Source organism: Armigeres subalbatus, chromosome 3, assembly GCF_024139115.2.
Source record: "Armigeres subalbatus isolate Guangzhou_Male chromosome 3, GZ_Asu_2, whole genome shotgun sequence".
Lineage (NCBI taxonomy): Eukaryota > Metazoa > Arthropoda > Insecta > Diptera > Culicidae > Armigeres > Armigeres subalbatus.
Window position 1 is genome coordinate 99,573,061 of NC_085141.1, and position 234,836 is coordinate 99,807,896.

General features: G+C 41.8%; 1 long non-coding RNA gene and 2 other non-coding genes across 3 annotated transcripts; 1 reads left to right on the forward strand and 2 right to left on the reverse strand.

Moving 5' to 3' along the window:
* Positions 1–14,980: 14,980 nt before the first annotated feature.
* On the reverse strand, positions 14,981–15,052 carry Trnad-guc (transfer RNA aspartic acid (anticodon GUC)). The gene has a single exon. It is a non-coding gene; the product is annotated as a tRNA-Asp (tRNA).
* A 133-nt stretch (positions 15,053–15,185) lies between these two features.
* On the reverse strand, positions 15,186–15,256 carry Trnag-gcc (transfer RNA glycine (anticodon GCC)). The gene has a single exon. It is a non-coding gene; the product is annotated as a tRNA-Gly (tRNA).
* A 23,727-nt stretch (positions 15,257–38,983) lies between these two features.
* LOC134226654 (uncharacterized) lies at positions 38,984–215,259 on the forward strand. Its single transcript, XR_009983532.1, has 4 exons — positions 38,984–39,759; positions 63,125–63,947; positions 149,736–149,935; positions 215,128–215,259. It is a non-coding gene; the product is annotated as an uncharacterized LOC134226654 (long non-coding RNA).
* The last annotated feature ends 19,577 nt before the right edge of the window (positions 215,260–234,836 follow it).

The window sequence follows — 234,836 nt, forward strand, 5'->3', positions numbered from 1 at the left end:
CTACCCTTGCCACCGATGCGATGGGTAAGGGTACGCATCGGCAACCCTCCTGTCACCGCAACCAATATCCGATTTTAATTAAATTACATTTAAAATTGTTTACGAATCCAATATCTAGCCGAAACACGTGCACCGGCTAATATCGACGACGTTCCCTCGTCCCAATTCTGCACCACAACAACAAACTAATATCAGCAGCCGGTTCCGGATTTTTATGAATCTCATCACTTCCCACGCCCCCCGATTAATCCCCCCTTGCTACCATTGCATTGTTGTCTACCAGGCGCCCGACAGAACGCCGCACGAGCCCTCGGAATTCCAGGGTAGAAATTGCTTCAAATGTAATTACCCAGCCCCTTTCCGAGCTCTAAGCCGACACGTTGTTGTTGCCGCAGCCCTACCTAAGAATAAAAGTTAGAAATTTAATAAATTCCTTGCGCGCACCTTGCCATGGCGCAAAGTTCGGCTGGTGCTGGTCGTCCCGCCACAAAAGGAAGGGATTACGCGTCACCCGCTTTGACAGATTGGTTTGACACGTCTTCGTTGTTTCTTCCAGTTTCTTCTGGCAGCAAGAATTCGCACGGGACGGGGCGCAGCGGAACGACTCGGCGGCGGCGTTGAGGTAGGTGAACAAACAAACAGGCAATTACGTAACAATCAACGGTGACAGTGGTTAATGTTTCCGAAATCTAATTAGAATGACGGCTGGCTGTCTGTCTCCCGCTGATGGTGCTGCTTGGTTGACTTGTTCTGACTGATGATGTTTGAAAAAAAATATGGTTGATTGCATTTTTCGAAGAGTTCCAAAAATTTCATACTTTTTATGCGATTGGATTCTGATTTTAATGATTTCTCGGTTTACTTGTACTATCACAACTATTTCTCTAGAATTTTTATGTGATGTTTTGTTAGCTTGAAACCAGAGGCCGTTATTAACAATAATAAGTATAATAAGTAATAATAAGGTTAGATAGATCGCTGGAATTTATTTGACAAATTCATCATATGTAGGAACTACCTTTTCTGCCTATTCTCTGTTCTGTTTCTGGGTTGAATTCGCTTCTCAATGACTCCTAAAATCTTCAATGCAATTGCGGTAATTATTAACAACACTTTTGACACCCTTATTGTGTCAAAGTGATAAGAACTTCTTCAACCTGAAATCCAGCCATCAGCATCCACAGCCATCCGGTATTGATTGGCCGTGAAACGCTCGATAGACGATCCAGTTCCGAAATCCCTCGCACCATTCGCGCTGCTTCATCGCCTTCCGCCGACCACTCCGAGATCCGGCCTCCGGATCGGGATGAGATTTTACTTTCGTTACCCTCCACGCTGGCTGGATGCTCATAACATTGATTGATGGGTTTTTGAATAACTGCGCGAGAGCGCACCGAGGAGCACGCACAGACAGAGTGGAGTTGTTGTTCTTCAAAACGGGGGTAACGGAGGTTCCGGAAAGGCAGCCGGCAGCGCGGTAACAAGTTTCAACTCGAAACCCCTATCCCGTGGCATCCATACCTCGGCCGGCGACGGCCGTGTCGATTTTCTTTTTTCTATATGAGTGGATTTTTTTCACGGGATAATGGAGAGTGAATTCCCCACTCTTCAATCATACAAATAAGATCCAGATGAGTTGGAGTTGATGATGATGATTATGGATGATGATGAGTGGTGTTGGGAAGAATGGGGTCGATTCCGATCCGGGGAAAAAGCCGAATAGTGGCTTCACATTGTGGCCTTCCCTCGGAATCCGAGGTTAATGATGATTTCTTTTATGTAATAAGATTGGTGAGCGCATTCATTCGAAAACAGAGTGCGAACATACAAAAGCATGCAATGATTGATCTATCTTGAACTTGAGGTCGTTGTGTTACCGTAAAGGTTTCGAGATAAGGTTTGTTCACGACAAAATGTGGACACCAACCAACCAGCAGTGCAATTTAGAAAATACTTAAGCATACTTTAATTAATGACATGAGTGTATTACTTCTGCGTGAAAAATCTTCTTTTTTTGGGTGGAGATATCTGGTAGCTCAAATTGTCAAGACTGGGCCCGAACAGTCAAGTACGAGACACTGAAGACGGCCTTACTGTTGAGGTCGAAATACGTATCTGTCAATATACAATTAAGTGGTGGAATTTCAATGGGATTGTACAAACTCGTCTTATGACAAGTGAAGACATTCCACTAAAAAGCTCAAAATAATTTTCTTAATTCGAATCCAATCCAATTCCAACCCAAATCCAAACCAAATCCAATTAAATCCAAATACAATACAAATCCATTCCAAATCCGTACATTTAATCCAACTTTTAATTTCGCGTATAGTACACCATCAACCAGTTGCCATCAGCTAGTACTGCTAGCCTAAAACTCCAAACTAATCTTACGCATGATAAATTCGAACTTCCGAATAGTTTTGTAAAATCCGGCAACCCTATTAATTTGTCAAATTCCAAGATATCTGCTCCAACAGGTAATCCTGCTATGGGTACTAAGTCAGTACATTCCAAGATAAATTTCTAGAGAATATATTTGGCTTTACGAACAGTTTCGAACAGTACAGCATTGAATATTTCTCCATTTCTCTCAGATTTCGTTATATCATAGCTCAACTGGTAGTCTCTTGTACGTCGCCAAAAGTGGCTTCATCAAATCTAAATTTGTTTTAATCAAAATCAATACTCACAGGACTTTGACATTTTCTAGATAGCAAACCATTTTTCGTTGGTCTTCCATACGCATCTTGTAGTTTCACAAACTACAATACATATTTTTGGCCACTTTTCAGACACGCCTTATAGTTTTCTAAACCACAAACCATTTACACCGATCTTCCAGACGCGCATTGTAGTTGTGCAAATCACAAACCAATTTCTTACGATCTTCCAGTTATCTTTCAAACCCTCCACCTCAAATTTAGCAAACCACAAACCGTTTTCCCAGGGCCTTCGAGACGCGTCTTGTGATTTAGCAAACCACAAACCATTTTCCAACGGTCTTCGAGACGCGTCTTGTGATTTAGCAAACCACAAACCATTTTCCGACGGTCTTCGAGACGCGTCTTGTGATTTAGCAAACCACAAACCATTTTCCGAGGGTCTTCGAGACGCGTCTTGTGATTTAGCAAACCACAAACCATTTTCCGACGGTCTTCGAGACGCGTCTTGTGATTTAGCAAACCACAAACCATATTTCGACGGTCTTCGAGGCGCGTCTTGTGATTAAGCAAACCATAAACCATTTTCCGACGGTTTTCGAGATGCGTCTTGTGATTTAGCAAACCACGAACCATTTTCCGACGGTATTCGAGACGCGTCTTGTGATTTAGCAAGCCACAAACTATTTTCCTACGGTCTTTGATACGCGTCTTGTGATTTAGCAAACCACAAACCATTTTCCGACGGTCTTCGAGACGCGTCTTGTGATTTAGCAAACCACAAACCATTTTCCGACGGTCTTCGAGACGCGTCTTGTGATTTAGCAAACCACAAACCATTTTCCAACGGTCTTCGAGACGCATCTTGTGATTTAGCAAACCACAAACCATTTTCCGACGGTCTTCGAGACGCGTCTTGTGATTTAGCAAGCCACAAACCATTTTCCAACGGTCTTCGAGACGCGTCTTGTGATTTAGCAAACTGAAATATATTACTCGTCACAATTAAACCACTTGAATTCAACTCACCTAATGAAATCAGCGACAGGATCGAAAATATAGACTGACAGGATCGCCAAAATGTGTGGCCCTAAATGGCCGGAACGAAGTTATGACAGCGACTCTCCGTGGATGCGTGTGCACGCCGCGGAGGTCTGACTAGAAGAGGCAAAGTCATGGCTTGCTGCTCGCCGATTGACACGCTGATGTGTGAATCTATTAACACACGCTTTTTACTCAAACCCCACAAAAGTCACGCCACATTACACGGTTAGAGGCCGCATCTCACCATTCTTAAATCCGCCCCACGCTCGCCAAGTCGTTTTGTACCTGTTCAGCCCACTTCGCTCGCTGCGCTCCACCCCGTCTCCTACCTGCCGGATCGGAAGCGAATACCATCTTTGCAGGGTTGCTGTTCGGCATTCTTGCAACATTCCCTCCTCATCGTACCCTTCCGGCTTAAGCTATCTTCTGGATACTGGTTTACCGTAGAGCTGGGTGAGCTCGTGGTTCATTCTTCGCCGCCACACACCGTCTTCTTGCACACCGCCAAGGATGATCCTAAGTACCCATTTCTCGAATACTCCGATTGTTTGCAAGTCCTCATCGAGCATTATCCATATTTCATGTCCGTAGAGGACTACCGGTTTTATCAGCGTCTTGTACATGACACATTTGGTGCGGTGCTGAATCTTTTTGACCGTAGTTTCTTCTAGAGCCCATAGTAGGCCCGACTTCCACAGATGATGTGCCTTCGTAACATTGTTATCAGCCGCTAGCAAGGATCCAAGGTAGACGAATTCCTCGACCACCTCAAATAAGGTATCCCCGTCTATCGTAACACTGCTTCCCAGGAGGGCCCTGTCACGCTCGGTTCCGCTAACAAGCGTGTAATTTGTGTTCGATTCATTCACCACCAGTCCAACTTTTGTCGCTTCACGTTTCAGGCGGGTGTACAGTTCTGCAACCTTTTCAAATGTTCTGGATCTGTTGAAAATCGTACACCAGCTGTTACACCCGGCTCTCCGCATGACACCTTCTAGCGCAATGTTGAACAACAGGCACGAAAGTCCATCACCGTGTCTTATCCCCCGGCGCGATTCGAACGCACCGGAGTGTTCGCCCAAAATCTTCACACAGTTTTGCACACCATCCACCGTTGTTTTGATCAGTATGGTAAGCTTCCCAGGGAAGCTGTTCTCGTCCTTAACTTTCCATAGCTCTACGCGGTCCATACTGTCGTACGCCGCCTTGAAATCAATGAACAGATGGTGCGGCATTTTTGAAGCATTTGCCGTACAATAAAGATCTTTCTTGTAGATAGGGCTTATAACCCCTTCCTTCCACTCCTTTGGTAGTTGTTCAGTTTCCCAGATTTTGACTATCAGTTTGTGTAGGCAAGTGGCCAGCTTTTCCAGGCCCATCTTGATGAGCTCAGCTCCGATACCATCCTTACCAGCTGCTTTATTGATCTTTAGCTGTTGGATGGCATCCTCAACTTTCCTCAAGATTGGCTGGTTTTCTGGTTGGCTTCCATCGTCCACTGAACTGACGTAGTTATCTCCTTCGCTGCCATGACTTTCACTGCCTGTACTCTCAGCGCCATTTAAATGTTCCTTGTAGTGATGCTTCCACCTTTCGATCACCAAACGTTCGTTTGTCAAAATTCTCCCATCCATATCCCTGCACATACCAGCTCGCAGCACGAAGCCTTTGCGGAATGTGTTGAGTTTCTGATTCCATCTCCTCGCACTCCGCTTCTTCTAAGCGGCGTTTCTTCTCCTGAGAAAGGCGGGTCTGCTGTCTCCGCTTCCGTCCAAAACGTTCCGCGTTCTACCGAGTACCTTGCTACAGCGCGACCGCTTGCGCTGCTTCGTTCTCCTCCAGAATCTGTCTGCACTCTTCGTCGAACCAATCGTTCCGTCGACTTCGTTCCACATACCCGTTCTTTGGGGCGTCGTAATGGCCGCGTATGAAGTGGCGACATCAGGTTGCTTCAGTCGCTCTAAGTCGTACCGCGGCGGTCGTCGGTACCGAACATTGTTGATGACGGATAGTTTTGGGCGCAGCTTAACCATCACCAGATAGTGGTCAGAGTCGATGTTAGCGCCACGATAAGTCCTGACGTCGATAATGTCGAAAAGGGTGCCGTCCATCAATCAGAACGTGGTCGATTTGTGATTCTGTCTGCCGTGATGATCTCCAGGTGTACCGATACGGAAGGCTGTGTTGGAAGTAAGTGCTGCGAATGGCCATATTCTTGGAGGCAGCGCAATCACTTAGTCGTCCTAGGCCGTTCTCGTTCGTCAGCTGGTGAGCGCTGAACTTTTCAATAGTAGGTCTAAACTCCTCCTCTTGGCCAACCTGAGTGTTCAAATCTCCTATGATGATTTTGACGTCGTGGCTTAGGCAGCTGTCGTATTCACGTTCGCTGCGCGTAGAATGCGTCCTTCTCATCATCAATACATCCGGATCCTTCGACAATTGCCCCAGGCATTCAATCTGGGATTCTTTAGGAATTCCTGTAGAAATTCCGCAGAATTGCCAGTAAACATTCCTGAGAATTTCGCGAAAAATCTTCGAATTTCTTGTGTAAATTCCATAAAATTTTCCGTGAAAGTTTCGAATAATTTCTTGTGAAAATTTCAAAGAATTTCTCCAGGAATTCCACCGAAAATTTATACAGAAATTATACCGAAAATGAAATCAACAATGGAATTTTCGGAGGAATTCCTAGATTAATTCCCAAAGAAATCCTGAAAGAATTCCGGTGAAAACTTCAAGATTTCCACCGGCAGTTCCTCCAACAATTCCTCCAGGATTTCCTACGAGAATTATTCTGGTAGTTCTATCGACAGTTCCTACGGGGGTTCGTCTGAAAATTCTTCCGGGAATTTCTCCAGAATTTCCTCAGGGAATTCATTCAGGCTTTCTTTCTGGAATTCATTTAGGCTTCTTCAGGAATTCATATAGAAATTCCTCCAAAAGCTCCTCCGAGAATTTCTCTGGGAGCTCCTTACGGAATTCTCCGGGAGGTCCTCTGATGATGATGATGATGGTCCAACTACATACACCTACAAAGGTTTCAGCGATTTGTGTATAAGATGAATTCTCCAATATTTATTTCCGAGAATTCTTCTGGTAGTTTCACTGGCAGTTCCTCCGGAGGTTCTTTTGAAAATTTTCCCGGGAGTTTCTTCAAAAATTCCTCCGGAAGTTCCTTCGAGAATTGCTCCGAGAATTTCACCGGCAATTCCTCCGGGAGTTTCTCCAGGAATTCCTCCGGAAGTTCCACCAGTCTCTTCCAGGAAATCATTCAGGCTTTTTTCTGGAAATAATTTAGGCTTTCATTAGAAAATTCCTCTCGAAGTTCTGCCGATAGTTTCTCTGAAAGAAAGCCTGAATGAATTCCTGGAGAAACTACTGGTGGAACTCCCGGAGGAATTTTCAGAGGAACAGCCGGTGGAATACCCGGAGTTGAATTTCTAGAGGAACTTCCGAAATCCCATTTCCCATGAAATTCCTGCCAAATATCCTCCAGGAATTTCCTGTGAAGTTCCAGTAGGGATTCCCGGAGGAATTCTTGGAAAAACTCCTTGAGGAGCTCTTGGAGGAACCCCCACAAGCACTTCCGAAGTAATTCTCACAAGGAAATCCTGAAATAATTCTTGCAGAAGTTCATGAAGGAATTTCTGGAGAAATATCTGAAGAAATTCCCGGAAAAGTAGCAGGAGGAATTGATGCAGAAATTCTCACAGTAAATCCTGAAAGTATTCCCAGATAATTGCTGAAGAAATTACCGGATGAATTCCAGGAGATTTGTTCTGAAGAAATTCCTGGAAGAACTCTGGGAAGATATCCTGGAGAAACTCTCAAATTAATTTCCGAATGAAATTCTGGAGTAAATTCCGAATAAAGTTTGGAAAGAATTCTAGGACAATTCCGCGGAAAAATTCCGGAGAAATTCCAGAAGGAATTCCTGGAGAATTACCTGAAGGCATTCCCGGGAAAATATCTGGAAGAATTTCTGGGGAAATACTTGGACTAATTACTAGAGAAATTCCTAAAGAAATTTCTACAGGAATTCTTGAAGGATGTTCTGGAGTAATTGCGGAAAGAATTCCAGAATGAAATCCTAGAGTATTTCGCTATTGAATTTATGGAGGTATTCCCGGAAAAATTCCTGAAAGTTATCCCGAAGGAATTAAAGGAAGAGTTTCTGGAGGAATGCCCGGAGAAGTTCCTAGAAGAATTTCCGAAGGAATTTCTTATAGATTACCAAGTCAAATTATGGAGCAAAATCGGAGGATTTCCGTCTTAATTTTCTGAAAAAACTTCTAGTGGAATTTTGGGAGGAAATTCCGTATGTATTCTTGAAGGAACTCTCGAATGCATTCCTGAAGGGAAGATTAGCCGAAGAAGTTTCTAAAAGTAAAACATGGAGAGAAGAAAAGAAATCTTTATGGAATTTCCTCATGAACTTCCTAAAAAAAATAGGGAGAGGTTTCTAGAGAAGGAGTTACAGTTACATGAGAAGGATTTTCGAACGATTTTCAGAGGAATTTGTGGATAACTTTCCGGACTTTCCCAGGGGAGCTTCTAGAATGATTTTAAGGAGAATTCTTGAGCCCGAAATGTTTCGAGTTGTTTTGAACTTTCATATATTATGGATCCTGGATACCCTAATAAGTTTTTGGGAATTTCAACCACCTATTTCTGAATATGATTGGATCGTTAAGTGCACATGTTTAAGAGAATTCATTTCAGTACCTGTTCAATCTTTCCACCATTTAGGGGGGGGGGGTCTGCCCCCTCTGGCTACGCCCTTATCCATTTCGGGGACGTTCGTGCCGCAACATCCTACCCCTCGTGCCGTCTTTGCACTGGTTCTCGGCACCATGTTCATTGCCGGCAACGCAACACGTCCATTGTTATCCGTTTCACTACGATCACCACGTCCAGAATCTCCAGGTTGCAAACCGCTCTTCGCTCCAGTATCCCAGATGACGACTCCACATCCACCTGTCTTACTACGCCGTCCTTTCCCTGAACCACGCGACCACGAATCCATTGGTTGCGAATCTTGCCCGCAACTACCCGAACCAATGCTCCTTCCTTGATAGCAGGAACGTCGATGAACCATTTTGATCGTCGAGATATTATTGGCAAATACTTAGCGATCCATCGTTTCCAAAACGAGTCCAGTTTGTTCTGGATCATCTCCCAGCTTCCTCTTAACGCCTTTATGTCATCTACCGGTGTTATAACTGTTCCGCCTTGGCTAGCATTGTCAGGAATGATTCATCGTCCATCTTGCGTGACTCTGGCAATGTTCCGAGAGCTGTCTTGACGGAGCGGACCATCCGCTCTCAACATCCACCCATATGTGGAACTGCCGGTGGATTGAACCGCCATTTTGTCTGAGCGTCCGTGAAAGTGCTACTCAAGGTAAGATTGACGTCTCGCAGTCCGTTTTCAAGCTCCCCACTAGCGCCTATGAAGTTTGTACCATTGTCAGTGTAGACTTCTTGGGGCGCTCCTCTGCGAGCGATGAATCATCGAACCGCCTTCTTACACGGGTCGGTTGTTAAAGAGTGCACCACCTCCATGTGTGTTGTCCGAACCGTTAGGCACGTGAAGATGGCTACCCAGCTTTTGGCTGCACTGCGGCCTACTTTGACTAGGTAGGGTCCAAAGTAGTCAATGCCTACAAACGTAATAGGTCGAAGGAATGCTGTTACGCAACACCGAGGATGTAGACTCATCTTTGGTTCATCTACTGGAATAGCTTTGAAAACTCGGCACCACTGGCAACGTTCGCTATGGCTCGGATTTGTGCTCGAAGTTTAGGATGGTACAATCGCTGACGATTTTCGGTCACAATCGTTTCATTGTTAGCGTGACTAAACTTTCGGTGATACCAATCTATCAGCAAGTTCGTGATCGGATGCCTTCTAGCTAGAATAATCGGAAACTTGACATCATATTTCACGCAATCGGCAGCAGCAACACGGCCATCTACGCGGTATCGGTGCAAGATTAGCTAGCGGGCTGCTTCGGCTTACTGGTTCTCTATCTTCCGGTTCTAGTTCCATATTGCGTCTCAATGTAGCTACGTCATCTGGATAACAATCCAACTGGACCAATCGCCAGAGATGCTTCTCCGCATCCTGCAGATTTTCGCTACTGATGTTCTCGGAATCCTCGTTCAGTCCTCCTTTGATTCGTTGCAAAGCCTTCTCGCTGAACCGGTAGATATACGCCACAGTCCGTAAGAGTCGCTCATATTTGGAAAATCTAGAGATGTCAATCATGGGAACTGACAAAATGTGACTGCAAACGTACGCTTATCTCAACTCGTCTTGTGTGTCTTCCACTATACTGAACCAGTCTACCGGCCAATCATCTTCTTCATTTGGTCCACGTATCCATCCGTCATCGGGCTTGCAGTTTGGACCTTTACCCCCTTTCGTAGCTTCGTCAGCGACGTTGGCCTTCGTTGTCAACCAACGCCATTCGCTAGTTCTGGATAGCCTCATGATCTCGTTGACTCTGAAAGCTACGTATTGCGTTTAACGGCGAGTGTCTGACTGGATCCAGAAGATCACGGTACTAGAGTCGCTCCAAAAGTACGTACGCCTAATCTTCACCGAATGACCGTCGGCCATTGCCTTTCGCAGGCGGGCAGATGTAAGTTGTAGTGGAGCTACTTTTGTCTTGGATGAGACTAATGTACAACGTATTTGTCCACGGTCTCGAACACGAAAATAGGCTGCAGAGGAGTATGCTTGTGCACTTCCACTCTTTCCAACGTTTGAATAGGTCGCCTGGGATCTGCTCGCCCTCCAAACATCTTGCAGCAGAATCTTGCCTTAAACAACTAGCGATCCTACTAGCCCCAATGGATCATAGATCTTCATAATGAAGCTCAGTACCTTCCTTTTTGTCGAAGCGATGTCGCTTACTATCCGTGTTCTGAACGTGAAGTAAAATAGATCTTCGCTTGGGAGCCATGATATACCAAGAACTCGCTCGAAACCATTCTGGCTATTCATGAAAAGGTCTTTTTCAGCAGCTGGACTCACTTCACCGATTGCTACTAGGAATGATGAGGATTGCGTATATGAAAGCCCGTCTTTTTGTGGACTTCAGTCACCTCCAATGCTAACTCGACTGCCTCTTCCTCCGTATCGACGTTCCTGCTATCAAAGAAATAGCATTGGTTCAGGTAGTTGCGGACAGGCGGATGTGGAGACGTTATCCGGGATACTGAAGCGAAGCGCGGTTTGCAACCTGACGGCAATTCTGGATGTTGGTGATCGTAGTGAAATGGATAACAATGGACGTGGTGACGTTGCCGGCAATGAACATGGTGCCGACGAACCAGTGCAAAGACGGCACGAGGAGGTGGATGTTGCGGTACAAACGTCCGTCGATTCGTGATCGAACGAACGTACAAACGACATACCCCCATCGCAGCTAAACCAAACGTAGACCCAATCGCAGGATTAGTCGATAGGGATGACAGAGAAAAGTCACCCGCACTCAAAAAGTCACTCACCTTCTCAAACGCAGTCTGGAAGCGCGACACATCCATGACCACAATGATCGGTATACACAAGTTTCTTTTTTTTTTGCTTTGTTACCACATGAACGTAACCTTTCGTTTCGAAGTCGGCCATCTGTTGTCGTACGCTTTCATAGAGCTGTGGATCTTTTTCTAGACGTCTCTCGAGACATTTTATGCGACGTTCGGCCATCGATCTACTGTCCGGGAAATCGATACAATCTTGCTTCCAAAGTAATCCGGTTTCAAAATTCCCGCTTTCCGTCCGTACTGTTGTCTCTTTGAGGATCCGGCGGGCTCGTTGTTCCTCACTGCCCTCCAAATTGGGAGCGACGGCCACTCCAAGGCTCTCTACCGAGAAAAACTCACGTACGTAGTCGTGCAGATCGTGGTCGATCGTATCAGCACAAATGTGCATTTGCCGATGTTGGAGTTTCCGTTCTCCCCCTCGTACGCGGCCACATACAACCCAGCCGATACAAGTCTTTGTAGCGATTGGTTCATGCTCGTTTCCTTCACGAAGCTTCATTAGGGTAAGCAGGTGCGAGTTACTCAATCCAATGAGCAGTCCAGGAACGGCCCTCTCGAAACTTTTGACAGGGAGATGGCGCAGGTGCTCGAACTCCTTTGATCGAAATCCAATGACTGCTGTGGCAACCCCAGATTCTTGACGGTGTACACGCAAGAAAATTGACTCCTTAAATGTATATGGAACGACACATACGTGGCTCATATTTTCATTCTCATTGATTTTATTTGTCCCTTATATCCATCATACTTGTGGCACATACCTTGTATGTGCGCTGGACTTAAATAAAATGCTTCATTGAATGTGCCCCGAGCATTCGCCGACCAACAGATCTGGTGGAGTCAAGTCAAACAAAAAATGGCGCTTTTAGATTTTAGTCGCGGCTGCTGCTGTTCCACACATTTCTACTGCGTTGGAAAAATGCGAGTTAGCATTCAATCCTATAGCTTCTTACTTTGAATTGGTAAGTAAATTAGGTATTATTATTATGAAGGAAGCGTCTATAATATATAATTGTACCCACACAGTGCTTCGTGAAAATCCGCCGATGGAGTTAGCTGCTGGTAAACAGGAAGCAATTCGGAATTATATCGTCCAATGTTTCTGTCCTGAAATATGCTGCTGATCCGGAGAAAGAGCTCCTGCCCCGGATGCTGGAAACAAAGAAACGTGTTTCCATTTTGCAGATCATGCAAAGCACAATCACCGTATTCACAATTTCGGTTTCGTCCTCATACTTCCGGATTGCCAGTAAATTGTTCCGAATTCCTCAGTAGCTGATCCAGAGCATCGAAGTGCTCATCGGGTTCAAAAAGTTTAACCATTAGCGTTAAGGCCCAAACACAATGTCAGCGGAACGGCAACGGAAACGGCAAATTTGACAGAAAATATATGAGCTAACTGTGAAATTTGCCGTTTCCGTTCCGCTGACATTGTGTTTGAGGCTTTACACTTTTATTTTTCATTTTCATTAATAAACATGCGTCTTGCACTCATTGAAATTTCTCTGTGTTTATATTATTCGTTCTTTCCTAAACGTATATTGCATAATAAAATAGTAAATATACAACAAAAACCAGCGATTGAAATGATTTGATAAATGAATATATTTCATTTATAGATTCTATCAAAAGTATGTGTCATCTTCATGAATGCCATTTACTACACTGATGAATTTGATGAAAATGAAGATTGGAGGTAATCCATTGAATTCACACATACCTTTCATAAGTTAAACCCCATTGCAAAAATCCATGTGGGTTTTCACATGAATCGAATGACCATTTTGTCTTGAGTGTACACTTCGGACAGACTGAAGCGTTTGTCGCTTCCGAGCTCCGAAATACTCAGCGTATCTATTTGCGTAGTTTCGATTTTCTTGTTGATTCTACTTGTCCAATGGATACACAAAGAATGGGCTCTGCCGGTTACTCCAAGTTCGTTCGCAATCGTTTGCTCCACGAGTGTTGCAAACGAACCATCATCTAGAAAGGCATAAGTGTTCACTACACCATTCTTTCCGTGCAATGTCACTGGCAGGATCTTTAATAACGTCGACGAAATCGGTTGACGGTGGATGGTGACAGTGGCCCGGTGGAAATCGCCGGCAGCTTCGTAGGAGCTTCATAGTGCAGAAGGCGATGATGGCATTTCTCGCAATCATTGATTCCACAAATCTCACCTTCACATAGCCAACGGTTATGGCATAATTTATTGTCCTTGACAACATTCCACCGACCGTCGATAAAAAGCTTCTTGAAGGCTGCACAACTTGCAGCAGTATGGTCGTAAACATTGCATATGGGACAGTGTTTAGTTGATCCGCCACGATTGTATTTATCGCTAGAGTCACTGCGCTTGAACTGCGGGCTGCAGTCGACGGATGAACAGCACAAACTTTGTCCTCAAGGTTTAGCCGCTGCTTCAACGAACTCCGAAAAGTTCAGCCCCGTAACATGCAGACATCGACAGGCTGATAAAATACGGTACATTACCACGTCCTGAAATTCCATCCAGAATTCCTATAGTTATCTCTTAGGAAATTCACCCAAAAATCCCTTCAACGGGTATTCATCCAGGAATTCCTCCACTATTTTCTCCAAGAATTGCTTATCAAATTTAGAAAATAAAGCAGAAACTCCTTCGAAAACTGTGACTGGAAGAAATTCTGGGGGAATTTGTCGAAGTCCAATAGTGTTATATACCAATCTTCTAAGCTCAATGATTTGAGACGGTGTGTGTGCGACCTTTTATCTCTTCAGACCTTTTGTTCCTTTCGTCCTTTTGTACTTTCGAGCTTTGATTGTAGAATATTTGATTCTTGTCATTGATTCTAGAATATTTTTAATGTCTAACAATGAATCTAAAGCCCCAAACGCAATTCAGCGGAACGGCGACGGAAACGGGAAATTTGACAGAAAATATTTGGGCTAACTGTCAAATCTGCCGTTTCTGTCGCTGTTCCGCTGTATGCTGTATTGCGTGACGGCCTTTAGACTCAAAAGTAACAAATTTATCCGCATTGCGCCCTATGTACCCTTCATAGCGTGTCTAGATTTTATCGTTAACAAACATTTAATTGGGTTTTCCCAGCAAGTGATAGTAATCAACATTTTTGACTAACAATTTCCGTTATGTTCAACAATTAACTTTCATAACGATTTGGAATAATTCCAAGAATAAATAATGTCATTATAAGTAGAATAGTTGTAAGGTAAATTAAGCAATTAAATGATGACGAATCATAATGATGTATGTTGCAACATATTCCATAACATAACAACAACTATTACTCGATAACTGCAAGCCCTGAGCATGCATCAGACGAGGGTTGCACTGCAGTTGTCGAACGTGCCCACGTTGAACCAGGTGAGAAAATCACCTCACTTGATCAGATGGACCATCCGACGAGTGCGTGGAGTCTCGAAGCCACAATCGAGTATGCGCTTCGACTTAAGACAAGTGGATTCGTTTGAGAAGAAACTGAAGGTGTTCCACTCGAGACGTTTAGACAACTGTTTATTTCGATTGGCTGTCGAAAGAGAAACATAAAAGATGATTCCTCAGCGCTGGCACTAATGATCACAAAATAAATACATTCGTGTAAAGTTTTCAGAGGAGTTTAGGCGCCACTGCGGTTTTCTCTGTTTCTTGAGGAGCTCTAACTCGACATAACACCTCTAGATATATATATTGTTGGGACGTTAAAAAAAAGATACTTTCCTCCCCGACGGGGAATTGAACCCCGGTCTCCCGCGTGACAGGCGGGGATACTGACCACTATACTATCGAGGATTGATGGTAATACTGAAGTTGAATGCCTACTTGAACGATGAAGCTGACAAACGTAAATACAAAATAGAAACATATTTTACTGAAAGCGAAAGGAGAAAAAATGTAGTCCTCTATATCGGCAAAATAATTTGATTGCATCGGCCGGGAATCGAACCCGGGCCGCCCGCGTGGCAGGCGAGCATTCTACCACTGAACCACCGATGCTTGTTGAAAAAACACTATAAATATTCTGACCCGAACACCAGAAAGTAACGATCAAACGATCAGTAGATCAAGATTGAGGGAACGCAATACGCATACGTTGTAAAGATTTGCGTATTCCTAACACATGTCGAACACACTTTTCTGCACGATTCTAGAGAATAAAAATAGCACAAAGTTACCTACACACACGTTTCCAAACGTAGGTAAATATAGACCGGGGTGAACAGCGAACCGGCATAAATAAAAATCACGGCTTTCGATTCCACTCGACTCATCCAACCCATCCAACCGAAGCGGTTTATAGATGTGTGAATAGAACGGCAACGAAAACGAGGCAAAACAGAAAAAACAAACTTCATCCCATACAACACATAAACGACGATGCTAAATTAAGTCCGAGAGATAAGATTTCCGATTGTATACACACATCCACGACGGCAAGCTCGAATCCATAACCGTTCTTGTGTAGGGTAGAAGAGCCGGCGGTAGTTTAGTGTGGCTCCGGCTTGGACTGCGGGAACAGTGCGCCAATCTCCGCCGGCTTGGTCCATTTGGAAGGGTATTGTTCAGATTGGAAGAGAACGACATGCTGGACTGTGGAGTGGACACACTGCTCGAAAGCTGTTTATGTCGTCGTCGTTGTTGCATCTCCAATGAAGCCAGAATTCTATGGAAGCGTTGTATCGATTTGCAGAACTGATGAATTATGGATGCGGTTTAACGACTTGTATGTGGTTCTTTCTTAAATAATTCAGTATTTGTGGAATATTATGTTTATCAGTTTAGCATAACACAAATTGATAAGGTTTGTTAGTTAGTTAGTTAGCCAAGTTCGTTAGTTCAAACAAAGCCTGGACTAACATTTAGAATTATCAGAATAACACCCTCGTCCAACTTTCAAATCGTAAAAAAATGAATGTACAAACCCAACATTCGCTATTAAATAAAATGGATGAAATTTGTATCCATGTAAGCCATTTACAACAAAACCTTATTGGATGTCCACTACAAAGCTTTTATGCGCATCGCTCCTGCATTTTTCTGAGAAATCTAATGCTTAGTAAGCATTGCTTACACAATCTCCAGCGGTTCTTCATGAAAGGCTTATTCAGTCCCGTGGTCGTCGTTTACAGAACCTAGTTGTTCCAGCTAACAGAACGTTATGTTATGGCAGTTCACTGTTCGTCCGAGGTGTGGTTTATTGGAATTCGTTACCGTCCGCGGTAAAACGTTCTACGTCGGAAGCAAGTTTCAAGAGAGGCTGCATCGATTTTTGGAACCGCCTTAGATAATTGATGTTACAAATAGTTAAATTAGTTAGTAATAATTATGTTTTATTAAGAAATTATGTTCGTTTATGTATCGTTTGCTAAATCGGAGGTAGTAATTATCAAAAAGATTTATATCTTACACTACTGGACAATAAATGAAATGAAATGAAATGAAATGATTGTATAGTTTACCTCCTTCAACATAGGTATAATAATACCCCAAGAACTACGCAAACAAGTTCTGTTATAATAATACTAAGATTGTAGTCATTGATAATTGTTTTTGAATCTTTATTAAACTGTTTTTTAAATGAGTATAAAGTTCATCACTGGTCATTGATAATTGATGAGATATTGATTACCAAATCAATACCAATACCCAAAGTTATGTTGAATTTGTAATGGCCATCTTAACTCCTGAAAATACCTCAATGCCATACTTACTTATTTGAGTGAAGTGCAATAAAAAATCATAATGATAGGAACGCAAAAGACGGAATTCTAATTGGGGGTAAAAAACAAGTTTTTCCTGCATTTCCAATTCTAACAGTTACTGCTAGACTAGTCAAGTTGAAGGTACAAAATTGAAATGGAAACGGTACGGAAATCCATTTCCTGTTCTAGCGATTGCTGGAACATGAGAAATATAGAAAAAGATACAAAGTAAGAGAATAAAATGCCATATGACTACCAAGCACACTTTTCTGAACACATTAGTTTTCAAATCCCAAATTACTGTAACTGACGAGACTTTTAAATCCCACATATCCTAAGATATCTAACAAAACTGGTTGTTTCATATATCACCTCCTAGTGGATCTAATCCACGCTAAACAGATATAGCGTAACTATTTTTTAGAAGTTTTAACCACTATAAGTTTAACACTTAAAATGCCAGAACGACACTCACCTTGTTCACATTGCTCGTTCTCTATAATGCGCTAACCGATTTTCATAAACTCGGGCTTTCCACAAAGGGAATTAGTAGGGCTCTCTAGGCGGGATTAGGTACATACCTACCATATATTGTCATATTTCTTAAAATCTTACCACGTGATATATCAAACTAATGTGACCAGCAAGCGTCCTGCGAAACGCGGGACGCCTATCTGTATTACGTCACTAACTTGAAAATTTACACGAAAGAAGTGCATTTCACGTAGATTTTGGCCCAACAAAATATTTAAAAATATTTGAGAGATCGTATAAATTAATATAACTTTGGAAAATTAAGTTGAAAAATGCAGTGTCCTGCGAAACACGAGACGTCTGGTCACATTAATCAAATCATGCCAGACAGAATGGGAAAACATCACAAATAACTGTAGATTGATATGCAATCTTTTTTTAGTAACATTAAACTTTCTTGAGTTCAGTTCGTCAGATTTACAATCATGTAGAAGCATAATGCATGTTCCAAACTAAGCTTAGGTCGTTCTGCTCGGAATAAAGACATCAAATGGTATATGTGAAGACTTTTCGTATTTCTCATAGTGACATTCCGGAATTCACGAAACTTTCTTATATTTAGGTGGTAAGGTCGACACAGTAACGGTCTCGAAATAGTTCATAACATATATCTAAAATCCTATTAACAGATCTTGGATTCTTGACCAGATATGTGACATTTTCAAAGCTCATAAACGCAAGGAGGGGCCCAGGTTATGAATATAAACAAGGTGAGTGTTGTCCTGGCCTTTTTAAGGACTAAACCACTATAGTACCGTCCACAATAGACGTAGAGGAGAGGGAAGAATCTAAGATTGTAAGACTGGCCATAATATAGTGTGAGGAAATAGGCTGAGCTGAGGGCGGGGAACATAAAAAATAGAGAAATATAATTTTGCTAATAGAAAAGTGTAAATGATCCATTCAACCTCCTTTAATGTTTTACTTAGTTTTTATGCGCATTATCCCACTTCAGGACGAACATCATCTCATCTTTCTCCGTCTTACGAATGCAGCCGTCTTATCCCAAACCAGAGAGTTTTTGAACTCCTCTCATGGGCCGCAACACATCTACGTAGCGCTTTGACGATATTAGGCTCGCCTTTGTCTCATCCACTTCTAAGTGCAGCTCGTTGCAGCTCCACATCTTAGCTTATTTGCTGTAGATCTTGCGGCCTCCCTTGAACGACATGGTTATGTCCATAATGTCCATGAACACGTCAATTTTTGGGAGCACGCCCCTCTCCGCACGGTCAGCACGTTTTATATGATCTTTGTATTTGTATTTGTCAGAGTGACCCCGTCCATTTTCCATTCTGCGCGCACATCCTCCGACTCACCATCTTCTTCTCCACCGTTCATCGGTGGACGCAGGGTTGAGCTTGCTAGGACACTCTTATTGGACCCATCTTATCGCTACCTTCACCTCCTGCACGTCATATTAGAGGCTTCAGTGCGGGAATGTTGTTTTGCTACTTCGTACTACGGTCTCCAATTAGCTTTGCGAGCATAGGCGTATAAATGACAAGTTCGATGGCGGTCTAGGCTGTTTTCAGGTGGGAAATATTCTCGAAACCCTGGGCATAGTGTAAACTTTGCAATTCAAATAAAGTTTATACATCAGGCTTCCCATGAAACTTTGAGGAATTTCGGAAACTACCAAACCTCTTCAAAGAAGGGTTCCGAGCATCTTGAAAGGAGGCTTCCGAGCCTCTTAAAAGAAGGCTTCCGAGCCTTTTGGAAGAGGGCTTCCGAGCCTCTTGAAAGGTGGCTTCCGAGCCTCTTGAAAGAGGCTTCCGAGCCTCTTGAAAGGAGGCTTCCGAGCCTCTTGAAAGGAGGCTTCCGAGCCTCTTGAAAGAGGCTTCCGAGCTTCTTGAAAGGAGGCTTCCGAGCCTCTTGAAAGAGGCTTGAGCCTCTTGAAAGAGGCTTCGAGCCTCTTGAAAGGAGGCTTCTGAGCCTCTTGAAGGTGGCTTCGAGGCCTCTTGAAAGAGGCTTCCGAGCCTCTTGAAAGGAGGCTTCTGAGCCTCTTGAAAGGAGGCTTCCTGAGCCTCTTGGAAGGAGGGTTGGGAGCCTCTTGAAAGGAGGCTTCCGAGCCTCTTCAAAGGGAGGCCTGAGCCTCTTCAAAGGAGGCTTCTGAGCCCCTTCAAAGGAGGCTTCTGAGCCTCTTCAAAGGAGGCTTCTGAGCCTCTTCAAAGGAGGCTTCAGGCCTCTTCAAAGGAGGCTTCCAGGCCTCTTCAAAGGAGGCTTCTGAGGCCTCTTCAAAGGAGGCTTCCAGAGCCTCTTCAAAGGAGAGGCTTCCTGAGCCTCTTCAAAGGAGGCTTCTGAGCCTCTTCAAAGGAGGCTTCCTGAGCCTCTTCAAAGGAGGCTTCCTGAGCCTCTTCAAAGGAGGCTTCAGGCCTCTTCAAAGAGGCTTCTGAGCCTCTTCTAAGGAGGCTTCCGAGCCTCTTCAAAGGAGGCTTCAGGCCTCTTCAAAGGAGGCTTCCGAGCCTCTTGAAAGGAGGCTTCCTGAGGCCTCTTCAAAGGAGGCTTCCTGAGCCTCTTCAAAGGGAGGCTTCTGAGGCCTCTTCAAAGGAGGCTTCCTGAGGCCTCTTCAAAGGAGGCTTCCGAGCCTCTTGAAAGGAGGCTTCAGGCCTCTTCAAAGGAGGCTTCGAGCTTCTTCAAAGGAGGCTTCTGAGCCTCTTCAAAGGAGGCTTCCGAGCCTCTTGAAAGGAGGCTTCCGAGCCTCTTCAAAGGAGGCTTCCGAGCCTCTTCAAACTTGAAAGGAGGCTTCCGAGCCTCTTCAAACTTGAAAGGAGGCTTCCGAGCCTCTTGAAAGGAGGCTTCCGAGCCTCTTGAAAGGAGGCTTCCGAGCCTCTTGAAAGAAGCTTCCGAGCCTCTTGAAAGGAGGTTTTCGAGCCTCTTGAAAGGAGGTTTTCGAGCCTCTTGAAAGGAGGTTTTCGAGCCTCTTGAAAGGAGGCTTCCGAGCCTCTTGAAAGGAGGCTTCCGAGCCTCTTGAAAGGAGGCTTCCGAGCCTCTTGAAAGGAGGCTTCCGAGCCTCTTGATAGGAGGCTTCCGAGCCTCTTGAAAGGAGGCTTCCGAGCCTCTTGAAAGGAGGCTTCCAGGCCTCTTGAAAGGAGGATTCTGAGCCTCTTGAAAGGAAGCTTCCGAGCCTCTTGAAAGGAGGCTTGAGGCCTCTTGAAAGGAGGCTTCTGAGCCTCTTGAAAGGAGGCTTCCGGGCCTCTTGAAAGGAGGCCTGAGCCTCTTGAAAGGAGGCTTCCGAGGCCTCTTGAAAGGAGGCTGAGCCTCTTGAAAGGAGGCTTCTGAGCCTCTTGAAAGGAGGCTTCCGAGCCTCTTGAAAGGAGGCTTCTGAGCCTCTTGAAAGGAGGCTTCCGGGCCTCTTGAAAGGAGGCTGAGCCTCTTGAAAGGAGGCTTCCTGAGCCTCTTGAAAGGAGGCTTCTGAGCCTCTTGAAAGGAGGCTTGAGCCTCTTGAAGGAGGCTTCTGAGCTCTTGAAAGGAGGCTTCTGAGCCTCTTGAAAGGAGGCTTCCGAGCCTCTTGAAGGAGGCTCTGAGCCTCTTGAAAGGAGGCTTGAGCCTCTTGAAAGGAGGCTTCTGAGCCTCTTGAAAGGAGGCTTCCAGAGCCTCTTGAAAGGAGGCTCTGAGCCTCTTGAAAGGAGGCTTCCAGGCCTCTTGAAAGGAGGCTCTGAGCCTCTTGAAGGAGGCTTCCGAGCCTCTTGAAAGGAGGCTTGAGCCTCTTGAAAGGAGGCCTGAGCCTCTTGAAAGGAGGCTTCCTGAGCCCTCTTGAAAGGAGGCTTCCAAGCCTCTTGAAAGGAGGCTTCCAAGCCTCTTGAAAGGAGGCTTCCAAGCCTCTTGAAAGGAGGCTTCCGAGCCTCTTGAAAGGAGGCTTCTGAGCCTCTTGAAAGGAGGCTTCCGAGCCTCTTGAAAGGAGGCTTCCGAGCCTCTTGAAAGGAGGCTTCCGAGCCTCTTGAAAGGAGGCTTCCGAGCCTCTTGAAAGGAGGCTTCCGAGCCTCTTGAAAGGAGGCTTCCGAGCCTCTTGAAAGGAGGCTTCCGAGCATCTTGAAAAAAGGCTTCATAGTCTTTTAAAAAAAGGCTTTCAACCCTCTTGAAAGGAGGCTTATGTGCCTTTTGAAAAAAGGCTTTTGAGCCTCTCGAAAGGAAGATTACGAGCGGCTCGGTGGCTGAAAGTATGCTTCCAAGCCTCTTGCAATAAGCTACTAAATTTTTCGAAAAACTAAACTTTCATGCCTCTCAAATGGAGGCTTCCGAACCAGGGATGAGAAATATAAAACTTTAAAATCAATCTGGGTAGATCAACACGCAGTCTTACATTTAAATTGCCCATTGATTAGAACTCGCCAGCGAGTAAGAATCGTTTGAAAATTGTATCTTGATTAGAAACATTTACCTCTAGTTTTCATGCTCTATTACTTCTCACCATGAAAGCATAACGCATAATAGAACTAACGTAATATTATTATTATTTTTTTTGTTTATTATCGTTTGAGTCAAAAATTTTACCCGTAATGCTGGGTAGACACCTTTACGTGGTGTGTTACGGGGTAAGATCTACCACGGTTACATTGCCAGCTACAGGCAAATCCTGACCCAACGAATACCTTCCTCATTATCCAACTCCGTGGTACTTATGAGGGTGTCGCTAAGTCGGTGGCCTCTCGTTAAGTAAGTACTACATCAACACTTTCTTCCTCTCCCTAGTTACGGTGAAGATGGGCGTGGCCAGGAGTAGTAATCCTCATGCTTTTGCTATTTTTGTTTAAGAATCAAGGACCACTTCCCTTTTTATTTCTGATGAGGATCTCAAAAGTAAAACATGAGTATCACTAGTGTCCAATCTACGAATTACACCGTAACAATGCTAATGCTAATGCTAATGCTATGCTATCGTTTGAGTCCAAAATTTGAGTAGTAATCGTGTTCGACAAATCGACTACTGTTCTCATTTGAAAATTTCTCTAATGAAAATTGCAATCAATATCGTCTGAAAATGATTCAGCACAACCTAGTTCCAAACCTTTAGATTCAAGTTTTTAGTCACTCGACGTTTTGTCCTTTTAATCTTTTGTCCCAAAGCCCTATTTTGTACTGGATGCAGTGGGCAGGATTCAACAGTTCTTAGTTTACTGATCAAAGATAAAAAGAAAATATTAAAAACTGGAAGAGGAAAAATATTGAACATGAGAAAGTTAAACCAATTAAACACAGAAAATTAGAAAACAAAAAAATGATAAAAAAGCACATATAAAAAGGCTGGAACACCCTGTTAGGTGTATAACATTGATTTTTGGTTAATTCTGTTATAAAAGAAAAGGATAAAAATAAAAATTTGAAAACAAAAATGTTGGTCTAACATGCACTAGCACTACTTTGCGGATAAACTTCAAACTAAACAATTTTTCAACATATCGGTTTACAATCCCCGAACACGTTTGTAGAAGATGGCAAGTCCAACAGATCCTGAGATTTTGAACTAAACTGATCTCTCACATACAGCATCGTCACCTTGCAGATAAATTATGAGCTAAACAGTTTCGCGACATATAGATTTCCAATGCTCGAACAACTTTATAGAAATCGGCAACTTTCAAATCAAACAGATCCCAATATATTAAACCAAACTCTCATATACGCCTTACGGATGAATTCTGAACTAAACAGATTCTCGACATATTGGTTTCCTATCCTTTATATATAGAAGACGGCAACTTCCCAAATCCCACAGATCCTGAGATATCGAACCAAACTGGTAGGTTCATAAACACTAGTGCCGTTAAGGGGAAGAATTCCGATTCATTTTTCCTTGGCCGCATGGAATCATAGATGGATTCAGAATTTGTTTCACAAAATCACGTTGATATAATTTTAATTGGCTTCAGTATAACGGATTTTCAGACTGTTGTTTATGCGAGTTCTTGTGTTCTTGTGAAAGTTGAAGCGAGTTGCGGAAGGTTAATAGAGCTACCGCCATTTCTGGTTTCCCTCACACTTGCTCGTAAGAACATTTTTTGTGGAATTGACCATTGCTTACAAATAACTTGAATAATCGATTGTTTCCTACTAAATACAAAAGCTGTACAAAGTGGTTTAAAACCTACCTATCTGTCCCGGCACACGTTGGCTTACATATTAGATGAGAACTTCCTTTTTGACGAAGTTCGACGCAAATCTTGATTTTAGTTTTTCACGATTTTATTCGTTTAATTCTTAGATTCCATAAATCCGTCGGAGATCAAACTAACGTAATTGCTGAAGGAATAAATAAAGTCTGTCCAGCATTTTCAACTCACGCCGATACGACACAGACTAATTCAATTTCAAAATAGATATATGCCTTACGAAGTTAATCTTAAGCTATGAAACCAATATGACCATGGAAACAGATGGGATATAAATGTCTTAGAAATGATAACTTTAATTCATTCCATACACTGTGAATCCAGTTGAGTTCATTCCACAAACAACGATTTCAAAGTACCGTCGGCAAATCGTTAAACCCTGCAAACATACAATCAACGACATGTCTTATAGGTCTTGCACAGCCAAACCCCGGAACGGTTTATTGAACTCCCATTTCTAAGAAGACTTTCATCTTAGGCACTCGTTCCCCCAAAGCAAGTGACGTAACGCACATGTGAACGCCTGTATCCACTTTCCACTGGGAGCTCATAAAAATTCCACCTCGCTAGAAGGATGGGGTCGAGGCTCGTCCTCATGAAAAGGGAAAAGAGGAAAAACCAATTTTCTCACTTCTGGTATCTAGTCTGAAAGGGAAAGTCCCGTCCCGATGCCGCCCACCTCACCCTCCACCCTATTGTCTTGCGGCTGTTAGACTTCTCTTCTATCGCTGCCGGCAGCAATTGATAACATTTTTATCGTCTTCTCATAGTTGTTCCACCAGCTGATTTCCATCTCCACCCAGCTACGGACGTCGAACGAGTTCAAAATCCGCGGCGTGCCATTCCACTCTTGGAACGAAACGTCGCTCACATATCGTCGTCGGGCGGGTTTCAGACGAGACAGCTCCTCCCCCAAGCGGTAAAGCCATCCCATTCGTAACGCGCGCGTCTTCATCGTTCGTTCGTTCGTTCCCTGCCCGACCGGCGGCGGCGACTGCTTAAAATACTCATGTTTTTCGACGTTCGCTTTAAAGCCAAAAAAGGAACTCGCTGGCCACCCGCCGCCGCCCGGCTGCTCCCGCCGGAACAACCAGTATCAGTACGACGAACGAACATCATCAACAGTAGCAGCCAGCATAAAAAAGGAACAGTTCCCTACGAAACGTTAGGAAGGAGTGGAGGTGAAGGTGGGAGGACAAAAATTCAACGCGAGCAACCTTCCATTGATCAACACTTTGCGAGCTTTTCCCATCGCACCGAAAAACGACAACTCACCAATACAAGGACTGGAAATCAGCTGTTCTGGAAGCATGTGTGCCAGCAGAATGGGGTACACTGGCGCTGTTTAATCGGGCCGTGGTCGGTGTTTGTGAGCAAAGCGATAGAGTGGACCGCCTTGCAATGCATTCATACAGGATAGGACTTCTGCAGAGAGGAATGACGACACCGACGGTGATGGGTTCGTTCAACGATGTCATGCACAGTATTAGTAGTCGGTGGAAATGCATTGTGAGTGTGACCAGCGAGTTGCCCACCGATCGAGCGGCTGACCGGTATGGCGACGGGTGAGTGTCTCTCCCGCTCTTGCTGTTAGTGGATGACCACTGGCGTTACCATCCGGGGTGACGAAGGTGCCCCGTGTACCCCCGTAGGATAAGTAAATTTTGTGTAAAATTAGGTGTGTTGTAAGAGTAAAATCAGCAGTGATTCAAATCGTTCGGGGCTGTCAGTTTGAATAAAAATCTGAAACATTGAATTTCCCAGCAGCTGTTCTAGATTCAGTTTTTATACCAGTCAACTGTCAAAAAAATAAAACTGGTATAACGCTCCGTTCTATTTTCTGCAGATTTGAACCACGATTGAATCACGAGATTCAAATATTTTTCAATTGTTTTGGTGTATGGATGCGTCATTTTATTTACGGATCAATCCACTTTGCAATTCCGGCGCCTTTCTTGGCAGTAACATAATGATTTCAATTAATTGAAAATTTGAAAAACATGAATAGAACACTGCTGGGGAAACCAGCGAGATTGTTCTATTTTGCTCCAGATGCAAACTAGAATAGTGGTCGAAAATTTAGAATCAAACTGAATCACTCCTGATTTCACCCTAACTACGCCAGTTATCATCAGATTTCGACAATCCAGAAGTGCCTGAACTAAAAAAATAATGCAGTTTCACGGTATGTCCATGGAACCGACAAGGGCCATCAGATACAGGAGATATTCCGGGTTTTCGGAGGAAGGTTCTAACCCGTAAATTTGAGGAGGATATTAGGATAAGTTGCGGTTTAAAATTTTAATAATAGTAGTAACCACCAGGGTTTGCTGAAATCGCTTCCAATAGATAACGAACAAAGATAAAATAAAGGCAAAAACTGTACCGAATCATTACAAGCCACGATAACAAATTTATCAAACTTGTATACAAGTGCGATAAAAACAAAATCGGATAGGCAGCCCCCACAGAGAAGTGATGATTTTCGCTTTGTTTTTGCTCATTTTGTGTTGCGTACCGCACAGCTTTGTAGAACAAGTTTAAATGCATCATCAGAACCAGTGCTCCCCGCATTAGGAGCGTTTTAAAAGAAATGTATCATTGTGTATACGCCCCCCAACCCCCCGGTGCTTTATCATGACAGCTTGCGAAAAAGTCTCTCGCGGTATGCTACATATCGTATACTTATACAGAGATGACAGATGAGAGGCTTTCTCATTCTCTTTTGAATTCAATCCCTGATAATCACAAATAAAAAGGGGTTCCTGCCGATTTGATTCATATATTGGGAATTGGAATCAGACCAGAATCGAGTGAGATATGGCCAATCCTTTATAATTGGATCCGATTGATAGTTTTCAATGGAGTTAGACCACAAATTCATTTGAATCTCGTTTTTTGAAAGATCGTCCACTGTGATTTATTCCAGAAGTATTCAGGATTTAAGACTTTCAGTCACATGAAAACGTAGATAATCATTGCCAACGTTTCGATCCGGGAAACGTTGGCAATGGTTTGAAGTTATTAACATTTTCATGTGACTGAGAGCTGAAAATCCTGAATATTAACAACCCAACAAACAACGACAAGCTACAAATAAGCATCTAGGTTGAATTATTGTTTATTTGTGATCTTTGTAGCTGAATAAAATGGATGCTGAATAATTTGCTAGACAGATTTCATTTCAGCATTTAATCTAACTAATATTCGACATGGCCTATTTATTTGTTTACTACCTTTATTTGAAGTCGAACTTACGTTTTCGTTTTATCACATTTCAGCACATTGGGGAAGTTTAGCAATGTACTGAACTGATGATTTTTAAAGTTCTCTGTTCGACTATGATGTGATGCTCTGAAAAGGTGGTCGAATTGAGTTTGAATAGTAAGTTAATAAGCAGGCATCAGACATCCTTCTTAACCTTTGTCCTTCTTAACCATTGGATTTCAAATTTATCTGATCTATCGCACAGTGGGAAAAACATGCTTTTTCAGTTTGAGAGAAAATCTGGGTTCTAGATCTGGGAAATTTGATTTATAGAAAAATAATGATTTATTTTCAAGACATGCTTTTTATTTTCGTGATTTATTAAACTGTCGGAGATTATAACGAACAAAACTGCTGGAGCAATAAAAAAAAATCATGCATTCATGAGGAACTAAATTTACTAAAAGCCGGACATAACGCCGTTGAATAACATCGGAAAATTATTGAATCTTTGATGTGTGGAATCCCAATATTATCGCATGTATGTTGATCTTTATTGCGGCGAAATAATTGAAATTATCTTAGCATTTGACAATCATATCGCAACCGATTATCAAGAGATTCTGAGGAAGGCCGAATATACATTGATTTTATTTTCATAAATTCATAAATAGCATTGGGGACGGATTTTATTTTATCGTTTTGACATTATTTTTTACATATGTTTTCCCTGTATGCGATGATTATGACTGGCTGAACGATGGTAGAAATAAACAGTTATTAACAAACTGTAGTTTTACAGATTGGCTTGTTGAATTAGAGTCAAATTTTGATTCTTATTCAGCAATAAGATTATTTATGTTATGCATTGAGTGAGCCATATCTAACAAATCAAGGATGGCGCGGATGACAACGTTACCGGCGGATGATCAAATGACAGCAGTTCGAGACCCGATTTAGGAAAATTTTAAAATGATTATATGAAAATAGCAATTGCTTCAAAATACGTTCATCGAAGATCTTACTGGTGTTACCTCTATGCGTTATTATTTTCGAGGAATTCACATGTAGCTGAATTGAGGCGTAGTAAAATGCTTATTAAAGGTTTAACGAATCAGTTAATAAAGTTGTTTTTCAAAATGAGATGATGTAGTTGTATAACTTCGCCAAAATTGTGTGAACAAAGCTTGAACAGAAGTTGTGATAAGAAATAGTACAGACATAATTCAACACAGCGCTGAATTAAATCATCACACTGATGTTAGTTCAACTAGTGAATGTTTGTTGGGAACTAATTTATTCCAGAAGGCTTCTGATGTGTCATGAATAGAAAGCAAATTGAATAGACGGATTTGGAGTCACCTCGGGGTCCACTACAGGATCCGTCTATTCAATTGGCTTTCTATTCATGACACAGGGCCCTCCTTAGCCGTGCGGAGGGTGAGTGGCTGGGCTCGATTCCCGGTGCCGGTGTAGGCAATTTTCGGATTGGAAATTGTCTCGACTTCCCTGGGCATAAAAGTATCATCGTGCTAGCCTCATGATATGTGAATGCAAAAATGGTAACCTGGCTTAGAAACCTCGCAGTTAATAACTGTGGAAGTGCTAAATGGACACTAAGCTGCGAGGCGGCTCTGTCCCAGTGTGGGGATGTAATGCCAATAAGAAGAAGAAGATCATGACACATCCGAAGCCTTCTAGAATAATTGCGCTCTCGCAGCATCACTGCTAGATAGCAAGCATTAGTTATCTCTCAACCGCCACCGGTGTTGCTATCGATCGACCATACGATCACGTATTGCAATTTGCAATTACTTTAGTGATTCTTTGCTGTCGCCTGTGTGGCCTTTTGGAGTGTTGTGTTTGGTTGCAGACAATCAAATGCGAGTACAAACTGAGGTTCACACTGACGATCTTGATATACAAGATGCAGCTTAGGATGAATCAGGCGAAAGTAGACCGTAGGACATGGCTAAAGCTCGGAACAGGGAGAATGACGAAATCTTTAAAGAGTTCGAGAATAAATACTTCAGGCTGAAGCAGCAGTTATTTCCGAAGACGATCGGGAACGCTGGAGATGTGTCGGGATGGCAAACGGTGGGCGAAGCATGTTAGCCATCACGGATAAAGAATCCAGAGCTGAAGGTGTCCACTTTCTCTGGCAAGCTTTCTGAATGGATCAACTTCCGGGATAATTTCAAGCCATTGATCCACGAGAACAATCAGTTGAATTGCATTGACAAGTTCAACTATCTCCAAACGTCATTGAAGGATGAAGCTCAACTCCAGATCAACCAAATCCAGATCAGCTCTGCAAACTATGCCCTTGCTTGGGCCACTCTGAAGCCAAATACGAGAATCACAAGCTGATTGCTGAAGAACACTTGAGAGCCATTTTCGCGGTTGCTCCAATGAAGGTGGAACATACAAGCCCATGGTGGAGTTCCTGGAGAAACACTGTGCTATTCTTCAGTCCACGTTAGCATCGACTTCAAGAGGCCGGTTAAGAGTCAAGTGGTTCATGTAGACGCTTAGGGAAAATGAAGATCATCGACAGGAAGATGATCGTGCGGAAGTTTGGATTGTGTCTGCAGTGTCAGCGATCTGGACACTTTGTTATGGATTGTTCGAGGTCTGCTAGTGGCAAATGCGGAGGAAATCATCATTATATGCTCCATTCACACGTCGCTCCAGTGAACCAGGAGCAAACTTCAAGCCAACGCCCCTCCCAAGTGCAAACAAAGAGACCTCAAGTCGCGAATCCACCGTCACAGCCCTCATATCAGTCCCAAACCCGGAACAATTCACACAACAACCCACAGTCTCCACAAACATCGAGTATATCTTTACAGTATGCGCCCTTGATAGCTCCCACCAATACTCCTACAATACACCTTTTGTCTATTGCGGTTATTTTCTACGACCTCCTGGTTGACGCACAGCGAAAGCTCCCTGGTTCGGGATTGATTCTTCGGAACACACAGCTGGGATGGATTGTTGCTGGAAATATTCCAGAAGCATCTGTGGTCAGCTACAACACGGTAGCCTCTACGCCTGCGACTATGGAAGAACTCCGTGAGGAACTAGCGAGGTTCTGGGAGCTGGAATCATGTCGCACGAATAGCTGTCTGTCAATCGAAGAGTCTGCATGCGAAGCCATTTTTGAGGAGACAACTACCAGAGATTCAGATGGTAAATTTCGAGTAACGCTGCCGAAGAGAAAAACATGATCGGGAAGTTGGGAAGCTGATAGCGAAGAAACGTTTCCTGTCAATGGAGAAACGGTTGGACGCCAACAAAGAAATGAAGGCGTTGTACACATCGTTCATGCACGAATACTTGCAAATGGGTCTCATGCAAGAAGCCATAAACGACAGCGAAGATGAAGATTCTGCTACAGAATATTATATCCCGCACCACGCAGTGCTGAAGCCCGGCAGCACGACTACAAAACTAAGATTAGTTTTCGATGCATCCTGCGCTATTGATTCTGGTGTGTCATTGAATGACGTCTTGATATTGGGACCAGTTGTTCAAGATGATCGCCGAAGTATCCTGTTGCGGAAATGTACCGGATGGCATGGCAAAGCGAGCAGAATCACCCAGAGAGTTTCGTCTGTTATCGCCAGGAGGCGACAGTCAAGTTATGTTCCCCATCTTTAGTTTGTGTTCCGGAATCAAGTCGTTTTCTTCTTCGAGAGGACACGGCGCAGTGGAAGTACGTAAACAGCGGTGCTGGCGGAAGTCATCAGGAACAATCGAGATCAGCGAACGAGGACAGGAAGATTAGTAGCAGAAGCCTGCCTTAAAGGATGGTCAAGATCACCTCAAGGGAAGACAAGAAAGGTGACACTGATTTTTAGAGCAAACAAACCCCGATGTTTTTGTTGGTAAGCTTAAACTACAAAATTTTATTAATATATAAATTCAAATACAATATCGATTTCAACTACTCACAATCTTCAGTGTTCTTATTCGCACTCACTTATAGGTTTCAAACCACGGATTCTTTTTCAATTTATATTTTGCTTCCAGCACTCTTCCGTCCTAAAATATCAGCTTCGATACAATACTATTTATATCATTCATATAGATCAACATGTTCTTAATACGAACTTGATAGGGTGATCAGAAGTACCAGTCGCGCCAACAGTCCCCCCCGTAACTCTACGTATTATATGGAGATTTACAACATTTTTTTTCAAGCGCGTCATACTGATTACCCTATTGATTCCGCGATTGGTGCAAGAGTGGATGGTGTAGTAGTTGGCATCGATCTTCTCCACATTCATACGCTTCCTGGCATGCTTTACTAGTGTGACGATGAAGACAGCACCTACACAGTTTTAGTTCTCCTACTGCTTTCCATCTTCGACAAATTTCAAACGACTGAAATACGCTGCAATCTTTCACACGATGATTCCGGGACCGACAAACGAAACAGTTCCTATTGTTTGCACTTTCGTACTGTGCCAGGGATGTCTCCTCCGGGTTGTATCCACCACTTTGCATTCGACGTTGGTTTCGTGACTCTAATCCTACGAATGTTACTTCGGAAGCTGTTTCTACCAACTCATTCATGAAATCATTCAATGTTTTAATTGATGATGGTTGATGCTTTTTTTATATCGCATCCACTGAAGCATTATTTCCCCTGGAAGTTTTGCTTCTAGCTCCTGCACCAGGGTCGGATTTTGCAGATGTGCAGTTTGATCCATGGCGGTAAGGTCAAACAGATTTTGAATTGCCATTCCATAATCGATTACTGTCTCTAGTCGCTCTGTCTCTGGTGCTGGAATAGAGCGTACTTTGTTTATCAATGAATTTATTATTATAGTTGGACGTCCGTATAAAATTTTTAACGTTTCTATGATTTTTGGTACTAGTTCGGGTAGGAGCAAACGACTGCGCACATACTCCAATGCTTTCCCCTTGATACACCTCTGTAGCCTCACCAGATTCTCTGAATTACTATACCCACAAGTCAACGTAGTATTCCTATATTGACTATAGAACACAGGCCAATCTTCTGGGTCCCCTTCGAAAACAGACAAATCTGTTGGTATAACCTGCCGAGCATGTATTTGTTCAGAAGTCAGTTGATCACCATTTGGTCTAGATGGTTGAATAATTGACGACGGGTTGTATTCAAAGGTACTGGGAGGGGAAACACTACTACATCTGCTCCTGTCATCATCCTTATGAGAATTTTGATGCAATGGTTCTTCGAGGGATAAGTTTCCTTTGTTCCACTTTAAGAGCGATCGCAATAAATTGTACCGTTTACGCTCATGGATCAGATCTATAGCTTCACGGTCGGATATAGCTTTTATCCTGATTGCGTGTTCCCTTTGCAAATGATCCAACTGAAGCTTTACCGATTCGTTTGAAAAGATGTTCGTAATCTGCTGATTATTCTCCAGTGGAATATTATTCTCTTCTTCATTATGCACTCCAGGTGTCGGATAATAATTTTTCTTCATCTTACTGCGTCGCACGATCAGAGGTTGAAGATTTTTAAGTTTGTTGCGGTGACACTGATTTTTAGAGCAAACAAACACCGATGTTTTTGTTGGTAAGCTTAAACTACAAAGTTTTATTAATATATAAATTCAAATACAATATCGATTTCAACTACTCACAATCTTCAGTGTTCTTATTCGTACTCACTTATAGGTTTCAAACCACGGATTCTTTTTCAATTTATATTTTGCTTCCAGCACTCTTCCGTCCTAAACTATCAGCTTCGATACAATACTATTTATATCATTCATATAGATCAACATGTTCTCAATACGAACTTGATAGGGTGATCAGAAGTACCAGTCGCGCCAACAGAAGTAGTTATAATGTAAATTAGTTTAAAATGTTTCGAGTAACCTCAAGGCGGCAGGAATGTTACAGAAAGTAAGGGCACAAACACGGTACGCCACTGTGAAGCACTTAGCTGCGTAGCAACGGCCGTGCGATGTGCAAAAATACGAAAACCAGCTGATATATTGATATGTTGCAATGTTCAATATATCAGCTGTTACAGTCCAAAATTAAGTGTTTCTCGGTGGAAATATATTTCGATAGTAACCGTATCACCATCCATATCAATTCGCGTTCCGAATAAGTTTTCGCGGGTCCAAACGGGGAGATTCTCAACAGGAAGTGATGTATGAATTTACATTGACGGCTCTGACCGCTTCCAGGACCTATAGATCGCCCCGCATGGGACCTGTGGAAAAGGACATTTAAGTTTTAGCACCAAAACCAGCCATTCGAAGGCGCTTTTTTTAATGTTTTTCGATCAGGAAGCAAAGTACGAATATAAAATAGACCATTGACGGCTCTCACCGCTTCCAGGACCTATGGATTGCCCTCCGTGGAACCTTTGGAAGGGGACATTTCAGATTTAGCACCAAAACATTGACCATTGAGGGCTCTGCACATTGCTAAAACCTCGACACCTTCGATGTTTCTCGACAAAGGCGTGGGCACAAAAAGGCGAGGTGCGCAACTAGTGAGGTGGATCGGTCAGATGGAGGACGATTTGCGAACCCTCCATAGACTGCATGGTTGATGACGTGCAGCCATGGACCGAGCTGAATAGAGAAGACTTTTATGTACTACACAGACTACTCCAGCCTTAGTTTGAGAAAATAAATAAATAATAATCTTTGATTGATCTTTTTGCTTTTTGCCGTAGCCTTGGATACTGTTCCCTATGTTTTAATCCAGCGATCCCTTATTGCTGAGTATTGCGACCAGAAACAAGGTTTTCCGTCAAAACTTTCAACTCCACTTCATCCCTTCATGTAAACGTTTTGTAAGCAGAACTCAATTTAAAAAGGCTGACCATGATTATACAGGATATGAGTTTAGTATTTGTTGTTGAGGCCTTCATTTCATTTATTTAGTTTACATCTAAACAGATAACACTGAATCAACAATTTGACGCCACAATACACGATTCGAGGCCGCATTTCTCCATCCTCGAATGCGCCCACGCTCGCGAAGTCGTTTTGTACCTGGCCTGCCCACACCGTCTCGTACCTGCCGGATCGGTAGCGAACACCATCTTTGCAGGGTTGCTGTCCGGCATTATTGCAACATGCCCTGCCCATCGTACACACTTAAAATAAATCGCCGAATTCGGTAAAATTTTACCGAAATCTCAACAGCAGAACTGTTCGGTAAATAATTTTACTGATTTTCGGTGATTTTGACAGTTGAACAATGGAAAAAATTACAAAAAATCTGTAAAATAATTACCGAACAGATCTGCTGTTGAGATTTCGGTAAAATTTACCGAATATTGTGAAATGAGTTAAGTGTGTACCCTTCCGGCTTTAGCTACCTTCTGGATACTGAGAATTGGCCGTGGGAAAGGGTCGTTTGGTTGAAACCCATTAGGCCGACAGCCATTTGGCCGAATGCCACTAGGCCGAAAGTCATTTGGCCGATTGAGTCATTTGGCCGAAAGGGTCGTTTGGTCGAAAGGGTTGTTTGGCCGATAGGGTCATCCGAAAAGGTAATTAGACCCAAAGGGTCATTTGGCTGAAAGGGTAATTAGACCCAAAGGGTCATTTAGCCGAAAGGTCATTTGACCGAAAGGGTCATTAGGTCGAAAGGATCATTTGGCCGAAAGGGTCATTTAGCTGAAAGGGTCGTTTGGCCGAAAAGGTCATTTGGCCGAAAGGGCCATTTGGCCGAAAGGGTCGTTTGAACGAAATGGTCATTTGGCCGAAAGGTTCATTAGGCCGGAAGAATCATTTGTCCGAATAAAACATTTGGCCGAATAAGACATTTGGCCGAATAGATCATTTGAAAAGTGAGAAATTAGGAGTAAGAAGAGAGGCGCTTCAATTCTCATTCTTCATTTCTCACTTCTCACTGTAAAAAATGAGGAGCGCGAAGTGAGAAGTAAGACGCGCTTTTTACTTTTGACAGTAGAAAAAAAAATGAAGAATGAGAAATACGACGTCTCTCTTATCATTCCTAATTTCTCACTTTTCAAATGTCCTATTCGGCCAAATGACCCTTTCGGCCTAATGACCCTTTCGGTCAAATTACCTTTACGGCTAAATGACCCTCTCGGCCGAATGACCCTATCGGCCAATTGACGCTTTCGGTCGCATGACCCTTTCGGACAAATTACCCTTTCGGCCAAATGACCGTTTTGGCCAAACAACCCTTTCGACCTAATTACCTTTTCGGCCGAATAACCCTTTCGGCTAAGTTACCCTGTCGGCCAAATGACCCGTTTGGACATACGAGCCTTTCGGCTAAATTTCTTTCGGCCAGATGGGTTTCGGCCTGATGGTTTGATCGACCTAGTGTCATTCGTCCAAATGGCTTTCGGCCAATCGACCCATTCCCGTCCCAAGCACTCGTCTCTCGAATACTCCGAGTGGCTGCAAGTTCTCGTCGAGCATTGTCCATGTTTCATGTCCGTAGAGGACTTCCGGTTTTATCAGCGTCTTGTACATGACACATTTGGTGCGGTGGTGAATCTTTTTTTACCGCAGTTTCTATTGAAGCCCGTAGTAGGCCCGACTTCCACAGATGATGCGCCTTCGTATTTTACGACTAACATTGTTATCAGCCGTTAGCAATGATACGAAGTAGACGAATTCCTCGAGCATCTAGAAGGTATCCCCGACTATCGTAACACTGCTTCCCAGGCGGGCCTTGTCGCGTTCGGTTCCACCTACAAGCATGTATTTTGTCTTCGATGCATTCATCACCAGTCCAATTTTTGTTGCTTCTCGTTTTAGGCGGGTGTACAGTTCTGCCACCTTTGCAAATGATCGGCCGACAATGTTACACCCGGCAGTTGAAGCCTTGCTAATATTAAAATTGATATAATTATTCTTAATAAAATTTACCAAAAGTTCTGCAACTTTTACCGCACCTTACTCCCTCTCAATATGACCATATTTAATTATACAATTTTTTTTTTTTTAACTAATTTTATTTGCTAATTATCTAATACATGCATTCATCTCTTAGACTAGGTGTTCCGTGTTTTCTTAACACTATCATCCTTATTTGCTATGTTACGCTTTTAGTTATGGTATGGTATGGTATTGCCTTCGCCTCACATTTTCAAGACGGATCAGTAGCTGAAGATCGTCGTCAATAATAATGGAGTTGAATTTAATTTCACATTTAGGAATTGCAATGCCTCTGGCTTCGACAATTGAATTTGTCAAAGATACGAGAGCATTATCAATATCACTTTTGGTATCGAGAGGAATATCAACATCAAAATTCCTATCGATATACGTTCTATATAAATCCCAATCAGCTCTATGATAATTGAAAGTAGAGCTGATTGGATTATAAATGGCTTCTTGTGAGATTTCAAATGTCACAAGAAGGTGATCAGAGTCAAAGTCAGCATGAGTTACCAATTGGCAACACAGCTGACTTGAATCCGTTAAAACCAAATCAATTGTCGAAGGATTTCGAGTGGATGAAAAACAAGTTGGGCCATTGGGATATTGAATAGTATAATATCCCGCAGAACAATCTTCAAATAAAATGTTGCCGTTGGAATTGCTTTGAGCATTATTCCATGAACGGTGTTTGGCATTGAAGTCACCAATTACGAAGAATTTTGATTTGTTGCGAGTCAGAATTTGGAGATCAGCTTTCAACAAATTCTTTTGCTGCCCATTGCATTGAAAAGGCAAATAGGCTGCAATGAAGGAAAATTGACCAAAATTTGTTTCAACAGAAACTCCCAAGGTTTCAAAAACTTTGGTTTCAAACGAAGAAAATAATTTATGTTTGATACGTCTATTAATAACAATGGCGACCCCACCACAGGCGCTGTCAAGACGATCATTTCTGTAGATAAAATAATTTGGATCTCGTTTAATGGAGAGTCCTGGTTTTAAATAGGTTTCAGTTATAATGGCAATATGCACATTATGAACTGTTAGGAAGTTGAATAATTCATCTTCCTTGCCCTTTAAAGAGCGGGCATTCCAATTTAGAACTTTCACACAATTATTTAGACCCATTAAAACGGAGTCCGATAACAATTTTTTATGTGTACTTTATACCAACCTGAACAGCTTCTGGTATGGTATTTGCTTTGAACATTGCATCAATCATGTGATGCAATTGTTCAGTTGAAAAATCAAAATCGGAAGCAGACATGCTACCTGAATCGGCAACATGACCATTATTTTCCGTTGGGACATGGGTATAAACCTCATTTTGAGAAGAGAAATTTTGTCTACCAGCAGCGATGTTTGCATACGTAGGTACATTCGAAAAATTGGAATTTACTGAAGTGCTTGCTACCCGTTGACGAGCGGCAAAATTTGTTTGTGAATTGTGGTGGGTATGAATTGCTCGACCGGTAACCGGTTTCGAAATTTGAGCGTTTGAAAAATTTCTACCTGTCGAATCTGGGATCCGATTGGAATTTCCCGTCATCAATTTTGCACGGGAATTCAAAACTTTTTGCGTGAAGGGCATTCCCAGAAATTGGATTTATGATTGCCCCACAATTTGCACATTTAAATTTACTGGAATCTTCTCTCACAGGACATGCGTCCTTGGCGTGAGAGGTTCCACCACAAATCATGCATTTAGCATCCATGTGACAATGTTTGGTTCCATGACCCCACTTTTGGCACTTACGGCACTGGGTGGGGTTTTGAAATTTCCCCAGGCTCAGGAAATGTTCCCATGTAACACGGACATGGGACATAATACAGGCCTTTTCCAAACTTTTCATATTATTTAGTTCACTTTTGTTAAAATGAACTAAATAAAATTCTTGAGGAATGCCCCTCTGGGAAGTACCAGAGTGGGATTTCTTTTTCATCTTAATTACTTAAACTGGTGAAAATCCAAGTAATTGAGAAATTTCAATTTTAATCTCATCCAGTGATTTATCATCACTGGGGAGACCTTTCAAGACGACTTTGAACAATCGCTCAGTTTTGTCGTCGTATGTGAAGAATTTATGGCGCTTCTCAGTTAAATACTGAAGAAGACGTTTGCTATCGTCAAAGGATCCCGGCAAAACGCGGCAGTCACCCTTCCTAGCAATCTGAAATGAAATCTTGATCCCCTGAAGGTTACTCAAAATCTCATTCCGGAAGCCAGAAAACTCGGCAACAGATACCACAATTGACGGAATCCTTGGCTTTTTCGCATGAATCGAATCACCTGGGCTAGAGGTATATTCGATTTGCTCAATTTAATCATTAATCAAATCGAACTGATTGCTCAGTTCGATTGGAGAAGAATTATTTCCGATATTAGAGTTAGAAGGAATATCTGAATTCTCCAGCTTCCTTCTATTTTTTCCGCGCTTTGGCAGGACGGTCTTGAAACCTTGTTTCTTTGAAGGAAGTGGAGAATTCAGAGACTCCCCCTTACTCTTGTTTTTATTAATGCTCATTGCTGAGCGTGGAGACGTGACCTTCTAAGAGGTTTTTTCCCAGAACGGTGTCCCTGCAGGATTACCACCGCTTGTCGGAATTTTACTTCCGCAAACGGGTCCAACGTAAAACGAAGGCACGGGTCCTTGCAAAGATCGTAACGGGATCAGTGGGTACAAATAGCGCTAAGAAGTTGAAATTAAAATAGCTTCGGGTAGTATTAAAAACTTCCTTCCGCAAAGAGAGAAAGAACCGCACAGCACGAAAGCACGATGCGGTCTGAATTATACAAAATTTAATTATACATACTCTATATAGGTAGTCCCTCATAGCCCCTATCTCAGTACGTAACTGTATCATGCTAAAAGGTTAAAAGCTTTCAAGTGCTCCATCGTTGTGCGCTGCTTCCATTCGATTTTTTTTCTGCCAGCCTCCTTCGCCATACCCACTCACATGCTGTTGTTGGCACCAGAAATGCTGTCCTACACAGCACCAACATAATAACGACAGTGCCATCACCACCATCGCATCGACCTGCCTGCTCGCAGCAACTCCAACTCATTCACAAACACCACCGCACTGTCGAAGTCAACCATCGCTAGAACTTTGCAGCGCAGGGGCTGGCCCAAACTGCAACGACTCCGCATCGCCGTCGTCAACCATGCAATGATGGAGCGGTGAGCGAAAGCCGAACGAGGCCCGAACGCGCGCAAAGCCCGTACCCTCCGAGCTTGAGCTCGTCGGTTTGTCGGTCGTCCGCTGGCAGGCAGTTGACATTCAGCTTTCGTTCGGTCGGGACGTTTCAGGAAACGGTTTTTCCCGTGTTCGTGAGTGAGCGATTTTTTTTCTCCTTAATTTCTGGATTCTGTTACCCACGATTTTGGCTTTAACTTTTGTGTGTGCATACGGGATGGTTCTTCTTGTTCTTCGCAAGTGAAACGCGCCGAAAAGAGAAAAGCGAACATCGGCCCTGGACCGGAGAACCATTCATCAGTTTAGTGCGGGAAAGCAAGAATCGAGTCGAGAAGGGTCGTCGGTCGGAAAGAGCCGAGAGTGCGGTGTTTTGTGCAATCTCCTCTCCGGATCGAGTCGGAGTCCCTGTTTTGTATTATGTGGAAATGGTATTTTTTCTGCACTGTGCCTGATATAACAAAAGGATTAATGAATTTCGCTCCGAGAACAGAGTCGTGAATTCCGATAACCATTAATCTCGGTCGTGCGGGAAGAAACGGTTGCAGCGACGGGTCGCCCCCGGGTAACGACAACGGTTGAAAGTGGGCGAATTCCTGCAGGAAACGTTCATGTGTGTGCCGTGCTACAGAGCGGAGTGATTTTGTACATGCTTGGCCGTAAAAATGAAACGAAAGTTTACCTTGCCACAGAAATGTTTACCGTTGGCAGAAAGTGTGTGAAAGAAGTTCTAAAGTGAAGCAGAGAGCTGTGGAAAATTTCATTAACAGTTTTGGAATTCTTCGGGATAAGCAACGAAATCGGATTTGGGATACCGAGAGCTGAACCAGCAACATCAATAGAAAGCGGATAAATGAAAGGTGATGAAAGTAATTTTATTGAACAAACGATTTCTCAGCGGATAAGAAGAAGATTGAAGTGAAACAAGGCTTTCGTTTGTTTCCACTGTACACAGCCCGGTCGTGTTAATTAGTGTAAGCTGTCAGACGGAATATGTCATCAGGATACTTTCCGTCATACAGGCGCAATTTATCATTTACTGTTTCCATTGGTTAGCGTTGGTAAATGACATACACGTACAATAGGAAGAATCTTGCTATCTTGCACTTTGCAGAAACCCTGTATCCAATGTCGAGCAGGCAAAGACACAACAACAATAGAGCACAACACAGTTGAACGCTACCAGAGCCTGCATCGTGTAACTTTGTTTGCAGCGAACGAAACAGCGACGGCAAAATTCTATCCAGCACTTGGGTCGGTACCTAGTCTAGTACTTGTTTCAGGCCGGTTTGATGGAGCGCTGGAAACTGATAAGCTTTGGTGGCGGCGGCCGCTGTGAAGCTTTATCTTGTTGTGTTGTGTCATGTCACCATCCACCACTCGCCACACGGCCCTCGAGAGCGAGAGGCAGACGTAACAAACTTGTCCATCGAAATACCGAACCGAACCATCATTGCATTGCCGCCGTATTGACAAAAACAAGCCGACTGAGAAGACGAGCACTTCACGTTACGGTGCTTGCTTGGCCTGATGTGTTTCTTCTTTCTCGGGAGGCTTCCTATCTTGTCAAAAGAGCCGCCGTCGCGTAAAGTGAAGGTTTTTTTTTCTGCGGGCAAGCAGATTCGTTCGGTATCGGAGAACGAATCTACCGAGCATGCTACAGGTGTTTGGGGATTGTGTCCCGGGCGTAATCGATGAATCGATTGATTTTATTGTATCAAAAAGTTTTCCGTGGCAGGTTCGTATATTGAATAATGGATTGTAAATGATGGTGATGATTTTTATTGGACGAAATTCCTGTTTCCATTCTCTAACGACTCTCGAAACCCCGTGACACCTACTGTGTAGGCGCCACTGTATCGTTAGTGAATAGGATCTAGATCTTTTCGAAAGCTTCAAATTAAAAATATGTTTTTACCAGCCATTTTCAAGGAATCAACTGTTTATTAGTTTCTGCAACTTCATGAGAGATGAAGAATCGAAAAGTAATTCCTCCAGGCTATTACGTTTCGGCACACTCCTTTTAAACGGGAATTGTACTATTTTTAGCGAGTTAATTTGTTTGGTAGGCTCAGTCGTGTGTGACACTTTGCGGAACCACAATTTTAAAATAGTTGTGATTCTATTTCTTATTCCTACGAGAACTAGTTTACATATTATTGGGTCAAGGAAATGGTACGAATATTTACATTCGGAGAAGTAATTAATAGCAATAGGTATTTATAGATAGTAATATTGTTCCCTTAGATCTTTTTTGGATCAATTGAAGTTTTGGCTTTGATTTCATCTGGAAGCCTGTTCCAGATCGATAGTCCGTTGATAAGAAGGATTTTCCTGGTGGAGGTTGTGTTCTGTGGAAAGATGAAACATCGGGTCCGATCCAGTCGGCTTCTGGGAAAATAATCAGGCGAATAATTATTATTGAGCGTCTTAGGGGAAACTCTATGGTATTTAGTCTTTTAACTCTATAATCAGGCACTGCGTTGATCCACACTTGTCTCATGAAACAACATGTACGGAGGTGATAATTATCGGTAAGATCTTGTCCGAGTATAACGTTTCTCACATGCCCAGTAGTTGTACGACGGGCTATATTGAAGACGAACCTGAGACAAGCTTTGAAACATCTGTGGAGGCGCTCCTTGTGTGCATAGAGTCATAGGTGTGTACCGGTCTAAAAATCGGCAGCGGTGATGTTTGTCCCAATTTTGATCGGCAGCGGTGGCACGAATCGGCGCATAGTGTTGACAAGGGGGAAACAAGTAAAAATATTTGATTGAACTCAAGTGGCCAAGAAACCTTTTAAAATACTATTCTTATCATTGTTGTGAATGAATTTTGGAAATGATCATTCCTGAGGTCCCTCGGATTGTGCCCAATGCGGCCAAATTTAACCCGAGTGACCGAAGAACCCGGAAAATATCATTCTCATCATTGCTTTGTGAAATCATTAAGTTTGTGGTGTCATACGACCTGTTTTGACTTAAATTTGTAAATGTCCACTTTATCCGGGGACAACTAACTCCAACGGATTCCGGAATAATTCTGGAACCGTACCGAGGACCCAAATTTAGAATGAATCAAAAATTGGGATCTGTCCGGATCGAATGCAACTTGTTGCGAAGGAATCGATCAAGAAATGTGGTTTTTATAGTAACTTAACAGACGTCAGGGACGAGAAGTTTAAGCCCTGTGTTCCCCGGATCACCATTTTGATCACAATGGAATGCGTCGCACGATCTGCCTCATTTTTTTTCAGCAAACAGTAGTGTAACAATGCTCCTCATCGAATAAGCTTTGTTGCAATAAATTCGGTTGACAAAAAGTGATTGAAAAGACTTTTTTCCGTTTTTTGTATGGAGTGGCGACCTGTTCACTGTGCGGCGTGACGATTTTTTTTACTACGTTCATGTCTTAGGGAAGATCCATAAAGTACGTCATGCAAAAATTGACGATTTTCAACCCCCCTCCCCCTTCGTCACGCTTTTTGTAACAAACCCCTGAAATTTTTGTAAAGATCGTAACGCTGTTCAGAACTCCCGCTCCGCCCTAGAGGCGTGACGTACTTTATGGACGGCCCCTTAAAGATTTTTCTGCTTTTTTCGGGAGATTTACAAAACATAAACAGAAAAATCTATTTAATTTCGCCGGGTATCAAAAATTTTACAAAATGTTTGTTAGGAAATTATTCTCTGATTTTCCACGGAACTACTTTGTAGTTTCAATAATTGGGTAGTTTAGCAAAAAATGAGTTTTTTTAGTTTGTCATAAAGAGCATGCTTTTCTGATCTCCAACATAGGAAAGCAAAGAAATACAGCACCAAACTCGTCGTTTATTTTTGCTAACACGCTTGCTCACTGGTGAAAATCACAAAAATAAGAAACCAACCAAATTCCTTCTCATTGCTTTGTTTTTGATGGGATGGAAATAGGAGCTATGGCATGAAGTGCCGAACCGTTCCCCTTTTTTTATTTTGTTTGTAAACCTTTTATTTACATTTTTGTACAGCAAACAATAAGCCATTTTAATCGATAGAACGACAATAACATTCATAGAATGGCAGTTGGCAGTTGCAGCATAAGAACATATTTTTAGTCTCATATACATTTAAAATGCAAATTAAAAACAGGTCCGGGGCTCCAAAAATACTGAAAAATTGTAGTTCGGCTCAGTTTTTCCTGCAGATTTACAATATGATATGTATGTGGCTTGTACAAGCTACGAATTTGTTCGAATTGCTCAATGCTAATGCTAACAGAACTACTTATAGATATTCAAAATATTGTTTGATAGTATTTACTCCTTTGCAAATTGCTAATTCTTCAACTTTGATTTGGAATACATCCAACTTGTTCTTGATCGTCCTTTTGTCCTTCTCGACCTTTTGTCCTTTCGACCGTCTGACTTTTTCGATGTTTTGACTTTTCGTCCTTTTGTCTTTCGACTTTTTGTTCTTTCGACCTTTTGTCATAGATTCGGAATTTGCAAGGAATTTTTATTAATTTTCACAAAAAAACTGTATTTCAACGATGTTTTTGGAAATTTGACCCTCTCCCGCCCATGGTGTCTGTGGAGCACCATCGAGTTTTGCACCTTCTAACCTTAATCGAATTGTTTCAACAACAAAAAGGAATATTTAACACATCTTTATGGTTCCATTAGACTGTCTGGTTCGTGATTTGCCCAACTAACTGAAATCAACAGATGTCGTTAGTGTTTGAACGACGATGAATTTAATAAGTAAATGTTCAATGTGTTATGTCTGTTTGTCTGTGGTGAAACTATTGATAACAATCAATAAACTATTGAATTACAATCATCGTTTTCTACTAATTTTGGCTATGCCAAATAACTTTTGTTCTAGCATTTTTCTCAAAGATGATTCCTTCCTATTGAAATCTTTGAAAAAAGTCGTGGGCGGGCAAGGGTTAAAGGAAATTTTTTGGATATGTACGGAAAATGCTTCACATTGCCAAGAAGATTTTTTTCTGGAATTACATGGGAAGTTATTGAAATAGCGGAAGGGTCGATTGGCCGAAAGGCATTAAGCCGAATAACACGTTAAACCGAAAGTCATCTAGCTGAATAGCCTTTTTGTCAAACGACTATTTCGGTTAAATGACCATTTCAGCTAAACGACATTTTTGGCTGCATGTCCATTTCGGTTAACTGACATTTTCAGTCCGCTGGGTTTTGGCCTAATGGTTTGTTCGATCAAATGACATATTCGGCCAAATGGCTCTTTTCGTCGTTTAGCCGAAAGTCATTTGGCGAGAAGCCATTCGTTCGCCGAGAATCATTTAGCCAAATACCTTTTGACCAAATGGAACGCTTATTCGAAATGGTTATCAGATTCAAAATGACCGCAAATGTCATTTACCCGAACAACTTGTTTGCTTTTACAGGTCATTTTGAAAATTCCGTTTGGTCAGAATGGTCGTTTGAGCTTGAACTTGATGATCGTACATTTCGTAGTTGCTACTCCGTCATTAACCAGAACAATCGTAATTTTACAGGGAACCAATGGATGAAGCATGGGAGTTGCTTTCCAACCTGAGTATGCAAAGTCCGAGAGCTCATCAGGGATAGGGAGGAAATGATAATGCAGTCACTCGCCCACTTCTTCACTTGCCACGAGTTCATGCGGAATTTTATTGGAACTTGGGAGTTAGGGTTCTATGGCAGAGGTTCTTCTGTGATGTGATAGGAATGAATTGATTATTTTATAGGAAACGAGATTTCCGTTCCTTTCCAATTCGAACAGAATGTTAGAATAGTTAGTTGAAGGTACAGTAGAAGATGGAAACGATATGAACTTCATTTTCAGTTCTAGCAATTGCTAGAATATGATAATTAATATAGGGAAAGATACAAAGTAGAATAATAAAACGATCCTGGGATTAAACCCACGACCTCCTGCGTATGATACAGCAGCGGTAGCCATATGACCACCAAGCCCGTTTCCGTTTGGTCGGAATGGTCGTTTGGTAGAAAGAGCAATTTGGCTCTAAAGGGGAGTGCATGATGTCAATCGAAACTTAGTTTTGCTTTGTGCGGAAGGCAAAACGATCGGCCGGTTACCATAATTTTGTTCTTAAAAAAGAAAGTGAAAATTTGTCCCTTGTCCAGTCGTGTTTCTCCAGTAAGCGAATTTGCAGTAGCCATCGTGCAAGTAAGTGCAGTGCGTGTTTCAGTCGTCGGGAAAATAATAAAATATCTATTCCGTGTTCGTTGGCTCATGCGCATGTATTGCGCTTTGCTCCGGTCGAAACAAGTGCGATCTTCAATTGTTTGCAGTAGCTATCGGGCAAGTATGTACAGAATACTGCGCGTCCGTTCGGTCGTCCAAAACGTTTCTCCTCTGTTTTTACATGACACCGGGCGTGCAAGGTTTAACATTTTTCTCGTGGCAGCAACATTAGAGTCATTTCCCAACCCATAGATCGCATCACTTTACCGAAGTGAATCCAGATAAATTATCTTTTGTAACTAAAACGATCTCCTTTCCCAAGACAATCGTGGAGATGAAGAGGTATACTCGGTCTCTAGTAGCAATGAGAGTCGAACCAACAATCCTTCCCTTCCTATATGACCGTAAGGATGTGGCCGGCGCCGAAACTCCCGAAACGTATACATTGAGAATCCCAATCAATCCCAAGCCCCATTTATTGTGTTCTCTGTACAATTTCGCAAGTTCTAGTCAATCACGTAGTAGCAACTACGAATTGTGCGGTCTCAATGCTCATGCTCATGCACAGGGGAGTGCATGATGTGTTACGTATCGGACGTGGATCCGGGTGTTAATTTCTGCTTTGTGCGGTCGGTACGTTAAGAGTGCGCGTTTGCTCATATTTTCTATGGTTCTATTCTATTGTGAAAAGTTTTCTTATCCCAATAGGGCTATTCTATTGGTTGGCTGTGCATCGGATAAACGACTTTTTGACCAATTGACCGCTTCAGGCAAATGACACTTTCCGTCAATTGAGCTATTCAGCCAACCGATTTTTTCAGTCTAAGGAACTATTTGACCTAATGATTAAATGGCTAGATGGGATTCGGCCAAATGGTTTGTTCGATCAAACGACATATTCGGCAAAACAACTTTCGGCCGTATAGCCAAGTAGCTTTCTGCCATATGACTTTTTTTCGTTGCCTTTTCAGTTAAAAAAATCTATTTCAATGAGAAATTCCGTAACTTCGAAATTTCCACTCGAAGTTTTTCTTAGTTTTTACAAAGATCTGTTCAAAATTACAACGAAAAATTGTATGAATTTTCCAATTTGCACGAAAAAGTCTCTGGAGTTCCAAAGTACATTAGGTTGGGATCAATCGGGAAATCCAACGGAAACTCTATTGAATCTTTAAAATTTCCATGGAAATTTTGGCGGACTTTCGGAAAGGATTGCTTGTAGGCTAAATCTCTTGTTGCCTCGCATTGTTCGATGTTCCTACTGATCTATGGCGTTCGTTTGTCCAGTATTGTAATAGAACGTTCAGGAGCATGAACCTGAAACAAATTCTGCGTTGTCATTTTGTACCTTGGAGTTAGGATCGTCGCAGTCGAGAATACGTTGGAAGTTGAAGTTCTGGAAGTCGGTTTGCAAACTAACGGGGTTGATATTTCTAAGCTTACGATATATTGAGATCTTGGATTTTGCATACGAATATCCGAGATGAACCCAGGAGGAAGGAGCGGGGGTCATGCGCTGCTGGTGCTGAAGCTTGAACCGACGCTGCTGCCGCTTCCAGTTGCTCTTACGGATGTAACGGCGAAAGGATTGTAATCGCTCGCCGGTGAGCAGTGATGGTCGGATACTTCACCTCGTTGAGTGCAGGAACACGGCTCTTTTTCGAAAGGGTCCAGGTGGAAGCCTTCTTCCCGACTTTCGAAAACTCCGCCCGCTTCGGACCTTGGTGTTAGCCCGATATTTGTCAACACAGTTGGCGCTCTTAGAATCGGTCACCTCCATCTTTCCGCATTGATCCGCTGGGTGTGAGTCGCCACACTTGTTGCAGCGCGGCTTTATGCGGCAGTTCCGGGTGCCATGCCTGAAGTTGAAGAAGTTTGTGCACAGCGTGACATCGCAGAACATTGATTCCCATCCACCTCGATCAATCTCGTACAATCTCCGACCCCGCCCAGGTTGCCAATACACACGGTGAATACTTTGCCTCCCTGGTAGCCACTTCCGGCTGAATTTCAAAGAACCATTCCACATCTAAGCACTATCCTTATTCCCACGGACCCCCACGACTGTCTTTTTCACCAGGTGAGTTGGTCCATGCACTTGTTAAGTGCAACGGGAACTCATCCGGGCCACATGAGTTAAGGTATCCCATGCTTAAATGGCTCCCTCCGGTTGCTAAGAACCATTTTCTCGAACTTGTCAACGATCTCTGGAAAAACCGCACGTTCCCTGACGAGTGAGGGAAAAGTTTCGTGGTGTCAATCTCAAAAATCAACGAGGCGAGTCTGCACACTTAGAATATTTTACAGTGTACGGTGATTTTTTACCGTACTTTCAACAGCTGAACGTTCGGTTATCTGTTCGGTAATTACAACGATTACAGTACGTTCGGTACTTTAATTTTTGAGCGAACTGTCAAAAAGTACCGTACAGTTCGGTTCGGTTATTTCAGTAGCGTGGAAACCAAATCGTTCCAGATTTTTTTCTTGTTTTTAATGGTGTTCGAGAGATTTTCGGAGATGACAATTATGATCATTAAAAAAATGTTATCTGCTTAGTTTTTTTGCCAGTATATTTTTCTCTATTGGTCAAAAAAAATTATAATTAAATTACTTGCAAACAGTGTGATAGCGCTTGCAAATCGTCCTAGTGATGCCCAATACCTCAGTACCCAGAATACTAATAATAAACAAAAAGCTGCGATTGGACACAGTGGCCACTCTTTTTAACATTCCTATAACGGTGCAAATCGAAAACATTTCTGGAAATATGTTCCCGGCATACAAATTCTGAGAGAGCCTGAAAAAAACTCTTAAATCATGAATAGTTAATTATTTATTTATTAAATGCTTACGGAAATAATGTTGAGTTGAGCTTTCTGTAACTGCTGGTAAACCTTTTTTATCATTGACGATATCAAAAACAGGCGAAAAATTGCAACTTTAGCAATCGGTTGCGGGTTGTGGTCACGGAAACTGCAGACAAATTTATGATTTGAAGATGGCTGCCAGTTTGACAGTAATTTTTATTTCACCGAATTTCGGTAATTCTGGAAAACTTTTACATTTTGTTCGGTAATGTATTTACCGTATTCAGTGATTATTAGTTTTTACCGTACAAATTGTTTTTTCTTTCTACCGAACACTGTAAAGTATGTATGACATTACTGATCGTTCCGTAAATTATTGCAATATTACAGTAAAATAAATAATTTGTACCGAAAATTCGGTATTTTGTTGCGCTTACCGAAGTATTTCGTCATTTTTTTTACCGAACAGCAAAATCCAATTTAAGTGTGTGGATTCCAACAAGTTCAGCCCGATTTCGCACAACTCCTGTTGCCTCGAAGACCGTGGAGCGTATGGTCAACCACCGAATCCGTGAGAAAATGGAAGCCACTGATAGATTTGGCTTTCAACAACACAACACTAGCACATTCTTCGCCAACCTGGGCAGCGTGCTCCAAGAAGCGTACAACGATGGCAAGCATGCTGACCTAGCTTCACTTGACATTGCCAATATTAGTAGGACCTGGACACCCCTGGTCCTCCGTAAACTACAAGAATGGGGCATCACCGGCAACATGTTTGCCTTCTTAAAAAACTTTCTGTACCGACCTTCCAGGTGCTAATTGACGGCACGTATCTAAGTTCCCCTAAGAGACTGGCGTCCTCCAATGGTCGGTCCTAGCAGTGACGTTATTTCTCATTGCCAGGGGAGGGGGGTGTCTTCGGAGTCTTTCCTGCAAATGTATTCCAGAACGCCATTCATCGTTGTGCTTTATCCGTCGGTTTCAGCATGAACGCCAAAAAAGGTGTCCATAGGCTCATCTGCTACAGTCGTCATCAGCTGATGAGACCTGCTATAAACCAGGGCACTGAAGCCGATCCCAATCGAAAATTCGTTCAGGTTTTCGGGGTCGACATAGACCGAAAATTGACATTTTTACCACACTTCCGGGCGGTGAAGGTGGCATGTAAAACCCGTATGAACCTCATCGACCACCATCGACAGCCGTTTACTGTACGGTCTCGGGCTAACATGCTCCGCCCATCGAGACCTGCTCCATCCACTCCCGCCGAAGCAGCATGCGTTGATGCCGGCGTTATTCCCTTTAGACATAGAGTTCTCATGGCTATCTGCCGGAAAGCTGCCTAATTTGCTCCCGCCACATCCCGCGATCGCGGGATGCCTCTCCTCGACGAGGCTGACCGGATCCTAAGAAGCGAGGCTGGCACTGGCCTCCCCCAGTGGCGCGGGTCCACTGGCACGAAGCCGAAAGCTGGTTGATGCCTTCAGCCACGATAAACAAAACCATAGCCGCACGGTTCCGAAGAGTAGAAGACACCGAGGAACTAAAAAAGTTGGTCATTAAATTAGTTAGCACACCGGAATCATGAAATTAGATACCCAGACGGTTTCGTATCCAGTCGAGGGGTAGGTTTAAAAGTATCCGGCCAAAAACTAGGCTAGATCTCCATCCTGAACGTTGCCCAGCTATCATTTTAACCTGTTGCCAGGTTAGATTTCGGTCGACTTCTTTTATTTCTTTATTGAGGCTTCGCCGCCATGAGACTCTGGGTCTGCCTCTGCTGCGATGTCCAGCTGGGTTCCAGTCTAATGCTTGTTTACAGATTTCGTTTCCGCCCCTACGTAGAGTATGGCCAACCCCGCCCCACTTCCGAACCCGAATTTCTGTTGCTATCGGCCTCTGGCGACAACGACGATGGCGACGATGGAGCTCGTTGTTTGAGATCCAGTTGTGAGGCCACCAGACCCGAATTATATACCGCAGGCATCTGTTGATTAACACCTGCTCCTGCAGCCGTTGAGTGTTCTCCACTGATACACACCATGTTTCGCTAGCGTATAACAGCACAGATTTCACGTTAGAGCTGAGAATTCGTATTTTGGTGCGTTCACTTGTCTGCCTATTTTTTCAAATATTTTTTAAACTCGCAAAGGCAGCCCTTGCCTTCTTGATCCGTGCGCCTGTGTCGATCTTGGTACCGCCGTCTGATGCCGTTTGGCTACCAAGATATTGGAAGCTTTCAACATTCTCCACTGGTTGCCCGGCTACTGTGAAACTGAAAGGGGTCACCGTGTTTACATCCAACGATTTGGTTTTGTTGACGTTGTTGACTAAGCCTGCCGAAAAGGAGCGCTTGGCAAGGTCGTTGAGCTTACTCTGCATATCAGAGCGCCGTTGAGCGAGGAGTGCAACGTCATCAGCCAATTTGAAGTCGTTTAGGTGCTCCATGGTTATAGGCTGCCATAACAGCCCGCGGTTCGGTTCACGGTCAATCGCACCTAACAGAATCTCGTCGATTACGATGCTCCAGAATAATACGGAGAGTGACAATACGGTCCACACAGCATCTCCCGGCATGAAATCCGGCCTGCTGCCGCCGGAGAGTCGCATCAATCTTCTCCTGAATCCGGGCTAGGATTACTTTGCATAGAACTTTGAGAACGGTACACAGCAACATAATGCCTCGCCAGTTATCGTATATAGTCAGGTCACCCTTTTTGGGTACCTTCACTAAGATACCTTGCATCCAGTCGACCGGGAAAGTTGCGGTGTCCCAGATATTACGAAATAAACGATGCAGTAGTTGAGCGGAAGTCATGGGTCAGCTTTGAGCATCTCTGCTGACATGCGATCGACCCCTGGGCCTTTATTCGATTTCATGCTTTGGCTGATATTAGCCTTCCTCTAATACGATTGGCCTTCATTCTAAAACATCTTTTAGTATTAATTTATGCTGACGATTAAATACGCTGAAGACATAAACACATTTAAACACCAGATCCAGATATTTATATCACAACTGGTGTATGAAAAGTTTGCTGCAGCTCAATATCATTCATTCGTTGATTCGTTCATTTATTCTTTTATTCATTCATTCATTCATTTGTTCACTTCTTCATTTTTTCACTCATCCATTCATTTATTCATTCATTCATTCTTTCAATTATTTATTCATTCATTCATTCATTTATTAACTAATTAATGCATTCATTCATTCACTCATTCTTATTAGAATTGAGGGGAGATTTTGCAACATGTTCTCATACAAAATCTAGAGAGTTGGAGGAAACTTAAGTCCATGTCGACTGGACTTTAAAACAGAATAAATTAGTAGATCCTTTGTGCGAATGTAGCTTCAATAGTGTGTGGAAAGCTGGTGGTGTATCTTGTTTCGGCAAGAAGAACAAGACGACAAGCAGCTAGAAGGACAATGTGAATTTTTGAAGGCGGATGATTTAGGTGGTTATACAACAAAGCCACAAATCGGCCATCTTGGAAACCACGTGCTTTTTCTAGTGATTTTTCAAGAACACGAATTGAGAGAACCACAACGCCCATGGGGATGAAACATCCGTAGAACGTTTGCTTACTTATGCTAAACAATCGACTTTAATTTCAGCATTGTACGAGAATTATTACGTTAGATTTGAACTTGACTTGGACTTGGACTTGACTTGATAATAGGAGTAGAGAACCGTGTGGTGAATTTCAAATTCACCACATGGCTTGATTGTATAATCACTTTAAAGAAGATATTATCTCCTCTATTCACCATATGCCAGGAAAACGCGTTCTGTCAAAGAAGCATTTTTTTGCCTTGTGCCGGGCAGTTGCGTCAATTTGAAGAAAACATCATCTCCTCTGTGCGCCTCATACCTTGCAAACGCATTCATTTAAATAAGGCATTATTTCTTTGCTTTATTCCGAGCTAATCCGTTCATTAAAAGAAGGAATTATTTTGCCTTGCAAGAAAGCATTATCCCCTCTCTTAATCAATTTTGTGAAATGTCATTTTCCAGATAATAATGGCGTAGAATGGCATTCCATTACACGAAAATAAAAAATTTTGGTCAGACAGAATCTTTGTTGCGTTTCTCCATGTAGCCATGCACTACTTTTTTTTGCAAATATTTTCATTTTGCGATTCATCGGTATCTGTTTTGAAATGTTTTCGATGTAATGGCCTTTCGAGGTAATGGGTTTCGGATCGATTTTGAACTCCGTTTCTTGGGAAGGTGAAACGGTCTTCCTGTGGCTTCGTGGATGTTCTTGCAGGGGAAAACATGCTTCGGACCGTGTTTCTGTAATCGCCGTGTTTCTGTAAAAGTCTATTGCACAAAAATCAGCACCAATTGAACACTAATGTGTTGTGAAACACCTGAGTCATCGCCCATTAGAAGAACTTCAAATTTCGGTTCTTTTAGACCAAGTCTTAATAAGCAATACTTTCTCCTAAATTGTAATTTCAACAATTAACATTATAGGTATTGTAAGACTAAGTGAGAAAACTCATACATTGCTTCCATCGCCTTAGAAACCACTCCACCAGTCCAATCATTCTTTCCACTTACCCGCAGAAAGCAGACAAAAAAAAATCTCCAAAACCATGTCCAATGTAAGCTAATAATCGAATCCACCGATGATGTTCCGGAAGAACCGTTACCGACGCCGACTCATCGTCCAATCCATCCACGGCATCATGTGTTGTTATGGAACCGAGCGCGGGAACCTTCGGAACCGAGAACAGGCCGGCCGCAATGCCCTCCACCATGACTGACTGACTGACATGGCAACAATCCACAAAACAGCCAACGTTAGAGTGCGGTTTGGCCGACGACGACGACGGCGGCGTCAGAAGAGGCAGAAAAAAATTCCGCACTTCATCATCGAACCGGCTCCGAACAACCCAGCAGTGTCTACCTACAAGTGAGTGGATATTCGTATCAAAACGGTTTACATCACCCATAGATTACCGATGCAAATTGGTTCCATTATTCTGGCGTTTCTTCCACGCTCTCGACGGGGCGGTTGAAGTGTCAAGCATGACGCGGGAATGCACTCCCACCGGATCATAGGAGGAAAAAACACAGCTCCTTCCGCAAGTCATAGTCAAGTTCGAGACGATTGCTGGATGGAAGGCTGTTGATTCAGAGGGATCCTAAATTCATACACATCACGGGAAATGCAACTCATTCTCCCACACCCACCACCAACAGGGAAGCTGGCATCTCCACCTACTCTCCTACGGCGCTCTACCATCATGATTTGGTATTGCCCCATCGCGCAATGCGCTGCAAAAGTCATGTCAAAAATTCGCGTTGGCGATGATGAAGCAACCGGATTATTGAATTCCCCCCATCCGTTCCTTCGGTGTATAGTTCCAATTACGCCGGCAAGCAGCGTCGGGCAGTATTTATGGGAATCGATTCCCGGTTCGATTCCGCTGCGGACGCAATGCAGGTTGTTAGCCATTCCACGGTTGTTCGACACGAGTACTCGGATTAGAATAAATTATTAAGCCCCCAGGCGTGGGGATTTGGCTGCAGGCAATTTTTTTTCTCCCTGTGTGTGAGAGAGAACTGAAGTAAGTAAATTGAATGGAATCTCTTGAACGGCAACGTGACCGTAGTCTGGATAAAATCTTGAACTTAACATGTCTAAAATTCGAAACTATTAACTAAGATAGATTTCGTACAAATACTGTCTTCAGCACAATTAGTCAAAACGACGACGGGTAGAGTGATGTACGTTCGAGATGCAAAACAGCTGTTTGAGTACGGTCCGACTTCTGCTCGAAGACTAGACACTGTGGCGGCGCGACGGCCGATTGCTGCAGACCAGAATTCCTCATCCCGGCGGCAATGGTGTGGGTGAAAATAGATTACCACCAGCCAGGCAGCTCTAATTCCCTGCTCCGCACCAAACCATGGCCGTCATCATCATCATCAACAGCAGCAGCAACAGCATCTGATTCCCCCATCAATAACAGCCTCAGCAGTGCGTGTTGTAGTGTGTAGTGCAGCATCCCTTCCAAACGTGTACGACGGCCGGCGAGCAGCGGAGTTCAATACACTGACAAAATAGATTAGGCCAAATCCCAGGGATGTGTTGGGCGAATTACATTCTCCGTTGGTCCTGACGACGACGCGACGCTGCGAATTGGACGGAGGCCCTGGCAACGACAACGAGGATGTAATTTCGTGCAATTTCGCCCCCTCGATTGTTGTTGTCGTCGCCATCCTCCTCATAGCGTTACGTTACGTTGCGTAACAACTAGACGGCGGTGGGTGGTGGTCGTGGTAGCCTCTCTCTGCTTGATTCCCGCCTTGGGAGGGATCTTTTGTCATTAGCGACGACGATGACGACGGCGAACCACTGCTGCTGCTGTTGCTAGCTGCCGTAAGGGGCTTCATTAGTGAAGCCGAGAAGCTGGGCTTTACTGAATACATCCCAAAGCTGCTAATGGTAACGGATGAGGACGAGAAGAAATTGCGACTGATTTTGAAGGGATTCTTATTAATGTGAGAGAAGAATAAGTTGGAACAATTTATGGACGCTGTCGGACGATTCTTTCTTCATCTTTTTTTTTTGTATTACATCATACATCGGGACACTGCCATCTCGTAGCTTGGCGTTCATTAAGCAATTCCACAGTTATTAACTGCGAGGTTTCTCAGCTACGTTTACCATTTTTGCATTCATATATCATGAAGCTAACACGATGATAATTTTATAACCAGGGAGGACCAAAATATCCTAGACCAGATGAAAATTAAACCAAGGCACGTCAGATGAATGAGTTTATTGGTCTACGTCAACGAAGGGTTCTTTCGGATTAAAAAATAATAAAGTAAAAATTTTTAACAATGCATGTGTCTACACTCTACATAGAAATAAAATTCTAAAATTTTATAATTTATTGCTTGAAAATTTTAAAAATTAAAACATTTTTATTGAAAATTTAGTGGAAATTTTAAAAATTAATTATCCTAAAAAAAATTACCATTTCCCTGATTTTTTTAAATTCTGATATTTAAAAGTTTAAATAACAAGAAATTTTTGATTTTTATAAATTTACATATATTTAAAAACTTTATGATTCAAAAGTTTTAGTCTTGAAATTTTGAAAAATTAGAAGATCTAAACCTTGAAAACTTTGAGAATTATTTTAATTATTTTGAGAAATTTTTTCAAAAACATTTTAATTTATAGATTAGAAATTTATAAAAATATACAATTTTGGAGTTTATCGAAGGTTTTTAAACATAAATTTGAAGAAAAAAAAAATTTAGGTTCGAAAAAATTTCTGAATTGCAAAACTAAAAGATGTCAAATTTGAAAAAAAAATCTAGAAATATAAAATTTAAGAAATAGAAAAAAATATCAATCAAATTTAAAAAAATGGGGGGTTTTAAAATATTATTTCGCTTTTAATTTAAAAAAAAAATGTTCAGGGTTAAAATAATAAAATTTAAATATTGATAATCTATAAATTGAAATTTTTTAAATTCAATTACTGTAAAATTTAGAAATCATGCATTCAAAAATTCATTAGATCTGAAATTTACTTGACGATTTTAGGGTTAAGGAATTTTTAAATGAAATAATTCAAAATTTTATAGTTGTTCTTTTGGAAAATTGAAACTTTTTTTTTATTTGAAAGGTCAAAATTAAAAATTTGAAAATTGGAAAGTTAAGACCTCTAAAATTGCTTATGAAGATATTGCTAATAAATTAAAATGAAGATTTTATATAAATTAAAATATAAAAAAAATTGGTAATTCTAAAATTTAAACATTCAAATTTTAAAATTTTGCAATTTCAAAAATAGAAAATAAATGTTTTCATTTTTGAAAAATCAGAAGCTCTAAACCAGCGGTTCTCAACCTGGGGTACATGTACCCCTGGGAGTGCCTTCGCTTGCCCCAGGGAGTACCTCGGACAAAAATCCGTAATGGCGGACGTATTTCATTTCCAATCAAAACAAATTTATAATGTTTTGATACTTGTATATTTTTTCTCTTTCAAAACTTTGTCTAAAACTAAATAATACTAAAACTTTGTCTAAAACTAAATAAACGTAAATAATACGCATGGCGATCAATAAATCAAAGTCAACTAAATCCTGCCTTCATAACCAGCACAGTGCATGAAGGGCTGCAGAACAAAAGAACAAAAGGATAAAATCGTCGGATTAACAAATTAAAAAAAACTCTTTAATGCAATCTACCTGATCGAAACAAAATGTTGAATAATATGTAAAGGATATGCTTCTTAACTAAACTCTTGAGTTCGGAAGCCTCCGTTTAAAAGGCATGAAAACTTTTTTCGAATAGCTCGGTTGCCACGTTCCAGGAGGATTGAAAGCACCCTACGTTTCTCGGAAGCATTGCCAGATAAAAAATATGTTGTTCTTTTATACAAAATAAATTTAAGCTTTTCTTGCTTGTAAAATTCTGCTGCAATTTAACACGTCGTGGAATTTTCCAAACTATTTCCTGTATTCTTCCAAGCAGCCCGGAAGCCTCCTTTCAAGAGGCCCAGAAGCCTCCTTTCAAGAGGCCTGGAAGCCTCCTTTCAAGAGGCCTGGAAGCCTCCTTTCAAGAGGCCTGGAAGCCTCCTTTCAAGAGGCCTGGAAGCCTCCTTTCAAGAGGCCTGGAAGCCTCCTTCCAAGCAGCTCGGAAGCCTCCTTTCAAGAGGCCTGGAAGCCTCCTTTCAAGAGGCCTGGAAGCCTCCTTTCAAGAGGCCTGGAAGCCTCCTTTCAAGAGGCCTGGAAGCCTCCTTTCAAGAGGCCTGGAAGCCTCCTTTCAAGAGGCCTGGAAGCCTCCTTTCAAGAGGCCTGGAAGCCTCCTTTCAAGAGGCCTGGAAGCCTCCTTTCAAGAGGCCTGGAAGCCTCCTTTCAAGAGGCCTGGAAGCCTCCTTTCAAGAGGCCTGGAAGCCTCCTTTCAAGAGGCCTGGAAGCCTCCTTTCAAGAGGCCTGGAAGCCTCCTTTCAAGAGGCCTGGAAGCCTCCTTTCAAGAGGCCTGGAAGCCTCCTTTCAAGAGGCCTGGAAGCCTCCTTTCAAGAGGCCTGGAAGCCTCCTTTCAAGAGGCCTGGAAGCCTCCTTTCAAGAGGCCTGGAAGCCTCCTTTCAAGAGGCCTGGAAGCCTCCTTTCAAGAGGCCTGGAAGCCTCCTTTCAAGAGGCCTGGAAGCCTCCTTTCAAGAGGCCTGGAAGCCTCCTTTCAAGAGGCCTGGAAGCCTCCTTTCAAGAGGCCTGGAAGCCTCCTTTCAAGAGGCCTGGAAGCCTCCTTTCAAGAGGCCTGGAAGCCTCCTTTCAAGAGGCCTGGAAGCCTCCTTTCAAGAGGCCTGGAAGCCTCCTTTCAAGAGGCCTGGAAGCCTCCTTTCAAGAGGCCTGGAAGCCTCCTTTCAAGAGGCCTGGAAGCCTCCTTTCAAGAGGCCTGGAAGCCTCCTTTCAAGAGGCCTGGAAGCCTCCTTTCAAGAGGCCTGGAAGCCTCCTTTCAAGAGGCCTGGAAGCCTCCTTTCAAGAGGCCTGGAAGCCTCCTTTCAAGAGAGCCTGGAAGCCTCCTTTCAAGAGGCCTGGAAGTCTCCTTTCAAGAGGCCTGGAAGCCTCCTTTCAAGAGGCCTGGAAGCCTCCTTTCAAGAGGCCTGGAAGCCTCCTTTCAAGAGGCCTGGAAGCCTCCTTTCAAGAGGCCTGGAAGCCTCCTTTCAAGAGGCCTGGAAGCCTCCTTTCAAGAGGCCTGGAAGCCTCCTTTCAAGAGGCCTGGAAGCCTCCTTTCAAGAGGCCTGGAAGCCTCCTTTCAAGAGGCCTGGAAGCCTCCTTTCAAGAGGCCTGAAAGCCTCCTTTCAAGAGGCCTGGAAGCCTCCTTTCAAGAGGCCTGGAAGCCTCCTTTCAAGAGGCCTGGAAGCCTCCTTTCAAGAGGCCTGGAAGCCTGGAAGCCTCCTTTCAAGAGGCCTGGAAGCCTCCTTTCAAGAGGCCTGGAAGCCTCCTTTCAAGAGGCCTGGAAGCCTCCTTTCAAGAGGCCTGGAAGCCTCCTTTCAAGAGGCCTGGAAGCCTCCTTTCAAGAGGCCTGGAAGCCTCCTTTCAAGAGGCCTGGAAGCCTCCGTTCAAGAGGCCTGGAAGCCTCCGTTCAAAAGGCCTGGAAGCCTCCTTTCAAGAGGCCTGGAAGCCTCCTTTCAAGAGGCCTGGAAGCCTCCTTTCAAGAGGCCTGGAAGCCTCCTTTCAAGAGGCCTGGAAGCCTCCTTTCAAGAGGCCTGGAAGCCTCCTTTCAAGAGGCCTGGAAGCCTCCTTTCAAGAGGCCTGGAAGCCTCCTTTCAAGAGGCCTGGAAGCCTCCTTTCAAGAGGCCTGGAAGCCTCCTTTCAAGAAGCCTGGAAGCCTCCTTTCAAGAGGCCTGGAAGCCTCCTTTCAAGAGGCCTGGAAGCCTCCTTTCAAGAGGCCTGGAAGCCTCCTTTCAAGAGGCCTGGAAGCCTCCTTTCAAGAGGCCTGGAAGCCTCCTTTCAAGAGGCCTGGAAGCCTCCTTTCAAGAGGCCTGGAAGCCTCCTTTCAAGAGGCCTGGAAGCCTCCTTTCAAGAGGCCTGGAAGCCTCCTTTCAAGAGGCCTGGAAGCCTCCTTTCAAGAGGCCTGGAAGCCTCCTTTCAAGAGGCCTGGAAGCCTCCTTTCAAGAGGCCTGGAAGCCTCCTTTCAAGAGGCCTGGAAGCCTCCTTTCAAGAGGCCTGGAAACCTCCTTTCAAGAGGCCTGGAAGCCTCCTTTCAAGAGGCCCAGAAGCCTTCTTTCAAGAGGCTCGGAAGCCTCCTTTCTAGGGACCTGGAAGCCAACTTTCAAGAGGCCTGGAAGCCTCCTTTCAAGAGGCCTGGAAGCCTCCTTTCAAGAGGCCTGGAAGCCTCCTTTCAAGAGGCCTGGAAGCCTCCTTTCAAGAGGCCTGGAAGCCTCCTTTCAAGAGGCCTGGAAGCCTCCTTTCAAGAGGCCTGGAAGCCTCCTTTCAAGAGGCCTGGAAGCCTCCTTTCAAGAGGCCTGGAAGCCTCCTTTCAAGAGGCCTGGAAGCCTCCTTTCAAGAGGCCTGGAAGCCTCCTTTCAAGAGGCCTGGAAGCCTCCTTTCAAGAGGCCCAGAAGCCTTCTTTCAAGAGGCTCGGAAGCCTCCTTTCTAGGGACCTGGAAGCCTCCTTTCAAGAGGCCTGGAAGCCTCCTTTCAAGAGGCCTGGAAGCCTCCTTTCAAGAGGCCTGGAAGCCTCCTTTCAAGAGGCCTGGAAGCCTCCTTTCAAGAGGCCTGGAAGCCTCCTTTCAAGAGGCCTGGAAGCCTCCTTTCAAGAGGCCTGGAAGCCTTCTTTCAAGAGGCCCAGAAGCCTTCTTTCAAGAGGCTCGGAAGCCTCCTTTCAAGGGGCCTGGAAGCCTCCTTTCAAGAGGCCTGGAAGCCTCATTTGAAGAGGCCTGGAAGCCTCCTTTCAAGAGGCCCATGTAGTAGATAAGATCAGGTCAAATATCAATATCACTATATTAATATCAAATCACTTTTTTTCGATACTTTATAGACCTGATCTTATCTACTACAGCCCAGAAGCCTTCTTTCAAGAGGTTCGGAAGCCTCCTTTCAAGAGGCCTGGAAGCCAACTTTCAAGAGGCCTGGAAGCCTCCTTTCAATAGGCCCGGAAGCCTCCTTTTAAAGCCTGTCCACGTTAAATTTCGGACACTTAGACAATGTCTAATTGATTTGTAGCCATTGTATCAATTTGGACGAGAATGAAAACAAGCTGAAAGCATCACGTAAAGCAAAGAGATTCATCTGTCGTGTGAATTGATCTTCTCGGTGGTTTGTGAAAATTTCAAAAAATCGCATTGTATGATGGGTGTCCGAAATTTAACGTGGACAGGCTTTAAGAGGCTTGGAAGCCTCCTTTTAAGAGGCCTGGAAGCCTCTTTCAAGAGGCCTGGAAGCCTCCTTTCAGGGGCCTGGAAGCCTCCTTTCAAAAGCAAATATTAAAAAAAATAGTCCCAAAATTTCAAAATTTAAAAAGTTCAATGACTTAAGTTTTGTTTAAACATAAATTTTAAAAATTTTAATATAGTATTGACCCGATTTTGTAGCTCATTAATTTTGTCTACCCTCGATTTTATCACGTTTTCGACACGATTTTGCCCCGAAAAAAATTGAAAATCTTTGAAAGTCTTTTGGACAAGAAATTACGGGTACCGTTCACGTATTTGGCCTTTCCAAGGCATAAACTGATTTATATTATAAAAATCGATTTTGTCACATTTCCTAACTTATCACCCAAAAAATTACCAGGGGGTGATAAAATCGGGATATTACTGTATTTCAAAAATTCAAACCTTTAAAATTGAATGCTTTTAACTTTAAAAATCTTAAAAAAAAATAATTTTTAGGCCAAAATTTAAAAAAAAACAGTGGATTCAAAATTTAATAATTTGGCAAACTATAAAATCAAAAAATTAAAAATATAGAAGCTTTAAGATAAAAACGTGAATAAGTTAAAAAATTTGAAAAAAAAATTTAGTTTTAACAATTTGAATAAAAATTATTTTAGGAAATTGGAAATTTGGAAATTTAAGAAAAATAAATTCAAAGATTTGAAAAATAAAATGTTGAGTGTTCTAAGAATTGAAAATTTTAAAGTTTCAACTTAATATAACTTTGAAAAATTTTAAACAAAAGAAATGAGATTAAAAAAATTCTAGAATTGAAAACTTCAAAATTTAGAAATTAAGAGATTAAAGACCATAATTTGGTTTAAAAATTTATGAACTTCAAATCATAAAATTTTCAAGATTGTAGGATTTAAAAAAATTAAAGTTTTGAACTAAAACTCAAAATTTCGAAGTTTCAAAACTTTAAAATCGAAGGATTTTAAAATTTTATATTTTTTTTATTCAGAAATTAAAGTTTCAAAGACTGAGAAAGTAGAATTTAAGATTTTTTTTAGAATTTAGGAAAAACTTTTAAAAAATATATAAATTATAAAATTTGAAAATTCATAGGAATTGAAAATTTTATTGATTTGGTTATTTTAGGATTTTAGCAATTGAAAATTTAAATCTAGAAATATTAAAATTTTTAGATTGAAAAATTAATTTTCTATAAACTTAAAGCTATTTTTATTTAATTTAGAATTTTTAAAATTAAAGAAACTGAAAAATAGAGATACTTTTTAGAAACTAAGCCCTTAAAAATAAAGGAATTTCAAAACTTTAAGAATTAAGAAAAAAATCTTGGTAATTTTTGAAAATTTGAGATTTTTACATTTTTGAGGTAGAAACTTTGGAATAAGAAAAAATATTAAAATATTTGAAATTTGAAAATTTGTTGACTCAAATATGAAATTTTAAACTTATCATTGAATTAAATATTCATAGTTTTAAATGAAATCGGAATTGCGGCTTAGAGCTTAAAAAATATCTTTTTTTTTATTTCCAAATTAAAAACTCAGAAATTGACTAAACAATAATCAAAAAAATCCTGAGATTTTGAATTTTCAACTTTCAAGATTTGAAAAGTTACTTACTTGATAATTACTTTCTTGCTCAGCTACATCTCTTCCTCGATAAACCTACGCCGAATGGAGTATCCTTCTCTTCTGGACTCGATCATGGGGCAATCGCTTCCAGTTTTCAATGGTTCAAAAACTGAACAACTAAAAATTGAAAAATCGAAAAAAAAACAAATTTAAACTTTAACATTTTCAGAAGTTAAAAAAAATGAAAACTTTACAAATATAAATTTTTAAAAGCAAAAATAAATTTAACAATTTTAAAAAGGCGAAATTCAAAATTTTTGAATTTCGCAAAAAGGCGAATTTTTTTTTTGTTTGAGATACTTCAAAATTAAAAAATAGGAGGGATTGAAAATAAATAAATTTTAGAACTTTCATATTTTCAAATAAAGTTTTTTTTTTTCAATTTTATGACATAAAAAAAATGAAATTTTAAAACCAAAAATTTAAAATTTTGAAACTTTAAAAGTAATAAATTGAAGGATTTTATTTTGTTTTCAATTAAGAATACCGTACATAAGTACGTAACGTACGTAAGAATAACTTAGCAAAAAGAAGCGACGAGATTGGTGCTGGATCTCTTTGTTTTGCGATGAGATATATGTTCAGTGCGATGGAAAACGGGACAGTTCCCCTACATGAAATTATGTTTTACGTAGATTTTTAGTAATGTTCTGAAGAGTTACTTTGACTCATTTCAATATTTTTGTCTGTGTACTCTATGATTGAATCCTATAAAAACGCATTTGTATTTCAACTTGTTTTACGAAGCTGTGCAAAAAACCTTGTCTCCAACGACAGTTAAGCAAGAATGAGACGTTTTATTACAGCTTATCGAGGAAACTGATATTTATATTTAAGTTCGGATAGTTTTTTCTTCGATAAGTGCTCTAAAACAATGCCCCATGTTTTCATTTGACAATCGCACTCAAAATGCATATGAATAACCGTAGCCGAATGCTTCCAAAGCACGAAAGTAAATATGCCACAACATCGAATTCCCTACAGCCCTCCCACCGAATCAAACGCTTCTCATTCTGGAGAGGAAGCAAAAAGTCGACGCTCAACATCAACAACGCAACGCTCTGTCACTAATTTCCTTTCCGACAAACTGTACACAGTTTGTAAACAAACTACGGCCCTCCAGGGAGAGAACCGTCGTGTTTCAATCCATCGTCGCAGCTGTTTCTTATTCCAATTCGTTTCGATCTGTCTTCGCTCATTACACCATGTTGGTGTTCGATTGAAAAGCCATTTTTATGCTTTTCAAAACGTTCGTGTTCTCTTTTAGACGAAAATATCTTTCAAAATTAATTCTTAAATAATTGATTTAGTGCCTCAATAAGTCGCTTTCAATAGTTGTAAATTAAAAATCCAAAAAGGTATTTTGATCGCGTCAACTGATCAATCTTTTAAGGGTAAGTACACGAAAACAGCTTGATGTTGCCGAGAGCCTACTAAAATACATAGCTACTGTCATATATCATTCGAATTGATCAAAATTTTTAAAACTGAAATGAACTCTCTCGTTGTTCTGAATCAGATATTGAGAACATGCGGTGTCTCGCATATATGTATAGCTCAAAACCTGCATAACAAGGTGCTATTAACGAGAAATCAAACGAAAGCCTTAGTTCAATTCTTCTTATCGCGTAAAATTAATTGAATCTTCTATCCAATGTCACATTAGTAACGTGTATTTTTGAATCATCTCCACTTTAGGTTCACAGTGAGCGAACAACTCGCCTACTTTGATGAGAGTGCAAATGTGACTATTGTCCGCTTCACTACCCGAAACGACGAAACTATGAGCATGGAAGAGTGTCGCCGCCATTTGAAGATGTTGAAAAGATTCGCTCGATAAGTGAAGTTTTTTTTTCTGAAGTTGTGAGAAGTGAACAGTGAGATTCAAATCCTAAACCAGGGCTTCATAAATTCGCTTTGAGAGCCGACTCAGAAGTGCGGATATAAATCAAAACGCGTTCGAGAAAAGTCGAGCGCAAAACGGGGATTCGAAGGAAGATTTTCAGTTGCACTTCAGTAGGGCGGGAAAGAAGAAAAGTGCGGAGAAAAACGAGCGGAAAGGATATAAAATTGATATTTATTACGAGTGTGTCCATCGAGAAGTGGAACGGGGCCGGGAAACGTTTCGTAAGAGGAAGAAATCTGCACTTGAGAGAATCGAAGTGAGAAGAGATATAAAGTACACGCATATATACATACAGATCAAGTGAAGTGACCACCACTCGGGGCGCCGTTGAAGAAATCGGAAGCAAAAAGTGCGACAACAACGCAACGGGTGTGGGGAAGGTTGAATCTGGTCCGTTACGAGTGTTTGGTGAAGTGACGAAGTGTTTCGATAAAATATACGCCGATTTCGGCTTCGGGAGTTTACTATCCAGCAGACAAGTGTGTGGTTTTTGAGGGCGTGGGAGTACGAGAAACGTTTTTCCCACTATGATTGGATATAGTTTTATTATTGCAGACATCGATCGAAATCCACCAATCAGTAGCAGTCGCCGCCACCGCAGTACCAGAAGTGACGGTAAGCATTGAGCGTGTTTCGATTATGGTGAACTTCCCTGCGCGAAGGTGAACGTTCTAAGCTCCTAAGTACGCGGACTGCTCGGAGGGAGGCAAGCACGATAAAGATAAAATAAATATGATTAATTGAATGCCATAAATCATTGGAAATTGTGTATGTAAACGGATATCGCTAAGGCCGCGCTCGGGTGTGCGAAACAGGGAAACTTTTGGCTGCCCGACCGAACTCAAGGGAGTTTGCCTCCCGCGTGCGTGTAGCGTCGCAGCCCAAGCCTAGCGCAAACACACTACAAACAGGCCAGTCAGACTCGACGCCCAGCCGGGAGATGGATTAGTTTGTTAGTGAGGTTTTCATTTGTCAAACATTTTTTGCTCAGTATTTGGTTATTATTTTCTCTCTCCGCTTCTCTATTTACTTTTGCGATGTTTGAGGAATTTCGAGCTGATAAGGAGGCGACCGGCCGACCGACGGCGAGTGGGCTTTTCGGGGATTAGTCGGGAGAGATAATCTCTACAGTATAGAGTCATGGAAAGTTGGTCGAATGGGAATCTTAAGTTGCGATAACGAATGTGATTGATTTTGGCGAAAGTGTTTGACATGGTTTGGATGGTTGGGATTTCCAGAAAAACGGAAAGTATAACTGTTGTTATTTGTTATTTCGCTTGTTTTGATGTTTTGTCGTTAATCTGACTAAGGATTATTTTCCTATCGAAAAGTGACATCATGGATGAACCCGATGTACGAAGATAATTAACTTTGGTTTTAACGTAAACCGATATTCTTTATGTGTGGACTAAGCTCTTCAAATTAAGTATGTCGATGGCACACCCCTTTTGTCTACTACTAAGGTAAAACGTATTTACTAATTTACTTCACTATTTACTAAGTATTTTATATCATTCTGACAGTTTACAATTGATAACATTCTAAGCACTTTGAAATATTTAGCTTTTCTCAGTAGCCGAAATTTTTTAGATCTTGGGTATGTATTCGATGTAGGGGGAATGACGGCTTTGGCAGGTTTTGTTCTATTATTGGCAGGTTTTTTTTATGACTGACTATGCTCAAATTCGGCCTAAACATTCTTTACATATCAAAGAATATTGTGGCCAAATTTCATAAAATTTGGTCGACAAAAACCTCCCTGACAATAATAGAACAAAACCGGGGAAACCAACGCAGGAAAACAGTCATTGCTCTCGACGAGACGCTGAAAACGCCGTTGCCGAGAAAAATTACAACAAATGGCGCCGCCAACGGTTTTCGGACGGACCGGTGCACACCTGTACTTATGCATGAAATTTGGAAGATGATGTTGATGTGCGTTAATTCACATTTGATTTTATTCATTTATAAGTTTTGAGATTATAAGTTTTTCCTTGAAATTTTCCCATCACTGTCCGAGACTTTAAAATCATTATCAGCTTATGTCTTGTCATAAAGCTTACCGAACTTTAACCGATATCTCAGCTGTGGGTTCGGGCTTCAACTTTTCCTTAGGGCAGCAATGTAATTTCCTTTGACTTTGCTGTTCCTTGCTTTGCGAATCTTAATTACGTCTTTTATGTCACTGTCTTTGATATTTCTGTTTAGTCTTCTTCTTCTTATTGACATTACATCCACTACTGAGACATTGCCACCTCGCAGCTGAATTCTCTAAGCACTTCCACTTCCAGCTACTCTTTCAACAACGGGTGCAATCAGAAGCACGCCAAATGAAGCGCTAGACGCTTTGCTCCATGTACTTCCATTGGATCAATTTATTCAATTAGAAGCTGAGAAAAGTGCTTTAAGGATCAGAAGAATTTCAAATATCTTCGAATGTGACCTGAAAGGGCATCTTAGCATTCCAAACAAAGTTAGTAATAACTCGCTCATCACAAACAATGATGACTGTATGTAATTAATCTTGAGCAAAGTATATAGACCAAATCTTCGCTCAGGATCAATTGTGTTTTACATCGACGGCTCAAAGCTGAACAATCAAGTTGGAGCAGGCGTGTCTGGATCAGGGCTAAATATTTCAATTTCCATGGGCAAGTGGCCAACTGTTTTCCAAGCTGAAGTTCAGGCTATTCTGGAATGCTCTAATTTATGCTTAGGTCGATATTAAATACAGGCATTCGAATATTTGCATATTGTCTGATAGTCAAGCAGCATTGAGTTATTGAGCAGCTAGTTATTGGATGCCTTGAAATCAGCAACTTGTACGCCTAAACTTGTCTGGGAATGTGTTCAATCACTCCAAACATTGGCCTGTCGTAACAAAGTGAACCTGTATTACCGGGTTACCGGTCAACGAACGAATCTTGCTCTAAATAGCAATAATGCGCCATTATTGGACAAATGGTCGTAGTGATTGAAATACCCAACAAGAGAAAAAGCACTTCTACAGTTATTAACTGCGAGGTTTCGTAGCCACCGTAAGGTATTAATACTTCACTGTCAGACGATACTAAGAAAAAGAAGCTTAATGGTCAATTACAAAGTAACTATTAGCCCTATGTTACGCCAAACCTCCATATAGGGCCAATATACGGATATTTACCGACTTATTATTAAAGTAGCACTATTTGACCGATTTGGCGCAATATACGACTTATTAGATACTTGGGTAAGCATACTCTGCTTCTAGAAAAAGTTGTTTGGCCTGAAGGCATTCGGGCAAAAGCCATTTGACCAAATATCACTTGAAACCAAATAGCATGTTAGACCGAAAATCATCTACCCGATTTCCATTTGACCGAATTAAATGTTTGGCCGGAACTAGTTGACCAAAGAAGTCATTTAGCTGAACAAGTAATTTAGCCGAACAGGCGTTTTTACCGAACAATAATACGTCCGAAAATATCGTAAGGCCGAACGGGATACATGGCCACAAATGGGATGTACAGCCGAAAATAAAGTTCGACAGAACTGGCCATTTGGCCACGACCGAGCAGGTTGTTTGACAGAATGCTTAGGCTATTTCAGAATAAGCCGAACATGCTAATATGCGGGACAAATTATTTAGTCGATTCAATTCAGACCAGATAGAACCAAACTCTTTCAAGGGTGTTCAAGCCACAGGCAATCAAACTCGATTTCGTACTGTTTTCACTGCACATGAACCGAAACAAGAAAGCTAATGCCAATACTGTGAAACAGACGGCATAAGACTTTCAAACGGTAGCGAACAAACAGTCTATTTCAAAATAGAATAACGGCTTGAACTTGTACATTTTCATGGCGAATTGTTTTGGTTGTTCGCTGCATGAAACTTTACCGATTAAATTGTCAATGTTTGGTAAATGACAGTGTTCCGCAGTACAGTTTTCAAGCCAGGCCAGTGCCATTTTAATTGCTGAAAATAATTATAAAAAATTACTTCATTTTACTTCCATCCAATTTTCTTCGAGAACGCTTTTAGCTTTTTTACTTTTTGCTTTTCAGTTATTAATCCTGTTTTCTTTCTTCTCATTTCTCACTTCTTAGCGAGAATGAGAAGGTAGATGTCTCACATCTTTCTTCCTAAAAACAACTTCAGCTGAATAAGCCAGTTTTATGCGGTATTATATTTGGCATAATAAGCGCTTCACTCACCTTCAATGTTTGTTGGGTTACTACTCACAGTGAGAAGTAATAATGATGTGTGAGAAATTATAGTGAATAGTGAGATCTCTTAGTTTTTATATCACATTTCTCTTCTCTTCGCATTTATTGCAATGAGAAGATAAAGAAAGTTATAGGTGAAGACGTCTCAATCCTCACTTTCCATTTCTCACTCCTCATTTCTTACTTTTCATTGAAACTTCTCAATGTGAAAAGTAATAAAAGTACAACATAGTGAGTGAGAAGTAAGAACAAAGATGTTCCTCTACTCATTTCTCAATCTTCATTATTTACTTCTTACTTCGCCTTTTTAATTAATCAATTAACACTTTCCACATACGATTATTCGGCGATCTCGTACGGAAAACGACCCCTTTGGTCAAATGGAATTTTCGGCCGGTTCGGTTTTGCCACTCGACAATTCGACGTATTCGGGCAAATGACTTATTCGACCAAACGACATTTTCGGCCGAATGCCCCTTTTGAGTGAAATGACATTCTCAGCCAGATGGAATTCGGCCTGATGGTTTGTTTAGTCAAATATTGTCTAATTATTGTCCGACATTCTGGTTACGTGCCCGGCCCACTGCTGGTTTTCGATTTCCGCGGTGTTAACGATGGATGGTTCGCCCAACAGCTGATGCAACTCGTGGTTCATTCGCCTCCTCCGTGTGCCGTCTTCCATCCGCACCCTGCAATAGATGGGACGCAAGACTTTTCTTTCAAAAACTCAAAGGGCGCGTTCGATCTTCACGAGCATCATCCAGGTCTCGTATCCGTAGAGGACTACCGGCTTTCTAAGCGTTTTGTAAATAGTCGATTTGGCCAAATTTATTCGTTCGAAGCGCTTTGTGGAGTCCAAAATATATGCGATTTCCATGCTACCATGCGTCTCCGAATTTCTCTGATTCGTTTTCGGCAGTCATCAGTTAGCCCAATACACGAACTCATCGACCACCTCGATTTCGTCACCACCGATACAAACTTGTGGTGAGAGTTGTTCTCGTTGTCTTCTCTTGAGCCTTTTGCTACCATATACTTCTTCCTCGACGTGTTGATGACTAGTCCGTGACTAGCTTAGCTTCCCTCTTCAGTCTGATGTAGGCTTCCCTCATCTCTCTTCTAGACATAGTCCCCGCTTCCACGATCCGCCAATACTTCCAGCATATTTCTATAGAAGGTGGTCAACACGAATTCAAGACAGCATCTTGTTGTTCTGACGGCCACAACAATAATTTGGCTTTGCACACTCAGTTTTTGTTTCCGCTGCTAGGCAATATCCGCACAAACATCACTCATACGCCATGAGTAATAAGATTCTGTGGTTATCGAGATGAACCGGCCTAGGACATAAATTCTCGTAATAAAGATAATAATAAAGGTTTTTGTGGTCTTATTATCAGCGATCTTCGCCTCTTGGATGCACCAAAAGCTAACGGAAAACACCAAAACTTCAGTTTGTTGAATCCCGTCCCTTGTCTATAATTTCCGCTGAAGCCAAAGCTGTTTTTCAAGACACCATTAACCCAATGGCAACCGCTGCTTAACCGTAGAAAGTTCTGTCATCCAAACCGTGGCGGATAATAAAGAAGCCCATTCTAACCTAATGTGGGTACCTACTGGGAGTCGACCAAACAAGCCCCTACCTCACTCAGAACTAGGGTGGTCGATATTGGCCATTTTAGTCATTATTAGGTATTCGGTATTTTGTATAGTCAATACCGGTAATACTGGTAAAATATCAGTATTTGTGAAATTTCCAGAAATTAAAAAAAAGTTTGTTATTTGAACTTTTGAGTGAAAAACAATGTTTATTGACAAACTTTAAAAGCTAAAACCATTGCTTGTTGAGACGGGTAAAGTGAAACATAAGTAGACATAACATCTTCTTGTTCTTCTATGGCTCTGGATTCCAAATGGAACTTGCCCTGCTTTTCTAAGTATTCTATTAGCATTTCCTCGGTTATTAATTGAAAGCTTTTCTATGCCCGCCATTGCATGAGTATGTATCTTACGTGGCAAGTACAATGGATACACTATGCCCAGGGTGTCGAGAAAGTTTCCAACCCGAAAACATCCTAGACCGGACCGAGAATTGAACTCGCCATCTTCGGATTGGCAATCCTACGCCTTTGCTCGCAAGGCTACTGGAGACCCCCGTAGACATAACATACTGAGCGATGTATCTCCCAATCCGCTTCGGATTTTGTTAGCAATGTAATGTTGCCAGCTGCAGATTTTGTTGGCGTTGTTGCTCTGGTTCAACCGAAGTTGGACGAATAGTTTTAAGAGCGTCGAAAATCAGTGCCATCCCTTAATTCCTTCAGATTCATAGTTGAAGAATTATTTACGGATTGCGTGCAAGGATCCTGGCGTCAACGTAGTAGCTCAGTTTTCCCAACGCAAGTGATTTAATCTGCTGAAATCTCTTCACGAGTTTCTCTGCAGCCGATAAGCCAGAAAAAAATTCCATAGAGACATCTTCTTCGTACCGATCGTCAGGTGTGATCGTTGTCTTAACTTCAACGATCGCATCCAGGAATGATTAGACGCTTCGAGATCTCGTCCGCTTGCTTAATCAATGTAGCTCTGGATGTCTTAAAGAAAATATTAAAATCGGTTCTGAAAATTGCTCTACGGCCGGATTATTCAAGAAGCAAAAAGTTCGGCGTATTCTGATCGTCTCTCTTGGATTCGTTCTTTGAGAGCATTGAATGAGTACACGGCAATTCCTGTAGCTTGATTTGATAATTGCTCCAACATAAATTAAAGCTACACGTCGGCTTCATAGTGCCGAAGTCACGGCAGAGTAGTTCCACAGCAACTTGAACAGGTTCGAGGGCCCACCTACGAGAGGTTCACCTACCGCTAAAAAATATATACCTAATCACTGAATTTGAATTTGAAATGAAGCTTCAAATCGATCAGAGTTTTTTCGATCAGAGAATCGTTTGAGCATGGATAAAATACTATTCCTGCGTTCTAAAAATTCTTTACCAATACAACTCACCACTAATACAAGTTCTTTACCAAATTCAGAACGGACATATTTTTGCAGCTAAACATTTTTCACAGGTGACCTCCGGAACAAAACTACTTCGGCACGTACCTTTATCACCATTTCATACATAGCGGGAAAATACTCAACGATGTAAACAATGTCCTTGAAGAAAAAAGCCAAACAGAATCAGATTTTTCATACTGACAGCTAAATATGAAATACCGGAAATACCGGTATTTTCGGTACTCAAAATTGACCGGTATTAACGGTTAGACTACCCTACTCAGAACATACTGGATTCTGACGCCAAATCTTGGTATAATATTACAATCGAACACTGCTTACATGAACGATGAAAGGTATAATATTCCCCTGGAAGATGCGCGGCTACAAAGCAAGACCATGCGGAAGCTGGCTGGGTTCTAAGTACTAAGCGAGAAAAAAATCATAGCTTTCGCAACGTCCTCCGCAACGATGGTAGAGATGAAGTGCAATTAAGGACAATCGTCCCAGATCCGCAGAATGACTTTTTCAATGGCCGTCCTAGCCCTCATCTCACTTTTTAGCGGCACAAATGTCAATTTGTTATTGTCTGACACTTGCTTTTGGAGTTATGAGTTCCGGAAAGCGTGATGTAGTTTAGAATTGGGTTGTTTAGCTAAAAAAATATCGAGGTTTTTGCAGTTTAGCATATAGAGCATGCTTTTCTAATCTCTAACATATCCTCTAACCTAACCTCTTTCTCACTGAGGAAATAAAAGAATCTTCTGATGTCTTCTGTTTGGATCAATGGAATCCAACTCTGGAATGGGTTGCTCGGGATATTCGATTATTTTATCGACATGACACCCTGTGAATCTTTAGTTCTGAAACTATGGAAGTTGTGATTGTTGGTGAAATTCAATGGAAATGCTGGTAAAATCAGTAATGATCGCCGATAGTCATATATTCTGTTTCAATCAATCATTTCCCTATTCATCAATTTCAATCAAGAAATAATATAATTCTTCAATACAGGAAGTCATATATGTATGTGCTTTTATTTATAAAATTCACCCTTGTATTAGGCTTTTCAATTCGTATAACAACGTAAAATACAAATTATCAAATATTAATATCTGCTGGCGAAGTAATTTCCGTAGGTCACTGGGTCAAATTCCGCCACGACGGTCGTTTTCTTGAATCCTATGGAGTTTTTCTGAATACTTTTTCAAGTTACCATTGGAACAAATTTTGGGCTTTTGCCAATCGGTTGATAACGAATGTAGCCTCGAAGTGAAATTGATTCGAAAAAGCCAAATACTGAAACGCAGAGTCATTTCAAACCAATTTCAGTGTGGATCGCCATTCCTGCTGTAAACATTATGGTTTTGGAAGTTCCCTCAATGTTCAGTATATGTAGACGCTAAATATGTAATATTAGGTTCTGCGCCATATGAACTCCAAACTTCATGATTTTAAAATTACTTTTTCAATATGATACTCTCAATTTGTTTGTTATTCAACTAACCACTTTGTAGCCGGCATCGGAAGTCCTCGGGGACCAATGTATCAGACATGTTGAACTCTTTGCATACTCCAGATTTCGGCGCCCTTGGCGGGGGTCAATCCGGCCAACTGCACGATTATTTATTTATTTATTATCAGACTAAGGCCGGGCTGCACATAAAAGTCTTCTCCATTCAGCTCGGTCCATGGCTGCACTTCGCCAACCACGCAGTCTGCGGAGGGTCCGCAAATCGTCCTCAACCTGATCGATCCACCTTGCTCGCTGTGCACCTCGCCTTCTTGTTCCCGTCGGATCGTTGTCGAGAACCATTTTCACCGGATTACTGTCCGACATTCTGGCTACGTGGCCGGCCTACCGCAGTCTTCCGATTTTCGCGGTGTGAACGATGGATTATTTTCCCAACAGCTGATGCAACTCGTGGTTCATTCGCCTCCTCCACGTACCGTCCGCCATCTGCACCCCACCATAGATGGTAAGCAACACTTTCCTTTCAAAAACTCCCAGTGCGCGTTGGTCCTCCACGAGCATCGTCCAGGTCTCGTGTCCGTAGAGAACTACCGGTCTTGTTTTGTAGATAGTCAGTTTGGTACGGCGGCGAACTCTATTCGAGCGGAGTGTTTTGCGGAGTCCAAAGTACGTGCGATTTCCAGCCACTATGCGTCTCCGAATTTCTCTGCTGGTATCGTTATCGGCGGTCACCAGTGAGCCCAAGTACACGAATTCTTCAACCACCTCGATTTCGTCACCACCGATAGAAACTCGTGGGGGGTGGCTTACATTGGCCTCTCTTGAGCCTCTTCCTGTCACGTACTTCGTCTTCGACGTGTTGATGACTAGTCCAATCCGTTTAGCTTCGCTTTTCAGTCTGATGTAGGCTTCCTCCATCCTCTCAAAGTTACGTGCCATGATATCAATGTCGTCGGCGAAACCAAATAACAGAACGGACTTCGTAAAAATCGTTCCACTCGTGTCAATCCCTGCCCTTCGTATTACTCCCTCCAGAGCGATGTTGAATAGCAGACACGAAATACCATCACCTTGCCGTAACCCTCTACGCGTTTCGAAGGGACTCGAGAATGCCCCTGAAACTCGAACTACGCACATCACCCGATCCATCGTCGCTTTGATCAACCGTATCAGTTTATCCGGAAATCCGTTTTCGTGCATTACCTGCCATAGCTGGTCCCGATCGATTGTATCATATGCGGCTTTGAAGTCGATAAATAGATGATGTGTGGGCACGTTGTATTCGCGGCATTTCTGCAATACCTGACGTATGGCGAACACCTGGTCTGTGGTAGAGCGTTCACCCGTAAATCCCGCCTGATACTGCCCCACGAACTTTCTTGCAATTGGTGTTAGTCGGCGGCATAAAATTTGGGAGAGTACCTTGTAGGCGGCGTTCAGCAATGTGATTGCGCGGTAGTTGCTACAATCCAGCTTATCGCCCTTTTTGTAGATGGGACACACGACACCTTCCATCCACTCCTGCGGCAGAACCTCATCCTCCCAAACCTTGGTAATCACCCAGTGCCGCGCTCTAGCCAGTGCCTCACCACCGTGTTTAAACAGCTCTCCTGGTAGTTGGTCAACTCCAGGGGCTTTGTTGTTTTTCAGCCGGCCGAGCTCCTCCTGGATTTCCTGGAGCCGGAAGTCGCATGTCATTGCCATACCGCCACCGTTGTCTGCCATATCGCCATTCAGGTGTTCTTCGTAGTGCTGCCGCCACCTTTGGATCACCTCACGCTCGTTTGTAAGAAGGTTCCCGTTTATGTCCCTACACATATCGGGCTGTGGTACGTGGCCCTTACGTGAACAGTTCAACTTCTCATAGAACTTTCGTGCGTTATTAGCGCGGTACAGTTCCTCCGTTTCTTCACGGTCTCGATCTTCCTGCTGGCGCTTTTTCCTCCGGAAAATCGAGTTTTGTCTGTTCAGCGCCCGTTTGTATCGTGTCTCGTTCGCCCTCGTGCGGTGTTGTAGCAATCTCGCCCATGCTGCATTCTTCTCCTCAACTAACTGCTCACATTCGCCGTTATACCAGTCGTTTCTCTGATGCGGAGCCACCGTGCCTAGTGCAGCGGTTGCGGTGCTTCCAATGGCGGATCGAATATCTCTCCAGCCATCTTCAAGAGATGTTGCGCCTAGCTGCTCTTCCGTTGGGAGTGCCACTTCCAGCTGCTGCGCGTAGTCTTGGGCTAGTCTACCGTCTTGTAGCCGCCCAATGTTTAGCCGCAGCGGACGACTCCGACGCGTGTTGATCACCGTCGAGAGTTTTGAGCGCAGATATACTGCAACGCGGTAGTGGTCGGATTCAATATTTGCACTGCGGTAAGTGCGTACGTTCGTGATGACGAAGAAGAATTTACCGTCGATTAGAACGTGGTCGATTTGGTTTTCCGTTACTTGATTTCCGTGCTTCGGACTACCATTCCGCGGGAGGCTACAAAGTTTATGCATCGTTGGCCGTTGTCGTTCGATACGGTATGCAGACTATCCGGTCCGATGAGCGGTCTATACATTTCCTCCCTTCCTACCTGAGCGTTCATGTCACCGATGACGATTTTGACGTCCCGCAGTGGGCATCCATCGTATGTCTGCTCCAGCTGCGCATAGAACGCTTCTTTCTCGTCGTCGGATCTCCCTTCGTGTGGGCACGTTGATGATGCTATAGTTGAAGAAACGGCCTTTTATCCTTATCATCCTTGCGTTGATTGGATGCCGCCCAATCACGCGTTGGCGCATCTTTCCCAGCACTATGAAGCCGGTTCCCAGCTCGTTGGTGGTGCCACAGCTTTGGTAGAAGGTAGCCGCTCAATGCCCGCTTTTCCACACTTTCTGTCCTGTCCAGCAGATTTCCTGCAGCGCTACGACATCGAAGTTGCGGGGATGTAATTCATCGTTGATTATACTGTCGCAACCCGCGAAGCCTAGCGACTTGCAGTTCAATGTTCCAAGCTTCCAATCGTGATCCTTTATTCGTCGCCTAGGTCGTTGCCGATTGTATCGAATCGTATTTGCTTCTATGTCGTTCGTAATAGTTGTTTCTAAAGGCGGCTTATTGGGCCTGCGCAAACCTCCTGTATCGCCGGAGGGCCGTCGTGTCAGGGCTGTTTAGCGTCCCACCTAACACCAGGACTTGGGCTTGTGCCCTTTGAGCGGCACACGGTCGCTTTGGCGGAGCCTACTTGCGGATTCATGCAGCTTTTTATAGAGGTTTAACAGGGCCCACTGTCAAACCCCACCACATCCTAGGCAGGCGCCACAACTCGCAGATAGCCTGGGGAGGGATCGTCAAGCCCTTGGACAGAGTCCCTGCTGCCCGTAAACTCCAACTGCACGACACGACGCTGACTCTAACTCTCTTGCACTCTAAAGGAAAACTGCACCATCCGCTCTTGACACCTAATGAAACCACATCTAATAAAGGCTCAGAAAAACGACCTTTCCATGCGCAACGGCGAACAACATTACTATAAAATTTCCTCTCACCCGAATACCACCATTTTTTGACAAAAAGATTATTAAGTTTTCTCCAATATATCAGCTGCTCGATATAATTTTTTTATTTTTTAAAGATTTAAGCAATCAATATTTTCTTTTATCAAATAAGGAGAAGATCTATTCCTTGAAAATGCTTTTTTGTAATGTTTTACAAATATTATACAAGACTTGATAGTAGCCTGACAATGTGTGTCATCTCGCGTGGAAGAACATAACTGATTTGCAAGGACTCTTTTTTCAATGCATTCGGGCAACGATGAAAAACTCGTTTCTCCACAATTGTCATATTTCTCTAACTGTGCAAGTCTAGTTGGATAAACAAAATCTAATCTAAATCTACGATCTAATTTTAAAAATAAATTTCGTGATGAATCGGAAAAGCTATATCAAAACTACTTCCTATTCGAAAATGTAAAATAAGCTCACATGTATAGCCTTTGGTTCACATATATACCCCTTTTATACATGTAAGTGAGTGATCGTTTTGTTGGAATTGTCTCAGAAATGCCATGTTGTTTACATCAAATATTGATACCAGTGACGTTAGTGACTTGGATTTTCGCTTGTTATTTAACGTCAGCACAAAATCACTCATTTCTGATCGCTCAACGCTGGTCACGTCAGCAGTAGCTAGAATATCACTGCCATAAGACGAGTTTAGTACAATTACTTTTAATTCCACCCCTTCGTATTATTTTTACATATACGTATTTCGTATATTAATACAAGGTGGTGGAATTAAAAGGAATTTTACTAAACTCGTCTTATGACAGTGAAAACATTCCACTAAGAAACGATTTTCTTGGAGCTAGAAGATGTATACCATGCTTGCAATGTGTGCTCAAATGTAGACCTTTCCTGTTTTTTGCTCTCACTAAATTGTTCATTTATTTTATTTGCGTTTTTGTTGTTTCGATGCATTCATACTGTAACGCAACGCTCATTATAAGGTTGGCGTCAGTCAATTATCGACAGATTTTTAACACCATGCGCTAGCCATGGAAGAAATTAGCACTATAATATGAGAAAAAATTGGTAGATCCAGATGTTCTTCCAAACAATTCATTTCTTCTTTGACGGTGATTTTGCTTTTTGTCTGAAAAGTTTTGATTCGCCTATAGAATGACGCAATCCAAACGAATTATTTCATAACTTTGCTTTGCTTTGTGAATACTTACACTGATTCAAAGTGGGACTAATGCATTTTTATTGTTGGTTCTCAAACTGGGTGAGATTTTTCCAATCTACTTACATCTAGAGTTTCTGATAATGAAGTTATGCAAACTTCTTGCATTGATTCTGAACAACGCTCATGTTGTTATTTTGTCAATTTTCATTTTTGATCAATCCTTTAGATGACTTCATGTGAGAGTTTCGCTACCCAAGTTATCCACAAACAGCAAGCAAGTCAGTTTCTTGTTGCTACTTTTTTGGGAGCTATTTTAAAGTGTTTTTATTAGCTGTTTCTAGAACAAATCTCATACATTCTAATTCGCCTTCTTCACTCACTACCAAGAGGCATGTTTACTTTGCTCAATAGATACTGAGGATCAGGTAGACGGTTTGACAGTTTGAAAGGCTTCACTCTTGGCGCAACTATGTTAGACGTGTGCGCCGGTCATATCATCATCGGCGGCGGCGGCGTCACGTGAACCGGCGTGGATGAAAAAATGAATGGCTGTAAAATCAATTTAAACGCGGATTTTTGGATTCACGCGGTTTTCATTCACACGGTACGAATCGCCCGTATAAAAATCGGTGGATTAAAATGGCAATAATCAAACAGCACATTCTATAATCAATTCCCGACGGCACTAATCGGAACCTGATTTCAAAATGTTATTTAAATCAAAACTATTTTATTGTTCTCTGATTTTGATGAATCAAATATTATCAATAAATCCTGCTTTGCTTTTCATGAACTAGGTTTCGGTGTAACAGGACTAATTTGTTAGTAACTTTTTCAAAAGTTATTTACGATTCAGAATTTTGATACACTACAGTCGTTTTACTTCTCAATACATCTAAATTTTAGAAAAATTCGAACTACTATTATTTGAATTACATAGACAGTTGGGCAATGTTTGAGCGACTGCATATCCACACAGAAAAAAATAATGAAAAGTAATTAGCGCGGAAGTAATAAAGACGTGGAAAATTACACTATTCTGGGCGTACATGGATCTTTTCCAACAAGTTCGCCCTAAATGTATGCAATTTGCATAGCATTATGACACTTTTTTGTATAAAAAGTGACATAATGCTATGCAAATTGCATACATTCAGATGATAATATCATTTGAATTTATGCTCTTTTTGGCATTCCCTTTATGTGCATTACTTTCGTGTAAATTTCAACAATTTTTTCTATCTGTGTAGTTTGTTTAAATGATTTGTAGTGCTACTTCGTTCACCTGCTGTGACCACTGGATCCTGGAACGGCATACACGATGGTATCCACTAATGACAGTCACAATGGACTTTTTTATGCAGCGCCACGCGTATGCACAAATCTCTTAGGGGCTTAAGGATAGAGAGCCATTCTAGAGTTTAAAATTTACATAAACAAATAGTTTCGTCCGAAAAAATTTAATGCAAAACAATTCTGACACCAAATAAATTAATCTTCTAGTTGCTATGCTTCTTTCCCGTCATCCCATCGTATACGTATTCACATCAGATATCCAGCTGGGAACTTGCCAATTAAGACGCAGCATGTGTTATTTTTTAGTGTTTAGTCTATCGGGCTAGATTCGGTTTCTTCTAGTTCTATTCTCAACTGACACACGCACACATCCACCACAGTCTCTCACTATAAAAATAATTTTCCTCTAATCGTAAGCTCTAATCCAAAACAAAACACGTTCTTAGACGGATTCAGTGGTTGAGCGTGGACGCCTCGTCGCCGCTGCTGGCTGACCGGGCGCTGGCTGGAAGTGTGGGGTGTTCAGCTCACCGGAAAAACGATTCCCAGAAAACGAATAATAAACGAAAACTGGACGAGAAAAAAACAAACAAAATCCACGCGCATTGCAACGTGTGGATTGTGCTGCATATCGCCCGGTCAGCTGGGTTTCGGCTTTCGTCGACGTCGTCATCGTCAACGAAGACGTCATAGAGAATTTCCTTACGCTATTTAATGAACTTCGATAAGCGTGGAGCAGAAATAATCCCTTCCGCCTTCGCCGAGCCGACGTCCGCCCTGACGACAAGCCCTGCGTTCCACCATCAGACCAGTTCGTTCGGTTAAGACTGCGGGAAAGAAATTGGCTTTGCCAAGTAGGTTTTGTTTTTGTTTCGTCCGCACCGGGGGATAGAGCACCCGGTCCGGGTCAGGCAGAAGGTGGCGGGTCGGGCGGTTGATTTGAAATAACACACAACACAATTTCGAGAATGAAAGAGAACGAAAGACTGCTGTTTCTCGTCGTTTTATTTTTTATTGCCAGTCAGCAATGCTGACTGCTGGTTGATGCCGGGCCCAACGAAGTATAGAGTGGCTTCTTTCGATTTCGTTTTGAACTGCAATCAACGAACGGTAACAACAGCAGCAGCAACAACAACAACAAGTGGATAAAGGAGAACCATAAAAGTGAGGAAAAATTGGAAACCTGTTTTGCGTTAGTCCTTCTCGGTATTGGAAATCGTAAAAGCAAAAAAGAATCCAACTTTGGTTGGATAGAGCAAACAGGCATTTTGGAGATTCAATTTCCATCACTGGATGGGTTTCGTCAAGTTTGGGGCGTTTGTAACAAGACTCGTCAACTTTCGCCGGACTGTCTAACTGACAGTTCGATTTAGAAGGCTTTGAATTTCGTTAAGCGTTGCCGAGCGAACGAAATAAAATTCGCAAACATCCCTGATCTAGTTTTGGAATTAGAACATCGCAATTTTTAAGCCGAGAGACGTGCAAAAAACCGTCGAACCTATACAAATCGAGAGCTGCCGCTGACCGAAATGATTTACAACGTTTTTCGCCTATCTATCATCGAAAGCGGCGGACACCGTCGTCGTCGTCGCACAGCGACGTTTCGGTGGTGCCATTCATTCCGGGCGCGCAGGGAGGGGTATCAATTTGAAAATATAGTCTGAATTATTCAACAGCGCACCATGGAAGGGGGCGGGAGCCGGAGAAGTGAATTTATGAGCATAGAAATTATAATAAATTTCATTCGATTGGAAAATTTTATGCCAGCCGCACTCGGTGACGAGATGATGCGGGCAGCAGCAGCGTATAGGAAAAAGGTCGCAGTCAGCGTCGCGCAAATAGGATCAGTCGCACTTTTTTGACAACTCTGTTCGAATGGAGGCCAGTTTCTACCGCGTCTTGGCGGAGTTACAAGTCCTCCCGTTGGGAGATGGTGGTCCGTGCTGTTCTCACAGGTATATTTGGGATAGTTTTTAATCGGCTTAATATTTTCCTGTTCGCTTTCGGGTTTTTAAGAAGACAGTTTCGCTTAGTTTGGATAACAACGAAAGAATGGATTTTGGGATCAATCGATCAGCACGTTTGACGTTTGTTTGGGTTGAATGGTTTTCGGTTCAAAGTAGGTATGTTGAAGCATGATTATGCTCGTTATCGAACATGCTCGATCTTTTGGAAATACTTGTTAATAGAATGAAGTCAGTTGATTGGTATTTTGCTTTTTGTTTGGGTGTTCCGAAGCGGCGTCTAGTAACCAAAAACCATTACTGAGGAATTCAATGGTTCTGATTCCAAACCGTGGATAGGATGGCCTACAAAGAGGTTTCAAACATGACAAATGCTTCAATTTTTTATCAGAGATAGTTCACATGGAGTGTAAGTGTGTATGTGTATGGAGTGTATGAATTAAATTGCATTATGCGATTAAAATCTCAATCATTCTTTGCCAAAGGTGTTTCGCACAAAATTTGGATTATAACATGACACTTTTGTTTTACAAAAAACAGCTACTCCTTATTTTAAAGACGTGTGTGTAAAAAATCTTTCAAGATTCTGAGATTAGGTCGTTAGTTGTCGAAATAGCGTTGAAGCAAATAGAGTAATGCACCGAGAGTTTGGTGAAACTGTCTTCTACTCTTTCACACTATTCCGGTAAAATGTGTGCTATGAAAGAAGGAGTCATCTTCTCAACCTGGGGTACATGTACCCCTGAGGGTACTTTCACTGGCGCTCGGACAAAAATGCGTAAAGGCGGATGTATAATAATTTCAATAAAAACTTTTTGATGATGTGCTGATTTTTTTTTATTCCTTTCAAGAGGCTTGGAGGCTTCCTTTCAAGAGGCTCGGAAGCCTCCTTTCAAGAGGCTCGGAAGCCTCCTTTCAAGAGACTTGGAAGTCTCCTTTCAAGAAACTGGGAAGTCTCCTTCAAGAGACTTGGAAGTTTCCTTTCAAGAGACTTGGAAGTCTCCTTTCAAGAGACTTGGAAGTCTCCTTTCAAGAGACTTGGAAGTCTCCTTTCAAGAGACTTGGAAGTCTCCTTTCAAGAGACTTGGAAGTCTCCTTTCAAGAGACTTGGAAGTCTCCTTTCAAGAGACTTGGAAGTCTCCTTTCAAGAGACTTGGAAGTCTCCTTTCAAGAGGCTCGGAAGCTCCCTTTCAAGAGGCTCGGAAGCCTCCTTTCAAGAGGCTCGGAAGCCTCCTTTCAAGAGGCTCGAAAGCCTTCTTTCAAGAGGCTCGTAAGCCTCCTTTCAAGAGGCTCGGAAGCCTCCTTTCAAGAGGCTCGGAAGCCTCCTTTCAAGAGGCTTGGAAGTCTCCTCTCCTGTCGAGAGACTTGGAAGTTTCCTTTCAAGAGACTTGGAAGTCTCCTTTCAAGAGACTTGGAAGTCTCCTTTCAAGAGACTTGGAAGTCTCCTTTCAAGAGACTTGGAAGTCTCCTTTCAAGAGACTTGGAAGTCTCCTTTCAAGAGACTTGGAAGTCTCCTTTCAAGAGGCTCGGAAGCCTTCTTTCAAGAGGGCTCAGGCCTCCTTTCAAGAGGCTCAGGCCTCCTTTCAAGAGGCTCAGAAGCCTCTTTCAAGAGGCTCGTAAGCCTCCTTTCAAGAGGCTCAGGCTCCCTTTCAAGAGGCTCAGGCCTCCTTTCAAGAGGCTCGGAAGCCTCCTTTCAAGAGGCTCGAAAGCCTTCTTTCAAGAGGCTCGTAAGCCTCCTTTCAAGAGGCTCGGAAGCCTCCTTTCAAGAGGGTCGGAAGCCTCCTTTCAAGAAACTTGGAAGTCTCCTTTCAAGAAACTTGGAAGTCTCCTTCAAGAGACTTGGAAGGCTCCTTTCAAGAGATTTGGAAGTCTCCTTTCAAGAGACTTGGAAGTCTCCTTCAAGAGACTTGGAAGTCTCCTTTCAAGAGACTTGGAAGTCTCCTTTCAAGAGACTTGGAAGTCTCCTTTCAAGAGACTTGGAAGTCTCCTTTCAAGAGACTTGGAAGTCTCCTTCAAGAGACTTGGAAGCCTCCTTTCAAGAGACTTGGAAGTCTCCTTTCAAGAGACTTGGAAGTCTCCTTTCAAGAGGCTCGGAAGCCTCCTTTCAAGAGGCTCGGAAGCCTCCTTTCAAGAGGCTCGGAAGCCTCCTTTCAAGAGGCTCGGAAACCTCCTTTCAAGAGGCTCGGAAGCCTCCTTTCAAAAGGCTAGGAGGCCTCCTTTCAAGAGGCTCAGGCCTCTTTCAAAGGCTCAGAAGCCTCCTTTCAAGAGGCTCAGGAAGCCTCCTTTCAAGAGGCTCAGAGCCTCCTTTCAAGAGGCTCAGAAGCCTCCTTTCAAGAGGCTCAAGCCTCCTTTCAAGAGGCTCAGAAGCCTCCTTTCAAGAGGCTCAGAAGCCTCCTTTCAAGAGGCTCAGGCCTCCTTTCAAGAGGCTCAGAAGCCTCCTTTCAAGAGGCTCAGAAGCCTCCTTTCAAGAGGCTCGAAGCCTCCTTTCAAGAGGCTCAAGCCTCCTTCCAAGAGGCTTGGAAGCCTCCTTTCAAGAGGCTAAGCCTCCTTTCAAGAGGCTCAAGCCTCCTTTCAAGAGGCTCAGAAGCCTCCTTTCAAGAGGCCCAAGCCTCCTTTCAAGAGGCTCAGAAGCCTCCTTCAAGAGGCTCAGAAGCCTCCTTTCAAGAGGCTCAGAGCCTCCTTTCAAGAGGCCTCAGAAGCCTCCTTTCAAGAGGCTCAGAGCCTCCTTCAAGAGGCTCAAAGCCTCCTTTCAAGAGGCTCAAGCCTCCTTTCAAGAGGCTCGGAAGCCTCCTTTCAAGAGGCTCGGAAGCCTCCTTTCAAAAGGCTAGGAAGCCTCCTTTCAAAAGGCTCGGAAGCCTCTTTTCAAGAGGCTCGGAAGCCTTCTTTCAAAAGGCTAAGAGGCCTCCTTTCAAGAGGCTCGGAAGCCTCCTTTCAAGAGGCTCGGAAGCCTCCTTTCAAGAGGCTCCGAAGCCTCCTTCCAAGAGGCTTGGAAGCCTCCTTTCAAGAGGCTAAGCAGCCTCCTTTCAAGAGGCTCGGAAGCCTCCTTTCAAGAGGCTCGGAAGCCTCCTTTCAAGAGGCTCGGAAGCCTCCTTTCAAGAGGCTCGGAAGCTTCCTTTCAAGAGGCTTGGAGGCTTCCTTTCAAGAGGCTCGGAAGCCTTCTTTCAAGAGGCTCAGGCCTCCTTTCAAGAGCTCAGAAGCCTCCTTTCAAGAGGCTCAGAAGCCTCCTTTCAAGAGGCTCAAGCCTCCTTTCAAGAGGCCTCAAGCCTCCTTTCAAGAGGCTCAGAAGCCTCCTTTCAAGAGGCTCAGAAGCCTCCTTTCAAGAGGCTCAAGCCTCCTTTCAAGAGGCTCAGGAAGCCTCCTTTCAAGAGGCCTCAAGCCTCCTTTCAAGAGGCTCAGAGCCTCCTTTCAAGAGGCTCAGGCCTCCTTTCAAGAGGCTCAGAAGCCTCCTTTCAAGAGGCTCAGGAAGCCTCCTTTCAAGAGCTCAGAAGCCTCCTTTCAAGAGGCCTCAAGCCTCCTTTCAAGAGGCTCAGAAGCCTCCTTTCAAGAGGCTCAGAAGCCTCCTTTCAAGAGGCTCAGAAGCCTCCTTTCAAGAGGCTCAGAAGCCTCCTTTCAGAGGCTCAAGCCTCCTTTCAAGAGGCTCAGAGCCTCCTTTCAAGAGGCTCAGAAGCCTCCTTTCAAGAGGCTCAGAAGCCTCCTTTCAAGAGGCTCAGAGCCTCCTTTCAAGAGGCTCAGAAGCCTCCTTTCAAGAGGCTCAGAGCCTCCTTTCAAAGAGCTCAGAAGCCTCCTTTCGAAAGGCTCAGAGCCTCCTTTCGAAAGGCTCAGAAGCCTCCTTTCGAAAGGGCTCAAGCCTCCTTTCGAAAGGGCTCCAGGCCTCCTTTCGAAAGGGCTCAAGCCTCCTTTCGAAAGGGCTCAAGCCTCCTTTCGAAAGGGCTCAGGCCTCCTTTCGAAAGGGCTCAGGCCTCCTTTCGAAAGGGCTCGGAAGCCTCCTTTCGAAAGGGCTCGGAAGCCTCCTTTCGAAAGGGCTCGGAAGCCTCCTTTCGAAAGGGCTCGGAAGCCTCCTTTCGAAAGGGCTCGGAAGCCTCCTTTCGAAAGGGCTCGGAAGCCTCCTTTCGAAAGGGCTCGGAAGCCTCCTTTCGAAAGGGCTCGGAAGCCTCCTTTCGAAAGGGCTCGGAAGCCTCCTTTCGAAAGGGCTCGGGGGCCTCCTTTAGAAAGGGCTCGGAAGTCCTTTCGAAAGGGCTCGGAAAAGCCTCCTTTCGAGGGGGCTCGGAAGCCTCCTTTCGAAAGGGCTCGGAAGCCTCCTTTCGAAAGGGCTCGGAAGCCTCCTTTCGAAAGGGCTCGGAAGCCTCCTTTCGAAAGGGCTCGGAAGCCTCCTTTCAAGAGGCTCAGAGCCTCCTTTCAAGAGGCCTGGAAGCCTCCTTTCAAGAGGCTCAGGCCTCCTTTCGAAAGGGCTCAGAAGCCTCCTTTCGAAAGGGCTCAGAGCCTCCTTTCGAAAGGGCTCAGAAGCCTCCCTTTCGAAAGGGCTCCAGAAGCCTCCTTTCGAAAGGGCTCAAGCCTCCTTTCGAAAGGGCTCAGAGCCTCCTTTCGAAAGGGCTCCAGAAGCCTCCTTTCGAAAGGGCTCAGAAGCCTCCTTTCGAAAGGGCTCCAGGCCTCCTTTCAGAAAGGGCTCAGAGCCTCCTTTCGAAAGGGCTCAGGCCTCCTTTCGAAAGGGCTCAGAGCCTCCTTTCGAAAGGGCTCGGAAGCCTCCTTTCGAAAGGGCTCGGAAGCCTCCTTTCGAAAGGGCTCGGAAGCCTCCTTTCGAAAGGGCTCGGAAGCCTCCTTTCGAAAGGGCTCGGAAGCCTCCTTTCGAAAGGGCTCGGGAGCCCCCTTTCGAAAGGGCTCACAAACCTCCTTTCTAAAGGGCTCCAGAGCCTCCTTTCAGAAAGGGCTCAGAGCCTCCTTTCGAAAGGGCTCAGCCTCCTTTCGAAGGGCTCAGGAAGCCTCCTTTCGAAAGGGCTCGGAAGCCTCCTTTCGAAAGGGCTCGGAAGCCTCCTTTCGAAAGGGCTCGGAAGCCTCCTTTCGAAAGGGCTCGGAAGCCTCCTTTCGAAAGGGCTCGGAAGCCTCCTTTCGAAAGGGCTCGGAAGCCTCCTTTCGAAAGGGCTCGGAAGCCTCCTTTCGAAAGGGCTCGGAAGCCTCCTTTCGAAAGGGCTCGGAAGCCTCCTTTCGAAAGGGCTCGGAAGCCTCCTTTCGAAAGGGCTCGGAAGCCTCCTTTCGAAAGGGCTCGGAAGCCTCCTTTCGAAAGGGCTCGGAAGCCTCCTTTCGAAAGGGCTCGGAAGCCTCCTTTCGAAAGGGCTCGGAAGCCTCCTTTCGAAAGGGCTCGGAAGCCTCCTTTCGAAAGGGCTCGGAAGCCTCCTTTCGAAAGGGCTCGGAAGCCTCCTTTCGAAAGGGCTCGGAAGCCTCCTTTCGAAAGGGCTCGGAAGCCTCCTTTCGAAAGGGTTCGGAAGCCTCCTTTCTAAAGGGTTCGGAAGCCTCCTTTCGAAAGGGCTCGGAAGCCTCCTTTCGAAAGGGCTCGGAAGCCTCCTTTCAAGAGGCTCGGAAGCCTCCTTTCAAGAGGCTCGGAAGCCTCCTTTCAAGAGGCTCGGAGGCCTCCTTCCAAGCGGCTCGGAAGCCTCCTTTCAAGAGGCTCGGAAGCCTTCTTTCAAGAGGCTCGGAAGCCTCCTTTCAAGAGGCTCGGAAGCCTCCTTTCAAGAGGCTCGGAAGCCTCCTTTCAAGAGGCTCGGAAACCTTCTTTCAAGAGGCTCGGAAGCCTTCTTTCAAGAGGCGCGGAAGCCTCCTTTCAAGAGCGCCGGAAGCCTCCTTTCAAAAGACTTGGAAGTCTCCTTTCAAGAGACTCGGATGCCTCCTTTCAAGAGGCTCGGAAGCCTCCTTTCAAGCGGCTCGGAAGCCTCCTTTCAAGAGGCTCGGAAGCCTCCTTTCAAGAGGCTCGGAAGCATCCTTTCAAGAGGCTCGGAAGCCTCCTTTCAATAGGCTCGGCAAGAGGCTCGGAAGCCTCCTTTCAAGAGGCTCGGAAGCCTCCTTTCAAGAGGCTCGGAAGCCTCCTTCAAGAGGCTCGGAAGCCTCCTTTCAAGACGCTCAGGAGCCTCCTTTCAAGACGCTCGGGAGCCTCCTTTCAAGAGATTTGTAAGCCTCCTTTAAAGATGCTCAGAAGCCTCCTTTTAAGAGGCTTGGAAGCCACATTTTAAAAGGCTTGAAAGTTTCGGAAAGCTCCTTTTGAGAGGCTCGGAAGCCTCGTTTCAAGAAGTTCGGAGTCTTCTTCCTATGAGGCTTAAAAATCTCCTTCTTCTTTTAAGAGCTTCGGAATTATTTTTTCAAGAAGCTTGAAAACCTCCTTCCAGGACAAGCATCACAGAATCCAAAACTAAATTCACTCACGTTTTCAAGGGCACACCACTCAATAAGAAAGCATCGCACAACTGTCATTTTCTTTATTTCACGCATGCCGACGCAGCAAAGCTTAAATAATAAAAATAAAAGATGTCCGTTGCCTCCGTATGGAGTGGTGTGCCCTTGAAAACGTGAGTGAATTTAGTTTTGGATTCTGTGATGCTTGTTCTTCAAGGATCTAATCAGCGTTCTTTCAACATGTCCTTTAGGAAAGCTCCAAAAGACCTCAAAGTCTTGTAGAAAGCTTGATGTATAAACGTAACGTCGGTTTTTGTTCCGAAATGAATCAGCTAGTCTCTGTCGAAGCTTTGTTCAACAGGCAAACTCAACGTCGATTGATAGTATGTTAGAAATGTGAAGGTCGCAGGACATTAGGTGTTTAGTTTCTCTACCAGTCGATTTCTTACAGAAGTGTGCGAAGCTTGTCAATTTCCTTTTGTTTCAGAAAATGTCTCCTTCTCATGGTATGAAATTCTCCGAATCCAATAGTTTATATGAATCCTGAGCATCAAATGTTATAGATCCGATCGAAACTCGTTCACTCAAAGAACAAAAAAAAGTCTCGTAAAACTCCCCATTTTCGTACGGTAGCAGCCGAGATTTCCCAATTGCTCACTCTCTCACACCGCAAGTGGTTATTTATTTGAACCAAAAACAGCTTCTCCTCGACACACGCAACGTCGACAGCGATGCGATGGCCACGACAGTAGCCCAACTCCGTCGCGTCGTCGGACGGAGGACAAAACCGACGCACATGTGTGGTGCCTATCGCGCGCAAAACCAACATCCACAACCGGCGAAATATCTGCCTCCACACATCTCGGGTCGTAAATTTCGTCGACGGAGATTTATAGCCCGAATCGGAATAAATACCGGCCGAGATCGAACAGTTTCGGGCGGCCATCATTACGCACATTCGCGTAACCATCCCGGCCGGGCCGGGGAAAAAGGGAGTTAGGACTTCTGGCTGCTGCATTGACCCGATGAAGACGATTGATGCAATAATGCCGAGACCGTTTTGTTTGAGGAAGATCTGGGACTTTTTATCGGAACTAATACCAATGTAGAGAGCTTTTCAACGTGCATTGACATTCCAATCATTTTGGATTTTATAAAAGCATTCCACACGTTTGTTCGACATTTTTTGTCAGCTTGTCAAAAATGTTGTCAAAAATTCCATGTTTGGGAAAGCATTTTAAAATTATTATTGAAATATTTTTAATGTTTCATCCTAAAATTAAACATGGTCCCTCATTTCACAACCCGTATAAACAAACGACAACGTTAATCGAACCGATTCTGCCATTTTCCGGTAGGTAGCAGTTCGAAAATAAACATTCATTCTACGCTGAAAATGTACTTTGCTCAATCGGATGGGTCGAGTTCTGTATGCGCCTCTCCCTAGGAAATTAATGTACCACCATTGTTGAGCTTTTCAACACATTTCCTCTTCGTTGAGTGCGTCCTAAACACTGCCTGCCTGCAATCAGTGTTGTTAACCCATTGACGGTAAACTCTTGACATTCGTGGCGGTGGTGTGCTGCTGCAACCGGTGAAGGTGAAAAACAGTACCCTCCACATCACCATGGCCGTCCGTTCCTACGAACCGCTACCGCTGCGGACTTCGACGTTTGACCTACTCTCACCGACCGAGTCATCGTACCGTCGCGTTGTCGTCGTCCAGCTACCTACCGCGGCCAACGGGTGCGCGCGCGCCACCAGTGCACCAAGCGGAAAGTTAATTATCTCTAAATTAATTCATCATTTTCGGATTATTCACGCTGGCTGGGTTTGGCCCCGGTGCGATTAGGTTCGAGTTCGAGCTGGGAGAGTGAGCGGTCGCATGCAGATGGAGCGCGCTCCATCCTTGAAATTTCGAGGTTTGCGCAAGGATCCTTTCTACACTCTAACTTTCATCTACTCCGTAACTGACTTAAATTTCATTGCAGTCTTTTTTCTTCCCACGGATATTTTTATCTAATTTTGTTGTTTTGTATGTACGATGGAAATAAATACGTCTATGTTGCGTGAAACACCTTTATATCGATTGCATAAATGACAGAGGGTTGAAAAATTCATATTCCTCAATCAACGAGCCATCGAGGAACTGTTACTCTACCTTTTGTAATAACAAGTTAACCATAAATATATAACGAAGAGTATTAGAATTTTTAAGTAATTAGTTATTAGTTTAATGAAAAGACATCAATTATCATCCTTTACTGCTTGGGTTGTGACATAACAGCTTTTGGAAACAGATCACTGAATAAGCATCACAAAAATATCTTGCTTCTATGAGCTAATCCCAAGTAATAGAACATCAACCTATAGAAAATAAATCATTTGTAAGCTATTATTATTTAAAAAGACTTCTACATGGGTGGAAAACATGGACTACTAAATATTTATGAGAATTTCCCAGTTCAATCCAATTGCTGCCACACAAAATTATGCCTACATCGTTCAGACGACGACTCTGCTCGGTTGCACCCAAACAAAATCCACTGCTCGGATGTTTTCAATAAAATAATAGGCCGGCATCTCGAATTACTACAATTTAGTGAATGCACCCACACTTAACCGCTACGCTCCGGGACCCTTCCCAGCCGCGATAAAGCGAAATCAATCATTCGTATTCGACGACCTGTCACTTCCACTTCCTCTGGGAAGGTAGTGACCGCAACGGACGAACCAGTAGAACCACATCAGAGGGCTTCTGTGCGCTGTACTCTGTGGCGGCGGCGTTGTCTGCGGCTACACACATTCGAACTATGTGTGTTTCAGTGCAATGCCCATCCCGCAAACGGTAGCTCATTCATTAATACCATTTTCGAGGGCTCCCAATCCGAAGGCACTCGCAATGATAATGATAAATCAATTAATATAAATCGGCTCCCGTTTCGGATCATTACGCCGAATGTCCCTGCCGGTGGTGGTCGATTCGTTCTCCGAATCTTCCGCCAAATCCCTGCGATTATTAACGACATAAATCTTTATCCGACAGAGACGATGTTCACCTTTCTGCACAGATACATCCCAGACGGCTTCCGAACTCATCATCATTAACGACCACCCTCACCACCCACCGAAACAAAGCCGGGCATCATCAATTTTCTTTTGTTTTGATTACTTTCTCCTCCCGCCGCTGATGGATTCGCGTACAGGTTCGACCACCTCTTCGGGCGGAGAAAAATTATGCATTCCGTTGCGCACGGTTGACAACGATATGATGATAAGACGACGCTCCGACGATGACAACAACGCGGCGGATGGAAATTTGCTTGCAGTTCCCTGAGCACGCACAATACATCGCGCGAACTTGGAGCATCAGACCCAAAATCAACCTGCCTCGCAACAACAACGAGACGACGACACAAAGACGATATGATGGTAAAGCAGGCCGTGTTGAACATTCCCATCACATACCTGCCAAGCCTACTACGGGCGGCAATGGATGACGCGAATGGAATCGCATCATCATCCCCATCACGATATGGTGGTACGACGGAGGACCAACAAGCGAACGAGAGGAATAATTTGCAATTCTTTAAGATCTGACTCGTACCTTGTACCGAAGTCGCCCGATCGGTCGTCGGTCGGTGGTGCCGTGGTGGAAAAAAGGTTGAAACTCTCCGGGTGCGGGCGCAGGAGGGGTATGGATTACAATAATTATTCCATCTATTTTAATAATGGGTTACGGGTGAAATGAGCGTTGGGCTGCTGGTTGCTGATGGCAGTGAGGCGGCCGACGGCGGCGGCGGCGGCGTGGCAATTTGATAATGCTCTGGCTCTCTATGCTTTGACTTGTGCGCCTTGTACAAGGCCTGCATCGGGCTATGTGGACCGCTAAAGTGTTTAGCGGTTGGAAGCGGCCCAAACGGAGAAGCTCAACTCATCGTGGTAGGGCACATGTGGCCAGTGTTGGGAAATGTACATTAAAACACTTTGATTATGCGAATGTTTATCTTTTTTCCAGTCAAATTTCTTGCGCCAAACAAGCCGAAACAGTTTGCCAAAAAAAATGTGCGCGACATCGTGACATTTATTTTTCCGATGAAGCAAACTGTTTGCTTGCTGCTACGTTAGAGTCGTGCCGGCGCGCGGTCAACATTTGCGTGAAATTTTTTGTTTCGGCTCGTGCGCAGCGCAAACAGCACAGAATCGAGTTCAATTACCTGTGGCGCAAAGCCTAAAAGGATTGCTATCCGTAGGTACTGATTTATTCGTTCTTGTCTCTAAATCAAGCAAGTAGTAATGAAATGAATATTTCCCACCAAAAACGGTTATACGCTGTGAAATTATTGTACGAAAACATTAATTGTGGGGAGAGAAAATGGTAAAAGCATGTGCTGACTGTCGTCTGCTTGGCGTGGCTGCTGCTGTGGCTACCGTGGTTTTGTTTTTATTTTTTCGCATAGAAGAAGGAATGGTAAAAAGAAATGTCAACCATTCCCGTCCCTGCATGTGGCAGAGTGCGGAATGTGAAGCAAGGTGCATGTATAGCAGCGAGATGCACATTATGGATGTGAATGTACTTGATATTGACAAGGTTCAACATCATACGCACTTGAAATAAATCGCAGATTTCTGTGAAATTTCACCGAAATCTCAACAGCAGAACTGTTCGGTAAATAATTTTTCAGGCTTTCGGTGGTTTTGACATTTGGACAAAGAAAAAATCGGTAAAATAATTACCGAACAATTCTGCTGTTGAGATTTCGGTGAATTGACGCAAAATTCACCACAATTTGTGAAATGATTTAAGTGTGTATGGATAATTTTTTGTGATTGTATACCATTTCGCCGAAAACCATTTTGCGGAATTCATTTTTGCGTTCGCGGACAAAAAATTAGCGGTATGTAACTTTTTGCGGTACGACATTTGGCGGACTGTACTTTTTCGCCGAATGACTTTTGGCGGAATGTACTGTTTCGCGGACCTCTACAATTATTACCTGCGAGGTTACCTTTTTTCAACCAAGTTACCATTTTTTTGCACGAGATTATGAGATTTTTATGCCCAAAAAAGTCGATACAATTTCTAATCGATGAATTTCCTGAACCGACTCAGAAGTTTAACCCAGCCACTTTCAGCATAGTCTTGTTTGGCAGCCACGCATCTTTCCGCACGGCTAATGAAGGCCTCCCAGAATATGTAGAAGAAGTTTTCGAAATTGCAATTGCCCTTTACAAATCCTTTATTATATCTGGCAGATGGGTCGGATAGAATGAAGGGATTATCTCCTCTCTTTACTTTGTTAGGGACAAACGTTTTTATGAACAATACTTTATTTCTAGACCAACATTTGAAAAGCGTAACAGCCAAAATTATTTCCTTCTCATTCCTCGTCTACATATATAGCTATATATGTAGACGAAGAATCAGAAGGAATAAATTTTGGCTGTAACGACCTTTTCAAATGTTGGTCTAGATTTCTTCTTTTCGCCTTATACCGTGAAAACGTATTCATTTGAAGAAGGCGTTATCAAATCCTTCCGCCTTATACTGGCACTGGGCAGACGCATCCATTTAAAGAAAGCATTACCCCATCCTTCGCCTTATACCGGACAGACGCGTTCTTTTAAAGAAGACGTTATCAACTCTTTCCGTCTTATACCGGGCAGACGCATCCATTTGAAGAAAGCTTTTCCTCTCTTTTTGCCTTATAGCGGGCAGACGCGTTTTTTAAAGGAAGGCGTTGAAACTCCTTTCGCCTCATATAGTTTAAAGAATTATTGTTGAATCATTTGTTGACAAAAAAAACTCCTTTCGCCTCATATAGTTTAAAGAATTATTGTTGAATCATTTGTTGACAAAACAGGTTGCATACTATTTCGCCGAACAACAAAAAACCGGACAGTCGCATCCATTTAAATAAAGCAGGGTGGCCACTGGACTGGGAAAACCGGGAGAACCGGAAATTTGTTTAAACCGGGAAAAACCGGGAATTCGGCCGGAACAAAAAACAATGTTTTATCTAGTCGAAATTTTGAATAAAATTTTTCAAATTATTCCCAGTATTCCAGAGCGTTATTATGTGGAAGGCCACCGTATCTGCCGGTACTCACAAGTCAGTCCCATTTGGGTCTTCGTCACTTTTGAGTTAACTCCATGAATGGCAATTAAGTATTTGACCATACTTCCACACTTAATTTTTTTCGACGAGATCTCAGCATTTTTTGTTTATTTTCCCGAGGTGGGCACCGCCGTGTGTCAGCAAGCATGATTTTTGCCGAAAACTCAGTAAAAGTGACGTTTCAGTTACAGAGATACGGTAAATATTTTGCCGGTTTTCTGGCAAATTTCAGCTAAAAAAATTTACTGAACTACAGTGGTACCCGATTCTGCCGAGCTCGAAAAAGAAAAAGTGTGTCCACTTAACATGATAAACAATAAGGCTTTGTTCGGGAGAAATGTGAGAAAATGAAGCCATACTTGGTCCATATTGAATGTACGGATGCATATCAGTCCCATTAAGAATTTATGTTTATTTTTTTAAATCTGTTGTAAATAAGGTACAAGCTCACGAGCTCAGTGATGGGAAAATCTCAAAAGCTCAAAAAATAGCTCATGGACGGTTCAATTTGATCGTTAGTTGAATCGTCACAAAGAACAATGGATACTTTTGTGTGTGTAAATAAAAAAAATGGTTTTAAACGCGAAATGAAAAACTCAGCATGAAAAATTCAGGCGTGACGCATTTCTTCAGATTAGCAAACGAGTTTGCTCGCGCGGGTGGGCTCGATGATTGATATTTGTGAATGATTTTACCAACACTGCAAATCATGCTACAATGCGATAAAAGCATTCCTAGTAATTGATTTGCAATCTAAAATAGATCCTTTGTGTTTTTATTAGCATTAGCATTGAGCAATTCGCACAAATTCGTAGGTGGTACAAGCCTAGACTATTGTATGAGAGTAGCATCACATTCATTCTGGAATTGAACCCACGACCTCCTGCTTATAAGGCAGATGCAGTAGCCGCCAGACCACCTAGCTCGTACAAAAAAGATCTTTTGTGCTTTCATTAAAATAAATTAGATCATAAAAAGTTTTTTTTCTTAACGAGAAATTACTTTCATATCGATGCTTAACCTACAATCGACTCTCTACATCTCGATGTTCTATATCTCGATATCTCTCCCAATGTCGATGGTTTCCTTAGCCCTTCAATCTACATACATTTGGGCTTTCTATATCTCGATAACCTCTCTATCTCGATATCTCTCTATCTCGATGGGCTCTGATCGTAGTATAGTTTGTTCAGGATTTACTCTCTTTATGTCGATATGTTCAAATATTTAGGCTACTAGACCATCTTTGGACAATAACAAACACATCAACAACACATCAAACACATCAAAACGACGTTTGCTTTGTTGTCGTTTTTCATAGCAACGAGCTTTTTTGGATCTAGTACCCATTTCAATTTTCCTTCCATTCCTCGATCTCTCCCTATCTCGATGGTCCCTTCGATATCGAGATGTGGAGAGGCGACTGTATTACCTATAAGCCATTTTATAGAAAGCTCAAATCGGCATCAACATTTCAAAAGGGCGAAACTGCTTTTGTAAATAAAGGCTTCTCACGTCTCTGGTGGGCTTATTTGTGCTCACCCACGCAATCCAGCACCATTAAATGAAAGAAGAGGATTCGATGCTTCCATCAGTGGTGTTGGATTGCGTGGGGGGGCTCAAATTAACCCACCAGCGACGTGAGAAGCTTCTATTTACAAAAGCAGTTACGCCCTTTTGAAATGTTGGTGCCGAAATGACAGTAGACCTAACACCAATATTTACATTTTACAAGGAACATTTGCGAAAATGAAATGAAATGGTGATGATGATGACGAAATGATGATGGTTTGCATGCAAATTTACCAAAACAAAGACCGAGCCGTTCACTCAAAATTTCGATCAACTGTTTGGATCTGTCTCATAAAATGGCTTATTACCAAATGTGCAATTCTAGACCAACATTTGAAAAGGGTGTAACAAAAATTTATTTCTTCTGATTCTTCGCCTACATATATAGCTATATATGTGAACGAAGAATCAAAAGGAATAATTTTTGGCTTTACGCTAAAATGGTCTAGAATTGATCTTTTTTATTTGGGGACCAAATGGATAGCTTTGTGGTTCTAAAAATGTTTGGCATTTGTATAAAATATGCATACACGGTACAAGCTGTTTTTTTAAAGCCATCGATAAATTAGAAAAGCTTCGGAGATTTGATACATTCCGCGGAATGTCGTACCGCGAAAAAATATACAACCTGTTTTGTCAACAAATGATACAAATAAATCGTTATAATCAAATAGACGAGAAAATACGTAGCATTACTAAGATACTACATTCTCTTCCGTTGTCTATTTTAGTATCAGTGATTCAGGACCGATTTGTGATTTGCAGGGCTGTTACAACAGTCGCGAATTTTGCGCTTTTCGCGTTTTCGTGAATTTCGCGAAAATCGCGACTTTAAATCTTGTCGCGAAAATCGTGGATTATTATTTCGTTTTGGGGAACGACGCGTTATTAATTTTCCAAGAAAGTCATCATATGGATCAAACCAGTGGCGTAGCCACGGGGGTGGTTTTGGACATAAAACCCCCCCAGAGACCAAATTTTCAGAAGAAAAAAAAATTTCGAACCTTCTCGAAATTTAAAAACGTTCAGAAAACCACCCCCCCCCCACCCCAATTTTCTGGCTACGCCACTGGATCAAACGCATTAAAACTCGCGCCTGGAACCGCCGGGACTGAGCTAATTTTCCACGTAAGTACGCCAGTTGTTATCAACTCTGTCCACTCGTTTGAGTGATAGCAAGGCTATGCATCTACCAGACCTTCTGCTGCATCCAGTTCTGCTCGTTAGTGACTCGCAGTACTCCAGGCTGCTCACTCGAGATAGACCGAGTCTAGTCCTGTGTACGTCATCGCTCAATTCCCATCACAGCTTGGATAACTATTTTTTTTTTGATTATAAACATTTCTGTCATTTCGGGATCCGAGATTTCTCGTTTCTTCGTTTGGAAATCAAGGTTGATGCAATAGGGTGGCCAAAAGATGAAACATTTCCTCTGATTGGGTACTTGTTCGTTTATAGCCATAGGAAGCAGATTCGTGCAACTTTCTGGTATTCTGGATTTTTTCGCGACATACCTTTCCTCAAATAGGGTAATGCAAGAACCTTCGCTATTTCTTTCCCACTTTTTTATTTAGATCGTTTATTTGGAGGCTCACTCGCCGTATTCAGCTGTACAGCTGTCATATTTTGCGACTTCTTAAATTAAAACCCTTCTCATTTTTATTTTTACCTATTCAAACATTTTTTTGCAACGGGTCGGGAGTTCCGCTTTGACTTTTTCCCACATGATGAAAATAAGATTGTTTTCTACCTACTACCTGTCAAATTTGTACTGGTCCTGTTGTTTTCTAATTTTCTTTCGGCGGAAAAGAGATAGGCGAGTTGATGTCACCGTGCAATGGAGTATATATGAGATAAGGATATGTGTCCGCAATTGCATCCTTTTTTCAGAGAGTTCTTCCAGCTTTGTAAGGTAGGATTCTAGGAGTTTTCTACAGAATCAGTTCAGAAAAATCAAGTATTTTAAGAGTCTGTCTTCAATTTTCTTCTCAATTTTTAAGGTGTCAACGAAGTCTTATTTATAGCTCTTAAAAATTCTGTAAAATGATGGTAAAGAACAGCATAATATAACATAACGCACAAAAATATGCTTCATTAACCAATTTGTGATGTAAATGTGACTCAACGCCATCTCAACAACCTATTTAGCACACTCCGCATCGATGTCAGTTCCAGTGTGTAGAATCTAAACCAGGGCTGCCGAACCGTACGTATAATCGGCCCGTCAGTTTTTCTATCTGACTCGAGAAGTTCTTTTTTTACTAGGATACCTGTACCAGTTTTGGCCAGTTTCTCTCATAACTCTAAAAGTGAAGCAATGTTCGAGCTCTAACAGAAGATATATCCCTTATCTTTCTTCGCTGTTGAAATTGATCTTTCTTCGCTGTTGAAATTGATCGATATTTTTTTTTTGGAAAATATGGAAAACATGGGTTGGCCATACTAGGTACATACTATGGTGGCCAAAACCGGTACACTTCCCTCATTTATTATTAAATACGTATGTTTTGAATCAAAGCTCGCGCTGCAAAACCATTTAATAATATTTTATACAAAAGAGTTAACGACTGGAAGATTTGATGTTGTATTGTATGGCTTTCTAAGTCTAATTGAGTCAAAACGATTAGTTTTATTTTGTCCGACGTTTCGGCCTGTATATTTGGCATTTTTTAAGAGTGAAACTGTCTATCGTATTCCGCTGCTTGATTTACATAGATTCGATTGACAATTTCACCCTTTAAAAAGGCCGAAACGTCGGGCAGAACAAAACTTATCGTTTTGACTCAATTAGATTGAGAAAGCCATACATTATAACTTAATATTTTATATAATTTAAAATGATTGTCTTAAGCGACTTCAAGACACAAAAGGTTGATGTTGAACATCGCGTTTTCAATAGCCAAAGATATTTATATTCACGTTAGAAAAAAGAAAGGCCGGTTTGCTTAATTTGTTCGGAAAGTTTGCTGGATTAAAGGGAAAAAAATCTGAATTCAAGCATTCTATGGAATATGATATTTTAAAGGGCCCAGGATGTAAACAAAAGTAGATAAGAGCTTCAAAGCTCAATTTAAATTTTCATTTATTGATGCAAATTATTGATACAGTGGATTATAGAAGCAACAAACTCTCTTCACTTGAGCAAATACATAGTCAGAAAATGCAGTACGGATCAGCTTTGTCGTTAGAAAGGTTTTGGCAAAACGGATGAAACCTTTTTAGGACGGAGAACTTGTTAATGCATTTCGGTTGTTGTTACCATCGTGTGTCCTAAGGAAATAGCCTCCTCCAGTTGCATTAGTTTGCGTGGAACACGGAGCAGAGTCAAAGTTCTCGCAGAATATTGAAAGCTACGTTACTGCTTCATATTCTACTCTCTCGCAAATGATGAAAATACTGACATGAAAATCGTGGCAAAGTCTTCATAAGAGGAATTGATGGTTAAATTCGAATAACCGAGAAATTGGCAGCTTTGATCCCAATGCAGTGAACAACTAACGGGAAAAACCTGAGGGCTGTGAAGACCTTTGTAAAGGAAATTTTTTTCTCCTTCGAAAACTTAAGTGTCCTTACGATTAATGGAGCACCAGCAAGTACAGAAAAGAACAATACTCCAATGCACGGTGACGTCATCACATCGTCTATCTCTTTTCCACTTATTTAAAATTAGAAAACTACAGGACCAATACTTGTTAATTTTGACAAGTAGTGGTCCTGTTCTTTTCTAATTTTTATCAAAAGGGAAAGAGACAGCAACGATTCGTTCGATGACCCATTGAATTGAGACAATTCTAAGCAGGGAAAGGCAATTACATAGGTATAGCAGGCCTGGTAGCGGGTCAGTTTAAAGTGACTTGGTCACTTTTTTCGGCCAAATCACTAAAAAATTTCTTTTTTTCAACCTCAAGTCACTAAAGTCACTTTTTCTCGTAAAAATTCACTATTTTCAACTATTTTGAAACTAAATTAATGATTTCGTGTGTGTTACTTCTACGTGAAGTTAAACGATTTACAATGATATGGAAATGCTAATATCATCTTCCAAACTCGAACGTACATGTTCATGATAGCATTAGAGGCGAAAGTATAGAATTGATAGTTCCGTTAGGATACGGCAGGCATGAAGAATGTTTTTTTTTTATAGAAGTCGATTTGAAAGCGAGCGGAGGGCAATATTTGTGATGGCACATATCGCACGACCTTCCTTCTGCCAAGGTCCCGTATGAAGGAGTTTGGAAGATGATATTAGCATTTCCATATCATTGTAAATCGTTTAACTTCACGTAGAAGTAACACACACGAAATCATTAATTTAGTGTACTACCCTTGGTGGGGGCCAGGGTTGTAAATATTCGGCAGCACTGGATGAAGGTGATGTTTTTTTATATCATTTTTTTATTTTCCTTCTGCTTTGAAATCAACCTCACATTCCCGGAGAGGCAGAAAAGTAAACAACAGAACTCACATCACCCACAGCGCCGCGAAGATGAAATTTACCACAGCAAAATGTACACATTCACCCAGCAAATTGAAAAAATTCACCACGCGTTTAAATGGGCCACTCACAGTCATACGGTAAGGCGCGAACTGAGCAGCATGTCAGAGCGACTTGTGAGTGGCTGAATGCGAAATTGAATAGTCGGTATCGGAAATGATATTTCGGCTGCACCCAGTCGCACTCACCACGGCGGCAATGAAGGCGACAGCAGATTTTACTGAGATCCATGTTTTTCACTGCATTGACTGTGAAATATTTCTACCCTGGTGGGGGCATCCATCAATTCAGCTGTTATTGGTCGACGGTACAGCAGCAGTGCCTTTCTCTGCTTTGTTCTCTCCGAGGCAGCCAAGTTGGTTGCGACGAGACGGACGCAATGAGAAAACAGAACTGTGCAATAAAAATCCTATTCGACTAAATGCTGATGTCATATTAGAAATTCGGAGACAGTACTCGTCGATAGCAAATCCTTCCGCACGCGATGGCATATGAGCAAGTCAAACCACCTTCCTCTGCCAGTGGAGATATATCAGCTTCCACACTGATATTCTTCCCTCCCCCTTCATACGGGAGCTTGGCAGAAGGAAGGTCGTGCGATATGTGCCATCACAAATATTGCCCTCCGCTCGCTTTCAAATCGACTTCTATAAAAAAAAAACATTCTTCATGCCTGCCGTATCCTAACGGAACTATCAATTCTATACTTTCGCCTCTAATGCTATCATGAACATGTACGTCCGAGTTTGGAAGATGATATTAGCATTTCCATATCATTATTTTGAAACTATTGACTAAGATTTTTTTCAATAAAGCTTTACGTATCCGTCGGAATTGAAATTACGGATCTAGGAAAAATGATAGCTCTGAAACTTCGCCAGCCATTTAACTCGCTGCTCTTATTGGCATTTCACCAGTAACTAATTGAAGGTGTGACGTTACAATAAATTGGTGTACAGTCATGCCAGCAGGAGACCTGCCCATTTCGATTTTGTTTGAACACAAACTTTATACAGTAGGCCGTAGGGGAAGGTGGAGAGACTTGATTCCTTGGGAGATTTGACCCTTTATGGGAGACTTGATTCTCCCCTGTTTTATCAAGAACTAAAGTAGTACTGTTATAGCGTATTTTTATAATAGATCCTCTAGACAAATGATCGTTATGTGGCAAGTTATTTTTTTATTGACAACCTTATTTACTCTATTGTTTACTGTGTTTTGTCTCTCCTAAAGATGTTTTTTACTGTCCACAAAAAATTTGAACAACTTCTCCCAATAATGACCAAACGCTATCATTTTTTCACAGCACAAAGCCATAAATGTCCTAACTGATCTTCACTGATAAGAATGCCAAGATTTCACCACAATTTCAGGATATTGGGACTTTGAGTTTCTGCCTCTTTAGTCATCAATACAAAAATTTGGTGAAAAGTTCAAGAAAATATAAACTGTTCTCAAGCTGCTATTTTTTTGAAGATTTGACAGATGTAATGAAGGGTTTGCTCTTAAACATTATTTTTCTTTAAGCTGAAGTCTCCTTAATTTTGAAGATTGCACGCGCTGTCGAATTCTATAACAAAAATCATTCATGAATACGCACAGCAATTCGGAAAATCTGCGTATTTTGGAGGAAAATCATCTAGAAGTTCAATACCAGGCTCGTTGTATATGAATCTTCATAATATTTGTTTCGTTTTCTACCGAAACGATCCGTACTATTGTTCCTTTCGCACTAAAAATTCCAAAAACTTCCGTGGCACCAATAACAAATCGTAGAGTTCTCTGCATCATTCTTAAGTCAGCTAATCCAGTGATCGTAATTATCACGCATTCTGAAACTTGCCTGCTCAGGGATTAAAGGATCTCGGTGTCGTTTTATGCGGACTTGTCTCTCAATTCCGTAGCTGGGGACTGTCGTATCAAGCAGGAGCACAATATTTATTATCTTACCCAATGGTGTAGATAACATGAAAAACATTGAAATCTAGAGGGGGGGGGGCGTGTTCCTAGAAAGGCGAGGCCTGATGGTCCCTTTGTGGACCCGACAAAGCGGAAAAATAGCAAAAGTGGTGGAAACATTTCAACCTAGGGCTATGCTCTTGAAATTAGGAACTACTGGCTCAGTTCAAAACATCGTCTTATTTATTCCTATGACGTCAGGGGGTTTTATACTTGCGGTTAAGTTTGGGAACCTCTGGTCCCGTACACTGGTAGTCCATTCGGTAGCTGGGAGAATGGAACTACGATGAGCCAGTTCAGCAGATGTCGACGAAGATGGTGGATATTGGCATCGGGAGCGCTAACGGCAGGCGCAGGGTGGCCACCGAACCGGGAAAAACGGGAAAAGCGGGAAAAAGACGGGAAATTGAAGTCACCGGGAAAAAAACCGGGAAAAACCGGGAATTCAGAACATGAACCGGGAAAAAATAATTCTTGACAACTTACATTCAAAATTCTTCAAAGTTTTTAATGAAGTTGATATAAAAGGGAAAGATTTTCACTTTAATATTCATTATTCAATCGCATTCTAACTGAGTTATTTGATTTTAGTACATAATGTGTGACTTATAAAAAATAAATCTTTTTTTCTAGATCCAATTGTCGCTTGATCATTTTGATTCCAATTTCGAGTAAGCGGCTTTTTGACTGACGTGTGATATTTTGTACGTAAAAGAAAAACGAAAATTAATTCAAATCAATTCATGCGTACATTTGTTGTAGGATATCCTCAGTTATGAGGTTGAGGGATATCCTATAGAATAGGACCTTTACTATTTGTGATCAATTAAATCTGTTAAATAAAAACTTGGGCAAAAATATGAGTATGGCGCTTGGTGTCATTTGGTAGAATCCCGGCCATATATAATAATTATTATGTTAAATCATAAAAGCATAGAATCGAATATCGAAATATTTACTGTTTCGAATCTAATGTCCAAGTTTGCCTTTGTACTTTTGTTATTTGTATGTAATTTCCAATTACACACAATTCGAAAAAAAATGAATAAGTTAAAAATATATATTTTAACACATGTTCAAGAGTTGTTTGGAATTATATTTGAAAATTCTGCAAATACTTGAAAATGGTATTTTTTTAATACTTCGTGAATACATCTGTAATATTCTGAAGAGTAAAATATCTTTATTTTAGTATTTTTCCACAACTAACTTACCTACTTACTTACCTTACCTACTTACTAACTTACTAAGTTACTCAGGAAGGTATTTTTTGAAATAGTCTGATTAAGATCAAACCGAGAGCTGAACATTAAAAAGATGTCGGCTATACTAACTATAACTTTATTGCTTTCTGTGAACATTATGCATTTCCATTGCCACTGTCACAAACTAATGGAAGTTGTGCATCCAAGAAAAAATATGAATGTTTTGCAAAGTTGCAAGTTCTAAGAAAATAATCAAATCATTGTAATTAGGAGTCAATGTAGAATTACAATTCGATATTGATTAAAATGCCGGTTAACACTAACTACATGGTAACGATTGTGGCCCTCCTTAGCCGTGCGGTTAGACGCGCGGCTACAAAGCAAGACCATGCTGAGGGTGGCTGGGTTCGATTCCCGGTGCCGGTCTAGGCAATTTTCGGATTGGAAATTGTCTCTACTTCACTGGGCATAAAAGTATCATCGTGCTAGCCTCATGATATACGAATGCAAAAATGGTAACCTGGCTTAGAAACCTCGCAGTTAATAACTGTGGAAGTGCTTAATGAACACTAAGCTGCGAGGCGGCTCTGTCCCAGTGTGGGGATGTAATGCCAATAAGAAGAAGAACATGGTAACGATGCACATTTCAGTGTGCATTTTAATGAAAACCATTTTCGCATAACACGTTGCTGGTAATTTCATTTATCTATCTTAAAGGTTCGTTACAAATTATCAGTTGCTTCGATATAAAACTAACCTCCAGTTTGGTCAGTAAATAAAATATCTACTTTAAGTATGAAAACTCTTACCATGATTTTTTTGAATTTAAATTAAAACCGGGAAAATTTAACAAAAATTACCGGGAAAAGCGGGAAAAAACCGGGAATTTGAAAATCGAATTTCAGTGGCCACCCTGCAGGCGTTAGCGATCAGTGGCGGCATGACGTCTCCACTTTGGTGACGTAATCTGACGGCGGGACTTCGGAATCGTGAAGTACGGCCGAATTTCGTGGTTCCTTTGCGATGAACCATCGGGATGCCATGGACAATGGCAGATTTGGCTGATGTACACAACGGTGCGCTGCTAAGGCCGACGCTCTGTCGCCATTCTCGCCACCGAGGTTGCTGGACAGTAGTTTAAAAACATAGAAAAAGGCCCATGCTTTGGACCTAACCACAAATTAGACCCCTGTGACGTCACTATCTCATCGTTCCACATGTTAACAGTTTTACAATATAATTTTACCTTTTTCTTGTAGGTTTTAACGTTTTCATTGTTGTGTTGTTTGCTTTTCAACGTGTTTTAACTAAGAACTAAACATAGAAATATGTAACTGTCTGTGACGTCCACACGTCTTGGCAGTGGACGTCCTCACGCCCCAAACTAGCTCACCTCTAATTCTCAGGGTCGACGCTTTAACCAGCTCGAAGGGACACACTTGAACACAACGAAGCGGACAGAGGAAGACCTTAATGGACCAACGGACAGTCATGCACTCTTTTGACCAATTGAGAAAAGCTTGAAGTACATTTTTGTTTTTTTTTTTATTTGAAGTTCATGTTAATTTTAGTTTGTTTGTGTTCTTAAATGCTAGGGTTAGTTTTGGTTAATTGTATAGTTGCGGCCGATCGATAGGTTGGAGCTCATAATGGCATGCAGAACTTACGCCACGGGACGGAAGTACGGGAAGGTGTCCGTACATACCTGGTATAATCTCGACCGGTTGCCGGGGTCAAGGTCTATTCGCGTTGGGGCCACCAACAGGGTCGGCCGGGGTACTGGTCGGTTTCTTGACACGGCGAATCTCGGCGAATCGACCTGAGCTGGTATGACCCAAGGGAGCGAGCCGCCGTGACCAGACTGGTTCTATTAAGGTTGGGCTTGGCTGCGAAGTTCTCGAGGATAATCAGGAGCGCTGTCAAATTTCAGGCGGGGTATGCCACTCCACGTGATAATTTCCAGAATTGGGACTCCGCCGGTTGGACGCGTTGACGGACGAGAACGATGGACCGTGGAAAGGACACACGGTGCAGTTCACTAGCGGAAATCCGGGGGAGCGGGTCTGCCACCCCACACGGTATTCTTCGGAATTAGGTCTCCGTCGGTTGGACGCGTTGGCGAACGGGCTCGAGGGACCCTGGGAAAGATACGGTGCAGCTCACTGGCTGGCGTAGCCTAGCGGGAATCCGAAGAAGCGGATCTGCCACCCCACGCGGTATTGGCTCGGATTTGGTCAGAATAGGTTGGACTCGGCGACGGACGAGCACGAGGGACCGCGGACAAGACACACGGTGGGGCTCGCTTTGCTTGGATGTACAGCACTGGAACAAAATTCCGCGTGGTGGGGAGTATACGGACCTCGTGGAGCGGCGGATTCGGCAGAGCTGGAGCCGGATCCGACTGGTTCTGTCGGCCGCAGTTGCACGTCCTTAACGGAGGTTTTTCGAGCTAGCGGTTCGGCGGGGTTGGGTACACCAAAACCCTGGCACTATCCAGAACGACCGATCGAGCCGGAGTTATTCACCGAATCCCAATTCAAAAGTTGTTCAAAAAAAAGAGGAGGTTCGCGGATACACGACCGTTTTGCTTCACGTTCCAACTTGCAATCCCTCACCGTCCCAAAGTCGTGCTTCTTCCTTCTTTCTTTTCGTTTTTTCTCTTCGTTCTTCGCCCCGGATCTAGGTATCACTTGTCGAAAATTTCGCCCTCGCTAGAGCCCGGAGCCAATGTTGTTCTTTTAGTATGTTAGTTTTTTCTACATTTCTGAAGGGTTCTACATGCGAAGATTCACATATAAGTTTAAATATTAGTCCGTAGAAGTGGATGGCTGTTAAATTGGTCTATTGTTATCGTGGACGGTAACAAATAGTTTTAGCTTTATACTAACACTCATTAACACTGTACATACAAGTTTTGAACAACTTTAACTGCTACTAACACATTACTAACAATTTCTATCAGTGCTAGCAATTATACAAACTAACTGAATCTAACAAAGAAACAAAAACACCAAATTAAAACAATTCCACCTCATGAGGTATTCATTTCTAACCTCTTAATTTAATAAAAATCTACACACGCGCGCACTTCTAGACCTTTCTAGAAAAGTTCAGCCAAAGAGAGAGCTGTAGGGAATCTCGGGCTTTTTATACAAAATTCCCGATAAAAATTAATAATGTTGTTCGCATTATGTTTTTACAGCCTGTAGAGCATAACACTTGCGCTCCACCTGTGGGCTCGACGCGATTACAACAGGGCTGTGTATGTTTTGCCTCTGCTCAAACTGCTCGACACTGACCTGTCACTGCAGCGTGACGGATGGCCGTGAGAGTGAAACAGCCATTAGGTCACTGCGTGAGTGCCAACTGTCTCATTTAATGATACTGTATTCCTATTTGATTCGGGAGTATCTAGTTTTAGGATGGATTGATTTGGGATTGTGGTGGAGCCACAAGTTAGGAATGTAACCAACGGTTACAATTCTCATGAGAAAAGAATCCTCAATTTTTGCTCAATCAATCAATGCTCAGGTTTTCGCTGAGAAATCATTTTTCGGTAAAGCTAAAAAAACAGGTCTTATTAGTGATAAACAAATTTCGCTCACTTCCACTGGCATATAAATTTGTTTATCTCGCAAGACAAGTAGACTGTTTTGAGTAGTCCTGCTTTTGACTGATATTTAGTAAAATTTCCGTGGGATTAAAAGAGAGGGCAATACAATTTTACTTAGTCACTGAGTAGATAAAAGTTAGCGTGTACGATTTTCGTTTCTCTTCTGAGTTCGTTCTAAGAGAAAAGAGTGGTGAGTGAAATATGTTTTCCACCACAAATTACGAAAAAAGATTCTCCTTCTACCCAAAAACGCTTGATTTCGTCTCATGGAGCTTGCAACTGAAAGTCACTATTTGGTCACTTTTTCTGCAACTGAAATTCACTATTTGGTCCCTTTTTTCGTCAGCGTTGGTCACTAAAGTCACTATTTTGAGCAGCATCGGTCGCTACCAGCCCTAGATAGCGATATTTCCCTGCAATTCGTGGGCTTCATGGTCTTGCGGTTAGCAACGTCAATCGCATAAGCACATGTGCTGTGGAGTGTGGGTTCGATTCCCGCCCTGGTAAGGAGAAACTTTTAGTGATCGAAAAATTCTCCACTGGTCCACTGGGTTGCTGAAATCTGGTACATTTCTCTCAACCTGTTGAAAACAGTTCATGTTCAATATGCTGGTAAAGTAACGAAATTTCCATTTTATCAACACCGTTTACCGATGTGAATAATTTACCTGAAATGTTTTAAATGGATCTCTAATGCAACGACGATAAATAAACTTTTTTTAACACGATTTTATTGCGTTCAAACAATTTTCTGGCCCGCCAAAAAATGTGAATTATAAAAATTGCCTCGTGCCTTGAAAAGGTTGGGCAGGCCTGATCTAAACGAAAGTCTTAATTCTTACTTTGGTTCCACCATTACTTTGGAATAACCAACTTAATACACTAGAAATAATTTCATACAATTGAAGGTCTCGAAATCCTTCAATTAACTGTGAAATAACGTTCAATAATATCAGCTGGATTTGAATGTCAGTTTTGCTTGATAATTGCGTACATTTACGTATAATCTATTCAGACGATTGGTTCAGTATATACGAGTTTTATCATTTGATAAAATAATGTATCTTGATACGAAGCGTCATATACTTTATTTCCAGTAAAATTTAGATCTGTGAACTTTGACATCAATATACAAAAATACTATTATTTATCAAGTGATGCTGCCTGTAGTTTGACTGGGCTATTAGAAATGCAAGGATCCATTTATTCATAAACCACTAGCAGACTTCGTTTCGCATAAAATTGAGTAATTTATCCACCAGAGTAACATTTCTTGTCATCAAAACCTTCATATACCAAAGTTGGGTCCATTTGCTTGATTGATACTCGAGTTATGCATAAATTTGTTCCATTTGTATGGGAGTCCCACTTTCCACTTTCCCAGGGTCACGAATCACCTCAGAAACATGCCTTGTCTTCAAATACATCCACACATCAAATTTCGTTCCATTTGCTTGATTAGTTCTCGAGTTATGTAGAAATTTGTCTCAAACCACAACAAAAACATTTCATGCCTTCCAAGAGCACTATAATGCCAAAATTGGTTCCATTTTCATGATAAATTACCGAGTTACGTAGAAATTTGTATTTATTTGAATTGGACCCCCTTTCTAGAAGGGGGAGGGGTCTCGAACTATAATGAGAGCCATTCCTGGCCCCAAAAACCTCTGTATATAAATTTCCACGCCGATTGGTTCAGTAGTTTCCGAGTCTATGAGGGTCAGAGAGACTGAAATTCATTTTCATGTATATAGAAGAGAGGATTAAAATCGCTCTGCTTTTCACTCAATACATTATTACAATAGTGTGTTTCGCGGATTTCGCGGATTGGAATTTGCTCAGTTTGTAACAGCCCTGCTTTCGTTTTTGAATAAAATATCTTTTTCCGCTCGATTCGGATTTGGATTTTCAAGTCGTTAAACATTGAATGAAGTATCTTTTTTTCGTTGGATAATCCAGCGTATAGCAGATCAACGAAGATTAGGTTACCTCGATAATTGCTTATGAAACATAAATTTAATTTTGAGACGTACTCACCAGTCGCTTGCTTGCAGTGATGAGTAATAAGTGAGGACAAGACTCACCGAAACCATTTCCCTACTGTTCCTCTCGATGGACCACTGTTCCCCAGCACCAGCAACCACGGTAGCAATTATTCCAGTCTAATTAAATCCAGACTTCCCGTGCTAAACATAGTAACTTGTATCGTCGTGAGTAGTAGCAGCACGTTATCCGATTAACTACACCCGTCGCGTCATCATCATCATCATCGACGACGTCATATGCGATGTGAGTTGGTTGGCAAGAATCGAGAAAAATCTGCACTTTTTTGGAATCGCATCACCAACACCACTTTGCTCGGAAAACTTTCCTCTCGGAAGGAAACTCGGGCTCGCTCAATTAGAGGCGCCGGGAAGCCGAAGGCTGATTACGTGCAGGGATTTTTCCAATGGCGTCGCTTTTTCGAGAGCAAGCGATGTTTTGCGATAAGTGCGCGAAGCCTCTTAGTTCCGAATGGCTGTACAGTGTGTACACCCATATGTAGTCAAACTTTTCCAGTTAATGATCGGTGGGGGAAAATGCTAAGGCGCGGAAAATTAATGACTTCGCCGGAAGAAATTTAATAATCCAAGTTTGCGCAATTTAATTACATGTGTGCATTTTGTACGAGGGTGTACCGCTTTGAAGTGGCTGGAAATAGTATAGAGATCTTACGTGAAAGGCGGGTAAAATCGATTTGTTTCGTGTTTCATCTACTTCGAAGCGGATAGATTATATTAAAAGTTAGTGAATTCTGATCAGTTTATAGCAAACAGAGACCTAGACAGAGTAGTGAGGAGCTCAACAGAAAGTTTTAAAGTACGCAATCCTAGGTTTTTAATATAAGGATACCATTTTTTTAAGTTGACACAGTCTAATAAAAAACAAACAATTAAGAAATCTCCTAAATATCTTTTATACGAAGTAGGATTTGTTTCAGCTGGTGCTGTTAAATGCAGCACACAAGGGGAACGAAAACGAAACATTATCAATTTGCAGTAGTGCATGCAATCAACCTTTCGAACTTCGTTAACGTTATCGCTGTTCCGTGTTTTTTGTTCCTGTTAAAAATATTAAACCCGCTTTACTATCATAAAACATTCCAGCCGCCAAAAATTGAATAATTCATTTAGAGGTAAAACATTCCGTTGTTCCTTTTTTTTTCACCAATCTCCCAAGTTGATACAATTTTTCCGATTACTGCAGTTGGAACACATTTTTTCGCGCACCGCTGCACTACACACTGGCGCTCGTCTGATGATGACTGCGGCGGTCGGTCCTCTAACCGCGCGACGACTATCAAAATGAGATAAATTTTTCCAACCGTTACCGATGTACATCGCAGGTACAATATTGAATTGGAAAATAAATTATTTATCTCTGCCCACATGCACGCAAACCCGCCGCCGCCGCTGCAGCGCTGTTCGATGTGGACACGCTTTCGCTGCGGAACGACCGTCCGCTTCGTCCGAAAGGGTCGTTCCAGCTATCCCCGTCCTAATACGGCTGTGTAGGTTTTTTTTGTTTGAGGTTGACCATTTTCCATTCATCTCGGGGCCGGTTATCGTACGGCTAATCGCAATCCAGGAATCCAGTTTGCTCATTGGCGTAACCGTATGGTTTGGCTAAACGCTTATGCTGAAATGATTCTGATCCAGTACACATTCGTCTTCAATTCTGCTTCGCTGAATCCTCTCTCTTGTTTAAAAGGTTGACTGCTTCAAGGATTGTACCGTTTTCGCTGAATAGGCTATTTAATAATATGAACCGAAAAAAAAAATTTGATAGATTTAACAATAACATGTTACAAAAATTTTCCAATTACATTTCCTGTACTATTCATAGGAAAGCAATTTTTATTCGGGCACTCTGTGAGACGGCGACCGACCGTGAGGAGAGAAGACCGACATCGAATCTGAATTTGAGATTTTTATTTATTTATTTACTTGTTTATACATTCACTACGGTCGCGCTTTCATGCAGTCGCCCTTCTACCCGGCGAAGCCCTATTTCAGTTCAGTTCAGCAGCCTCAGTGAGTGCAGCGCGCGATGCCACCTCGTCACCCCTCCGCATACAGTAGCGAGGTTGCTGGCTTTTTTGCATGTTTTCCCTGATGATGCCCGAAAAATTCCCGGTCCCGGTCCAATGATGTTTGCATATTGGATTTAGCGTTCCGGACGTTGTCGCCGTTGTTCGAATATGGTTGCTGGCTGCAATGGGGCCCGTGAATCCGTGACGAGCGCGAAAATGCACGCGTGTGATTCTCGGTAGTCATTAGCTACCGAGCCCCTTGGATCCCTGGAATGGATTAGCGAAGGTTTTGTCCCTTCGTGTTTTTTTTTTCATTTAATTGAAAATAAAGAGTAATTTTCGCGGAAGTTGTGTAACATTATCAGGACTTTACGCTGTGTTGATACTGTGTTTAAACCATCTCTTCAAGAAAAAGGAATTTTTTTTCCTATTAAAGTCTAAAAAAAAATGGGGTGAAATATATAAAAAATAAATTTTTATACGCGTAAATAAAAATAATTTGAATTTTCATGCCAATGCTCTTGTTGAAGAGTATAAAAAATCAAAATATGCCGTCAAATTTAACGAAAAACGTCAAATTTTAAATAGAAGAAATTAAAATTGATTGGATCATTGAGGCAAAAGCAATGCAGATTTATTCCATATATAAACATTCCATTTGCGCAAGCATCTCATTTACAGCAAGATTTTACTATTTAATCAAATTCATCACCACCTGCGTTGCGTGTCTTGATCTATCACTGACTGCTTGATAAATTTAATTTTCTCCTATTTTTCATTTGGTTGATCTGAGACCCCAGGCATATCTTTTCACTTTCTATCAGACGGTTCTGCTGAAAGAAATTCTTGTAGTGGGGTATGAAAAGGGCTGTGCAAAAAATCCTGGCAGATAAAATTGTACTAGATGAAATTGATTTAGCTTTCCATCAGTGATAATGATGTGAGTTTTCTTCTTTTCGGCAATACTTTTCTTATGCGTTCCCGTCACAGGGAAGTCGTAGTCGTAGCTACGCTTAAAACTAGCTAGATAGGTTGATTAAAAGTGTGTTCAAGTTTATCGACATTCGTAGGGAATGGACTGTTGGATTCACTGAGTAGAAGTTTTATCAAACGTGGGAACGTGGCGCCATCTTATTTTGTTATGTTTCAATTTAAAGCAGAGGTTCTCAACCTGGGGTACATGTACCCCTGGGGGTACTTTCGCCGGGCCCAGGGGGTACCTCGGACAAAAATGCATAATGGTGGATGTATTACAATTTTAATCAAAACTTATTGATACAGTTTTGATAATTGTATATTTTGTTTTATTTCAAAATTTTGTCGCATGGCGTTCAATAAACCAAAGACTATTGAATTCTACCCTCTACAACCAGCACAGTGGATGAAGAGCTGTGGGACCAGGCTTGTAAAATGTCATCTGCATGTCATTTGACTAATTTGTTCATAACTTTCTTTAGAAGCCAAATTTATTCCATAATTTTAGATGTACTCATAACCCTTGAGTAGGGCTATATTTTTGTTCAAGGGTACATTGCTCTAAATATAACATCTGAGGCTGGAGAGTGAAAATTCTCCAAAATGTCACGTGTCATTTGACATAATGTCATTTGAATGACATTTTGCCGCCCACGCCCCAGATTACATATTTACAGCAATGTCTTGTTAGACAAAGTTGTAGGCACATTTAAGCGCTATAAGTTCGTCATACATCATGAATTGATAGCTACCTTCTGGGAAAATTATACAAACGAATGCAAATGACATTTTACAACACTGTGTGGGACAAAAGATCAAAAGGACAGGACGACGAATGAACAAATTCAAAAAAATCTGTGCGATCTTCCTGACCGAAACAAAATTAACAAAATGTTGAATGATATGTTAAGGTTATGCTCCTAAACAAAAATTTAGAGTCTACATGTTCGGAAGCCCTGATTTGAGAGCCATGAAGGTTTTTTTTCCAAAAGCTCAGTTGCTTCTACGCTTCTCGGAAGCCTCCTTTAAAACAGTTTGGAAACCTCCTTTCAAAAGATTCGGGAGCCTCCTTTCAAATGGTTCGGAAGCCTTATTTTAAAAGGTTCGGAAGCCTCCTTTCAAAAGGCTCGGAAGCCTCCTTTCAAGAGGCCCGGAAGCCTCCTTTCAAGAGACCCGCAAGCGTCATTTCAAGAGGCCTGGAAGCGTCCTTTCAAGAGGCCCGGAAGCCTCCTTTCAGAACGCCCGGAAGCCTCCTTTCAAGAGGCCCGAAAGCTTCCTTTCAAAAGGCCCTCCTTGCAAGAGGCCCGGAAGCGTCATTTCAAGAGGCCCGGAAGCCTCCTTTCAAGAGGCCCAGAAGCCTCCTTTCGAGAGGCCCGGAAGCCTCCTTTCAAGAGACCCGGAAGCGTCATTTCAAGAGACCCGGAAGCCTACTTTCAAGAGCCCGGGAAGTCTCCTTTCAAGAGGCTCGGAAGCCTCCTTTCAAGAGGCCCGGAAGCCTCCTTTCAAGAGGCCCGGAAGCCTCCTTTCACGAAGCCCGGAAGCCTCATTTCAAGAGGCCCGAAAGCCTCCTTTCAAAAGGCCCGCAAGCGTCATTTCAAGAGGCCCGAAAGCCCCCTTTCAAGAGGCCCGGAAGCGTAATTTCAAGAGGCCCGGAAGCCTCCTTTCAAGAGAGCGTCATTTCAAGAGGCCTGGAAGCGTCCTTTCAAGAGTCCCGGAAGCCTCCTTTCAAGACGCCCGGAAGCCTCCTTTCAAGAGACACGGAAGCGTCATTTCGAAAGGCCCGGAAGCCTCCTTTCCAGAGGCTTGGAAGTCTGCTTTTCAGAAGCTCGGCAGCCTCCTTTCAAAAGGCCCGGAAGCCTCCTTTCAAGAGGGCCGGAAGTCTCCTTTCAAGAGGCCCGGAAGCGTCATTTCAAGAGGCCCGGAAGCCTCTTTTCCAGAGGCTCGGAAGCCTCCTTTCAAGAGGCTTGGATGCCTCCTTTTAACAGGCCCGGAAGCGTCCTTTCAAGAGGCCCGGAGGCCTTCTTTCAAGAGGTTCGGAAGCCTCCTTTCAAGAGGCCTGGAAGCCTCTTTTCCAGAGGCCCGGAAGCGTCATTTCAAGAGTCCTGCAAGCGTCATTTGAAGAGGCCCGGAAGCGACATTTCAAGAGGCCCGGGAGCCTCCTTTCAAGAGGCCTGGAAGCCTCCTTTCAAGAGGCCTGCAAGCCTTCTTTCAAGAAGCTCGCAAGCGTCATTTCAAAAGGCCCGGAAGCCTCCTTTCAAGAGGCCCGCAAGCCTCCTTTCAAGAGGCCCGGAAGCGTCATTACAAGAGGCCCGCAGGTGTCCTTTCAAGAGACCCGGAAGCCTTCTTTCAAGAGGCCCGGAAGCCTCCTTTCAAGAGGCCTGAAAGTCTCCTTTCAAGAGGCCCGGAAGCCTCCTCTCAAGAGGCCCGGAAGCGTCCTTTCAAGAGGTTTGGAAGCCTCCTTTCAAGAGGTTCGGAAGCCTCCTTTCAAGAGGCCCGGAAGCCTCCTTTCAAGAGGCCCGGAAGCCTCCTTTCAAGAGGTTCGGAAGCCTCCTTTCAAGAGGCTCGGAAGCGTCATTTCAAGAGGCCCGGAAGCGTCAATTCAAGAGGCCCGCAAGCGTCCTTTCAAGAGACCCGGAAGCCTTCTTTCAAGAGACCCGGAAGCCTCCTTTCAAGAGGCTCGGAAGCCTCCTTTCAAGAGGTTCGGAAGCCTCCTTTCAAGTGACCCGAAAGCATCCTTTCAAGTGGCCCGGAAGCCTCCTTTAAAGAGGTCCAGAAGCCTCCTTTCAAGAGAACCGGAAGCCTCCTTTCAAGAGACCTGGAAGCCTCCTTTCAAGCGGCCCGGAAGCCTCCTTTCAAGAGGCCCGGAAGCTTCCTTTTAAGATGCCCGGAAGTCTCCTTTCAAGAGGCCCGGAAGCGTAATTTCAAGAGGTCCAGAAGCCTCCATTCAAGTGGCCGGTCACCCTCCTTTCAAGAGGCCCGGAAGCGTCATTTCAAGAGGCCCGGAAGTGTCATTTCAAGAGGCCCGGAAGCCTCCTTTCAAGAGGCCCGGAAGTCTCCTTTCAAGAGACCCGGAAGCGTCGTTTCAAAAGGCCCGGAAGCCTCCATTCCAGAGGCTCGGAATCCTCCTTTTCAGAGGCTCGGAAGCCTCCTTTCAAGAGGCCCGGAAGCGTCATTTCAAGAGGCCCAGAAGCCTCCATTCAAGAGGCCGGGAAGCCTCCTTTAAAGAGGCTCGGAAGCCTCCTTTAAAGAGGCTCGGAAGCCTCCTTTCAAGAGTCCCGGAAGCCTCCTTTCAAGAGACCCGGAAGCGTCATTTCAAGAGGCCCGGAAGCCTCTTTTCCAGAGGCTCGGAAGCCTCCTTTCAAGAGGCCTGGAAGCCTCCTTTTAACAGGCCCGGAAGCGTCCTTTCAAGAGGCCCGGAGGCCTTCTTTCAAGAGGTTCGGAAGCCTCCTTTCAAGAGGCCTGGAAGCCTCTTTTCCAGAGGCCCGGAAGCGTCATTTCAAGAGTCCCGCAAGCGTCATTTGAAGAGGCCTGGAAGCGACATTTCAAGAGGCCCGGGAGCCTCCTTTCAAGAGACCCGGAAGCGTCATTTCAAGAGGCCCGGAAGCCTCTTTTCCAGAGGCTCGGAAGCCTCCTTTCAAGAGGCCTGGAAGCCTCCTTTTAACAGGCCCGGAAGCGTCCTTTCAAGAGGCCCGGAGGCCTTCTTTCAAGAGGTTCGGAAGCCTCCTTTCAAGAGGCCTGGAAGCCTCTTTTCCAGAGGCCCGGAAGCGTCATTTCAAGAGTCCCGCAAGCGTCATTTGAAGAGGCCTGGAAGCGACATTTCAAGAGGCCCGGGAGCCTCCTTTCAAGAGGCCCGGAAGCCTCTTTTCAAGAGGCCTGCAAGCCTTCTTTCAAGAAGCTCGCAAGCGCCATTTCAAGAGGCCCGGAAGCCTCCTTTCAAGAGGCCCGGAAGCCTCCTTTCAAGAGGCCCGGAAGCGTCATTACAAGAGGCCCGCAAGTGTCCTTTCAAGAGACCCGGAAGCCTTCTTTCAAGAGGCCCGGAAGCCTCCTTTCAAGAGGCCCGAAAATCTCCTTTCAAGAGGCCCGGAAGCCTCCTCTCAAGAGGCCCGGAAGCGTCCTTTCAAGAGGTTTGGAAGCCTCCTTTCAAGAGGTTCGGAAGCCTCCTTTCAAGAGGCCCGGAAGCCTTCTTTCAAGAGGCCCGGAAGCATCCTTTCAAGAGGTTCGGAAGCCTCCTTTCAAGAGGTTCGGAAGCCTCCTTTCAAGAGGCCCGGAAGCCTCCTTTCAAGAGGCCCGGAAGCGTCATTTCAAGAGGCCCGGAAGCGTCATTTCAAGAGGCCCGCAAGCGTCCTTTCAAGAGACCCGGAAGCCTTCTTTCAAGAGACCCGGAAGCCTCCTTTCAAGAGGCTCGGAAGCCTCCTTTCAAGTGACCCGAAAGCATCCTTTCAAGTGGCCCGGAAGCCTCCTTTAAAGAGGTCCAGAAGCCTCCTTTCAAGAGAACCGGAAGCCTCCTTTCAAGAGACCTGGAAGCCTCCTTTCAAGAGGCCCGGAAGCCTCCTTCCAAGAGGCCCGGAAGCCTCCTTTCAAGAGGCCCGGAAGTCTCCTTCCAAGAGGCCCGGAAGTCTCCTTTCAAGAGGCCCGGGTGCTTCCTTTGAAGAGCGCCGGAAGTCTTCTTTCATGATTTCGACTCGGAAGCTTATTTTTTTAAGAGGCTCGGAGGCCTCTCATCAAGGGGCTCAGAATTCTTCTTTCTAGAGGCTTGGAACCCTACGTTCAAGAAGCTAAGATGCCTCCTTTTAGGTGGCTCAAAAGTCGTTTTTCAAAAGGCTCGGAAGCCTGTCTTCAAGAGCTTGGAATAATGGAAATTTTAGCCAACTTTATGGAGAGCCATATATCCCGTTAATTTTCAGTTCCATTTTTCATATATCTTAAGAGTTGCACTTATTTTCATTTACTGCAAAAAAGGGGGTACCTCATTTAATTTAAAAGAACGAAGGGGTACCTCTCAAGAAAAAGGTTGAGAACCGCTGAATTTTATTCCACTTGTTGTAATAGTACATAATATTTAAAAATAAATGGATTTCTTCTTCTTCTTCTTATTGGCATTACATCCTCACACTGGGACGGAGCTGCCTCGCAGCTTAGTGTTCATTAAGCACTTCCTCAGTTATTAACTGCGAGGTTTCTAAGCCAGGTTACCATTTTTGCATTCGTATATCATGAGGCTAACACGATGATACTTTAATGCCCAGGGAAGTCGAGACAATTTCCAATCCGAAAATTGCCTAGACCGACACCGGGAATCGAACCCAGCCACCCTCTGGATATACGTCGAATTTTTAATCAATATTGATTCAATTTTCAATCGTCGTGTTTTTTTAAATACTTTATTATTGTAATTTTTCTGTTCCGGAAGTTCATCACTTCCAATCGTCGTGTGAAAGTACAGTAGATAGTAGACCTAGATCGTTCATTTGAATCAATAGATTTTTCGTGCTAAAAGTCCCGAATCAACAAAAAAAAACACCTTAAACGAAATGTTAAATTACACCATCGTTTAAATTTACATGGTCGAGTAAAATTAAACAATTGGAAAGATTCAATTAGGAATACATGTCATGTAATTTCGCATGGCTACATTTTCAATCCGTGTAAATTTAATATCTGACTCATTTTTGCGTTTATTTTCATGCTCCAAATATGTGCAATAAAATAAACGTAAATTTACACAAATAATAATACTGTGTATATTAGTTCCGAACTTTTTGCTCAAAATTAAGAAAATTTGAAGGTTTGATTTTAGAACATTTTTTTTTTGGTAAATTACCTTTAAAAACGTGTAACTGTTAGATCAATATAATTTTCAATAAAAATCCCTGGGCTTTGGATTATAATTCTCCACAAATATTGATATATTCTAGGAGAATTGTAATCTGTGCTGGTAGGAGTCTACGAACTGGGGTTGGAATCTATTTGAATACACATGAAGAAAGTGGTGTAGATTATGGGAATTGAATTGTAAGTTCGTATACTCCTATTTGGTTTCCTCAATGACCGACAGGGTGCGTGCTACATGTCGCGGATAGAAGCTAAGGGAGGTGTGGTATAATTCGACTGAATTTATTGAATAAAGAGCCTTTTAATAGTCAGTCAATTGTGCTTAGCCTCCTATTGTGTTGTAACTGAATAATGTCAAAATAGATAATCGATACAGACACCTTCTTTCACAACAATCTATAATTCATTTGAATGTATTCAACATTGGCTCCGTAGCTTGATGTCCTATGCGACATAGTTTTGAAGATACTATTTAGCTGATTCAAGTCTAGCATCCTGTACTAGAGAGTTACTTTAAAAGAGACTTCTCATAATTTTATCGTAGTCAACGTTTATGTTAAAAATAAGTTATAAAATGGAGTGCTCATTATTTCCTGCTAGATCAGTTACAAGACAACGTGGACCACATTGAGGAAAAATTATTCAATAAATCGATATTATCGTCGAAAGGCCCAGCTATGCTGTAACCAAATTAATCACTTATTATATAAATCTCTAACTGAAATTAGAAAAATCAAGCTACTTAATTAAATCTGACTGATATTAAATATAACACTATACTAATTTGAGAATCCCCTTTAAAAGAACCTCATAAATAATAATAATAATTTGGAGAACACAGAACGCCGTCGGGACAAGTTCTGCTATACTCTGGTTTACGAGGTGAACACGCTCCCCGGCATCGCGGAGTTGGCTTCCTACTAAGCGCTCAGGCACACTCTGCGCTTATGAAGTGGGAACCTATAAGTGAAAGGATAATCGTTGCCAGATTTAGAACACGGGTCCGAAACCTTACTATAATCCAATGTTATGCGCCAACCGATGCTGCCGATCTGCAAGACAAAGAGAACTTCTACAGTCAACTCAATGCCGTCGTAGATAGAATTCCGAAGGTGATATCAAGATCTGTTTGGGCGACTTCAATGCGAAGATCGGATCCGACAACTCGAACCATGAGCGCATTATGGGACGCCATGGTCTCGGAGAAATGAGCGAAAACGGAGAGCTGTTCGCAGAATTTTGTGGTAATAACGACATGGTGATCGGGGATCGCTCTTCCCTCATCGACCGGTTCACAAGGTCACGTGGGTCTCCCGTGACGGCTTTACAGAAAATCAAATCGACCACATCTGCATCAGCCGAAAATGGAAACGGAGCCTTCTTGATGTACGGAATAAACGTAGTGCCGATATCGCGTCTGATCATCACCTCCTCATCGGCGAAATACGCCTGCGCATTGCGCGGATTCGTCGGCAGGAGGAAAGAGTTGGACGACGATTCAACACACGCCGACTGGAAGATGCCACGGTGAAACGGTCCTTCGTTGAAGAACTGGAGACGCGTGCTGCAGATATTCCGGAAGGTGGCAGCGTGGAAGACCAATGGACCGCCATCAAGAATGCCTTCATCGCCACCAGCGAGAACAATCTGGGTGAACTACGCACCCAGAGAAAACAATGGATCACCGATGAGACCTGGAGGAAGATAGAGGAGCGAAGAGAAGCCAAAGCCGCGATAGAGCGATCGAAAACCAGAGGAGCCAAAGTCTTAGCCCGTCAACGATACACGGCTCTTGAGAAGGAAGTAAAACGCTCATGTCGACGGGACAAGCGAGCGTGGGCAGACTCTCTGGCCGACGAAGGAGAGAGAGCCGCCGCAACCGGGGACATTCGCCTCCTCTACGATATCTCACGACGCTTAAGCGGGGCGAAGATGAATGCAACGATGCCTGTGAAAGACGCGAATGATCAGTTATTGACCGACCCAACTGACCAGCTGAAACGCTGGTTCGAGCACTTCGAACAACATTTTAAGTGCCAGCCAGGCCATCACCACCTCGGCATGATATGCCTAGGATCCGACGTATAACACGTGTCAATACCGAAGCTCCATCACTGCTAGAGATTCAAACAGCCATCCAAAGCATGAAATCGAATAAAGCCCCAGGGGTCGACCGCATATCAGCCGAGATGCTCAAAGCTGACCCCACGACATCCGCTCAACTACTGCATCGTTTATTTCGTAATATCTGGGACACCGCAACTTTCCCGGTCGACTGGATGCAAGGTATCTTAGTGAAGGCGCCCAAAAGGGTGACCTGACTGTATGCGATAACTGGCGAGGCATCATGTTGCTGTGTACCGTTCTCAAAGTTCTGTGCAAAATTATCCTAGCCCGGATTCAGGAGAAGATCGATGCGACTCTCCGGCGGCAGCAAGCCGGATTCCGTGCCGGAAGATCCTGTGTGGACCATATTGTCACGCTCCGCATCATTTTGGAGCAGGTCAACGAATTCCAAGAGTCCCTTTACTTGGTATTCATTGACTACGAAAAAGCTTTCGACCGTCTCAATCACGAGAATATGTGGGGCGCCCTGAGACGCAAGGGGGTTCCTGAGAAAATCATCGGCCTCATCGAAGCACAGTACGAGGCCTTTTCGTGTAGAGTGCTGCACAATGGGGTCCTGTCCGACCCTATCCGGGTCGTAGCTGGTGTGAGGCAAGGATGTATTCTATCGCCGTTACTGTTCCTCATCGTAATCGATGAGATTCTGGTAGATGCGATTGACCGTGAACCAAACCGCGGGCTGTTATGGCAGCCTATAACCATGGAGCACCTAAACGACTTCGAATTGGCGGATGACGTTGCACTACTCGCGCAACGGCGCTCTGATATGCAGAGTAAGCTCAACGACCTTGCCGATCGCTCCTCCTCGGCAGGTTTAGTCATCAACGTCAACAAAACCAAATCGTTGGATGTAAACACGGTGACTCCTTCCAGTTTCACAGTAGCCGGGCAACCAGTGGAGAATGTTGAAAGCTTCCAATATCTTGGTAGCCAAATGGCGTCAGACGGCGGTACCAAGATCGACATAGGCGCACGGATCAAGAAAGCAAGGGCTGCCTTTGCGAGTTTAAGAAATATCTGGAAAAACAGGCAGATAAGTGAACGCACCAAAATACGAATTTTCAACTCTATCGTGAAATCTGTGCTGTTATACGCTAGCGAAACATGGTGTGTATCAGTGGAGAACACTCAACGGCTGCAGGTGTTCATTAACAGATGCCTGCGGTATATAATTCGGGCCTGGTGGCCTCACAACTGGATCTCAAACAACGAGCTCCATCGTCGTTGTCACCAGAGGCCGATAGCAACATAAATTCGGGATCGGAAGTGGGGCTGGGTCGGCCACACTCTACGTAGGGGCGGAAACGAAATCTGTAAGCAAGCATTAGACTGGAACCCAGTGGGACATCGCAGCAGAGGCAGACCCAGAGGCTCATGGCGGCGAAGCCTCAATAAAGAAATAAAAGAAGTCGACCGAAATCTAACCTGGCAACAGGTTAAAGCGATAGCCGGGCATCGCTCAGGATGGAGATCTTTCAAGTCGGCCCTTTGCACCACCGGAGGTGTACAGGATCCATAACTAACTAACTAACTCATAAATAATAAAATGACATTTACTAATATCCATTCTTTTCATTATTTTCCTCACTATCTAACCCGATCTCAACTATAATAAATTATGATGGAGCTTCGAAATTGAGAAGACTCCGAGCCAACACCAAATGCAGCATGATCCTACTAATATCGTCAGGAATCGGAAGAATCTGAAATCTGGTAAACACTTATTAAAGCTAATAAGTGGTAAGTAGATAGAAAGAAAACATACATGGTAAGTGCACATAACTTATAAATTTATCATATGTTTATTCCATTGCGTAAATGTATATATCATATGTGTTTACTTTGTAAATGATAACCGTACTTTGTTTATATATATATATATATATATATATATATATATATATATATATATATATATATATATATATATGCACATTCGTGAAAAATGTATATATGTTTCTGTGAGTGTGTGTGTATATTATATCAAAGCAATAACCTAAAAATTGATTTAGGATATAGGTGGAAAATTATGCTGAAGTGTTGTTTAGGATGGTTACTGAGAAGTGCAAAATATAGTTGATGTAAAAATTTATGTAGCGGTGTTGGCAATCATGGGTGAAGTGAATTAAGTGAATCGACTCATCATTAAACACACGACTGCAATATATGTTCAACAAAATCGTAAGCAGTGACTTATATACTTATTAATACTATGTTTGCACTACGGCCTGAATAACATGTTATTCAAATTATCGACAAAAGAAAGCTCATCAAGATAGCCGAATAACATGTTACAAGGCCCTAGTGTGAACATAGTATAAGTCGTGACGTGAATTTGGAAAGGTTGAACGGAATTATGAACAAAGATGGTGCCGACGATTTAGTAATTTGGTTTTGACCGTTTGGTGAATTTTCGGTGACTCTTTTCTGAGGCTGGTTTCCTGCCTAAGTTAGTTAAGATAGTGGAGAAGTTGTGAATGTGAAGAAAAGAACGATACGGTGATAGTGACCGCAATAATTTTCGGTGATCATGATGACTATGTTAACATTAACGTAATGATAGTAGGTGAATATGATGAGTGATTTCATTGCTTATACTGAGTGAAATGATTCGTAGTGGCAGAAAAACTTATATACTTTTGTAAAGGTAAAGAAAAAGAAAAGAGTGATGTTGATATTAGTGATGGTAGTTTGACAATACTAAGTGCTTATAATGATGGGGGTGGGCTGTTATACAAATCCTTGTTTTCATCAACACGGCCCATAACAGTGACCACATGAGCAACATCGCTTAGGAACGTCTGTGTGATGATGAAAAACGGGAGGCTCATAGAAGCCAATATGGGCGGGGTACAGTGTAGATCAATAGCAAGGGACAGCTGCCATTGTAACCACCACAAAAAAAAAAAAAAAAAAAAAAAAAAAAAACGTGTAACTGTTAGATCAATATAATTTTCAATAAAAATGTCTGTCTTGTCGCATTAACGATGAGATCTGGCGGAAAAATGATTTCAATGGCCTGGAAATTATTTCGAAAATGAACCACATTGCTCCAAAAAGTAAAAAACTGGTTGCATTAGTGAAAACGAGAGCTCGAAATATTTTTTAATGTTTTTGGGGCTAATCGCTATTATTCTGAAATTGTTCTTTTTCTCGTCCGAATGAAATTATTTAGTTTTCAAATTTCTTGTTAAATGAGTGCAAAAAACAGATCGAATGGATTAAGTAGAAATATTTATGAAAATTTTTAAGTAATAGCTGAAAACATGTTGTGCAAAATCCTCAAAACAATGAGAAGTAAAAATTCATAGAACACATTCGAAACATTCTCGAATACTCACTCCTATATGAAAGTAAATAATATGTTGGGCCATATGTAACCATAAAACAGTAGATTACTTGAAAAAAAGTGTTTTTTGAGCCACTTTATTCTGCATCTTACATGAAGCATGGCAATCCGTTCTAATAATTGCGAAAGTTCTGCGTACGATTCGATATACGATCGATCGCGCACTGATTGATTTACTTATTTATCATTTCTTACTTATAATTTCTCAATTATCATTGAACACTTCACACTTTTTACATTCACTACGGCATTACCGTTCGGCCAAACGACAGTTTCGGTCAGATGACTCTTTCTGTCAAACAACTATTTCGAAAGAAAATTAATTAGCTTTTTTTTAGTGGAATGTTTTCACTGTCATAAGACGAGTTTAGTACAATTCCATTTAATTCCACCAAATCGTATTACTTTTACATATACGTATTTCGACCTCAACTGTAAGGTCGTCTTCAGTGTCTCGTACTTGACTCGACGTGAAGTTGGTAGAACTATTTCGGCCAAATGACCAGTTTGGCTAAATGACATTTTCGGCCGTATGACCATTTCGGCCAGATGGATGTCGGCTTAACGGTTTGTTCGACCAAACAACTTTCGGACTAGTAACCTTCGATTAAATGGCTTTTGATCAAACGATTCTTCCCCCTTTTTCTGGAAGTAAAAGTCACTTTTTGGTCTCTTTTTTCGTCAGCGTTTTTCAAGAGTCATGTGTACCCCGTTTCTCCGGTTATTTTCATGTTGGAAAGCTGCCTCCATTATTTTCATCATATTTTTTAAGCTTTCCGAACGACTGCTACATTTTAGGTTTGAATTGAGTTCGTCGAATTCGCATATCTTAAGTCTGTGGGAGACATTCGAAATTCTTATCAGGAATGAAGAACAATTTCAATCTTGATATCAACTCAACTAACAACCTAAATTGCTAAGTTTATCTTTTTCAAGTTCGGTAGAAATCTAATTTTCTACTCACTCCCATCAATGGACAGTTAACAATGATGTTAGCAATAAAATGTAAACCTGAATACTAATTTTCTTTTTTATCTCTTTTTTTCAGGTAATGGCTAAATGCTAATCATAGGCACTATTTGAATTGGAATACGAACTTGCATTCTAATTCGGTAAATCTATGAACTTCTTGTATCAAACATTGAATGTAAATATCACAACACTGTAAATAAATAGTAAGAAGTCTGTTGATAGCAATACGAGATAATCCAGCAATCGATGAATTAAAAAACCGTACCAGAGTGCTGTTATGCCGTCGGCACTAATCCAAAGGAAAACGATGAACGTGAAGGCCCAATCCCAAACAGCCAGTCAGTGTAAGATGAGAGCACATGTTTAGCTTGCCGCTAGATCACGGCGATTTACAAAAGCCGGTCTTATAGCGACTTTTGCACCCTGGAGCTAGAAGCATGCGGCGGATCCACGAGCCCGAAGAACGAGCGAACGAAACTAACGAACGTGGTGCATTACACAAACGCCCGCCTACCGATGACAATCATCATGGGTAGGGTTTTTGCTTCGGTTGTGGTGGCCTATGCTTGAAAGCCGCATTCTTTTTTTTTGTCTGCCTCTCTCAATCAGCCGAGTTGTGCTGAGTTGAGTTGACCGGACCGTGCCGTGCCCTGCCGTTCCTTCCCGCGCGTCGAGTGTCGTGTCGAGCCGTTCCTTGAAGGGGGTCTCTTCGAAACTTGACTCGCCGCTTCGTTGCTGTATTGAGAAGAACGACGGCGGAGAGAACGGGCGCGCGGCGGGGTTGTAATTTAGTGAACCGTGTTCGATTTCGTATTCACGAAACGGTAATTGACATTTTGATGATGCTCAAAAAGAGGAGGGATGTTTGAAATTAAATCGATAGTCCGGGCACTCACATATTCAGGGCGATTTTGAGACGAAATGCAGCCCAGGGGTTGCGAAAGAACCCCTTCTGGTTTGAAAAAAATGTTGAAATTGAAAATTCTTCGTCTAGGCAACGAGAACCAATCAGTTGATAGACATTCAAATCTCAACACATTATCGTTGATTAATCTGATCCAACCTAATGGCACCAATTTATTTCGTGTTCTATTTGGCTACACTTGGAACCCATCGGACAATACAAAACAAACATCCCACAATTCCGAACGATTGCTATCCTGGAACTGAACATTGCCGAAAACAACATCAACTTTCATTAAGCACATATCTACAAAACGGCCCTTAATGGGCTATTTGTTACATTTATCGTTTTTAGCATTCTGTGTTATTACTCCCTCGGACTATTTTCGACCCAATAATGGAAGGACCAGAGCGCGGCGGTAACACAGAGTGACACTCATAAAAACAATGCTTCCCGGGTTGCAGCAATATCGTCGACCTCCGCCGCCAGGCAGGCAGGCAGGCCGGACCGTTGTTGTTGCTCATCAACTAACAAACCCCGACCAAGGCCGAAGCCGTCGGGAATATGGGTCCCGGTCGTTCGTTTGTTCGTTCGAACACTATCACCCATCAGGACCAACAACAACGCAACGGTGCGTGCATCTTTCGCCTTTCGTTTATTATGCACCCAATGCCGTCGTGATACCGATGCGATCCCTTGCCAGTGCCAGTATGTACGTGAGGTAGGTTGAAAATGTGAAGCATGGCAGTGACAGCTACCCCGGTCGAAACCGGGCCATTAATTTGTGATATTTCTCAGATCATTATGTTCCGTAACAATGGTTCCAGATGGGATGGAATCGTAACCCCTTGCTGGCATGCATACAGAGAGAAGAATATGACAATATGATTAGGATATACGATCTTGTTCCAGTATAATTAAGACCAATCAATTAAGATCGATTTTTTCAAACATCGTAAACCCTGCAAATAATTCATAGATGAATAATGTTATACAGTTTTCACGACATGACATAATAATATATCATTGTTGAATATTATTTTTGCAATCCTTTTATCTGGAATTCACACTAAATGAGCCCACTGGAATCTGAAAAGCAGTTTATACGTTTCACAAAGGTACGCATTTGAGTCACAGCTCTACTTATTTCTATGTCTACGCTAGTCGTCCACTACGGCCTTTAGGTGAATTGTCTTATTCCCTTCGATCGATTCCAATTAGGTCGATGATGAGCTGATGCCGCACAATTGTTGAACTGGGAGGTTAAGTTGGGGGAAAACGGCTTCCAGAGAAAGACAAACGAAAGCGATATGTCCTTAAAACAAAATGTTAGAAGTGAAAACCGTGAAAACGTTTTGAAGGAAAGACTGTGTGCTATGAATTTATAGTTATTTGAATTCGTGCACAATATCCATTATCGATATCTATCTTATCGATCTTATGTCTCACGTGACTCACCATGCGCAAGCCGGCAACGCGGCAAAATTTGAATTGAGCATCAGTAGGCCATGACTTACAACACGTTTGCAAAGTAACCAGTTTTTCCGCTGATTAGTTACAGACAACACGTAGGTAAATAGGACTTTTTTGTGCCCGACAATTACCTAACGTATTCGGCTGGTCCTTTTCTGATGGCACGAGACCACACAAAGACAAAGCCTCTCCGCTTCGAAGACCTTCTCAACTTCCAAATTCTACTAGGAGCAGCAACCTTTTCTAAAGCCGATTTTTCAAAGGGAAATTCCTCCGCATTTTCAAAAGGAGATTTTTTGAAATATTCAAAACGGAAGAATTTTTCTTTATTTTAACATGAAATCTTTCCGGTTGAAAGGTCAAAAGGTCCAATCATAAAAGGTCGAACGGACGGAAGATTGAAAGAACAAAAGGACGAAGGTCAAAAGTCAAAAGGTCGAAGGTTAAAAGGTTGAAGGTCAAAAGGTCGAACGTCAGAAGGTCGACGGGTCAAAACGGTCAAAAGGTGAGATGGATAAAAGGTCGAAATTACAAAAACAATTACAAAAGAGTGTTAATCAAGTATTCTTTTGTCCATTTATGTTTTTGCCTTTCTCGTATACTAAGTATACGGTAAAGGCTATATGATCGCTCCAAAAACAAACTTTTTATAGAAGGCCCGGAGATCCATAGTATTAAATACCGATCGACTCAGCTCGACGAATTGAGGTGATGTCTGTGTGTGTGTTTTTTATTCTTCCTAAGCAATGGAGGGGGAATCTGCTCAACAGACATCCTGGGTTATCCAGGAAGTGCGGGGTTAGGGATCACCTCCAACAGCAAACGAAGGAGGCAGGACTACATCCCCGACCCGCTAAACCGTTTCCATTGCCGCCAAGCCCATAGTCCCTCCGGTACAACCAGAAAGTGATGCTTCAAAGGGGAGCCAGTGCACAACGCACCCTCGAGGTTAGCTGAGTGTCCTTGCAGCATCGAACTTCGTGATTCGCTTTTTTAGAAGAACACCATAATACCGTGCCAGAGCATTGCCAGCTTTCCAGGTGGCCTTACCACGCCCTATGTCCTCGGAAGGTGGAAAGGGTCGACTTCGCGCCTGCTTCCCTCTGCACGACTGGTATCAAGAATGATGATGCCGCGTGCACCTCAGATTGACCTCTCTGCGATAGGGTCTATTCGGAATTTGCGGAACTTGCCGACGCGGTGCCTACGCCTGCCCCAGCCTTGACGAGGCCCCTTTCCGTCCTCGGGCTCGGAACCCGCCCGGTTGACCGACGCCGCGAAAGCGACGATACCATGTTGTTCTTCGCGCGGCCACTTGTTCGATAAAAGGATCGAGTTCGACCACAGGGCATGAGCACCGGTATGACCCATGAAGCCGACTCTGAACCCTTGGACCACCTCTTGTTTGCGCTTGAACTAGCCATCCTTGAGTCCACGCGCCACCTTCTGTGTAGCTCCGAGACGATTTGGACGATAGCCGATAAAACGGCGTTCCAGCCAACTTCATCTTTACACATCCTCCGAACTAGGTTGTCCGGGGTAGTGTTCAGACCACATGTGGCAAGCATGTGGTCACACATTGCGCGAAAACGTGGGCACACGAACAACACGTTTTCCGCCGTTTCCTCTAAACCTGCGCACACCAAACACACGGGCGAGGCCGAGCAAGCCAGCTGCGTTACCTGCACTGTGAATTTGCAGCACGATTAAACGCCGGGCACTTCGAACCTATTGCTTGTGCCCCGGTTCCAGGAACTTGAAGCAAACTTCGGGTTGCTCGTATATGCCCACAGGGCATACCGACCATCTCACCTTGACGCTCCCTAACTTGACTACCTTGGAGGCGTCCGCTGCAGATAGCCGAACCAATGCTACGTGCGTCCCTGCCGGACCTTTGCACTTCACACTGTCGCCGCAGTGCCGTGACGAGCTCTTCGACTTCGGTGATCTCGTCCAGGTCTTTAACCCTTAGATTCACCTCCGTCGTGAGTGCCCTCACCTTGACCGTCTCGCCTAGAACTTCCTCCGCCAACTTCTTGTTGACAAATAGCCGGTGCAAGTTAGACTAAACATACGACGACATATATATAGCACTCATTAAATTACAGTTCCCCTTGGAAAAAAACACAATCCCCGTGTCGAAACGTCGGGTAAATAAAAAAAACTCGTAGCCGTTCAATAAATGAAATTAAAACGTACAGTCGATCCATAATCAGTAAACTTATTAGCATATTGTAGATCAAGTTGAAAACCGAAATAAGGTCTCGCGACAATCGCATTTTCTCACATTTCTTCTCACTCGCGATGCAGTTGCGACATCCGGGAATGGGACAAAATACGATTTCCAGTTTTCACATCTATTTTCAAGCACATACATTTTACGAAGGTCGAGAAAAGCATCATCACCGCTAGGTGGATTATTCTGGGTTTTCACTTCTTCCTTCTTCTTTCGTCCTTCTTCCTACTTCCTTCTCCCTTCTCCATTCTTCCCATTACGCGTAAGTAAGCACGAGTAAACACGCGCCGGTGATACTTTTTCAAAATCATATTTGTTGTAGAGAAAAAATTAAGCATTCAATGATGAAAATGATGACGATTTGATGATTGTTTGTGCTTCTCTTGTCACCTTAAGTAGTATAGCAGTACATACTCCTAGGAATTCAACTAACGAACAGCTGAACTAGCCATAAAAGAACAACAACTACGGCAATCAATTTCATATGTAATGGAGTGCGAAAAATGAACTACTTATATGAAACCATCCCAAACACTTCTTAGTTTTGCAAAACCGTTGCCGATAACACAAAGTCCATGAAATCGTCGTTAGACATCCCCGTTTCTTAAAAACGACGGACGGGACTGAGCCCCCACGCCGCCGGAGGCGGCCCAGGGAGATGAATTTGTTTCAATTTTAATTGCCAGTACACGCCATTCGGTGTTCATTCTAATTAACGCAAGAGTAATGGATGGGTTGTATGCTGCTCCACTAGATAAGGTTCCCGTCCGTACCGCACTATACTAACAGGTACTTCTGGGCGTCCTCCGTGAGCTAATTTGCATATGCGTGTGCATTCTGTGCTGGGCGCAATTCCAAGAGAACCCCACCGCCACTGGCAGTGCTGCCTTTTAGGGCATCACACCACCATCGCCGGATGATGGTCGGTCTTCATTTGCATCTCATTATGTTTCATATCGGCTTAGCGTGCCTCAGCGCTAGTCGGAGGAATAAACTGTTGATTTTTTCCCCCGACGACGCGACGATGGTGGGTCTCTTTTGTAGGAATCAAGTACCTTTTACCTATCGGGCGAGTGCAGTTTTGTGTACCGAAAATTATACGGCGAACTATTTACCAAACGGGGAGGCAGAGGGGAGGTTGGACAGGTACGGGAGAAAGCAAACATAAATTTCAGCGCTAACCATTTGCAATTATGCAAAAGTGGTACTCCCCGAATAACAACACAAGACAAACGAATTTCCCTTCCTAACCTAACCAGCGATGCACACATCCGAACAGGAAGGAAGGATGGCAAACAATGGAGCAAACAATGACAGAACAAACCGTCATCGCATTTGTGCACTTCACTCTGTTTGTTTACTTGCTCAGCTCGCACCAGTAGGTTGGGAGGTACTGCGCTTTGCTGTGGTGTTGGTACGATTGGCCAAAATAGATAAAATGCAAAATTCTTCAAAGCCTACTGGGAATGCTGTGCAGCTCCAGAACGATTTTTTGTTCCGTTTGCGTTTTATGTATTACTAGACTAATCCAATTATCTTAAGTCATATATTTTTTGCTTTTTTCATGCCAATAAATGAAAAAAAAATATGTTCAAAATTTCAGACCGAAAAAGTTTTCACCGATGATTCCGTTACTGTCTGTAAAAAGTGAAATTGTTACAGTCAAGCCCCCATGAGTCGATGTTGTATGACTGATGGACGATTTCGACTGATGGAAGCAAATTATTTCAAACTAAAATATATATTTTTTTGCCAATCCTGATCATAATACCGTGACAGTTCGTGTTTGAGTGATAAAATGACCTTTTCAGTAGCCGCTAAGTTGAGAAGTCCTACGAAAGTTCTTCGTAGCTTAGTTGTTTAAGAGCACCAGTTTAGCGTACTGAAGGTAATGGGTTCCAGTCCCATCGAAGGGAAGTAATTACCTTCAATTACAGGAGTGTGTCGCCGCCGCCGACATTTTTCATCAAAGTTGACCGTAGACCGTAGATTCAATGGAATTTGCGTAGAATTTCACGATTGATATCTTCACAGCATAAAGTTAAAACTTCAGAGGATTTTTCGTGACAATATCAATGATTCACTTGAAAAATCCATACAATGTTCCTTTGCAAAGGAAACTAAGATGAACTTCCAGTGGAAATTCCGAAGAAATTCCCGTTAAAATAAAAAAATAACTCTTCGAAATAAAATTTTGAACGAAGAAGGATCGTCTGGCAAAAAGCCATTTGTTGTTGTTGTATAGCCGAATATGTCATTGAACTAAACAATTTATTCAGCCAATGCGCATGCCGGAAGCCGGAAGTTTTTTGCCCAAAATGTCATTTAGCATTAGTATTGTTACGGTGCAATTCGTAGATTGGACACTAGTGATACTCATGTTTTACTTTTGAGATCTTTATCTCGAATGCTATCAGAAATCAAGAAGGGAGTGGTCCTTGATTCCAGTCTTAAACAAAAATAACAAAAGCATGAGGATTACTACTCCTGGCCACGTCCATCTTCACCGTAACTAGGGAGAGGAAGGAAGTGTTGATGTGGTACTTACTTAACGAGAGGCCACCGATTTAGTGACACCCTCATAAATACCACGGAGTTGGATAATGAGGAAGGTATTCGTTGGGTCAGGATTTGCCTGTAGCTGGCAATGTAACCGAGGTAGATCTTACCCCGTAACACACCACGTGAAGGTGTCTACCCAGCGTTACGGGTCTTTTTTGCCCAAAATGTCATTTGGTCCAAAAGGACATACGACCGAAAATATCGTTCGGCTGAACAGTTCCTTCGTCTGAAGAAACAGCGATTGCCTCGCAGCAGATTACGTTTTTCAAAGTTTTTCGGAAAAAACTGAACGAAAACAGGGACGAAAAGTGAAAGAAAACATTTATCTTAAAACTAATAATCAATATTTATAGACGAAACAAGGAATGACGATTAAAAGTTATAAAACTACACTTGACGAAAAAACAACCAAAATTGAAATTAAATTACAGAATCCTTGAAAAATAAAAATAAAAATAATATATGAATAAGGATAAATAAGGGTCCAAACGTTGGGGAAAGAAAACATATAGTTGTTTTTCATTCACAATATAGACTGAAACGCCAAATTATCACCAAAAGGACGTGTTTAAGAAAAACGTGTTTAAAAAAACGGTTTGGAAATCTTTCTGATTGCTAAATTAGTTGGTTTAGATTTAGAATTAACCTACTATTAACTACCCAATCTAGTGGTGATGATTCATTGAGTAATGGAGAGGAAAATATTTGAATAATTGATCTTAGCTCAATGAAGTTTTCAAGCTAATTCATTGATAGGACTCTACAAATGCAACTTTTGGCTATATTTTTTAATTCGTGCAAGGCCAAAAGAAATTTAATACAAGTTCATATACTGCAACGAATGCACATGGCGTGTCCTCTACTATTGGTCAAGGATAGTCTACGCTTTCTTTTTTCGTAATATTGTAGTTTTTCAAATGCATTTGAAACGGTTGACTGTGAGGTTGTATTTTTTTAATTTCTTTATTAAAGTGATGTTTTATGATTTTAGTTCATCACTGAAGCTGTGAGGTTGTACACGGAAGACAGATTATTTGTTTTTTTTCTTAGAGATTATTTTTTCTTCACACTCTCATACCATGAAAATGGCCAACCACTGCTCCATTACTAGCATTTGCCAATTTATATCAACGGCTCAGCACAATTTGATTCTAGGTTGAATAGATTCGAAAAGCATTCGAAAACGACTGAATATGTGAAAAATCGGTATATTTTATCTTATAACCGCTGTATCTCAGATACGGTAGCACTTCGAAAAAAAAATGGAGTAAACCGTTTTCATTGGAAATGTTACGTACTATCATAAAATCGTGTCGATAAAAATGTAAAAAAATACCTCGAATATTTTTGGAAAACCAACTTACTTAAAAAAGTTATAACTTTTTTGTCCATTATTTCTCCATTATGATCCATAGTGTAAAAAAGTACATTTATTATCTGCTACAACATATCAAAAAATAAAACATATTGAAAAATTCGTTTTTGAGAAAATTAATTTAGAAGTTTTATTTTCAATGATTCAAAATTTTTTTTTCACAGTGTATATTTTTTTAACATAGTCCCAATGATTACCTAAAACATTGCCGAAAACACCAAAATGATGGGACAAGCCGTTTTCAAGTTATATATTTTTGAAAGTGGTCAAGGTGTTTTTGCTTAGGCCATTGTCAAAAGTTAGGCTAGAGTAAAAATGGCAAACCAATGATGCAAATTATGTTTTTTGACCATGAAGAATGTATGTGCAAAATTTCAGGGAAATCAAAAAATACAAAAATAAATCGACCTTCGATTTTACAGAGAATTGCTCATCACAATTCTAACTTCAAAATAAATTTAGCGTTCCAAAATAATCTCTTGAAAAATTCGAGCAACATATTAGGTTTTGTCCGGCATTTGTATGGGGCCCGGTGCATAGTGACCGATTTGTCAAAAACAGGTCATTTGAAAGAAGATGCCATTTTGCCGAACTGATCGTTGGACAGAAAGGGTGATTTGTCCGATCAGCTGAACAGCTGTTCAGCTGAAGTCATTTGGCCGAATAATTGTTTGGCAGAAAGGACAATTCCAGACCAAATGGCTCTTGCTGCCAAAAGATCGTCTCTACGAAACGGCGTTTTCAGGCGAATGATCTGTTCATCGACCAAAAACGACCATTTCGGCCAAACGGCATTTTCAGCCAAACGGCCTTTAGGGCAAACCTGGGATGGGACTTGCAAGGAGGCAAGAAAGAATGTCATCTGCTGCCAGCAGGGATTGAATCCTAAAGAGAATGAACAAATCTCTCACTTATCATCTCTGTATACATATACGATATGTAGCATACCGCGAGAGACTTTTTTCGCAAGCTGTCATGATAGAGAAGTGATTCGGAAGGCTATACCCCATGATAATACCACATGAAAGCTCCAATTACGGGGAGCACTGGCTCTGATGATGCATTTCAACTTGTTCTACACAGCTGTTACTGCCAACACGAAATGAGCGAAAACAAAGCGAGAATCACCATTTTTCTGTGGAGGCTGCCTATCCGATTCTGTTTTTCGCACTTGTATACAAGCTTGATAAATTTGTTATCATGGCTTGTTATGATTGGTAACAGTTTTTGCCTCTCTTTTATCGTTGTTCGTTATCTTTTGAGAGCGATTTCTGCAAACCCTGGCTGCCAGGCAATCAGTGTCACGAGTTGTCTAATGCATACAGCAGCCTCTTCTATGAGCCTTTTTCAATATAACCTATAGAGGACTGAAAGGAAGCACTACATCCACTACAAGATTAACTCTTACAACTATTTTGGCTTCATAACAAACCCTTTTCGACTTTATGACCGTTTCAGACAAACGTTCAATTAGGTTGTTTAGTTAAGAAAATATGAGATTGTTCATAGTTTAACGCAAAGAGAGAGCATGCCTTTCTGATCTCCAACATATTTTTGTTTTGTTCGTACACCTTTTATTTACATTTTTGTACAGCACATAATATGCCATTTCAATCGATAGAATGACACTAACATTCATAATATTTATTTATATGTTTGCTTTTAAAGTGCTAATTTATTTTTGTTTGTTTTTTTTTTGTTTTGTGAAATAATCCTGAAGAATTTTTCCATACAATTTACGAAAATTTTACCTTTGATATTCAAAATAACTTCAAATAATTTCTCGTGAAAAGTTCAAAGTAGTGCCCGTGGGAAATCCGAAAATAATTTCCAAATTAATATTTTTGAAAAACTCTATCCATTTTTCAAATCAAATTCTTCCATAAAGGGGAAAGTGGTCGGTATTTTTAGATAACAGATATGGACATTTTGACATAATGTCATGCATGCGCATATAAGCACGATCTTTTTTTGCCGACTTCTGATCCAAACTGATGTCTATGTTTGGGTTATTTTCTTAGTGTTACAAAACGAAGTAAAACGATCGAAAATGTAAATTTATTACGTATTTACAAAGTAAATTCACTCTATTTTGTGATTCATTCATGCTACCGTAGCCAAATTTCTGAACCAATTTTTAGCCTATATCTATATCTATATATAATAGGCTTCCATTGGTATGTAAATATCACCACTTTGTTCAATTGAGCGAAAGTTATGAACCAAGAACAAAAGGGTGCCGACAAACGACCACCTTCCCCTACATATTCACATCGGAGTTTTTCAGAACATTGTAAATTAATGATTTTTTTTTGGCAAGAATGATCATGTAAAGTAAATTAGACTAAAATTTTGGTACCGATTTATCGTATCAAAGTCCATTTTTTGTCATTGCAAAAAATAAAGTGTGCAACTCATTGTAAAACTCGATTTTTTCAGCACTCGTAGTATTTATCCAACGAGGTTTGCCGCACATGCTGAAAACATGCTGCCTCGTGCTGAAAAAATCATCTTTTTGGGTTTTTGTTGTGGTCCCTTCAAACAGCTTTCCAAGGATTTTCTATTCCGTTTATATTTCCATGAGTCGATGGTCCCTTAAATATCCACTCATGTAGGTTTCACAGTTGCTTATTGTAGAGGTTTCCTCTGTCGAAATAGCGACATTCAGATAATTATATTCTGATAGAATAAATCAAAAGAACCTATACATTAGGTGGCTATTTTTGTTGCCCGTAATGTCTCTTGTCTATTTTCGAATAAATTTTTGAGCGAAAGAAAATCCGAATAGAGTAACCGTACCCTTAGTGGAAGTAGTGGAGCTTCAATGAGATTTTTGTGTACAAATTATACACTTTTCGATGATTTCGATAGTCGTAAAACAAGAATAATGAATCATTTGCTTTTCTCAACACTCAACTGGTTGGGAAAAAGTAATAATTATTTATTTATTTAATCAGACTAAGGCCGAAGTGGCCTGTGCGGTGTATAAGAGTCTTCTCCATTCGGCTCGGTCCATGGCTACACGTCGCCAACCACGCAGTCTACGGAGGGTCCGCAAGTCATCTTCCACCTGATCGATCCACCTTGCCCGCTGCGCACCTCGCCTTCTTGTGCCCGTCGGATCGTTGTCGAGAACCATTTTCACCGGGTTACTGTCCGACATTCTGGCTACGTGCCCGGCCCATCGCAGTCGTCCGATTTTCGCGGTGTGAACGATGGATGGTTCTCCCAACAGCTGATGCAATTCGTGGTTCATTCGCCTCCTCCACGTACCGTCCGCCATCTGCACCCCACCATAGATGGTACGCAGCACTTTCCTTTCGAAAACTCCAAGTGCGCGTTGGTCCTCCACGAGCATCGTCCAGGTCTCGTGTCCGTAGAGGACTACCGGTCTAATTAGCGTTTTGTAGATTGTCAGTTTGGTACGTCGGCGAACTCTTTTCGATCGGAGCGTCTTGCGGAGTCCAAAGTACGTACGATTTCCAGCCACTATGCGTCTCCGAATTTCTCTGCTGGTGTCATTTTCGGCAGTCACCAGTGAGCCCAAGTACACAAATTCTTCTACCACCTCGATTTCGTCACCACCGATGCAAACTCGCGGTGGGTGGCTCACATTGTCTTCTCTTGAACCTCTTCCTATCATGTACTTCGTCTTCGACGTGTTGATGACTAGTCCGATCCGCTTAGCTTCCCTCTTCAGTCTGATGTAGGCTTCCTCCATCTTCTCAAAGTTACGTGCCATAATATCTATGTCGTCGGCGAAACCAAATAGCTGGACGGACTTATTGAAAATTGTACCACTCGTGTTAATCCCTGCTCTTCGTATTACCCCTTCCAAAGCGATGTTGAATAGCAAACACGAAAGACCATCACCTTGCCGTAACCCTCTGCGGGTTTCGAAGGGACTCGAGAATGCCCCTGAAACTCGAACTACGCACATCACCCGATCCATCGTCGCTTTGATCAACCGTGTCAGCTTATCCGGAAAACCGTGTTCGTGCATTAGCTGCCATAGCTGGTCCCGATCGATTGTATCATATGCGGCTTTGAAGTCGATGAATAGATGATGTGTGGGCACGTTGTATTCGCGGCATTTCTGCAGTACTTGGCGAATGGCGAACACCTGGTCCGTGGTGGAGCGTTCGCCCATAAAACCCGCCTGGTACTGCCCCACGAACTCCCTTGCAGTTGGTGCTAGTCGACGGCATAAAATTTGGGAGAGTACCTTGTAGGCAGCGTTCAGCAATGTGATTGCGCGGTAGTTGCTACAATCCAGCTTATCGCCCTTTTTGTAGATGGGACACACGACACCTTCCATCCACTCCTGCGGCAAAACTTCCTCCTCCCAAATCTTGGTAATGACCCAGTGCAGCCCTCTAGCCAGTGCCTCACCACCGTGTTTAAATAGCTCTCCTGGTAGTTGGTCAACCCCAGGGGCTTTGTTGTTCTTCAGCCGGCCAATCTCCTCCTGGATTTCCTGGAGATCCGGAGCCGGTAGAATTATGTCCTGCGCGCGTTCTCCCAGGTCCATCACCATACCGCCATCTTCGTCTGCCACATCGCCATTCAGGTGTTCTTCGTAGTGCTGCCGCCACCTTTGGATCACCTCACGCTCGTTCGTAAGAAGGTTCCCGTTTATGTCCTTACACATATCAGGCTGTGGCACGTGGCCCTTACGTGAACGGTTTAACTTCTCATAGAACTTTCGTGTGTTATTAGCGCGGTACAGTTGCTCCGTTTCTTCACGGTCTCGATCTTCCTGCTGGCGCTTTTCCCTCCGGAAAATCGAGTTTTGTCTGTTCCGCGCCTGTTTATATCGTGCCTCGTTCGCCCTCGTGCGGTGTTGCAGCAATCTCGCCCATGCTGCATTCTTCTCTTCCACTAACTGCTCACATTCGCCGTCATACCAGTCGTTTCTCTGATCCGGGGGCACCGTGCCAAGTGCAGCGGTTGCGGTGCTACCAATGGCGGATCGAATATCTCTCCAGCCATCTTCAAGAGACGCTGCGCCTAGCTGCTCTTCCGTTGGAAGTGCCACTTCCAGCTGCTGCGCGTATTCTTGGGCTAGTCTACCATCTTGTAGCCGCCCAATGTTAAGCCGCGGCGTCCGACTTCGACGCGTGTTGTACACCGTCGAGAGTTTTGAGCGCAGACATACTGCAACGAGGTAGTGGTCGGATTCAATATTCGCACTGCGGTAAGTGCGGACGTTCGTGATGTCGGAGAAGAATTTACCGTAAATTACCGTAGAATTTACCGTAAAGTAATAATGTTGGTGTAATAAAGAACTCCATAGGTAAAGCAATTTTCAGCGCAAATGGTGAGATCAAAACGAACGTAGAATATTAATTTCATTAAGTGGCGCAAATCTTTGGGATAGCCGTCAACAATCCATTTTTTTTCTTTCTTGTTTCAGTCTAATCCATTTCGCTTGTTTGGTTTCTCCACTTTCCCCCACAATAAAAAAAATATTGGGCACCGAAGGAAGGTTTACCGTTAAATCACAATCACGAAATGCATTTCCGCACTAACCTATAGGCAGAAGACCACCATCACCACAGGACGGTCATTGGAGTTCTTCAGCCAAAGGGAGAAGTGCATTGTTCTGCCGCTGCTGTACGGCGAGCGAACGTGCGCTTTTGGCGATTTTAGATGAAGATAATTCACTGCACATCGCATCGACTCGGCGCTGCAGTGCATTCGATTCCGTTTGTTAGTGCAACGCGGCGCGGGCGCGCAACCACCACCCCCGGATACGACGGACAACAAAGCAGGAAATTCAAGTTTGTTTTCCATTTAGCTGAGCTTTAATTTGCCATTTTCAAGCGATTAAAAGTTGGCCATCACCGCCGGCGGTAGTCCAAAGAGCGGGCTGATCCATGGCACATGACTTTTTTTGTTGCTGTTTTTCTTCGATTTGTGTGGAACGTGGAATCGTAGGAGCGTGGGTTGCAATGATAGATACCTTGCAAGGAGGCGTTTTGGAAATGGAATTGCCATGCCCATGGTAGGAATCCATCCGGAACTGAGTAATCTTGATCGATACGGCGGAAGCGATAGTGAAAGGATGATGAGACGTAGTTTGCGGAAATGCATCATTCATTACGAAATGCACTGGAGACAGGATTTTCCGTCGAATGCAAGTTATAGCGAACAATTCGTTGAAGAAAAGTAAGTTCTGTTTGAGCACTCCTCACCTTACACATTCAGTACTATTTATTGGATAATATAAAACCTTTCTCAGTTTAGTAAAACAAGAGAAGTTGATCTTCGATCGATGAACAAAGAATTGTAATTTGACTAACCCCTTTGGATACAGCATCTTAAACTCGCTAAAAACTTTCTAGCAAAAATTCAACTATCACATTAATGTACGAACATGACCCACCGTTGACCCATTTCTCCTTCCTACTTCTTCAAAAACACCCCGAATCAAGTTCGGTGTACAAACTCAAATTAGGGCCCTGTTTGTTTTCCAATTCACGCATAACGACCCACCACCGAGTACCGTACCGTGGCGTTTCGATAAAGCCATAAAGGCCGCAAGACGGGGCATCTCTCGCCGTCTTCCGCGGGAGTCGAACTCCAAACTTCGCCACGTGCAGCACCCACCCGACTTCTGCGTTCATCGATGGGATCAAACGCCAGCTGGCGCAAATCACCACCGACCTCCGTCGCATCGTCGTCGCCCGCAGTTGCTTCTTTCCATATCCACAGTCAGGTCGACTCTGTCTGAACTGAATCAAAGCGGAATGGAGCACACTTTTTTGCATCCTTCCCAAGGTGAGCGCCCTACCGTCATCAGCAGACAGTGAGAACGATGGATGACGACGACTCGACGACCAACGTCGCGTCGTGTTTGGTAAGTTCATTCACGTGTTAAGGTATATGTAAACCATATGGTGGAGTTGTTGTCGGAGCTGAGATTAAGTTCGCTTTTTCCTCACTTCGCAGCCAGAATAATGATAAAAAATGTGCCTCACATTCGTTTTTTTCCTTTTCTTTCCTCGCTCGGTAGTTTGCTTTTCAGCTCTCAATTATCCCGTGAACAGCAAACGATCGACCGACGGCCCGGCTACCGTGCTGCGGAATATTTTGAACCTGCCTACCGCCAACTATTCGTTTCTGTATAAAGTCAGTGAAATGCAACCGACGCGTTCGAAACCTCCAAAAATTGCTCCATGAAAGCATGTGCTGTTGCTGCGGCTGCTTGCCCATAAATGCGTAAATAAATAATAATTATTGGGCCGAACAGAGCGGTCAAGCCGCGGATAGCGGTGGATTGGGAAAGGGTCGTCGGGCCTGGGGGGAGGGCGCAGTAGCAGCATGCGGACAATAATCATATCATCATTATTTGCCCAAACAGCACAAGGCAATAACGATTATGAGGTATGTTTTTACTTTAATTTGATTACGTTTCGGGTTGTTGCGGCTAAGGGTTTCAATAGAATTGCAGTTGGTTTTTTGAAATGCTTAATTTCGGATTACGCTTAGGGTGGCTCAAAATTCGATTTTGCTCCATGCAGCCAATACGATTCCGACTTACGATCAGATAGTCCATAAATAAATGAATTCTTTGGGATAAGTAAAATTAAATCAAATTGCTTTAATTTTATAGGCATTACTATTAGAACATTGTAAGGATTCGAATGCGGGGGGCTGGTATCCAACTCAACAACGTACACAGGAAAGCATGGACCTAAACGATGTGCGTAGGTTTTACGCATGTCGCAATGACGCGCAGCCCAAGATTGCACCAGTGCCGATATGCGTAATATCCGAGACCAAACACACCTATCCCATAAGCAATGATACAGGGGTGGTTTCTCTTCTGAACTCGTCATATAAAATTTTGCTGTGCATCTTTTTGGAGTTCTTCATCGATGAATGCCAGTCAAATACTAGCAAATTCGATAAATCAACCCCATACTGATCAACGGTGATTAAACCAATCAAATAAACTCAATATCTGTTTATCGATTTTGAAACAGCGTACAATTCAGTGGAACAAAGTTGGTTTTAACAAACCTGCTTTGACTAGTACGTACAATGTTCCGGAATCAAGTACCTACCTACATTCGAATCGTTCAGAAGAAATAAATTTTTGCCCTTCTCGTACACCAAGAAGTAACGAAAAGGCTATATATAGTCACTCCAAAGGCGATTTTCTGTTGGAAGGCCCGGAAACCCATAGTGTTATGTACCAATCGACTCAGCTCGAAGAATTGAGATGATGTCTGTCTGTGTGAGTATCTGCGTGGGTGTATGTATGTGCGCAAAGTAAAACTCACTCATGAACTTATCTTAAACCGATTTGCTTGCAACAAGTTGCATTCGACGGGAAATCGTTTCCCATTATTTCCTATTGAAAATTGGCCAGATCGAACTATCGGATCAACAATTATGGCCAAAATACGATTTTCATAGATAAAACACGCAGAAAAGAGCCACCCAACAAACAACGACAAGCTTAAATTAAGCATTTGCGTTGAATTATTGTTTATTTGTGGTCTTCTTAACTGAATAAAATTGATGCTGAATAATACGCTAGACAGATTTCATTTCAGCATTTAATCCAACTCATATTCTACGTGGCCTTTATATTTGTTTACTACCTTTATTTGCGTCGAACTAACGTTTTTGTTTTATCACATTTCAACACATTGGGGAAATTTAACAATTTGCTGAACTAATGTTTTTAAAAGTTCTCTGTTCGACTATGATGTGATTCTGCGACATTCTTGGAAATTCTTCTTAACTGATGTCTTCCTTGACCATTGGATTTCACATTGATCGGATCTATCGCACAGTGGAAGAAAACATTATAATAAGTTAAGCTTTTTCTGTTTGAGAGAAAATCTGGATGGCTTGAATTGATGATATTTGATTTATAGGAAAATATTGAGTAATTTTAAAGACATTATTATCTAAAATGTTGCGGAGATGATGACAAACAAAATTGTTGAAGCAATGAAGAAAATTCTGGCAGTTGTTTTTAAAATATAGGGAAACGAACACAAAGAAATTCATACATGTAAGCGTTAATAGAAGGTCCCGCTAGATGCTCGGCTTTCGACACCTTCTGTTCCGCTAAGGAAAAGGATGACAGTAGTATTTAACGGAGATCGATTCACATTTGGTGAGATAAAGCCAATATTATTTCTCTTTCTTCTTCGCTATCTCTGCAAGTGTAGCTGTGGATGTCTTCCATCCATTTGTTAGGCTATCTTTCTGTTTTTACACAAATTCATAAGTTCAATATCAGCTCCGATTCTTTCCTACTTCCGAATGTGATTCTATACATATTCATTAATGAATATATCTAAAAATGTGTTCACTTACCCTTGTGTGCCGGCTGGGTACACGGGTACCATTTTGGAATTCAATTCGCGATATCTAAATGAATTTTCATAGTAGGAGGTTGAAACTCTGTCACATCCACAATAATGACGGCCAAAATCGATTGTACGGGTTAACTGAAATTTTGATTCAGGAGGGGTGGAGGGAAGGGTTTCGACATTTTTTTTACCCTTCAAATGGCCGGCAGGGTACCCGGGTACCCACGAAACTAAAAAGCTTATATCTCAGGCAATTTTTAACCGTTTTGGGCTCATTCGATTCAGAATTTAGTCCTTTATCGTGCTGGTTTAGAATCGGACTCGTCCGGTCCCTCGGATTACCGGGAAATCCGGATTTCTAGGGACATGTCCTGCATAGATTATACTGACCGTGGATTTCGATAGGTAATTAGCAATATGGGTATCAAACTTCTTGATATTTCATCAGCAGGTTGATTTTTATCGTTTTGGGTCCATCGGACGTGCAGATCCCTAAGTGGTCATTCTAGAACAGGTTCCTCGAGGGGTCATATGTGACCATGAACACTTTTCAAGGGAAGATCAACAATATGGGTATCGAACTTCTTGAAATTATTTCTAGCGTGTGTTCTTGATGCTTCTGGGTTCACCAGACAAGTTGACTCCGGAGAAGCCACTTCGGAACAGGTTCCCAGTGGGTCCAAGAATGGTCATAAACATGTTTCAATAGAACCTCAACAATATAGGTATCAAACTTCTTGAAATTTCCTCAGCAGTTTGTTTCTGATTATTTTTTGTGTTGACTTTAAAGTTTCCATTCCTGGACAGGTTCCCCGTAGGTTGTTAAGTGGCCATAAATACTTTTCAATAGATCCTTAGCATAATGGATATTATTCTTTATAAAATATAGTTGACCCGGCAGACGTTGTCCTGCATAGTAGGCGAAAATGCGCGTTGTGAAATGCTCATGCAAAATTTACAAACGAATCTAAATTCTAGTTTTCCACGATTTACTCAACCCTACTCATGATTTTCGTCTAAGAAAATACCATATAAACCCGTCGGAAACGATAACAAACATTCCTGCTGAAGGATTGAAGAAAATCCATCCAGCCGTTTTTGAGTTATGCGGATACGAACACAGACCATTTCATTTTTATTATATAAGATAAATAGAAAAACCCAACTTAATTCACCGAGTGGTGACACTGCCTTTCTCGCATTTAGCCAAGACACCAACCTTATATGGCGCTTACATAATTCGATTCCATTTTCTTAGTAACTTAAACGCAATGGTCGATCGTTATCAAATTCAATAGTGATCAACTCAGGTTTGTCCCCCGTCGAATGCAACTTGTTGCGAGAAAATCGGTTAAGAATTACTGTATGAAAAAGTGGCTAATGTTTTCGGTTTTCGTGTGCACACACACACACACACATACACACGGACAGACAGACATTTGTTCAGATCGACGAGCTGAGTCGATTGGTATATAACATCATGGGTCTCCGAGACTTCTATAAAAAGTTTGATTTTGGAGTGAAATGATAGCCTTTTGGTACAACTTTGTTGTACGAGAAAGGCAAAAATAGAAATCTGTAGTTTTTTGTAACCTGTGTTATAAGAACAAAATCATTGCGAGGACCACCCTTTGACCCCAGAAGGCAACTAAGTGGTCCACTATAAGGAGAAATTACCAGGTGTAGAAGATTATATTTTGAAGCTGCGATTTTTTATAAATCTAGACATTTGACATTTGAAAAGGGCGTAACAGCCAAAATTTATTCTTCCTGATTCCTCATCTACATACAAAGCTATATACAAGACAAGACAAGACGAAGAACGGAAAAGAATAAATTTTGACTGTTACGCCCTTTTCAAATGTCAAATGTCTAGATTTATAAAAAATCGCAGCTTCAAAATATAATCTTCTACACCTGGTCATTTCTTCTTATGGTGGACCACTTAGTTGCCTTCTGGGGTCAAAGGGTGGTCCTCGCAATGATTTTGCTCTTATCACACTGGTTACAAAAACCTGCAGCTTTATAATTTTTTTTATTTATATTTTATAAAGAATAATATCCATTATGCTAAGGATCTATTGAAAAGTATTTATGGCCACTTAACAACCTACTTAACAACCTGGCGTAATGCCAATTCTGGAAATCCGTCCTAGAAACTATTATTTGTTGTAATTGTGAGAGTAAAATCATTGCATGAACAACGCATTGACCACGATTGGTCATCAAGTTGCACTGAAGGTCCGGAACATCCGGAGTAAAGATAAATTCTTGAAAATCGTCCTAGGGGTATCATCGTCCTACAGTGATATGTTATGAGTGTGAGAGCAAAATTCCGCTAAATGGTCCTCCGGGAACTCCGTAACATTCAGAGAAAGGGCCAATTTAAAAATTTAATCCTTGTAAACCGTACTGTTTCATAAAATGATTTATACATCAAAATGAGAGCAATATAATTGCAAGAACCAAACGTTGACCCCGGGAGGCCGCTAAGTGGTGCTCCAGAGGCTCCGTAATAGCCGAAAAGGTAATCAATTTGTAGAAACTCGCCCTAGACAGCTGTGACTTTTTTTTTGTAGCAGTCTGCGATCAAAATCAATTCGAGGATCATTCATTGACACCGTGTGGTCATTGGGTGATAATATTATAAGACGAATATTTGGAATAAAATGTAAGAAAATGACGATTAATTCGGGAATTCCGGTATTTCAGGAGGACTTTTTGGTGGCCACTCGGGATCAATGAATGATATTCGCAATCTCGCGCTTATAATCATTGGGGCGTATTTGTATTGATCGATTTATCTTCGACGATGTTTTCTTCTTATCAATGTAGTGAATTGCGGTAGTTTGCCAAAGATTCATGGTTATAATGAAGGATGATTGCATCTTCCACCTGAAGCAAATATAAAATCGATGAAGAGAAATCGATCAATACAGTTACGCCCCTATGATTCTAAGCGTGAGCGAAGACTCTGCTTCTATACTGCTATTACAAACAATTTTCGAAAGTTTCTAGAACGAACTGCAATAATTGACAACTGCTCTGGATGTGCCTGCTCTTCTGGAGTACCATTTGGGGACCAGCCCTGGCATTAGTTTTGCTCTCACAACAAATGACGAATTTCAAGAATTGACCACTGCTCCGGATGATCCGGAGCTTCCCAAGGATAACTTATGTCGAATTCGTTTTTAAACCTGGGTCAGTGCCAACCCGAACCCTGAATAAATAAACATTTTTAGTTCCATCTGTCATTGGATCTGTTGGTGTGCGTAACATCGTGTTTGTTTTGATTCGAAACATATGATCCAGGACATCCATGCACATGATAAATAAATAAGTGCGTGAACTGATTTTTGCGGATAGTGGAATTTACTTTTGGGTGGATATAAATAGGGGAACTGCTTCTGTAATTCATCTTATGGCTCCGATATTCATTCCATCAAAAACAAAGCAATGGAAAGAAATTTGGATTGTTTATTATTTTTGTAATTTTTTTCAGCAGTGAGCACGCATGTTGACAAAAAGAAGCGACGAAATTGGTGCTGTATTTATTTGTTTCCCGATGAGATGATTATATGTTCAGTGAGATAGAGATCGGAACAGTTCACCTATTTAATTATATAATCCCGTGCACATTTTTATACCAAGAATTCCGTATAGAATTCATGCAAAAGAGATTTTCTATTCTACAGAAATTCATCTATTTCTACAAAAGTTTTTTTTTCGGAGAACACTCAGAAGCATGTAATAAACATTTTGCAGGAGTCGCTAATTTTTTTTCCTCGCTACCTCTCCTGATAAAGGTAGCCTCACACCTCGGGAAAATTTTCCGCCGGATTTTGGGCCCCGTGCATTTTCAATTTTCAAGAATTTCCCGGAGGAATTGCTCAAGGTACTTCCGGGGAAAGTTATGTACGAAACTTGTGGAGCAATTCCTGAAGGAAACTTCGAGTAAGTTCCTGTATTCCAGAAAGATTTCCTGAAGAAGTTATTGTAGGAATTTCCAAATTAATTCCTGGAGCAACTTCCAGAGAAAATCCTGGAACAGTATTCAAAGATATTCCTAGAAGAATTTCCAAAGGAATTCACCTCGAAAGGATCCCTCGGAAAAAATATGGAGGAATGCCTGGAAGATATCGCCAAAAATTCAAGAAAGAATTTTAGAAGTAATTTTTGGCAGAATTCCCGAAGACAATTCTGAAACGAACGAAAGAGTTTTTGGAAGAATTTCAATAGAAATTCTGCATAAGAAATAATTCTATTCGGTATTCCTCAAATATATCTTTCTGACAATTCTTAGCGGATTTTGTGAACGGGTTCAAGGGGAATTCCCAAACTACATAATTGCATCCACCGACCTAATTTAGGACACTATCAGTGAGGAAAGCCTGAATGAACTTATGAATACATAACTTCCCTAACAATTATATTTAAAACTGAATCTAGACAACAGTACCAGTTTAATTTAATTTGAAACTACAATAACAAATATCACAAAATTACCGGAAAAAAGATTTTCAACGCGCATTTTATTTTAATAAACAGACAGTTTCGATTCTCTCTTCTGCTTGTTTATTCCGCCCAGTCCCACCCACCCACGTGGTTTTGACAGTTGAAATACAGTTGTATTGGTGAACCCGGTGCGAAACCGTGAAACAACACAGTGCGAACCCGACAGCTTTGGGGTTGGAACTAGTGCGAACCTAGTTTGGATAACCTAGACCAGTTTGGATAACCTAGGATATCCCAAAACCATCTCACCGTGTCTACTGGTCTTCTGGAATATGTTTTGAATGTGGTTGAATACATATGCATGCTTCGAGTGACGAAAAAAGCTAGTGTCGTGGTTGTAGATCGCAAGTTCCGAACTCAAGGACAGTTTGGATGACCCAGGATTTCCTTAAACCATCTTACAAGGTCTCCTGATCTTTACGAATACGTTATGAACATAGTTGAATACGTATCCAAGCTTTGAATGGCGGAAAAATCTAGTTCCGTAGCTGTAGATCGCAAGTTTCGAGCTTAAGGTTGCTTTGGACGACCCAGAATACCCTAAAACCATCTGACCAAGTCTCTTGATCTTCGGGAATATGTTTATTGATATGGTTGAATTTATATCCAAACTTGAAGTGACAAAATTGATGATCTAGCAGTATCACATCCCAAAAAAAAATATTTTTCAACTTTTTTTGCAATTTCTCCGTTAGTAATCACAAAAACAAATGAAACATATCAATTTACTGGGTAACTCTGCTGAGGAAAATTTGGGCCTGGAAGGGTTGAGGTCTTCCAAAATGATCTTGAGTTAAGATCAAGGTATCTACCAGATGCACAATTACTAGGAAGTATTTTTGTCGAGCAATGCCTATTCGAATGCACAGCATTCAGAAGTTTAGAAATGTGAACAGAAGTCCCTTCAAAAATTGTCGAAAGGACCATCAAATTAACTTCTTCTTCTTCTTACCGATATTACATCCCCCATTGGAACATTGCCGTATCGCAGCTCAATTTCCATTTAGCACTTCCACAGCTATTAACTTCGAGATTTCTTCATTTTTGTATTCGTATATCATGAGGCTAGCACGACGATAGGAGACAATTTCCAACCCGAAATAAAGGAGTAAATAGCAAAATGAGATATGGACATGATTGATATAAGAGATAAAAGATCAGACGACAATATCAAAATTTTGCACTAAAATATCATGAGGAGATCAACTTATGCTATTTGTAAGAAGTAATCAATATCATGTGCCATTGGTTTGTTCTTATCCATTACATATCTTGATATTGAAATGATATTTCGGTGCAAATTTTTGATATTGTTGCCTGTTCTTTTATCTCTTATATCAATCAAGTCCATATCATGTTTTGTTATTCTGTTCATGGGTTCTGCCCGGGATGGATACATCATATTCAGGACTGGGTTGATCGATTAGATGACATGTTCTGAACTCCAGGACGTATTGGAGAACCTGAAATAGTTTTAAAGTAGAAACATTTATTCAATATTCGATACATGAGTATTGTTGGACATTTATCTCGGTTTAGGACATTTTGTTTGTAGACATATTTTCTGATGCACTCGAGGATATGGATTCCAGAATAGTTTGGACGGCCCAGAACATCCGTAAAAACATTCCAATGTCTTTTCAGTTATTTCTATGCTAGTTTTGGCAGAATATAATGAAAAACTCCAAATTTGTACGTCAAATATGCGTAAAAAAAGTCGTCCTGAAAGGGTTGAAACTAATAGCATCGTTGAGTACTTGCGAGTCTTACGCAGAGAACATTCTCAAAGGACTTTCGGTTCAAAAAGTTGGTACGGATCTACGAACAAAATTCACGTAAAAAATGTGTGAATTACTCGACTGGAGTTTTCTGCTAATTCATAAAACAATTCTCGCTTAACTTTTCAAAAGGTCCTAAGTAACATTTTTTTCATGAATTAATTTGAATAGCGCAATCAACAGAACAACATGAAAGCTTTTGATTGCAGTACTCAAATTAATTCATGAAAAAAATGTTACTTAGGACCTTTTGAAAAGTTAAGCGAGAATTGTTAATCATTCACATGATACTAAATAGAACTTTTAGTGATTAATATTTAATTTATTGAAATGAAGCATAAACTTGAATCCATAACTGATTCGGGGAGATGGCTCATTCGGGGTAATGGCGATCGGGGTAGGGGCCTTCGAGGGAATGGTATTAAGGGTAGTGTCGTAGAGTCTTTCATATCATGTACTTCGTCTTCGACGTGTTGATGACTACTCTGATTGCTTAGCTTCTTTTTTTCAGTTTGGCACAATTCAAAATTTTCGCTTTTGATGGCGGTACGGGAAGTACGGGAAACGATAAAAAGTTTCACCTAACAAATATTCAGATCAAAATTTATAATATTGATTTATCAAAAAACTCCATAAATTTCTCGATTTTTTTCAAATTTTTCTTGCTGAAACACACGAAATTAATTCATTTGTATCAACACATGCAGGAAGATCCGTGAAATTAGAAAATTTCTAAAAAATATATAGAAGTTAACTTTTTGAACTTTTTCCTACAACATCAAAACACAATTCCAAACATCATATTGAACTTATTTGTTGACATTAAATTTTACATTGAGATGATAATTTTGTGTTAATTATTAATTTATTCCAAAATTTGAAAAGTTCTCGCAATCGACAATGCGCCTTCTTTTCACACCTGAGAAGTCATCAATTTACAATACCAATCATTATCGTATGAGAATGATTCAGCACAACCCTGGCACAAACACCGCTAGGAGGATCAATCAGGGTTTTTAGCTATATAATAAATCCTAAAAATATGGCTTCTGGAATAGATCTTTAAAATATGGCGTTTAAAAATATACGAATAATGTTAACGATTTTCAGAAATATTTCCGAAAGATTTTTTTTTTATGAATATTTCTTTTGAAAAAATCGCATTGCTCCTTTAAATTATTAATATATAATTGGCACTAAGAACTGTCATGCCCAGAAGGGGTGTATCAGCAGCCATATCCAACGACGGAGGTACGAACTTTTAAAGCGCATACGAATAGCTCAACGTAGCTATCTGAAAACGAACAGAACGTTATCCCACAATGTTTTGGAAAACCTGCTTTTGGAGATTGAAAATATCGCAAACTTTCGCCCGCTAACCTGTAGCCCTGTTGACGATGTCCAGTCCAGGTCTCCAGTTAGCCTTGCGTGCAAAGGCGAAGGATTGGCAATCCGGAGATGGCGAGTTCGATTCTCGGTCCGGTCCAGGATGTTTTCGGGTGGGAAACATTCTCGACTCCTTGGGAATTGTGTATCCATTGAACTTGCCACACAAAGATACATATTAATGCTTTGGGGGCATAGAAAGTTTTCAATTAATAACTGTGGAAATGTTAAAAGACCACTAAGGGGCTGTCCATATACCACTTGGGCTGCTTAGAATCAGTTTTAGATACCGCCCTCTCCCAGCGTGTGGGAATATTCTCATATGAATTTTAAAAAATTAGACCGTGGACATTCGACTCCCTTTTAAACTGTCCACGTGGTATATGGGCAGCTCCTAAGCTGAAAAGCAGGCCAAGTTCCCCAGTTGGAATGCAGAGCCATAGAAGAAAATCTCAAATTTTCTATTGCGATAAGATCCTGGGTTCCCTTTGATGAATACTCCTGCTGTAAAACTACTGAGATCTATTTAAAAAAAAAAACAATTCTGGAAATAGAGGCTCCGAGATTATTATTATGTGAAGAATAAAAACTAGAGTAGAATAGAATAAAAACACATGTAAACAACCATTTCCATAACGCATAAATCTAGTTCATAATTTGGTTGATTACAAAAGAAGCTATGAATAAATTACAACTTTTTGCAGTAGCTGCGAGGAATTTTCATTCGACCCTTGTACAATTATTTGTAATTGTCAAATTGCATGTTGTTCTGTAAATCCAATTCTCATTCCACCTTCTCCATCCTGGGACGCGGTTTGCAGGGTTCGCAATAGATAGATTCTGCGCCACCAATCGTTGCTAAAACGCAATCAGCAAGAGCAGCTTTCCAACGCCCGTTTGCAACCAAATATTTACATAAAGAATTATTATTTAACTCGTTTATGCCCCGGTTCGAGGCGGAACTCATTAACGCTCTCGGTAGCTGCGCTGCAAGCTGCGGAGCGCGAATTTAAAAATTATCGCACATTTTTCGCCTGCCCTTGCGGTTTTCTTCCATCGCAACAACCCTGGTGGGCGAATGCTTTTCCCATCCAAGCGACCGAATAGGTACACGTGCAGTCACAGGGGTTTATCGTAGGAAGACGGGTCGCGGTCGACGTCGTCGATGTAGACCGCGGCGGAGGCAGAGGTTGGCTTGGTGGTTCGAAAAGTCAGAAAGCCGCAACCCGCAACATCCTTCGCGAAAAAAAAACGAACTAAAGAATAAACAAAGGCAGTAACAACAAGAACAAAAACAAGCAACCAGGCCACATTATGGAGAGCGCTAAGAGTTCATGCCCTCGCTGTAACAGAAGGCTTATCTTCTTTTTTTGCAGCGAATGAAATAACATGAAAAACAAACAGGGAATCCCTTTCTTAGCGCGCGACGCGCGGTGAATCTCAGTACAAAGTGAGGGGATTCTATAAAGAAACGTGACAATACTTGGCCAGGCTGTGTGACAAGCCAGGAAGCGTATGATTTACTAATTTCGGCATTTCTTTCTTCCTTCTGTTGCAGTGTGCCGTGCCAAGGCATGTTGGGGCCCACCGCCAATGGCCGTTTAATGGGACCAGGAGCCATCGGTTTGCCCGGATCGGTACACCATCGGAACCTGTGGCCATCGGCCGCGGCGGCAGCTATTGCAGCAAGTTCCAGCAGCACAGCCAGCAGCAGCAGCAGTAGCCGTTCGTTCGAGTTTCAGACCAGCAATGGCGAAGGTAAGTCAAGTGGAACCGTTGGATTGATTGGGTGACTTTGGGTCAAAATTGGAACAGGCCTTATCGGTTGGTTCCATAAAACAAACCGGGTTCTCAAACGAGTGTTACAACTTTTAAACTAAACTTGACATCACTTTTATCCAGTGCTACACGCTGTAATGCCGACCTGTCAAACAGGGGTGTGAATTTTCACACTCCGCCCCTCATGTTGGCGGTAGATAGTTGATTTGCCCATCAGAACGTATGAAAACGAAACCAAAAATAATGCATAAGATTCCACGGGTATGGAACGCACAAAAGCACCTTCTCTGCGAGGGCACTTAAAAATTGTTCAGCATAAACCTCTTAAAGTCGCGAAGCTCAAATGAGAGAACTAAACTCACACTTGGCCGAAGCGCTCCGTTCGGAGCATATTTGAACAACTTTTATGGTACTTTAAAAAAGCATTTATCATTCTCTCGGCCTGTTCGGCTCTACATCTGCTCGTTACTGTCTGGTTGCGCCATACCTTCTATTGCGGAAGGGGCGCCGTTGCCGCCGCCGTTGAGTGTAATCTTGAAAATGGATTTCCGATTCCTCAATTTTCGAGCATTCAATAAAATCGCTTTTTAAAAAATCATCCGTCTGACTACACACACCTCCCTTGCGCCGTTGTTCGAAACACCACCGGTCCCGGTCTGACACGTTGAATGACGTTTATTGCCTTTCGTTCGCTGCTTATCGCACAATTACATATGTGCAGGCGCACAGCACTATCACAATAGATGGAGCTCTCAGAGTGTGTCAAGAACTCGGTTCCACTCATCATTTTCGTCTGATTGCTTTCCGGAGTACTGCTTGAATGCTGTGCCACGAATTCGGAGAGGAGATAATCATCGCATCTCGTTTGGTGACCAAGCAGATTTCCATTCAATAAGGCAAATTTGTAGGTACGAAGGCTCTTGTCTCACGACGATGTCGTTCTCGTGATTTTCTCTATCTCCGAATTTCATTCCGATTGATGAACTGGTCGTGGGTCTGCATTTGAATGAGTTTATATTTCTTCAAACACGTTTGAGCGAAAATATCGACTTCTTTTGTTCTCCAGCGAATTCAAGGTCCTGTGCTTGGCAATTTTCGCCAAAAAACATTCTGCTTGTTAAACCCTAAAAAGGCCATTCAAAAGCGATGGGATGACGATGGACGGTCATAAATCAAATTGCTCAAAATATATTAGAGTGTGAGACCAATAGCGTTACAGAGAGGGGGGGATTGGAGTGATCGAATGAGTAAGCAGGAAAAACGAACAAGCGATGAGGCTCATTCTTCTTGATTATATTCCAGCTGTGAAAATTGATTACCGTACTCATTCTCCGGAGCTGGCATCGTTCGTCGTTGATTTTAAATGATGTCGCTTTTGGCCGACCTAGTTGGGTTTCTGCAGGACGGATGGACAGTCCAATAGAGACCACCGATCAGTCACTTGACGGAGCGCGAAATATTAACTAAACAGTTTTGGTGCGGTTCACTGGAATTCCATGATGCCATCAGGTTGGTACGTAAATGAGCTCGGCGGCTCTAATGATGCGTGTCCTTCCGGCTCGAATGGAGCTTTTCGATGGTCGGTTGATCTTTGGGGTGTTGCGATGTGGCAAACGCGAATGGCAAATGTACTTTTAATATATATTTATGAAGTACCTTGAACATAAAACTGTGATAAACGTCCATCAATAACTTGATGTATTGGGCAAAAAATACCATGATTAAAAACAAAGAATTCAAAGTAGATTCCTCCGGATTTCCGTAGGGAAATTGCTTCGGATTTCCGTAGGGAAATTCCTTCGGATTTCCGTAGGGAAATTCCTTCGGATTTCCGTAGGGAAATTCCTTCGGATTTCCGTAGGGAAATTCCTCCGGATTTGCGTAAGGAAATTTCTTCGGATCTCCGTAGGGGAATTCCTCCGGATTTCCGTAGGGAAATTCCTTCGAACTTCCGTAGGGAAATTCCTTTGGATTTGCGTAGGGAAATTCCTAAGGATTTGCGTAAGGAAATTCCTTCGGATTTCCGTAGGGGAATTCCTTCGGATTTCCGTAGGGAAATTCCTCCGGATTTGCGTAAGGAAATTTCTTCGGATCTCCGTAGGGGAATTCCTCCGGATTTCCGTAGGGAAATTCCTTCGAACTTCCGTAGGGAAATTCCTTTGGATTTGCGTAGGGAAATTCCTAAGGATTTGCGTAAGGAAATTCCTTCGGATTTCCGTAGGGGAATTCCTCCGGATTTCCGTAGGGAAATTCCTTCAAATTTCCTTGCGTAGGGAAATTCCTTCAAATTTCCATAGGGAACTTTTTTCAAATTTCCATAGGAAAATTCCTTCAGATTTCCGTAGGGAAATTCCTTCAGATTTCCGTAGAGAAATTCCTTTGGATTTCCGTAGGAAAATTCCTTCGGATTTCCGTAGGGAAATTCCTTCGGATTTCCGTAGGGAAATTCCTTCGGATTTCCGAGGGGAAATTCCTTCGGATTTCCGAGGGGAAATTCCTTCGGATTTCCGAGGGGAAATTCCTTCGGATTTCCGAGGGGAAATTCCTTCGGATTTCCGAGGGAAATTTCTTCGATTTCCGAAATTCCTTCGATTTCGAGGGAAATTCCTTCGATTTCGAGGGAAATTCCTTCGATTTCGAGGGAAATTCCTTCGATTTCGAGGGAAATTCCTTCGATTTCGAGGGAAATTCCTTCGATTTCCGAGGGAAATTCCTTCGATTTCGAGGGAAATTCTTCGATTTGAGGGAAATTCCTTCGGATTTCGAGGAAAATTCCTTCGATTTCCAGAGGGAAATTCCTTCGGATTTCCAGAGGGAAATTCCTTCGGATTTCCAGAGGGAAATTCCTTCGGATTTCCAGAGGGAAATTCCTTCGGATTTCCAGAGGGAAATTCCTTCGGATTTCCAGAGGGAAATTCCTTCGGATTTCCAGAGGGAAATTCCTTCGGATTTCCAGAGGGAAATTCCTTCGGATTTCCAGAGGGAAATTCCTTCGGATTTCCAGAGGGAAATTCCTTCGGATTTCCAGAGGGAAATTCCTTCGGATTTCCAGAGGGAAATTCCTTCGGATTTCCAGAGGGAAATTCCTTCGGATTTCCAGAGGGAAATTCCTTCGGATTTCCAGAGGGAAATTCCTTCGGATTTCCAGAGGGAAATTCCTTCGGATTTCCAAAGGGGAATTCCTTCGGATTTCCAAAGGGGAATTCCTTCTAATTTCCGAGCGGAAATGCCTTCGATTTCGAGGGAAATTCCTTCGATTTCGAGGGAAATTCCTTCGATTTCGAGGGAAATTCCTTCGGATTTCGAGGGAAATTCCTTCGATTTCGAGGGAAATTCCTTCGGATTTCGAGGGAAATTCCTTCGATTTCGAGGGAAATTCCTTCGATTTCGAGGGAAATTCCTTCGATTTCCGAGGGAAATTCCTTCGATTTCGAGGGAAATTCCTTCGGATTTCGAGGGAAATTCTTCGATTTCCGAGGGAAATTCCTTCGATTTCCGTAGGAAATTCCTTCGATTTCCGTAGGGAAATTCTTTCGATTTCCATAGGGAAATTCCTTCGATTTCCGTAGGAAATTCCTTCGATTTCCGTAGGAAATTCCTTCGATTTCCGTAGGAAATTCCTTCGATTTCCGAAGGGAAATTCCTTCGAATTTCCGAAGGGAAATTCTTTCCAATTTCCGAAGGGAAATTCCTTCGATTTTCCGTAGAGAAATTCCTTCGAATTTCCGTAGGAAAATTCCTTCGGATTTCCGTAGGGAAATTCCTTCGGATTTCCGTAGGGAAATTCCTTCGGATTTCCGTAGGGAAATTCCTTCGGATTTCCGTAGGGAAATTCCTTCGGATTTCCGTAGGGAAATTCCTTCGGATTTCCGTAGGGAAATTCTTTCAGATTTCCGTAGAGAAATTCCTTTAGTTCTTTAAAATTTCCATAGGGAAATTCCTTCAGATTTCCGTAGGGAAATTCCTTCGGATTTCCGTAGGGAAATTCCTTCAGATTTCCGTAGAGAAATTTCTTTGGATTTCCGTAGGAAAATTCCTTCGGATTTCCGTAGGGAAATTCCTTCGGATTTCCGAGGGGAAATTCCTTCGGATTTCCGAGGGGAAATTCCTTCGGATTTCCGTATGGAAATTCCTTCGGATTTCCGTAGGGAAATTCCTTCGGATTTCCGTAGGGAAACTCCTTCGGATTTCCGTAGGGAAATTCCTTCGGATTTCCGTGGGGAAATTCCTTCGGATTTCCGCGGGGAAATTCCTTCGGATTTCCGCGGGGAAATTCCTTCGGATTTCCGCGGGGAAATTCCTTCGGATTTCCGTGGGGAAATTCCTTCGGGTTTCCAAAGGAAACTCCTTCGGATTTCCGTAGGAAATTCCTTCGATTTCCGTAGGGAAATTCCTTCGATTTCCGTAGGGAAATTCCTTCGATTTCCGTAGGAAATTCCTTCGATTTCCGTAGGGAAATTCCTTCGATTTCCGTAGGGAAATTCCTTCGATTTCCGTAGGAAATTCCTTCGATTTCCGTAGGAAATTCCTTCGATTTCCGTAGGGAAATTCCTTCGATTTCCGTAGGGAAATTCCTTCGATTTCCGTAGGGAAATTCCTTCGATTTCCGTAGGAAATTCCTTCGATTTCCGTAGGAAATTCCTTCGATTTCCGTAGGGAAATTCCTTCGATTTCCGTAGGGAAATTCCTTCGATTTCCGTAGGGAAATTCCTTCGATTTCCGTAGGGAAATTCCTTCGATTTCCGTGAAATTCCTTCAGTTTCCGTAGGAAATTCCTTCGGATTTCCGTAGGGAAATTCCTTCGATTTTCGTAGGAAATTCCTTCGGATTTCCGCAGGGAAATTCCTTCGGATTTCCGCAGGGAAATTCCTTCGGATTTCCGCAGGGAAATTCCTTCGGATTTCCGCAGGGAAATTCCTTCGGATTTCCGCAGGGAAATTCCTTCGGATTTCCGCAGGGAAATTCCTTCGGATTTCCGCAGGGAAATTCCTTCGGATTTCCGCAGGGAAATTCCTTCGGATTTCCGCAGGGAAATTCCTTCGGATTTCCGTAGGAAATTCCTTCGATTTCCGTAGGGAAATTCCTTCGATTTCCGTAGGGAAATTCCTTCGATTTCCGTAGGAAATTCCTTCGATTTCCGTAGGGAAATTCCTTCGGATTTCCGTAGGGAAATTCCTTCGGATTTCCGTAGGGAAATTCCTTCGGATTTCCGTAGGGAAATTCCTTCGGATTTCCGTAGGGAAATTCCTTCGGATTTCCGTAGGAAAATTCCTTCAGATTTCCGCAGGGAAATTCCTTCGGATTTCCGTAGGGAAATTCCTTCGGATTTCCGTAGGGAAATTCCTTCGGATTTCCGTAGGGAAATTCCTTCGGATTTCCGTAGGGAAATTCCTTCAGATTTCCCTAGGGAAATTCCTACGGATTTGCGTAGGGAAATTCCTTCGGATTTGCGTAGGGAAATTCCTTCGAACTTCCGTAGGGAAATTCCTTCGAACTTCCGTAGGGAAATTCCTTCGAACTTCCGTAGGGAGATTCCTTCGAACTTCCGTAGGGAAATTCCTTTGGATTTGCGTAGGGAAATTCCTTCGGATTTCCGTAGGGGAATTCCTCCGGATTTCCGTAGGGAAATTCCTTCAAATTTCTATAGGGAAATTCCTTCAAATTTCCAAAGAGAACTTTTTTCAAATTTCCATAGGGAAATTCCTTCAGATTTCCGTAGGGAAATTCCTTCGGATTTCCGTAGGGAAATTTTTTCAGATTTCCGTAGAGAAATTCCTTTGGATTTCCGTAGGATAATTCCTTCGGATTTCCGTAGGGAAATTCCTTCGGATTTCCGTAGGGAAATTCCTTCGGATTTCCGAGGGGAAATTCCTTCGGATTTCCGTAGGGAAATTTCTTCGGGTTTCCGTAGGGAAATTTCTTCGGATTTCCGAGGGGAAATTCCTTCGGATTTCCGAGGGGAAATTCCTTCGGATTTCCGAGGGGAAATTCCTTCGGATTTCCGAGGGGAAATTCCTTCGGTTTTCCGAGGGGAAATTCCTTCAGATTTCCGTAGGGAAATTCCTTCAAATTTTCATAGGGAAATTCCTTTAGATTTCCGAAAGGAAATTCCTTCAAAAGAATAGACTAAGAATTTGTGAAATAATCAATGTGTATGATGCATGTATGCATTGAAATATTAATTAAAACAGAATGTGCAAAACATTAACAATGCAAACCGAATCGCCGTATCTATAAGTGCTCCCATATGATTTTATACACTTCCTGTAGTCCTATAAATAATAGCACTCATCAGTCACCCTCCATTTAGAAGACGCACAATCTACGAAGTATGGATTTTTTCCTAAAATTACTTCGTACCTCTAATTCGCCCATTGACCAGGAGAAAACTCAATAATAGAATCCATTGTAAACGAAAAATAGGGAAAAAAAAACATAAATGAATTCTATGATTGATCACGTAGTAATTCGAATTTAATTTTTCTCCAGAACGTAAGTACTTATGCTTTCTGGTGCCGTTTTCTACCGCATGGCGAGTTCTGCTGCCATAGCTGATGGGGGATCATTTTTTCCGACAAGTCATGCTCAAATGAAGACCGGTAGTTGGATGGTGGCAGTAGTCATGATGGCACGGCCACAGACAACCAGATCTAATCAAAAATATCAGGGTGAATGAATAAAATAACGGATTTGAAGAAAACAAACTTGTCGTTTTTTTTATCAATCTATAAATTCGATAATATATTTTCAAATCAAATGGTTGATAAACATGATAAACTAAAAGTTTGCTAATAAGAACCAATGGATTATTTTGTTCTAATGTCATACGTTCAGTGTGCTTTGCTATTATTAATTTGAATTAAAGCAATGGTCACGATTTCTCGACAACCCATCTTTCGTGAACATCAAACACGTAGTTTATTTACTATCAAGTATTCCGTACTTTAATCTGTGCTGCACACAGTCCCGGTTGCAGAACGAATCTTACATCGGGTTCACCCAGGATTGATGCCCCATCATTTGGGCGAGTAATCACCTTCGGCATGGTCCCAAGCACGTAGCAGCCAGCCAGTGCAGTGTGAGCGATAACGACTTCCCCGTCTCTCGGTCGTCTTGCTTCTTGCCTGGCTGTGACTCTCCGATCCGATGCTGTGTCCGTCGATCGTCCAGAAAAGAAACTTTGCGTAGGCTTGGGAATAGGATCGGATAGGGTGAGTGGAGAAAATGAATTTATTTCTTTCACCCTCCGGGACTTGGTCGTCGTCATCACCCCGACAACGACGACGACGACGGGACATCAAAGGACGCCAGACGATTATTGTCATAAAAATAAGACCTTTTCGCACTTCGCCTATGTGCAGTACGCAGCCAGTCATCTCTACGGACGAAGCGAAACCACATTTCCTGCTAAGATTTGCTATTTTGGTCGGTCGGATGTCGCTATGCAAGGGGGAGGAGTGATTCTTATGAGTTTCCAGTCGATGATAGTGCTGCAAACGATAACTCATTCTTTTGTGGTTTCCGGACTGGGAATACTGCTGACCGTGTACATATGCAAGGTTGGTCCTCCAGATAACCAAGGGCTCCGTCAAGGCCCAGCGGCGATTCATTTCCGGTGCAAAAAAAATGAGTTTCTGCCGAGGAATTGATTGTTTCATTGATTGCTGGGCAGCTCTTATCGTTCTGCCCACTTATCTGTCACACTCACTGGTCGATTCAATTTGGGTCGAGCAAATAAATGTACTTATGGGGAAAAATCGAACAGTCATCGAATTTTATTAATGGTTCTTCTAAGGAGGCTCCGTTTGTAGTAATCAATTTATCCCCTCGGCAAGTCATGGCAAGGTTCCGTTTGGACGACTTGCATCCATCGTTTCGGCTCAGACAAAAAAAAATGTGATGATGACTGCAACGATAATTTATATTATGTGTATGCGGTTTCTTTTCCGGTTAAAATTGACTTTTAATTGACGTGAAATTAAACCAGTGGTAACACAAGAATTCACCTCCAGTAAAACAATAACAATAGCGACCAATCAAATATAAGAGAAAACGATAAAACCAATAAATACGCTTCCTCTGATGAACGAGACATCCTTGTTCGGAAACAATGCCAAAGTGCAATAAATAATTCGAAAAAAATATAAAAAAATGTATACAGCAAAAAAAAATCGACAATTTAAGTGAGCCTCATTTGGAAAACAGTGGCATATCAAATTGCATTTTCGTCAATATCAAATTAATTATGGCATCTTTTATGCCCTCGTTTTCCGCCAATCAGATTACACACGTGAAAGCGCATTTTTTTAGGTAAAATTCGATGGCGTCCGAGAATGAAATAAAAATTAAACCTGATAGAAAACATAAAACTGTGGGATGTTCGCTGTCAGCATGGGGTTAATTGTAATTAATTCGAACAATTAACTAGCCACGTGTGTTTGTTCGAGAGGAGCATGTGAAGAAGCCTCCGAAAGTATCAATTTCAGCGGGAAACATTGATTAATTGTAACCCGCGCGCGGTGCAGTTGCTCACGCCTATCGCTCATCTGTCAGAAGTGTTCGTTTATCTGTCGTGTCCGTGTGCGATGAGGGGGGGGGGGGAATGTTTGTTCCCATGCGAGTCGCTTCGCCGCACCGTAGTCTATTCCCGCGCTATCTAAATTTAACCACGATCGATCGAACCGCCGTCAAAATAAACCCAAACAGGAAGCCCTCGGTTGGACGTTCATATGCGTGGGGGCGTTTGACTCGGAAGCGAGGAGGTAAACATCAGTCGATTGGGACCGATTAATTGAATATTTTCCAACTGCTGGAAGGTAAACATTCATCTCGCCAGCATGCTGCTGAGTGTTGAATAATTCTCTTTGAAGTTGCTTGTTTTGCACTGCCGACGGCAGTCGAGCGATATATCGTTTATCTGTCACAAAGCAAACTATATACGGCAATCGATACACAAGACGGGTTAGGCAGTACTAGAATACATATTTCTCGCGCTCTTAATTGTTGTAATTAATTAAATATGCAATTAAGCCGCGATATTAAACAGAAGCTTCAACGAATTTCTATTCGTTTTGTTTTCCCTCTGCCTTCTACCAGTCAGCCGTATTGCTTGGGTTTCAATTTGAAGAAGAATATGGAACAAATACGGGGAAGTCTCTTCTGACACTCCACACAATTCGAGCTGTGAAACATATGTTCTCTTCGTACTTCATAGGCGTTTTGTTGTAGCTTGTACCGTTTCTTCCTCCACCCCCATTAGTGCCGCATCCGCAACAGTCTGACACGACTGTTTTCGAAATACATTCGTGTTCCAGTCTAATTCCAAATTTCATCATTCTGCCTTCACACATGACCGATCCAATGTGAAACGTACAGCGGCATCAGCAACGCCGTCCCTATCATTCCGTCTTTCCTTTCTGGGTGTGAGAAAATAACACTCGGGTCGACTTAAACACCAACACAGATGATCCACCGAAATCTCAAACCCTGCTAACTAGAATGTACTCAATGTGTCCCATCTTCTGACCGGCGGTCCCGGCTCGTTATTCATCGTGCAGTAATTCGTATTTGTCCACTTGCAAATCCCTTTCCCAAACATCTGACATAATTGCTCGCCCAAGTAGTCAAGGCAACACAGCAGCGCCATTCATTAATTAGCGGCATAAGTCGTACGAGAGCCGTTTTGCGTCACTCCGTCACTCCAGTCCTAGTGGCCGTAGTCGGAGTTGCCAAGGCAACTTATCGTTTACCTGTCAAAAATTTGCATCGTTGACGGGATTTCAAATGCATTGCCATTAGATTGGCATTGGCACCCTGCTGATGTCACCCTTAGAGCTTCATTGGACGGAATTATTGCGCGCGTTGGCAAAGGTTGGCTAATCCCACTTCGATGTGGATTTTCGTTTGGGTTTTTTTCTCGATTCCATATCGAATTAAATGTATGGAGAAACGGACGAACCATAAGCCCCACAAGCTGTTCCTAAATAAATAATGCGAAACGCCGACGAGGAGTATGTCCCTTCAAACTGTTCCGTCGATATGCAAACGCTTGCGGAAACGATGCTTTATTGAGGTGTCGCAAATTTATGCTGCATGGGCAATTTGGTGACCACCCGAACGCGTTGGGTGTATTTGAAATTCGAATGTTGGGGACGCTTTTAGGTTTTTTGTTGCTTATGGCGACAAAACGGTGAAGCGTATTAAGGACGAGATCTACTTTTTATGAAACTTGTTTGTTTCTCCGAAGGACGTAGTGCGGTTCTGATTTATGTTAGGTTTGAAATAAATCCTTTCGTGCGAATGCGAGGTTGGCGAAGTGCAGCCATGGACCGAACAGAATAGAGAGCACTTCACCGATGTAATATAGAGCACTTTATTTCACCGATATTGCATGATTTCTAGTCATACAAATGGTATGAATTTTGGACCGCCATCTTTGATTTTAAAATGACGTCTGGCATCAATTTTCGAGTCCAAGCCCTATTATTTAAAACCCTAAAGCCCTAAATTTAAAAATATAATTTATATTCCATTATTTCTGGTAAAAAAAATTGGAAAAAAGTTTAAGTTTGGATCCGTTATCTTGAATTCCAAAATGGCAATTTGCTAGAGCTCTTCAAGTTCAATCAATATACACCCATATTGCATGGTTTATGACTAATGACTGACTGATGATTAATTTCTGACGGAACTTCCAAAGGAATTTCTGACGAACTTCCGGAGGAATTCCTGACGGAACTTCCGGAGAATTTTCTGACGGAACTTCCAGAGCAATTTCTGATCGAACTTCCGGAGGAATTCCTGACGAAACTTCCAAAGGACTTCCTGGCGGAACTTTCATAGGAATTTCTGGCAGAAGGGATTCCTGACGGAACTTCCAGAAGGATTCGTGACGGAACTTCCGGAGAGATTCCTGACGGAACTTCCGGAGAGATTCCTAGCGGAACTTCCGGGAGATTCCTGACGGAACTTCCGGAGAGATTCCTGACGGAACTTCCGGAGGAATTCCTGACGGAACTTCCAAGGCGAATCCAGATAAATTTCCGGAGGGATTCCTGACAGAACTTCCGAAGGGATTCCTGACGGAACTTCCGGAGGGATTCCTGACGGAACTTTCGGAGGAATTCCTGACGGAACTTCCGGAGGAATTCCTTACGGAACTTCCGGAGGAATTCCTGACGGAACTTCCGGAGGAATTCCTGACGGAACTTCCGGAGGAATTCCTGAGGAATCCCTTACGGAACTTCCGGAGGAATTCCTAACGGAACTTCCGAAAGAATTCCTGACGGAACTTCCGGAGGAATTTCTGACGGAACGTCCGGAGGAATTCCTCACGGAACTTCCGGAGGAATTCCTCACGGAACTTCCGGAGGAATTCCTGACGGAACTTCCGGAGGAATTCCTGACGGAACTTCCGCAGGAATTCCTGACAGAACTTCCGAAGGAATTCCTGACAGAACTTCCGGAGGAATTCCTGACAGAACTTCCGGAGGAATTCCTGACGGAACTTCCGGAGGAATTCCTGACGGAACTTCCGGAGGGATTCCTGACGGAACTTCCGGAGGGATTCCTGACGGAACTTCCGGAGGGATTCCTGATGGAACTTCCAGAGGAATTCCTGACGGAATTTCCGGAGGAATTCCTGATGGAACTTCCGGAGGAATTCCTGACGGAATTTCCGGAGGAATTCCTGACGGAATTTCCGGAGGAATTCCTGACGGAACTCTCGGAAGAATTCCTGACGGAACTCTCGGAGGAATTCCTGACGGAACTTCCGGAGGAATTCCTGGCGGAACTTCCGGAGGAATTCCTGGCGGAACTTCGGGAGGAATACCTGGCGGAACTTCCGGAGGAATTCCTGGCGGAACTTCTGGAGGAATTCCTGGCTGAACTTCCGGAGGAATTCCTGGCGAAACTTCCGGAGGAACTCCTGGCGGAACTTCCGGAGGAATTCCTGGCTGAACTTCCGGAGGAATTCCTGGCGAAACTTCCGGAGGAACTCCTGGCGGAACTTCCGGAGGAATTCCTGGCGGAACTTCCGGAGGAATTCCTGGCGGAACTTCCGGAGGAATTCCTGGCGGAACTTCCGGAGGAATTCCTGGCGGAACTTCCGGAGGAATTCCTGGCGGAACTTCCGGAGGAATTCCTAGCGGAACTTCCGGAGGAATTCCTGGCGGAACTTCCGGAGGAATTCCTGGCGGAACTTCCGGAGGAATTTCTGACGGAACTTCCGGAGGAATTCCTGACGGAACTTTTGGAGAAATTCCTGACGGAACTTCCGGAGGAATTCCTGGCGGAACTTCCGGAGGAATTCCTGACGGAATTTCCGGAGGAATTCCTGACGGAACTTCCGGAGGGATTCCTGACGGAACTACCGGAGGGATTCCTGATGGAACTTCCAGAGGAATTCCTGACGGAATTTCCGGAGGAATTCCTGATGGAACTTCCGGAGGAATTTCTCACGGAACTTCCGGAGGAATTTCTCACGGAACATCCGGAGGAATTCCTGACGGAACTTCCGGAGGAATTCCTGACGGAACTTCCGGAGGAATTCTTGACAGAACTTGCGGAGGAATTCCTGACGGAACTTCCGAAGGAATTCCTGACGGAACTTCCGGAGGAATTCCTGACAGAACTTCCGGAGGATTTCCTAACTGAACTTCCAGAGGAATTCCTAACGGAACTTCCGGAGGAATTCCTGACGGAACTTCCGGAGGAATTCCTATCGGAGCTTCCCGAGGAATTCCTAATGGAACTTCCGGAGGAATTCCTAACGGAACTTCCGGAGAAATTCCTGACGGAACTTCCGGATGAACTCCTGACGGAACTTCCGGAAGAATTCCTGACGGAACTTCCGGAAGAATTCCTGACAGAACTTCCGGAGGAATTCCTGACGGAACTTCCGAGGGAATTCTTGACGGAACTTCCGGAGGAATTATTATTATTATTATTGTCTTTATTAAGGGGGTTTTCAGCCCTTGGCTGGCTCACCTCTAGTATCAGAGAGCCCGGAGGAATTCCTGACGGAGCTTCCGGAGGAATTCGTGACGGAATTTCCGGAGGAATTCGTGACGGAACTTCCGGAGGAATTCGTAACGGAACTTCCGGAGGAATTCCTGATGGAACTTCCAGAGGAATTCCTGAAGGAATTTCCGGAGGAATTTCTGATGGAACTTTCGGAGGAATTTCTCACGGAACATCCGGAGGAATTCCTGACGGAACATCCGAAGGAATTCCTGACAGAACTTCCGGAGGAATTCCTAACGGAACTTCCGGAGGAATTTCTAACGGAACTTCCGGAGGAATTCCTAACGGAACTTCCGGAGGAAGTCCTAACGGAACTTCCGGAGGAATTCCTAACGGAACTTCCGGAGGAGTTCCTAACGGAACTTCCGGAGAAATTCCTGACGGAACTTCCGGAGGAATTCCTGACGGAACTTCCGGAGGAATTCCTGACAGAACTTCCGGAGGAATTCCTGACGGAACTTCCGAGGGAATTCTTGACGGAACTTCCGGAGGAATTATTATTATTATTATTGTCTTCCTGACGGAACTTCCGAGGGAATTCGTAACGGAACTTCCGGAGGAATTCCTGATGGAACTTTCGGAGGAATTCCTGACGGAACTTCCAGAGGAACTTCCGGAGGATTTCCTGACGGAACTTCCGGAGGAATTCCTGACACAACTTCCGGAGGAAGTCCTGACAGAACTTCCGGAGGAATTCCTGATGGAACATCCGGGGGAATTGCTGACGGAACTTCCGGAGCAATTATTATTATTATTATCGTCTTTATTAAAGAGGTTTCCAGCCCTTGGCTGGCTCACCTCTAGTATCAGAGAGCCCAGAGGAATTCCTGACGGATTTTCCGCAGGAATTCCTGACGGAACTTCCGGAGGAATTTGTGACGGAACTTCCGGAGGATTTCCTGACGGAACTTCCGGAGGAATTCCTGACGGAACCTCCGGAGGAATTCCTGACGAAACTTCCGGAGGAATTCCTGACGGAACTTTCGGAGGAATTCCTGACGGAACTTCTTGGAGGAATTCCTGACGGAACTTCCTGGAGGAATTCCTGACGGAACTTCTGGAGGAATTCCTGACGGAACTTCCGGCGGAATTCCTGATAGGACTTTCGAATGAATTCTTGGCGGAGCTTCCGGAGGAATTTCAAGCGTACCATCCGAAGGAATTTCAAGCGAACCTTTCGGTAGAATTCCTGGTGGAACTCCTCTACGAATTCCTTGGAATTCTCCGTTTCCTTTTTTTAATTTTTTTTCTGGACGAATGACCGCCATCTTGAATTTTGGTCCGCCATCTTGGATTTTAAAATGGCTTCGAAAATTGATTTTTGAGGCCCACTCGCCAAACTCTATATTGTACGGTTTCTGATAAAAAATTGGATCAAATGATCGCCATCATCTTGGATTTTGGTTGGCCATTTTGGATTTCAAAAAAGCGTCAGACATCAATTTTCAAGTTCCACTTTTCAAAGCTTACATGATTGTCTTTATAAGAGAGATTCCCAGCACTTCGATTTGACCCACGATACTGGTCGAAAAATTGGTTCAATTGGTCGTGAATTCTGTTCTGCCATCTACTCATCAAACTTGATCGATATTGCATTGTTTCTGATAAAAAATGGTATAGATGTTCGCCATATTGAACTTAGGTTCTTTATCTTAGTAAAACGGCGGCGTCAAATATCGATTCTCGATTTATTGTTATATTTTCATAAATACATTGAAAATAAATCAAAAGTAACAACAAATTATTACAATAACTTAACAGGAAACAAATATGATAAAGAATAAAGTTAATTAAAAAGAATTAAAGCTGACTATTTTTTTTTGTCGATTTAAAACTCGTCAATGAAAATTTAATTTAGTCTGATTTCGTTTGGTAAAATTTAATAAAACGCTTTCAATTACTTCGTCGATCCAGCACAGACAAACGGATTAAACATTCTCACGATCTATAACCATTAAAATTTCTCGATGGCCATTTCCCATCCTCCGTCCACTACCAGCTATAATAGTGACAATTACCGTAAAATAAATAATAAATGCTGTCATACTGCGGTCGTTTGCTGAGTTCCGACCCGAACAGAGAACCAGAAATTGACGAAGAAAAAACAACAACAACCAAGAAAGCCGATGCAACGATGCACCCCAATGCAGTCGATTGGGAGCGAACGTTCATCATTTTCGTTGCAGCAGCACGCGGCTGTGTTTGCACTGCACCCGATGGCGGCGGTGGTCCGACTGTGGAAGAATAAAATAAACATTATTCTAATTTTATTAACAGTTTAAAACAATCGAGTGAGTGTCGATGTCTTCTTCCATTTCGTTGTTTTATGGCTTCGGCTCGACTCTCGACCAACAAGGAACTGTTGTGTGAAACTCCGTCGGTGAAATGAAAAGTAACGGGTGCTGCCATCTTGTGGTCTGGTTTGACAAAGCGCCGATTTGACAGTCGGAGAAAGCGGTGCGCTGTTCTCCTGATAATGATTTAATAATGAGTGCCACACCACCACCGCCGGTCTTCCTCCCTTGTAGCAAAAGGCAAGGGCGAAAATTTATTTCCCACACCCCGTCCCTTCTGTGCTCGAGTTTTTTTCTTCTTCCAGCGGATGAAATGAATTTAAATTACCTCCGTCGGGATGCGAAAGAGACATATTAACGATTTTTCCTTCGGCTTCGCCAAAATAGATGGCGACCCTGCGCTAGAAAGGCAGGGAACAAGTCCCACGCCTCCGGGCAAAGTGTTTTCCGGATAAAAATTATATCGAGCAATGAATCTTCCCGAAGCGCGAACCCCCGCGAATAAAACAAAAATCCGCACTTGACTCGCAGATAAGATCCGGCGGCGGAAAATGTGGGTTAGGACAGCACCGATTGAGACTTCGAAGGCGCGCGGTGGGCGACGTGAACATCGAAATCTGAATATCATGAATATTGATGACACTTCAATCACTCAGCCTTCCTTCCTTCCTTTCTTCCATTATTATTATTTGCTGGATTCGGAGTGCAAGGCCACTCCCCCTTCCATCGCCTAAACTGAACGTTCATCGTGAATCACGACGACGACGACGGCTGCCGGCCGCCGTTACCGCGCGCGATGCCAAGACCTGTTTGAGCGGAGTGAGCGAGCCTTGCGTTTTAGACACCAATTTAGCGGATAAAAAATGAGTCAGATATTGGCTCTGGCTGCAGCAGTTCAAGTTCAGGCCGTCGTCGTTCGGACGAGCGCGGAGAATGCCGCGGAAAGGAATCAGAAATCAGATTTTCCGTCTATCTCCGTTCGCATTCATATCGGTTTGGCATTGTGTATTGTGGGATTCCTTCGGTGATTTTTTCTTTCTTCGCGAATTCCGAAGCTATGTTGTAAATTTTGGCATTTCATGCTTTGTAGTATTGTTTAGCGGGGCTATATTTTGAAAGTGTAGACGAGAGGTGACTTTACCTGAAATTCATCATTGGTGTATCAAGTTAGAAAAAAAATCTTTAAAAAAATGTTCCTACATCCGAAGTTTTTTCTAAATATTTTCTGATTAATCCACCGAAAATACAAAAAAAAGTTTTTCATTATTAAAAGGCGGATTTGTTTTTTTTGTGATGATTTGATTATCCGGAGTGAAAAAAAATCGATACTCCGGATAATCTAGTCCGACCTTTAGTTGCTATCATTTATTTCGAGCTCAGTTGACCTGATAGACGAATGCCAAAACAGTTTGGAAAACCTAGAACATCTAGTCTGGAAACAACTGAGCTGCTGAATATACGCGAGAGCCCAAGTGAGCTGTATAGAAATGACTGGTTGCTGTCAGGTTTGTACCGAGCCCGGTTGACCTGGTAAACTATTTGATCCAAACTCCAGAACAGTTTGGAGAGCCTAGAATGTCTGGTTTGGGTATAACTGAATTGAACATCATACGCGTGGACTCTAGGGATTTGTGTGGACATGACTGGTTGTTCTCGGCTTTGTGTTCAGGCGTAGTTGATCTGGTAGATCGTCAACCAGTTGACGAAACTCTAGAACAATCTGGAGAACCTAGAACATCTGAAATAACTGCAATGTGAAGTATACGTGGAGGCCCAAGTGAGCTGTATGGACAAGACTTGTTGCTGTCAGGTTCGAACCGAGTCCAGTTGACCTGGAAAACAATTTAATCCAAACTCCAGAGCAGTTTGGAGAACCTAGAACATCAGATTTGGGTATCATCATTCGCGTTTCCAATGGTTTTCGTAGATTTCGGCGTCAAAATTGCATAGCGTCTTTCGTCAGTATAGAGGCCACTTGAGAATCGCTAGGGATGTTCAGAAGAAACATATGGTTGATGCATAGTATTGTCAATACTAAACCAGTGTTATACGACTTTTTTAAACCTGTAAATGATGCTCAGTACTGAAGTATTTCATGTAAATCAAAATTCACAGTATTTTGTAAAAAAACCATCCTTACTCTCGACTCTCTAGGGAAAAAGTGAGCATCCCTAGAAACATAACTCATCGGTTCGTTAAAACTAGATGAGATGGAAAAGACATCTGAGAGAGCATTATGAAAATCGGTCGAGATATAGCTGTTTGAAAATTTAGTTCCCATGATTTTTTGATCACGGTAGTCCGAGTTAATAATTTTATCAAAATGGCGTTTACGCCATTGTCCAAAAATAGTTATCACGAGTAGTACTCATCGCACTCTTTAACAGAAAAAATGGAAAACAAGTATGTCGTAAAATGGCACATACGTCACTTTTTCAGATTACGGCAGTTTAGAGGAAAATTGTGCGGCATCACTACACACCGAACCCGTGCAATTCTGACAGTAATTCAATTACGCCCGAAGCACTGATTCATTTTTTTGTTTTCTTTATTTCGTTTCGTTTGCTCTCGTTTTTATTGAAGACCTACTCACTGCTCGTACCCTCATCAATCGAAAGTGAATGAAGATGATCACATTCATTAGAGAAGTTTAATGATGGTACTGAGGGGCAAAGCACAGACGTCTCATGAAATGGAACCGAGTGCGAGTAGAGAACTATTATTACCTATTTGTAGTAGGATTTTTAAATGCACGTTGTTTTTCGAAATGCTTTGTGGAGAATTTCGGAAGCCCGAGAGCAGGGAGCGGAAATTTTATTAAAATGTTGGCTGTAATAACCGGAACATGGAAAGATGTTAATGAATGTTCGGGGTATGGGTGGTACTTCAAACTTGTACTATTTTCGGATTGCGAGTGGAAGAACCAGTAGATGCAGGAAGTCGTTCAATCATTGGGATTTGTCCTAATGGAAACGTCTTCTGCATTAAAGATGTGAGTACAAAATGCTCGACAATTTGAGCGGTGCACTTGATTGCATTCCATCGTGCAATTAAACCACACTACAAAACCACTCATTAATCATTTGGCAATGCGAGAGATTACACACAAAAATGTTTCTACATACTGTGCTCATAACGTGCCACCACCATACGTCCAAAACCCCATCACACGCTGATACGGTTTTGATTAATGAAGCTATCGTCTTATCGGGCGCCATTAATTACTGTGGTATTATAAATTTTTCGCTGTGGAGAGAGCGATTGCTCCCTGATGCGTGCGGTTCTGCCTCTCGAAAAGGGAAGGTAGGTACCGAATGCATACACCGCACGATAAAGGACAACTGGTTCGCAACAATCTAGCTTTTTCGCTCTTGTACGCAAAATCATTAACATTATTATTATTGTCTTTATTTTAGAGGCTTTCAGCCCTAGGCTAGCTCACCTCTTATAAATCATTAACATTCGAAAGGCTTGAAATACCAGAAGAGTAGAATAAATTTTGAAAAAATTAACTAATATTTTTCTATTACGAAAACTCTAAGAGCATTCCTTGTCCTGACATCTCACTCTTGCTTCCCTAACAACGCAGACGCTAATGTTTGCGGTGAATGGAAGTCCTCATCACAGCATGTGATCAACGTGCACTCATACCCGGCTAATTTAGGTAATGGGCCCCCATTCCACGCGGTGGCCATTTATCAACAGCAGAAATTTTGCCATTTCTGTTGTTTGTTTTTAAATTATTGAACAAAGTAAGACGCTAAGGGGCCCTCCTTAGCCGTGCGGTAAGATGCGCGGCTACAAAGCAAGACCATGCTGAGGATGGCTGGGTTCGATTCCCGGTGCCGACAATTTTCGGAATGGAAATTGCCTCGACTTCTCTGGGCATAAAAGTATCATCGTGTTAGCCTCATGATATACAAATGCAAAAATGGTATCTTGGCTTAGAAACCTCGCAGTTAATAACTGTGGAAGTGCTTAATGATGAACACTAAGCTGCGGGGCGGCAATGTCCCAGTGTGGGGATGTAATGCCTATGAAGAAGAAGAAGAAGACGCATAATGGTAGAAAGAACCAATGACTACACGCAAAATGCGGATCAACTCGACAATAATGTAACCTAAATTCAAATCAACTTCCATTGTTTTCTTCGGCCGAACATCCATCATCTTCTGCGACGAGCTAATAATGGGAAATCCCGCACAGTCGAATGGAACGCGGGGATCGCTACCGTCCGCCTGCCGCGGCCGATGGATAACGGTGCCGGCTTATCGGATCGGATAATGCTTCCCGTTCGTGCAGGGCACTATCTATCCGCCCCGTCGCAAATGAGGATGTATCGGCGGACGCAAATCAGGAATCGTACACGCTTGACTCGGCACACGCACTACATGGCCTATGTTGCTATTATTACTGTTGAAGAATGAATACATAATTTGTCACGCAATGGCCGAGGAGGGCGCTGATCGTCGAGTAGTGTTTTGGTGGGCTACGATTTCAGTAGAATTTGTTATTAATTTACAAACAATACAATTTCTAAACATGTAAACATTGTTTGACAAAACCATTACCATTACCAAGCACTCAAGTTCCTTAAATATTCGCTTCAAGTCGTTCCAACACTTAACTCTTTATGCCTTTCTCGTATACTAAGTATACGCGAAGGCTAAATGTTCGCTCCAACAACGAACTTTTTATAAAAGGCCCAGAGACCCATAGTGTTATACCCGATCGACTCAGTTCGACGAATTGAGATGATGTCTGTGTGTGCGTGTATGTCTATGTCTGTGCGCAAAAAAATTTCACACTTTTTCGGATACTCAACCTTAACCTATTTGCTTGCGACAAGTTTTATTTGACGGAGAATCCTGTAACATTGTTTTTGTTGTTATTGAAAATGGGCCAGATCTAACTATGGACTTAAAAGATATGACCAAAATACTATATATTTTTTTACGCAAAATCCGCGCAGAAAAGTCACTTATTTTTCCGACACATGGATAAGGGCCGTTTGATCGAAAGTCATTCGGCATTGTGAAAGTACGGCCGAATGTGCCATTTGGCCAAACAAACCATTAGGCTAAACAAACCCATCTGACCGAAAGCATTAAGCCAAAATCATCATTTGACCGACATACACATACGGCCGAAAAAATCGTTTAGTCGAGCTGATCATTATGTCGTTCAAGTCGTTTAGATGAATAGGTTGTTTAGCCAAAAATGTTGTTTGGCCGAAATAGTCGTTTAACGTCGCGTCGGGGTTAAGTTTAACGAGGCGTCGCGTGATCAATTCTTCAACCTGTGCCCTATTTTAATATTTCGAGAAAATCACATAAAAGGGACATGCAATGATAAACAAATAATTTTCCTGCGCGTTTCTCAATATGTTTGCTTATTTTATTGCATCTAACTGGTTCTTAGCTACTGCTTATTTTCTGAATTAACTCAAACTTAACTAAACTTCAAAGTGATTTAAGTAAAATAAAAAATTACTATCATCAAAATCGTTTCGAATGTGACAAATAAGCAATATATCTATTCAGAAATTATTGAGCTGGCACTTTCAATTCTAATTTGAGTTATTCGTAAAATAAGACGAAGTTTTAAATACAGAAAAGGAAATTGGAAATTGGAATATCAATCATGCAAAGGCTCTAATAATAGTTTGTAATTAGCATGTCATATCAGAAAAATAAAGTCTGTACAATAAAGAGAACAATGAAGTTCATAGCCCTTACTCTTCTCAATTAATAATTATTCTATTTACAATTTATATCTTTGATCAATATTCTGGACATGTCGAAAAGTTTTCCGTCCATCAGCATGGAAACTTGCTCATAACAAATTTCTTAAATTTGTGTGAACCATTGACATTTGATTTACCCGCCTCCATAACTAAATATATTGGATTTCTCGAAAAAAAACCTTTTAAAAATAAATTTCTTTAAAAATTTTGACCCGTTTTATATTGCCAATTCTGCGACAATATAGATTTTCATCAGAAGATGAAATGTCTGTTTACAATATGTTAATATTGTCGGATACTTCAATGTCTAATATAGTAGGCGTATTTGTAAACAGGCTTTATTGCGCTTATTAGCAGATGACAATTTATGTTTAAATTGAGCTAATGTCGCGTTAGTATTATCGGACAGTACATTGTCGTCAGGATTAGTGGATGTGTAAACGTGCCAACCCACACTCTAACTTTCACCTACTCAGTTACTGTGTAATATTGTATTGCCGTCTCTCTTCTTCCCACGGAAATTTTACTCAGTCACTGAGTAGGTGAAAGTTAGTGTGCATTTAACCCTTTATAAGGCAGTGGCAACCATATTGCCACCAACAAATTGTATGTTTTTCTATTTATCGTAAGTTTCGAGTGGAAGAAGGATTTTCAGTTATAATTCGTTAAAAAGACGACAAACATATATTTTTTCCCGTTGGTATTAATTATTTTGAATCTCCTGTGTTAGATTATTACGTGATCAGCGTGAAAAAAGCTTTACCTTTCTGTATATTTGGTTTTTGGATTTTTGACGAAATTGTGTTTTTTCCCAAGGGGGGACTTGGGAACAAAAGCGTAAAAAAATTTTTTTCACTTATAATGCGTTTTCCGACTAGGACTCTTCACCAAAAAAAAGTAACGTGCCTTGATTTGACTGATTTAACGTAAAACCTAATTTTTAAAAATCTTTTATTTATTTTTTTGTTGCCTGTTTTCCCGCTTGACGGGCAGTGGGAACTATATTGCCACCAATTTTTCAATGTTTCTGAACTGATTAATGTATAACAAACATACATTTCTCGCGTGATTTTTGAAAACGTCGTAAGTCCAAAAGAGAGGCTCTCTTTGTTTACTTTCTCTTTCGATTATTACAAAGCCATACTAACATTTACATTGGATTTTCCAGAATCGATCTGAAGAAAATAGCTTTGTCTAGTGTGCTGAGGTGAAAATATTGCAACAAATTTTAGACTAGCCTAGATATTAGCAAAAGAGAGCGTAATGAAAGAGAGTCTCTCATTTGGACTTACGACGTTTTCAAAAATCACGCGAGATTTGTGTTTAATACCATGTCAACATTATGTCCTATTGTTGTTTTTGTTAATTTATTGTTAAGATTCGTCTGCTATATAAAGGGTTAACATCAAATATCAAAAGCGCTTTTGCTTCGCGTTGCTTATACAAAGCGGAACTTTCGTCATGGAACGCTTTGAGGAAGCAGAAATGCTCGCGCTTTAAGGTTCCCCCAAACACACGCGACGCGACAGTCGCGACGCGATTCTATCGCTTGGCGACAGCGATTCTGTCGCCGTTGGTATGGAAGCGTAAATAGAACATTGCCTGCAGCGACCCAACGATAGAATCGCGGCGACTAGTTGTCGCCGTCGCGGCGATGAAATCGCTTAGGTCTGGGGGAGCCTTTACTCTTCTCTTTCGATTTTGTTCCGATCGCGCTCTCTTCACCGAATCGCGCATGCGCTGTTTGAAGCGATTCTCTATAGACGAATCCAAGTAAAAATAAGAAGAAGACACACGACGGTGTTAACTTTGACAGATCCTACAGCACAGCATAGGAAGATCATTTTGAAATGCTTATAATAAATTCTAGACAAAATGTAATTAAAATCTGATTGAAGTATGATACGGAAAAAGTTCCGAACTGTATGATAGGTACATTTTTGGAAAATATTCAAAAAATTGAGATAAGCTTCCGAATATGTAATTCAGAACTTTTTCCGTATCGTAAATCAATCAGATTTTAATTACAATTTGTCTAGAGTTTATAATAAGCATTTTAAAATTATCTTCCTATGCTGTGCTGTAGGATCTGTCAAAGTTAACACCGTCGTGTGTCTTCTTCTTATTTTTACTTGGATTCGTCTATAGGCACCAAACCGTGCACTGCCTGCGAGGAACGCTTTGACTACCTATACATCGCCGATTGCGGTTAGAGCAGATGATCCACACATACAAGATAATGCGTGTATGATGCATGACAAAACGTTCTCGGCTGAAAGTTCCGTGTTGATACAATATGTGGTGTCGGTGGGTCAGTTCGGTATCGTAGAGAAAAATATAACGCGTCCCCATTGCAGCGTTTGGTTGCCTCACATCACATGCCGCCTATAAAAAAGATGCATATTTTCCGTTTATGTATCTAATAGTCAAATTTGCATGGAACATTTTTCAAATGCACATAATTCAAATACATGCTTGGATTAGAAAGACAAGAAATCTATCTAGAGATTACATGTTGGGGATAAAATTGCAACACGTGCAGTGCACAGGTTGCACATGCGGACGCGACGCCTCTGCGTTTAACAGAAAGCGCCAATTGGCCGGAAATGTCGTACGACCGAAAAATTCGTTGGCTGAATAAACCATTTGGCCGAAGTGGTCCTTTGGCATTAAGGGCCATTTGGTCTAATATGTCGTTTGGCCGAACAATAGTGAATGTGGAAAGTGCATTGTTTGATGATATTTGTGAAGTGGAAAAAAATATAAGTAAGAAATGAGATAAAAAAAGTGAAAAATGAAAAGTGAGGTGTCTCACTTCGTGCTCATAATTCCTCATTCTCACTTTTCACAGTAAGAATTGAGATGCGAAAATTGAAATATTATTAAATAAGTTGAGAAATAATAAGCGAGAATTGAGAAGTGAGAATCGATAACTGAAAATAGAAACTTCTCATTTCTCACTTCCCACTGTAAAAATTACGAAGCAAGAAATACGAATGAGAAGTGAGCAGTAAGATGACTCACCTCTCACTTGTCACTCTTCATTTTTTGCTTCTCATTTCACACTTCTCACTGTGGAAAGTGAAAAGTGTGAAATGAGAAGCAAAAAATGATCCCCTGAACAATGAGAAGATATACGTCTCATTTCTCAGTTCCTTCTCCTTACTCCTCAATTATCATAAAATACTTCACACTTTTCACATTCACTATTGTTCGGCCAAACGACATTTATGACCATATGATTCGTTTAGTAAATTTTATTTGCTTTCGACCAAATGATATCTTGTGGCTCAAAAAACACATTCTCAAATTTTTTAATGGACCGATTTGACTGAAATTTTGTCCACAGCACCAGGGCATCAAATAGAATCGAATAAGAGGGTGGCTCATCAAATAAAAAGTTTAAAAAAGTTTTTTCCATACTAATTTGAGCCAATCTATTGGCCATGTGACCTGTTCAACCAAATGACATTTTCGGCCCAATGGCTCTTTCTGCCAGGTGACAAAAAGGCCAAACAACCTGTTCAGCCAAACAACAAAACAGATGACTGTAGTGAACCAAGCGAAGTAGTGATCGTTCTCAACAGTTATTATTATTTCCCCAGAGGAGTCCCATTATTCCTAGTTCTAATAAACCGTGAACACCAATTTCCTAAAAATAAAAACGTATTCTTCGCTGAACCAAGAATAGTGCTTGCATAACGATTAGATGTTAATTTTTAGTGCTTCGCAAAATGCTTGACTACTACAAGTGTAATAGTTTTTCTTAGTCCTTGACATTTTTATTTTAGTCCTTGCTACACATTCAGCGATCTAAAAACTTTCTTTTGCTGTTATTATGTTTTTGATTCAACACACTTCTCAACACAACAGACTTATTTTGTGTAATTGGCAACAAATGTTGTACAAGGTTTTTGGAAAAATGAACTACAAATGCATAAAGAACCCGACTAGAAGGTCGTATTGGGGTCGTATCTACTCTACATGTGTTGTTATGCTGTGCTGGATTGCTGTAACAAAGTTAGTTAGAGGCTTGGTGCAGGGTGTTGTTGAAATGTCTAAATGGCTGTGACTGACAATAAGAAATTTTTGTTTGGGATTGCAGATTAGGCAACCTTTTCAAACTATATCAGCATAATGTGGTCTTTATGGCTGCGAGATTTTGCTGCATGCATTTATGTTCCCTGCATTTGGCCAGTTTTGTGTTGAGCATTTCTGAATCGAATCGAATCGAACAGGGTTTTTTTCAGGGTAGGTTATAGGTATCACAATGAGTTAGAATTCTGTTCAGTTTTTGTTATGGTCTTCTAGTCGGGAATCCAAAAAGATGATAAACGGTCTCAAAACCATATAAATATGTACTCATAACAAACAGTAAACGACATATAAAATAAACATCAAAATAATGATAAATTTACGAAATATCTCTGGCTGTGCATTGTTATTTTACCTCAAGTTAAGATTCAATTAGCGTTGCGGACTGACATTGGCTTTCCGATAACTATCAATGTGGTTGAACATGCATGAGCAGACGGGAATGTTAGATACGGTGAATCCCGACCTATGCTACTGATTACCTCACCTAACCAACACTACTTCCTTCCGGTGGTATTTAATTGTGGAGATGCAGAGGTATTCTCGATCTCTAGTAGCAACCATTTCTACACACCAACATTCCCTTCCTTTCCCAACTGACTGTGAGGACTTGGCCGGCGCCGTTATTGAAAAACATTTGCGAACTGCTGAAACGTGCACTTCGAGATAGATGGTAAACCTCAACCATTATTCACTTGGATCGAAGTGCAATTTGCACCAGTTCTAATCAATCAGGGAGGAGCAACCATTGATATGTACAGTCAGTCTAAACTAAGCTAAGCTAAGCAAACGACCTGTTCAGCCAAACGACATTTTCGTCCAAACAGTTTTCGGCCTATTAACCGTTTCGGCCAAATGTCTATCGAGATCGTAGCAATCATTGCGCCTAGACAGTTCTTTTATTAATAGTAATACTATTTTTATTATTGTAACTTAACTCAAATGTACCAGTCATGGTTACAGGTGTTGCAATTGACCAAACCCACTCTAGAAGGCATTTTCGACAACGGAAAGCCCCAGAGTGTAGATCTGGTCAATTCGCGACTTACAGCCTCGTAGTTTGGCCACCAGTTCGTGGAACATTTACACTAGTTGCTCTGCTGTGGTACAGGGAGGTGGAATCCTCAGGTGGTTGGATCTGATCCTCTTGATGTTTCCTGAAACCTGGAGGCTACTCTGACGTGAGTTCTGTACTCTATATGAAGCCGAGGTGGCATTTATCAAATCAAGCCATAGAAATTGCCGCCGTTGCGATCAGAATACGCTGATTTGTATGCTTTTGTGAATTTTCCTGCCGTGAAGTAATTGATCAGACATGGTGTTGACATTTTTTCAAAACATCCAGCGATACTTTGATTAAGCAAGTGTACGAAATCTTGAAGCGTCCAATCATTCGTGATGCGATCGTTGAAGCAGAGACAACGACCACACCTGATGATCGGTACGAATAAGGTGCCTCGATGGACGATTTTTCTGGTTTATCGGTAAAAGAACAACAGGACTACAGCAGAGCAAAACACTTGCGTTGCCGGTGGAAATTACGTTGACGCCAGAATCCTTGCAATTCGTAAAGAATTCTCCTACTATGAATCTAAAGGGATTAAGGGCAAGTACTTGAGACTGATTTTCGACGCTCTTGGAACAATTCGTCCAACTTCGATTGAACTAGAGAAGGTATTCTCAGTAGCTGGTAACATTGCAAACAAAATCCGATGCGAATTGGGAGATGAATTGCTCAGTATGTTATGTCTACTTAAGATTTCACTTTGCTCAGCTCAACAAGCAATGGTTTTCACACTTGAAGTTCATCAATAAATATTGTTTTTCGCACAAAAGTCCAAATCAAAAGTTTTTTTTATTTCTGAAATGTTCACAAATACCGGTATTATCGGTATTGACTTCACCAAATACCGAATACCGGTATTTGTCAAAAATGGCCAATACCGACCACCCTAATCTGGACGTTTATCGGCGGTGGCAGTGTTCTGCGCCCTGGTTGTTTTTTGTGGATGCTTTCTTGCGCATTTCGATGATTTCCGATCGTCCAGGGCAGTTCTTCGCCGTTGGCCGATGATTATCCTCACAATTGACACATTTGGGGTCAGATTCGTCCATTGTCGAAGGGATGGTTTGCACCGCACATACTGCATCGAGATGACATGTGACAATTTCGAGTGCCGTGCCCGAAGTGACAGCAGTTTAAGCACTGCGTTGCGTCCCGGTGCACTGACTGTTGATAATTGATATCAGTTGTAAATTCATGTCGTCAAGGCCTTGCAGTACCACTTTCAGTGGCTTGGTACCGGGAACATCGTGAGTAAAATGCTCACATTTCAATTCACGCAAGAGATTCAGTAGCTTATTGTAGTGAGTCTCACTCCATCAATGCACATTTAAGGCCTTTTGCTACCCACTGCCTAATCATCGACCGTAAGACCACCAGGTTACCTTTGACAAACATAGGCGGGAACTTCTCCTTTCGCTCGGGCTTCTTCTCCTACAACTCTTGTTGCTGCTTCTTCTTCCGCTTCACTTATTGGTCACCGGCATCGTTGTCTTCCAAACTGGAGTAGGTATTGCTCGCCAAAATCTTTGGTCACCGGCATCGTTGTCTTCCAAGTTGGATTAGGTATTGCTCGCCAAAATCTTTCTCCTAGCGGCTTGGTTCTCACTTCTCAGCCGAACTGGCTGTCGCATCACCCATTGAGCGACCACAAGCCGCACTCGCCAACGCGCAGTGCACTTTTAACTTTTCGAATGCGATTCTAACAAGAACCTCTCTCCCTCTTCGGAAATGTAAGATCGATTTCAAGGAAGGAAGAAAATTTAAAAAATATATATATATATATATATCTCCTTCACCGAGTGCTGCCAAATATTTGCAAGCCTGCTCTCCAGGAATTAGTCAATTTTATTGAAACTTAAGGTTATTAACTATAAGTGAATAATTTTCTTGAGTAAATAAGGGCTTAATAGTTAATGACACAGCAATTCTATTTATGTATTTAACTATTAGCTTTATTTCCAGAAGCTTCGAAAAAAAATAGCTAACCAAATAGCTACACAGCATGAAAGTTGTTGTTTCCAATATCAATACATATAATCAAACCCCATAAATTCCAAAGTTAAATGTAAATACGTTATTTGGTGGGGTTTTGGTCACCATATAAATTTATATTTTCTGGTTTGTTGATTTTTATCGGTAGTCACCGATAAAAATCAACAAATCAAAAAATTTTGAAAATAAAAAAAAATAAATATACGTTACGTTTATACAAGTCCTACGTCTACTCGCGGTTATGTTTAAAACATTATCCATTGCTCGTTTTTTTTTTATTTTTAACGAAACGAAATCAAAAAAATCAGATTTCGCCATGTAATGTTAAAATTCCGCGGAATTTCGTTTGGAATCACCTGAGACGAAGTTTTTCGCAATACCGCATATCCTTAACAGCCGAGCAGAATCGATACGTTTGCAAGGATACGTTTGCGTTGTGTTTTACAGATGTTCACGGGAAATGTGTCGAACGCAACGCAAACGTATCTCCATATCGTATGTGTGGGGAGTATGGGGCCCTTATTGACACACCGTATTGATCAAGATGAATACACCACTGTGCTGTGTATTCATCTTGGTATTGATTGTAATCGCATTGTAGCAAGCTGCCGAAAACTATATACATACCTATTTGAATATCGAAGAACTAAAATATTGTAACATGTGTGCATGATCAATAAAAAAACACACCGATAGAAAAACAGCAAAACGTTATGATTAATTGTTTATTTTGCGTTGATTCTGTTCAATGACCACATCGCCATTAGTGTGATTACCAGCCTATAATCTACATATTCGTATGAATCAACCGAACAAACAAAACAGAATGTCACCCAAACCAAAGGTGATAATAGGCGCCGGTGAGAGTTAATGAACCAGCGGAGAAAAACTCATTCGCTGATAGCCAAGGCCTGGTGCTATTGCATGTAAATCTGTTGCTGAACAGCAAAGTGAGAGGTAATTTTGAGGAAATTTATGACCCATGCAGCACACAAGGCGAAAGCCCAGTTAATGTTCCGTAGCCTCGGTAAAGGCATTTTTCATGTGCCAGCGCCTCTACATTTACGATCGACACAACCACGGCCAACGGTAGTCGTAGTATGATTAATTAATGCGTCGATTAACGTAATAATATTACAATGGATATTGTACCAGTCGGTGGTTTTGAGTTGATCTGTAATCTGAATGGTTCCACTCATCATTTCTCCTTCACATTGGACTGCGTTCTAATTTATCAAGTCTTATCTTCCCCAACCTCTGAGGCTTCACATCGTTCACCAATCGGTTGTAACCCATTTACTGGAACCACCATTTAGCGGCGCTCCCATTAGGCAATTCTTGTAAAAATCGATCCAGCGCTTCAGCTAATGACTTTCGCAATTACCGATAATGTACAACTCAATTTCTGCACTCTTCCGATGGACCTACCACCGCACACCATCAGCACGGTGCGGGTACGTGTGGTGTGGATGTTCGCGTGGCGTATCCACGCCGCGGACAACGCACAGGATTCCCGGCTGCCGGTTTCTTGTCCGGCGGATGTCGGTCAGAGAGCCGAGAGAATCCGGTCACGATTAACTCGTCGAACAGCGACGACGACGACGGGTAGATTAGTGAGGCTAGGTGGTGAGACAGGGGAAAACGGCCCAGTAATTAGGGGTTGTAGTCGATTCGCGAACAGAGTCTAAAATACATTGCTGGCCGGGGCACTGACACTGACATAAGCACACGCGTTCCACTAGGATTATTAACTGGCCGAGTTGCTTTTTAGTCCGAATAGTGCGTTTTTGCGGGGTATGCAAGTCGTTGATGAGTTTGTGATGGTTTTTGGATGGTGTTGCACTTTATACCGTGATGGTTGATTATGTGATATGGGCAGACAGGGTGCAATGTTGAAGCATTCAATCATTCAACAAAATTAGGAAGCTGTGAATTAAACTCCTTAACATCCGCTCCTAACCATTTTTGTGCGTTTTTTTTTTTTTTCATTTGAACCTTCACAATATATAAACGGTACCCTTACTTCAACTTTATGTAATTTTAGAAGTAACGACACAATCACTTTGAAGGGTACTGTCTGTCAAACATTGTATCAACATGTCATAAAATGTTGAAGCAACTTTAACAGAAAGCTCACAATGATAATCGTTATTCGAAAAACCAACGTTTTTATTGTACCTTCCTGTGAGGGGACATGTGACGAATCCCTAGTTCGATATGCACGTTCATGCGGGTCCCCCCATCGGCTCCGGGCGGGAGTTGATAATGTGATTAATGTAACTGCATTAATATTATCGTTTTCATTAATAATTCAAACGATGATTGGTTGGGACCGGTGATGGTCTCCTCGATGCCGACGGTACCGTGCACAACACCCAATACGTATACGTGCATGATCACGGTGATAGTGTCCGTCATTTGATCCATACTCAATTTTGTTCCATACAGATTCTAACGGTATCGCTCTGTGACACTTTTTTTTATATTTTCATATCGATGGGGCAGGTTTCGCTAACCTGATTTTCGCGGACCCGGTTGGCAATGAAACACATTTCTAGAATGCTTCTTCATTCCGACGTATGTGCAAAATGGCGTACAATTTTGAAAATTTCTACAAATTCTCAAAACTACATATCGGAAGACAATAGTTTCGGCAAGATTGGAAAATGTAAAAACATCCTAATTCTCTTTTCGAACTTCTGCCAAAATGAAAACGTAGTCGAGCTTTATTTAATGCAATTTTGGGGATGGCTCACATGTTGCCGTATCCAGTGGGCTTTCATTAAAAACGGGAAATTGCATCGTTATCAGTTTTGGCTGGTGGCGAAAATGGCTGAGGGGCATTATAGGCGCATATATTTTGGGATTATTGCCTGGTGGATGATACAATCTTTTTTTTTGCTATTCGATATGTCGTACATGGTAGGGTAGAAAGCGGATTTTGAAATATTACAATCGATTTTACAGGGTGGTTTTTTGATTGTTCAATTCTCGGCCATTTTCTCGATTTTCTCGAACGTGAATCAAGACAGGAAATGGTATAGGTGCATTCGACGTATCCACTTGTGGAAAAGGTAAAACTGTCACAATACATACTGTCCAACAGGTTATGTAAACCTTCATCAACACGTCGGAAGTGTATAACATGTAGAGACGTGATGATGAAACGAAATCGAGGTGGTTGAACAATTCGTGTACTTGGTCCGAAAACGATACCAGCAGAGAAATTCGGAGACACATCGTGGCAGGAACTCGCACTTACTTTAGACTCCGCTCCGATCGCATAGCCGTCGGACCATCGAACCGCTTTTGATCAATTTTCTTGGCTGTTTCAGGGTCTCTAAAACGTCCTGGAGTTCAGAATATGGAGTCTACCCAATCAACCAAGTTGTGAGCGATGTATTCGTGCATCGTTGAATTTCTAGCAGGTTCGGCTAGCTCAGCGGTTCTCAATTTTCTTCTTGAGAGGTACCCCTTCGAACTTTTATATTCATGGAGGTAACCCTTTTTTTTTCGCTGTAAATGATTATAATCTTATTATTAACTCATAAGATATATCGAAAACGGAACTATCATTATCTGAAATCTTCATTACACCCAGGTTTTTTTTTACACGGTTTGGTTTTGGTCGTTTAAGACCTTCAGCGTCAATGAAGCAATGAGTTATCCCCACGAAAAAATTCACAAAAAATCAAAGAAAATTCAGGGGGTATTTAAAAAGCTGCGAAAGTTCAGGTTAACCGAGAAATTAATGAATTCCAACCGTGTAAAAAAAAAAACCTGGGTGTATTCTGTGAAACTTTGCAATTCAAATTAAGTTTATACATCAAGCTTCCTGGATGACTTTTGGAGCCTTCCGAGCCTCTTGAAAGGAGGCTTCCAAGCTTCGTGAGAGGAGCCTTCCGTGCCTATTGAAGGGTAGCTTCAGAGCCTTTCAGAGACTTTTTGAAGAAGAATCCCGATCCTCACGAAGGAAGGCTTCCTTTCAAGAGGCTCTTGAATTGAAAGGAAGCTTTCGTACCTCTTGAAAAAGGCTTCCAAGCCTCTTGAACGGAGGCTTCCAAACCTCGTGAAAGCAGGGGTGGCATTGCGCATCTCGATTCGAACGTAATTCTATCGAGTCGAACATGTTTGGCATAACGGCTTTCGATTCGATCTCGAAAACGACTCATCGTTCGAGTATGCTCGAGGAGGTACAAGAATAACGAGATGTTTTGGCATTATGGATACTCGATAGCACACTAGAAAACGACTCAAGTCGAATGAAAAACACTCGTCACCTTTATAGCTTTCGAATGTTGTTCGAGAGTCATTTCTTTCTGAAAGTTTTTAATTATATTTGTTATTATTTCACTACGGGAAGAGAATAAATGTTTCATTATTGTATCTTGAAGGAAAGAATGTCATTAGTATACCTACTTTTATAATTTGCAGACAATATGCAACCTCTGATTATCCCGAAATCCGCGTAAAAACGACTTCGACTAAAATTTTTTTTTTTGCTTTTTTCACGTATTTCTTGACGATTTCGATAAACCGCGTGAAAAATCGATGGGGAAAATCTGCGTGTATATTCCTAAATCTACGTAAAAATAATTAAGTTAAATAAAAAACGCGCAAGAGATGACCCAAGTGCATTTAACTTAATGTGACCAGATAAATTTTGTGTGAGCGCGGGACAAAAAAGTTCATAGTTTAATATGTTTTAGTAATACGCTTAAGGTGACTCGGAGAGGCACTAAACACCGTGTTATTTTTCTTATCTTTAGTCTCTTTCTAGCATTATCACCTCGCAACTTTGGTATTTCGGTTTTCAGTTGTTTGATGTAACTGTAAATGTATCAGCATGTAGATTGCGAGTAAGCGCGCGCCGGTAATACTTTTTCAAAATCATATTTGTTGTAGAAAAAAAGTTAAGCATTCAATGATGAAAATGATGACGATTTGATGATTGTTAGTGCTTCCCGTGTCACCTTAAATCAAATTTTTCAATGTTTTTTTTGTTACCAAAGCTTAGTTTGCTAACTATTCGATAAAAGGCAACTCATTTCAGAAGTCAAAGCTTTCTTCAAATGTTGAATGTGCAGCTCAATGTAGCTGCTATAGAGTTTCGTATAATTTTGAAGATTAGCGGTTCCCAGTCCAATATCTGAAAAACTGTTGCAATCGAATTGCAGTTGAAAAGCGTTGCAGTTAAATGACTTTCAGCTGTTGATCGTCTAGTGTAGTGTGTTTTTGTAGCAATAGAAGCAATGATATCGAACCTCGAAAATTGTTTTCCGAATAACCTAAATAACTCTTTTTAAAATACCTAACAGAAGTAATACTGTGATTATAAATTAATTAGATCATATTTTTCTTAACCTTCCTGGACTCGCTTGGTTCTGGACTGCTCAGGTAGTTGCGCTTCTGTTGTGAACGAGAAGCGTGCTTTTTTCGAAGATGTTGTACTATTTACAACGGCGCGAGTCCTCGAAGGTTAAAATTTATTCTGGTGAAGCTTTCATCTTCATATGGTCCAATGTTTTAGTCCCAATATATTTCCAAACAGGTGATACTAAATAGATATCTGCTCAGAAAATCAAAAAATCCGTCCCATTTCAGATCGCTTGCGATTCTGCAGGGAGATCATCGTGCTTGAGTTTTGCATGCAGAATCGCATCGTTCCGCTTGTTCGCCAAAATAGATTTCGCTTCAAAAAGCACCAAAACTCATTAAGAGCGTATTTTATGCTACCCATGGATTTATTTTCCATTATTTTAAGCAAAGAAAGTAAATTCGATTAATTCAACGGAGAATAACACGTAGAAATCAAGCAATGATGCAAACCGCGAGGCGAATCATGAACGATTCTCTGTGCCATGAGTCGGGTGATGTTTGACTCGCGCTTGATTTAAATTTTGCAAAAGATTTTGGAATTTGAGTTCTTCCCAACACTGCTATCGCTAACTAATATCAACACAGTAAAGGTCGTCTTCTAACTGGAGAAGATTTTCCGCAAGATTTTGGTCCGCATTGCATTTAAATGGAATGGAATTTTGGACGTTCCGTGTCGAAATCCAAGCAATTACGCAGCAGGAAATACATGGAAGCGAAATCTGTTTACAAGATTCCCAGGGTGTAAGGCTATAGAGATAATTTAGTCTGGGTCACAGGAGAACATCTTAATCTTGCCTAATTGCCGTACAAAACATTAGTCTAAGTCAAAATTAAATATTTTTTTTAATTTTATAATTTCTTTTAAAATACTAAGTAATAGTTAATAATGTATTCTATTTTTCTGTATTTCGCGGGACATTATCTAAAAATAAGTTGAATGCGGGACGTTTCGCGGGACGCATTTCAGCGCGGGACAAATAGTGAAAATGCGGGACTGTCCCGCGAAACGCGGGACGTATGGTCACATTAATTTAACTAAAACACATGGAAATATCAAAGTAATTTATTATGGAATCCTTCTTTAGCTTTAAATTATTTAGCTCAACATTGGATATGTGGCATAAGCTGAAATAAACATAAAACTTATAATTTGTGTCGTAACAATATCTTAATTTACAAAACATATAGTATCGGCATAATGTTTTAATCGGTTGCAACTGCCCAATAAATAATATTCCTTTTTATAGTCATTGAGCACAATTTGCTTGTTCATAAATTAACTGCCAATTCATGTCCTGAAGAATGCCTTTCCAACAGGCAACATGCTACACGCAGATGAAATTACTCTTATTCTCTCTGTTTACTCACATTCGCCATGCGCTGAAGGTTGTCTCTCCGGCGGGCGGCATACTAAACACGGAGACAGCTGTCTCTTATTCTCTCTGTTTACATTTCGTTTGACAGAACATACTCGATTGAGCTAGTACAGCACCATTCGAAATCTTGTACTGCGACTGAATGAAGTCGAACGAAATACATAATGCCGCAATTTTTTCGAAACGAATTCAAAAACGTACGAATCGAGTGATTCGATTCGAGATGCACAATGCCACCCCAGGTTTCCGAGTCTCGTAAAAGAAGGTTTTGCACATCTGGAAAGTACGCTTCTGAGTCTTTTGAAGGAGGCTTCCAAGCCTTTTGAAAGATAAATTACAAGCCTCTTGGAGGAATGCATCCGAGCTTCTTGAAAGGGAACTGCCGAGCCTATTGAAATGAGGTTTAGCACAGCTTGAAAGTACGCTTCTGAGTCTCTTGAAGGAAGCTTCCAAGCCTCTTGAAAAAAGAGTTCCAATCCTCTTGGAGAGACACATCCGAGCCTCTTGGAAGGAGGCTTCCGAGCATCTTGGAAGGAGGCTTCCAAGCCTCTCGGAAGAAAGATTCCCAGCCTCTTGGAAAGAGGCTTCCGAGCCTCTTGGAGGAAGGCTTCCGAGCATCTTGGAAAGAGACTCCCGAGCATCTTGGAAAGTGACTTCCGAGCCGCTTGCAAGGAGGCTTCCAAACCTCTTGAAAGGACGCTTCCAAGCCTATTCAAAGGCGGCTTCCGAGCCGCTTGCAAAGAGGCTTCCGAGCCGCTTGCAAGGAGGCTTTAGAGCCGTTTGCAAGGAGGCTTCCAAGCCGCTTGCAAGGAGGCTTCCGAGCCGCTTGCAAGGAGGCTTCCAAACCTCTTGAAAGGACGCTTCCAAGCCTATTCAAAGACGGCTTCCGAACGTCTTGCAAGGAGGCTTCGGAACCTCTTGCAAGGAGGCCTCCGAAAACCTTGCACGGAGGCTTCCGAGCCTCTGGCAAGGAGGCTTCCGAGCCGCTTGGAAGGAGGCTCTGAGCCTCTGGAAGGAGGCTTCGAAGCTTTGGAAGGAGGCCTTCGGCCTCTTGGAAGGAGGCTTCCGGGCCTCTTGGAAGGAGGCTTCCTGAGCCTCTTGGAAGGAGGCTTCGAGCCTCTTGAAAGAAGGCTTCCTGAGCCTCTTGGAAGGAGGCTTCCAGCCTCTTGCAAGGAGGTTTCCTGAGCCTCTTGCAAGGAGGCTTCTGAGCCTCTTGGCAGGAGGCTTCTGAGCCTCTTGGCAGGAGGCTTCTGAGCCTCTTGGCAGGAGGCTTCTGAGCCTCTTGGCAGGAGGCTCTGAGCCTCTGGAAGGAGGCTTGAGCCTCTTGGAAGGAGGCTTCTGAGCCTCTTGGAAGGATGCTTCCGAGCCTCTTGGAAGGAGGCTTCCGAGCGCCTCTTGGAAGGAGGCTTCCGAGCGCCTCTTGGAAGGAGGCTTCCGAGCGCCTCTTGGAAGGAGGCTTCCGAGCGCCTCTTGGAAGGAGGCTTCCGAGCGCCTCTTGGAAGGAGGCTTCCGAGCGCCTCTTGGAAGGAGGCTTCCGAGCGCCTCTTGGCCTTTTTTTACACCAGCACAAAAACCAAGGATATCAATGTTCTGGCAACAATCGATTTTGGCAGCAAAACCATTCGATTTTATCAACACAATCTTTTTTTTAAATCGCTTGTAAACCGCGTTAAGCTCATAATGTTCGTAAATTAAAAAAAAATGGTTAGAGCCCGAAACAGACGTAAAAAAAATTTCCAAAAAAACGTAAAAAAGAATTTTACGAAAAAAACTAAAAAATTCAAAATCCGCCTAAAAATGGGCACAGTACACAGGATTCTGTTTTTACAAGATTTTTTTCGCTCTTACTTTTGATCGTGTGACTTCAATTTACCACCAAAATCTTCTCAACATGTTTCAAAAAATCCTGAATAAATCAAAGAAAAATCACATGATAATTAATATGCGTTAAACATTTAAGATGAGTGAAAAATTGAGAAAATGTAAATCGTGTAAAAACAGAATCCATAGTATATGTAAAGAAAAAAAACCATTCGATTTTGGCAACACACATGTTCCGAACGTGTTGCCAAAATCGAATGGGGTCTGTACTTCATCGTAGTCGGTTTCCAAACATTTCGTTGATTGATCTTTAGTGAAATTGCGTATGGTCAAATGACATTTTTTTCTGTCTTTATTAAGGAGACTTCCAGCCCTAGGCTGGCTTTATCGCTATCCTATTATTTATTGATTTTTAATGAAGCCATCATCTTCAATCTAAAATCTGCTTTTGACTTAATGTCCATTCGACGTGATAACCTTTCGACCAAATTTCCTACGTCTCCAGTGGACTAAAAAATAATATTCGACTAAATGTCCATTCGAACAAATGTCCATACTAAGTAATGCCCTTTCGACCAAATGTCACTCGACTAAATGACATGCGACGAAATGTCTTTCGACGAAATTGTATAGATTCGTAGCCAGCATGTTGGACAATAACCCAGTGGGGTGGTTTTTGTTAGCAATCGGACGAATTCCCACAGGAAATTGCTGCGATTTTTTTTAGAGTTTTCATGAGAAATTGCTTTGAGTTCAAACGAAAAATTTCTTTTAATTACCACGGGAAAGGCTTCAAATTTTCAGAAGAAATTGATTTGAATTTCCAAAGAAAATTGTTGCGAATTTCCATTAAAATGCTTCGAATTTCAGAATTGCTGCGAAATTCCACAAAACATAGGTTCGAATTTCCACGGAAAATGGTATCGAAATTCCATGACTTCTTTTTCACGGAAAATTGCTTCAAATTTTCGTAGAAAATTGCTTTGAATTTCCACGGGAAATCGTTTCGGGTTTTTATTGAGAATTGCTTCTAATTATCACGAAAAACTGGTTCGGTGTTTGAAAGGAAATTGCTTCGAATATGCACGGAAAATATTTTTTTATTTCCACCGCAAATGGCTTTTAATACCGTGTAAATACAGATAATTTTTCTGAATTAAGTATTTCCATATAAAATGACTTCGAATTTCCACACGAAACTGGTTCTAATTTCCACAGAAAGTTATTTCGAACATCCACAAAAAATTGCATCGAATGAAAATGGAAATTTCTTTGAATTTTCGCAGAAAATTGTTTCAAATTTCCACGGGAAATCGTTTTGAGTGCTCACTGGAAATTGCTTTTCGAATTTCCTCGTGAAATTGCTTCAAATTTCGAGGGAAAATTGATTCGAATTTAAAAAAAAATATTGCCATAGTTTTCCAGGCGAACTTGATATTATTTTCCACGATAAACTGCTTCAAATTTCCACAAAAAAATTATTCGGATTTTCATGGGAAATTGTTTTTAGTTTCCACGAAAAAATGTTTCGAATTTTTTTTTTATTTTCATGGGAAATTGTCCTGAATGTCCCAAAATCCTAAATGCTTCGTATTTCCACTTAAAATTTCTTCATATTTTTAACGGGAATTGGGTTTGAATGTTTCTCACGAAACTGCTTCGAAATTCCACAGAAATTGCTTCTACCTAAAACGGCATTCCATGGAAAATAGCTTCGTAAATATTTTCACTAGACATTCCGAATTTTCACGGAAAATTGCTTTGATTTTCCACGTGATGTTGCTTCGAATTTCCACGAGCAATCGTTTCGAGTTTCCACTGAAGATTGCTTCGAATTTCCACAAAACAATTGCTTAGAATTTTTATTTTTTATTTAAATTGCTTAGAATTTCGAGAGGAAATTGCTTGAAATTGTTTTGAATTTCCAGGCAAAATTGCGGAGGAAAACTGCTTCGGTTTTCCACGGGATATTTTTCGAATTCTCAAAGGAAATTGATTTGAATTTCCACGAAAAAATGTTTTGGATTTTCACGAGCATTTGCTTCACGGGAAATTGCTTCGAATGTTCAAGGGAAATTGCTTTAAGTTTTGCTACGGACTAAATTGCTTCAACTTTCCACAGGAAATTGCTTCGAATTTCCAGAAAAAAATGTTTTTAATTTTCAAGCAAAATTGCTTCAAATTTTCACGACCGAAATTGTCGTGGTAAAAACTGTTGGCGATGGTCAACTGTCATCTGTTTCTCAAAATATGAAGTTAATTAGTCGAAATAAACCTTCAGTCACATCTTCTGGTTGCATCGCAATAGACAATTATGGGTAAGAATAAGAAAGCTCTAAACCTCGCATGACACATCAAATGGAATATCAAATTTCATATTGTTTCATTTCTAATCGAAAACATTCGCTCGATAGGTTCCATTATAACCAACCACATCAACTGGCGCAGGGACCAGATGGTGCATGTTGCGGCAGTCCTTGCCACCGTCGTCGGTGAATCGACGGGGATGAAATTAAATGACCACTTCCGGTACTGGCTGACATCGATCCATTCGCCCCACTATCGCTTCCCAGTCAGTGTGGGTAACGAATTGAAACAATGCTACGAATTTTTCGATTTGATTCCGTTCTGCGGTTTCGCAAGCACTATTCCGTTTGGTGTAGTTTGCATTAGCTGCCGGTTTGCTATATGATGAAGTCTGTACACGATCAATTTCGGACACTTTTCTTTTGGTCTAATTTATGAAATATTTCGCGAATTTCTTATACGTTTCACTTACATGACTTACTTGCATGATGAAGAATTGGTATCAAATCAATTGGACAATATCTGAGTGCCCGAAAGTTAGTGTGGACACCCAGTAAGAGATAGCATCGTGACGTTGGCATAAATTCAAACATCGAAATTTAGGCATTCAGGAAAAGGTTTTGGCGAGGAACACGAGCACGATCATTGTCATTATAATAATTATTATTGGAATTGGAAGAGTGGTGTCGCCGGAGGGAGGTCTATATCGCCAGGCGACAGATTAATTAATAGTTTGAACTTTGACTTGGATATGTTGTTTTATTATTATAACCCTGGGATAAAAGAAGTCAAATTGGTTTTGATGTTTCTCATTATTTTTAAACTTGCACCTAACGGATTTCTGTTTGTGCAGTAATAAATCGGCAGACTGAAATTAAATAAATTCAAGCAGAGCTAACACATAAACTGTCGACACCAAATCTGCAAATCGGGACAATTCTTGAACAATTCATCCAACATACTATTCTGGTTTTGAAATGCAACCCGCATCCTCCCACCACGACTCCAAAGGCCATCATAAGCAAGCCCCGAAAACGTGTCATAGAATGCATTCTTCGTCTAATTTACATTTATAATCTACTCGGTACCTTTCCGTCCAAAGCTGGGCGCTGTTCCCCGAGTAGGTGCAACGAGTTATGTTTGTGTATTTTAACTTCAGGTTGCAGCTCCCGCCCAATTCCATTATTGTCGAGCTGCGTGCAGTTTATGAGCCATTTTTCTGGACTGGACGTGCCCAGGTATGCCTTCAAACAAACCGTTTGTACTAAATGAAAATACGATGCCAAAGAGACCCCCATTCCGGTGCAGCACCAAGCTGATGAATTCTGGTGCATTCGGTTGTAGTGCAGCATCCCCCTGGGGAGGTAAACAGTCCCGCTCTGTCCCACAGCAGCAGCAGCAGGCAGCGCTTTCGCCGGACTATACGATCGTCGTGCACCCAACGACTCGTGGTCGGGTTTTCATCTAGATTTCAATTTAAATGCGATTACACACGATGCACAAATACACGCGAGTGCTCCTGTGCTTGTGCCAGACTATGTCTGCGTGTTGTATGCATTTCTACGAACTTGGCCAGTTTATCATAGATGCAACCGGAATGTCAAACTTTAAAATTTCCATACTTCCTTCCTCCGGATCGGAGGAAAAACATGCATGGGATTTACTCAGCTGAATACGGTACGGAAGAGGTCTCAGAGCTACTTCAGAGTTGCTGCCGGTTGCCTTAACGTCGTCGAATCGACCGGGCTCCACCGGGGGGCACGTGGGATGAATAATAAATCGATTTTATTTCTCTTTTGTGCGATGGAAGATGGCATGCACGTTGGTCGTAGATGACCCGTCGCCGTAGCTAAGAACTCTCCGGCCGTCGGGTATTTGTCGTCAGTTTTAGGAACTACTCTGGCAATTGTCATTCGATGCATTTCATGAATCGAAGATGTGAGAGATGTCACTGACTTATTGACGGAGGCGATCGAGCATCTGTAGGATAGATAAGATTGAAACCGGAGGAGGATACTCAGTAACTGGATTTATGGGAATGTGGAAAAGTATTCAAATTGCTGATAGAATGGTTGCCTAACTCAAATGTGGTTCTCAATTTCGAAGACAAGGTATGTCTTATTGAACATTTACATAATTATTCAGATTAGATTAAACTGGATTCGTGTTTCTACTTCCTGAAATAAATTTCAAAGCTAAATCAATTGAAATTTTTAGAAGAATTCTAATGCGCATTCCTTACACAAAGGGAACCCCCATTGACGTAAACTTCTGTGTTAGGCGTGTACACGTTTTCTGTAATCAAGTTTCGGGATATAATCGAGGTTAATGAAGTAGACTCGATAAACGATAAAGATAAAGACACACCCAAAGTCAAAAATAATAAACCACACAAAAAACTATCGTAGTTTTTTTTTAATCACCGTGTGTAATAAAATTTTAGATATATTCATACTACAGACGCTTTAATTCGTATGAGATATTTTTTGAAATATTCCATCAATTTTCTCAAATTTACTCGTGATAAGAATTAGATTGCTAATGGCGCTGTAAATCTTGTGATCAACATGTTGTGTTCATAGCGATACTTAATGTGCCAAATTTTCTTGTTTTTTCATCACAGTAGCCCAGTTTTCATACTTTATGCAAAATATGGATTACTATGGTCGAATCGTGTTGCTCACAATATCTGTATGGGATAAAAGCGCCTCTAACGTTCTAATACTTCAGCTTTTACTGATAAAATTGACAATCTTTTAATTGATTGCAACAACGTCGTCGCACTCTATGTCGATTTAAGTTCGAGCTTGATGACTTCGTACAGAACTCATGAATATGTTGCATTTTCACAATTTTGCCGGGACACTTCTAAAAATAAAGAAAAGAAACGTTCCCGATGCACTGGACAAATGTACTGACTTTAATCCTTATCTTCCTTCCTTCGGAAGAACGCAATAAGGAAGCAACGCACAACTGAAAACAACGCATCACAGCAAAATTGGAATATAAGGGTGACAGTTGTGCGTTGATTCCGTATTGAGTGCCAGTTGATGCAGAAATATAAGATTGCTAATGTGGCTTCATTTTGCGTGACCCACATCTTTGTACAGGGTGTGTGACGAATTTTTGCAGTAAATGAAATATTTAGAAAATTTACACTAGTTAGTCTTATATGCAATGAATTAGTTGTGCTTTATTTTCTTTCGTAACATATGGGTATTGAAAATTATTTCATTAAAAAAATTGCCTTCCTTGTCGATGACTGTTGATAGGCGCTTCTGAAAACTGCCACGTGCGCGTTTTACCACGTTTGGATCCATAGATGTCATCACCTCTTTCATCTTAACTTTGAGCGACTGGTGTGTAATGTGAGGCGTTTTATTGGTATCACGCTTGACGGCGCCCTACACAAAATAATCCAAGGGATTGATATCGGGACTGCTGGGTGGACAAATTTCCTTCTTCAAAAACACCGGAACATTTTCAGCAAGCCATTTCTATGTTTTCTTGGCATTATGAGCAGGTGCTCCGTCATATTGGAAGATGTAATGACGGCCAACAACAACCTTCTTCATCCACGGGACAATAACATCCTGCAAAACCTTCAAGTACACATCGGCTGTTACTTTTAGCACTTGAACAAAGAAATACGTAGGCATCACATCCTTCTAGCTGGAGACAACACCTAGAACTATCCAATGGGTCGAAAACTTGGTTGGCATAACGATAGGAACCTGATTACGATCTAGTGCAAGCCACATGTTATTCTTTCGATTTACCTTTTGATCCTCTTTGTTTTTGGCTTAGACATATCGATCCATACAGACCATTTGATGCTGATTTTTTTTCCATCAGTGAAAAAGATTGAAGGATTGGTATGAAGAGGGTGCTTTAACCGACTCAGGATTTTTTAGCTTTCTCCAATCGTCGTGATTTGGCAGCAGCATTTATAATTGACCTCTGCATAGCGCATATGATTTATAGGTTTTTGGTAAAAACTCGCCGGACTGAGAAGTCCGAACACCAGATTTCCCAAGCCATGGATCTCGCTGGATTCTTTTTAATATTTTTTTTTGACTTTTTTGTTCAGTGATGTTGTAACGGTACTGGTATTTCTTCCAGGTAAGTGCATATAATTGTTTATTACTTTCCCAAGACTTCTTTATGTAATACACTGGACTTTCCGACACATTTACCAACCGAACCATCTCCTTTAAGACATCTGCTCCGGCACGCAATAAACCAACGTTCTTGATTTCAACATCTTTGCTGTTACTCAACACTGTTTGTTTATTAGACACCTAACATTATAAGCTATCAAGTGCTGCCAGAATATCTGAATCTTCACTTGTCATAAGACGGGTTTGTACAATCCCATTGAATTCCACCACTTAATTGTATCTATGTACTATGTATGTATGTACTGTTGAGGTCGAAATACGTATCTGTCAAGATACAATTAAATGGTGGAATTCAATGGGATTATACAAACTCGTCTTATGACAAGTGAAGACATTCCACTAAAAAGCTCAAAATAATTTTCTGAATCTTGTTTTTTAATCATAAGAAATTTTTGTTTGAAATTGACTGCAAACAATCGTCACGAACCCTATAGTCCACCGCGACCTTGTGGTACCAAGGTACTGGTACCACAAGTGTTAAATTTTCGTAAAACTACAATTAATGACTATAGCACCACTAGCATTGTAGAGTTTATGCTTCTACAGATGTGCCCTTGAAAACGTAAGTAGATTTAAATTTGAACTGCGGGAAGCTTGTCCTTAAGTCATTTGCGACGACATTCATCCCAAGAATTTAATTGACGGAATCTATTTGAAATTAAAAAATGAACAGTTCATTTAAACAGGTACGCCTAAGAAAGATGCTGCAAAAATATAAGATCTACAGAGTACAGAACAGTTGCGGACTCTTTTTAGAAGTTAGGTTTACTGAAAATAAAGTCCTACACACCAGAGTGTATGTAATTAGAGTGGCGACATGTGCCGCATTTGACAGGTCTCCTGTTCGTTTGCAACACGATTTTGTATGGGAATGATAGATAAATTTTGTCCCAGTTCTGACAGTGTCGCCGCTCTTAATTACATACACTCTGCTACACACTTAGTTTTTATTTCTGCAGTTCGGAAAAAATCCGCACAGCCGTGCGCCAGCAAAATGAAAAACTGATATTTCGGCAAAAATGACGTTTGTTAGCTGATTTTCGGCAAATTATTTGCTGATTTTCAGCAACTTTGACAGAAATCTCGGCAAAAAACATGTTTGCTAAGACGGCTAAAGTGCGAATCTCGATAAAAGTACAACATTTTGCTGAGATTCCGGTAAAAAAAATTAAGTGTGTAGCTTGCCTTTTTACAGCAAAAGACTGTTAGATCGAACAGGCTTTTGGTACTGTTATACTATCAATGCGAGAAGGTAGAGAAAACAATAGACTTTTGAACATTATTTAGATGAAAATAAATAATGACTCATCAATCAACCATGTTTAAATATTTTTATATGGAGCATGGCCACATAGGTTCTAGAGTGCAATCAATATCTCTAAAGCTTTTTTGATAAAACAGCAGTTAGAACTTAAAGTCTTTTGCTGCGAGTCATGAGTCTATTAGAATGTTAGAACGCAATGCTTAATATCAAATAGGGTAATTCGCGAAATGTTGAACGGCTAATTTCTTCGCCTATTGATAAACTTGTATTTTTATGGGTGTCCATCAATAGGCAAGAATTTGAATTTGAGCCGTTCATCATTTGGCGATTTCTCCTAACTGAATTGATACAAAAATTATTTTGAGTTTTTTTGTGGAATGTCTTCACTTGTCGTAAGACGTGAATTGATACTTTTTTTGTGTATTTATTTCATATCCTACTGACCCAACTGTGGTCTTATTGAACCAATTAATTCTAAATAGATCACACATAAAAGCAGCATATTACAATAACAATGATATAAGATTTACATTACATCTTACTCAGCAGAACAGAATAATTGATACAGCTACACATAATGAAATAAAAAACGTTAATTTACTTCAAAAAGCGAAAACTACCGTCGTTCGGGGTGACATTGGGCCTAGGGGGTAAGATTGGGCCAAAAACGAAAAATGTTTCAACTTCTAATATCTCAGAAACTGTCGAATTTTGATGAGAACTTCAAACGGTTCGAAATTCCCTGCCCTTTGGTTCAGAAAGGGTAAGGGCGCGTTCTGCCAACTTGGTCGAGGCAGATTTCAAGTGTGAACAAGTTACTACATGGACGTTCTAAAGTGCCTGAATGAAATGTGTAGCTTGTGAGGAGCCCTTGAAGATGTGATGTTGGATCAGTATCTTGATATTAATCAGAATTTATAATGAAAATTATTATAATTTTTTTAATAACACTACTTTATTCCGTTACGTATTTAGTATACTTGAGTTTTAACTAAAAACACAATGTCAGTTTTGGTCACAAATACAATGTCGGTAGTAATTACAAACTTATACTTATCAGTATTTTTACTTGATTCGCGCTCCTAATTAAAAACTCCGATATAATAATATTCATAGTTTATCGCGTGTATTCAGAATGTTTTGTTCAAAATTACAAGACCTAATAATGATCCATAATTTGCATCCGCTGAACCATTCTGAACGGCCGTATTGAGAATATCACCTATAACATCTTCTCTGCTTAAATAACAGACGCGAGACACCTGATGCTGGATTATCTGATTTTCCTTAATCTCTGGTGCTTGGCTTCCCGGTGGAACTTATATTGAGTATCCTTCGGAAAGAATCTGTGCCCGGGATGGGGGAGTCAATTAAGGCAACATTCGTTTGAACAGTGACTTGTATTTGTGGGCGGGGACTCGAGCTCGAGTGTCGATTTCGGGAGTCTGGTGGCGCTCTCGCGCGGACCAGCACTGTCAACAGGTAGCAGAGACCTCGCGTGCGTGTTGATGGTGTTGGCTTGCATGGGAGAGCTGTTGGATTCGTCGGGTCGTCGTTTGGGTCTTTGTTTGCAGCAGCGTATGGGTAGTTTTGAGACTTTGGTCTTGAAATGATATTTTCAAGCATTTTTCTTACATTATTTCTCCCTCCCCTCGGATAGGTTATCTTGCCGCGATGGGTGGGCTTGCCGCGTCACATATAATCTGGCATTGATGCACTGATTTTACGCATGTGCATGTGATTCAACGGACATCGTATCTGGGAGCCTTGAATGGTGATGCAGACAGGTAGAGGTCCTTTTCATCAGTGATGATGATTTCTGCTATGCGGCAATACTTTTCTGAGGCCATCCCTGATGATGATGAGTCGTAGCCACGCTTAAACATAGCTAGGTAGGAATTAACCAGTAGAAAATATCATCAAGACATTCTGCATTTATTCACGTTTGCTTAACTCTTAAGCGGTGCTTACTTATACGCTTGAACTAGGATACTCGTCTGAGAGGAGGTGACCTTTAGCAATAGAGACAATGAACTGACATCAAAACGTAACATAATCTACAATAAGTATAGAATTGAACTGAATAACGTAGGAAATATAAGATAACTAAGACAGACAGAGTAATAATGACACAGTGCGAAACATTCGACATAATTATGACTAGATTAACATCCATAGATCCATAGACATAAAGATCTATTATAAGACTTCCTAAGCCTATCAAAAATTCGAAGCTCAAGAAATGTCTGTAAAATTATTACCTGTTGAATTTTATTCGGAGGCGATTTCGAAACTTTTGAAGACCAACAGGCCCATAGCAACAGTATTCGATGTTGTTAAGTTGAGAATTTTTGATGATTGCTGGGCGCACGGTACAGAAGTGTGGTCTGGTAAATAGACTAAATAGATTCCAAAATAAATTTTAAACGAGTCATATTTATCAAAATCTAGTGCGTTATTATTGTTTCAAAATGCACTTCTATTCGAGTTTTCTCTCTTTGTCATCATATCTACAATAAGACTGACTCTTGCGATAGATTTTAAGCTTATTATTTTTTGAGCTTCATTTGTTTGATGGAAACTGCAAATTTAGAAAAAAAATGACTGACTAGTTTTTGTTTGCGTTAACAATGTAGTAGGGATAGTAGTGATAATTGTGAAAACAATGGTTGTTGATATGAAAATGGTGATGTTGTGTGGTTATGCAAGTGTTAGTGAAAAGGTTAATACACAAGTTGGTATTGGTGGTGTAGACATAGTGACAGAAGAAGCTAGGTAAGAGATAAAGTTGATTTGGGATGGGAACATGTTCGCAGTGAGCATGAAGAATGAATTGCAATATTGAGTTGAGGTGCTAGAAGTGGGAATTATTTTATAATTATACTAGAAATAATGTAAAATATTCGGTACATGTCCAATGAAAGCTAGTAGAAGTGTCGGTTCTTATATGATATATAACAGCGCTAGAAGATCGATTCATTGTGTGTGTGTTCATGACTGTAAATAAGATATTTGTGATAACAGGGACAATAGTAATTACGATAGTGATGGTGGTGAAAACGATAATAAGTGATGCTACCGGGATTATTTTGTAAAAAACTATTTGAATCAGGCCTTAACAGTGACCATTTGAGCAACGTAACTTAGAAATGTCTGTTAATGATCAAAAATAGAGGCTCGTAGAAGCAAATTTAATCACCGAATCAACAGGGAATAGACCTAGTGTTAAGTTGGAGTGATGAGTGATAGTTATAATGGTGAAAACAGTGATCATGTTATTGAAGGGGACTATTTAATAAAACTATTTGGATCAGGCCTAAAACAGTGACCATTTGAGCAACGTGGCTTAGGAACGTCTGTTATTGATCTAAAATAGAGGCTCATAGAAGCAAATTTAATTACCGTGGGGAATAACAGGGATGGACCCGGAGTAGAGTTTGAGTCGAGAGACTGCCAACGGGTTACATGAAAAAAAAAAAAAAAAAAAAAAGACTTCAAACGGTTCGAAATTATATTAAAATTTACGTCTAGGAAATCACAAAACAAATTCGAAGGATTAATTGTGCTCGTACCATAATGCTTGGAATTTGAATGTAAAACTATTGATCGAATGAACCCGTCTTAAAATAGTGTCAGTAAAGCCCCACAAATCTATTACATAACTAAATTTTACATCGATGGATACCTGGTGATCATGTTACGATAATCTGTTTGTTGTTTTATCGAATTTTATGAATATTTATTTAGCGGTCTTGCTTTTTCGTAGCAACGAGCAATGCATGCTAAAAAGGGGTGAGATTGGGCCAAGCCTTTGGTTGATTTGCCATATATAGTTGGTAAAAGCCATAGTTGATAATAAGTTGTAGGCAATTATTTTTATTGAACGATTGAATCGTTGCATCGTCACCGCTGAGCTTTATTGTATGTGGCCCAATGTCACCCCCTGTGAGGGGTGAGAATGAACCAATTTTAAACAACATATAACTTTGAAGAATTTCTCTCATTTATTATTTTTTCCCCACACAGTGGTAAATTTATTGTTCAAGCTTGTACCTCACTAATTACAACTTGATTCCAATATTAACTACTAGAGCTTTGTAACATTTACTTGGAGCATACCACATTTTGGCCCAATGACACCCCCGTAGACGGTACTGATAATTACAATTAATTTAGTATGGTTTCCAAACGTTTTGAACGGCTAATGAACTCGCGAGATGTTATACCATTTGGCCAAGTCGAGCTACGAAGTGCTAACATTGTCCACTTATCGTTTGGAATGACTTGAAAGAAACATATTCTAGGGTTCTGCAGTCTACATGCTTAGAAACTAGTTTCACTACTCACTTGCAATCTGTGTCTGGGGCGACAAGGCATAGACAAACCATTACATTTGCAAAAACCGAATTGCCAATATTAGTTAGAAGTAAAGAAAACGTTTCATCCGATAATGCAAAACTTACAAATAATGAACAATTTATAAACCAAGAAACTATTCTCTTCGTTCAAATAAAACACATTTTTTACATAATAATATGGACTAGAGTGCTCAAAAAAATGTTAGAAGGGACTTGATTTTTTGCAGGAATATTTTGGAAAACATACTAGGAAAATTGGGAATAACCCGGGAATTTATTTTGTCGAAGAGAGTGATAACCCGGATAAAAACATTACTTCTATTGTTGAGCTTAGTCACCATATGCACCATTTGTGTCATATCTTTCCTTTCCTTAAACTAAGCAAATTCCTGAATGAATTGAAAGAAGGAATCATATCCTCTCTTGCCTTCTTGCCTCAACCCAACAAACGTCTGAATTGAAAAAAAAAGTCATATATTCTCTTGCCTTCTACCGGGCAAATTTATCCTTCAAAGAAGGGATCATATCTCCTTCTACCTAAAATCGAGCAAGTGCCTGAATTTAAAGAAGGATTCCTATAATATTTTGCCTTCTGCCGAGCAAATGCATTCTTTGAAAGAAGGGATCATATCTGCCCTTGTCTAAGACCGAGACATTGCCTGAATCGAAGGATGGAATTTCATCCTCTCTTGCCTTCTGTTTGGCAAATGGGTCTTTCAAAGATGTGATCATATCTCCCCTTGCCTTAAACCGACTAAATGCCTCAATCGAAAGAAGGAGTCTAGTTAAGGGGCAGCAGGGACTATGTCCAAGGGCTTGACGACCCCTCCCCATGGCCACTGCGAGTTAGGGGGCCTGCCTAGGATGTGGTGGGGTTTGACAGTGGGCTCTGTTAAACCTCTACAAAAAGCTGCATGTGTCCATAAGCAGGCCCTATCAAACCCAGTCAACACATGAACGTATATGGTGTCGTGTAGGATGCTGAAGTGCAGGCGATAGAGGTACTTTTCCACACAACATGTATGTATATCGTCTCCAATTTAGCATCTTGTATTGCACCATGTGCGATTTTATGTAGACTGGGAAGCGACCGTGTGCCGCTCAAAGCGCACAAGCCCAACACGAGTGCCAAACGGCACATCAGGATTAATACCAGTGAGATCCTGATTACGGTATACTGGTCAAGGCAAGTGACACACACACGCGCGCGAAAGTAATGCAAAACAAATGACATGTAAAATGAACGTAAATTTACATTCTTACTTAACGTCAAATAGACATAAAATAAGGGTTGCTGAATAACATTAGCTTCCCGATTACTATCAATTATTTTCAATTTTAATCCTGTTTCTTTTTACTTTTCTTACGTTAATGAAATGATAACGCGGGCACCTAATCCGAAATTATAATGAACAATCGCTCACTTTGAGCGATTGATTGTTTATTCTCGCGAAGAATGAACAATTGAACAAATTAAGGAAATGCTAATACTGCTGTGTAGAAGTTTCATAGGTCACATCACTTTCCATGGTGAATCCCGATCTATGTTACTGATAACCCCACCCAACTAACACTACTTCCTTCCCGTGGTAAATGTGGAGATGCAGAGGTATTCTCGGTCTCTAGTAGCAACAATTACCACACACTCGCATTCCCTCCCTTTCCCAACTGACTGTAAGGACTTGGCCGGCGCCGTTATTGATCAACATTTGCGAGCTGCTGAAACGTGCACTTCGAGAATAGTTGGTAAATCCCAACCACTATTCCCTTGGATCGTAGTGCAATTTGCACCAGTTCTGATCAATCACGGAGTAGCAACCATTGATATGTACAGTCAGTCTAAGCTAAGCTAAGCTAAGCAATCGAAAGAAGGAGTCTAGTTCTTTTTTGCCTTTTATCGGAAAATGCAACCTATAAAAAAAGCTCATATCTCCCCTTCTCTTCAAACGAGTAAAGGCCTGAATCGAAAAAAGTAGTCAAAGAAGTGATCATATCTCCCCTTGCCTTACAGGTGGGCTTCGTGGCCGTGCGGTTAGCGACGTGCGGTTAGCGTCTAGACGCATGTGCTATGGAGTGTTCGATTCCCGCCCCGGTAAGGAGGAAACTTTTCGTGATCGAAAAATTCTCCAGTGGTCTACTGGGTGTTATGTGCCCTGTCCGTTGTCTCATGCTAGGTGTTAAGTGTTCAGTCTGTACGACCTTTGGTCGAAGACGGTGTTCCTGTCTTTTTACATCCTCGCTTGCCTTCTGCCGGCATTTGAATTGGAAAGAGTATCTACACGTGTGTTTGTGTACCCATACCAAAACTTGTGTGCAAGAACTGCAAGGGCCTATATTATACAATATCTACATAAGAACTATACAAGGAATGTCGACTGGAGATCTTCGACGTGTATTCTCGAGCTAAATGACCATGTTTGAAGCAATTGCGACGGAGGTGACATCCTTAAAAACGATGGACACGTGTGAAAGCAATGTATCTCCGCACATAAATGACGTTGTTCACGGCGTTGTTGCTGACATTTAGTGAAAATAACTTCCGTCTACGTTGTGGTGACTGCTCGAAGACTTTCGACTCCACCTTCGATGGTACAGCTTCGATAATGTGGATTCTCCGCTGCAAGAATTCTGCATTAAGTTCTTTACGGTGTCTTGCTCCTTCGTAGACAAATGTTCCTTTAATGCTCGTCGTGTGCTCGAGTCGAGGCAAAAACTTAAATGTCGCCCAACAACAGATTCTTGTACTCAGCCGGTTGTATGATCTTATCCAGGATCAATATCACATTGATCATCCTTTAGAGTTCCGTGATCGACTAGTGCCTTAGACTCGCCTACTGAGCACCCCATGAAATTTCTCCACATTGGGGAGGTCCGTCGACGGTGATGCCGTAGCTGGTTGTGAATTAGGTGATCATGGCCCTTACTATACGTAGAGTGACATCTCCAGGTCGAGTCGACTGATATTGGACGAATTGTTCCGGAACTGTACCACCTTCTTCCGTTAGAAACGATTTCGCTGGTTCTTCATATCTAACTTATATGAACCCACAATACATAAATCATTGGTTTTCTCCTCAACTACTGCTGATGGCGAGTATGGGCACTGAGGTTGGTGGATCAGTTGATGGTGGCGGTTTTGCTTGCAATGGATGGAAAATGGCGATTCGTTTTTTTGCCTTTTCTCGTATACTCGTATTTTTATGTTGTTTGAGATGATGATATTCCTTTGATGTTTATATGGCGATTTTATAACTTTAGAGCACTCCACTATGACGCGATCTTTGTTTGGGAAATGGCTTTCAATACTTGTTTACTTATTGTTGACCGTTCCGTCGCTTTCTTGTAGGTCATCTAGTTTGAAGGGGACCAGCTTATGTCAGGTTTTTTTTTCTCGACCGACAAATTTGTTTTTCATGAACAACAACAGTCAAATTAGTAACTATTTATCTTCTAGCATTCGATTAGTAACTCGAAACGTGTGAAAATCGTCAAAATTATCGATATGAAAAATGCGATTTTTTTATATTGAAATGTAAACAAAATGCTCCTGTTAGGCGCATACAGCAGTAGAACATTACTGCATTTACAAGTTCAAACCACGATACGTTTTAGTTCAAACCATGATCAATTTGTACCTTGTATAAATGTTACGATTTTATCTATTTAACTATTGAGAAACAACAATTTTACGATTATGTCAATCGATTACAGATAAAAATGGCTTTCTATTGATATATTGATCTCAGTCCTGTGCCATGAAATGAGTCTTTTACGAGCTTTTTAAAATTGTGCCACTGGTGGGGGAATTTCGCGCAATTTCAGGACGTTTTAAATCGCTTTATTCCACTACTTAAACAATATGTTTGAAAGTTCAAATGAACTTTATCCCTTCCAGTATACCTTAATATGGCATTCATCTTCTTTTAGGTTCATTTCCTGTCAGTCAATGAGATGGTAATTTCGACTGATTTCAAAATGGTTCAAATCATGATTCGCTTTTCACTAGTTCAAACTATTATTGGATACCTACCCTACTACTTTTTATGAGTTCTAAAGAAAACCATCGTAATCGAACTGTAATCAACCTAGATGGCGACGCTGCAATCGATTAAATGATTGACAGGTCGAAAAAACAACCCGGGCAAGATCGGGCAGATTCATAGTTCATATTAAAAATAACGTTGCTTGAAACAAAAACAAAATAACATATTTTGTTATAACTGAACCTGATACTAAATATATGGCTTACTGTGCAGTTGGATTTTTTTACAGGTCGTAATAGGTCTCCAGATTATGGCCAAGAAATTTTTATTTTTGTCTCAACAAGATTATTTTTCAAGATCATGACACTAATCCCATTACAATTTAGGCAACGTTTTCAAATCATATCAGCGTTGTAATATCTGTGGCTGGAAGACTGCTACATCCATATTTATTGCCTGCCTGCAATTCGGGTTTAAGCATTTTTTAAATCATATTTTGAAAAGATCTTGTTACATCATTTGAAAGTTAATGGCTGCTAAAAACAACATTTTATCGAAATAAGTTGTAAATATCACAATGTGTTAAAATTGTGTTCACTTTTTGTTATGCTCTTCGAGACGGAAGGCTTAGAACTGGACGGTGAGAAGGGATACACTCAGTTGGAGTATCAGACGAGCTTTCGAGATATGCCGTTCTTATGTCTCTTACGTCTCTTCGATGAAGCCAAATATCGTCAGGCGTCTAATAAAGAAAGATAAATTACGTAACAGTAGAATTGAACCCCGACTTAACGCTTATTATATACTTCGACAATCTTTATAGTCCTTGTAACTCAGAGGAGAACCGAAGACCGTGAACGGCTTCTGCACTAATAGCATACAATAGTTCTATAGGATAAGTGCAACCGTGCTGTAGTGACCGTATTTAGCGAACTGCGAAAGGCGGGAAAACCTTCATTTTTGTAGACATTTGGATCAGCATCGATGGATGTGGATTTTGAAATTTGAAGTTTGGTGGGATTCAACATCGATTATTCACTGCCTACACGAACCCAAAATTTGGAACTAGGGGAACGGTTCGGCACTTCATCTTATATCTCCCATATCCATCCCATAGAAAACAAAGCAACGAAAAAGAATTTGATTTGTTTATTATTTTTGTGATTTTTTTAACAGTTAGCACGCATGTTAGCAAAAAGAAGTGACGAGATTGATGCTGTTTTTCTTTGTTTTGCGATTAGATAAATATATGTTCAGTGAGATGGAAAACGGAACCCTTCCCCTATATATGATGTGAAAAATAATCAATTTCAACAATCGTGAGCAAAAGATTTTTTCGACTTTTCAATTGTTAGTTGTCATTTGTATAAAAAGACCTGATGGTCACATCACTTAACAGCGTAAACTTATACCCAGCGTAGGCCACCCATTAATATATGTTTCTTCATCTGAACTTTGTAAAGACACATATATTAACACGGTCTCAAAACAGCAAAGATCAAAGAATATGATTCTTTGGAATTTTTCAAAGAATGAGAAGAATTAGAATTTAATGAATTCAATCGATTGAAAATTTATGAATGTCTATTAATCATTTTTGTTCACCGAGACCGGTAAAATTTAAAAAAAACTAATATTCTTATATTCTAACAACTTTCTAATTAAAGCAGCATTCAAGCATTTCTGCAAGTAATATATTTCCCGACCACGTTCCAACAACAATCAAGTCATTTGTTTGAACCCACGTCTGCAGCTGATTGCAAAAGTCAGCTTGATCCGTACCGCCGAGGGCTGCACGTGCGGACAATTGAAACCACTAGAAATATTATTTGCTGACTCTTGGATAATTTCCAGTGCAGTTATTGCTGACCGACCACCACCTGAGAGCCGAACTGTTTCCGAGTTCCACATGGCGGGTTGCGTAGGCCCTCCATCGCTCACCGTTCTCTATCTCACACTTGAGCTCATTGTCTTTTTGATCTAAACTTGGCTGTATGACGATCCATCGGCCTACGCCCTCGTAATAAAGTAGGTTCATACGCACAAGCAAGTCATGTTCTATTCTAGTCACATCATCATCCTAAACACAAGCCAACTTCTAAACGCAAATAGGCACAAACTCCGACACCACCAACAACGGCATACCTTGCCCCTCCATAGTACATGTCATAAGTCACCGCCTATGGCTGTTATAGTCATAGTCATCGTCCCGGGGAAGGCATGCAAGCCTTTTTATTATTATTATGGATTCAGCTGCATTTAAATGGAATGTTTAATCTATGCAAACAGTTTTGCTGCTGCTGCTGCTGCATCCACTAACGAACACGAAACATCGCTGGCATCATATTTCGATCGTATGGGAAGATACCCCCAGAGAGAGAGAGAGAGAGAGAGAGAGATACAGGAGGCCACGCACTGACGACGGTACGACGTCATTAAAATGCTATTCAGTCGATTGGTGGCGGTTTGTGGACGGCCGGCCCGAACCGGATCGGATCGGGTTCACTGTTTTCGGGTTGCAGGGAAGAAGCAATAAATTTGTACATCAAATTGTAGTTATATATTCAGGAAATTTGTCTCCTCATCACGTCGAGGCGTCCGTGTGTGTTGGACAATTTCCATCACGGTAAACACGGTGCGGCAGCAGTACAAGTGGGGTGACGATCCTCCCTGCCAACTCCCATGACTGGTCGCTTTACCAACTTTTCCCATTAGATGAAATACTTTAAAGCAGTCAGTGTTTCCCGTTTCACGTACTCGGGACGGGGTGGGGTGGTGAGGTTTCAAATTTTCGTGCGGGGTTTTCGCCATAAAAGGGGGCAGGGCGTCGCTTAATTAGGTCATTAACTCCCGGGCCGGGTGCGATTGTATCGATCCAGGGCCAGGAAATATGAGCTAAATCAGCACACGTGTCGCCTTATCCGGTGGAGTGGATTGGTGCTCGTGGCTGGCTCGGGCAATCCAGGAAGCGATAGGAATCGAGTTGAATTTTAAAACTTTGGTAATTGATTATTTAGACTTTTATGGTGGTAATTTCCTAGACTCGAGACTAATTAGGTTTATCTTGAAATAAAATACATTTAGATTATGTTTCGGTTAGCCTTGTGAGCATGCAAATGTGATGGATTGCCAATCCGGAGGTGCCGAGTTCGATTCTCGGTCAGGTCTAGGATGTGTTCGGGTGAGAAATATTCTCGAGCCCTGGGTATAGTGTATCCATTGTACTTGCCACCCATGATGTATATTCATGAATGAATAAGCAATGAAAGAAATAAGAAATATTATCCTCTAAACATTTGTAAATTATTGACCAAACGTCCTTTTGACAAATTTCATTCGATCAACGACCTCTACTCGACTGTGTCACAAAGCCGTTCTCACTCAGTAACGCGTGTGTGTAGAGTCTGTAGACAGAGGTTGATCATACTAAAGACACTATTAACAAAGACAAGAAATGTTCTAATCGGAATTCTAAATTTACTATTTACTATTGATTTTGTATTTATAAAACACTAAATATATTTGATCCATTTGGCTAGAATGCCGTTAATGTGAGTTTTGAACATTTATTTTTGATTTAGCATAACTCCTAAAAAAAATTTTATCATCTACTTTATTGGAATTATTTTTTATTTTTTATTTGTTATAGCGTATTGTTGGCCGGGTTTGCCCCCTCTTAGGACGCCAGGGCTAAGGGGGCGCCTAAATCCAGAATTTCGCTATGAGAAAAAATAACAAATCAATCTCAAATTCTCTGGTTCAAAGTGATTCGGTTCAAGCTTCTATTAGACGATTCCCTTCGGGGACTTCATCCGTATTCATTCGTTTGAATCATTTCCAGAAGGCTCTTCTTCTTCTTATTGGCATTACATCCCCACACTGGAACAGAGCCGCCTCGCAGCTTAGTGTTCATTAAGCACTTCCACAGTTATTAACTGCGAGGTTTCTAAGCCAGGTTACCATTTTTGCATTCGTATATCATGAGGGTAGCACGATGATACTTTTATGCCCAGGGAAGTCGAGACAATTTCCAATCCGAAAATTGCCTAGACCGGCACCGGGAATCGAACCCAGCCACCCTCAGCATGGTCTGCTTTGTAGCCGCGCGTCTTACCGCACGGCTAAGGAGGGCCCCAGAAGGCTCTTTTCCATCAATAACTGATACAGGTTTCGCATCGTTAGTTCAGGGAGCATGTTCCCCTTAATTAAAGATATGTGTGCCACTGCCTTCATTGTTTTCATCATTTTCCTGACGGCAAAGGAAGTGCAAAATGGAACAATATTCTGAGAAGCAGCCCTAGACGAGTAAAAATACAAATCGTCAAAGGCGAAACACAGAGTAGACTGTAAAAAACGCGTAAATCAAATCCATATAGCCTATATAGTTTTCGTTCCGGTCCTCTTGAAAGGAGGCTTCCGAGCCTCTTGAAAGAAGGCTTCCGAGCCCCTTGAAAGAAGGCTTCCGAGCCTCTTGAAAGAAGGCTTCCGAGCCTCTTGAAAGGAGGCTCTGAGCCTCTTGAAAGGAGGCTTCTGAGCCTCTTGAAAGGAGGCTTGAGCCTCTTGAAAGGAGGCTTCTGAGCTCTCTTGAAAGGAGGCTTCCTGAGCTCTTGAAAGGAGGCTTCTGAGCCTCTTGAAAGGAGGCTTCCTGAGCCTCTTGAAAGGAGGCTCTGAGCCTCTTGAAAGGAGGCTTCTGAGCCTCTTGAAAGGAGGCTCTGAGCTCTCTTGAAAGGAGGCTTGGAGCCTCTTGAAAGGAGGCTTGAGCCTCTTGAAAGGAGGCTTCTGAGCCTCTTGAAAGGAGGCTTCCTGAGCTCTTGAAAGGAGGCTTCTGAGCTCCTCTTGGAAAGGAGGCTTGAGCTCTCTTGAAAGGAGGCTTGAGCCTCTTGAAAGGAGGCTCTGGAGCTCTTGAAAGGAGGCTTGAGCCTCTTGAAAGGAGGCTCTGAGCTCTCTTGAAAGGAGGCTTCTGAGCTCTTGGAAAGGAGGCTTGAGCCTCTTGAAAGGAGGCTCTGAGCCTCTTGAAAGGAGGCTTCTGAGCTCTCTTGAAAGGAGGCTTTGAGCCTCTTGAAAGGAGGCTTCTGAGCTCTTGAAAGGAGGCTTCCTGAGCCTTTGAAAGGAGGCTTCCTGAGCCTCTTGAAAGGAGGCTTCCTGAGCTCTTGAAAGGAGGCTCTGAGCCTCTTGAAAGGAGGCTTCTGAGCCTCTTGAAAGGAGGCTTCTGAGCCTTTGAAAGGAGGCTTCTGAGCTTTTGAAAGGAGGCTTGAGCCTCTTGAAAGGAGGCTCTGAGCCTCTTGAAAGGAGGCTCTGAGCTCTTGAAAGGAGGCTCTGAGCCTCTTGAAAGGAGGCTTCCTGAGCTCTTGAAAGGAGGCTTGAGCCTCTTGAAAGGAGGCTTCTGAGCCTCTTGAAAGGAGGCCTGAGCCTCTTGAAAGGAGGCTCTGAGCTCTTGAAAGGAGGCTTCCTGAGCCTCTTGAAAGGAGGCTTCTGAGCCTCTTGAAAGGAGGCTTCTGAGCCTCTTGAAAGGAGGCTCTGAGCCTCTTGAAAGGAGGCTCTGAGCCTTCTTGAAAGGAGGCTTCCTGAGCCACTTGAAAGGAGGCTTCGAGCCACTTGAAAGGAGGCTCTGAGCCTCTTGAAAGGAGGCTCTGAGCCTCTTGAAAGGAGGCTGAGCCTCTTGAAAGAAGGCTTCTGAGCCTCTTGGAAAGGAGGCTTCCTGAGCCTCTTGAAAGGAGGCTTCTGAGCCTCTTGAAAGGAGGCTTGAGCCTCTTGAAAGGAGGCCTGAGCCTCTTGAAAGGAGGCTTCTGAGCCTCTTGAAAGGAGGCTTCTGAGCCTCTTGAAAGGAGGCTTCCTGAGCCTCTTGAAAGGAGGCTTCCTGAGCCTCTTGAAAGGAGGCCTGAGCCTCTTGAAAGGAGGCCTGAGTCTCTTGAAAGGAGGCTCTGAGTCTCTTGAAAGGAGGCCCTGACCCTCTTGAAAGGAGGCTTCCTGACCCTCTTGAAAGGATGCTTCCTGACCCTCTTGAAAGGAGGCTCTGAGCCTCTTGAAAGGAGGCTCTGAGCCTCTTGAAAGGAGGCTTCCTGAGCCTCTAGAAAGGAGGCTCTGAGGCTCTAGAAAGGAGGCCTGGCCTCTTGAAAGAAAACTTCCGGGTCTCTCAAAAGAAGGCTTCCTGGTCTCTTGAAAGGAGGCTTCCTGGCCTCTTGAAAGGAGGCTTCTGGCCTCTTGAAAGGAGGCTCTGGCCTCTTGAAAGGAGGCTCTGGCCTCTTGAAAGGAGGCTTCTGGCCTCTTGAAAGGAGGCCACTGGGCCTCTTGAAAGGAGGCTTCTGGCCTCTTGAAAGGAGGCTCTGAGCCTCTTGAAAGGAGGCCTGAGCCTCTTGAAAGGAGGCTTCTGGCCTCTTGAAAGGAGGCTTCCTGGCCTCTTGAAAGGAGGCCTGGGCCTCTTGAAAGGAGGCTTCCTGGCCTCTTGAAAGGAGGCTTGAGCCTCTTGAAAGGAGGCTTCTGAGCCTCTTGAAAGGAGGCTTCTGAGCCTCTTGAAAGGAGGCTTCTGAGCCTCTTGAAAGGAGGCTTCTGAGCCTCTTGAAAGGAGGCTCTGAGCCTCTTGAAAGGAGGCTTCTGAGCCTCTTGAAAGGAGGCTTCTGAGCCTCTTGAAAGGAGGCTCTGAGCCTCTTGAAAGGAGGCTTCCTGAGCCTCTTGAAAGGAGGCTCTGGAGCCTCTTGAAAGGAGGCTTCTGAGCCTCTTGAAAGGAGGCTTCCAAGCCTCTTGAAAGGAGGCTTCCAAGCCTCTTGAAAGGAGGCTTCCTGGGCCTCTTTGGAAAGGAGGCCTGGGCCTCTTGAAAGGAGGCTTCTGGGCCTCTTGAAAGGAGGCTTCTGGGCCTCTTGAAAGGAGGCCTGGCCTCTTGAAAGGAGGCTTCCTGGCCTCTTGAAAGGAGGCTTCCGGCCTCTTGAAAGGAGGCTCTGGGCCTCTTGAAAGGAGGCTTCCTGGCCTCTTGAAAGGAGGCTTCCGGGCCTCTTGAAAGGAGGCTTCCTGGCCTCTTGAAAGGAGGCTTCCTGGGCCTCTTGAAAGGAGGCTTCCGGGCCTCTTGAAAGGAGGCCTGGCCTCTTGAAAGGAGGCTTCCGGGCCTCTTGAAAGGAGGCCTGGGCCTCTTGAAAGGAGGCCCTGGCCTCTTGAAAGGAGGCCTGGCCTCTTTGAAAGGAGGCCTGGGCCTCTTGAAAGGAGGCTTCCTGGCCCTTGAAAGGAGGCTTCCGGCCCTTGAAAGGAGGCTTCCTGGCCTCTTGAAAGGAGGCTTCCTGGCCTCTTGAAAGGAGGCTTCCTGGCCTCTTGAAAGGAGGCTCTGGTCTCTTGAAAGGAGGCTTCCTGGCCTCTTGAAAGGAGGCTCTGGCCTCTTGAAAGGAGGCTTCTGGCCTCTTGAAAGGAGGCTTCCTGGCCTCTTGAAAGGAGGCTTCCTGGCCTCTTGAAAGGAGGCTTCTGGCCTCTTTGAAAGGAGGCTTCCTGGGCCTCTTGAAAGGAGGCTTCTGGCCTCTTTGAAAGGAGGCTTCTGGGCCTCTTGAAAGGAGGCTTCCGGGCCTCTTTGAAAGGAGGCTTCCTGGCCTCTTGAAAGGAGGCTTCCTGGCCTCTTGAAAGGAGGCTCTGGCCTCTTGAAAGGAGGCTTCCGGGCCTCTTGAAAGGAGGCTTCCTGCCTCTTTGAAAGGAGGCTCTGGCCTCTTGAAAGGAGGCCTGAGCCTCTTGAAAGGAGGCTCTGGAGCCTCTTGAAAGGAGGCTTCCTGAGCCTCTTGAAAGGAGGCTTCTGGCCTCTTGAAAGGAGGCTTCCTGGCCTCTTGAAAGGAGGCCTGGCCTCTTGAAAGGAGGCTTCTGGCCTCTTGAAAGGAGGCTTCCTGGCCTCTTGAAAGGAGGCTTCCTGGCCTCTTGAAAGGAGGCCTGGCCTCTTGAAAGGAGGCTTCCGGGCCTCTTGAAAGGAGGCTCTGGCCTCTTTGAAAGGAGGCTCTGGCCTCTTGAAAGGAGGCCTGGCCTCTTGAAAGGAGGCTTCCTGGCCCTTGAAAGGAGGCTTCTGGCCTCTTGAAAGGAGGCCTGGCCTCTTGAAAGGAGGCTTCCTGGGCCTCTTGAAAGGAGGCTTCCTGGCCTCTTGAAAGGAGGCCTGGCCTCTTGAAAGGAGGCTTCCTGGCCTCTTGAAAGGAGGCCTGGGCCCTTGAAAGGAGGCCTGGCCTCTTGAAAGGAGGCTTCCTGGGCCTCTTGAAAGGAGGCTCTGGCCTCTTGAAAGGAGGCTTCCGGGCCTCTTGAAAGGAGGCCTGGCCTCTTGAAAGGAGGCTTCCTGGCCTCTTGAAAGGAGGCCTGGCCTCTTGAAAGGAGGCTTCCGGGCCTCTTGAAAGGAGGCTTCCTGGCCTCTTGAAAGGAGGCCTGGGCCTCTTGAAAGGAGGCCTTCCGGGCCCTTGAAAGGAGGCCTGGGCCTCTTGAAAGAAGGCCTGGTCTCTTGAAAGAAGGCCTGGTCTCTTGAAAGAAGGCCTCCGGTCTCTTGAAAGGAGGCCTGGGTCTCTTGAAAGGAGGCCTGGGTCTCTTTGAAAGGAGGCCTGGTCTCTTGAAAGGAGGCCTCCGGGTCTCTTGAAAGGAGGCCTGGTCTCTTGAAAGGAGGCCTCCTGGTCTCTTGAAAGGAGGCCTCCTGGTCTCTTGAAAGGAGGCCTGGGTCTCTTGAAAGGAGGCCTGGTCTCTTGAAAGGAGGCCTGGTCTCTTGAAAGGAGGCCTGGGTCTCTTTGAAAGGAGGCCTGGGTCTCTTTGAAAGGAGGCCTGGGTCTCTTGAAAGGAGGCCTGGGTCTCTTGAAAGGAGGCCTCTGGTCTCTTGAAAGGAGGCTCTGGGTCTCTTGAAAGGAGGCCTGGGTCTCTTGAAAGGAGGCCTGGTCTCTTGAAAGGAGGCCTGGGTCTCTTGAAAGGAGGCCTGGGTCTCTTGAAAGGAGGCCTCTGGGTCTCTTGAAAGGAGGCCTGGGTCTCTTGAAAGGAGGCCTCCGGGTCTCTTGAAAGGAGGCCTCCGGGTCTCTTGAAAGGAGGCCTCCGGGTCTCTTGAAAGGAGGCCTCCGGGTCTCTTGAAATATTTAAATCATCATACAAGTGTTCAGTTTTACAGAATTTTGTTAGTTTACGTATAATCTAAATAAAATACTCACTGACTGATATTCATTCGAAAATTGAACGTGCTCAGGCGAATTTGAATATGTTACGAAGTGAGGGTGACAAACAAGGCCGATGGGTCTCACGAAAAACAGCAAATGACAATTTCGGTCAAATAGCCCTCCCTGCCAAACGTCCATTTCGGCCAAATGGCATTTTCGACCAAAAAACTTTCGGACAGATGAGTTTGATCGGTCGAACAGTTTTTGGTCTAGACAAACGTTTCCCTGACCTTATGTTTCCCCGGGGGTCGTGCCGAGTACGACCGGAATTGGCCTTCTGTGAACGCCAATTTACAAAGCAAATGCCTCAGCTTATAGACAACCACAACATTGCTTTTTCTCATAAATCAATAATACGGAATCATATCTAAAACAACTATTCACTTATTAATTCCATCCTTCCACACGGAATGCTTTGTTCTTGCCATTCTCTTAGGGATGAGCGAAAAAACCTGTTGGTTTAATGCAAAATACCGATTCCAGACATGACCGGAGCTACACTCTCCTCACTTTACCAGCCTACATATTTACGGCTCTGTAGATAAAGATGCTATCTGTGAAATTTATATCAACAACCACCTCAAGGGCTCAACCTCAGTCGAGTTGCTTCAAGACCATTCGAAACCACAATTGTATGAGATTCATAACCCCCTCGCGCCGCTCGTGTCGGCTGCTGTCCAACTTAAGGATGGCGGTTGCTGTTATCCTTCCATTCCACTTCAGTCCGTATTGTTCCTCTTTCCTCCGCCATCGGTGTCATCCGCATCAGCAGATCAGATCCGAATCGGGGAACGAACAAGAAACAAGTTGTCACACTCACCTATCGTCGCTGAGGAAACGTGCCGGTCAACGTCCGGGTCCCATTTCCCCGCACCACCGTCTTATTAAATATCTAAAGACTGTTACTAGCCTATAAGTCGGAGATTGCAAAATGGAAAAAAATGCAACCCGATCTAAATTTCTAGATCACACTCAACTTTATTTGGATAATGTCCAGAAAAGGCCAATCTTCTCAACGCGTTATCTTCGCCATAAAATATAGAAGGTTTATTGTTCCCGTTCAGAACGACGCAATCTTCCATTCCTTACAGAAATACTGCCGATATGGGATAAGATAAACAAAGCATTTCGGCCAAACCACCCCTTGTTCGAGCCAGGTTGAGTGGAGCGGGGAACAGCGCCAGAACGAAGACGAATTACAAAGACAAATATTCGGCCGGAAAGGTAGACAGACATTCATTTCTTGGAAAGGAAAGCTTCAGGACCTATCAAGAAGATCCGGGGCGTTGCGTTCGGTTGTACACGTCTGTCAGAGCTATGGATGACCGGCTCGTATCATTTTCAATTTTATTACACTGTTGTGAGTGTAAACAAAGTCCCTACAGCAGAAAGGGGACCACTTTAAAGATTTCCATTTCCCTCCACTCTGACGGAATGGTATTCATAATGAACCGGGATTCCCGAGTACCGAGATGTGGGCCGCAAGATAAACAGAATCATGCACTGTGAAAAAATATGTTTTGGGAATTTTTCCTTTTTTACTTATTTACGAAAAAAAAATCTACCTAATTCTGAGTTATTTTTGCAGTACTTTACTACCCTTGTTGAATAAATGTATGCTTGACATAACATTCACATAGAAAAGTTGAAATTGCTATCTTTTTCATGCGTGTGTAATAATGCTGGATTCTTTACGTAACCGAGAAAACCGATCCACATTATGCGTAATATGAGGGTGAGGTAAACAAGAATGCACCCTCATAACTGAAAGAACAAAAAAAGTCCAATCTTCATTCAGCTCGTATTTGAAGAGGAAGAAAGGCATCCAGCCTGGTGAAATGCATTTCTGATGGTTGCCATAATCACTCGAGAGCTCGCGCTGAAGGGATCAAATTTAATTGGAAAATAACTTTGGCCATAAAGGTCTTTGAGTCCGGCAGAGTCTTAATGAATACGTGTCGTTAGAAATTTTGGATGCGATGTGACAGCTACGGCCAACCGGTCTCATAAAAGAAGAACGAAATTTGACACCATCAGCGGGTTGCAATATCTATAGAAGAAAATTGCGGGATCGTTAAACACGGCTTTGAAGAACGGGTACTGACAGTTGATTTAATCGATTTTTAAATTATAGACAATTGATTAGATATTTGTTTATTATTCTACTTTTTCGTAACTCGAGCTTTTAAATTAAATGAAGAAATTTAATGAATTTATTTCTAACCATTTTTTACAATGAAAACCTCAAACCTTGCAAAAAGCTGTCATTTTCTGCATAAAACATCAAAAAAATAGAACCAAATAACCAGCAGCACGAAAACCTATGCTATTTATTTACACGAATTCCACGAAATTCGCTCGTGTGGAAAAATGTGTTCAAGTGTGCAAACAGCAGAAATATGTAAAAGGCCCCACAACCCAAAACAGACCCGTTCTCCAGACGACACTCAGCAACAAATTGACATTGACCACCGACTGACTGGTACTGACATAGGGAAAAAATAAACTCAAACCTTGCATTCTCCTCTAAACAAAAACCACACAATCACACTCGGTGGACCTGAACGAGATTGCTAATAATGTTCGCTTTTCCGCCACATCGCGCGCCTCGCCGCCTCTGTCCGGCTCCGGTTGACCCATTTTCAAACGGGTTCCAGAGTAGCAAAACGCTCCTATACCTTTGCGCTCGGCATAACCTCTTCAACTTCGAATTCGCTCGTTGGTCTGCCAACAACGCCAACGTCTTATCTCCATCTCCGGGCGGCCTCCTCCTGCTTGTTGAGTCGGTTATTTTGCTTTTTGCCCACTTCAGCGTTTTTTCGCTGCCGCTAGATCGAGCCCCTCTCGTACCTACCTTTGATTCGAACATTTTTTGTCTTTTTCCCCGTCGCCTCCACTAATAGGAAGCATTTGAGGCTTTGATTTTTATTATTTATATTTTGATTTTTCAATCATAAGAATTCTTTTTCGACGAGGAATCAGTTCTGTTATTTGAAACAAAAAGCCAAAAACTAATCACAAAAACTGTAACTCATTAAATAACATTATTTTACATTTTATAAATAGGTAGAAGTCTGATTTTATTTGATAAATAATATTATAAATGATTTTCTGTCATTGATTATGTTTATTCTCTGTTTCTTCCACAGTGACGGAATCGTTGTTCGCAGCAGGCGGGTATAACACACCCCCGGCTAGCTCGCCCTTCCTGTCCTGTTCCCCACTGGAACTGGTCACCAAAAATTTTCACAGTACCGGCGCTGCAGTCACCTTTAGTCAAGTAAGTATTCCCGTTAACTAGCTTTAATCAAATTAAACACAGTGTGGAGTTCGAATTCCACGTGGTTTTGGTTATTCAAGCAGGCGTTATCAGCAGTAGAAGCAGAAGTATTAGAACAATAGAAGCCATACAACTCTAGACCAACATTTGAAAAGGGCGTAACATCCAAAATGTATTTCTTCTGATTCTTAATAAATAAAAATGAAATAACGTAATAAAAAAACGTAAATAAAAAACTAATAAGCTATGGCTATTCGAAAATACTAATACACTTCATTATGCCACCTAATGAATGATCCCATATCAAAAAGCTAATAATATTCATAAGTTAATGAAAAGTATAAGTTTTGAAATATATGTGGCGCATGCAAGGTATAAGTTTTTTTTTTTAATATATCATTAAGCACCGGCTTTGGCAAAAAATAGTATTAGAAATCTCAATAATAAATAACATTTAATTTTTTTACGTGCATATATACTGCAGCTAACCGCAAGTCGAGCACATCTGTATATGGGCCTCCATTCACAGATGTGCTCGACTTTCGGTTAGCGGCAGTATAGGTATACATAGATGTAGAAGAAGAATCAGAAGGAATACATTTTGGCTGTCACGCCCTTTTGATATGTTGGTCTAGAATTGTGATCAACATGATTCCGTCATACTAAGCCGAATTTCGCATAAATGGTTTGTTCGGTATATTGAATGTCAAATTCATTCAAATATGAAAAATGGGATGATGCGACGAAAAACAAGGACATCTGACACTTAAAGCAATATAATACTACTGGCGGCACCAGAATTCTGAGAATGGTGGAGCACCAGCTGCCGTAATCTAAAAAAGTGACGTATGCGCCAAATTACAACATACTAGTTTTCCATTTTTCTGTTAAAGTGCACGATGACAAATTTTCGGAAAATGGTTAAATCGTAACTTTTTCAGATTACGGCAGCAGTAGTAAGAACTATAAAAGGGGTTAATCAGTTAGCGCCAAATTAATTAAAAAGGCAGGCAGTTTCAAAGATTACGATACATTTAAATATGTATCAATTGGATAGTAATTTTTAAAGGATCTCTAGAATTCTCTGGAATGTTTTTCCTAAACTTCCAATTCCTGGAACGCATGAGAATATCTGAAGCAGTATGACAATGATCAATGGATAAACTATAATCGCGACATTTTGGGGGTTATCTAGCAAGTATTGCCGTAGTCAAAACTACGGTTTTACTACTGTCCAGAATTATTCGGGCGTTCTCGAGAATTCCTTGGAAATAAACTTCAGACATTTTTACGTTAATATCTTAAATAGTTCTTTACGACTCCAGAAAATTTCAAGAATAATTCCAGGAATTTCTTACCCTTAACAGGCGATTGTTAGATTTTCTAACAATTCTGTATAAGAACATTCCAAAACCTATATAAGAACTAGGCATATGCAAAAATTCTAGATTCTCATACAAATATTGTATGAAACCTTACAATCTTTGTTTGTAAGCTTATATTTCAAACAAACAAAATTTCATAAGGACCTTCTGAACGAATTTCTGATATGCTTAAATTTCTTTGGACATTCCTTCAAGAACTCTTTCGAAATTTCCTCCAGTGAGTTTTAATCCCCCATGAGCGTAAGCAATCTGTTTATATCGACCTCTCATATGACCCCACGAAGCACATCGATTGGGGCAAATATGCGGATGCTATCATTGTAGGCGTACAGTCTATAGAAGCACTTCCCCCGCGGGAAGCGTACCGTTTTCTGTCCCAGTTGATTATTGGAGGCGCGCTTCAGGCACAACGCCGGCCGGTGCCAGGAGCTTCGGTTTATAGAAATCCGCACAGTTCGTGGTGGAATAGCGAGTGTACACAGCATCATCGCGAGAAAAAATTGTCAAAGTGAAGAAACGCGGTTATTGGCGCACTTTTGTTGAAGGTTTATCGCGCGAGACTTCAATGAGAACTCTGTGGACGGTCGGGAGGAGAATACGTCTGTTAACGAAGATCGTGAAAGCTCGTCTCGGTGGATACTCGACTTCCCAAAGAAAGTTTGTCCCGATTCGGTACCAGTGAAGCAAAAGTCATGTGATACTAGGACGTTCCGATACTTCAAAATATCGATATTTGATTCGATACGATAATCGAATCAAAGTATCGATATCACCGATGTATTGGAATGAAAATATCGATATATCGGAAAATCATATGATATTTCAGAAATGAGAATATGTATTTAGAATATATTTGTTGTAGGTATTCAATTACTATCGTATTACTGACGGTAATTTACCGTATTACACATTTACAATAATTATTAGAAATGTCTTTTTTTCTATTACCTAATCCAATCTGCTTCTAGAATGTCCCAGTCCAACAATCATCGGCGGCGGCGTTCATCGTAGTTTTAACCGATAGCGGTGGCGTTTTTTCAAAATTTTCAAAAAAGAATCAGAATTTTCACAAGAAAATTCATTGAAATATTGTAAACTAAAAAGGAATTTCTCTTAACTTTCACGAGAAATTATCTTTATGTTTCACATGAAACAGAAAATTCTCTCCGATTTTCAGAGACATTCATCAAAATTTTTTTCGCAAAATTTTCCATCAGAAAAAAAAAATCATTAGTAAACCTGTAGAAATATTTCAAAGAAAATTAATTAAATTCCTAGGGGACATTCTATTGAATTTCGAAAAAAAATTTTCATGTTTTCCAATTCTTCTGAATTTCCATTTCCACAAATCTTTTCCTAATTTCTAAAGTTAGTTTTTCATAGGAACACGTCAAATATATAATTGAGTTCACGTAAGGATTCAAGAACCAGCGGCATGACAGATGTTGCACAAGTGTCGAGTTGCCAAAACTATTTGTGATGGCAGCGCCACCGAGAAAAAATATCTTAGTTATTAAAAATAAGGCGTTTCAGATCCATTTTGAAGTTTTTTTTTCACAAAATACAATGCAATTGTTATTTTTGTGTGACTTTGTTCTGATGACCGATATATTGAAAGCAAAATATTGATTCAAAAATATCGGATATCGAAACCAAAATATCGATATTCCGATATATCGGAAGTATCGGAAGGTCCCTACGTGATACTTTTGCTGACAGGGATGATATGGATCGCCCCTTTTCGATAATTGAATTCTCGCTTGCTCTCCTTTCATGTAACAATTCCGCTCCAGGGATGGATAGAATCAGGTTCAATTTGTTTAGAAACCTCCCAGACGTCGCGAAGAGGCAATTATTGAGCTTGTTCAATCAGTTACTGAAGTGCAACATTGTTCCGGATGATTGGAGAGAAGTGAGAGAGATAGCCCTCCAGAAGCCCGGTAAACCTGCGTCGGATTGTAATTCGTATCGCCCCATCGCGATGGTGTCCTGTCTTCGGAAGTTGTTGAAGAGACACTGAAGATGTCCACAAGTAGTGGACGAAATACGTATTTGTGTAGACACGAAAACACAAATTAGTTGCAGTAAAAGGAAGATATTTTTTTGTTAAACCGTGTAACATTTTCCCCTAAGACGCTCGAAAATAATTATTAAGTTTGTTGCCAGATACACAATTAGGTTCCCGCAGATGCAAGGAACGGCTGTCTTGCGTTGCTTTCTTCAAAAATTCAGATTACTTTCGCCAAAAAAGTGCAGATGGGCTCAGTGTTTTTGAACATTTTGAACAGCCCCCCTGGCTTTTGCGTCCATGTCGTCTACAACAAACTCTTCGAGTGTAGACTTTCACCAATTTTGAATAACTATTTGTACAATTTGTTGTCAGAAGAGCGTATGAGTTTTTCTCTTGATGACTCAGCAACTTCACGAATTTGCTACAATTTCAGCCCTCTCCTTTACAACTTTTAGGTCAGAGACTTTAATGAATGTCGCATGCCAAATTGATCATTTAAGACAGCTTGCAGATGATTGCGTTGTATCCGTTTCGGGGTTTCGCAATCAATTGCGGTCACACCAGTGAGGGGAGAAGCTTCTTCGCAAACAGATCAAAAAGGGATGACTTCACCTGTTTCGGTATTTTTAACGTTTTTCATAGCGCCTACTTTAAGCTGTTTGTGCCTTTCTCGTACATTAGATATACTAAAAAATTAAGTGAGATTTTCATAGCGTGTGTTTTCTATAGAAACCGTATTTTGGCCATAACTATTGGCCATTGCTGATCGGGCAACCTCAACCAAACCGCGAGTCTTTCGGTTCCCCAATACTAATATTAGAGTATAATAATAATGAAAAACTGTATTCAAAAACATGATTCTGGCTCTGTAACGCTTAACGGCAAATGAGCCTTCCAATTAAATGTTAGATTAAAAAAAACTATTTTAGAAAATTCTTTCAGGAGAAATCCTTAGTAAGTTTTTTTTGGAATTTCTTCGGAAATTGATTTACGAATTTCGTTGACTTATGTTTTGGGAAATCATTCAGAAATTCCTCCGAGAAATCATTCAAGGAATAAAGTAGAAAATTCCGTAAGAAATTCCTTTTGACATTCGTCCAAAAATACCTTCCGTAAGTTCTCAGGAAAAGCCTTTATTAATTTCTCCGGAAATCTCTTTGAAACTTCATTCAAACCGAACCGAACCGAACTTTTTATAGAAGGCTCGGAGACCCATAGTGTTATATACCAATCGACTCAGTTCGACGAATTGAGATGATGTCTGTATGTGTATGTATGTGTGTGTTCAAAAATGTGAGACACGATTTTAAGTACTTAGTATTATCCAATTTGCTCGCAACAAGTTACAATCGACGCAGATTGTCTAGTTGTTTCCTACTGGAAATTGGCACGATCGGTCATTGCGTTCCAAAGTTATTAGAAAAACATTGTTTTTTTTGCCAAAGGTCCCCCCTTGGGAAAAAAAAATCAAAAACGAAAAAAAAAATTGTTTTTCCAAAGATTGCAGCAATGCATTCAAACGACCGCAAATGGATATGAATTGATGTAAAAAGTAAAATCTATCCCCCTAAAGTGCTATTTTGACCTCTCTTATGTGTTTTTCTTATTGTTTTTAATGCGCGAGAAGGCACCACCGACGCTAGGTGGTTTGATCTTGTTTTGTTTTATTAATACCATACAAAATTGCTGCAGAAATTATTCCGGAATTTATGCGGGAAGATTTTTTTCAAAAACAGAAATTTTTGGAAGAGTTTCTAACGGAAATTTAAGAAAGAGCTTTTAAAGTAATTTTCGTATGATTGCTAAAAGAATTTCTGTAGTGATTCCCGAAAAATAAAACTTGTGGAAATATCCAAAGGTTTTAAGGATCTTGTTGAATTTTTAGGGGAATGTCCGAATAAATACCTAATAAAATCTGGATTAAGTTCTCAACAAATTCATAAAATGTCTAATGTTCCTAATGTTCCTGAAGAGATTTCCTGTAATTCCTAAAAACAATTATCAAAAGAAATCATAAAGAATTTACCGAAGGAATTCTACTAAATGAATGTCGGAAAGTTTTCTTAAAACCATTTCTGTATATATTTTCGAAAAAGTGTTTGTAAGGAATCCAACCAAATTTTCAAAAGAATTCTATAATTATTTCTGAAAAAAACTCCTGAAAAACTCCTAAAATATTTCTTATGGAAACTTTTAAAAGAATTCCTTAAGGAAATTCTGAAGGAATTGTGAGAATTCCTTCTATGAATTTTCGAAGGAATTTTTGGATGCATTTCCATAAGCAGGGTGTCTACTACCTGGAAAAACATGGAAAACCTGGAATTATCAGGGAATTTCTCCCCACCTGGAAAATACCTGGAATTATCAGGGAATTCCTGACATAATCAGGGAAATTTCAAACCTGGTAATCATGAGTGAAATTCATTCAAAAGATGAAAAAATCATTAAAAATGTTTGAATAAATATACCAATCAAGTCTATTGATGTAGTAAACGTTAATGGATCGTTGTCTGAAAAAAGGTTTTGCCTTCTTCAAAATAATTCCTGAAGAATTTTCGAAGCTATTCTGGGTGAAATCTAGGAATTTATTCGGGAAATCAATTAGAGATTGTAAATTCTTTTGAGTATTCCCTCGGAAATTTTTTATTAATATAATCAAAAATACTAAATTAGTTAGTATTTTTCAAAGCAATTCCTGGAGGAATTTTTCAAAGAAATCACTAAAAGAGTGTCTGTAAGAATGATTAGCAATTTTATAAATTATTTCTGGAGGAATTTCCAAGATAAAACCCGAAAAGAATTCCTGGAGGAATTTCAAAACGAATTTCATGACGAATTTTGTATGGTTTCTTTTAAGAAATTCCTGAAAGGGAACCTAAAGGGATTTTCAAAAAAATAGTGATTTTAAGTTTTTTTAAGTTATTTTTTGAAGGGATTTTGCTAAAGGAATTCTTGAAAGAATAGCCGAAGGAATCCCGAATGGATTTTTCAAAGGAGTTTCTAAAGGTATTCTCGAAGAATTTCAAAAGAATTCTTAATAGCAAAATATCCGGGAAAAACTTCTACAGGTGTTTTCTAAAGTTTTCCTCAAGTTTCTTTTGAATGAGTTCCTAAAAATCCCAAGGAATTTCAAAAGAATATCCGAAGCATTTTTTGGAGGTTTTACAGTAAAGCCGAATTAGAACGCTTGTGGCGTTGTAACCATTGAAATTATTCTGCCAAAATATGCTTCAATAAGCTTAATAGCCTGTTCAGATTACGATTAGATTATTTATCGTAATCAATATCGTGTTAAAACTGAGAAAGAAAATGGTATCAGGTTGTTTTTTATCATGATATTTATGATCATAAATGGCATCGTAATCTGAATAGGTTTTAACTGGCCATTTGACAATTATAGTACCGATACCTTGGCTGCTAGGCCCGAGTAAACTAGATGTCACAAACTAGAACAAACTAGATGTTGGTCACGCGAACAGGTTTAAGGACGTTAGGCATGAGTACGTTAGGCATGAAGGATGTTAAGCATAAATGCCCCAAAAACATCCCACGGCATAAAGAAGGTATTATGCCTAACGTCCTTATGCCAAACGTCATGGACCCACCAATCTCATATTTTTGCATCAACACATTTCCTGAAGGAGTTTTCGTAAGAAGTTCTGAAGGATTTCCTGAAGAAATTCCCAAACATATTTCCAGAACATTTCCTTAAGATGTTTTCTTAAGTTTTTTTTTTTTAAAAAAGCTGAAATAAAATTCAAAGAAATTTCCGAAAGAATTCTTATCCAAATTTTCAAAGAAATTCTTAAAAAAATTTGGAAGAATATCTGAAGAAATCTGCAAAGTATTTTATAAAGGTATTTCCGAGTGATTTTCACAAGACATTTTCGAACAGACATCTAAAAGAATTAAAAAAAAATCCTGAAGGAATCCCCAAATGCATCTCTATAGAATCTCCGGAACAATTCTCGCTTAACTTTTCAAAAGGTCCTAAGTAATATTTTTTTCATGAATTAATTTGAATAGCGCAATCAACAGAAAAACATGAAAGCTTTTGATTGCAGTACTCAAATTAAATCATGAAAAAAATGTTACTTAGGTCCTTTTGAAAAGTTAAGCAAGAATTCCTTGAGGTTTTAGCTAAGAAATTTTCAAATTAAATCCTGGATGAAGTTCTGAAGCAATTCTTTAAATCCGGAAGATTTTCCAATGGTTGAATGGCTGAAGCAATTTCTGGTTGAATGGCTGAAGCAATTTCTGGGTGAACTTGCGAAGGAATTCCTGGATGAATTTCTTAAGTAATTTACAACATTGTTTATGTGAGGCTACTAAAAATTCTTTAAAAGAATATTTTTGAAATATTTACTTTTTGAATTGATTATTTTGCTGCTAAAATCTATATATGGCACGTTTGATTGTACCTGGAAATTAATGTTAAACACCTGGAAAATTTTTGTTTTTACAGATGAGTAGACACCCTGATAAGAATTTCTGGATCTATCTCCGAAGTAATCTCCTGAGAATTTTCTAAAACCATTCATGGAGAAAATTCCTAAGGCATTCTCGGAGGAAATTTTTTCGTAGTGTAACTAATAATTCTTTAAAAAATCCCTTCAACAATTCTTTAAGAAACTCGTTTTGATTTTTTTTTCGAAAGTCTGTTCAAGTTGTTCTTCGGAAATTCCTTCAAAAATTCATTCGGAAAATCCTCCTGAAATACATTTGCAACCACCTAAAAGAAATTCTTTTAAAATTACTTCAGAAATACATCCACAAATTATTTTAAGGTCTTAAAAAAGCACGTGGTAGCACTCTCTGAGAGAGAAAATTGCCCAATTCAGCCCGCCATAATGACGCTGTCAGTGTCGCCAAAATGATTTCATCATTATGCAGTTTACAATTGCTTGAGAATTTGCCGTAAACGGAGAACAAAAGGAATTGGCAACAAAGCGGAAGAAATTTATCACTCATGCAGTGGTTCGGAGAGAACAGCAGCAGCGCCGACCAATCACGCAATGAGGAAATCAAAATAAACAAACTCCAGCTGGTTTTGGAAAATAAAAACATGAGCCGTTTCTAGAACAACATTAGAAAATATCTGTACAAGGTTTCCACAGAAGCTTTGAAAAGAATTTGGGCGATAACAGTAGTGCTGATGTGAGTAAGACAAATAAGACAAATAAGACAAATAATATAAATAAGATGAATAAGACTAAGAAGAAAAATAAAGTAAGTTCCTAAAGGAATTCCATCGGAAGTTCCTCCAGGAATTTCTTCGGAAGTTCCTCCAGGAATTCCTACGTAAGTTCCTCCAGAAATTCATCCGGAAGTTCCTCCAGGAATCCTTTCGGAAGTTTCTCCAGGAATCTTCGAAATTCCTCCAGGAATTTCGAAGTTCCTCCAGGAATTCCTTCTGAAGTTCCTCCGGGAATTCCTTCTGAGTTCCTTCAGGAATTCCTTCAGGAAGTTCCTCCAGGAATTCCAGGAAGGAATTTCCAGGAATTCTGAAGGAACTTCCGCAAGAATTCCTGAAGGAATTTATGTTGTACTTCGTTCAATTTACATGTGCTCACTCCGTCATTGGGCGCTGGCGAGGGAGACCATATGACTGGATGAAATACCACTTGTCATAAGCAAGTTTGTACAATCATTTAATTCACCCATAATTGTCCTTGACAGATACGTATTTCGACCTCAACAGTAAGGTCGTCTTCAGTGTCTCGTTCTTGCCCGACTAAGTGGTGGAATTAAATGGGATTAACTCGTCTTATAAACAAGTAGCATTCCACTAAAAAGCTAAAAATAATTTTCTTAACAAAATTGATGAAATATTCAGAGCTTTAACTCCATAGACAATGCATATTGAATGGTCGTTCCAATAGTTGAAGTCGATTTTATCGAGGTTGCAGTCTTTAGCATCAAGGATGTTATCGATCATTTAAATTTGCATTCGATCCACTAGTAACGTAGTTACAGCAATATTTTCAGTAACGAGTCTAAATGATACGAAATTTCAATAATTTAGTTTAAGTTACTGCTACTGCTACTAGCGCTGTAACTCTGTTATTAGTTGAATTCTAACAACAAACCATCAGGCAGATTAATTATTTTAGAGCGTCTTAGGGGAAATGCTCAAGGTTAAAAGACTATACTTCATTTACTTACTTTCACTTTTATGTATCAACATGGTTGTTGATACATAAAAAGTGAATAAATAAATGAAGAAGAATAATAGTCTTTAACTTTCATCAACGAGTTGTGAAAAACTTCGCACTAGAAGTCCACCATACAACACATTTTGAAAATCAGCTTCTGGAATAAGTTATTGACAAAATCTAAATGATCGAACAAATTACTTAACGATCGATAACATCCTTGTTTAGCATGATAATCAGGCTTCTCAGAAGGAATCAGTGAAACGTGTAATTCAACAAAATAGCCAGAATTTGTCTGTGATATCTACCCAGGGGCAGATCTTCGTACAGAGAGTGTGACATGGGGGTGAGCGGGATATAAAATGCTTTTTTCTGCGTTACGTAATCAATGGTTCTTTCCTGCGTTGACAATTTCAGTGAAGTCTATGGAATGTTGCTTTCAGCTATGTGGGTTCTCTTTTCACCAGCGTTTGGAGGGAGGCGCTGTAGCCAGTGTAGTGAAAGGTTTAGTTTCACATACTAGTTTTCTACAAACTTGAACCGGTTGCTCACCCAGGTTTTTTCGATTCGGTTTTGGAGGACACTCGGAGCATGGGACGGAATCAGTGAGCGTGTTGACTGGGTCGTTTTTGAACCACCCTACTAATATTTTATGTTTTTATAAATACGACACCAATACTACTATAGTATATGACAGTTTTTATTGTACCAATACTTTCAAAGGTTTGTTTTGGTACTCAACCCACCTTCACCTTAAACTTTTTTTCTCCCGAAGGTTACGGCAAAGTGCGCAAAAAGTAAGATTAATGTTCGCTCTCTTCGTCTATCTCTTCGCATCCATCCGATGAGCTCCGAGGAGGATAATCTATTTTAATCACCTGCGAGGAATCTTCGTTCGTCTTTGGCGAAGAAGCTGACTTTGCCTTCGTTCCACAAGTCTTCGGAACTCGAGAACAGACCTCACGCTGGGCTGGCTGGTTGGTAGCACGACGGACGATATTCCTAAATAACAAGACTGATGTTTCGTCTTTCAGTGCGCTAGATTTGTGATGGTTCGCAAGTCGAACTGCAGTCCCCGTACAGCACACATGTCCTCGCAATCGATTCTAGTTCTAAAGGGGCGCGCGAACACACTTTGCTGAAATCGATTGATCGATGCTAACGAGATCCCAATATCCCCGGGAAAAGGCAGCCTCAGCAGGGGTGATGCGAACTTTTCAGCTCATCAATAATCGCCAGGAGTTTGGCTTTTATGCTGCTGTATGCTGCTCTCATCCCATTCCAGTCCGTCATCGTTTCTTATTGCGATTGTGGTGCGCGCGGACCAGCAGCAGCGAGAGAGGACTACCTTTTCGAACAGGTGATTAATGATAGGTTTTGGTGCTTCCGTTGGTTGGGTTGGTGGTGCCGAAGTCGATTGCCTTTCGGTGGGATTGATGTTCGAAGGAAGGAAGCGATATTTCACAATATGCAATCTCAAGCTTTAATGAAGTTGAGTTAAGTGGAGCGAGTAGGCGTCCCCGATGGGGGTCATCGATATCTTCGAGGTTTGTCTACGTTGAATTGCTTTCCAGTGAAAAGAATTCTCCAATATTCACAACAAAATTTGAACAAAATTAGAACTTAAATTTGAAACATTTTTCAGGCCGAATCTGAGAGATGTCAGGCCATTTGGCCGAACAGATCTTCTTCTTCTTATTGGCATTACATCCCCATTTAGACATTGCTGCCTCGCAAGTGTTCATTTAGTTATTAACTGAGAGGTTTCTATGCCCAGGTTTCTTTTATAAGCTCCCCAGCTTTTCCGAAAATTTTCCCCCGGAATTCAAAAGTAACCAACGACAAACCCCTTGAGGAGCCCAATCGGCTCCTCTGGGAATCTTTCATCCCAGTGTTAGTATGGCAAGTAACACTTTCAACACGTTTATTCTCTATGGTTCCGTTCCGTGTGTAAATTAGAAGGTGAGTGATTCTTCAGTAGTTCCTCGCCCCATCTCCTTTTCCACCAAAATTTGAACGCCCATCGTCCTGTATGAGGAGGTTCTAGGACTGATCTTCCCGGAAACGAGATCTACTCATCTACTACTGAATACGGCTCCACCACTTACTTCAAGGGACATTTTGCTACTTCCAATGATGTCACCGCAGCGAATAGGGACCTGAACTCCCAACTCTCAATACTTATCCTGATACCGAAAAACTAGTGACGAGCTGGTTTCAGGCCGGGACCTCTCCAGCTTCATACCCATCTCCCTTACCTCCTGCGCCTTCAAGGCAGTAGGCAGTCAACAGGCATATTCGACAGAAGTTGACTGTTATGATGAAAGATATTCTAGCTTTCATCCACAACTTTCTCTCCAGCCGGTCTTTTCAAGTCCTAATCGGAAACTCTGCGTTCGGAAATTGGGATCCTACAAGGTTACGTTCTTTCGGTGATCCTATTTTCATTCGCCATCAATGGGGTTGTTAATGATCTCTCCAAAGGATTTTTTATTGTTGTTTTGGCTTACGACATTCTGCTTGTAATCGACGGAGATACTTCGGCCGGAACGCGAATTTGAACCCAAGCAGTATTTGGCACCGTCCATTGTTGGGCCTCTTCTGTTCGGTTTAATATGTCGGCCGGGAAATGTGCCCGCGGTACATAAGCAATAGACAGCACCATCTTTCTGACTGCATCCTCCAGTTAAATGATCAACTCATTCCCAACCGAAATTAGATACTGGTCCTTGGGATCCCCGGCTGCAGGTATCAGGTATCAGGTATCAGAACGTCGGCTCCAGGGGCACGTTCACCTCAATTCGGGAGATTTGTGCCATCGCCTTCATTTTCTCATCACGCACCTGACGGAAAAGGATGTGAACAAAAGAAAGGAATATGGATGGGAGAAAATGGGAAGTTTGGAAAGGTACCCTTGAAGAGGGCATACCGTATACAACACGTACAAAAGCTCTAGCTCCTTACCACAACGGTTATAGACAACAGAATACTTTGAAGGTTCAGGTTTCTGTAGTCAATTTCACTTAGTAGTGTTTACCAAATATTTGGAAACGCAGTTGCGCATAAACTGGCGATTACATATCAGATGATAAAGTTCCATAATCGGATTCACAACCATCACAGACAGATTCAACACGTTGAATATTTGCCATGTGATAGTTGAGTCAGATGACCTGTCAAGGCCTTGACTAACACTGCAATTCTGTTTAGACAGATTAGCTAAATGATTAGCTACTACCGGAGATGTCTGGATATACAATTTTGTTTGTCGACATGTCCAAACTACTCAATACCGTTTGTGCTGAGTGGAAGCCCAGAGCTAATCAAACTACTTAACATTTAGATATGTAGATAGCTGGCTCAGGACCAAAAAGTCTATGATGCGATATCGTTAATCTATTCTGATGGCAGAAATACCCATTTAAGGTGCAATGTATTAACTGAATTCAGTTCCTCTATTTGAGTTCGACGCGATTTAACTTGACCTTGAGTTGGCAAGCGAGGGCATTGATACTGGACTATCTGAACAGATATATTACTTTGCCATTATGTGTTTCTGCAGTGCGGATTGCCTCCATAATGGCAAATATTTCCGCTTGAAAGACGTGCAGTGTCTACCCAGTGAGTGGTATTAATCTGACTCACGCGAGTGAGCGCCTGCACCCGCTCTACCTGAAGAGGGGCCGTCAGTATAACAAACAATGCTGTCCGACATACTTCTCTCAAATGACCAGATGTCCATCTCACAGGGAATTGTTTGAAAATGTCCTAAGACTACTAGCGAGTGAGGATCACTTGGAGCAAGGACTGCTGTCTGATACCATGAGTTGTAACAACAGAGTGTGTAGAACTCGGTTTACGGATTCTCTTCCATGAAAAAGAACCCATAATCGTAAGTCAAGAAAGTGCTGTTTTGAGATGTATGTGTAGTGGGACAACGTCGAGAAGAACCTCGAGAGCAGCCGTGGAGTCAGAGAAGCACCAGTCTGCCATTAGGCACATCTGAAGATGGCCTAATTTAGACTAGTTGTCCTCACTTCCCCTTTGCCACAAGACTCCATAAGCATGGTCGTCAACTGTTGTGTAAATCCATTTGATATATTTGGTTTGAGACGGTTTTCAAGTTCGTCGGCATTGACGAAAGCCATACACGCTTTTGACTCTGAACTCAATTTGAGAGTCCAGGAAGCTGGAATAAGAATTAGTCCCATACTTTACCTGATCCGTTACATTGATTTCAGAGTCAAAATGAGACGAATACCATTACGGTTACGTTTTTCCGTAGAAAGTACAATAGATGTTTTATTCGGATTAACCGAAAGGCCATATTGGCGACACCAACTTTCGACTCCTGAAGAGCATTTTGCATCAGGTCGAATAAAGTAGTAATACACAAACCTATTAATATTAGATAGTCGTCGCAAATCCATAGGTAGGAAAACCGCCATTATTGAGTAATCTCAATAGCGTATCGCAACGAGGTTCCCAAAAGTGGAGATAATACTCCCCGAGGGCAGCCACAGACCTAATTTCCTAATCACTGCTTGACGTAATGTCGAGTAGAGATGTCGTTTTAAGCATCTGGTGAATCCATTTGGTAATTATATTAGGTAGCCCGATAGATGCGGCTTCAATATTGCATCGAAAGACACGTTTCAAAAGCACCCTCAATATCTAAGAACGCACCCAAGCATGATTGCTTTTGAGCAAATGCTTTTTCGATTCAGAACAACCTTGTATAGAAGAGTCACGTGGACTTTCCAGATTGGTAAGCATGTTGATTAACATGAAGAGGCATGTTTGCAAACAGTCATCACAGATGATGATCGATAATGCGTTCTAAGCATTTCAGAAGAAATGAGGTCAGACTGATGGGTCTAAAACTCTTTGCTTCTTTACAAACACGTCCTCCTTTGGGATAAACTTTGGTAGCATCCCGCCAGGATATGGAATATACCCAGTAGCAAAACTGCATACTAAAAGTTTTTCAAAACATGTTTGATATCTCAAAACCCTTCTGAAGAAGAACGGATAGATCCATCTTCCCTGGAGTTGTAAGGAGCAAAACTATTAAGAGCCCATTGAATCGATTCAGTAGTTATGATTCACGAGCCTGAGCCCAAGACCCATAACTACATGAAAGACATCAAGACATCCGAAGATGCAATATCTACATCCAGGAAGTTGTATCAAATAATCTCTAACGCTTCTTCGTCAGAAGAAGTAGTCCCATTGGCTTGCGAATTTCGCCAACTTGGAAATCCTTGGATCTCGCAAGAATTTTGTTCAATCAGTGGCTTCACTCAAATTGGAAACATTTGCACAAAGGTTTTTCCAGCCGAATCGTTCAGCAGATCGTAGAGCCTTCTTGTAGCTTTGCGAGCCAACTTGAAAGAATCTCCTGCTGAATGGCGTCTGTTCCAACTCTTCTACACGCTTCCTGAGCTTAGCCTTCGGAATTCCACCACGGGGTTCCTCTTGAGGTTTTCACAGCAAGGGGCAAGCTTCTTCAAAAGCTTCCACGATATGCAACGTTGTAGTATCAAGCATCATCCAAGTCGGTAGGAGTTTCAATGGATGGTAGATATCCATGAAATTTTGTCGAGAGCAACTCTGTAATAGAGATCCCAGTTTGTTGAAGGATTTCTAAAACGCAAGTCTGCGAAGAAACATTCAACTGATCAAAATAGATGTAGCGATGGTCAGATATGGATTCCTCATCTGACACATCCAATTCGTAAACTCGTCACTGATTCTGGAGCAGAGAGTTATGTCTAATATTTCTGCTCTATTAGATACCATAAAGGTTGGGCGATTGCCTATGTTAAGTAAACCAAGTTCGGTACACTTAAGTATTCCATCAAGCTGGAGCCTCTCAGATTGATTCAGCTACCCAGATGATGTGATGAGCATTAGCATCACTCCGACAATTAGGGAAGGCCTTTTGACGTGCAATAACTGACCACTTGTTTGAAAGCATCCGTAGGGATGGTTCATCATGTGGTAAATAAACCGAACAATAGACGTATTTCCTGACGGGGATCCGCCAGTTGCATCAATTGTGACGCCACATCTCTGGTTGTTAGTTCAGAGATAAGTGTAGCAACGATAGCGTTGTTAACAAGTACACATGCACGCGGCATTGATCGAGGTTTGCCATTTCATTACTGAAAGCAGCAAAACCGGGTTCACTAGGTTACCTAGGTAAAAGCTACCCTTGCGAAAATAGGGTTCCTGCACCAAAGCCACTTGGGATTTGCCATTTTGCATAAGTCTACAAAGATTAATCGTTGCTGTTCTTTGTGCTGAAGATTGATTTGAGCTATCCTAACTGTAGCCATTGCAATTACGATAATACACTCCACAACTTCAACATTTATGTGAACAGCAACGATGAAACCAAGTCGGTATCATTATCAGACGTCAAAGACGAAACACAGAGTACACTGTGAAAAACGCATAAAGCGAATCCATATAGGTGACAATTAGATAAAAACTAAATAAAAACATACTCATAATCCCACCCTTATTTAACCTCAAGTTGAGATTGAATAAGAGTAGCCGATTATTCCGGAGAAGCAATAAGTCAACTACGCCATAGCTCCGGTTGGCCAATAAGCTCAATACTGTGAAGGTGCCCTGGTTTTCCAGGCTCCGTTAGTTGGGTTCATTTAGACCCCTAACCATTCATTCTAGGCACAGACATAAAGCCGCATCACACCAAGAATTAGGGTCCTGTATGGTGGACTTTTACCACTGGAACAGGCAAGTAAGCTTATTCTTGGCAGACAACCGGCTGCCGAACCACACGGCTATCTAGGCTGTTTGTGGAGAGAAGTTGACATTGACTTTACGTCAAATCTCAATGTGGCCGAACAGCCGTCAAATATGTCGGTCGAACAGCCGTTAATATGTCGGCCGGGAAATGTGCCCGCGGTACATAAGCAATAGACAGCACCATCTTTCTGACTGCATCCTCCAGTTAAATGATCAACTCATTCCCAACCGGAATTAGATACTGGTCCTTGGGATCCCCGGCTGCAGGTGCTTAATCTGAACAAAACCCTGCATAAGTATCACTGGCGGAGTTAAGCTGGGGCACGGTGGGGCACGTGACCCACCAAATCGACTAATTCGGTTAGCAATTCCTTTAGAAAATCTTCCAGGTTTTCCTTGAAAATTTGTTCTGCAAATCCTTCCACAATTTCCTCCAGAAGTAATTTGGAAAATTCCACCACGAGTTCTTTTAGAAATCCTTTGGATAGGCCTTTGCAAATTCATCCGGAAATTTCTTCGAAACTTCTTTTTCTTAGTACAATGTTCCTTTCTAAATTCCTGCAGGAATTTTTCCGAAAATTTGGTTGAAAGTAATTTTTGAAAGCAAATTTCCGAAAAAATATTGGACTTCCCAAAGGATTTCCTAATGAAATTTCTGAAGAATATCTCTTAATGCAATTTCCGAAGGTATTCTTAAAACAATTTCCGTTGGTATTCCTGAAAGAATTTCCGAAAGAAATTGGTAATTCCGAAGAAACTTTCAAAGGAATTCGTAAAACAGGGTATCGACTACCTGGCAAAACCTGGAAAGTCAGAGAATTTCAATTTGGACCTGGAATGTCAGTAGAAGTCAGGGAATTTTGAAGGGGGAAAAAGGGAAAGAGAAAAAAAAATCACAAAACCCAATATTGAAAATTTATAGTGATTTTTTTTTTAAATTCAAGTAATATACAAAACTAAGGACATTTATGCCAATTAAACGCTGAACCAATTTTAATCCATTGAAAAAGGACCAATAAAGGAACTGAAACGTCGGATCAAAATTAATATTTTAGATGGTCTTAGATGGGTTTAGATGGTCATCAGACTGTATAGCTGATAAACATTACTCCAAGGCAGTCGACAACCAACTCCACTATAAAGCTACAAAGCTATTTTTGTGTGACCGTTGGCATTCTCTAGACTAAAAGTCTACTGCGGGCCCATTTCATCTTCCCCATGGTAATCGAGTTTGTTTCTATTAAAGTACCTGCATTATACAAGTGGCGCAATACTCCTACATTTAAGAACCTTGTGCTCGATTGGAACAACCGATTTAACAGCAATCGCGCTATTCCAATTTTGACACTGCATTTCTTTGTTATTAATTAAGCGTCATTAGTTTCTATTATTCTTTAAGCAAAAGAGAACGATGGTGGATAATAGCATCATATGGTCTACATCATGTATGTAGTTGGCGATGGTCTCAATTGTTAAACGATAATCGATACTTTATAACCATACTCGGACGCAAGAGAAAGTCCACTTTCCCTTCAATGGGACTCGAACCCACGACCCTCAGTACGCTAGACTCATTCATTTTTTTTGAAAGTTCCTCCAAGAACTCTTTCGGAATTTACTCCAGGGATTTCTTCGGAAATTTATCCGGAAATTACTTCGGAGACAAATCCAGAAATTCATTTGGAAACTCCTAAGTGATGAACTTCTCCTTGTGAAAAAAATCACTCTAATGAAGGTAAAAGAAAGAAAGAAATAATTCCTCAAGAAATTTCTTCATAAAATCCAAAAAATTCCGGGAATCTCTTCAGAAATTCTTTCGTAAAATCCTATGAAAATTGTTTTAGTAAAACCTTTGAATATTCTTTTTGGGGAAATCCTTCCATAGTTTATTTAGGAATACCTTTGAAAACTTCTTTAGGAGTTTCTTCGGAAATTTATTTAGGAATTTCGAAAACTTTTTAAAATATATTTTTTTTAGATACTCTTCGAATTTATCTCAGGAATTTCTTTAGACTTCTTGCAGGAAATCTTTCGTTTTTTTTTTATGAATTTCTTTGCTCATTTCTCTGGATTTCTTTTAGCAACTCCACCAAAAATTCTTCGAGACCTTCGGAAGTTCCTTTTGAATTTCCTTCGGAATTTCTTATGAATCATTCGGGAATCTCTTCATAAAACCATATAGAATTTGTTTTAGGAATCCTTAGGAAAATTCATTTGGAAATTCCTTTATTCTCGAAGAATGCTTTTAACAAAATTTTCGGAATAATTCCTGCGGGAATTTTTGAAGTAATTTTATATTGTTTTACTAAATGATTTTTAAGAAGATTTTACAAAGGCCTTGAGGAGGTTTACCGAAAGAAACCCTGGAGGTATGTTCAAAGAAACTACTGGTGGAATTTTTTAAATTATTCCTGGAGGAGTTCTTAAGGTCTGAGGGAAGCTCTCTCGCGGTAGAGCGTTATTTTCGTACTAAAATGTTTATAACTCGGAACTGGGAACGAATTATCCCAACTGACAATCTCTTTGAAATTTATCAAGGAATGTTCCTACAAAATTTCATGGACCTACTATTTCCCAAATTTGAATTAAGCTCTAAATACTAAACAATTGTACAACTGAAATTTTCGCATCTCAGTACCTCTCTCCGATGATTTGAGGCACAAAGGAACCGAATTTCAAAACCCAACTGACAAAGTTTTGAATTTTTCCAACGATCGTTTTGATGTAATAAAAAGTATATGTCACCGCAATAAATTTTGCAGGAAGATCTTTTACTTCAACCAAGTTTTTAAATTCCATACAAAGGTTACCACTTCAGGAGAGCACCACAACATATTTTCTTGTGGCGCACGGCAGGAAAGGAGCGATGAGACCGATAGAAAATTCGTTAACTTTGTATGTGGCGTGACACTAGAAAAAAGCGTATTCCTATTTGTGAACACGAGGATACCAAATATATAAATTGAAATCAAATATAGGAATGAGATGAGATAAACAAATGAAAATAAATAAGACAAATAAGGCAAATCAAACAAATAAGCCAAATTAAACAAATAAGACAACTAAAGCAAATAAGACAAATAAGACAAATAAGATAAATTCCTTCGGAAGTTCCTCCAGGAATTCCTTCGAAAGTTCCTCCTGGAATTCCTAAGGAAGATCCTCAAGAATTCTGAAGTTCCTCCTGGAATTCATTCGGAAGTTCTTCAGGAATTCATTCAGTTCTTCAGGAATTCCTTCGGAAATTCTC